General features: G+C 38.5%; 4 protein-coding genes and 2 long non-coding RNA genes across 9 annotated transcripts; 2 read left to right on the forward strand and 4 right to left on the reverse strand.

The window, feature by feature from the left end:
• Positions 1-17287: 17287 nt before the first annotated feature.
• LOC121435762 lies at positions 17288-24514 on the forward strand. The gene is made up of 3 exons (XR_005972609.1): positions 17288-17699; positions 23387-23555; positions 24123-24514. It is a non-coding gene; the product is annotated as an uncharacterized LOC121435762 (long non-coding RNA).
• A 14785-nt stretch (positions 24515-39299) lies between these two features.
• Cd46 (CD46 molecule) lies at positions 39300-69893 on the reverse strand. Of its 2 annotated transcripts, XR_005972625.1 has the most exons (13): positions 69767-69893; positions 62942-63130; positions 62163-62265; positions 60138-60226; positions 59136-59333; positions 56857-57039; positions 54570-54617; positions 48945-48986; positions 46911-46946; positions 46434-46494; positions 41531-41653; positions 39449-39570; positions 39300-39351 (listed from the first exon to the last, which is right to left on the reverse strand). XR_005972625.1 is itself a non-coding variant. In XM_041635432.1 (12 exons), exons 1-12 carry the CDS (start codon positions 69891-69893, stop codon positions 39549-39551), a joined length of 1221 nt encoding a protein of 406 aa, XP_041491366.1. In that variant the 3' UTR covers positions 39435-39548. The 2 variants fall into 2 exon arrangements, 1 of the variants encoding a protein (XP_041491366.1); XM_041635432.1 differs by lacking the exon at positions 39300-39351 and having other exon boundaries at positions 39435-39570.
• A 6135-nt stretch (positions 69894-76028) lies between these two features.
• On the reverse strand, positions 76029-106111 carry Cr1l (complement C3b/C4b receptor 1 like). Of its 2 annotated transcripts, XM_041635256.1 has the most exons (12): positions 105777-106109; positions 99963-100142; positions 99239-99338; positions 95916-96001; positions 92976-93371; positions 90963-91065; positions 89613-89698; positions 86567-86755; positions 83400-83429; positions 82109-82184; positions 78792-78896; positions 76029-76157 (listed from the first exon to the last, which is right to left on the reverse strand). In XM_041635256.1, exons 1-12 carry the CDS (start codon positions 105889-105891, stop codon positions 76133-76135), a joined length of 1491 nt encoding a protein of 496 aa, XP_041491190.1. In that variant the 5' UTR covers positions 105892-106109; the 3' UTR covers positions 76029-76132. The 2 variants fall into 2 exon arrangements, with proteins under 2 accessions (XP_041491190.1, XP_041491191.1); XM_041635257.1 differs by lacking the exon at positions 78792-78896 and having other exon boundaries at positions 105777-106111.
• Positions 106112-106273: 162 nt separating this feature from the next.
• On the forward strand, positions 106274-152188 carry LOC121435806. Its single transcript, XR_005972616.1, has 3 exons — positions 106274-106300; positions 106761-106802; positions 152109-152188. It is a non-coding gene; the product is annotated as an uncharacterized LOC121435806 (long non-coding RNA).
• On the reverse strand, positions 127543-158127 carry Cr2 (complement C3d receptor 2). Its single transcript, XM_041635258.1, has 25 exons — positions 158070-158127; positions 153828-154007; positions 152048-152147; positions 151574-151659; positions 150654-151052; positions 149067-149243; positions 148881-148983; positions 148166-148251; positions 146639-147031; positions 144855-145043; positions 144675-144774; positions 143946-144028; positions 142969-143376; positions 141920-142096; positions 141755-141845; positions 141386-141462; positions 140174-140581; positions 138669-138750; positions 138293-138375; positions 137426-137818; positions 135911-136096; positions 130677-130862; positions 130056-130079; positions 129330-129402; positions 127543-127840 (listed from the first exon to the last, which is right to left on the reverse strand). The coding sequence occupies exons 1-25, from the start codon at positions 158125-158127 to the stop codon at positions 127747-127749; spliced, it is 4236 nt and encodes a 1411-aa protein (XP_041491192.1). The 3' UTR covers positions 127543-127746.
• An 83471-nt stretch (positions 158128-241598) lies between these two features.
• LOC121435802 (complement component receptor 1-like protein) lies at positions 241599-275688 on the reverse strand. 2 transcript variants are annotated; one of them, XM_041635254.1, is made up of 11 exons: positions 275564-275688; positions 270741-270840; positions 267620-267705; positions 264542-264937; positions 262583-262685; positions 261229-261314; positions 254078-254473; positions 252100-252202; positions 250745-250830; positions 246183-246578; positions 241599-241836 (listed from the first exon to the last, which is right to left on the reverse strand). In XM_041635254.1, exons 1-11 carry the CDS (start codon positions 275637-275639, stop codon positions 241781-241783), a joined length of 1884 nt encoding a protein of 627 aa, XP_041491188.1. In that variant the 5' UTR covers positions 275640-275688; the 3' UTR covers positions 241599-241780. The 2 variants fall into 2 exon arrangements, with proteins under 2 accessions (XP_041491188.1, XP_041491189.1); XM_041635255.1 differs by lacking the exon at positions 246183-246578.
• Between the last annotated feature and the right edge of the window lie 12670 nt (positions 275689-288358).

Raw genomic sequence — 288358 nt, forward strand, 5'->3', positions numbered from 1 at the left:
CTATATTCAAGCAATAAGTAAATAAATAAAGAAGTTTTATAAATGCTCAGGATCACAAAGCTAGGGTTCTCGTTGCAGAGTTTGTGCTGTTCATGCTATTCTGTGCTCTTTACTGCACAAAGAGCCACATTTCCCAAGTATTGTTCTACTATGGTGCCAGTTCCCCATAAGGATTCAACAGTGTGTTAGACAGACCCTTTACTGAGTAGGTAAGTTTGTCCTGGCAATGGGAAGCTGGTATGAGAAGCAGTTGCATCCTATACTGCTGTATCTCTGTCTACAAATAATATCTGTCACTGCAGAGACAGTGAACATTTGTGGAGTGAAAGAATCAGTGTGCAGGTAGTGGTCCCTGCTTAGCAGATGTGGGAACTCAGCAAGGGTCAAGACCGAGGCAAGATCAGTTGGTGTTATAGGGGAGGCTTGGGAACGTCAGTCCCACTAGAGTATCCTGTTGTATAGAAACAAGGCAGCTAAGCTTGTGGTCAAAGAACAGGGTCCTTTGTCAGCAGGAGAGGCCATTCTAGTTATTGACAGATTAGAAAGTCTCCACAGGCATGTAGGACTAGCACGAATCAAGGTCAAGTAAGTAAAGGTTATGAGGTTTCAGGCAGTAAAGTTCAGGGTGGCTGGAGAGAGCCAGGAATTCCAGTGCCAGCCCAGACTCCCCTTCTTCTTGGGGCCTTTCTTCTTGAGAGTTTGTAGCTCTTAGGAAGAACATATTCATCTCAGGAGGAGACTTAGCTCAGGTTGAACCAGAAGAAGCTTCTGCGCATGTCTTGCCCAACTGTTCATTTGACAGGCAAGGAAATTAAGACTCTAATGAGAGTTTATTCAGTAATTAGCAGAGCTAACATTAGAACCAGGTACCACATTCCCCCCACCACTTCCTCATGTTATGTCAAAAATTAAGAGCTGATGGGAATTGTGGAACTAACAAGGATGGAAGATGGAAGGGAAGCCGATAGAGGTAAGATTGGATTTAATATGGGAGAGGAGAAGGTGTGAAGGGTAGAGAACAGGCTAGGTTGTGATTTGGCTAAGGAAGCTACTTAGAAAACTACCATTATCTAGATACCTTTTTCAATCTTATTAAGATATACTTATATTTTTGGTTGTGAGCCTAGCCTTTAACGGCTCCACAGAGAAACCCTGTCTCGAAAAACCAAAAAAAAAAAAAAAAAGATATAAGAGAAGTGCAGCATGCTAGAGAATGGACAATGGACAGAAGGACTGAATAAGAAGTAAGGATTGTACCTTGGCTGAGCCTAGATTTACCTGAAGCTTTAGGACTGGAGACACACAGAGGGTTTGAATACTCCTGAGATGCTCACCGGTCAGTATCCACAGCTTCCTGTACTAGTGCTGACCTGGGACCAATTTCTCAGGATTCTCATATGTAAACAGTGACATCACAGTAACCTGTCAGTAAGAGTTTCTTTGTGTTAGTTCCATTTGTGTGGCATTGGTGGGCTTGTCTGATTTGTCTGTGGTCATGAGCTTGTTGACAGAATGTCTTACATTTCATATTCCCTGTACTTATGTCAATGCTTGTTGCCTAGTGGACATTCTGTAAAAATGTTTTGAAGGAATTGTGACCTTAGAATGTAGGCTGACACTAGTGAGAGGGTTTGAGGTTGTTGGAGGGAGGAGGGCCCGCTTGTTCTTAGTTCCGAAATAACCACACAGAAACTGTATTAATTAAATTACTGCTTGGCCCATTACCTCTAGCCTCTTATTGGCTAATTCTCACATCTTGATTTAACCCATTTCTATTAATCTATATATCACCACATGGCAGTGGCTTACTGGGAAAGATTCAACATGTCTGATCCTGGTGGCTCTCCCTCTGTTTTCTTCCTCCCAGAATTCAGTTCTGTCTTACCTGCCTACCTAAATTCTGCCCTATCAACTAGACCAAGGCAGTTTCTTTATTCATCAACTAATGAAAGCAACACACAAACAGAAGGAACTCCTACACCATTTCCCCTTTTCTGTTTAAACAAAAGGAAGGCTTTAACATAGTAAAATTCTAGCAAGAATTACAGTTACAATATTTATATCTATGTTATCTTTTATCATAACTAAGGAAAACTATAACTATAAATTCTTCAACTCCATCAAAGACTCCAGAAGAATATAATATTACCTATGTAAACTGGAAGTGAATTGACAGAGACATCTCGCTGCCTGGACAGTCACCCAAAGGTCTTCTGTACTGTTGGGGTATCCATCTGCAGCCTACAGGCCCATAATATCCAGCAGATTTTTCCATGAAACAGGAATTTCAAAGACAGGTCTGCCTGTATTGGCAGTTTGCCAGTCACTTTCTTCTGTGTCCTGCAGAATGTCTAGCAGACTCTTTCCTGAAGCATGAACCCCGAAGGATCATCTCACCTTTAGGCAAGTTCAGCAGTCATTTCTCTGTGGATCCTTCATGTCCAGTGAAGCAGTCCAGGCAAGAGCAGTTTCTTTACCAAATGGCTAACCAATTCCATAAGGAGCTTCTTTGATGCCCATCTTCCTCTTGAAGTAGATTGGTGCTGTCAGAAGCAGATGTGTCTCAGTGACATGAAAAATCCTAAAATTAAAAATATTTACATGCCATATTCTGAAGGTTTCTGAAAGATTTGAAGAATATCTAACTAGCCGAAATATATCTCTATACATCTAGAAAATCTAACATGACTACAAGCTTGACTACTATAGATAATTGTCTATTAACCTATATTTATATCTATTAACCTATATTTAATAATAGATGATTATCTATTAACCTATAATCTATTAACCTATATATATTGCATTTTTACACAATCACAATACCTTAATCAAGATCAGAAATACACATACATATAACAAAATTGACCTTAAATTTGTATCAAGATCTATACCAGAGCAAATCATTCATCTCTATAGCATATCTCCCTTTAAATGTAAACAAACAATTATAAACAGTATTTGGGAATATGGGCGTAGTTTTGTCCATAGTGCTTCCTGCTGTTTGGGGGGTGCTGTTAATCAGGTCTTTCATGCTGTATCCTGTGTGCTAGGTTCATCTCAGTCAGCAGTTGGGCAGGGTATTTTTTTGAGGGTTTTCACGGCAACCTTTCATGGGGTCATGGTCTATCAAACCATATTGGTCTAGAAGCAATCCACAGGTTCTCATCTTCTTTGAAAACAAAAGAGAAACCTCTTTTCCAAAGCCACATATCCTTAGTTCTGAAGTCAAGATACCTCTATAATATATATGCTGGTTTAGCTTAGCAGCCTTTACAATGAAATGTCTCACTGTACTTAGTTCCTTCACAGTCAAAAAATTCAAAGAAAACACAATAGTATATATAATCCATACACTGTGAATTTTCCATTTTTATTTGTCTTATTTTTCTTTACTCCTTTTGATCTATGACTATTTGTACTCTGTCTCTTTAAAGACTTTACTCTTTTTTAAGTATTAACTTTATTTTATGACTCTCTATACTCTCTTTCTTCTCTCTCCCAAGCCTCTGTACATTTATCCAACACTGTGACCCATTTAGAGGTCGTTTATGTCTGAATCTGTCCTATTGTGACTCTGTAATTATTTACTGTCCAGGTGCACTTTTTAAAATGCTAAGCCCTTCTTAAAAACTTAAGTTGTGCCATTAGTAGGGGTAATATGGTAGGTGCCACCTGTTTGCCTGCCCAGTCTAAAACCTAAGCTGTACTACTATTATGATAAATACGGTAGTTCCTGTTAGCTCTGCACAGTCCAGAATGGTGGAGCTGTTTTGAGTCTCTGAGCAGCTTGCACTGCCCCATTTCCAGGCACACAGCGAGTCTACATTGCCATCAAGGAAGCCATAGCATTTTACTCACAAACCCCATCCAAATGCTCTGTCTGCCACAAGAGACAGAGGTCATGCTGGTAGCATAGCCCACAAAGCTGGCATTTTAAAACTGCCGCTTTTTTCTGCTGTGGCTGAGTTGGGAAAATCTCTCTCGAAGGAGCTGCGGCAAGCCACCAGCAAACAGCAAAAAGCCACGTCAAATTCTTTTTTTAATCTAGAATGCCTTTTTAAGCTTTTAGGTTTTACATGGATATAGTCGACCACGTTGGAGCACTAATTGTTGTAGGGAGGAAGGCCTGCTTGTCCGTCCTGGCTGCTTAGCTTAGCCCCAAAATAATTACACAGAAACTGTATTAATTAAATTACTGCTTGGCCCATTAGCTCTAGCCTCTTACGGGGTGGCATCAGAGGAGACAGTTTGTGGGAAAATGTTCGAGGGGGCAGATTAGGACCAAATGATAGCAGTTAGGTTTGTCACTAGGGAACCAACCATGCAATGTTTTAGAGCACAGGAAAGATGAAGGGTCACAATTTTAGAGAAGATGCTGATAGAAGTTTCTAGACTGGGTTGGAGGAGAGAGCCTGGCTATGACAAGGTGGTTGGGAGGGTTCTGGGACGCATGATGAAGTCACGAGTTGTGTGGGCAGAAGCATTCGGCCTGCTTTTGCTCTCCGTCTTCCTTAGCTCAGTGCTAGAGGAAACCAGTCATCAATTGTGGCCTTCCCATGTCCAGCCCTGACTGGACCAGGCCTGATACTTGTCTGTTTGTGTCCTCCTCACTTAGACATACTGCCCTTGCATATGGTTCCAGGTTTCCAAACCTTATGCGTCCTTGTATCGCAGATCCAATGCTGCTTTAATCCCTCTCACTCTCCAGCCTTTCTGTGTTTTGTTATTTTCATCTTACGTGAGACACAGTGAGACATCTGGAAGTAAGCCATGTGCTTTTGTTTGTTATTCTCACCAAGGACAGGCCTGTTCCCAAGCCCCAGGAGCAGTACCCTAAAGCCCTGTGGAGGGTGGTATGAGGCAGAACTGGAGAAGAATCATCTTACCGAGACACTGCTTGGAAGCCACTTCTGCCTGGCCATTTTGTTTCTGCCTGGCCACAGCTTTTGCTTGTCTCACTGGTTCTGAAATGCATTAAATTCAGGAGACATTCTACAGCCTGGTGGTAACTGTGACCAGAAGCCTGGTCCCAGCTTCTACTAGCTTCTGTGATACTATATAATGATTATACCTCCTGCCTGTGGCATTGGGTTCTGTTCTCACATGTTGTGGCTCTGGCCACAGTTGTTTGGAGTAAACAGAAAAATGGGGATATATCTTAAAAGGATATATTGAAATATAAAAAGTTTCTGTTAGTTTTCAATTAGCACCTCCCACATACGGGAACCTGCTATAATTGGCACACAGAGTTTGAGAACACCATTGCTCCTGCTTAAGCAGTGGTGTGTGATGAGAACAGACATTTATTAAATGTTTATTATGGGCTGGGCACCATGCCAAGCACTATGCATAGATATCTCACCTAGATATTAGCCTTTCACAGTGGCTCCATGCCACAGATCTTACTAATGCTGCTTCATGGATAAAGATCTCATGGAGGGCTTCATGTCCCTCAGCCAGTGTGAGTGTCCTAATCTCTGAGCCTACTTCCCACCTCTCTCCATGCTTCTTCTCATACCATGGGTGTCAGAGAGGAGGATTTAGATTCGGAAGTCTCGGATTAAGTTTATCATGGAACTTAAACTATTTTGGCTGATCTTGTTTTTCTCACTTGCTTATTTATAAACTGGCAAATTTAATATTTATATATTTCACAATCCATCCTTAAGAGAGTAAATCAGGTAATTTGCCATGAAAGTATTTTATACACTAGTTTAAGTAAGTTAATAGCAAAGAATTACTTAAAATTATAATATAATAAAAGAAAGGTTCAGAGGCATTGGTTCTCTCTCTCTCTCTCTCTCTCTCTCTCTCTCTGTGTGTGTGTGTGTGTGTGTGTGTGTGTGTTGTATTGATGCACAACAGAGGTTGTAAGATATGTAGATGGGGGCAGGCATGGGGAGCTCTCCTGAGAGGCAAGGAGAGCTTATGTGCGCAGCCCTGTGAAGCGACTGTGTTGATTGCTCACTGTGTCTCCATTAAAAGTTCTCAGTTCTGACCTATTTAATAGGACTAGCTGTATGAATGAGGTGGCAAGCGTTTGCAGCAGGCCCACTGTGGACTGAGTCATGAATTCATGCTCATGATGAGGAGCTTGTTGTTTGGGTAGTTGAAAAACATGGAGAAGCAAGTTTAGGGTCTCAGCCTTATTTGAAGGCTCTGCTAGGAGAGGGGCACGGACAGAATCCATGCCCAAGGGCCTTGGGATAAAAGTGAATCCCTAGAAAGGTCTCTAGACCAGTAGACTTCTATTAGTCTACATTCCTAGTGCTGGTATTAATGAGATACAGGGTTGTGGGCCAGCAAGGAGGATTATGAGGAAGGCAGCCTCTGCCCATAATCCTTCTATAGGCCCCAGGGGCATGACTGTGTCTGAGAGATCAATCTGGCCCTAAGTAGGCTCCAAATCACCAAGGAGAAACTTTCCTTCATATTCTTGTTCAGGCCAAGGCTTACTTAGGGTTCTTGCCATTTATTTTAAATTTTTACTTGGTTCAGTGTGAGAGAGAAAAGAGACAAGATGCTCAGTCTTGGGTCAGTGAAATGCTGGGGCAGTTTGCTGGAATACATTTTTCATACAAAGGTTTAGCTTATAGGCTGGAAACAGCTAGTTAGTAGTATCTTGGCATTTTATAATTCTGAAAATAATATTTATAAGTAATCCCCAAAGAAAATGTCTTGTATTCTCATTCCTGTGTTCACTGGTCCATTTATACAGCAGATGGTTGCTGGAGATAGATGTGGCCTACTTGGTAGCATTGGGGGCTACAAGACACAGTTCAGGTTCATGAGAAACATCTCAGCAGTGAAGCTGTTTTATAACTGTTCCTAAATCATGTTAGCTGTGGAAGCTATTTTAGGAATGCCTTTGGTTATGAACCATATCTTATATTTAATTTTGATTCTCTTTTTCCTCCTGTCCTGGATTCAGTAGCAGCACTAACAAACAGTCTGTGCCTGGCTTTGTCTTAGGTATTGGAGGGACTTAGAGCTCACCAGTTCATCAGAGTTGGCACCTACAGTCATCTCTGAGGGACGACCTTGGATGTTGTCCTGGGTGGCCACTTCACCTTCTAAATGTCAGGAGGACCTGAGCTTCCATCTGAGGCTCTGAAATGCTAGGACGGAGGCAACAAAGTGGAGAGTTTTTCTGCCTTTTGATCTTCGGTCTGTATGTGCTTGTAATGGACTTTCACCCCACCTGGATATGTAACAGCTTGTAAAGCTCCATCTTCCCACCTGTTTGTTTGTTTTCTGACACTAATGACTTTCCTTTGCTCCTTTCCCTTCTACTACCTTATGAGGTAAGATCAGCATTATACTGTCTTCTAGGCAGAAACAGAAATCTATAGTAAATCTACTACTGGGATCTCTAGGGTTTGATTTGTTGGGTAAGGGTTGCTTTGACCCAGGTCTTTCATCAGTGTGACAGTGGGGCATTTGATTTCTGTGCCTGTGCCTCAAGTGCAAAGGAACGGAAGTCAAATAAGACACCTCCTAGAGATGAGTTAGGGTTGTGCTATTCTTATGGGGGAAAAAAGCTGATTTTAGTAGAATCTGCTAGAGGGTGAGCTGAGAGCTGGGATTTGTAGCATTATAGGTTAGTCCCTCTGCTACTGTTTGGGAACCCTTTCTAAAAGCAATAGTTGGAAGGGAAAGAGGTTCAGATCAGAGAAAGGGGACGAGCAGAAACCTCATAGGACCAGTATGATTTGGAAGGGGCTCTGGCATTTAGCTATTCCATCTGTGTTGCAGAATATAGGAGTTGTTCTTTTGACAGGGAGGTCTCATCTAGCAAGTGCTCATGGGACCTATAGTAGATAGCTTTGGAAAGACTGAGAATTTTAAAACTTTCCTGGTGCTGTCTTTACAAAGCTCCCACTCTCTAGAGGCATCAGCTGAGCCCCAATGGGACATGAGATGTCATGGTATACTGTCAAATTATGGATTTCATGTGTTGTTGGCATTTAGAGAAGAGAGAACAATCATTCTGGCAAGCTTTTAACATAAGAATACATTGCATATATGAAGACTTCAATAATGGCTTTTTTTTCCTCCTTTCTCCCTCCCTCCCTCTCTCTCTTCTTCCCTCCCTCCCTCCCTCCCTTCCTTTCCTTCCCTTCCCAAGGATTGAACCTAGGGCCTTGTGTATGCTACTCAAACACTTTGCCACTGAGTGGGAGATGGAGTGGAGGCAAAGGTTGAGTTGCAGAATCAGAATGGAGAGTCAAGGCAGCCACAGAAGAGTAGCTCTGTTGAAGATCAGAATCTGTGAGACTTTAGGTGCCTGAGCCATTTCTGAATTCTGTCCTATTATTAGTCCCAGTTAGTAAAAAAGTCAAATGAAGTGTTGAGGAAGGCTGCTGATTAGCTAAGAATGCTGGAAAACCTGATGTGAGGAGAGTTCTAACACATTACTGTGTATTCTGAAGGACACCGCTTTTGGAGTTGTGAAAGCCATGAGTGGGGAATCAAGTAGCCGTTCCTTTTGCAGATTCTACAGTGTTCACATATGAGCAAATGGCTGCCTTACAGTTCTGCTATAGCAATGGTAACACTTTGGGTAAACATCATTTAGCAAATACCCTAAGTCTTTTACTTACATAGACTCATCACAGCACTGTGAAGGGTATGCTGAGCTTGTTAGGTCAAGAGACTAGTAACCTATTCAAGATTTCCCACCTTGGATACAAACCCAAGAGTTCTTCTTGTCTAGGTACCAGGTAAGGGCAGATGATGATGAGGATTCCTTTAAAACCTCTGAATTCTTTTTGGGGGGTGGGGTAGGAGAGAGGATCTTGTACATTGAATCCAGGGCCTCAGGTTTGCTAGCCAGGTACTCTATGAAGTTTTATCTTTGGCAACAAACCCTACAATTCTGAAGGCTCTTGCTGAAAGGTCATTTGGAAGGGAATGGGAGATCCTTGTGCTTTAGTGCAGGAATGGTAGTTGCTGCTCTTGGAGACCTCACTGTGGTTACTGTTTTGTGGCTATGAAGTCTTTGTGAAGGTTTTTATTAGGAAGATTTTATGAGCAAGACAATTCTGTGGCTCTTAGAATCCTTAAAGCCTTCTCTGGGTAGGAAGGCTGTTGAATCCCAGGCGTAGCACCTCAATACCTTCTGCTTTCCTTTTTCCAGCCCTGACTCATGACTTTGGGCTCATAGAAGCTCCAGAGGTGCTTGCATCATGTCAGACCCCTTGGAAACTTCTCATCTTCTTCTTTAGTGCTGCCTCCCCAGAAAAGTGTAAGCCAGTAGAATCCAGGTGCTCACCTGAAGAGGCAGAAAAACTTGAACCATCTTATTTTGGGGTCAGGTGAGCCCAAAGAGCTGACTGACTAGACTTGGCTTTCCATATCATCTGCCTCTGCTGATGGGGGTCCTGTTGACCACAGTAGAGTTCCTCACAGTACTTTATGCTAACAGTTCATTTCATTCTGTAGATTCTGCTTGCTTTCTAAGTGTTCACCCTGGCCTCCAGAAGAGTTGAAGTTTTCAAAGGGAGGTTGGTGAATGTTTCTTGTCTCTCACTTTGCAAGGTGTTGGGAAATATAAAGTGAGACGATTTGACTTTAAAATACAGTGGACATTGCTGCTCTGCCTTTGGGGAGAGAACATTGACCTTATAGGGTTATAGTAGAGCCTAGCTTGAGGATAACATCCCAGAGGGCATTAGAGAGTGCAACTCTCTAGAAGGGTATAATCTTAACATTTCCTTACTGTGGTCAACAGCTCTCTCCCCCAAACTTTAGAAGATACTTCAAATTATCACACATTTTGTGGAACTGTACTTTTGATAAGATTTTACATTATGAGTACCATTATGTAACTATACCCTGGATACTACCCTAAATGGTTGTGTTACCATGTTTTAGGTGGTTTACAGTCTCTCCCCTGTCCAAATGATAGCCTTGGCCCTGAAATTCTTTTCTCTGATTTAGCTCTTCAAGCTGGCACTTGGTTGCTGAAAGCATGGTCCTATGCCCTGACCATATGTGATAACTGTGTTCTCTCCTGCTCTGTCTTAGGCTGTGGGTCTTTACCCTGATGTACTGCATTAAGGCTAAAGCGGTATGGAAATGAAAACTGAAGTGAGGGCCCTGTGTATTCATGAGTCTTGATGTTTAGATCTGACTCAGTGAAATAAAGCAGGATTTGTTTTTTAATAGGGAAGAGACTCCCTTTTAAAAGCACATGTCACTAAGTTTCAGTAGTCACGTAGGTCACCATAGTTAGGAGAGTATTCACTTGTCTGGGTTCTACATGTCCTTGAGACAACAGCCTGTACCCATATGGGCCAAGATCCTCATATCAACAGCCTGGTCTGTTCTGTGGCACAGGCTGTAGTCCACAGTTGAGGAAAGGATTACAGATCTCTAGTTCTGATTCACATGGCCCAGCATGCTCAATGCCTGCAGATTATTTCCCTCCATTGACAGGACCAGGACTTTAAGAGCAGCCAGCCAAAAGGCCCATAGGGAGTCTCAAGAATTTGCACCCTTGTCCCTGAAAAAGGGACAGGTCAGTGGCCCCCAGACATTATCAGGATAGCAGGTACAGGCCACCTTGCCAAGACAGGAGTGATGGGTAGGGCAGGACCTTAGTGTTCAGAGGTTTCACAGATCCTTGACTTCTTTCAGTTTCACGTGAAGTGCTGGGAAGCAGCCTAGGCAAGAGAGGCAGAGTGACTCAGTCTGTCCAGAAGAAAGTACATGCATAAAAGTGTAGCACACTGGTCACAGTGTCTGCTGTTCCAGTCCTGCTCTTACCCACACATGCCCCTTTGTGATAGAGCCCTTTCCGCATTCTGCAAGGGGCTCTGGCTATGCTAAGTTCATCTCCATTTTTGTTATGAATTCAGAACTGGGCATGTCTACCATGCATATTAGTCATCCTTTTTTGCCTTTTGTCTTCAAATCTCACCTGTCTTGGACCTGAACACACTTGTTTTTGTCTAGTTATTCTCATAAATATGAAATAGTCAGTACTGGATGGAAGACCTGAGGATGCTAGGTATTGCAGGACTAGTGAGTAGCTTTTGTTGTAAGATGTGCAAAATCACTATCTTCATTGTTATTTTCCTTGCTACAGTGTTAGCTAGGATCAGTTGAACTGCTTTCTTTGGCCTGGGCTTTGGGATAAGTAATTTTGTATTGTCTCCAAGAAAAACCCCTGATCTACAGGTAAAATTGAAGCTAGAAGTGCAGGAAAGTTACTTGAGTTGTTCAAGTTTATATAACTAGTAATGACACTGCACAAGAATTCAGATTTAAATCTGTTTCATTTGAGAGTCAGGAGTTTTTAACCAGTCTGTGTACTTAATATTATATATTTAATAAGTGTTTGGGTAAAGTCAGGAATTCTTCAGTAGGCTAGCAGTATCACTATTATGGTATCACTATTAATAATTCAGAGTACTTTAAAAATACTTATAATACTATGCTTTCTAGTTCTATGGGAACTATAACTAGATAGGAATTTCTATTTTGCTGATTAGGAAGCCCAGACTTGGAAAGACTATGGTGACTTACTTTAGGTTGCACAGCTAAGTAGTATAAATTGGGTTTGGGTGCAGGTCATCGCTAGAACTCTCTGTACTCTAAATAGTTCTGTTGTTGCCCACATTAAGTAAGACTCATTTTCTTCCTCTGCCTTTCTTCTTGCTTCCTTCTATATCTTATGGTGATTTTCATAGTTCGTTCCTGCTCTTTCTATTTTCCTTCTCAGATTGTTCATGTGAAGCTTACTTTAATATGTGCTTGCTTAAGCCTTATAATGGCCCCTACTTATGTCTCTCCCTCTCCCTCTTTCCTTTTCTCTTTGAAGTGCTGGGGGTTGAACCTAAGCCTTTTTACATATGCCAGGCAAGCGCTTTATCACTGGTCAACATTCAAAGACCCCACCCCGTTTTGAGCATAGTGCTATGTAATAGCATATAGGCAGACCTCAAACTTACTATTCCTCTGGGTTACAGGTTTATGCTACATGCTAGTTCTATTTTATTTTTGATTAAAGGAAAGGAATAGGAAGCCTGGAAGTAGATAAACATCTTGGGACCCCTGATTTATGACAAAGATTTATGTGTTGCTGATAGTAGGGAATAGATAGTCATTTTGATAAACACTGCTTGTTCAGTGGGATAAGATTGAGGAAAGAAATGGATCTGGACCATATAAAAAATAAATTTTAGCAAGATCACTGATCTAAATGTGGGTGTTAAAATAAAGCTTCATGTGTACACTAATAATATCTTCATGACCTTGGGATAGGTATACAGTCCTTAAAGATGGCACAGGAAGCCCCTCACTATAAAGGCCTGATAAATTGGTTGGTATTAAAATGAGAAACTTTTATATTTTAATGACCTCACTAAAAAGTGAAAGGAAGGAAGAAAGAAAGGTGAAGATATTCATGTAGTGTAGCACCAGAGGATGGAAGTGGGTCACATGTAGAATATGTGGTCCTCCAACAGATCCTCAGGAAGAAAACTCCCCATTCTACCCCCAGTGAGAAGAAGAATGTTCTGCACTTAGGAACCTTCTCCCATTTCCAGCTTTTTAACGAGTGGCTCTTGGATTACTGCAAGCCTGATGGCTGGCCTTAGCTTGCATTTTCTTTTATTTCCCATGCTGCTTCACCCAGTTGTATCTCTTTTCTCATGAATGCTGCCTATGTGACTTTAACTCTTCTTTGTCTTACAAATTTTGATCAACTATTCTAAGAATTTTCCTCTCTAGTTTCTTTTTCCCCTCTTCCTTTTTCATTTCCCTTTCGTTCTCTGAGCCTTCTTGTTGAGGCTTATATCTTAAGTTGTAAAAACTACTGTAAAATATCTAAAAGACTTGGGGAGAGCAAGCTTGTTCTGTGAGGCTACAGAGACAACAAAAGGCTCATTACCTATGGAGAGATTTGTTCTTTGCTGTGCTTTAGCTGTTCAAATTCTCTAAAGAATGATCAGAGAGCCGGGCAGTAGTGGCGCACGCCTTTAATCCCAGCACTCGGGAGGCAGAGGCAGGCAGATCTCTGTGAGTTCGAGGCCAGCCTGGTCTAGAAGAGCTAGTTCCAGGACAGGAACCAAAAAGCTAATGAGAAACCCTGTCTCGAAAATCAAAAGGAAAAAAAAAAAGAATGATCAGAGTTACTGAGTCACAAAGAGGCAAAACAGCATCTTGGTTGCAGTGTTTTCTGTGGAGGGCCCTATGCCTATGCCTTGGATGGTGTTAGATTATGATAATCTCTTCCAGTCTTATCTTAAAAATCCTAATCAGACCTTCTACTGGCATCCAGGGGAGTAGCCCTCAGTGGGAAAGAGAGCCAGTGTACTAACATGATTTCTCTGCACTGCTAGCTGGTCAAGGAGGGCTACAAATGCTGGTACTTTAATGGAAATCATGTCATCATGTCTACCTAACTTTTTTTGTTTTGTTTTGTTTTGTTTTTCGAGACAGGGTTTCTCTGAGTACAGAGTACCACCACTGCCTGACAACAATTATTTTTGATACAGCATCCAACGGCATCTATCAGGGCTTGATCTGAATGCTTTGATTGCCTTTGTTTTCTTCAAATGGCAACATTTGTATGTTGGTTTTCTTTTGGGGCTTTTTCTTGTTGCGGTCCTCTCTAACAGCACTTGTTTTCCTTGGCATCACACATTCGTTATTGGACCCATGAACACCCTGCAAGTTTTGTAGGTGTATGGGGACTTTACAGATTTTTTGGCAGTGTTTAAAATCTTGGAGTTTAACATAAAGCTTTTGTTCTGAAAAATTGGACTGTCTGAACTCTGTGATCTCCTTTCTCAAATATCCCTGAGCACAGAGATGGAGGGGCAGCCTGCAAGGATTGGCATGGCATAGTCCTTCTTGGGACAGTCTTTCCTGAACTGCTTCTCTTCTTTATTACTTGTCTGGCTGAGAAATGTTGTAGTTGGTTACTTCAAAAAGGGAGAAACTGGGCCTCTATGGGCCATCTTACGGATTGATCAGTATGTTTACTATTAATTCTTTGAAAAAGCAAATTCAAACTTTTAAAGAGTTAGAATAGAATTTTTTTTTTGTATCTGTAATGCGAATTTGAGAATGCTTCTAGGACACTAAGCTGGCAAATTTGTCTGAGATGTTGGCCCATTTCCTGCACTTTGGTACTATGTATTAGCATAGCACTTACTAGGTACTTGGTGAATGTTTTGCCTCCTGAGGTCACCAGGCCCCAGCTATTTGTCTACTCCCAGGTTCTTAGCAAAATTGCCCACCCACCACATCTAGTGTACTACAGTATGTTTCTAGCTGGCCACTTCCATGGGGAACCAGATTTATATTTAGTTTATCTGGGATGCACACTTGGGCCCTAAATGTTCCAAGTGTATGTTAGCTTCTTGCACAGCTCCCCTATTTCCACTAAGAGCTGGGTCTCATGGGAGAAAAAAAATAAAGACAGCAGGCCAGCAGGAACCCTACTTTTGTCCACTGATGTGGTTAATGGAGTTTGTGGCCAGTACAGAGTGCATGCAATTCACGCCCTGGACAAGGATGGGTCAAAGTTTAGCTCTGTCCCTTTAAAGAAAAAAGAGACATGGTTTTTGGAATTTTGAAATTTTGACCCATATCCTTTGGAGGCCAAGGAGAACTAACTGTGTCTGGAGAACTTGTTTAGTTCACAAAGCCTGTAGCAGTTGAGAAACTAAGACACTTGGAGCTATTGGGCAGGAGCTGACACCCTGCCTTTTCAGGATCCAGACAGGCCTTTTAGTATAGATGGCAGAAGGCAGTATCCTGTCCCTGCTCAGGAGTTATCCTTATCCCCGCCCCCAAATCAAATACTACACGTAACACCCTGTAAAACTGCTTCCTTGTAGGTTTGGCCATGCTTGCTAAGTAAACACCAGCCCGTGTTTTTGGAATTCAATTCATCTCTGCTTCCTGGTTATCCCTTTTGGATTTTTCTGTTCTCCGTGCTCCTTGGAATCAGGTTAATAGAAGAAAGACCTAGAATTAGTCAGCGGCACCTAAAATGACTGCTTTAATCTTAGTAAAAGTCTGAGGGTTAAATGGGCTTGTAGGAAGAAAACTGAAACAAGTCCTCCTACACAGTGTCACATTTTGCAAGCCATCCTTTCTATCATGGACATTTCTCTGTGAAATCTTAGCACAGTCTTGTTGTAGACCACAGTGGCCTCACTCCTAATGCCCTATAACCTTGTGTGTCCCTACTCTGGTTTGGTGCACCTCTTGACTGTTTCTCATGATTTACCTCTTCTTATTTCCACCCACCCATGACGTTCTTATTGCCATGGGGCTGAGAAGCCACGTCATTCACCAAGTTTGTGGAGTTATGGGCTAACGCTGTGCTGAGCCTACTTCCCTCTAGTTCCCTCTTCTGAAAGAGAAGGCTCTCTGGCAGAGCTCTTTGTTTATTTGATCCTGGACTCATGGATAAATCAGGAATGTCCTGACATGAACTTAGGCGCGTGCGCGCGTGTGTGTGTGTGTGTGTGTGTGTGTGTGTGTGTTTGTGTGTGTGTGTTTCCCTGTGGAGAACGACACTGGCAAATAGAGACTTGGGTGAGCAGAGGATCGTTCTGGGGGACTTGCTTTAAGTGACATCAAAGCCATATGCCTTTGGTCATCAGATCAGTAGGTAACTTCTTTATTGGCATACTCTACCCTGCTTCCCAGAAGGTGTAAATTTGAAGCACTTTCCCCTCTGCTGGGAGCCTGGCACAGATGCCCCAGGCTTCTTTTAAAACCAGGGATTACCAGGTTGTCTTCCAAGAGGTCCTTCTCTCTCCTGGCTAAAATGTTGGCCAGAGTGGTTGTGTAAAGTCTGTGTAGGATGGTAGGTATAGAAGGAGTGGTTTCCTGGTCTCTTGTTCCTATTCTTCCTGAAAGGTGCAAGATCGATCATGATGTGATGCACTTGATGAATCAGCTTACTGCCCTAAAACCTGAAGACGGCGGAAACATCTGGTTAGAGGCTGGTATGAGAAACACACACACACACACACACACACACACACACACACATGATTGGAACGTGAGCCTTGTTGAATGTGTCTGGGTGTGTAGAATTCATTGGGTTGGTGTCTGAGCTCTTCTTGGAAGCATTTCAAGGAAGGGGGATGTTAGAAGTTCTGTGTTTTGCTGCTGTTGAGAGCTGTCAATATCCTAAAGTAACTTCCACCTGCCTCTGAAGCATCAGTGGAACACCTTCCTCGTAAGAGTTTCTGGGTTTGTGGGTACACTAAACTATTGCCCAATGATTGATGGTTGGGCCGGTATATGTTTATCTTGGTTGGTCACCAATCCTGAGGGAAGAATCAGGTATTGGCTATCTCTGGTCCAGGCTTGGACATCCCTCCGTTTGTTGTCTTTTTTGTTGTTAGAAGGCTTTTCTTGGGAACAAATGACTCAGCAATGAATCGTAGACTGTGTGGCCTATGTGCCTCTTGGGAAATTATTGGACATATACTTATCTAGGTCCTAAAATTTTGAACACTGAATGAATAGAGGTACATTACTCTGGATTTTTTCAGGCTGCTGTTTGGTTTGTTTTTGAAATAAACCTTACTTGATAGAAAGATCTCGTTTTCGGGTTAAGCAGACAGTGTTTTAATTATGCTTTTTATCTTTAGGAAAGTCAGGATATAAAAGTCCTGATTCCATGGCTAAAAGCAAAATAAAATAAAACAAGAAAATTCTGAAAAAGGAGAAAGAAAAAGGCAAAAATAATTCCAGAAAACAGCTGTGGCTGTAATTTTGGACTTGTCTGTAGCAGAAAGGGTTAATGGGATAGTAGTCTCATGGTGAGGTCTATTTTAGCCTATGGCTAGGAGAAGCCCGTAGGGCTCAAGAAAAGATGACGCAACATTTAGTAGTACAGGACAGCCCTGGCTGGGCCGGGAGGCTGCCACTCAAAGAGTTAAAGCTAATCTTATTGCCATGAAGCTCCAAAGGAAGAGGAGAGGTTGCAGGGATAGAGACCTGTGTGTTCTGGAGCTGTTAGGTATGAAAAAGGAAAAAAGGCTGAAAATGTGGCCAAGAAAACAGAATGAAGGTCCAACTTTTTTTTTCTCCCTTGTTTGACCAGCCTTGGCACTGCCCGCTGCCTCTCCAGGGGAAAAGCTGCAGTTCTGCTTCTGCAACACAAGGAGCAGACTGGAGAATTTAGATCTGCGTCACAGAGCTCAGAGCGGAGAGGGAGAGGGAGAGAGAAGGGGAGAGAGAGAGAGAGAGAGGAGAGAGAGGAGGAGGAGACGAGAAAGGGAGACAGAGAAAGAAGGAGAGAGAGAGAGAGAGAGCAAGGGAGCCAGCACGGACACACAAGCTGTCGATAGGTCTGCTAGCAGCAGCCGTGCTGCAGCAGAGAGAGAAATCAAGAAACAAGTCATAGCAACACTGGGCACCAGATTCCGCCAAGCGTTCAGAAATCTGTCGGGGGCCAGAGGCCTCTGGGTAGCCTAGGCTAAGATGTCACGCAAGGTGGCATGGGCGGTTCCCATAGGGAGGAGGTAAGATGAGGGGCAGGAGTAGATACAAGAGTTGGTGGGGTGGCAGGGGAAGACTTAATCAGAGTGGATTCTGGAATGTTCTGGACTGCGGCACCCTGTGTCTGGATAGGAATTTGGGTCTGCGCAGGAGACGGCTGGTGGTCCACTGGGGCTTAAGGACTTGATGGCATAACCTACTTCTTCCTTCACGTATGTATTTTGGGTGATAAGGGCATGTCTAGGGTATGTGGGTGCTCTGTTTTTTCTCACCTTCTCCCTTTCTTTTTGCTGTTGTTTCCCCTTCCCCCTTGGAGGGTTTTGTTGTTGTTGTTGTTTTCCACTTTAATTTCCTCTCCCTTAATGTCAGCTACTTAGGCCTGACCAGGGTAGAGGGGAGGAGTGAACCATCCCCTGATTCTCACTTAAGCTCCCACCCTTTACCCAGCTTTCTTCTGGTGGACAGAGAGGCTAGTTTTCCAGGTTGTTTGGGTGTCAGTGTCCATCTGTGCTGTCTTAGGGGAAAGGAAGAGGATGAGAAGTGTCAAGAAAGCCGTCAGGAGGGACTGTTTACCCAGCCATTCCCTTGTTAAAATGTCTAGTCCTGGGCATCTGGGGCGGTAGAGAGCATAAGCATGGGGTGGGGTGTGGGCTGGGAGAAGTGGGGTGAAGCTGGGAGGTTGTCACTGCGTAGTTGAGAAAAGTGGAGAACGGTGACGCAGTCACTGTTGCATCTTGTTAGGAGCTCTGTGGGGACAGGTAGTGCAGCTCCTGGGACCTGAGAGGCCAGCAGAAGGGTTAAGGATGAGCCTAGGTGGGAAGCTAGCATTTAGAGATTAAATGTCATCCTTTTGGCGTTGGAAAGTTGTTTACCTTGCGTTCTCTGTGTCTCCATGTTGGCTCCCTTCCAGTTCACATGTGATGGCCTTCCCTGTACTGCTGCATCATTAACTAAGTGACTGAGCTGGTCTTCCATTGGCCAGGGGAGGGCTCTTGCTTCAGACACTTCCTCTCATTGGTAGGAGGGCCAGTGGCAGGTGAAAAGCTCTTTTTGATTGGCTGAGGACAGGGTATCAAATCTGAATTTGCATTTCACTTGCTTAAAGGGGAGGGAGGAGAAGCCCAGCAGCTTCTAAAATCTCTTTTAGGGGTGTGCGTAGGTGCCTGTGTCTGCCTGCTTCAGACTGCCCAGTCGCTGCTTCTTCCTTTACCTTTGTAAAATTTCAGTCACTATAAGGAAGAAGAGCTTAGAGTGCCCCAAACTTTTTTATTTTTTATTTTTTTTGAGGGAGGAGATTGGGGAGACTGGTTTGAGGAGGACTGACCAAATTGGAAGAAAATATTTGTCCTCTGCTTTGGTGTCAGAAAAGGGAATTTTCCAATCTGCCACACCTCAGTGTTGCGGCAGAAATAATTCTTGGCTCCCCTGGAAACCATCGGGCAAGGTAGGGAGAGTTGCTGTTGCTGTCGTCACTACCCTGGGCTTCCTATTTGAGTGGTCTGCTCCCAGGTGAAGGGATCTACACTGATGCTCTGGTCATCCAAAGGGCCTCAGACTCTTGGAAGAACCTGCCTTTTGGAAGCTGCTGCTATCTTGTGCTTGGAAAGGTGAGCCGTGGGACTAACCTCAGGACATTGCTTGGAAGCTGGCTGTTGTAAGGTTTCCCGAAAAGTGAGTGGGTGGAGGTTCGAAGGGCTCCTGCTAGAATGATTTGTCAGTCTAGGGAACTAAGAGATGGAGAATAAAACTGGGGCAGCGGTAACTGTCTGATATTGGGGGAGGGAAGCTGGAAAATCAGAGTGCTAGCATCCTGTGTTGTCCTTGTGGTGGGTCTCATTTGTGGGAGGGGGTTTGCTGGGCCCTGTGCCATGTACAGTGGCCCCACCCATGACTGCGCATCTAGAGCGCAGTGCGCCCTGGGTCTCTGGCCTGGGACAAACACCTCCCTGATTGTTATATAACTCAGGGTGGCCTGTGCCTTCTCAAGCCTGCTTTGCAACCCTACCTCCCCACTACGTGGGGCTCACAGCTGAGGGTCTGCTGGGGAACATGTATGGGCTGGCTAGCCTTTGTCCACTTAGTTACCAGATTTCAGTACAGAAGTGGTCTGCTATCTCATCTGGGGACATGGGCTCCAGAATGTTCTTCTGAGTACCCTGTGTCACATATGGTCCCTGGGGCTTGGAGGTGGAGGTAGTGTCCTCTTTTCCCTTTTACCCTATCTGGTTTGGGGGCAGGGACTTTGTGAAGAAGACCTGACACAGTATTAGTATGAGGGAAGGTGTGATACCCTATTGGGAGGGGTTGGCAGTTCCCCTTCCTTGTCCATAGCGTTCCTTTCCCTGGGTTCCGGATTCCTCTGAGGCTGCCATTTTGAAGGCATCTCTGCTGGTCTTCCACATGGTGGCTGGTGCTGTTGCTTTTGCTGGCCCAGCTATGCCTGTTCGGAGAAGTGGGTGGGAGTCAGGGTCTGTGGTAGAGGGGTGCAGGCGCTATGTAGATGGATGTAGCTATGATTGCTGCATTGAAGGTGGTCTGGAGGCAGAACTGCCTGATCCCACCCTGGGTCACAGCACTGGGTGGGGGTTGAAATGGAAACCTGGGTCAGGGTCCCATGGCCTGGGGTCCCATCATTAAAGTGTGGGCACTTGGCTTCCATGCCCTAGTTAGCCTAAAACTCAGAGATGTTCTATGAAGAGCCTAGTGTTTGAGGAGAGTAGAGGCAGACCCAGCAGCTCATCTAAAATGTGGCAGACCTGTGGTTTGTGTTCTTCAAATAGACTCTGTCCCTGGCAGCCTCCACATGGGGATGGGGAGATGGGGGTGAGGGACACAGCAGGCAGCAGCATTTGGTCACATGGCCTTGCCTTTCCTCCGTGCCCCCTGCCAGGGCTACAGGACTACAGTTCTAACTGCTCTTCTAGAGAGGCTCCCTGCTGCCCAACCCTTTCTAGGCCCTGCTGCGGATAGCGGCCATCTTGTCTTCCTGCTCAGAGATTTAAAATGGTTTCCTATCATTGTCAAGTTGAAATTCCTCCCAATCAGTAGGATATTCAGGGCTCTCTGAAAGTGGCCTTAGCTTTCAAAGAAGCCTTCCTCAGGTAAAAACCGACCAACTCATTTCTCTGCTTTTTCAATACTGGTGTTTTCCATGCCTGCTTTCTACCTGTTGCAGTCCCATTGTCTTCACGGACCTCTCCCTGAGCAGCCTCTAAGCAGAAAACCACTGTTACAATTCTCCTTTCTTTCTTAGTATTTTGTTATGTGTTATTCCATGTGTTTTCTATCAGAGTTTGTACTTTAACAAGAAGCCTGGGGAAGGGGGAAGAATATTCTGAGCTTCTGTTGCCGGCTGCCGTGTTAGATTCTTCAAGAACAGTTACTTGTTTATTTTTTATCACAACCCTTTAAGGAGAGTCCTGTGGCTGACAAGAGCCCCAGTTTCCAAAGTCTTTTTTCTCTGTAATCCTCCATGTTTTCTAGATGTTAGAAGATGACACCCTCCTCTTCATACTGTGTTAGGTCATTCAGCTGGTCCATTCCTATACCTGCTTTATAACATTCTCCTCTTCCTTCTTGGCCAGATTCAGTCAAGGTGATATATTTTTTTTGTCCTGAAATGAACAGACTTCAGTTGCTTTGCTTGCCTTCCCCATGGAAGATCAGCCAGAGGTGGGTAGGTAGGAACACCTTCAGAGGAGAGTAAGCCCTGTTGAGGCAGGTGCACACATTGGACTGGACATACCTGGACTGTACTCCAGTCCCAGTTGGGTGATTTTAGACAGTTCATTCTATTTCTCACCCATATATGTGACCTTAGTTTGTAAAGTAGAGCCCTAGAAGAAGCCTGTTCTATAGGCATGTCTGTTGTATTGTCTGTTCTTTGTAGATTTGCCTGAAGCCTTCTTTCCCTGCCTGGGGACTTATTGGGCATGTAAAATGAGAGACTAGCAGGTGACTAGCAAATTAGGGAAGAATTATATACTTCCATGCTGTCACAGCAAGCATAAAGGAGAGTGTCTTGGTAGTTTGTACCTCAGGCCTGCAAGATGGTGGTGTTCTCCCAGGGATGGGTGCCCCCCCTTGTTTCTGAAGCAGGAAACAGAGGGGTGTTAGCAGAACGGGGGTTAGCAGGGAATGTTCCTGATAGCCTTTTGATCCTAGGTTTGTTTCTCTTTTTGCTGAATCTCTATAGTGGCTGATGCTCTGAGCACCCTGATGCCCCTCATCACCAATTCTGGGCTATGTAACTGAGTCCTGTCAACAGCAGTCTAGGCCCTAGTGACGGCTGCTTTGTTGTGTGTGCGTGTGTGTGTGTGTGTGTGTGTGTGTGTGTTTCCATTTTTTTTTCCTCGTTGGAAGATGACTCAGTGTATTGGGAGCCGGGAGATGGAGCTCTCAGCCGAACAGCCAAAATGTTCTGACAACATGAAAGCAGCAAAAAGAGCTCATTGGGGCTCTGGACCAATTCTCAGCTTTGGGTCATTTTTAGGGAGGGCTGGGTATTAAGAAGGCCACTGTTAGGCTTTAGGGATGGGGAGACACCAGACCGCTCATAAGTGTTCTGAGACCTTTGGATTTTAAATTCAGAGGAGAGACATGATTGTGTTATTCAGCGAGCTTAGAAAACAGTACCCTTTTGCCCACCCCTCCCTTCTCTCCTCCCTCCCTCCTTCTCTCCCTTCCTTCTCCTTTTTTCTTTCTTCTTTGTTTTATAAATTATTTTCACTGGTCCCAGATGATAGACATATTTCTGGAGCTGGATCTCCTTTGGGATTTCTCAGTGGGTCTGTATGAGTGGGTTTGGTCTTGTTGAGGATAGAAGGTGACTCCTTCTCAAGATTAGGCAAGGAGATCCTCCATGAGAGTGTACTATAATCCCCTGGAGTAGATTCTCCAGTAGAGGCAAGATGCCAGAATACCCTTTATCTTCTGAGATTTGTGTGGATGGTGGTCCTCCCCACTTTCCCTAACCTGAAGGCATCTCTTCTGCAGGATGTCAGCTTTCTCTTTCCTTGGATGGTGTGACAGAGCTTACTTTTTTCCTTTCATCTTCCTCACTTCCTATGACATGAATTCTCTCCCCATCTTCCTTCTGCCCCCGTTAGCACATCATTATGGAAGCTCGGGGTTCTAGGCTTTTCCCGCAGCATTGTGCTAAAGGCACATGATGCCCTGCCCCACCCATCGTGCCTCTGTCGCAATTGTATCCTGGTCAAATTATTGGATTTTTCTCTCTGGTTTCCTCGTTACAGTCTAGGTTGAGGAACAAACAATTTAAGTTTGGGAATGAGGGGCATCCTGACCCTGAACTTCATTCAGACTTTTTCCAGGTAGCACTTTTAACTTTTTAGCCATTGATTTTGGTGTAGACATTTGCTTTTCTACCCAAAGATCACCTAGAATGACTCATTTTGGATCTTTAGGAGGTACATCTCCTGAGCCTGAGAATCAAATGGGGGCAGGAAGCTATGACTGAGGTCACAGCACAGTGGGGCACAACAGGCGTATGAACGAGCTGTCTATACTCACGGTGCTCTTAAAGGTATTTGAAGCTTCTAGCTTTTGTGTCTGAGTAGAGAACATCTTGACTAGAAAGTCTGCATACGTGTAGGAGTTCTGAGCTGTGCATATGATGAAACCCTGAATGCCATGTTTCAGGGAACTCTGTTGTGTGAGTGTGTCCCTGACCAAAGGGTGGTGGATAGGTACTCAATCAGATGTTGTACCCACCAGTGCTGGTCCTTCTTCACATTGCTCTGCCCAGGGTTATTTTGCATCTGTCACAGCTGAGGACTATTGTCCCAGGGGCTACATATAAAATGTAATTGCAGATCATTGCTTGATTGGTTTTGTGAGCAGAGCCCAGCTGATCTACTTTTCTTTCTCTTCCCAGCAGAGAACATGACAGAGTACTGCTCTACCTATAAGTAGTTGACAACCTCTTGGCAACTCAGGCTCAGCTGAGGATGATGTTTGTGCATCAAAGCCATAATTCCGCTGGCTAGAAGTTTGCTTGCATTGTTTTGGAACAGAAAAGAGGAGCTTCTTGACCACTCTTTCAGTAGGTAAGTGTTCATCTTCATTTTTGTATGTTTTTTCTGCTTTCAGATATGCAAAGTGAATAGGTATCTATAATCCTGGGCCGCTATACCTTCTTCCTCTCCTATGTGTCCTCCCTTTGTCCTTCAAAAGGAAAGGCTGGAAGTTATTGTTCAGCCACCACATATCTCCCTTAGGCTCACACTTTAAAAGCCAGTTTTCTCTAAAATGGATCCAGTAGTGTCCTTGGTAAGGAGTTCTAATACCCTCATGAAGGGCCCTGCTGTACTCACTGTGCCCAGCTTGTGCTGTTAAGACTCCTCACTGGCTAGCTGCATGAGGATGGTCCTTGCCAGCACTTAGCATAGATCTGCCAAGTTCTAGCTCCAAATCTCCAGGCTGGTAGGAACCTCAACTATATATAGCCTTGAGCTAAGCAGTTCTTATCAGGCCTGTCTACCCTTCCCTGTGGGAGAAGAGTACTTCTATCATAACCACAATGTGGAACGTGAGTTATCTCCTAGGGCTGGAAGTTGTGTATGTCCATATCTGGCTTGGATCTGCCATACTTACTCTTCCTTTTCCTGTTTCAGGTGCTGGATGAAGTTGCTGAGGTGGGATGAGGGCCAGTAGGACGCCATGTTTAGAGAAGGAAAGACTGGGGCACTCAGTTTTGTCAAAGGTGGTTATGCCCTACCTCAAATACCAGCTTCCAGAGTCTCCTCTGTTTCCTGCTTGACTTGCTTTGCTCACAAATATCTTTTGACCTTTCCTCACTTTTCCGGACCTCTGACTGTGTGCTTTCCCACACCCCTTTCTCTTCCCTTTGATTTTTTTTCTTTAGGATAAATGAGAGCATTCTCAGCTACTGGTCTAAGAGACATACCTGGTTTTTCTTTTTTTTCTTTCTTTTTTTTTTTAATCTTCACCCCCTATAGCAAGACAGGGAAAGGAAGTTGTCCTGGGAAGGAAGATGGGTAGTGAGTAAGTGTTGGGTGATGGAGCATAGTAGGTTAGATAGTCTTTTCCTTCTTGGAGGTATACCAGAGCCACCAATTTGTGTGGTTCCTTGACCTCAGGTGTGGTCTGATGTAACAGGGACCTAGTCTTGCTGGTGGATTAAATATCCAGCTATTGATTAAAAACTAGAAGCAACAGATGAAAGGCCCGAGTCTGCCTCCCAGGCAGCTGGAGTGTGACTGCTCCCTGGATCTATTCCCTCAAACTTGACCATTCAGAACCTCCAACAGTTGTTCTTTTCTCTCCATTCTTCCATTCCTGGCTTTTCTATGAATGGGGTAACTGGCAGAGTGCTGGACAGGGTATGGAAGTACCAGGGCACCTTTACTTCCCACAGTGAAGTAAAGAAAGTTTCCTGGCTGCTGGGTGCAGTTCCTGTTAGAATCCCTAAAGTTCTGGGAGCTGTCCAGGGCTCAAGCATGTTCTTTCCTGTGCAGAAAGGGTGTTTGCCTTACTCTGGATACACTGAGCCTATAAGGGAATTAGGCTAGGTCTGGGGTCTAAAGTTTAGGCTAGGCTGAGCAGTGACTGGATTCTGGATTTTTCTCTGCTTGGGGTTTTCCTTTGAATGGATTGTTTTATTCTTTAGATCTTCAGTTGTTCAGTTGTCTTCAAAATATTTCCAGGCACTTGACAGGGAAATACTTTTCCTCTGCCTTACAACAACAGCACTATTGAGTTGTTAAAGTGATGATCTCCCTCAAAACTGGGAAGGCGGCTCCATTGTAGACACAAACCGGAAAGCAGACAGCTAGTGCTTGCTGTGATAGTCAGAAGTCCCTGTCTGTCATTGCTGGCAGTGTTCTTAGCCCCTAGAGTTAGTGGGAACTAACACAGCCAGGTGACTAGGGTCTGAGGAGAAAAGAAATAATCCTGGATAATCCTACTAGGTACCTGTGGAATCTCAATCCCAGCCAGCTCGTGCAGTTACTCTGCTGGCATTGTGTTTCACCTTCCCTGCTCCCTCACTGCTGTCCAAGGAAGATTAATGAATCCCACCTCACATGTTTAATTGTCTTGTCTCTCCCTTTGAGACAAGCCTCTGAGATCCCTGCCAAGAAAGGTCAATTTGGATGAGTTATCTGTTATTTCAAGGAGCTAGACAAGTTCAGTCACTGCATCAGTGGTCTGTGAGGATATCGAAGGGATGGAGGGGGCAAAACTTTAAACAAAGAGGCGAGTTCCGTCAGCTCTATAGCTGGGAAGTGGAAAAGAATCAACCTGGTTCTTCAAGATGAGCCCCACTGGAGACCTGAAACCAGACGTGCTGCTGGCCGTGACTGAGAACCGTGGGTCTTGTGCCCAACTCTGATGGCCTCTGCTGCCATTCACAGCCCTTCCTTTGCCTCATTGGGAAAGTGGGTACAGAGCAGAAAGGATCTTGACTTTGCCTTTTGTCACACAGCTGTCTCTGTGAATCAGGGCTGTACCACCCTGCCCATTTCCCTCTTTCAGACCTGACTTCTGCTGTGTGTTGCCGGCCAAGCAGGCAGGACAGTTAGCATGCCTTGAAGGATCTAAGCATGCCTGACACTTTTTCCTTGGCCTCTGAGTCTATGAGTTTTGGAAGACAGCTGTGATACTGAAGCTGAAATGGCATGGCTGGCAATAGTAAAATGCAAGGTGCCCTACCCAGGGACTTGATTGGTCCACACCATCTGGATTCCACTGTATCCTTTTCTTACTAGGGCTATGAATTGTTCAGTGGATATCTTGGCTCTGTCCCCTGGCTTGGGTTTGTCCCCAAGACTGCAGCTTTAGAGGAGGATATGAACTCTTACAGGTCACGTTTTTATATTTATGGCCTGCCTCTGGGATAAGTAAGAGACACTGTCCTTTTAATCAGCCTGCCGTCTGTAGAAGGGCCTTGCTTTCCTTCATTTTCCTGGTCACTGGCTATGAGGAAAGCATACACTGGGTTTGGTTCCTTGTTGGCTCCTTCCAGCTGCTTATGGGCTAATAAGCAAGAAAATACTCTTGAGGCCCCATGGTCTGTACAGAGCTTGATGCTGTAGAGCCATGACTTTGTGGGTAGAGTACAGGAATAGGATGAAGGGAACCACATAGGGTCATGGTTGTTCATGAAGATTTTGCTTAGCTAGAAACTCAAAGCCAGGAAAATGAACCCAAGTTGCTGAGAGGGAGAAAGGAAGGACCTTGGAGGCCTAAGAGCAACCAAGTTTTATTCCACAGAGGCACCCTAGTGCTAGTGTGAATGAGGGTTGTGCGTAGTGTGATGGGTTTTGCGTAGGTAGTAGGAATGGGTTTTTGGGTGGGTGACTGTGAAGAGAAGGGGGTAAGTGAATGAAAGGACTTGGTGAGGACCTACCAGGTGACAGGATAGGACACTGTTCCCTCTTAGTGGCGTGGGAGATGTGCACACACATGGGAGCTGGCTGTGGTGCAGGACTTAGATTGAAAGACCCTGTATGTTCAAGGAAGGCATTCTGTTTAAGGCCTGCCCCTGTGCCAAGAGGACTTACTTTGCGTTTATTTAGCCTTCTTTTCTTTTGTGGTTGGAACTCTAGTCTGTCTACAAATCTCCAAAGCTGCCTGGGTAGGAACCCCTGGGCTTGGGAACATGTGGAGAAGTCTTAAGGATTCTCGGGAGTGTTAAGAAGCCTTAGTCACTACACACTTAGATCTCTTCACATTAGCTGGTTCACTGGGTTTCACAGCACTGAGCAGAGGGTGGTATTGGCCTTGTCATGACTTAACTGAGTCAGAAAGAGCCCTCTCAGGGCCTAATGACTTGTTCCCAGCTTTGGATTTCCAACCCAGGTCTTATACTCCAGCTAGACTAGGGAGTGGAGCACTGAGGTCCTTGGCAGTATTCTGGATCTCTGAGGCCTTCACTTCTTTCTTTATACATTAGAGAGGAGAAGGAGAACTAAGAATATCTTTACTCTTCTCCTGTTTGTCTGATTGCTTAGAGTTCTTGTGAGAGCTGACTTGCACTTGGCTAAAATGCCAGGCATTCCCCATGATCCTGAAAAGAGTTCTTGTTAAGTCTTTTTGACATCTTCATAGAGTATTTCCCTGAATCTGGGCATGTTTCTGCTGTGTGTTGCTCACTAGGAAAGGAAGTCTCACTGTGGCAACTCAGGTTTTCCCATTCGATTTGTGAGGGATGCCTGGAGCTTTCCCAGCATGTGTGTTGTGTCTGTGTTATCTGTTAGCTGGCTCACATAAATCATCCACTGGAAGCATTGGCTAATGTGTTGCATAGTTAGATATCAGGATATAAAGTGGCTCCTTGGTTCTACCTTTAATCAACCCTGGGTGCCTTTGTGGTATCCTTAAGCTGGGAGAGTAGCAGAGACAATGTCGGCACAGATCTGGAACAATAATCCAGTTTCCTTTGAAGAGAGAATTTTTGCCACTGAGCTTATAGGAACGGTTCTTAATTCCTATACAAAAAGTAGAGAAAGTATATTCTGTCTCTTATATTTCCTAGGGAAGATCTGTTCTGTTTCTGTATTTGTATCATTACTGCTCTTACCCTGGGCCATTGCTCCCATGAAGAGGACTCTTGACAGTCGTTGTGGTTTGGGGGGAAAGATAATAGAGAAAGTAAGATCAGGTGATGTTTTCTGGAAAGAAGGTAAGAGTAGAGTTTCAGCGTGGACTCAGCTCTGAAAGTCATAGGCATTATTTTTGGTGCTAAAGGCTTAGGTGTATGTTCAAGTGGACATACTTCTTAGAGGAAACCCAGAGTGTGAAATAATTAGTTAATGGCTCAATGAAAGTTATATTAAGTATGGAAAACCCTATGTCCATTTGAGTTATTGCTAGCTGTAGACTTTGTATCAGGAGACTTGATAGGACAGGCCTGTCTTAAGTTCACACTTAGTATTGACTTTCTTCCTCCTTTCTTTTCTGTTTCCTACTCTTTTACATTCCTTAGCCATTTCTGAATATAGTCATTTCCTATCTATGGAGGATTGGATCCACAGATGCTGAAGTCCTTCTGTGAAATGAGTTTTTTTTACTTAATTTTATACATATCCTCTCATGAACTTTAAACCATGCCCAGATTTCTATAATACCTAACTCAAAGCAAATGCTGTCAAATAATTGTTTTAAGAATTCTTTAGAAGATAGTAGCAAAGTCTGTGCATATAAATGTAGTTCATTATATATATGCATATTATATATGTTCATGCATAATAACTGGAGTGCAGGGAGACAGTACCTGGGGATGTGGAAGGCTGACTATAGTCTGTTGATGGAGGTTTCTCTCCCTTCTGGTCTCGCAGTCATTCAGTCCCAAAGAAATACACAGAGGCCTACATTAATTATAAACTGGTTGGCCTAATAGCTCAGACTTTCTTAATAACTAACTCTTACATTGTACATTAACCCATTCTTCTTGTCTGTGTTAGCTGTGTGTCTTGGCACCTTTTATCAGCAAGGCATTCTCGTCTTGCTTCCTCTGTATCTGGGTGACGACTACAGACTGAGCCTTTCCTCTTCCCAGAATTCTCCTGTTCTTGTTGCCCTGCCTATACTTCCTGGCTGGCTACTGGTCAATCAGCATTTATTAAAACAATACAAGTGACAAATCCTTACAGGGTACAAGACCATTGTCCCACAGCAATAGTCTGTGCGGTTACGTTGCTACTTTCTTGAAGTACATACATGTCTTCTGGTATCAGTGAATTAGTGACTCTGATTTGGAGTATAAGTAAACAGACTGCTCACTGTAGGGACCTTTCTGTCTTCAGAATTTAGCTGCCTATAGACCCTGGCAGAGATCTGTTTGCCCTATAGTAGGTACCTAATGTGGGGTGGTTGTTTAGGTATGCATCCTGAATCTGATTAGCTGTTACTTCGTCGTAGCTCAAATACTGATGGTCTTGGATGTCTAAGACCACATGCCAATCTACTAGGTGAAAAAGGCCAGAATGGATAGGCACAGAGAGGGAGGGGACACTGCCTCTGGCCACTGGCTGCTCTCCAAAACAGGTGAACTTTGTGTTCAAAAGGAATGCATTTAATCTTTTGGTCTTAATAGAAGTTACTTGTATTTTCTCTCCCTTTTTCTCCTCCTTTCTCTTCACCCCCACCCTTGTTGCCTCCCCAGCCACCAAAGAATTTAATCTGCTGGACAACAAACAAAACAGTTATAAAACTTTGAAAACAAGAGGGTGTGGCTTCCCCAGTGAGGAAAAGGGCATGCTGGGTAATGGCCCCAGGGAACATGCCAGGCTTGAGGTTTAGCCTGTGAGAGCCCAGTTGGGTGGGTACCTGAATGCCTGCCCTGCCCAGCTATCCCCCAGTCCAGAAAGGGGACAGAAAAGGGCTTGTAAAGGGGAAGTTGTGTATGTTCCCCTCTGATCTGATGGGAGTGCACTAGACTGTGAAACTTCCTTCTCTGCCTCTTCTAACTCTCACCCTTTTCCTTCTCCTCCCACCTCCTCCTTCTCATTGTTCTTGAGACTAGCAGACAGAGGATATAACAGAAAAGGGTTAGAATAACAGTATAGGTGCTGCTACTAGCTGGGCCTGCCAAAGGTGAAATAGGGTTTGGGGCTTGTATTGCCTACAAGCTCAGACATATCTTTACTAAACCCAGCCTCCCCTCCACCCCCACTGACCTGGGGCAGTGCAGCCACATATACATCACAGTGTTATGCTCTAGCCTATATATTGCCAAGTGTGTGCCCAGGTACTGGGCAGAACTACCACTAGTCCGCCCTGGCTTTCTGGTGCCTGCCTAAGGCTGTGCTGAGGACAATGGCTAACAAATGCTTTCTTCTGTGAGTGTTTTGCTCTCCACAGGAAGAGTAAGGCTTGTTGCAGAGAATTCGTGGGAACCCAGAGTAGACACATGATCCAGTGAGTATGGCACCAAGAAGAATATTGTATCTATCCTCCCCTTTTTGGCAGGAGGAGGAGTTGACCCGTCCTGACTGGATGAGGTAGGGAAGTTAGACTTGGCTATCTCTTCCCTGACCTGTCCTTATCAAATCCTCCACTGAGCCATACAGGCCATTTCGGAGTGTTAAGGTAGTGGACTGTGTAGGACTGGGGCTATGAACTTTATGGTAGGCATTGGGAGATCACAGGTAGGCTTACCTTTCCTCTTGTGCAAGCTTCAGCTCCCATAAAAATGCTTCTGGGCTGTGTTTCTCCTCCCTATGAGAGCAAAGCCCTCTGCCACAAGGGAAGCACATTGCACTTTAGCCTTCACTTGGTCCCTGCTTTCCTCCTTCCCTACCATGTATATTTCATCCCAGAAGGCAGCCATAGTACCATGCACTGTCTTAGAGTGTGGCTGGTCTCCACATCTCTAACTTAGTGAAGCCAGGAGAGCCAGTGCTGGCCCCATGGGCTTCTGAAGCCCTTGCTTCTCCCTTGGTTACCCAAGCAGGCACTTGTGGAACACACTGAATCTCAAGGATATTATGACCACTATGGTAATCAGTAGTCACGGATGTTAGGCCAACAAGCTCCAAATTCCCCTTTACCCATGTATCTTCAACATATATCCCTCATTTTTTCACCCTTTCCCCTGATTCATTAACCACAGCTTGTTGGCAGCATTCCCTACCTACCCTGACAGCCAAAGACAAAATGTCCTAGATGCTGGGCCTAGGCTACTGCTGAGAGTGACAGGAAGCCAGGCAGCCTGTTCATTTCACATATGCAGTCTCTCTTGGAGGTAAGATGTTCCCTTTTCTTATAAAAAGACCTTCAGACCTTCCCTAGTCTCCCCTCCCAAATATGAGTTCTTCTCACTGGTGGGAAGCCCTGAATCAGTCTTCAGAGGCAGGCAAGAAATGGATGGCTGGCTTCTGGCACCCTCCCCCACGCTGGCTGGAATTCTCATGCATATAACTGTGACTCAGCACCCAGTGCTGGGTCAGGAAGGAGAAGCTATTGCCTGGCTGGAACCTTCCCACGTTCTGCATGTGAGCACATCAGACAGCACAGGCTGGGCCAACAGGGTGAGGTTCCTGGGGCAAGTATCTTCCCCCTCCCACGAATTTTCTTCCCACATTCTTTTGGGTTCTGTTCTGGGCTCAGGATTCTAAAGATCATAGCAATGGTCATAGACCACTTTTTAATCTTTGTTTTTAACCAGTGGCCCATGAAGAGTGTTTATAACCTTTAGTTGTCCTGTCTGACCTGCATGGGTTGTTTTTTCTCTGTGTTAATTTTGTATATCTCTGGACAAAATATGAATTTTCCAGATTACAGTACTTCTCTTGCATGCTGTTGCTGCCTCTGGCTATTTCCTTCCTAAGCACTGTGTGTGTGTGTGTGTGTGTGTGTATGTGTGTGAGAGAGAGAGAGGGGGGGGGCAGTTTTCCCAGCTTATTCGCTTATTCTTTACAGATGAATACACTAAAGCCATTCATGATGATGGCAGGGGCCTATTCTCAGCATGTAGGCAAGTTGGTGTTCTAATTTAACAAGGAGTGATTTTGCCTCTGCCCCTCTGGCCCCTGCCTTGCCCGAGAAGTGTCCTGTCATGGATGGGTAGAATGACCTCCAGAGTGAAATAGGAACAGGAACAGATGGAGGCTGGAGAGTGGTGTCTCAGACTTCTTTCCTGCTCAGTGACCTTTTCAGTACTGCTAAGTGAGGAAGGGTGGTTTCTTTTCTAGACAGCCCCATCAAACCCTGTAGCTTGAAGTTTACTTGAAGCTATTTGAGGAGGAAGATCCCATTGCTCTCACTGAGAGCAGAGCCCTAGCAGCCCACGGTTTCATGGGCTGCTGCCGTAGACATCCAGGTGACTCTCAGGCCTGGTGCCAGAAAACTAGAGCCTTTATCAAGTCATCTAGCTGTTCCAAACTAATGAAGAATCACCACCTTGTTTCAGAAAAGGGACATTGCCCAGCCGACAGTGCTTTTAGAGTCCTGAGTGGAGTCGGATGGACAAAGGGTCTGAATGCTGGGAGTACTTTTATTTCCCTCCTTAGTGTTTAAATCACCATACTGTCAGTAGTTCTTACCTACCAGAAAACAGGGTTTGCAGTCCAAGGGTGGAACCCTAGACCTTACCTTTTCCTTCACTGGTACTTTCACCTTACCAAGCATAGCATCTCCCCTGGGCCTGGGCAGCATTTCACTTACTGGGTAGAAAGAAAGACATTAGCTTTATGCCATGCTGAGGACCAAAAGAAATTTTTGTTTTCTAACTGATAGCAAACTGGGCTAACCTAGGAGAAAGCTTTCTAGAGCTGAGATAGGACAAGTGGGATGGCAGCTGAGGGAGTAGGTGGAGAGTTGCCAAGGAGGTAACAGCAGAGGCGGAGACTTCTGGGAGAAGGGTGTGCTCTGGATTCCTGCAGGATATCTCTCCTTAACATAGAGGAAGAAGACTGAGGATTCTAGCAATAGGAAGTTGCTAAGAAAATTTGACTGAAATGAAAATCAGAAGAGCTGAGTATTATCACATGTAAATCTCATCTGTCCCCTTCATTTACAGGGTTTTGATCCTTGTCAATAACTGCCATGTGATATATTTACATCATCTCGTTCACAAGGCCCTAATTTTGGCAACCAGTATCACTGTCACTCTGGAACTCATTATATAGATTTGCCTGCACTCTTCTGTAGCTGAGACCCTGGAGAACCCCAGGGAGGTCCTCTGCCTGGCTCAGTTTCTTAGAAGCTAAGCCTATCAATGTTACTGGTAGGCTTCATTCCCATCAACTTCCCTGTTGCTAGACAGGACAGAGGCACTGTGGTACAATAGAGCAAAAGCAGGTTCTCCTAGACTACCTGACCCCTTGCAGTAGCAACACCATGTGCCCTCATCTTTACCCAGACATAGCATGTGTGACAGTGAGTTTCTTTCACTTTATCCGGATTGCCTGAAGTAAATTCCCCTCCCCAGTCTAGGTAAGAGTTCAGTTCAAGGGAAAGGAGATCACAGTCACACAGAGCAGACCAAGCAGCAGCAGTGGAACAGGAATACAGACATTAGTCCATCTGGTTCTATGTCTACAGTTTCTTGTGCAAACAGCAGAACAATACCTGCTTCATTGGACTCTTAGAATGACTAAGTATTGTGACACTGGATGTTCACATTATATTTGCTCAAAAATTACCCTATAGCAGTCAGGAGCTGTAGGAAGAGCTTATATCCGGAGGACAAAAAGAGTTGCTGGAGAGACCAAAACATACGGTTCTATTGTCTTTTTTTTTTTTTCTCTCTGTGTTGTGACATCAGAGGAAACATAGCAAAGAGGCAGTCCAATTTGGAACATAGTTTGTGAATCTTATTTTCAGATAAATTTTAAAAGCTTACCTTATTTTTGTGTTAGAGGAGTATCTACATAATAAGATACCAGCTTTTAAAGTTACTCTGGGTTAATTCAAAATGTCAGCCTATGGGGTCATAGGATGGAAAGGAGGAACATGTGCTCTTTTTGAATAATACTCATGGAACAGTTGTCCTGACTTAGGTGCTAAACCTGTGTTCAGTAGTTACTGTCTCATAGGTAACTGTCCTAAAGGAGTGATATCATGTATGCCACTATGCGTCTTGGGAAATACTACATAAATTCAAGACATTACAGATGTACATGCATGTAATGGACTTGGTTCTTTTAGTTCATTGTGTATTATAATTTTTAACTAATGTGAAGTCATACAGGGAGTAAGCTTTGCATGGGTCTCGTCTGCTCAGAATGTTGGCTGTGACCTGCTACGAGCAGCTTTGTATGGCTGTCCATCTGACAGGCAAGATGATTCTCAGAGCTGAGGCTGGATCTTCTGACTTCTCTGCCTTCTTCAGCGAGATCCTCTTCTTCTGGAAGCTGGTTTCACATGGTGGCTTAGATTTTTCCATCTTTGTATCTAGCACCATTTGAAATCAGTGTTTTAGGAGTAAGAATTGCAGCACAGCAGAGGTTAGACTACAGAGGAGCAGCTGCACACAGGACTGGCTCTTTCCTTCAAGAAGTCAAGAGAAGACTTGGAGTAGTGGAATTTGGTCTTGAGTTTGTTTGGTTTAGAGGCAGTGATAGTGGGAAAGTTGTTTAAAATAAATGCAAGGGCATGGATCGGGGCAGGGAGGGAACTAATTTATCCATCATTTCATGGGAGGGGGAGGTTGGCTTGGACCTGACCTGTACTGCTCATCATCCAGCGATGTTTTGGGTGTTGATTGTAGCAGGGAAGGGGAGGGTGCTCCATACCTGGAGGAACGCTTCACCCGCATCAGTACTGCCTGCCTGTACCTGGAAGATGCCTGGAGGACTCAGTCGTGGTTGCAGCACAGCTGACGTCAGACTTGTCACTTGTCTGCCATGAGGTTCAGACCTGAAGACCACCACTGGCCCATCTCTTACACAGGCTGACCGATTTCTCCTGGTGTTCAGAGTCTGTTTTTGTCTAGCACCATTTGAAATCGGTTATGATGTAGGGGGAAAAGCACCAGCCTCAGAGCCTCGTGGTGTCTGGTCAGCAGCAGCCTGTCGTTTCCTACACAGGCAGAGCAGAAAAGGAAGATCACAGTTTCCTAACTTCTTTAATTCATATGTATGTGGTAGCAGAAGTTAGAGATAACAGGGTTTTAAAATTAAATTTTTGTAATTTATCTGATATCCACAGTTGTAATTTCTGACATGTGGTACTGTTATGAATTGTATAAACTGGTTGCTGCTGAACCATGTTTGAGTAGAGTATGTTCATGCATCCTGGCTTTAATAAATAATTTGCTATATTCAATTTATCATGTCTGTGTTTTTAATCTATTATTTTCCATTCATAATTCTGTGACAATGAGAAGTGGGCCCTGGAAAGTTAATTTGCTGTGCCAGTCATAAAGAATTAGAAGTTGGTTGCTGTAGACAAACATTAAAAATGAAGGCCATTAAGACAGGAATGAAATTCTAAAGGTGAAAGATGATCAGAGACATAAGGGAGCTCTAGGCTGAGGGATGTTACTAAATGCGAAGACTATTCTTGGTTCCAAGGAACTGTGGACTCTGACCCTCCTCCTGTCAGTGTTGCTGCAGGGAACTTAGTTAACCAAACTGTCATGTGGCCCTTAAAGGGGAGCAGGCTGATTTCAGTTGCACTTGTAGCAGATGGAGTTCTACTTTTGGGTGATAGTTTATTTCAACCCTTGAATAGGCGGTGAGACAATTTTGTAAAACTGTTCAGAGATTTGGCAGCATGGGGAGGGGGCAGGGTCTATGCTTGGAGAACCTTGAGGAAGAAAGCAGGTGGCCCCTTCCATAGAAGTTGCATAGCTAACTACGAAGCTATCTGCAGAATAATCATTTCAAGCCAGTGGGTTTCAGTAACTGGTGGCAAATCAGCTGCCCAGGAAGCTTTTTCTGAGGCCACATCCCAGTAGTCTTACCCCAGATGGCTGCTTGCCTATTGTGCTGGAATTGGGAGGTGAATGGAGGAGCATTTGCTTGAAAGACTTCCCAGTGACTACGATACATCCTGCAGCTGCAGAGCTATTTCAAGCTTTTGATTGAAGAATCTATGTTCTAAGTCTCAGGATGTGGTGGTGGGAATGGCTAAGTCCCTCAGCTGTATTGTTTAATTTGCTCCATGAAACTAGAAGACCGCACCTCCTCTAAGTATGACAACTTGGGTCATGGTATTAACTAAACATTAAGCCTTTTTTTGTTGTTGCCCTGTCCAAAGTTCCCAATTAATTCATATTGGAAAATTAAAATACGCCTGAGTCATGATTCTAGTTCTTAAATAAGTGATAATAGAATTTAGTATCAAAGTGCAAAGACAAATGCGTAAACAGTTTCATATCCTGAAGTTCTGAGAAGCAAAATGAAACTAGAACACCTCTCAAACACTTATTTTTTTTTTTTATCTTGAGTGCTTACATAAAATTGTCAGTCTGGGGTAGTTTTTCATAATTGACTGCTAATGCACAATACTTCTTTTTTTTTTTCTTTTGGCAGTATCCTCCTCAAACAAAAACCATGCTGTCAACCCAGGTAGAAAGTCTTTCTTTGAGGCATTATTAAGCCTTACCAGACTTTTTAGAAGTGAATATAATGTACTGTTGTTAACCGGAGGAAGAAAGATCTGCAACCAGTTTAGTAGAGCAAATGAATTAAGTCTGAACCCGAGCATCTTAAAAGAAGTTGGCCCAGGCCTTCTATTTGGAAACTGGCATATAGTTTCAGGAATAGCTAGCATACTAATATGTACATAGTTTTTAGGGAAGCCTAAGATAGTTCCTTTAATATATTATACATGGGCATATTCTAGCCCAGTAGCATGCTGCCGTAGCTTTGGTCACTGAAAGAGTGATCTTTGGGCCCTATCCCTGTAAGGAAGTACTATTTTAGTTGGTCTCAGATGAGTCTGGTGTACAGACAGGGTTGAGAGCCATTTCCCTATTTCTGAAAAGGCCATACTGTTTTGGTCCTAGTTCTTTGCTTCCGGTTATTATGTTGGTGCATAAATTTCCTGTAACTGCCCTTAACAAATGAGCACAAAAGTGATGTCTTAACATGCACATTCTTAACAGTTCTGTATGGCAGAAATCTGATGTTTTTATTGAACTGAAATCAAGGTACTCTCAGACACAAACCCTTCAGAAATATGAAGGAATAATGGGTTTCTTGGTTGGTTTATAAATATGCTGCATCGTTTTTTTGGCTTGTTCTCTTCAAGCTTCAGAGGTCAGCAGGGTCACATTTTACTTCATTGGTTGCACTGTCTTCGCTGATTAGTGTTTACCTTTTAACAAGATCACGATGTGATAAACCTATACATCAGAATTTGAGAAGCAGATTGCTTTGGGAGCCTACAGAAGGAATTCTCACGGTTGAAGCTCACCTCAAGTACAAATTTAATATTTTTTGAGATGTGGCAGTGGAGGTAGGTAATCAGATGCTTAATTTTTCCAATCACCATACTTAACGTGTTTGCCTAAGCATTAGATATTCCCTGAATTCCCAGTGAAGCCACAAGCTCCAAATACCATCGGATATCAGAACATCAGAGCTCTTGTTTCTAGTGGTTCAACACAGGGCTTAGCATTGCAGTGTATAACAATATTCAGAGCTAAAATCATTTCTTATTCCTCACATCAGTCCTACTACCTGTCTCAAGTTTTATTGGGTTTGTCCAGTCATGTCAGGAATCAAGGTTGGTAGTTTTCCTGCATTATCTGTGTGGCAGTGTGTTTACCTGCTGTATGAAAGCAAGAAGGGAAATTGTGTGTTCACATCAGTTCTCCCAGTATATTTTTCCTATATTAAGAAGTAAGAAATTGTTACTTTCCCAAAAGCAGAAGAGAACTAGTGTTCTACCTGTTCTAAAATACAATTAATGACTCTGGAGTTCCAGCAATGACAACCTCACAGAGAAGGGCAGAGGACTGTCAGATCCTCTACAGTCCATAGGAGGGCAGCAGTACTATGGTTCTCAAAGGTTGACACTTTATCTAGTGTAACCTCTGGATGAGCCTAGAAAGCCAGAACACAGGGACACCTACTCGTGTATCAGATTCAGTCAGTTCTGAATCACTTTTAAAAGTTAGTGGGCTGTTAAATTCTGCTCTTAAGGCAAATTATTAAAATATGTAAAATCTAGTCTTGGTTAAAATGTTAGCTGTCTGGTATCACAAGCTTTGGAACACTAGAATTGCTCATGTCCCTAAAACTTTAAAATTACTTTAAAGGGCAGTTCCAAATTCCTTTTGCCAACAGGTCTTTCTAGCATAATTCAGAAGATTTGTTGTTGGTTACAGTAAAAGTTCTCTATATTTTATGCTAATTAAAATATGCTAGAGTCTCACGTCAATGGCTTAAAATGCTTTAGTCAATCTAGTGTTCATTCTGTGTTGATATTAGTCAAATATTACTATCATTTTAAAATTGCAGTTTATCATTGCTTATTTTGACATCAGGACTTCTAAGCAAACAAGATTATGTTAATAATCTGTTGATGACTTTTTTTTCCATTGCTGAGGAGTGAATCCAGGGTCTCGTTATGCTGAACGACCTTCCTGATGAGCTACATCCCCAACCCATGAACATTAAATTCAAGACTTTGAAAATTTTTAATAAATAAAATTAAACTGTGATTTTCTTTAAGCTTTTACCCTCTTTATAAGTTTATATGGAGAGTTGACCGTCAGGCCGGAAAATTGCTAATACAGGTTCTCATCCTCACCTGGCAAATTAAAATCAGAGAAATTAAGACTTCCTGTTTTCAGGCCTCATTTCAAATTAATAATAACAGAGCACACTGAGGTAGTGCTCAAGTGTCAGTAAAACTTGGGGGAGGCCAGTGGACAGCCCCAGGTGAGAAACACTGGCCTGTCCTTAGTCTGGCTTACTTCATATTTGCAAAGGCAGCAAGAATTATTTTTGCATAAAGAAAACCAAATCCTATTAGTTACACAGGTCAGGTTTTTAATTGTTTGACTTTGCTTTTTGAGCCCTCTGAATGCATTAAAGTGATATGAAAGTTACATCTTCTATTTAGACATGTATATATTGAGTCTGAAATGTGGCTAAACAAGGCTAGGCAATAAAAGATTAAGAGCTGAGGAGTCAGAGTTTCACAGGACAAATAGGACATGCATTGGCCTCAGAGATAACATGGATCTGGAGAGGATGTTAAACGTTTCAGGTAACAATGGAGTGTAGAAGGCACAGATGTGTGCTAATGCACAGCCATTATGTGCAATGAAAGTGTGAAGTACAGGGAAAAGAGTTGTAATCAGAAGGTCTGGTGTCATGCTTGGAAACATGGCCTTCTTCCAGCAGGAAACGTCACTGAACATTTTGCTCTGGACACGGGCACTCAGGGCTGTGTTGAACCCTTGGTAAGCTGGAGGGGCTGGGATGTGAGGAGACAGTAGAGAGGTTACACTCAGATGGCAGTTAGAACCCTATTTTATTTACACTAGAAACACACACATACACACACACATTACCATAAATGAAGTTCCTTCAAATATATAATTTTACTTTTGCCAGACTTGAAGAACCAATTTTCAAAGATGGAACAGTAGTGACTTCCACACATGGAGCTTCTCATTTTCCTGCAGCTGCAGTCCTGAAGTTAAAAGAATATTTTTAAGTTCAATTATGCCTTTATCATTTAGACAATCTTAAAAACAAAACACACTTTTCATATATTTATATAACTGACAAATTATTTGATAAAATATAGATTTATACATCTCATAAATAAAAATTTGAAGGTTAAATTTGAAGCAGAGCATGTTATACAAGTAAATATTAAAAATACTTGATTACAAATACTTTAAGTTTAAAAATAATAAAGCCATTTCTTGTTTTTAAACAATTAGTCATTTGTTTTTAACCTGCTATCTTTTTGTCTATTTTTAATGCTGAGATTATAAGTATACCACCAGGCCTAGGTATAAGCCTGCATTTTTAAAATGTGTGAAAATGATTACAGACTTCAGTTTTTCTTAATCCAGAGCTTCTGGGTGGTTTTTTGGGTTTTTTTTTTTGTTCAAATATTATCTTCCCAGAGTATCTACTTGGAGGGCATAAGAGGTGGGGGTTACTCAGAGTGACTGCAGGTGTTTATACTGAAAACAGGATTCACCTTCACCCAGTTTCAGTTTGTATTCAGAGTCTTCCCAGGACAAAGCTTCTTTGCCACTCTATGCTACTAAATGTAAAGCACACCTTAGGAAGGACAGTGAATTGGGCATGGCAGTTTCTTCTCTCAGTTCCCCAGAGCCACTGGCTTGGGGCCTTGGTGGAGGCCAAGCTCTGCTCTACTTGAGTATGACTTACTCCAGAGCTCATTCAGCACAACTGACAGCAGGAGTGCCTTCAGGAGAGGGGTTAAGGAAAGGGCTTCCTCTGATAAAGGCAATATGCAGTGTCTGTTTTCCACATTCTTGAAGTTATTTGATGAATTTATTCCTTACAAACAACATAGGTGGCTTGGTTAAAGACGTATGTATTTAATGAAAGTCATGATTAGCCAGAACTTCAGAGTGGAGAGTTACTTTAAAAGGCTACAGTGTTCACATTGTAGATTCTTGTTATGGGTGTCACAGCCATATGGCCTTTTATAGAAGCATACAAATAGCTGTGAAATCTTAGGTAGTGTTTCTTTGGCTGGTTTATTGATGTTCAAAACAGTTAACAATTGCCACACATCAAAGTTATAATTTACTTAAATCACTGAAGTTGTCAGGGAAAAGTAGAATTTTACTCAACTAACATTTATATAGTTTTGCTATTAATAGTCTTAGTTAAGGATTTCTAAATGGCTTATATTCTGAATTTTTAGTGTCCTTTTAATGGATCAGAGCTGAAGGGGTATGTGCATTTATGAAGGCTTTTTATAATAAACCATATAGAAAATACATTTTAGAATTATCAAAAAAAGAAATCTTAAGAATTAACATTTAAAAGACTTCAAAATCATCCTCTTTTTCTTTTTTTGTTTTTTTTAATATTTATTTATTTATTATATATACAATAATCTGTCTGCATGTATGTCTGCAGGCCAGAAGAGGACACCAGACCTCATTCCAGATGGTTGTGAGCCACCATGTGGTTGCTGGGAATTGAACTCTGGACCTTTGGAAGAGCAGGCAATGCTCTTAACCTCTGAGCCATCTCTTCAGCCCCCTCATCCTCTTTTTCAAACAAATAACATGTAATTTTTTAAAAAACAAGGTCTTGTTACATAGCCCAGGCTGATTCAAACTCACCATTCTCCTATAGTTGGACTATAGGTATGTTCCACCATGTTAGGCTGAAATGTAATTTCATTATAAATTATATTTCTCTGAGTTACACATTATTATAAAATTAATAATTTACCAACCTCAAGTCAGTTGGGATATGGTATTGACATGCTTTGAAATATAAATGACAGTTAAAGGAAACCAGACACTTTTTCTATACAAAATTCACACACATTTTAAAGGTGTGTCAACGGCAGGCATTTAATGTCAATCACATTAAAATGTGAGCACTGTGGCCCAATAACCGCATGCATGACAGAGAAAGCTGCGACTTACATATTAGAGGCAGCAGACAAATTGCTCCTTGGAGTTTGTATCATTGATGGAGTTTTCTCTGATTGTATGGTTGAAGCTGACTTTTTCTGGTGAGTGGAATGCTTAGCTTTCAGCTCTGCTTTCCTACAAGACAAGGTATAAGAACAGCATCAAAATAAATTTAACTACGTGCAGAAATTAAGTTCCACAAACTTACTTTGAAAATAGGCATTTTTTCCCCTTGTGGGAATGGAATACAGTTCCTTATACATTCTAGTTAAGTACTCTACCACTGAGCTATATTTTCTCAGCCCCAAGATACACAAAAAACAATAGTTTTTATTGTATTGTCTGTGAACTAGAAAATATTTCAAATGTTCATGTCTCACCCTAAAAAGAAAGAAAGAAATGAAAAAAAGAAAGAAAGAAAGAAAGGAAAGAAATTCTTATGTTTTTGATCGTGGTATGTACACAGTGCTTGGTAAATATTTCAGGGAGGTATGCAGGCTTCTCTAGTCTCAGAGTTTTGCAAATAATTTTTATTAATGGGATAACTCTTACCTCTCCAGGGATGAAAGTAAAGAAAATAATGCATATATGGAGGAGAGGGAGTCACAAGTGAAAACATTTAAACAAAAAGCATCTGTGGTTTAGAAGTACTTGTAAGATGAGAGTCAAGCAGTTTGTTACTTCCAAGAGGAGAGAATTAGTGAAGAAAGGAGACTGGTGAGGGAAATGGACTTATTTGAGACCTATGTCGATCCTGACCTATTCTTTTGTGTATGTGACAGGCTAGGCTAACTGAATAGCAAGCACCTGGAATTTATCTATGTCTGCATCCCCATTGCTGGGATTGCAAGCATGTGCCACCACACCTGGCTTTTTATGTAGGTCCTGGGGATTAAACTAAGGTCTTCATGCTTGTATGACTTGTAAGCTACCATCCCAGCCCAAATTTTATCTTTTCTTATACCTGAGAGTCAATAAACAAAACTATAGAATACTTTTAACTTTTTGGCTATTTTGTTTGCACTCTGATGAGGCTAGAGAAGGATCATTGTGCTTTCAAGTCAGCACAGATATTTGTTACATCAAAGCCTTTTTACAAAAACACTCTAACAGAAATTTGGGGACGTCTATGCCTTCTTTCAGTTTTCCCCTAAAAATAGAAAAGTAGCTACACATTTTATAGTCTATATAAGAAGTTACAGTGGCAATGTGATATTGTGAAATACATATTTTTGGTCTTTACTGCCGTTCTGTAGCTAACAACTTAATATCTTTAAACTTTTGTGTGCTAATAAACTCATGGCTGGAACCTCTCAGAAGCTTCAGAAAAGATCTACTCAGTACGAAAGGACTGAAACTCAGCCCTGCGTCCAGCCTCCCAACATGGAGAAGGGAGGGAGGCTAAATGATCTAATTAAGCATGATTTTTTTTTTAAAGGCAGAAAGAATTAGGTTTGGAGATTCCAGATGGGGCAAAAAAAAGTTTCTTGGAGGAGTTCCCCCAGGAGTTCCAGAGCCTTCCTTCTCTGACACATACCTTTTCCTCTGCAGTTCCCACTGGTTTGAGTTCTGTGAGTCATTCTAGCAAATTAATCGAGTAAGAGGTGTGGGGACCATGGTTTATAGTTGGTGAGGCAAAAGCCCAGGTGAAAGGACCGAGCTTGGTACTGACATTGAAAACAGAGTGTATAGGAGATCTGAACTAAATAGAAGACACCAACTGGTGTCTGCTGCAGATCTGAAAGATTGCTGTGTGTGGAAAATCAACATTTTTTCACAAAAGTCTTCTGTGTTGATTGTCAAGTAAGGGTAAAAGAAGTGCATTTATTCTTGTTAACTCAGAGACAGTGAAAACCACTTTGAGGTAGAAAGGTTATGGGTTAAGAAGATAGTACAATAATTTAAATAAAAGAACATACATTTACTTATATGTTGACAAAACACTTCTACACATAAAATAAAAATAAATCTTTAAAAAATATAACAACTGGGCATAGTAGTGCCTGTCTTTAATCCCAGCATTTGGGAGACAGAGGCAGGCAACTCTGTGAGTTGGAGGCCAGCCTATTCTGCATAGTGTGTTTCTCACTATGGGGGAGGGGTGCACTTAATGACCTTAAATACCAGAAAAGAAAAGAAAAAAATGACAATGAACTTGATAGTGTTTTTAAAAATGTCAACACTGATCATGGATAATTGCAGTGGACCATATAGCACCCTTGGATTAGACAGTAGGTCTCAGACCTATCCCAGAGCATCAAGTGATCCATGGGCTTACAAAGAAGTATCGTCTGCACCTGACTTCTTGGGAGAGTAAATTTAGGGATAAAATAGTATCACTAGGGAGGCAAGGCAGTAGGATCATCACGAGCTTGAGGCTAACCAGAGATACAGAGTGAGGTAAATTCCCTGAAACGAAAAACAGAAAACTCCACACACATCCATATACAGGCTTCAGTGTTCTGAAGCCAAGCATTCTGAAAATTAAATTACTTTTTTATTTGCTGGAGATTGATCCAATGCCATATGTGTGATAAGCATGGGAAGATCCTAATTTTTAATTTAACCATCATATATTGGGTTTTTGTAATTAAAAAAGGCAAAGTATATCCTGAAAGACTATCAATACATTTTATATTTTAGCTGAAAAGTAATTAAGAGTTATTCCTCCTACACAATTCTTGGAAATTGCCCTACTCTGGGCATTGCACTGTTTAAAAACAAATAATCTTCCCAAAATATTTTTTAAATTAAATTTTCTATTAGACCACTGTAGTATTACATATGAACAAGAAGAATGACAAAACAAATTATTTTTAGATTTTCAAGTCACTATTATTTGTGAGGACAAAGACTAGGCAATTGCTTAGCTTTAAAAGATACTTTACATGTAACTATACAGTCTGTATATTAATATATTAATATTTCTAAGACTCCATAATGAATTTTTATGGAGTGATGTTATAAACAATAACAAAAAAGGCAATGAAAAGTTACTTTGTTTACTTTCTTTGGAAAGTAAACCTTGCATATTAATAAAACCACTGATAGCATTCCCCATGGACATTGTTTATCAATCTAGTTTAAAAACATGTAACCAATAGATAGGTCAAATGTTATTATTAGATATCCTATAAATACGAGATTTGAGATTCAAATAAAGGAATTACAGGCATATAAAACAGACAATTGAGTAATATTTAAAAGTTTAGAATTTGCTTTCCTAGTTTTAACTGTTACAGTCCCCTGCCTGGTAGGTAAATGAATAAAAAACGTGATCGACAAAGAAAATGCAAAACCCCAAGCAAATCTCCGTAACTTCAAAATGGCTATACTAATGGATATAAGATCATTTAAAATGTATAGGGCTTGGGACTGGCCAAGTGTTACTTCCTCAGTCTAGCCCTAGGATGTTTTTATTTGAGTTATTTAAAATGACTTTTAAAAATATAAACAAAGCCGGGCGGTGGTGGCGCACGCCTTTAATCCCAGCACTCGGGAGGCAGAGGCAGGCGGATCTCAGTGAGTTCGAGACCAGCCTGGTCTACAAGAACTAGTTCCAGGACAGGCTCCAAAACCACAGAGAAACCCTGTCTCGAAAAAACCAAAATATATATATATATATATATATATATATATATATATATAAAAAGATTGAGCTTTTACAAGAATATACTTCTATTTAATAGCCCGAACCAGATTATTAATTTAAGAGGAAACATGAAACAAGGCCTTATATTTATTAGGGATGATTTTAGAGCTCTTTAATTTTTATTACTAAACTTTTTATTTTTTTGTGGCTTTCACATCATGCATATCAATTCCATTCGTTTCCTTCATATCCGCCCTCTGTCCTTGCAACCTTCCCCAAAAATAAAATAAAATAAAATTTAGGAGAGAGAAAAAGAAAAATCTCATCATGGACACTGCAGTTTGACAGTGAATCACGCAGCAAACCCTTTTATCCATATATCTTTATGTGCAGCAGCCCAAGCCCTGGGTGACAATGAAACCACCCACATCATCCTGCTCCTGACCACATCCACCCACTCAGATATGCTCAGAGCTTTTTTAAAATAAGAAGAAAGAAGATGAAATTATCTAAATTCTGTCTGAAACTTCAAAGCACTAATCTGATCTATGTCATAAGTTTTATTCCAAATCTTACATTATATGTAAATTTTCTACATTTAATTTTGATACTTTGAATCCCTATTTTCACCTACGTACATACCCTGAATACCCCATCTCTTCTAAATCCTTATTCCTTTTAAATTTATGTATTTGTATTTTTTCCTATTTTAATCCACCGTTGTTTAAATTTTTATAGAGGCAGAACACAGATAAAAGATAATACAATGCCCTGTGAATTTTAGCCCTTCAGCTACTTCTAGCTCATTCACTAATCTATTGTGAAAAAAATTCAGGAGAACAAGAGAGAAATCAAATAGTGATGGTCTCAATCACAGTGATTAACATTAATAAATAATTCTCTAAAGAAATCAGACCCTTACATTGCTTTTTACCACTAGCCAAGTAAGACAAATGTAAGCTTTTATCATAAAAAAATTCAGTGACTTTAAAGTGAATATCACACTGAAATATTTCAAATTTAATTTTGGCCACTTTCGAACTTAGGAAATAGGATTTACCTAGGGCAGGGAAAACTTCATAATGACCTTGCTTCACTAAGTAACTTAAACTTCAGATTCCATAGAAAACTTTCTTGTAGTCATAACAGCTGCTAAAAAAAGCAACTTCACACAGATCCTTTGCTGCAATGATGTTTTAGCAAAGAAATGAAATTTGTAGGGCACATTACTGCAAGCATGCTTTATAAGGATGGTGCTCAGGGCAGAGGACAAACTTTGGCACAAAGGCATGAGGAAGATGCCGATTCAGTTAGAATACTTACCCTTTCTTCCTGTACTCAAGATATCTGAGTATGATGAGACAAATTACAACAAGTCCAACAACTAAAGAAAAGGAAAATAAATAGCATGTAACACTGAGAATGATTGCCAAGATTCAAAATCTAAGCAGAAGAAATAAATCAGTTATTTTTCAGTGATAACCAGTTATGCATTTAGATTTCATCTGCACTCTTTATTCTTTAAATCCAATTCCCTGGAATCATAGTTCACAGAAAGTCAGAGAGTCCTATCTGAATTTTAAATATTATCAAAAGCATACTTAGGATGAACATTCACAATCATTGTTTACAGGCTACTTCTAAGTAGACATAGGATATGAAATAATATAAATTAGCAAAGGGTAATACATAAAAGACCATGTTTCCTAAGTTACTTTATCTCAAGTTTAAAAACTTTTAAAAATACACTGCTTTACAGAAACAATTGGATTTAAGCAGTGAAAAATGTGGGCTACTTACTTGAAGTAACAACAATCAGAGCAATAATCCATGCATCTAAGGAAAAAAAGAAGCCAAGCATTTAGAAGTCTCTAAATTAGTTCAGATAATCTAAACTTAAGAGAATAATAAATGTTCATTTATCTACTTTGAACACAATCATTAATACCCAAGTCATTTTGATCACAGAACACTTGTAAGCCCCTTTGCAGGTTTGGGGTCCAACTTGTGAACTTCAATTTTTAGTGTGTGGTTTATTTTTTCTTGCTCCATCACGTTGTTTAGTAAAGGTTATTACAGAATGATTAGAATTCACCAAATAGAGGAAAATCATTACACAATATGCTATCTTCTATTTGATTTTGTCCAGTATGCTTCCTACAATTTGTTATAATGTTTAAAAGAAATCCATTCCCCTGAAAAGTAGATCTGTAGAATGTCATAAGCTTCAATAAATTAATTAAACAAATACTATTTTCAATTCTTACAAATATTCTAGGTTATCAGGCCCTTCCTGTCTTCCTTACACCTCACAGCCACCCCCATAACTAATCTTAAATGCCAAAGACCTTCCCTTCTGGAAGTATAGCCTAAGAGGTGGAGATAGAGTTCAGTCGCAGACCACCAATGAGTTATGCAGAGGAATTTAAACAAGCATAATGACTAACTGGGTGTTCTGGTTTTCTTTCTATTGATGAGAGAAAATACTTCGGCCAAAAGCATATAGGGGAGAACATAATTCATCCAGTTTATACTTCACGGAGGGAAAGTCAGGACAGGAACTCAAGGCAGAACTTGATGGCAGGCCTGCCAGGTATACATGCAGCATTACCTTTAAGCAGGGAAATCACTCACCACTCAGGGAGTATGGCAGAAACCGTGAAGGAAGGCTATTGCTAGACTGATAGCAAGGTTCATGCTTAGCTAGTTTTCTTAATACAGTGCAGAACTACCTGCCCAGGGAATGGTGCTTTCCAGTGGGCTGAACTCTCCTACATAAGTCAACAATCAAGACAATCCCCCTTTCCCCAGGCCTACAGGCCATCTGATCTGGGCAATCCCTAAATTGACACTGCCTTCTCAGGTGACTCCAGGAAGTATCAAATTAACAGCTAATGCTAACTAGGTTACTAGAGAACATTAAATTCTACAAAAATCTTACATTTTGGGAGTATTTATGTCTAATGTATTTTCTTCTAAAGTTTCATACTTAAGACAGTTCACAAACTGATGGTTTGACTGAATATTTTCATTTTACATTGGAAAGACACTGATGCATACTCAGCAGAAACCAATGTTGAACTTTAAATTGTGACCTTTGCCTGGGTTAGCAATGACATGGAACTTTATCTTAGATCTTGGGCAGTAGTGGAAAGCCACAGTTCCTACAGAAGCAAAATCACATGAGTGAAACCCGAACTTTGGCCATGTGAATATCTCTGATAATCTTTAGGTAGATACGCTAAGTACACTTTCAAGTTACTGTGGGTTAGCAATGACCCAATCTCCCATAATAAGCCAAATGTGATTTAAGAAAAAAAATCACTACTAATCTAGTCTAATAAATAAAACCTAGCAGATTTTTTGTCTTGCTCATCATGTCTACATTTCACTGAATTTTAGCTGTTTTAACTATACCTGATTTAGTTTAATGTGTACTGTATAAGTTGAGGACTACATAAATTATGCTAAACAAATCTTTCACACAAAAAAAATATTAATCCAACTTATAGTACTTTAAGGTCTATGTAGATCAGACACAAATAGGAAGAGAATCACATGGAAGGCAAGATGTGATTTATATACTTTAACCTCAACCAACTAATTTTCCTATATTGAGGCCCTTTTATAACATTGCACTTACCGCCATGTCACTCTACACAGTAGTACTTACATCTGTCATGGTGTCAGCCCCAAGTAAGCAATCCTAAATGTCAACTATTACTACTGACAAGATATGCTTCTTTTTAACTCGCAGTAACTTAAATGTATGATATTTCCATGTAAACTGTTAATGTTTCATACTTCACGGGTATAAATAACTGAAATAATAACCTAATTCTTGGCCAAATATTCCTTCACGGGGACTAGGATATCCTAGGGGAAAAAAAGAAAGAAAAATGGGTTAAGTAAAATAAAACAGAGAAATAAAAGAATAAAAATCAAAATCCTGTAAATTCTCAAGTTTATTCTTCACCAATGTATAAAAACTTCTAAGCTTTCATTTTTCTTATAAGTACCATTAATATTTCTTGTTTTGAGTATTGTTATAAAGTTCTACAGTTTTATGTTTTTATTATTAGCTTTTTCCTGTCTACTAATATTCCCTATAGTAATAATATATAGTAGCATACAAATTTCCTTATTCTCAAAATTAGTCTGTAAATTTTAAGAGAGTCTAGTTAAAATTAAAGATATTGAATTGGCTCAATAAATAATTCAGTTATCAACCTGAAATGGAAGGAAACTTTCTCAACAAAATAAATCCCATATAAAAATAACCCACAGTTAGTATTATCAATAATGAAATATTAGAAAATTTCCCTCTAAAATCAGGAACAAGATTGGGTACCCAGGTTTGCCACTTGTATTCAATATATTGGAATCTAACCAAAGCAATTAGGTAAGAAAAACAGAAAATGAATAAAAGTTAGAAAAATATATGTTTGAAAATGGAGTGACCTTTGTTTTCTTGTGCTGTTGGGTGTTGAACCCAGGCCTAAACACGCTCAGCTGTCACCCTACCACCACTTTGCTACAGCCTCAGCCACAGATGACATGCTTTTTCTGCAGACAGACTAATGAGTTCAGCAGAGTTGCAGGATACAAAATCCACACACAAAGGACAATGAATACTTTATAAAGGAAATTATGACAACTCTAGTTGCAATAGCATAGAAAAGGTAAAACACAAAGAATAACCCCAAGGCCATAAAAGACTTACACAGAGAAGCCTACAAAACTTTGCTGTAAATGATTTAAGAGATAAATACATGGAAACACATGGTTGTGGTATGCATACAAAGCATCCCCCAAAACCTCATGTGTTGAAGGTGTGATACTCAACTGATGGACCCAGCCATTGAAAAATGGTGGAATTTTAAGGACTCTGATTAAATTAATAGAGTCCATTCATAGACATGTAACTTGATGGCAGTATTAGTAAGTGGTATCAACAAGGAAGTGGACCCTGATGGAGGATATGGGCATGCCTCTGAAGGTTATACATGGTCTGTTTCTCTCTGGTCTCTAGCTGTTAGAAGACGAGGAGACTCTTCTCCCACACTCCCACCTCCATGCTGTTCTGCCTCTCCCTAGGTCATCAGCAGTGGTGTCAGCAGAATAAAAAACAAAACATCTGAAGAAGTTAATGAAAATATATCTTTTTCCACAAACACATGCATATACTAACTTAGTACTATGGCTTGAATGCTTGCTTTCTCCAAAATTTATGTAGAAATTCTTGCTGACATAAGGGTGTTGAGATGATGAGGCACAAATGTGTTGTGCCATTATCTAGAGACTGGGCTCATTGTAGGAGTGAGTCTGCCCATGTGGCATATACTTTTTCTCCTATCTCTCTCTTCCTTCTGGCTTGTTATGATGCAGAAAGAAGGAATTTGCCTAACAGTAGCACTTTGACATTACATACCTCCCTGAATCCAGAACCATGAGAGATATAAGTTCTGTCCTTTATAAATCATCTCATCTGTGGTATTCTGTTACAGCAACACAAAACAGACAGATGGCTCTTGTTACAAAAGCAAAACAAAACGAAATGAAACAAAGACCAGAACAACTGAGAATAGAGATGCAAGAAATGTGGTGAAGACTATAAAATCATGTAGCTGTTGTGGAAAGCAATAATTTCCTGAGAGAGAGAGAGAGAGAGAGAGAGAGAGAGAGAGAGAAGAAGAAGAAGAAGAAGAAGAAGAAGAAGAAGAAGAAGAAGAAGAAAAGAAATTGAATCACCTTATGACCTAGAAGTTCTATTCCTTGTTGTACACCAGAAAAATTAAAAGTGGAAACTTTGAATAGGTGTCTAACTCCATACTCAAAACAGCTGTAAAAAATAGCTAGGAGGTGTACATAAAGCAACCTTAATTTACCAAAAGGAACAAATAAGCAAAATGAGGCACTATAAGGAATGGAATATTATTCAGATATTTTACATTTAAAGGGGGATAACTGTTTTGTTATATGTAATTTTGCTATGTTAAAGTTAAAGCCTTTTTTTTTGTTTAAACAGAAAAAGGGGAAATGATGGAGGAAGGTCATTGGCTAATAAAGGAATTGCCTTGGCCCATTTTATTGGTTAGAAGATAGGTGGGAGGAGTAAACAGAACAGAACGCTGGGAGGAACAGGAAGTCAGCTCAGACTCCACAGCTCTCCTCTCGGGAGCAGACGCCTCAGAGAGACGCCATGCCCCGCTCCTGGGCAGACACACGCCATGAAGCTCCGACCCAGGATGGACTAGGCTAGAATCTTCCTGGTAAGACCGGTTCTCACAGATTATTAGAGATGGGTTGATTGGGATGTGAGAATTAGCCTGTAAGTGCTAGAGCTAAAGGGCCAAGCAGTGTTTAAAAGAATACAGTGTCCGTGTAATTATTTTGGGTAAAGCTAGCCGTGGGGGCGGCCGGGTGCCGGGGACGCAGCCCCGCCGCTCTTATTACTACATAAGTGTCCTAGAAAGAGATGAATGTTACATGGATCAAGAGTTATATGAAGTTAGCAAGGCACAAAAGGATAAATTCTGCATGATCTCGGTACAGGAAATACTTAGAATGGACAAAGTTATATAGGGAAGCAAGGAAAACAGTGTGTAGCAGGTGCTGGGAGAGGGAGGAACAGGAAGTCTTCATTTAACAGTGTAAGTTTCAGTTAGGGATGATGAAAGAGAACTGGTTGCACAAGAATGTCTGTGTGTGTAATGGCAAAGAATTGTCTGGTTGAACTGCAAGATTAACATGAATGGTCTAGAAATTTTTAAAAAGTCAAATATTAAAAAAAGAGTACTGTAGTTTTAAAAAGACAACTCTGGTGTAGGAATGGGTAGGGTCCAAACGAGAAAGAAGGCTGGAATACGTGTGATTTTATGTACAATGAAAAGTTGGGCAAGCTGTCTTCTTCCCAGATGAGAAAGCTCTGCTTATAGTTCCACTTATCCACTAGCCCTTTTTAGCCCCTAAGTGGGGATGAGGGAAGGAGGAGCCTGTTACCCCTCCCCACAAATATCAGCATGTGTTTCAATTTGATATAAAGAATTCAGATATATGAATAAAATATGTAATTCTCACCAGGAGAAGACTAAAAGCCTGTTTTTATTTAAAGATTTTTATTTTTTTAATTCGTGTGTGTGTGTGTGCCATGTACATGCAGGTACTTGAGGAGGCCAGAAGAGTGTCAGATCCTCTGAAGTTGGACTTACAGTAGGTTGTGAGCCACTCCACATGGATGCTGAGAATCAAATGGGGTACTGAACAAGAGCAGGACTTGCTCTTAGCTACTGAATTATCTCTCCATCCCCATTCTTACCTAAAGTTTTTTATATGACATACAACTCATAGCAATTGATGGAATAATTAAAATATCTCATCACCCATTTATGTAAAACTTCTGACACACATGACCACTAGGAGATTGGTAAAGTAAGATGTATAGTATGCAACTTACTACAGCCACAACATTATATAGTAATTGCTCAGACATCTTTTCATGAGCAATCAAGGGATCTGGTAAAGACTAAACCAAAAGGCAAGGCTTTTGGCATTATTGCTTCATGAATACAGTGGCTGTCCTTTACTGTAATTTTTTTTGCTGTAGTTGACTCTTTTTCTGTTATATATTTGGGAATTCTCACAGTTCAGAACTGTTTAGTGAAACCAGTTTCCCACTGGCCAGGCCTTGTTCCTCTCTCCTAGGTAAGCACAGAGATCTGCCTTCCTGCAATTATCTTTATCAGCAGGTATTTGGTCAGAGTTTAGGGTCCAGGCAGAGAGCATCCCATCTAAGATATACATGGATCTCTAAGGATGTAGAGTTACTACCTGCTCAAGCTGCTGCTCTGGTTTTACCCCACGATCAGAACGGTTGATAACAGCATAGCCCAGAACTGATAATTTAGAGGCCTGGGTCTCTTCTTTGCTTATAGCATTAAGTCTAACTCCAGACCTAGGCCTGTAGAAATTGTGGTGTCTGGTGTATGTGCTATTGGATCAAGAGCCATCAGATTACCCTGGGTTGCCTAGTTACCTCACAGCCTCTATGCATACCAGGAGAAAAGAAGCGGTGCACTAATTTAAACAATCTGTGCCCTATTCATAATTTTACTGAAAATAAACCTTTTAACCTTTTATCTATCATCTAATAATAATGTAGCATACTAACCTCCTCCCTAAGAATCCCTGATGATGTAATTCCTTTCTTACTAACTTTCTCCATTAAGTAGTTCACGGGATGTGTACTAGCCACTCCCATGGATCTGTGTGTGTATGTGAAAACCCTTATCTAATTTTCTATGGGGAAAAAGAACCTGCTAGGGCTGGGGAATTGCTGGTTTTAAGGATATATATGACTGGGAACCCTGGTAATGGGTAGAACTAGGGACAAGGAAGAACAATGTAGAACAAGGAGATCAAGTAATGGGTGGAACAATGAGAGATGATGGGTTGAAGAGAGAAGAATGGAGAAACATGGTCAGACGATTCCTGTTGTGAGTACACTTCTTTACCCTCAGATCTTTAGCCCCCCTTCTACCTATTCATGGTGTCTTTAATTGAACCCTGAAAGGGAGTCTTAAAGGCAAAAACTTTTAAGGCCTCCAAAAGCAACTATTATGGGAATAAATCTAACTAAATCCCAATCTAAGACATTAAGTGAAAGAACAAATCAACAAAAAATATGTGAAGTTTGATATGATTTTTGCTTAAAAAAAGAAAATGTTGGTGGGGAAAATAGCTCAGAGATCAAGCACTCGCCACATAAGAGTAATGATCTGAGTTTGGATCCCCAGACACCTACATAGGCAGTCTACCTGCATATCTAGCCTTGGAAGGTGGAGTTGGGATTCCTAGAGATTAGAGAGACTGGCTATATCTGTGAGCTCTGGATTTGATGAAGACATCCTGCCACAGGGAATAAGGAATAGGGATTGAGAATGATTCCCAACATTAACCTCAGATTTCCACAAACACGTGTATATACCACAAATGTGTGCATCCACATATATGCAAACACACACACACACATAAAATAATGAGGAAAAAGGAAAAATAATAGAATGTTGATGTACAAAAATAAATAAAAAATAACCCTAAAATATTAGTAGCAATTAACTTTCACAACATTATTTATATACTTTTAATCTATAAAAATAAATCTATATCCAGATGTATGTAAATTAAAATATTTTAGGAAAAAAAAGGAAAGAGGATATGAATAAATGACCATTGGGTCCAGTGGCAAGAACCTAAAGGCAAAGATTATTTGAGATGAGAATTGAATGCCTGAGCATCAATAGTGACCCACCTTATCCCCACCTCAAAGGATGCTTTAAAAATGTAATTTTAAAAAGTTCAACTTATTAAAAACTGAAAAAATGACAAAACAAGACACCATTTCTCATCTATATCTCATGGAACTCTTAACTCCATCAGTAGGACAAAGAATTATCAAACCTGGGTAATTGTAAACTGGAGGCTTGGTGGGATAAGTAGGCTTAGGACCTAAAAAAAAAATAGAGTCTATCAGTTCATTAGGCTTATTAATATAAAATTATAAATTTAATTATAACATTAATTTTTTATAAGGATTACATATGAAAATAAAGAGTACACATACTTTCTGTACTTTATAGTTCTACTAGAGACCTAGCCTATAGATATGTTTGATCTACATATATAATTGCACAGACCTGTGTACAAGAATCTTCACTACAGCTTTGCATTTTACAAATACAAATCCTAGAAGGTAACTAAAAATAAATCATAAAGAGAATGTGTTCAAGGTAAACATATGCACCCTAACAAGTCAGATACCATACAATGGGCACCGTAATCTCTCCACTTTTCACATACCATCAGACCTACCATAACACTAGTACAGGCTACTGCTGCTGCCGCTTTCCAATTCAAGTTCTTCCCTATGGGCAATAAAAAATGACAGACAATTCTACCAAGATTTTTTTAACAGAAGGATCCCTCTTAGTTTTACTTCTTTATGAGCCTTTTCTTATATATCTTGTCTTTCAAATAGCAAAATGAATTAGTGTTTCATAAATATTTTATTAAGTACTTACTGTCAATTCTTTCAAAAATTCCTTTCAACAGAAACTCAGCTAAGATATAAAAGAAAGCTACTGGAAATGTCAGGTTCTTGTATAAAATATCAAAATGTACTCCAGAAATTGGGCATGGTGGTACATGCCTCTAATCCCAACACTTGGGAGGCAGGCGATTTCTGTGAGTTCTAGGCCAACCTCATCTACACAGATTGTTCTAGTATATAGTGAAAATCTTGTCTCAAAAGAAAAAATAAGAAGAAAAAAGAGATTCTAATCACTGGGTGAGCAAGTAAGCATCTACAATTCTCATATCTCTCAAATCTTTAAAATATTAAGAAGACAGAAAATATTTTTAAACAAGTTAGAACCAGTAATTGAGGTTTATTTGAGTTCAATATCCTTGTTAAAGCAACATGGAATCCAAAGTTCATAGAAATGAAGTTAGTTTGGTTAGGCAGAGTCAAGGTAGGACTGTGGACAGTCAGTCCTGTCTGATGCTCTTTCCAAGACCCTGGTGGCTTCCAGAGCATCAGCTGGAACCACAGCAAGGAGCTCTGCAGTGGGAATGATGGTTCCTCCATCATAGAAACTTCTCCATGCTTAACAGCAGCTGATTGGGAGGCTCTAGAAAACCTAAGTCACTTCAGCTGGAGAGGCTTCCTAGCTCTTGGTTGTTAAGAAATCTAGTTTCTGTTGTCAGTGTTGCTTGGTAAAGACAAAAATAACGAACACATGTTTTAAATAGGTAAGGGGAGTGGGGAGGAAACGGAAAACGCAGGTTTCATTCTTGAAGCAGCACAAATTTCTATTATATGCACTACTTAAAAAAAACTGAAAACCTGAGCATAGTCCATGCTTATAATTCCAGCACTGAAGAACTAAAGCAGGAGTACTGTGACTGAGGCCAATTTGGGTATATACAAGATCCTAAACAAAACGGCTAATGAGATTTTCACCCCCAAACTGACCACAGTTCAGGAAATGAACTGTGTCTAACATGATAAGAAGCAAAAGTGTAAGCAAATCATTTAGGTTAAAAAAAAAAAGAATTAAGTAGCAAAACTGAATACAGAAAACAGCAACAAACAGAAGCCAAGGGCCTTCCTTTTTATTAAGATTGATGCAAGTAGAGAAGCTATGTAGCTAACTTTAAGAGTATCCCATATACCAGGTATTGTGGTAAGTCCTTTAAGGGCATCCAACTTACATCCTGAACACAATAAGAAAAGTACTAGATCATTTGACACATGGAATTACACATTTAAAATGGACATACCTTTTCTAAATTCACATTCCTGTTCATGTGTGGGACTATAGCAAATAAAATAAGTTACTACTTTTCACTATCATGAGTCATACCTTTGGTTCTTGCCTTAATTATATAGCAATAACCAGGCTTCAATTTACTCTGAAAAATGTTGCAACCCACTTTTTATATTGAAATGCACTTAAGAGAATATTGCTATGCTCTAATAAACTAAAATCCCCCCAAAAAATAACAAAAATCACAACAGCAGAATTTTATGTCATATATATGGCACAGGAATGATTATAAGCCTGAGCTATGTACCAAAATTATTGTTTTTCAGGTTTCATAATATTTAACAATAATGAAATAAATTTCAAAACAAGCAAACAAACAAAAGGGAAATTAAAGAAGGGAAATGAGACATCGTTTATACCTTTAATACATATTGGGATTGGAGGCTCCCAAGTGCTGTTAGCATTGCAGATCACCGTGTCCCTGCCCCTCATGTAGAAACCCTCCTCACATTCAAATGTCACTGTTGCTTCATAGGAAAATTTCTTTTCAAATCCTGCTATCTGTCTTCCGTTTTGTAGTAGTGGAAATGGACATTTTACCACTGAAAAGAGAATTGGTCACAATTTAATAAAAATCTGGTTTATTTTTCATATCAATTTTCTGAAATTTTTAAGATTACAACTCAGAGTTAAAGAAACATATTTTGTGTTCCAAATATGAGCACATAGATCCCTCAAAAATTCACAATAATACTCACCTTCCCCATTCTTTAAGTAAAATTAGTCACAATCCATTGGACTGATTCATAGTCTAATAGAAGAATTGGGGGAGAGGGACAAAAATTGCTAGTTTAGGCACTATGGATGTTATCCTATATTGTGAGGTATAAACTGAACAGCAGATCACATTCAGCTTGTTAAACTCAAGTGCTCTTCCCATTCCTGGGGACCTGAGCTCCTGTCTGGTACCATTTTTTTTTTCAGTCCAGTACTTCCTTTAGCAATTTTAAGCTTTTTTATTTTTTATGTGCATTGAGCTTTTGTCTGCAGGAAGATGCCAGATCCCCTGGAATCAAAGTTAGAGACAGCTGGGAATCGCCATGTGGGTGCTGGGAATTGTACCTGTGTCCTTTGCAAGAGGGCCAGTGCTTTTAACCGCTGAGTCATCACTCCAGCCCCACTTTGGCAATTCTCATAGGCTGGCTGGGAAAGTTCTCAGCTTTGGTTTATATAGAAGTGGTCCAGTTATTTTTAATGCTTCTGTCTCGAAGAATTTTTTCTTGATTAAAAACCTATAGATTAATTATATCATTGTTCTTTCCTTCCTTCCTTCCTTTCTTTCTTTCTACTTATTTATTTATTTATTGAGACAGGGTTTCTCTGTAGCTTTGGAGCCTCTCCTGGAACTAGCTCCTGTAGAACAGGCTGGCCTTGAACTCACCGAAATCTGCCTGCCCCTGCCTCCCGAGTGCTGGGATTAAAGATGTGCATCACTACCACCTGCTCCTTCTCATTCTCTACCCCCCCCCCCCCAAGACACACACATATACTTCTGGCTATAGTTTTATCTAATTTATCCATCTTCTCCCAAAATGCAGCTGTTGGTTTCTATTATTTTTCTTGTTCTCTCTTCTTTTTTCTGCTTCATTGATGTCTGCTGTACTTTCTTGCAACTTGCTAGTTTAATTTGCTCTTTAGATTATTATAGTGGAAGGCTAGGACTAGGTCCTTTGGTCCCTAATTTACAATTTTTATTTTTCTAACACAAATATTTTGTGATAGGAAGTGTACTTCCGGTGAACCCTGGCAAGTCCTGACATTTTGAGAAGCTGTTTTCATTTTTACACATTTCACACACTTTGCAATTTTTCTGCTAACTTCTTTACCTATAGATTATGTAGAAGTATCTTGCATAATTTTCAGATTTTGTGGATTTCTACTTTCATTTCTTAAGAGTAGGTAATGCACTTTAAATTACTAATTTTTTTATATTTGTTAAAAAATTGTATTAGTCACCAGTCCTGGTGACATACACTTTTAATTCTAGCACTCAAGAGGCAGAACCTGGAGGATCTCTGTAAGTTCTAGACTAGCCAGGGTTTATATAGTGAGACCTTATGTCAAAATAACAAACAGCAAAAACAGGCAAAACAACAGCAACAAAAACATCTAAGCATCTAGATTCTTTTCTACCTTGCAGCCGTCCCTTGTACACTTGGAAAGATAAGGATTTGCTGGGAGTCAGTGGTAGCTCTCTTTCAAGAGCAAAACCTTCCAGTGGCTCCATGTTTTTGGTAACGCTTCCATGCCGTAAACAATTTAGGATAAAAAAAATACAAAAAGCAAACTTTTGTTTGTCTAGATTTTTACTATTCTTTCGGTGAGAGGGCTGCTAATGATAATCTGCTCTGCCATTACCTGTAGCAAGACTGTCCTATCTTCTTGTAACACAGGATAACTTCCTTATTTTCCAGCCAGTGTATGTTGAGTGTTTTGGTTCTTTAAAACAAAAATACCCCACCTCATGGCTCACATTCTAGGAAATGAGGATGGAACTCCATAACTAGAATTATTTTTGGATTTAACTTAACAGCTATGAAATTAAATTAGAAAACAGTTTTAGAAGAGTATAATAGCCATATGTTCACTGTGTTTACTTTTAGGTAAAACTACTTGCAAATGAAGGAAAGATGATTACCTTTACACTCTGGAGCCTGGCTGCTCCAGGTGTTATGGCCAGTACAGATCAGCATGCTCATTCCAATAAGGGAAAACTTATCTGGCCCTGAGATAGGATCACAACTGTAAATCACTGCTTCACGGTATCTGAATACATCAATATCACTAAAGGTGTGTGTCCCATTTTTTATTTTTGGAGGTGGCACACAAGAGATTTCTTTATAAAAAAGAAAAAAGGGAAATAAAGTTATAATTAAGTTAGTGTACCTATTCAAGACAGTATTAGGAAACTATAAATTATTAGCAAATTTATCAGTACAAGGTTTTTATGAGTTATTTATGAACCCAATTTTCATCTAAAAGACGATTTCTATATCTAAAAGAGGATTTCTAAATCCATCACTTCAAATTTAAACCACTAACACAGAAATGACCTTTCAGGACAACACTCATTTTCCTAAGGGAAGGAATGACCTTATTTGTGAGGTCATGCCAAGTTTTGTTCTAGTCAATAGAAAAGATGCTGATCATCTGGTGAAAACCTTTGTGATGAAAAAAATCACGTTGAATACTGATTGAGAAATGTGTTTGAAGGCACAGGTACATTCATTCAATAGAATGGTGGCTTAAAATCGTACTAACATACTATCATGTATCATTTTCATCCTTACAGTACAATGTTTTTGCAGAAGTAACAAACTTTGATAATTGAACAGACTAATTCCCAATGTCTTCCTCCAAGTCAAATATTGAAGAGATTTGCAAAACACAAAGCAGTGTCCCTATTCTTACTTTTAAAATTTCAATAAAAATATGTGAGATATATTAATATGTAGTTTATTGTTCTTAAAATAATTATTCAAAAATATTTTCATTCTAATCCCAGTATGATTAATATCAATAGATATAACCAGGGAGAAAAGGTTTTTTAGGTACTTATTAATCTAAAATCATAATAGGGTCCCGAGGCCAAAATGGTTGAGAAGTGATAGTGTAAATTTTAAAAAAAGAATGTACTTACTTTCACAACGTGGGGGAGGACCATCCCAGTGTGCATCAGCATCACCTTTAAGCACACAGTGTAGAACTGACATACCAATTAAGTAATAACTAAATGAGCAAAGAAAAAGTTACTGTTTTCTTTGGCAGCTGATAAAATACACATAATAATGAAAGACAGTTTCAGATAGGTTTTTTCCTATGCTATAGTAGTTTGAAGGATAGGTTTCTTAAACAAGGTATAATGAAAGTACTAAACAAATCTAACCAAACTTTAATTAGATAAAGAGTTTCTGTCTGTGAGCACGCAGTCCAAGAGCTGTGATATCTAGGCACATCTGATGTGACCTGGCATCTTTGCTATCTCCTACAATCAATCATACTATTCTGCTTCTTTGTCTTTGCCCATCTGTTCTGCTCTGGGAGAATGGACAGAGGAGAGAAGTTTCCTTAGGAAAGGACTGTCTGGGTTCTAGTTCTATTTCCATGACTGACAGGCTACTCAAGCTTGGACAAACCATTTTAAGTTTCTCTTGTTCCTGAATTAAAAACATACAAATAGCTAGGTGTGCTGGCACACAACTTTAATCCCAGAACCCAGGAGGTAGAGGAACGTATATTTCTGTGAATTAAAGGCCAGTTTTGTCTACACAGCAAGCTCCAGGCCAACCAGGGTTATATAGTGAGTCAGTGTCTCTCTCCTGTCTCTCCTCCTCTCTCTCCTCTCTCTCTCTCTCATACACACACACACACACACACACACACACACACACACACACACACCAAAATACAAACAATAGTAAATCAGATATCTTATAAGATTGTTCAAGAGAATTAGATAAACAAGAGTCTGGCACACAGCAGTAGAAAGACTATGTTATTTCTTACTAATATAATGATTTATAATGTCTTTCTAGGAACAGCTCATGATTAATCCTGTCAAGTCTCCTAGTTATGCTAATTCACAGATTATTATTCTGGACTCATTCCACCACCACAAAAATTCTTATCTGGTATTTTTTTATAATTTTGCTCTGATAGCTTCTGTATCTACTGGGTTTCTCAACAAGATTAGTCTTTGAAAAATATTTATGGCCTAAACTTTTGGTTCCCTCAAAGTACCTAGGAAATTTCCTCAACCTAAATTTCCTTTACCTAAATATACTTTTACTTGATAAAGTTAAAAATTTATTGCCAAGCATGGTGGTGCATTCCTTTAATTCCAGCAGGCAGATCTCTGTGAGTTTGAGGCCAGCCCAGTATACAACACATGTTCCAGAAGAGTCAGGGCTGTTACACAGAGAACCTTGTCTTGAAAAACAAAAACAAAACAAAAAATATCAATGAAACTCTCTGATGACAGTCACAGCCAATTTTGCCCAAGAGTCACAATTACTTCTAAGAGAGCTCTAGAGAACAAAGACTTACTCAGTGACCAATGCCTCCTTTGGAGACAATTCAGGTTATGTAGAAATCTGAAAAATAAGGTTTTCCAACCAAAACATCCTGTCATGTGGTAAAGATGAGTTAAGTTACATTTTAACTTGTTAATGCCTTCAAGAATTCTCCTTTGGTTAGCAGTTCTGCCTTAATTTCATGAGCGCCCCACTTTGTCCTTGAGCTGGCGGTAGGTACACTTGACTGTGAGTAGTAAGGTCACCATGCTCACTCACCCTTTGGATATGTAGCCCAGACTGGCCTGGAACTCACTGTGTAGTCAGTGTGCCCTCAAACTCAGGGAGATGCACCTGCCTCATACTCCTGAGTGCTGGAATTACAAATTGAACCACCATCCTTGGCAGATTACTCCATTCTTAATGTTTATCATAGACTTATTTTTAGATACATGAATGATACAGATCAAATTTCCTTCAACTTCTTTATTGATTAAGCACCTCTCCTATCTCCATAAAGTACACAAATGTTGTTTGGCTAGGAGCCTCATATTGCCTCATATAGTAAGCAAATTTACTTGAATGATTAAAAAAGAGAAGTAGAACAATGGAATCAGGAACATTTACCTTATTTCCCATAAGGAGCAACTTACCCCTCCACACAAGAAAATTGAGCTCGATTACCCCATGAACGTCTGCCATCCATGTAGTGTACACTGCCAAATGAAGGGCTCTTTAATGTTGAACATTCTACTTCTAGAAGAAAATAACAATAATTTAATTCAACTCCAAAGCCAGTTGCACTTGAATCAAGGTAAAAAAGTAATACATGGTTCTTTTGAGTTTGTAGATTATTTTCTTTAATGGTTACATTATAAGGGTGTGGTGATTTGAATAAGATGTTCTCCATAAGGGCATTTGAAAATTGGGTGTCTAGTTGGTGGCTGTTTGAGGAAGATTAGGAAGTCTAGTCTTGCCGGAGAAAGGATACCACTAGGGTGGAGGTGTGCTTTGAGGTTTCAAAAGATTTTTGCCATTTCCAGTACATCCTCTGAACCTACTTGCCATTCTGAGATGTGAATCTCATCTGTTCCTGCCATGATACTTTTTATCTACTATCATGGACTCTAACCCTCTGAGACCACAAGCCCAATTAAACCCTTCCTTTTATAAGTAGTCCTGGTCATGGTGTTTCACCACATCAGAAAAGTAACTAATGCAAAGGACAAGCATGAGATTAACAATTATGAAATCAATTAATTTTCCAAGAAAAAAAAGATTCCCTATAAATTTCCCAAAGCTTGAAAAAAAAACCCTCACATTTAAATCAAAACTTTGTTTCATAGGAAAAGTATCACTGCAATAGGAGTATAAGCACCCCAATCCTAAAATGTCTGAAGATCAAGAAAAAAGAAAAGTTGAGTTTACTTACTAAGACAACCGTCATCTGAAATAGGGACCCATGTGTGATTTGGTTCACAGGTAGCAAACATGGGGAATGGAATCATATATAGGTATCCTTTTTTACACTTATATTCTATTGTCTCTCCAACCTCATAATAGAGTTTAGGCACACCCTTGAGTTCCATAGCTTCAAATGGTGGTGGTAGTTCACAAGCATCTAAAGATAAGGAGGCAAGAACATGAAGATGAAGTGTGAAAACCACAGTTACAAACTAAGAAAGGCTATTTTGTGGCAGGAAGGACAGAAAAAAAGAATTTTTTAAAAAGCAAGATTCTAAACTCTTAGTACCTGCCTTTCTTTACTCAAACAGTGGCAGTAATACAAGAATATCTCTGACTGGTTTAAAATAACATCAGCTTTTGGGTTATTTAAGAATGAATTAACTTTTATTCAAAAGCAAAACAAGGAGACATGATAAATGGTTTTGGTTTTTTAAAAACGAAAGATATGAGACTATCCTGTTCTTAATGACGATGTTTCATTCACTATTACTCCTCTAATACCCAGTACCAAAGTTGAATGAGTGCTGTGATTGATTCTTTATCATCTATAAATCAGAATTCAAATTCTTTACTATTCAGAGAATTTGTTTTGATGATATCTTAAAGTCATGTTTTCTTTGCTGTTTTTCAGACAGTCTTAACAAATTTTTATTATTTTAGCTATAAATATTTCTCTGTGTTAATACTTCTTTTATGTCAAAATATTTACACTTTTCAGGTTTGTTATGGGCTTATTCTGCATTACTGCTAAAATTAGAAAGCAAATTCCAAATACTGTGGGTTGTATTTTCCTGGAAGTACAGTAATAACAGATATCAGAACTTCAATAACAATAGTGATGAGGATTTTAAAAAACTACAAATAGCAAAGACTCAGCACATTGTGCTAAGCATATGGTGTCCTTTAACATATCTTCATACTAATTATTTAAAACAGTTTCTCCTTCTGTAAAATGAGAAAACTGAAGTATCACAAGGTGGAAAAACCTGTTCAGGAATGCATTCCAAGTATGTGTCAAGCTAGGTGTCAAGCTAGGCAGCCTGTGTCCAGGTCACACTGGGCACCACTGCCAATGCTATGACCCTGTCCTTCCCCATCTGGACCTCTCCAAGGCAGATGCCACCCTATCCTGCTTTAGTCCTCAAAAAAAATTGCCTTTTATATTGCTTGGGGACATTACAGTAGCTGTAGTTTAGACACAAGTTGTACTAAGTCAAGTAAGGAATAAAAGGTGTTCCACACATCAGGTAAACCATCAGAGCCTGTACTGTTCCAAACTTGCCCCTCTAGTTTTTATTGTCACTTCTCATAATTACTTAGTACTCTACTTTTTTCTTATTTCTTTTGTGTCAAACTAAGTAGCTGCTGATCAGCTGTGTCCCATCTTGGATATCTTTGCTTTCATTGCTCCACATCCCACCCAGTTCCTAGCTATGCACACTGGTAGCTCTCCCCTCTTTCTAGATACCTGAAGGGAACATCTAATGCCTCAACTCTGGAAACAGTACTTTGGTCCCTTCCTTTGGACTGCCCCCTATCAGAGTATCTCAGATAGGTCACATGATGGCTGTGTTCAATAGCTAAGGTGAAATCTAGTCATCAATACAGCTACATTATTCAGCATTGGCTCGTCACAGTGGCATTAGAGTACAATAAAGCACTTGCAAGGATTATATTGTCATGATTATAATAATGAAAATAGTCATTTGAAAGATTTATTCATTGGAGAAAGAAGAGATATCTAAGAAAGGAGAATCGTCTATTTTTTGTTTTTGCTCTGTGTGCTAAAAAATGAATTTGAAATGAATTTTATGCCCTGGCAAAGCTGAAACATGCATGGGCAGCCTGTATGTGCAGGTTCTGTTGAGCTTGTCCATACTGGGCTTCAAGGTCTAAGTTGATGAGGACAACTGACCAGGTCTCTTCCTCAAGAGGGCACCAGAGGTCATTATAGATGGTTGGGAGCCACCATGTGGTTGCTGGGAATTGAACTCAGGACCTTTGGGAGAGCAGACAGTGCTCATAATGGCTGAGCCATCTCTCCAGTCTGCTAGTATTGTATAACTCAGCAGCTGACCACATAAAGATAATTCTGTTACACTGTAGCACACAGCGTAAGGACCAAAACACTAGAGTGTAAGCATTTATTGGTCTTAGGAAGACCTAAAATAGGTATATTGGAACAGACACAACAAGAGGCTGTAGCTTGGATTAAAGAAGCAGCCATTCTTCTGAAGAAAGGTGACCAACCTCAAAATCTAACAGATTCTCTTTTGCAATCCTGATGACAGGCTTTCTATGCTGGACACTTGTAAACCCTTTCCTCACAAGTTGAATTGTTCCAAAAATGAGACCCTATTCTATCCTTCTTGACTAGCACAATAAGCTTTCTTTTATGTTTTCTAGGGTTTTTTTAATCTACATTTTAGTTTTCAGATTTTATCTTGCTTTCCCTCCTCTTCACTTTCCCCTCCATTTATGTTATATTCAATTTATTTTATTTTTCTGCTATGGGACAATGGTCTTGTTGTATTAATAAAACACTGATTGGCCAGTAGCCAGGCAGGAAGTACAGACGGGGCAACAAGAACAGGCGAATTCTGGAAAGAAAAAAGGGTGAGTATGCTGTTGACACCCAGCTGCAGAGGAAGCAAGATGAGAATGCCTCACTGATAAAAGGAACCAAGCCATGTGGCTAACACAGACAAGAATTATGGGCTAATTTAAGATGTAAGAAAGAGATAAGAAGAAGCCTGAGCTAATAGGCCAACCAGTTCATGATTAATGTAGACCTCTGAGTGTTTCTTTGGGACTGAACAGCTGTGGGAACAGTAGGACAGAAACCTTTGTCAACAAATGGCACCAATGTGGACAACTAAATCCACTTAAAACCTGAGAGAGTTTGGGAAGTAATTCTAGACACAAGAGAACAGAGTTAAGCATGGCTTTTTGGTAGCAGCATTTTCTCTGGTGGGGTCTGTTTGCTAGAGGCAAGCGTGTCTCATTTAAGATAGGCTTCCTGACTCAGCTTTAGCTGCACAAACCTTGCAGCTGTTTTAAGAGGACCTGACAACAAACACTTAAATGGTGTTTATGATTAGCTGGCAGCATGCTTCTTGGTGGTAGCAGGGACCCTGAAACTCCGTAGAGTTATGACAATAAACACAGCTCTGTCCAGTATCTCTGCCCTGAGGCTAGACTCTCAAAAAGCCAAGGAATTGGGTGGATCCAGCCATCAAGGCCATGATTTTAATCCTAGTCACATTTCTTAGCAAGTCAAAGACTCATATGGTCAGAAAAAGAGAGATGTACAGTAAAGATGAAGAAAATATCTAAATGGTTAACGGTGTGTTTAAAAATATATAGGCTTGGGAGAGAAAGGAAAAAAGAATAAAGTTCTTAAAAAAGAAAAAGAGAGAGTAGTTGGATGTGGTGGCATACACCTTTAATCCCAATACTTGGGAGGCAGAGGCAGGCAAATCTCTGTGAGTTCAAGGACAACCTGGTCCATAGAGTGAGTGCCAGGAAAGCCAAAGATACACAGAGAAACCTAGTCTCAAAAAACCAAAAATTAAAAATAAAAAAGAAATAGAGTTTAAAATAAAGCCATGTAAAGATAGAAAATGCATAGAGAGTCTGAATACTGTATGTTATTGTGTTGTCTTTGAATTGCTTGATCGCTGAGGAAGGAGCAAAAACTTTGCTAAAAGACATTTGATTACAAATGCTGCTGGATTAATACAACATATATATTTTGAAAATGCTTTGACATCAAAATTTAAGTCAAAAGATAAGTTACTTTGGAGAAGAGGTTTTGTTTTTGTTTCCACAGGAAAAGAGAGGCTGTGGACTCATTCTGGGTTAAGAATAATCAGGTTTGATCAAGGAAGACCACCCGAAGAATCTCTGATAGGAGCAGATGATCCAAAAGATCAAACATTTAAGAGAACCTCTGTTGGAGTTTCCTCTGAATTCTATATCTAGAACAGCTTCAAGACTGCTAGCTGAGATGATCAAGCCTCACTGAATACTCTAATTAGGATTTGATCATATTCTAAATCTTCTTTAGGTTCCCATAAGATTGTCAGCGTCCTCAATCAGCAGGAAGCAGCCTGGAAACCTATGCAAGCAGTCCCCAAAATTGGCTTATGGATATTTATCTTTGTTTAAAGTGTTGGTTATAAATTGTTATGGATAATGGTCAGAAAAAAAAAGCTAAACAAAGGAGATTATATTCAGAATTCTTGTTTGATAAAAAAGGGGGGGGGAGTGCTTGGGACAATGATCTTGTATTAATAAAATGCTGACTGACCAGTAGCCAGGCAGGAAGTATAGGTGGGGCAACCAGATAGGAAGTAGAGATGGCATGACAATAACAGGAGAATTCTGGGAAGAGGAAATAGTGAGTTTGCAGTCATAACCCAGCCACAGAGGAAACAAGAAGAGAATGTCTCACTGATGAAAGGTACCAAGCCACATGACTAACACAGACATGAATTATGGGCTAATTTAAGATATAAGAAAGAGTTAATAAGAAGCCTGAGCTAATAGGCCAATCAGTTTATGATTAATGTAAACCTCTATGTGTTTCTTTGGGACTGAATGGCTGCGGGACCGGGCAGGACAGAAACCTCTGTCAACATTTATCTGTTTTCATCTATTACAAATAGCTTAAGAGTATCCTTTCAACATTTAGCTTGAAGTCTGTTTCAAACAGTATTCTTAAAAACAAAACAATATAAATCCAAAACAGCCATTTGGAGTATCAGGTGTGAAAAAAGATAAGATCTCTGCTTTCCAATGGGAGAGGTAGAAAACAGAAAAGACAGTTTTAGAAATGTGATCCAAGTTCAGTGTGTGTGGGGGGGTTAATCTGGATTGTGTCTACTGAGGATATTCATATGAAGTCTCCCTGAGAGCTAACACCCTGGCGAAGTTTGAAGAGAAGATGGTCAAATATGTAACGTCAGGGAAAGGTTCCATGTATGGGGAAACAGTAACAAGCCAATGGTTTAAAATGTCAGAGTTTGGATTGTTGTATGTCCTGCCAAGAGTCAATTTTCAATCCAGTCAGAGAAGCATGCTCCTTACTCCAGAGTGCAGTCTATTTGTTAGCGTTAAGCTTTGGTTAATATTTGCCACTCCTAATAAATATTAGCAAATATCTGTAGATCATCTCTATTTATCTGTCTCTAGGAATCTATCCGCATAATAAAGTGTCTGCTTATATTCATACACATGTATGTGTGAACAGCCAGTGGAAGAGGATCACAAAAACAAGGCTGGTTTATGACTGCCTCCCAGTATATCCATCCTTAGGCCCGCAGAGCCTGGAATATTGAAGGGAAATATTGCTGAGTGGATGCCTCTAATGAGGGATACAGAAATACATATAGACTACACGTACAGGATGATGTATGTGTACCAGGCTTTTTCTTTTGGACCACCAACCAGCTCCCAAATCAGGACATGGAAACTTATTAGTTTTGAATGTTCAGCCAAGCTTAGGTTCTGTGTCTGGCTATTTTTTTTTTTTAACTCAACCTGTTTCTCCTCATCTACTTTTTGCCTCAGGGCTTTTTACTTTCTTTCTGTATATCTTACTTTCACTGCTTGTGCCTTCTGGCTGGCGGCTGCCTGGCTTTTTCCCTGGGTGTATCCCTCCTTTGCTCCTCTTAGTATCCTGGTTCTCCTATTTATTCTCTCTCCCTGCCAGACCCGCCTATCCTTTCTCTGCCTAGCTATTGGCCATTCAGCTCTTTATTTGATCAATCAGGTGTCTCAGCAGGCAAAGTGAACCAAAAGCAACACAGCTTTTCATAATTAAACACATCCTTACATTGTTAAACAAATGCAGCATAAACAAATGTAACACATCTTTACACAGTTAAAGTAATATTCCTCAACATAAACAAACGTAACATGTCTTTACATATTTAAAATAATATTTTGCAAGAGTATATATCAGGGACACATTCACAGAGGGTTGAAAAACAAAAGGAAATATTGTTATTTGTGTAAATTTTATACAGTAAGCATATGTATTCCATGTAATGAAACACCACCAAAAAGTGATGGGAGAAACCTTAAGTTTTGGTTCATGAGCTGAGGTGAAAACCAGAGTGTTACTTATACTTCCTGTCTTTGGACTGATGTTTCAATTTTTTTCTACTATGACTTTGTCTTCAAAGGAAGATGAACAATGACTCAAAACCATTTGGTAATACCATCAGACACTGTCTATATTGGCTAGGATAACTCCAAGTCTGGAGGAGGGGTGTGAGGAATATGATCAAATATGTTCTATGTGAAAAAAATCTAATAAAAAATGTAAAGCCAAAAACAGCCACTTGTAACCTAAACCCACCCTGTCTCAGGCAACAAGGAAATGACTTAAGATAAAACAAGCCAGGTGTGACTTTCCCTCCCCTCTAAACCTAGAGAGTTGCTCACCCTCTGCACAAGCTGTGCGACCTGCCTTTCCCACGGTCGAAGACTAGGCCTACCCTAAACCCCGAAAACAGTGCAAACTGCTACTGCCACAGCCAGGCTCTGAGTGAACATCTATTCCTCTCTCCACTCAGGCTGCCTACTCTTTAAGTGCTTCCCCCTAAGCTAGTCTGCACTTTGGGGATGGTCTCCACACCACACATTTGCGTAACCCTAGGAGAACTCTACCAGGTCCTCCACGCCAACCTTGCTCAACCCAACCTTGGATGAGCTCCTTGCTATGAGCTCCTTCTACAGACAAGGTACCAGCACTCCCGAGACACAGACTCCTGGATCCTACCAGATAAAGTAGACAGCAGGAACAAAAGGGCCTCTGCGCAGAGGCCCAGGAAGCACCACCAGAAAGTGGAGGTCTTCCTCCTGCGGCGGGGAGGCTTTGCGTCCGGCGCGAGAGGTTCCGCCGTCATGTTACCAGAATGAAGGGAAAACTGAGCGCCAGGCCTCCAGGGAGCTGCTTTTGAGCTAAGTGAACAGACGCAACAATCCTGAAACTAAAGTGAGCCAGGCGACACAAGTGGGCGTGGCCAGGCCACTCCCGGAGGGCCAGTGACTCAAGGTGATGCTGACTAGGCCAATCGGTTGGCAGTGAGGCGGGGCCTCAATTCAAGGGATTGGAATAACGGGGTTGAGCTCTCGCCAAGGATTATCCGGTTTGTCAACTGCTAACCTTTATCTGCTGTGCTCATTCTCTGACACCTTTAACTCAACCCGTAGGAAGTTGCACTGCTCCCAAGTCCTCTTCCGCTTTGCTGCACTCCTCAGCTTGGGTGGTACTCTTCCACAGGCTGTGGAGCTCCTCCCCAGTCAGGGTTGTGCTCCTCTATGGGTTGTCCCCCAACAGATGTTGCTCATTGTTCCTCCCCCAACTGCTTTACAGTTGCTCTAGAATCTGCTTACCAGCAGGAGCTGACCCTGGCTCAGATAAACAAGCGCAACACTCTACTCAGAAAGGGTGGAAAGACTAGTTGGCCCTGTGATCATTGCTCGAAACTGGAGCTCGAAGAATAAAGCATAGGGCCCGCAGAGACCTGGAGCACAGCTGTGGGTCATCATACAGCCAGCACCCCTGGTGCTCATCCAGGATGCCTCAGACTGGTCTCCCTGTTCGTTGTTGCATTTGGCATTAGTCACATCGGAATATGTGAAGAAAATACCTATATTTTCTTCATTTGAATTATACAATACAATCCTCAAATCTCAAATGTTTGCCCAGTGAGTTCCCAGCCCCTAAGGTCACCACCCACCCCGTTGCTGTAAATTATTGTACAGAACACTTTCCTGGGGGCAGCGAGCATTGCAAGCCCACTCTTGAAGTGAAGCTATTCTCTATCTCAGCCCTGCTTTGAAATGTTTTCAGGGACAGTGTTGACGGTGAACGTTCCAGGATCCTGACAGTTGCCTGAAGTCTACAGTCAAACCTTCGGATGAAGGAGAGGATTCAAAATAAAAGTGGTTTCTCCAATTAATGGGAAATATCTCGTTTAGCTGTCAAAGAGAAGGACACAGGCTTGTGGGTCAGAATAGGACTCAATTTCTTAAACAATAGAGTGGAATGTCATTTATTAAGTGACATAGAAATCAGTTGTTAGGTGCTTTGTGTGTGCATCAGGAATTATCATGTTTACCTTATGTTTTTCAGAGAGTGGAGTATGGCCAGCTGACCTTCCTGCACAGTTAGTGCAGGATCTAACTTCCTCCCTTAAAAGTTCAGAAAACAAACAAACAAAACAAAACAAATACAGAAACAAGAACTGTTCTTAGAAGGACACTTATTTTGTCCATTTTTGGCTTTGTATCTTTTTTTCTGTGCCTCGGGTGTGTGTAGTATAGTGTGTTGTGTGTGTACTAGTATGGGTGCATTCACCTGTCCATGTAAGTATGTGTATGTGCATGTGGTTGTGGAGACCAGTGGTCAACATCTGGTACCTTCCTCAGTCACTCTGTTTTAGCTAGGGTTTTATTGCTGTGAAGAGACTTTATCACTATGACAACTCTTATAAAGAAAAACATTCAATTGGGGCTGGTTTACAATTCAGAGGTTTAATCCATTATTGTCATGGTGCAACATTGTGACACTCAGGCAGACATGGTGCTGGAGAAGGAGCTGAGAGTTCTAATATCTGGATCCCCAGGCAGCAGGAAGAGACTGTGAACCATTAGGCCTGGCTTGAGCTTCTGAGACCTCAAAACCCAGCCCCCGATGACTCACTTCCTCCAACAAAGCTATAACCACTCCATCAATGTCATTCCTCCTAACAGTGCCACTCCCTATAGATCTATAGGGGTCATTTGTATCCAAACCACCACATTCTCCAACTTATTTTGTGAGACAGAGTTACTGAATCTAAAACTCATCGAGCCAAGTAAATTCTAGGAATCTTTCTGTTTCTTGTCTCTCCACTTCTTGGCCTTATAGGCACTTTGGAGCTTTTTATGTAGTAAATTCCAGGGATCTAAATTCAAGTCCTCATGCTTCTGCAGTGGGACTTAAAAGGTAAATATATTAAATTACAAACTTCCACGAATTAATATATAATATCCCTTTGTGCTACAAGATGCATTTTGGTGGTGGTGGTGGTGGTGGTGGTGGTGGTGGTGGTGGTGGTGGTGGAAGTGTGGGGGACATGGAGTCACTGGCCTTTGCATAGGTCTTTCCCTATCTTTCTTGTCTAGCTATTCCTTATGGTGTTTGTTTTAGACAAAATATACCATGATCAAAAAGTTGGGGAAGGAAGGTTTATTTGGCTTACACTGCCACATCACAGTTCACCGTCAAAGGACGAGAGGACAGGAACTCAAGCAGGCAGGATCCTGGAGGCAGTGGTTGATGCAGAGGCCACAGAGAAACAGTGCTTATTGACTTGTGTATCCGCGCAAAATAAATGCAATGCAGATATCAAAGAATATTTACCACTTTAATGATAAACTTACAGAACCAAAGTTCCAGCATAGTACAGGAGGTAGGGCGGGGGAAAAAAAGGGCCGAGCAGCTGAGCCGCGCCCATTTATCGGCAGGCATATGCCCGAGGCAAACCCCGCCTCCTAAAGGGGCTGTCTTAACCCTACAGACTTGTTCTCATGGCTTGCTCAGCCTGCTTTTTATACACCCAGATGTGGCCCCAGGGACAAGGGGCTGCACTCCCACATCAATCACTAATTAAGAAAATGATCTATAGGCCTGCCTACAGTCCAGTCTTATTGAGGTATTTTCTTAATTGAGGCTCCCTCCTCTCCAGTGAGTCTATCTTGTATCAAACTGACATAAAACTAGCCAGCACAGTGTCAAGCCAATTGTATAACACATCCTTAAACTAGCTATTAAAACCAGAAACTAGCAATAATTATGTGCAAACCTTTTGTTCAATATCTAGGAATCTGACATTTTCTTGAGATCATGAGCAAGCTCAAAATATCACACACACATATACACACTAAAGATATGTGGTCATTTGTTTCTATTTTTTTCTTCATGTGTATAGATATAGCATGCATGCATATGTGTATGTGTTCATGAGCACATGTGCACACATCTTTGTGTATGTGTATTTATATGCACACATGCACAAACATACCTTTGAGGTCTGAGGTTGATATTAGGAATCTTTTTCAAAATATGTATTTATGTTTATTCTATATTTTGTCTGAATATACATCTGTATTCCAAGTGCATGCAGTGTTCTTGGAGGCTGAATGAAGGTGAATCCTCTGGAATTCCATCTGGAGTTACAGATGGTTGTGAGCTGAGCCACCACATGGATGCCGAGAACTGAACTCTAGGTTCTATGAAAGAGTAACAAGTGCTCTTAACTAGCTATCCAGCCCCAGGAATCTTGTTCAGTTGCTCTCCCACGTTATCTTCTGAGGCAAGGTCTCTCAGTGAAATTCAGAGCTCACTGTTATAGAGTTCAGATAGTCAGTTTGCTCAGGGCATGATATCTCTCAGCCTTCTGAGACTGGGAACCTGAATGCTGGCCCTCTTGCTTGTGTGTAAGGGCTTTAACTGCTAAGCTCTCTCCTTAACCAGGGTTATTTATTTTAAAAGTGTGAACATATGATTATTAACTAGGTAAGTTCTTAAAATAACATATAACTTATAAATATCTAATATGCAGCATTGATGTTTATAAAACATACAATCCATACTCATTGTATAAACTCCATTCTATACCAGGCGCCCTTCTAGTACCTGTTGGGCTCTGCCCTAAATTCCTGAAAGATGAGCTCCTACCATTCTGCACCCTCTCCAGAGTGGTGTAACTGCTGTGAGATCATTAACCGCTTGCTCTGTCTGGCTTCTGTGAATGCACTGATTGCTGTGTACAGGGGAATGAGACAGCTCCTTTATTGCTATGTAGCTGAGGAGAGTGAAACAGCCTCATAAAGCTACAAATTCCACAGGAACAGGTAATTGTGGTCTCCGCCTTAAAAAACCCTTTCCTTAGCCCCTTCTGGACAGCACACATTCAGTTTAGCTTTAAGGAGGCTGACCTGCATGCAGCTTCAATAAAAATTTTAATTATAATCTGGATTGAGTCGTTAGTTCTCAACTCTGTACCATAATATTCAAATAAATTTAAACATATTAGTCTCAATTATTTATAATTTCTTTACAGGAAAAGTTTGTAAATCAATTCTTCTAGCTTTTGTTTTTACAGTGTCGGCATAGGTTTCCCATAGTGGCCCTGCTTTGCAGTCCACCTCCGCAGGCTCCGCCCAGCATGTGCTGACTGATGCTTCTTAAGAGCTGTACTTTTTTAGTTAATGTATTCTGAACTTATTTAAAGGTAAGTTACTTTACGCCAGTTGTTCTTTTGTTTACATGGTACAGAGAACGTTTAAAGTAGAAGAAACCCAGCGTTTAGTCTTTTCTAGACAGTCCTCTTAAGTCATCTTGAGCACTTTCCATCACCATTTAAAATACCTCTAAATAAGCAAAAGCTTCTTCTCTTCCACAGAGCAGGTGATAACTGATATTACATATGGTTATCTCCAATCTGTTCAGAGTGTGTTCTGTTTTAAAAATGTATTATTAACGGCCATTGTTGCACAAAAATAATTATTATTTTCATATATTTTTGTATTTTTCCTAATGTTCTTTAATGAGCCCATTCCATATTATGAACATTTTAAAATAAGAAAGGAAAACTATGGACTTAAAAAGCAGAACTCTTAGACTACATCTTCAGTTTTCTGTCCACTCAGTCTTGTTCTCTTACTATATGGTGTGTGATTTAACATAAGGTAAGGGAGTGGCCACCACACAGGCAGGCTAAATGCAGAACTTTGCTGGATGCCGTTGAAGCTTCATTACCCCTAAATAAAATTTCCCGCATTTCTATGAAGTAATGTCAAAAGCTTGAATCTTAGATCTTACTCTGTTGAAATGAGCTGGCTTCTTAACATAGAATCCTGGATATCCTCTAACTTTGCAGGGTTTTTTTTTTTTTTTTTTTTGCTGATTTTTTGTTGTCTTTTTGTTCATTTTGTCAACAAGGGACATTAAAAATTATAGGATATTTTCATTTAGATGACAGCAGGATGGATAACTGAACTATCAAGAATTCATATGCTATAGTCAGGATGCTGCTGTGACCTATAAACCAGATTCATCAAAAGTGTTTATTACCCACTTTTGTTTTTTTATGCAGGGCACAGGAAAGTGTGATATAAAGGAGGAAGTGGAGTGGAAAGAAGAAATTAATGAGTACATTTCACACTTCTCCTTTTGCCAGTTAATAAACTTGTTTTGGAAAATACACAGGTCACCCTCAGTGCACAAAGCATTTTCTTGCGTCTCTCTAGAAGTATGCTTGTAGCAGAGGTGTAAATGGTGGCTGGTTCTCTGTGAAGAATCCTGTTACTACCATGAAGAATAAGCAAGGGGGCATATTCAGTACAGGGCACCTGAGTTTTTCCCTGACAAGGCTTTTCTTTCTGTCCTGAATGTTGTCCTTTAACCAGTGAACAAACCTGAGGGATCCACCTGCCCTCCATTCGTTACTGCCCTCTCGATTGCTCCTCATTATTCTCTTTGTCTCTCAAGACTGGTCAGTATCACCCACTACCTACACTCCCTCACCACACAGCCGCATCTTTGACATATGCCTCCACCTTGTCACTCCCTCATTTTGTCATTTGGCCCGGGCACACAGGTCTTGCCCTTAGTATAGATTCTCACTCCTTGTCTACAAAGTGTTGCAAAAAATAATTTACCTTGATGCTTTGGAAGACTGTAGTCAAGACTGACCTTGATCTATTTATGATATGATTTTTGGCTTTTCTTTTCAGACTCAAGGTGATCCTCTTGCCCCAGGGTTATCCAGAGTGATTACAGGAGTCAGGCATCACATCTGGCTCAATACATATAAAATATTCTGTATATTTATCATTTTAAAAAATGAGTTCATACCACTTTTTTTATTTTTATTTATTTTTATTTTTGAGACAGGTAAAATGTCCTGAGTGGCCTTGAACTTGTGGCAATTCTTCTGTATCAGTCTCTCAAGTGCTGGAATTACATGTATGAACCACACATCTGGCTCTTAAAACAAAATAGTTTATTTTAAAAGTGATACAGGTAGGATATACTTTTTCAGAAAGTGACATCATTCTGCAATGTGGCTATTTAGAAGGCATCTTGGGCGAATCAAATCCGAGCTGGGCTAGTGGAACTTGGGCAAAAAGAAAAATGGGAGAGTTTCAGATGGGTAATCTTGAATATACAAATCTAAATCAATATTTTGAGCATTTTATGGAATGTTTTAAAAACAATTTCCTATAAAAACAACCCCAGATTCCAGTCTGTTATTTCCTTCTTCAGTGTGATTACATGGTTAGCCTGGAACTGATGCTGTACAACTTCCCTGTCATAGATTCCAACAGTAAAGGAAAACTATGCCTAAGAATCTTGGATGCATACCGCTGTCACCTCACTTTCCAATTCCCTGGTGGATTAGCCATGGTGAAAATAGTCATTTGAGGTGGATTGGACTGGATCATCATTAAACTTAGGAGGTAACATAAATTCTAAGTTTTTTTTAAAATGAGTATTTCATTTTCTTTTCTATATAATATGGAAAAACAATCTTCAAGACAAAAGGAAAGAAGTGACTAGGAAACCAGATAATAAGCAGAGGGCTTTGTAAATTCACTTCTATTACAGAAGAAAATATGAACTGTAGTTTTTTTTTGTTTAAAAAAACTGACTTGCCTGTATTTACAATTCTATTGACTATAAAATGCTTTTCCTCTGTCTATTTCTCCCCCTGAGGTCCTCTTCTACTCCCCATTATTGAATTAAGGATTTCAGACATATGCATTGGAGAAAATGCCAAATTTCAATTAATGCACATTACTGTCAGAAGAAGGACAAATAAGAATTCTATTAAACAATGTGATGTTTTTGCTTGTTTATTAGGAGAGCAGCCCAATTCATTTCCAGAGCATAAGCTGCTATTATTTTTGGTGTATATATTGGTGGTGTGTTTGTTGAGATAGCATGTCAGGTAGCCCAAACTAACATCAATCAAACTCCTTATGTAACTGAAAATGACCCTGAACTCTTCATCCTTTTGCCTCCACCTTTCAAGTATAAGGATTGGAGACCTGCACAGATTGTGCTATTATTTCTGAGAATGTCCTAAGGACCTATAGACAGGATGTGTTAGGTTCCTGGGAAATCAGTGAGCAAATGAATAGCTCTGTGCGATACAGAAGTATGGAGCTGTGAATTTGTGAGAGGCCCAAGGGATTAAATGAGGTATCTGAGCAAGAAGTATAGATCTGAGCAATCTGTAGGACATCTACTGAATAAGGCAAGGGTAGAGGGTAGAAATTCAGGGCTTAAGGGGCCTCATCAGCAAAACATTTGTCACTGTTAGATCTTTGATATACATGTGACCACAGGGCACAAAAATGCTATGTCAGGTTACAATGAAAAGTTTTGGTATGTGAAATTACTAATCAAAATTGCTTTTAAAAATGGGGCAAATTTGGAAGTATCTGGGGCTTAGTGGGCCTGATTCATAGCTCACCTGCTACTAGGGTTAGAAAACAGCCACTGAGAACATGACTGGGTGAAGATGTGCAATGAGAATGGCTTAAGCAACACAAGTGGCCAGCTGCATTTGGCCCAGATTGTGATTGGATCCTTGAAATCATTATTTGATTTTTAGTACAGTGATTCACAATATTCAGTTACGTCATCATGTTGCATTAAGCTGTGGTATCACTTCTCTTTTAACCCCAAACCTTTGGCCAATATTTTCTCTATCAGGGTTTATGGTGAGGACGCATGGAAGAGGTGACTGGTGAGTTAGGGATGGAAACAGCTGCAGTGGAGGACAGAAAGAAGAGAGAATGAAGCTAGGCAGGGGTGGAGCAAGCCTTTAAGTCCACTACTTGAGAGGCAGAGATGGGCAGATCTCTGAATCCGAGGCCAGCCTGGTCTACAGAGTGAGTTCCAGAATAGCCAGGACTAGCTACACAGAGAATCCCAGCCTCAAAAAAAAAAAAAGAAAACCAAAACCAAAACCAAAACCAAACCAAACCAAAACAACAACAAAAATGGGAGGAGGGGGAGTGGTGAGGGACAATTCTGTATTCTATCAATTATGTTTTAAATAAATGCTGATTGGCCAGTAGCCAGGCAGGAAGTATAGGCAGGACAACCAGATAGGAAGTAGAAGCAGAGCAATGAGAACAGGAGAATTCTGGGAAGGAGGAAGCCCATTCCTCTGCAGTCCTGTCCAGATACTGAAGAAGCAGGATGTGACCTGCCCCGCTGAAAAAGGTACTGAGCCATGTGGCTAACACAGATAAGAATAATGGGCTATATAAGTTATAAGAGTTAATAAGAAGCCTGAGCTAATGGGCCAATTAGTTTATAACTTATGGAGACCTCTGTGTGATTTTCTTTGGGACATATGGACTGTGGGAACTGGGCAGGACAGAAACCCACAACAAGCAGGCCCTCATGTTGCAGGGGAGGAGTTACAGGAAGCTAAGTGAGGTACAAAAATCAGTGAAAATCAGAAATCAGGAGAGGTAAAGAGAACCACCGAGGACCCTTAAGAGATCCACATTAGTATGTGTACCCCTAGAGATCAAGCACTTGACTTCCACAGGAAAAAGCAAAGTCCACTATTCTATACACCTTGACAGTTATCGAACAAAATCATAAAAATGGCAACAATCCAGCTTAAGCAGTAGCTTTTAACTTCTGTGTGTAATATCCTGTTTGAACTGAGTGTATTTTTGAATCTTAGTTGCTGCAAACATTTTGAAATTAGGATGGGCACAGGTACCTGTTGTTCTCTTGACTTGCGAGCAGAGCTTGAGGGTTAATACAACTGTTTTCTTCAGAATTTAAATGGATACTCACTCCTTTACACTTTCCATCTGTGGTGTTGCTAATTGGTAGGAATAAAAGGAAAACTATATGAACCACGTTACATTTTTGAAAGTAATTAATAACTTTCATTTTGAGATTTAAGTTACTTGGATTAGGAAATACTAAACCCATTATGTCAGAAGACTTTAGCTTGTCTATATATGTGTATCCACCTCTTAAACAACACATCTTAATATTTCTGGAATAATTTTGATTAGTAAATAGGTTTACCACAAATTTTGACAACTTCACATACTAATAATAGCTTTTTTTTTTTTTTTTTTGTTTTTTCGAGACAGGGTTTCTCTGTGGTTTTGGAGCCTGTCCTGGAACTAGCTCTTGTAGACCAGGCTGGTCTCGAACTCACAGAGATCTGCCTGCCTCTGCCTCCCGAGTGCTGGGATTAAAGGCGTGTGCCACCACCGCCCGGCAATAATAGCTTTTCATTGCAACCTGATATAGCATCCTTGTGCTCTGTGACCATTAGTGATGTTGGGAAGTTCATTATATTATATTATCACAAGTAATCTAGAGACAAGACATAATAGGAGGTTATAGGAAAGTACCATCCTCTTTTTATGTAAGGTATTTGAACAACCAAAGATTTTGTTATCTATGAGAATTCTAGAACCAAGGGCCTTCAGATTGTGAGGAATGACTAGATGTAGTAATGTACAGAAAAAGAAACTAATTACTTTTAAGATTAGTAACTATATAAATAATAGTTAACATTTTCTGACATTCATTATAAGCCATTCATTATTCATCATAGTACTGTGTTCAGTAAGGTAGGGGCTATTATCTCACAGGCAAGGAAGATGAAGTTTGATGGTCAGCGTTTTGCTCAGGGATTCATAGCTGGTAACTGACAATGCACTAAGGTCTGACTATAGCCACATGCTCTCACCAGAAATTCTACATCATGTCTTCTGGGGCTACTTAGCAAGTACTTTATATAACATAAATGACAAATTATTTGTGAATTAGTACTAGAATTAAGAATGAAAACGCAGTTAGCTCACTTACCACTACTCCTCACCACTCAACTCCTCTTTACCCTCTTAGATTGAGAGAAGCACGTAAGACACAGAGGGACCATGATCACAGGCCAGTTTCTCTAGCACATGGAAGGCCAGTGAGACTGAAGATAAAGAAGAGTGGAGAGTGGTGATGTAGTAGTGAGGCAAGTCATGTTGGAAAGTATGCATACGTAAGAGTGGGCATGTGGGGGGAGCTAGACCTGCTGAAAGAACCTTCTGCGTGGTTATTAGTAGTAACACAAACACAGGAAAGTGCTTTTTTAGATAATGGCTCTAAGAGTTTTGTTACTTCAAATATTATACCAAGGAAGGTGTCAATATTTTCTCTGATTAGACAGGAAGGCTGCTTGGTATAGACTGGGCATGGTTAGAAACAACAAGAGAACAAAGCCAACAGCTCTGAATGGAGACGTCTAAACAGTACTAAGGAAGAAATGAAAATATCCCTTAAAGAAATCTAGGAAAGCACAAACAAAAAATTGGAAATGAATAAATCCATTAAAGAAAGCCAAGAAAAATCAGTTGAAAAAAATGAATAAAACTGTTCAAGACCTGAAAATAGAAACAGAAACAATTAAGACGACACAAACTGGAGGAATTTTGGAAATGAAAAATATGGATAAGTGAACAGGATCTACAGACACAAGCAACACCAACAAAATACAAGAGAAGGAAGAGAGAATACTTTGCTGGAGATTGGTGCCTTTGTGAGTGCCCACAGTTTTCCTACATTTTTCCTACTATGGGGAGACAGGTAAGAGGACTGACTGCAATTTATTAATTGGAAAGTTGACTCTCACTAAGTATCAAGTAGGCTCTCCAGCCTACAGAACTGTGAAAAATCAATGCTTAATTGTCTAAGCTTCCCAATTTTGTATTTTGCGAGAGTTACCCATATAGACTGAGATGGTTCATTCACTAGAACAATAAACATGAACTGTGAACTTGGTTTAGGACTAGTTAAAAATGTATTCTGATTTGGTAAGGAGTTATAGCCAACATGCTTTCTTTTGCAACACTCTTAGTAATAGCTGACATGTTTATTCATTTGGTAAATATTTCAAGCACACCTGTGTGTCAGGGGCAGCTTTCAATGCTTTTACATTGGTAAAATTGGTAGCCTATGATGTGTGTGCCATAGAACACCCTATTCAGCTTCTGGTGCTGTGGTTACTCTATGCTTCCAGGTCAGCATGTGCTGCATCTCAGCCACAGTAAGATGCCAGCAGCTTCATACCTTTAAGAAACATCTTTTGGCTGTTTTTTTTTTCTTCTTCAATTTCTTCTTAAAAAGTTGTTTCTTCTCGAAAAAAGCAAAAAAAAAAAAAAAAAGTTGTTTCTTTTTACCTTTTTTTTTTTTTAAAAAAAAGTACTAATGGGCTGGCATTATGGCTCAGTGAGTAAAGGTGCTTGTGGCCAAGCATGGTGATCTGAGTTTGATCTTGGGTCTTGACTTCCACAAGTTATCCTCTGACTACTATGTTGCTGTTGTGGTGTGAGTACATGTACACAGGCAAGTGTGCGCACACATACACGCACATATACACACAAATATACAATGACTGTTATCATATATATTTCTTTTGGTGTAAATATAATATTTTGTGTAACCAAGGCCACCTTCCTGATAATTACCACATCTGTCTTTATGAAGGTATATTCTATTGTGTTCTTTTAATTTGCTTTGTTTTCTAAGGAACATAGAATTTACAGATTCAGTTTTTTTCTTCATATTCTTTCTCTCTGCATTTACATATTTGCATGTATGAGGATATATGTATATGACATAAGTGTCAGGAGTCTTTCTCTATTGCTTTCTGCATTATTCCACCAAGACAAGGCCAGTAAAACCCAGAGCAAACTTACATGGCAAGTCTGTCTATCAACTTGTCCTAGAAGATTCATTGTCTCTACCTTCTGAGCACTGGAATTATGGGAGGGCCACCATGTCCAGCTGGCATTTACATGGGTGCTGGGATCCTAACTGAAGTCGTCACACTTGCCATGCAAGTGCTTTTACGGCTAAGCCACCTTCCCACGCTATCTTTGTTTTGCTTTGACTGAGCCAAAGTTTTATTCTGTGACTCAGGCCTCAAACTCGGGGCTATTCTATCTAGTCACCAGAATGTTAGGGCACAGGTGCAGACCACAGCATCCTCTGAAAGTTTTTGGAGAATGTGACTATACTCACCCATTTTTATATTTTCGAATGAGGCAATAGGAAACAAGGATGAGTGAAATAAAGATGACTATCCCAAAGCAAATGCCTGAACAAGGAAACAAAATAATTAAATGAAAAACACAATACAGAAATTCTAAACGGTCTTAACAGCTAATCCCACTGTTGGTTACTAATGACTTTTTACATGAGCCTTTACTCCAGGTTCTACTCTACCCTGGTTTTACTCTAGAACATCAGACCTATAACCACAGTACTATAGTTATGGGTGACCAGAGCATCCTATAAGCTTCTTCCCAATCATGCTACTTGGCTCAGCATACACAGCTTACTCAGGTCTTTAATGGAAGGCATGAGACAGGACATCTATGCGATAGAAATCCCCTTGGTATCAAACTTTGTATGAATCCATTTGTGCTGGGTAAACGGTCAACTTGATACAGTTTAGATTCACTTGAGAAGACTGTCTCAGTGAGGAATTAGCCAGCTGGGGCTGGTCTATGGGCAGACCGAAAGTTACATGTATTAAGGCGGTACTGCAGCATCATTCTCAGGCAAGGGTACATGAGCTCTACGAGGAGGGAGAAAAGTTCTGTGGATGTGAGCAGCTGCTTCAAGTTCCTGCCACCAAGATTTCCCCGTAATAATGGACGATATCCTGGAATTATTAGCTAAAAATGAAAGCTCCTTTCTCCTCTAAGTTGTTTCTGTCACAGTGTTTTATCATAGCAACAGAAATAAAGGTGAAGACAATATCCTTCTATCTCCAGACACAAGATCACACAGATAATGGTTTTATGACTTTAACAATACAAATTATCAGGATGACTACCCAGAAACGTATTTCTGGTACAGAGCAGAGAGGGAGTTGTCTCTCCTGCAATGTTAAAATAAAGAATTGTTGGCAGTGAAGAATGTTTACTCACTCAATTGATTCGAAGATAAGGTCCCTCAATGTGCACAAGGATGTCAATGTCATGACACCCTAAACTGGTGTTTCTCACCTTTCCTAATGCTGTGACCCTTTTATACAGTTCCTCATGTATTAAATAAAGATGAAATTATTTTCATTTCTACTTCATTTAAATGTAATTATACTACCGTTATGAATCATGATGTAAACGTCTATGTTTTTTGATGCTCTTAAGTGACCCCTGTGAAATGGGGTCATGACCCACAGGTTGAGAACTGCTGCCATAAATACACATTTTTATTGAACTTCAAAGGTATTTTGATTTCTTTTTACATAGCACTTATTATAAGTAGATACTTACTGTTTAAGCAAACCTATCAAAGGACTTACCAAGTATGAGACCATGGCTTGAGCCTGAGCCTGAAAGAGAAACAAAGCCACAGAAATGTTACTGGCACATATGGCCACACAGCTGCTTTTGCTAGTATGGTTCATTCTGATTTTAATCTAGGAGTCAGTTATTGCTATTCTAATATAAAACACCTTTGGTATCACTCCTACAATCTCATTTTATTATTTTCACTCACTGAAAATTTCTTTAAACTTTTTATTATAAAAATAGTATTACTACAAAAGAAAATTTATAAAGCAATATAAAAGAAAAATATCACTCAAAAATGTTTTGGCACATTTTCATTGCATACATTCCCCACACATCTAAAGTCTTCACACAGTGAGCTGAAGTGCAAATTAATATAGAGGCAGCAAACACTACCTGTCCCATATACTGTGCTCAGTGACTTATGTATTTAAGTTGCTTCAAGTTTTTGCTTTTAAACTGTTAAGAAAATTTGTATTTTCATACATTACTTCATTAACTTACATAGGTCTCTTTACTGTGTATTTTGTTTTTGTAAAAGTTTTTCCAAATACTCAATAGCACTTTCAATATACAGCAATATCATTATATTCTTACTTGTTAAACACCATTTGCCTAAAACCCTATTCACTGTTAATATAATGGAGGAAATTTACCTTGTTGTTTTCTTTGGCCTTTCCCCCCCTTCTGATGATATTAAAGTTTCTACATATTTATATACCAGAGTAAAAATAATATTTATACCTATTCTCCAAATCCTGTATTCTAAGATATTTTCTGCACTTCCTGCTTCTGTCCCAGAGTCATGTTATATTGAACTGGACAAATGTCTTTTACCTCAGAAATGACACAGGACTTGTGAACTAGGAAGTTCTATAAAGTGAGAAGACAGCAGGGCACTTGTGCTTTTGAGAGATAGGTGGGCAAAACAAAACAAAACAAAAAATAAAACAAACCCTAAAAAAGAAACAAACGAAAAATGGATTCTAGAAAAACAGTTGCACCAAAGAAAGGGATCCTGGGGCCTAAGGAGAGTGGACTTCAGGACACGCTTTACCTGCCACACCTTGAGTTTCACTGAGAATTCCAATGAAGTCCCTGAGTTTTCACACCTTCTCTGAAGGTGAACTTACGTGTCCTGAAATCAATGCCAAGCTTGCATGGGTTGTAACATGATTAGCTCTTGCGTAAGGAAGATGTAGCTGTGACCTTACTAACAGGTCACTGAGTTGGTGATAAGGTAGACCTAAGACCACCAGGACATTCATCCTCTGGTATTGGTACTCAAAGGTAATTATTCTATTTTAATTGCTCTCAAATTTTTTCATAGTGAGCTGTGTCAAGGCTGTAGCAACTCTACAATGTACTTCCTAATATCCTTTTTAGGAAGACCAATGGCTGGTATCTTGTGCAATTTATCCTAAGACATAGGGACAAATACTGTTTTTTCCTTCTTTTATTTTTTTCCCCTTCTATGCTCTTCTCCCGTCAAAGAAGTAAGATTTCAAGGTTTGAGACCAGATGTATCGAGAGGAATGGGAGCCCAAAGGAGGCTGCTTTAGTCTAGATCTCAATCCAGAGAAGAAGTTCACAGTGGTGCATCATAATTCACGAGGAGTTTACCCTAAAATCTGATTTCAAGAACCTTCTAGTTGGTAGATATTTGGCCCCTTTTTGTCTCCACCTCTGTGCTGGATAGTTTTACATCAACTGATATAGGTTAAAATTACCTGAGTGGAGGAAATCTCAATTAAGAAAATGCCTCTACAATATCAGACTGTAGGCCAGCCTGCACGGCATTTTCTTGATTAATGACGACGGGGAGAGCCCAACCCATTGTGTGTGGTGCCATGCCTGGTGACTGAGAGAGCCAGTAAGTGTTCTTCCATGGAACCTGCCTCCAGGTTCTGGACCTGTTTGAGATCCTGTCCTGACTTCCTTTGAAGGACTACAAAGTGGAAGTGTAAGCCAAATAAACCTTTTTCTCCTCAAGTTGATATTTGGTACCTTTACCTAATAGTTGTCCTTTTCACTACAGTACTGGAAATTATTCTTCTTGAGAATTATTTATTTAGGACTTTTGATCATTTATTTGTTATAGCACCCAGTCTCTATTGATATGTGGAGTGACTGACTGTACCCAGGCTACATAATTTTTGTGGTTTGGAGCAAGTTATCAAAGCCCGTCATGTCTCAGTTTCTTTATCTATTAAAAAAAAGTGTCCTTAGAATATGATCTCATGGTTATTATGAGCACTTAATTAGAATATCTATCTATCTACATACCTACCTATCCTTTGCCTATCACTAGCCATTGAAAATCAGTACTAAATGTTCAATATACTTTATCTTTTATATTATTATCGTTAGCACAACTACCACTAAGGTATTTTATGATAATTCTATTAACCTTTTATTCTATTTTGTATGTATTTTCTATCTCTTCAGTACTTTCTTATTTATATTTCAAATTCATCAATAGGTCCAAAAAGTGAACAATCTTTATGAAATTGGCTTCCTTCTTTGTTGGTAGTGCTACGGATCAAATGTATGGTTTTTGCAGAAGATGAGTTATAAAGATTGTAAGGGCCAGTGGTAATGGGAGAGGACCGGTGGACATATGAACACACAGAGAACGTTGTAGAACACACAGGGTCTGCATAGGTCCCAGCCAGATGAGGCCCCAGCACTGAGAGGGGCAAGTGAACAGGACCTACAAGCACTAACTAAGAAGCTATCTCCAACTGACAGTAGCTTGCAAATGAGAAATTATTTTTCTCCAGTGGAGTCTCACTGGATACACAAACTACACTCAAAGGCAGACCCCATGCCCAGCAGTAGGTGGCCAACTCAAAATGAACTCAGTGGTATTGAAGTTTTTTTTTTTTTTAATGTTACTGGACTTTTGCTTATATTATGGTTTCTGATGTTGTGGTTTTATGGGTTTTCTGTGTGGGTATGTGTCTCTCTGTGTGTATGTGCTTTTTCTATTGTAGATTCACACTTCAAGCAAGCTTTACTAATATACAACTTGTATTTTAAGACAGTACATTCTTAGCTCCATAATCTCTACACATTGTAGCACCTCATCACAGTGGGCACCAGAATAGAGAGGTGGCTGGTCAGTCAGTGAGGGACCATGCTGGGAAGGGCTCCAACCCCTGTATCTTGTACTTACGAGATCGAGATACACAGTTGGCCAGAGGAGGATTCCAGGTGGCATCTAACTGGCACTGGCTCTGAGAACTGCCATCTAGAGTATACCCATCCTTACATTCCAAGGTTACATTATCTTCATAGTAATATCTTTTCATTTTCAGCTCCTCTCTGACTCCACTCATATGCTCTGGGATGATACATGTCACTCCTGCAATAAAAAAAAATCACAAAAAAATTGTATTTTGTTGTTAACTGAAACTACTATTATAGAAACATCTGCAACCCCAAACTTTGCCTTCTACAAAATGGGGCACATTTTCAATAAAAAAATTATTACCACCCCTCCAAATTTATGATTTAATTTTTTCTTTCATTTGTTGTGTACATTAATATGGGACACTTCTGATTATCAGCTCTGTAGTTGGTAATATTTAGAAAGATCAGAAGATAGGACGACTATGTTTTAGCCCTGGCTCCATGGAACTAGTATATGTTCTCATCTTAGAGACTTAACATGAAATTCTTCTAAGTAGAGAATATATGCTGATATTTGTGCTCTGGAGTAAGTGAATACTTCTAATCTGTTTTTGTATATAGAACCAAGAAGTTAGTAACTTACAATTCTAATTTTAAATATCATCTTTCTATTTAATTTTCTTTATTGCCTTTAACTCATCCTTGAAATTGCTTTCGTTTTTTGTCCAGCCATCAATACCTTCTTAACTTCAAGTAAAGCTTCCTTTTCTGTTGTAATTGTCTAAAATTTGCTCAAAATGTTTCTCTCTATAGGTGTCAACAAGGTAAAGTGGCATGTAGTAGGTGTGGTTTTCCTATATTAGAATATTTTGATTCATTTGCTAAAAGTAGCTTTCTGACCCTTCACAAAACAGAATCCGAGTCCTGGAATGGAGCTCAGGAATATCTTTTTTTGCAATAATGCAGGTGATTTTGCTACTATGACAGATGGAAAGACACTGGTGCAAAGTGTGCTTTACTGGTTAAGACAAAATGAATTTTACTAATAGTGTTGAGGAAGAGAGAGAGAGAGAGAGAGAGAGAGAGAGAGAGAGAGAGAAGGCAAGCAAAGAAAAGAAAGACAGCTCCCAGAACAGTAACTGTATGTTTCCCATTGATGACAGCTGGAGAATATGGACAAAAATTTCCTAGAAAGAGATAAAATCTTCAGGTTCTATTAATTTCAATCAAAATAACTAATATGTTGATATTACCTGTGAGAGGGACATTAGTACTTTTGGATCTGTAAGGATTTGCTAAGATGGAACTGAACTAACCAGAACTAGAGTTTGTTTGAAAAGCCCAGAAGACAGTAGTCCTAGATCACCTAGGAAGCTATTTTTTTTTTAACAGATTTGGAAATAGGTTTCTGGTTTTTTGTTTGTTTGTTTTTGCAACTATTCAGTTGTCTACTTTACACCATGGATAGTAAGAGCTCCATTTACAAGTTTGAGGATGTGTGAGGCTTTGTTCACACAAACACTAAATTCTAGGGAAACCTGTCTGAAACATGCACTTTAGCAAAGCAGATGTTTCTTGGTGATTCAAGGTCATTATCAGTACCAAACAAATATACTATGGTGTCATCAGATAATTACAAAGATGTTTTTGTGCCAGATCAGATGGTTCTAGAGATGAGATTTTGTTTAAAAACCAAAACAAACAAATTTTATCTCACTGTAGTAATTCACAGATGGTATACTTACTGCCAGTCATATGTGTCAGTGCATTGGTTCAATACCACAATTTCTTATGCATTGAATATGCCTGTAACTTTCACCATAAAACATAAATAGGTATCTAGCAACATATTTTATTAAATCTTACTTGAAATAGATATTTTATAATCAAAAGGAAAATTAAAAATTTAAAAACTGGTTTGCTTTGCTTTAGGACATATAAGTGAGATGTCCTAAAGAGTAATGTTTTATATAGAAAAAATATACTTTAATCTATTTACAAATTTCCAAATCCTTGGTGTTTTTTGTAAGCATATGGTTTGGAAATAAATGGTCCTCCATCATGTTAAAGATTGACTTACTGCTCCCACTTCCTGTACCATAAAAAACCACTGGGACTGGAGAAATGGCTCCATGGTTATGAGCTCTGACTACTCTTCCACAGGACCTGGGTTTTATTCCCAACACTCTCACAGTGGCTTCAAACCATCTGTGACTCCAAGATCTGTGAATCTGACACCCTATTCTGGCCTCTATGGCAACGGGCATGCACACAATGCACAGACATACATGCGGGCAAAACACCCATACACATCAAATAAATATTTTACAAGTGTTGGCAAACTTGTGGAAAATTTTTATAGAACAAGTATGAAGTAGGAGAAATAAGCAGTGATTTTGTACAAGAGCTTTTCTTTTTAATCTTATTATCTTAATATTTCAGCATATTTTATATGCTTACGTTGAGACTTTAAGAATGTTACCTTTCCTACTCAGTCTGATGTGGTTTACCTAATTTTCTTCATTCTCATTTCCTCTGATCTATTACCTATTATCTGGTGTATTAATTCCATAGTATTTAATTTGTTTCTTGTTAATCTTCCTTCTTAAGTACATATAATATAGAGTCATAAAATTAGCTCATCTTTATCACCATTATAATTCCAGTGCAGGTGAAAATAAAACACATAACTTTTGTTCAATAATTGATTAAGTGGACATTTGTTTTATATATGCATATTATCAAATAAATATGAATAAGTGTTTGCATATTGATGGCAGAACATAAAAGAAAAACACAAGGAAGCAAGAAGCAAGAAGGGGAGGAAAGAGAAGAGAAACTTGTCAAAGTCTTTCTTGTCCTAGTAGCAAACTACACAGGAAATATCACACATCAACACAAAGTTCAGAATGATGGAAGCTAATCAAAGAGTTTCCAAAGCAAGGAGATAATAAAAACAAAATTTTATTAAAGTAATCAACTTCTGTCAGTAAGTCAGACTAGAATATAGAAGAAATACTGAAAGGGAGAATTATTAACAAGAAGTTAGGGAGAGCAACTACATTAAAGTATTGCTATATTATACTCACGTTCACACACAGGAACACTGCTATTCCAAATACTGTCCCTTCCAGCCAGAATACAGTAACTAGCAGAATTGCCTTTTAATTGAAACCTAAGGAAGAAAATGGTAGTGTACTGTAAAATGATTTGGCCAGAGTAATACTCATTTTCCAGGTCTAGTCAAAAAAGCATTTGAGGATTTTAGGAAATGGAACCAGGAGGTGGAATGGGTGTGCAGATGCTAAGCCACTTAACTACCACAGGTAGTTTTACCACTTAGCAGGTGGGTAAAACAGAATTGCAAGGCAAAGAGACTTGTCATATAAGTCCTAGCTTAAACTAAAGAAAGCAGTCAGGGCACAGCCAGACTCTGGACCCTTACTCAGCACTGATCATGCTAAAAGGAATCCAGTACTGCTCGCTGTCACAACTGCAAACCCAGACTGCTAACGCAACACCTTGCCAACTCTGGCACTGGGAAAGCTGAGTTAACTGGTAGGAAATAGAGATTGTTCTTATGTCTCACTTTCTGCTATTATTGTCTAGGAAGCTCACTACAGCATGCTGGGCTACTGAAGAATAAGTTACACTTATTTTCTCAGTAATTCAGAGAAGCAGGCTCCTTTTAGGTACAGGTCTCCTTTTGCTTGTTTTTGTTTCTGTTTCTTGGTCTTTCCTTTTAAAGCACTGGGACTGAAGAGAAAAATGGAAAGTGGAGAGGAGCCAACTTTTGTATAAAGCCATACAAAATTCTCAAAGGATGTTTAAACCCTTGTGTATTCCTAATTCTTATTTGGTCCTGGTACTTGGTGCTCCCAAGGATTCTGTGAAGCACTGGAGAGCAGGTTCTTTGTTGGTGAGGATTGGTAGTTTGACAGAGGCAGGTCTGCTGTGAAGAATGTTTATGATCTCACCTGAAATATTAACACTGCATGCCATGCTCCCATTACAGAGCCCTCAGCCCGTTGCTGGTCTAATGACACATGACTGGGCTTTCAAACACTGCACCTTATTTTTTGCTTCTCTTACAAAGTCTATTAATAAAGCATTAATTTTTTCCCTAAAACATTGCTAAATACATTGTTAACTTTATAAGCTTTTGTAACATATAATTTCCCTCAAAATTACTAGCATTATTTTCTATTTAGAAAATGATTTTTTTCACTTAGTGCATTACCTATATATTTAAAACCAGTAGATACACTTGTTTTTGAACCTGTCATTTAATAAACATCCCAGTTTTTCCTTCATATCTCCTTTTATGAATTCCACAAGTCACCAGTCTTTCCTATAAACAATAGCAGATGTTCTCTTCCACATACCAACCTTCCCATACTTCGGACAAGCTCAGACAGATTGGGCCTGCTCACACTTACCCTTTATTACAAACGAAGGACACTTTAGCCCCAATTTGAAGATTTAGTGGAAATAGTACATTCCCATTAGGAAGCTGTTCCAGGAAAGGACCACAGGATTTCACTGGAGAAAAAGAGTCAAACAGAAATAACAGTGTGTAGAAAATAAAAACACAAGCCATAAATATCAATCCAGATGACAGTCTGGAGATCCACACATGCGGGAGCCACAGGAATCCAACGTGTAGCCTGGCTCATAGTGCTAGAGCAGTTTCAGCTTTGGATAAAAACACCATCTTTGTTTGGGGTACACTCCTAGTGCTGGATTTCTAGAGGCAGACATGTTAAGGAAGAAAGTTTCATGAAGTGAAAAAAAATTCCCTCAATGGTAAACTGGATCACACATGCCAAGAGGATCACAACTTTATGTGGGAAATAAAAGAAGAAACAAAGGAACAACTTTATTTATATATGACAGAATAAACAACCTTTCTGCCAAAAGTGACTATACAATGAAGACACTGTGACTATAACTGATAAATCTTGAATTTATTGTTTTCTCTCTATGATGTACACTAAGGTTATAATACTCCCAATATCTTTTTTGTTTTGTTTTTTAAGACAGGTTTTTTTTTTTTTTTTTTTTTTTTTTTTTTTTTTTTTTTTTTTTTTTTTTTTTTTTTTTGTAGCCTTGACTGTTGTGAACTAGCTCTGTTGACCAGGCTAGCCTGAACTTTAGAATATTGGTCTAGAATAAATGACTTTCTTAAGGATTTCCAAATATTTTTGATGTTCTAATAATTGCTTTGAGTGCTCATCTCTCAAGAGTTTCCCTTGACTAATACATGAACTGTGATATTTAAAGAATAGGCTGGTTAAATTTCTATTGATTCTCAGTTTCATACTATATAATGCCTTTTGATTGTTATGGGTAAAAACATGAACATTACGACTTCTTTGCTCTAGGACAGTGGTTCTCAACCTTCCTAAAGCTGTGATCCTCGAATAGCAGTTCCTCATGTTCTGGTGACCCCCACTCAGAAATTTTTTTTTCGTTGCTACTTTATAACTGTAATTTTGTTACTTTTACTGAACATAATGTAAATATTTTTGGAGATAAGGTTAACCAAATGGGTCCCAATGCATAGATAGAAAACCACGGCTCCAGGGGCTCTAATTAAGTTCTGCCACCTCGAAGACATACATATCAAACTAAAGGACAAGAGATGTGATAGGCACATTTATGCATCCAAGGACAGCATAAGTTGAGGCAGCCTTGATGACCTCTCAAGTGAGCAGCAGTCAGCAACACTAATGACAGCAAGGACTGGCTCTATCCTGGAAGAAGTAGCAGGGTCTGGCCATGACAGAGGTTGACAGTGTCAACCATGGTAGGGCCCGATGTGTCAGCTCTATTCTTGAGTAACAGTAGTTCCCTGATATTTGGCAACATTGTTTTCCTTTTACTCTTCCTGTCCTTCTAATATCTTTATAACCCATTATCACCTACAGGAAAGTCTTCATTCCTTAGGAGGATCTGCCAAATGGAAAGACCTGGATTTTAATCTTTGATCTGCAAGTTAGTATCTATATAGTCTTGGAAAACTATCTAACCCCTAAGCCTCAATATGGCAAAAATAATAACTACCCCATAGTTTCATTTTAGGAATTAAATATGCATGCATTTAATATGACTAGCCAAGGATCACTCATTACATATTAGTAAATATTAGGCATATGAATAACTGGTAAGGGCTGGAGATGGCAATGCATGAAAAGAACTTCTGTGTATGAGAATTCCCAGGATGTATCACATTCCTTGTTCATATTTAGCTTCTTCTCAGTTTGAATGGATGTGTTGTGAGGGTGCACAAACACCACAAACACATGACCCTTCTTGATTTCACATTCCCTCCCAAGAAAATTTACTCATCCAACCTGTTCACCTTACGCCCTCTTCCAGAACCAACCTTTACCTCTGGTCCTCCAACACCCCATGGCATGGCATGCTCCCCAAGCCCTGATCAGACTTACCCTGGAAGCAGATTGGTAACTCTGGCTCCCATTTGTTTAGGTTTTGACACTGTACACTGCTGATTCCTTCCATGATAAAGCCAGGCTGACATCTAAACTCCACAGTATCTCTTAAGGAAAACAAGCTTCTGCTTTCAGACACCATGACTGCATTTTCAACATGGGGAGGTGTACATTTGCCGAGTTCAATGCACTGAGGAGGAGGGCCACTCCAGACTCCAACTTCACCATCACTGCTGGTACAGTGTAAGGATGGTTCACCCACCAGATTAAAGAGCTTTTTCCCTCTATCACCAGTTTTGCAGCGATAGGTGACCACCATTCCATAATAAAAATCTTCTGTAGGATCAACGAACTCTCCATTGGTAATGGCTTGGGGTGCTTCACAAGGAATTCCTGGGCAAAGAAAACAGATTATATTTTATATAAATAGGGGAAATCCAATGAATCACTGAATTGAAGATACTTATACTCATTATATACTCAAATGTTCATTAAAAGCATTGAATATTTTTTGACTTGTAGATGAGTTTTAAAATGTTGTTATTTAGGCACACATAACAACATGTACACCTACTTTTTCCTATAAACTTTTCCTACTTTTCTCTTATAAACACATAAAGTTACAAATACAATTGACCTCTTTATTTGAAATAGCTCTTTGATCATATTACAGAGTTTATATCAGCTTTCAGATTTTTCTTCTTTGTCTATTAATTTGCAAATCTATTGTCAACTGAAAGGAAAATTTGAAAAAAAATATTAACAACAAAGTTTTTAGACTATAAGATGGAAAAAATGTCCTAATACACAAAGATTTCTTAACAGAAAAATCAGTAACTAGAAGGAGAAAATTAGAAAGTTAAAATATTAAAATGAAGAATTTCTATTTTCAAAAAGAAAAAAAAAGACAGGCCATAGACTAAAAGAAAACATACTCATTTTATTTATTGGAAAATATGAAACTATGTACAAGAATTTCTATAAAATAAGTAAATAAACTAGGAAATAATGCACACCAGGTTTGAACATTCATTCCACAAACATGAAGAATTAATATCAATGAAAATTCAAATCATTTTAGACATTTTGATCATTAGTGTTATGCTATGGAAACAACAGAATGATCTGACTATCAAGATCATCACCATGTAACTATGGACAGTGTTATATGACTTATTTGTGAGATGAGATATCTGTCAGGTGGACAAAAATCTACAGTGAATTACTGTAAAAGAGGTTGAATTGGTTTATAGGTCTAGAAAAATTCACATGAACAGGAAATGATCTTCTGCAGGACATAGCCTACTCTCAAATATTCCAAAGTTTCCTTTAGCTTTCCCCCAGGGACTTAGAGCTATTTAGTGGTCTTAAGTTATAGAAATTTTAGATAATTAAACAGTTAAAAGTACAGACAGAGCTATAACTAGTTATTCTGTGTTTTAATAGGAGAATACATGCAGTTTGAATTTTGATTCTTTTTTAAATAAAATGTATATGTTTAAATGTTCTATATGTTGCTGTGGGATAATGCTTTTGTACGCTGTAAAAATTTGTTAATTGTATTGGTTTAATAAAATACTGATTGGCCAATAGCCAGGCAGAAAGTATAGGTGGGGCAACCAGACTAGGAAAATTCTGGGCAAAGGAAGGTCTAGATGCAGTCACCACCCAGTTACAGAGGAAATAAGATGAGAATGTTGCACTGATAAAAGGTACCACACTACGTGGCTAAACACAGACAAGACTTATGGGTTAATTTAAGTTGTAAGAGGAGCTAGTTAATAATAAGCCTGGGGCCGGGCAGTGGTGGTGCAGGCCTTTAATCCCAGCACTCGGGAGGAGAGGCAGGCGGATCTCGTGAGTTCGAGACTAGCCTGGTCTACAAGAGCTAGTTCCAGGACAGGCTCCACAACCACAGAAAAACCCTGTCTCGAAAAAACAAACAAACAAACAAACAAAAATATATATATATGTATATGCCTGGGCTAATAGGCCAAACAGATTATAATTGTTATAAGCCTCTGTGTGTTTCTTTGGGACTGAATGGCTGTAGGTCTGGGCAGGACAGAAACTTGGTTTACTACATGTAAAAGTGTAGGTTAGCCCACAGCTTCACTAACCTTGAAAAATATGGACAAAAATTTTATTAAATTGCCAATCAGAATGATAGTTATATTAGAGATTGAAAAACAAACACAACTTAAAGTGAACTGAGTTAAAAATAAGATTGGAAGACTTTTTACATTAACACAATCTACAGTTAGAAAAGGAACATCCCAGGACCAAGGAGAACTTAAAAGAATGTTGTAGTTCAAGAATGTTGTAGTTGTCTTCTGTCTTAGAGTTACTATTGCTGTGATGAAAAAACATAACCAAAAGCAACTTGAGGAAGAAAGAGGAAGAAAGAGTTTATTTGGCTTACATCCTAAGATTTTCAACTGAGAGAAGCTAAGGCAGGAACTCTAATCAGGAAGAAACCTGAAGGCACAAGCTGATGCAGAGGCCATGGAAGCTCACGTTCCTCATGGCTTGCTCAGCCAGCTTTTTTATAGAACCCAGGACCACGAGCCCAGGACTGACACTACCCACAATGGACTAGGTTCTCCCACAGAGATCACTAAATAAGAAATGCCTTACAGGCTTACGGAGAAATTTCTCAACCAAGAATTCTTATTTTCAATATGACTCTAGCTTATGTCAAGTTGAGACAAAACTAGCCAGAACATCTTCATTTTCTTGAAAAACAGATTATACAAGAGGAATTTTAATAACAATTTTTAAAATCCCTTGTAGGGTTTTAGGTTTACATCTGTGATAGAGTATTTCCTAACAGGCATAAGGCCCTGGGTTCAATCTTAGATCTGCAAAAATTGTATAATTCCAGAGAAAATTTAAAGTATATAAGTAAAGGTGATAGAAATAAAAATTTCAACTTACTGTCACAAATAGGTGCTTCATTATCCCAAACGAGACCGTTATCTGAGATTATGCACATAGCTGTAGAGGAACCAATGAGGCGGTATCTATACACAGAACAAAGAAAGTTAATTAATTCATAAGTAACTGCCTGCTAAATTGCTGCTTCCCAGAGATTACTACCTTGAAAGCTTCAGGACATTTTTTTCTTTTCTTGTCAAAGACCATGAGTTCTGAAATCTTACATCCTTCTTTGGACTTTTTGATTTTCTTCTTAATGCCTTCCTAACTAATTGACATTTTTCTTTTTATTATGTTATCATGCAATCTGCAATAAAGTATAATTGTTTCCTATAAATCTTATTTTAAAGACATTACAAGCTTCTTGAGGGCAAAAGAAATGTCATGTGTATATGTATATAATACTAATATGAAAGAATTAATTTATACCTTGAAAACAGTAATGTGAATGCCTGCATAAGGGTATGCCTTATCAGCAAGATTCATTAATGTAGAACCTAGAACTCAAATCTGACCGAAGTTGAACAAAAACAGATTAAAGTCAGGAATACTTAATTAATATGCTGTAATTGTCTAGTACGTCATAAAATTAAAACAAGTCATGACACTTATTTCACAGCAACTTAATTCTTATAACTACTATGTTAGATTTATTTAAAAAACAAGTCATTTTGGGAAGTGCAACTGTAAAGGATTGTGTTTTAAATTTCACTTGCTCCTTTTCCTCTGTGAAAGAAAGTTTTTTTTTTTGCTTTCTTTCTTTCTTTCTTTCTTTCTTTCTTTCTTTCTTTCCTCTTTCCTTTTTGTTTGTTTGAGACAGGATTTCTCTGCGTTTCTTTTTGACTGTCCTGGAACTCACTCTGTAGTCCAGGCTGGCCTTAAACTCAGAGATCCAAATGCTGGGGAAAAGTCATGTGCCACCAGCAACCAGTGGAAAAGAGGATACAATTTTACATGTAAGCTTGTGTATTTTCTACCACAGAAAGAACTAAAATTGACACAAGATCTCTTGTTCTGTCTAGTTACTGTGGCACTCACTTTTCATCTTCCTATTCCCAATTTTCCTAGCATATTCTTATTGCTGGTTACTACTTCTATAATTATATAATTTATAAAAGTTATATAAAGAATCATATAGAATGTAACCATATATGATTAACTTTCTACTCAGCATAATAACTGGAGGTTTATCAAGCAATCCTTTCTGTTATAAGTTAGAGTTCACAGCATGGATGTACCACCACTCACTTAACCACTTACCTACTGATGGATATTCAAGGAAGTCCAAAATCAGGGAGATCCATAGAGATAGGACAGGGAAAGCTTTCCTTTGAGAATGATAAAAATGCTTTTGTGCTCCTAATCTTAAAGCAAAGACTGTCTTTCACCACTGAGAACAATGTTAGTTGTAGGTTTGTCATATGTGGAAAATATATGCAGAATCTCTAATCCTTTTATGAATAACTTTTAAAGAGCTTTTCTAACAACGGAAAATTTGAATTTCAAATGTCTTTTCTTCTAGTAGTGGCTATGTTTTTACACCTCATTCTGTCAGTGCGATATATCACGTTTTATTTGTACATTGTCAAGTTTTCATTACAGGGATAAATCCCACTTCATCATGATGTAGACGGTGGGTATGTTGTATGAGTGTACATGGGGTCTGTGTGACAGTGCTGAGGTGATATTTCATTTGTGTAAACAAAGCCTGCCGAAGTTCAGAGAGTAAAACAGCCACACAGATCAGCCTCACAAACGAGACAGTCGTGGCACACACCTTTAACACCAGTAGCCACACTAGTTTGCCACAGAAACTGGGCGATAGTGGTGCATGCCTCACTTACAGTCTCATTCTGAGATTCCTGGAGGCAGAATCACCATTTTAGACTAAGGTAGCGGTAAGAGTCAGTGACTGATTGTTTTGCTTTTCTGACCTTCAAGTTGAACTCCAATTTCTGTCTCTGGATTTTTATTAATTGTGCTACACAGTGTGCTCGTATGTGTGCATAAGGAACTCAGAGCAAGATGCCAGGCATCTTCCTCTATCACTCTTAGTCCACTGCCTTGAGAAAAAAATTTCTCACTGGGCTGAAAACTCACTCTTTTGGCTAGGCTGTCTGGCCACCACGCTCTTAGGATCTGCCATTCTCCCAGTGCTGGGATTACAGGCACATGGAGCCATGGCTGGCTTTTTACATGGATGTTGAAGCTTCACCTCATCAGCCCCAGTGTATGCATTTATAAATTCTGTCTGCTAGTAATTTGTAGACAATATTTATAACATGCTTATTAAGGATATTGTCCAGTAATTTCCTTCTGTTGTCATGTCTGGCTTTGGTATTAGCATAGTACTGGCCTCATAAATTAGAATTCAGTGGTGAAAACATTAGGTCCTAAAGCTTCTTTGTTGGAAGGTTGTAGTAAGTAAATGGAATTTATCTAAGAATTTATGTTTTGCCTCTTCAGCTACATTGAACTATATGGTTTTGCTCTCGAACATGTACCTGCAATGCTAACTCACAGCCATTACAGTTTCTTCAACTTCTTTTTCACAGTTTGGTTCAGGATTTATCAATGCAAAAACTGTGTGTTTAGTCTGCACCATACCAACCCAGTGAGTGTTTTACTTCCTATGTATGTTGCCATAGTTAGGAATATCCCCAAAGGCTCATAGTTTAAAGGCTTAGCCTCACAGGCTATGATCCCAGCTGTTGTAGAATCTTTAAGAGGTGGGCCTTAAGGGACAAAGTTAGCTCACCAGCTATATGCCTCTCGAGAAGATACTAAGATCTTAGCCTCAAAGCCTTTATTTTCTTCATGGCAACTATGAGGTGAAAGGTTTACAATGTCCCTGCTGTAAGGGACCATGCCACCTTAGATCTAAGCAAGAGAGTTAAGTGAACATGAACTGAACTGAGATTTCTATAACTATGAATTAAAGCATACCTTTCTTCCTTTGAACTATCTCAATTATTTTGTTATAGTAATGGAAAGCTGACTAACGTGTGCTGTCTTGATTATTCAGCAGGGATAACCTATCTTTCTCACCTAGTCATGTGATATTTTTGTATATTTCAATCAAGAATCAAACACTTATATTCAAGCCTTTTAAGGCTAGGCAACATCCTGATGGTGTGGACGTGCTGTAGAGCACTTGTGTAGCATGTTTAAAGCCTTGAGTTCAACCTTTAGCACAAACAAATCAAAACACAACCAAAACTCAAATCAGGAAGTAACAAATTAGATGTCTTTCCTGAGTCCTGGATAGAAGGTAGTATTGCTGTTCCAGAAGTCTTGATGAAGAGCTGTTGTTGCCAACTCACCCTGTATTACAAGTATAAGTAATACTGGATCCAAACTGAATGTCTGTGATTATATTTACTATGCCATTCTGAGGATCTTTAGGATTTGCACATGATTTACCTGTGAGAAAGAAACAATTTTTGAACAAAGTAAAGTAAACTGAACTTTTCTTAGTTTATGAAGTTCTAACCTGACTGTAACTTACTGTATACAGAGCATACAAAATTGTAACATTTCACAGATTTTTGCTACTTTGAGGAAACTCACCAGACACTTCTTCCCAAAAGAACTCCCATCCAAGTTCTTTCTTATTTTCACATGGTGACATCCAAAAACATAAATACTTCATTTATTACCAAGGCATTCTTTTATGTGTTCCAATTCACAGGCCTCAAAGTCTGGGATTTTTTTTCATCTCTTAGTTATTAAATATACATTTATTTGCTTTGGAATCACTAATTACTTAGTGAAACTTGTGCAAAGTTGGATACACTAAGTGAAATATCCTGAGGGTATTTTTCATCAATCATGCTCTGTGATGGTCATTATTATTAAATTTATCAACAATTGAGAAGACAGAAGCACAGAGTAAAGATATGACTTACAAGAATGAGTCAATGTACTATATATACCTTAGATAATATTATTAATGATGTGTCATAATTTTAAAATCAAGACAAACTTGAAACAGACTCTACTATTTGCCACAAAGTATCTATTTTCTGTCATCTTCCAGATACTCACGTATACACTTATTTTCAGCACTTGTCCAGTCTGAGTTTTGTTCACATACGATGGAGAACTGCCTCTTGATATATCCTGGGCGACATTCATACATCAAAGATGTTCCAATGGGAAACTCGGATTCATTAGTTTGAGTTATACGGTTGGCAAATGGAAACCATGATGGGGCTTTGCACTGGCCTGGAGAATGAGACCACAGCAACATTACACTTACTGGAGGAACTTTTATTCACCTTTTCTTTCTCTCCAATATACTTTATAGATGTGATCAAAGAAGAAAAAGAATACTCTAATAGTGGTAAAGGGAATGATTCTTTTAATATTCTTTTTAAAGATTTATGTATTTATTATGTTCACAGTGTTCTGTCTGCATGCGTGCCTGCAGGCCAAAAGAAGGCACCAGATCGCATTACAGATGGTTGTGCACCACTGTGTGGTTACTGGGAATTGACCTCAGGACCTTTGGAAGAATAGGCAGTGCCCTTAACCACTAAGCTATGTCTCCAGTACCTTTAATGGGTATTTTTACAGTTAAGTTTTTAAAATAATTTTAGTTAGCATCTATAAGTGAGCCTCTGCTTTAAAAATGCCTCTGCTTTAATAATTTTTTTAAGATTTATTGATTTTATTCTGTGACTCTTGTGCTTAAATGCATATATGTGCACCCCATGCATGCAGTGCCTTTGCAAATCAGAAGATAATGTTGGATCGTCTGGAATTGGAGTTATGGATACCTCTGCTCTTTTTTTCTCTTTTTTTAAAAGCAATGTGTATGTAGCTTAATTCACATATAACATATTAACATAATGTAGGTAGGATAAACAGTCTTTAGCTGAAGGGAAACTCCAACATAGTTTCAAATTTCAACCAGAGAGTACCTGTGCTTAGATTTCATCCATCCCATCCTCACATTTCCTTCTCTCCTGTACCAAATCAGACTCACGCCTTGCATCCTTCCTCTCAGTCTCAGTCAACCAGCCAGCTCTCCTGGCCCATGATCACTGTAACTGTGTTTCATTTTGTGAATGTATTTTCCAATACATGTTTTTATTTAACTTCTAGACTCGGTTATCTTCCTTTAAGGCTTAGCAAAATTAAATTAACTGACAGTTAGGGTCAAATAACAAGTAATCAATAATTATCTGTTGGAAAAAAATCATTTTAACTTTGGAAATGGAAATATTACATTTTTGCTATGACTTCATTTCCTACCAAAACTCTCAATTAATTAATTCAAATTTTAAGGGGGTAGATTGAGGCATACAAAAAACTTTTAACAATGTATTTCTAGTTAATTTTTAAACTGACTGCATCTTGTTTTGCATATGTGGAACTTTGGTAACTCCAAAAAAGCTCACGTTCCTAATTTTCCTCCAATATTAGAATGGCTGTGGCTGTCCCCACACTCCACTGAACTATGGTGTCCTGTTCTGTGTTTTCACATGTATGTTTCATCACGCTCAACCTGACTTCCTACCAGACTACTACTTTCCACATCCGTTTCCTCCAGACATGCATTCATCCTCTATCTCTGAAACATTCTATGTGGAATCTTTCATTTCTCTCCAGCTTCCGGTCTTTTTCCGGGTCTCAGCTAACATACCACTTTCCAGACCTGAGAAACATCAAACTTAAACTACCTGTTCTTACTTTACCCATTATCTTTTCCCCTATTATATCAATAATATTTTATTATTATAATTTTTATTTTAAATATAAGTATACATTTGATAGGATTTCTTTCAATAGCTATCAGAGATAGACAATGTGAAGGTAAGAGACCAAATAACCTTTGTTCCTATAGATAAATACCAGGCCCAGAGCTTAGCACCCAATTATAAGCAGTAGATGTATTTTGTTGCCATAAGCAAATAAATAATATACTGTAAAATAAGTACCATCAAGAATCCACCCAGACTACGTCCCAAGAAGCCCTCATTTGCAGAGTTTTGATTAGAGTTCATATATTTCTAAGTTTCAAAGTTATTACCACTTTGAAAATACTGTATAACAGCAAAAACAAAACAAAACAAAAACCCTACTAAGTGAAAAATACAATTCCTGTGAAAACCACTGTGATAAACATGGAGAAAAGAGAAAGAACAGCAACAAAACCATTGAGTGAAAGTTTCTGTGATTTCAAATATCATGTCTTCACCTTTTCTCTAGCTGACAAGTAGGATGAATACAATGTTGATAACTGTCTCCCCCATTAGTCCCAACAAGGGAATCAATCCCAAGTGCAGCATCCAGTTAAAAGAAATTTTCATACAAATATCAGTCTTTGTTTTCTCTTTGGTCTAGTTTTTCAAAGTAATTACTTTGAGATTTACCCAGGGTATATGTATTTCATTGCTGAGAAATATTCAGTTAGATAAATAAATATGCCATAATTTAACTGAAGGACATTTTTGGTTGTTTCTACTTATTGGCTATTACCAATTGTGCAGGATGATGGAGGTGGAGAGAAGGTTCAGCAGTTAAGAGCTCTTTCTCATCTTCCAGAAGACCCAGGTTTAATTTCCAGCACCCACATGGCAGCTCACAACCTTATGTGACTCCAGTTTAAGGAAACCCGTTGCCTTCTTCTGGCCTCTGTAGGTACTATATGCATATTGTGATCTGACATACATGTAAGCAAATACTAATACACACTAACAAAGATAAAATAAAAATAAATAAAATCTAAAAACAACAAAACAAAACACCACCCAGCTACAAAAACTAATGTAGCTGTCTCTGTTGGACACAGATTTTTATTTCTCTTAAGTAAAAACCTGGGAGTAAAATGCCTAGGTACATGATAGAAATTTTTATTTATTTATTTATTTATTTATTAAAGATTTCTGTCTCTTCCCCGCCACCGCCTCCCATTCCCGCCCCCCCCCCCCAATTAAGTCCCCCCCGCTCCTCAGCCCGAAAAGCAATCAGGGTTCCCTGTCCTGTGGGAAGTCCAAGGAACCCCCACCTCCATCCAGATCTAGTAAGTTGAGCATCCAAACTGCCGAGGCTCCCACAAAGCCAGTGCGTGCACTGCTGAGTCATTTTCCAACAGCAGTTCCTTATCTGCCAGTAAACAGCACAAGACAACTTTCATGACTTCTTGCTAACAATATACAGTATAGTGAGTCTGCATACTTTTAGCTGTTCGCATGCCTGTGCATTGTTATCTTACTATGCTTTTTTTGTCCTGGAAGATGTAACCGACTTTCAAATGTTCCATTTAAGGCACTGATTGATTCATCCTGAGCCATCACAACTGTGAACTCATGACCACTTCCATGACTGCTGAAATATGAGCTGTCAACCTGAGCTACACTCTATACTCTGCTCCTATTCTACATGCTTTACCCTTTAGTGGAGAGATTCTGAAAAGATTGCTTAAGCAACTTTATTAGCTAAAATAGAGAGCACAAAATTTAAAAAATAGAATTATAAATATGGTCTGCATAAATATTTAAAGGAATGCTATACAAATGAAATAAGATCTTATTATTTTTACTATTTTTTATTCTTGCTATTATTTTTATTTTATTATTATTTTCAAGAGGTTTCTCTGTGTAGTCCTGGCTGTGCTGAAAAACACTCTGTAGTCCAGGCTGGCCTCAAACTCAGAGATATATCCACTTACCTCAGCCTTTGAATGCTGAGAATAAAGATGTGTGCCACTGTTGCCTGGCTTGGAATAAGCATTTTAAATACTTTACTAGACACAGTGATCTAATATCATTAGTTAACACTTAAGTGACAAAATATTATCACAGATTTTGTTAACAGGAGTGTATATACGGCTGTATTTCAACTAGTATTGTTGATACTTTCTAGATTTTTGTTGTTGCTATTTGTTTTTATATGATCAGCACTTCTTCCTCTGAGTGTCTTTCACATACAACTTAGACATGTGTGTGTCCTCAGGCAATAAAGGGTTGTCAGTGCAGCCACCTTGTTTTCTGGAATTACTCTCACTATAATCACCTTTAGTGAGTGTTTCTCAGTGCAGGACATGTAAGAAGGTTATGTTGTCTATCGTTAGATAATATAAACTATAAATCACACATCTGAGAACATGGAAACTGAGATGCATTATGAAGCACAGGAAACAAACTCTAACTCCCCTTCTTTGGCTTCTTCATGCAGCAGTTAACAGAAATGATGATCCTACAAGGGTATCTTAGGGCATGCCAGAGTCCACCAACTCCAACAGTATTCTAGTAACACTTAACTACTGTACCTTTTATGGCCCTGATTGTGGTTTACTTTAGTGAATGGTCTGTATGAGCCTGGGAAGAAGGTATATTCCACTGTTGTGCGTTGCTGAGTTCTGCTATGTCCTTACTGTTTTTCTGCCTGCTACATCTGTCTAGTTCTGGTAGAGGGTTACTGAAGCTTCCAACTCTAAGAGTAGATTCATTTATTGCTGTTTACAGGTCTGCCCATTTTTGCTTCATACATTTGGATAATGCTGTCAGAGGCACACATGTGGACATTTGTTAATTGATTTGCTGGATCCAAGGTCCTCAGCTGTAAGTAGCAGAGACTGGAAACCCAGAACCAGTTTCTCTATGAGTAGAGGGGAAGCTTTCCACCACATTTTTTTTTTTTTTAAATCACAAAGTGCTGTGGCCAATGGAAGCATTCTAGTAGTAGTCTCTTCATTTCAACTCTCTAAAGTACTCCATAGCCTGAGTCACATTTGAAGGATACTGTGATAACCTTGGTAAATTTTCTTTGCACATGATAATGCCTGAGGTTGTAACAGTATCTTAATAACTATGGCAAAACTGTAGCTCCATTTCAGCCAGATGATGACAAAGCCACAAAGATCACTAAGCACTGATAGAAGATTCCCAACATTCTTGGTATACTTCGTTTCTAAAAATTTAAATTTTATCATATATTGTCACCTGACCAGTTACTATGTGTACCTAGGGAGATAAATATTTAAACACAATTTTTTGCAGAAATTTTGTTTTTATTTTTTCTGCTCTCAGGAAAAAAGGTTCAATTAATATATGTAATCGGTCTAGAGGAAAAGCTTAAACCCCGAGTTGAACAAAAACACGTAAGACTGTCATTTCAACTGTCAATGAGTCTAAACAATGCAAAAAGTCTTCAAGGAAGTCTTTCTCTGAGAAAATTCTTATTGAAGACGTAGAAAGGGTACTTAGAATTTCCACAGTGGGTAAAAAGGGCACTCTATTTTGCCCTTAACCATCACTAAAGTGTAATATGCAAATTCTATAGTCCCTTTTACTTGCAAATATTTCATTGCAACTTGGGTCTTCCTGTTCTTCAAACCCTAACCTAGGGTGGAAGTGGGAGGATCTTCCTTAAAGTAGGAACTCAACTGAGTTGAAGAGGATTTGGGGCGAGAGATAATCAGTCCCTAGACCTGTTTGTCTAGGCCTTAAGAGAAATGCATAAATAAGGGCTCCAGGACAGAAGCAAATTAAGCAGTAGAACATGGATTAGACACTAGACAACACCAATTAAATACAACATCACGAAATACCTTAATATCTCAGATTCACAGATGAGGAAACACACAGGCAAATTAACTTTCCTTACAACTAAATTCTAGGATTAGAAATTGAGTCTCCCAGACTTTCATGACTTCCCCAACCTCCACACCGCCTCCTTTCACTACAACTGCTACACTCAGTACAGACAAGCCGGTGGGAGACCTACCGACTGCACACTATCTGGGCTGAGAGCGCCACACTCACACCAGCGCTGGGGTCTGTGCTGCGCCCATTTACCGCGGGTGCCGGTGCACCGCGCGTCGGTGCCTCCCCGCACCTCCCTGCGGCTCACCCAAAACTGATGGCGGAAGGAACAGCAGCAGGATGGCCAGCTTCGCTCCGCCGCGGCAGAAAGCTACAAGGCGCCTCACGGGGCCCGGACGCTCTGAGCTCCGAGAAGCCTTCATTTTCGTCAACACCGGTATCAAGCCCAGTAGAACGGCAGAGAGAAGGCAACCACGCCCAGGGTGCGGGAAATGACGCTGAGTTCCGGGGGGAAAAAAAGCTATTCAACACCGCTTCCCGTTGTTGGGCGGGGTCTTGTTTATTCTCATTCGTGGGCCTTCTATGGAACTATGGAATACCTCCTGGGAGATCGCTTCAGGGACAGAGACACATGATCAAAACCCAGCAAGACAGTTCCAGGATGTTTTCTAATTTTAAGTACTTTCAGTTCCAAAGAAAGCAAGGCATTATGGGAACTCGGTTTGCATATAACCCGCCTTGAAATCCGCAAGGGTAGAGCCTAACGCTAACCTGCAACTGTCTTTTAAATGGAGAGCCCTCAGTCTCAGGTCCTGTGTGATGAATTCAGATGTAAGTGCCACGGAAACAAAAATTAAAGCTGTGAGTCAATCAGACATAAATTTTATAAATATGTTAACGCAACAGCTCTCATCTTAAAAGGAATAAGAGTTTATTCTGGAGTCATTTTGCGTGACCATAACCCTGGAACAATGATTTAGGTTACTGCAAATTCCATGTCCCAATGTGGAAGCAATTCCACAAAGGTTTTAGGGTTTTACAGAGCAGCGAAAGTCTTAAATCAAGTTTAAAATACATTGGTGGGTACATCAGAGAAGCAGATATATTAATGTGGGGTAAGATTTTCTGTCGGCTCAAGCTGCTATCTGATGGCACTCTTGGCTTTTGCATTGGTAGAAGCTAGTTTTCTGCTAAATTAATAGATTCTAAAAGATTATTGTTTGCTTGCTTTGGAATTTTTGTTTGTTTGTTTTGTTTAATCTGATGTTTCAAGATGTTTGTTCTGACGCAGGAGGCAAGGAATGGCTGTTTCAGAGGCCCGGAACAAAATAAGGTAATTAGCCTGTGGCCCTGCAATATTGCAATCTCTCCATAGTTCTGAAATTCTAATCAGCCAGTCTCTGCAGACACAGATACCTTTCAGGAGTTTGCTTTCACAGGCAGATGCAGTTTCTTTTCAGAAGTTTTTGCTCACAAATATAACATCAATGTTATTCAGCCTAGATTAGGTCATTGCAGTAATGAATAGGGGAGACCAGCTAGGGGATCTTGTCATCAATCCAAGTGAGATCCGAAGACAGGTGAACAATTAATAAGATCCCAGAAATGGAATCAACAGTATTTGCACTGGATTTAGTTCCTTTCTTAATAATGATGAAGAGGAAAAGATAGATAGAAAGAAAGAAAAAAGAAAGAAGGAAGGAAGAAAGAAAGAAAGAATGAATGAATGAAGAAATAGCCCCCTACTTAGAGATGGATGGTAGTACTTATTGAAATAACAAATATAGAGGGCCAAGTTTAGGGAACAGAATTAAGAATTCAAAGATTCCAAGAGAGAAATAGACCATGTAAACAAAAACGTCCACATTCTGTTTTCAGAACTTGTGGTACTTTATTTGGTAGGAAAGACTTCGCTGATTAAACTAAATCAAGAATGTTGAAATGGGGAGGTAACTCTGACTTCATAATCCCAAGGATCCTTTTAAGAAGATGATACTAGATCAGAGAGGAAGAAAGTAAAAACAGAGACCAGAGTTGCTGCCTCCAGAGAGCAAATGCCAGCAGCCTTTATAAGGTAGAAGAAATAAACAGATTCTCCTCTGGGGCTTTCAGATGGAACCAGTCCTGGCAGCGCTTTGAGTTTAGTACTGTAGGAGTCATTTAAAAATTGAGTTATTCTCAAAAGAATATGGAAGAAGTTATATTACAGTTAGGTGGATTCAGTTCCTCAACTTTCTTACGCCGAACGCTATCAGAGTATATCATTCCCACATGGGTGTAGGCTTACTTCTTAGCACCCACTCTCTTCCTTCAGTCCTTGATGGGTTTAGCTCCTGGCTGATAATCACTTCCACCAATGTTCCTCTTATCTTAGCACTCACGGACTTAAAAGGTCATAGTTTTTTTTTTTTGTACATACTTGGCCTCATAATTTCTTTTTTGTCTATGATCTTATCCTCCACTCTACTATGCCACCAATGCCCATATAGTATCTTGGAAGTGTCACTAGAACTGTATCCTCTTCATAAGCTCAACTATCCCCTTTAACCACAAATCACACCTTTCTAGTTCACCTCCAGTGTCTTGACTCTCACAATCTCTATCTCACAATGTGTACAAGTCCATAGACCTGCCACAACTGGTCTCTTGCTAGGTTAGATTTGTGCTCCATTGTAATGATCACCATTTTGCATACTACTTTCACTTACAGTATTTTTTGGACAAAACAACATAAAATTCAATACTCTAGTATTTTGCCTCCATTACTATAAAACTAAATGTTACTACAGGAAAAAAAAAGAATTGATGGTGACTAGTCTTACTATAATGACAACTCATTTCATTTAAATCTTTGTGTTAGGGTAACAATAAAAGTCCATTAAAGGATAACTTTTTTATGTCAAGAAAAAATACCTGGCCTGAATAGATACCTAATAGTCCACTTGGGCAAAATCAACCACCGGGCCAGAAGACCACCTCTAGGAACATAGGCTCATCTTAAGCCATGCTAAAGAGTTAGGTGGAATAATTATCACTTTTATGAGATTGTGCCTTTCTTTCTAAAATTTCCATCCCCTACTGTAGTCTTTTGCAGAATATCGTTATGTTGCTTTGTAAGTCACTGACTTCTGACACACAGAAAAGGATAACTGATGTGGGAGCCCCTCTGTGTGCTGTGATTACTATTAATGAATAAAGAAACTGCCTTGTCCTGTTAATAGGGCAGAACTTAGGTAGGCAGGGAGAACTGGGCTGAATTCTGGGAGAAAGAAGGGCAGAGTCAGAGAGATGCCATGGATCCACAGCCAGAGATAGACGTGCTGAAGCTTTGCTGGTAGGCCATGACCTCGTGGTGATATACAGATTAATAGAAATGGGTTAAATTAAGATACAAGAGTTGGCCAATAAGAAGCTAGAGCTAATGGGCCAAGCAGTGATTTAATTAACAGTTTCTGTGTGGTTATTTTGGTTTTGGGTGGCTGGGACCAACAAGTGGCCTCCCCGCAACAGAACATGAGACATGATTGCTCCTGACAGTACCAATCAACATGAGAAGGTTGAGCTCTGAAGACACTCCACTCAGAGTTTGTTTTCTTCTTGGCACCATTGGCCTTTGGGCAAGGAACTACCCATATTTCAACCGCTGACAAAGTACATGGTACCCAAAAATGGATAAGCAGGACACAAGGAAAAAAACTGTCAAATCTTACCAAGACAGGGTAAGACGGTTATGAAAAATTTTTTGTCTCTGAGAATGGTCTGTCAGTTATTCTAGGCCTTAGCCAAAGTTGGTTGCTTCAACATTGCAAATGAGAGACTTTAGGTGATTGCTTAGGAAGCTAATTGTCTCTGTCATATATTGCTCGCTTTGGAAGCTGCTTGATTGTACTTCCTGCCTGCTCAAGTAATATTATCTCCCATCTCAGGCCTTTGATGGGATTGGAGATTAGATAGTCATAGTTACCACCCTCTTATAATCTAGCCAAGCCATTTGCTATACAAGACTTAGACTCCATAGGATAGAATGCTTATTAAAACATTTAGCATATGTTCTTTGCTTAATATTGTTTATGTTGGTTGTAATTCTAATTATACTTGATATCTGTTCCTAGTGTATATAGTTTTGTATAGGGTTTGGAAGCCTCTTATTTAAACAAAAGGGGGAGGTGTTGCGGGAGCACATTCCATTCCTTCAGCCAATATAGCCTTTAAACCAGCCCACTTGGGCATGGGCTCTGATACTCTAAAAGCAGTTGTAAAGCATGTGCCCACTGTTTTGCTTCTGGCTCCTGCTTCCGGCTGCTAGACTCCGTTCCCGTTCATGTAGATGACTATTATCTAAGAGAGTGATTTGTAAGTTTTCCCCTTAAATAAATAACCCTTTTATTATTCATAATTCTGAACTGGTATGGGATTATTTTATGACTTCCATCATCAAATAACTTCATCTTTCTTCTCCTTTTTTCTTTTCTTTTATTTCCTCATCTTTCCATTTTTTATTTGTTTACTATTATGTGTATGGGTGGTTTTTTTTTTTTTGCCTGTATGCATGTTTGTCTGTGCATCACTTGTCTTCCGTGCCCACAGGGGCCAAAGGAAGGATTCAGATCTCCTGCCATTGGAGTTACAGACAGTTGTAAGCATAAGGTGGGTGTTGGGATGAAACATAATCCTCTGGTGCTGAAAGCTCCAACTCTTGGCTGAAGAAACTGGAGAGGAGGTGTGGAGTCACTGAGGGCTAGACACACACACACAAACACACACACAGGTATATTATCTGAGGTACAAAGCTTAATTCCTTATTTTATTCTGCTGTTTGTTACATACATTATTTTTTCTTATTCCTTTTAAACCATCCAAGACAAAAGCCTCTATATAAAAAGGAAATTACCTTATAACCACAAGTTGTGTATTTTACAAAAGCAAATTAAAATTTTTATGCAGGAAGAAATCATATTAAGATCACAAGTTACATGTTTTTCTTAGAAGCCCACAAGTACTTAAATACTTTCCTTTGTATTAATTTCCCCACCATAACATCTTCACCTCAAAGCAATGACTCCTTTATTATTGACTAACATTTTTTTTTTATTTTTGATTTTTTGAGGCAGAGTTTCTCTGTGTAACAATCATGGCTGTCTGGGCATTTTTCTGTAAATCAGGCTGGCCTTGAACTCACATAGATCCACAGGCTTTTGCCTTCTGAGTGTTGCAATTAAATACTTGCACTGCCATAATTAACAAACTTTTAAGCAAGCAAAGTATATTTCAGCCATTTCCTTTTGAACTGGCAGGCAGTTGTTTGCAGTTTCAGTGTAGCAGATTCCTATCTTATTTCTACTCTACAAAAAGTTTAGACATGTGGTCAGCTAGTCATCTATTTTGCTTTACACACAATAGGGTCGTTTAATTTCCTTTCACAATTTTGTTTTTTCAAGCTGCATACCAAAGCCTGTGATTAATTATGGAAGCTACTTGACCAAGGAACTCAGGCTAACCTTGGTGCAGGGACATAATTGTTTTCTTTGATCAAAAGCCAGTTTTTTACAGGCAGAATCCATGGGTCTATAATACATAAACCTTCTTGCTTTTATTTTCTATCCACTGTAGACCTCACATCTAATAGAGGGGAAGGTGACTGCTAGTTACTTTAGCCTTTTTGTATCTCTTATTGGAGCAAGTGGCAGAATAACCTAAACCATTTCCCTAAACATCTTTACTTTCTTGACCCTTTGTATCTTAGGCTGACTCAGAAAGTTCAATTAAATCATTGATTCAAATAAGTATTATAGCTCTTATAAAAATCATCTTCATTATGATCTGTAAGTAAATTGCCCAGTGAGGAGTGGGATTTTCCCATAAAACAATCACATTATACTAGATAAAGTGGGATCCTTTCACATAGTAATCACACCATGCCAAATACAGCAGGAACAAGACAGCAACGAGCAAGAGGAAGCACAGCAGAAGCAAGGAGCGTTCTAAAAAAATACTCCCAGGGCTTTGCCTCTCCAGGATGAACCCATCTTAGCTTTGTTATCAGGTGGGTTATATTCCGTAAGCGCCATTGCTGACTGCAGCTCCTCTGACATGGCCACTGACACTCTGGAAAGAGCAGCAAGAACTCCTACCCAGTAAGCCATTTAGAAGCAACGCTAGCCCATATGAGCCTGGCACTGGCAAGCCTTGTCTTTCTGCCCCATCCCTTCTGCCTTGCAAAAAAAAAAAAAGTAACATTCCTAAAACGATTCCCTTATTTGGCTACTTCCTCCTCTTTAGGTTGACCACCAAAGTCCAGCAATCAACAAAAAATAAATAAAAAAAAATCTTGAATTTTGTAGGCAAATGGATAGAGCTAGAAAACATCATTTTGAGTGAGGTACCCAGATACAGAAAGACAATTGTCACATGTACTCACTCATAAGTGGTTTTTAAATATAAAGCAAAGAAAACCAGCCAACAAATCACAATCCCAGAGAACCTAGACAACAATGAGGACCCTAAGAGAGACATACATAGATCTAGTAATCTACATGGGAAGTAGAAAAAGACAAGATCTCCTGAGTAAATTTGGAGTATGAGGATCATTGGAGAGGGTAGAAAGGAATGGGGGAGGAAGGGAGAGGAGCAGAGAAAAATATATAGCTCAACAAAAACAATAAAAAAGAAAAGAGTGTAAATATCTAGTCTTCCAACTGCCATCAGAGACCCAAGAGGGATATAATATTACCTGAGTAAACTGGAAGTGCAGAGCAGACAACTTCCAAAACTATAGAAATGACAGATACAGCTGACTACCTAGACAGTCACCTAAGTTTCCCCTGCAACATTGGAGCACCAATCTTTGGCCTACAGGCCTAGAATATCTGACAGGCTTTTCTGTGAAGCTGGAACTTCAAAGGGCTGTCCTAACTTTCTTGGCAAAGTTTGACAGTTACCTTCCTTTCTGTCCTGCTTGTCTAATTTGGACAGCGCAGTCAGCAGGTGAGAACAGGGCAGTTTCTTGCCAAGTGACTGACTTTGCCACACTGAGAGTAAGCTCCATATGTAAGTTCTTCAGTATCCATCATCTCTGGAATAGATCAGTGCTGCTGGAGCAGACATGGGTTACTGTCATGAAAAGCCATTGTTATTAAAACACCTTAAATGCCATATTCTGTAGATCTCTGAAGTGTTCAAAGGTCACCCATCTATCTAAAACATATCTGTTTGACCTTGAAAACATACCTAACATGATTACAAGTTTGTTATAAATAACTAACTACTAATCTGCATTTCTTAATTATCTTAAATAGTTTGTAATGACAAATTTCAAGGACTAGAACTTTACATTTCTAAATGAGCTGCATAGGTATAACCTTAAATTAGAAAAGAAAGATATATACAATACGTTCTAGCAAAAATAACCTTCAACATGTATCAGTATAAAAATACCTTAAACAAGAGTAGAAACATATATACAGTATGTTATAACAAAAATAACCTTAAATTTTATTAATATACAAAAATCCATACCAATGTAAAATATTTGAGACTAGTGGTTGCTTTTTAGTTTAAAAGTAGATTTAATAATGTACCCTTTTATCCTACTATTTCTGTTTCCCTCCGTTTTCTTTTCAGAAAAATATCCCTGAATCTGCTCTTCTTTGCTTAGTTTTTTTCCCTGACCATGACCAGTAACAACTTAGAACCAACTCCCCTAAATGGTGACAAGCATCCTTAAGCTGCTGAATGATCAAATCCTACCCACTCCATCTTTTGGGAATGTGGGCATCATGTTCTTTTTTTCTTTTTTTTAAAAAATTTATTTATTAAAAATTTCCACCTCCTCCCATCCTTCCATTTCCCTCCCACTGCCCCCTCCCTCTCCCCCTTTTCTCCAGTCCTAAGAGAAGTCAGGGTGCCCTGCCCTGTGGGAAGTCCAAGGCCCTCCCACCTCCATCCAGGTCTAGGAAGGTGTGCATCCAAACAGACTAGGCTCCTATAAAGCCAGTACATGTAGTAAAATCAAAACCCGGTGTCATTATCATTGCTTTCTCAGTCCACCCTCCTTGTCAGCCACATTCAGAGAACCTGGTTTGATCACATGCTCGTTCAGTCCCAGGGCATCATGTTCTTAAAATTACTTCCTGTTATCTGGGGGTGACAGCATCTTTAGGGGACCCCGAGAAAATTGAAATGGTCAAGTCATGGGAGCCCTTGCTCTGTCAAGTTTCAATGTGCTAGGAAAATGTAGAGCTTGTCTGAAGTCCTGAATGGAGTCATCTTTGAGGCTGGACCATCTTAGCTCACTGCTTTTTAAGTTGTCATGAGCAGTTTGTAGTCCAAGCTGATCATTGGGTGGTGTTTGTCAGTTTACTGGCATTATCAAAGTCCAGGTGGATTTGCTCTTGCAGGGCCACATAATCTTCTTCAAGACCTCAAATGTTAGTGCCAGGAATGGTCATAATTCACTAATGAAATCTTAAACACTTCAAATTTAATATGCATCCAATCTCTGAGAGGTTAAAGGACCACAGTCTGTTAAATACACATGCTTACTTCCTAGTTACCTGCTTTAGACTCAAACCCAAACACATGTACAGGAAGCTAGATGAAGCTTATTTCTAGAATTAATGAGTACTTTATTATGATAACCAATATCATGGCAGAAAGCTTATGTATATAATAATAATATAAATTTTGAGATAATATTTTTGCTTTAAGAAAAAATTTTAAAGAATCAAATGGAAACCAAAGGATTATGAGATTAGTGCAATAGACTATTTGTTTAGTTTTATTTTTTCTTCTATCCCATGCCAGGTAACTCTTCTGACATGAGACAGAGATTTTGGATTCTTTAAGAAGCATGTTTGAGTTTAGGGAAAAGAGAATCACACTCAAAGCCAGTTTTAATTTTTAATGGAATTGGGACCACAAAAAGACTATTTGCTTTATATGTCTGTAGAAAGCAACAGAAACAAACATTTGGGAAGATTTATGAAATTCTTTTCTGTCGGAGGTGTGCTATATCATTAGGCCAATTTATACTTTTTCTTGGGACACTTTCTCTTCAAAATTTGTATTCAGAAGCAATTTGTAATCCCCAACAAAGCAAAATTCTCTTTACTTCATTATACATTTTTCTAAGGTATCTGCATCTGAATCAGATAGTAATATGTCATCCATATTATATATTATAACTATATAATATATAAGTATACATATATATAATATATATATAATATATATAAGTATACATATAAATTTAAATTGTAGATTGGGGAAACTACAAATTATCTTCTAATGGCTGTTGTACAAAATATTGACACAAGGTGGGGCTGTTTAACTTGCCTTGAGAAAAGATCCTCCACTGACATCTTCTAAGAGGTTGAGAATTACTGTAAGGGGCACTGTTTTTTTTTTTTTATTTGTTTTGTTTTATAAGAAGGAAAATTTTTTTCTATCCTGTTTTTGTAAAGGTATAATTAAAAAAAAAAGCAGTCCTTTAAGTCAATGACTAAGATCTCTTTCCTGATTCTGCAACCTTGTCCCAAGCATTCAAAGCTTCTCTAGATATAGACATAGGGCCAAGGTGTCATCATCAAATTCAAACTGTTCTTGCAAATCACCATATTGATCTTGACCAAGAAACTGGTCTTGGGAAATACCAATACTCTAGCCCTATTTCATGACTCTATAATCCTAGTTTCCTCTCTCCACCACCTTCACTATTGTAACTGAGGACCAGCTACCAATATTGGCTGAAGCCAAATCTTTTCAATCTTGGGAAATAATTCTATTCTGAGTTGCCTATAAATTTAACATCTGTTTCATATAAGGTGAATATATACCATATGAACTACTGCTTTCTTAAATCTCCTCAAATCTAGCATTTCTTATAGGATTCTGTTTAACTTCTGCATAACCCTAGGATTGCCGATCATCTGCTGGTCATTCTTGTATAGTAACTGGATAAACTAAAGTCGGTTTTCTAATAATCTTGGGCTGCTACCCTTCAGTTTCTTCATGTAGTGGTGCAGCAGATTGTGATCTAGATTCCTCTGTCTGTGTCTGAATATTTTTCTTATTTTCATGAGTAGGACTTTCTAAGCTTTGTATCTTATCAATAGTAAGACTTTCTAAAGCTTATAAGACAATTTTTCATACTTGGCATAGTTATCAACCTCCTTTTTAGGATAAAATATGAATTACCAAATTGACAGTAATTATAACTGACATTATGCCAATCTCAGCCAAGTCAGTTAACCCTTCATTTATTTTTTTCCATTTTCAAACCATCCATTTTGGTACTATATAGAGTCCTAATTCCCTCCATGGTGAGATTTCCTGTTCTTACTGAGGGAAAGACTTTTCTTTGGACTTCCCAGGTGTCTTACCAAATCTTCTGACTTTACAGTTTGTTTATAGCAGCAGTTGTTGGCAGGCAGCCTGGGCACTGGGTGTGTGGGCAGCAGGGTCATGACCAGAGACAAGAGTGTGGTTGAGCCTGGCAGGAGGGTGCCTGGATGACATAGCAGGCCGTGAGCTTCTGTTTCCCATGTGTACATGTGGAGGATTAGCAGTAGCAGAAGCCTGAATGTGCATTGTAGTGGGAATGGGTGTCACATGGTTGGTGCCTGCTGTGTCCAGGGGTGATGTAGGTGGTTCTTCTATTTATCTGTTGCTTTCATTGGTTAATTAATAAAGAAAACTGCTTGGCCTGATAGGTCAGAACATAGGTAGGTGGGGAAGACAGAACAGAATGCTGGGAAGAAAGCAGAGTCAGAGGAGAAACCATGGATCCGATGACGTGGGTTAGAATCTTAGGTAAGCCACTGCCATGTGGTGATACACAGATTAATGGAGATGGGTTAAACTAATATGTAAGAGTTAGCAAATAAGAAGTTAGGGCTAATGGCCAAGCAGTGTTTTAATTAATACAGTTTCTGTGTGGTTATTTTGGGTGTAAGCTAGCCAGCCGGCTGGGACAAACAAGTGGGCCCTTTCCCCTTGCAACATTCCCTCATTTTTGGTAACATTTGTAATTCTCTTTGATGCTCTTCCTGTTTATTAATCAATTTACAATTTCATTATAGATGACTTTATGTGAATTATAGTGTGCTTAGCTTCAGCTTTAGCCCCTACCCACTAGTTACCAAAAGTGTATTTCCCTCTTCCAGTTTTAACCACCATAATGACTCTAGAAAACCTACCCCATCTAAGAAGCACTGAGGTAGATTACTCCTATCCAAGGCTCTAAAGCTGGGAAGACAATGAAGTTTTACCATCTGCTCATTTCCCTGCTCTCTTCTCACTGGTTGGTTTGCATGCATGTTATACTATGGTGGTAAAATAGAATTTTTGAAGGCATTATTTACCACAATAGTAATTTGTACTAGAATGCTAAAGTTGTAGGTTTGGTATTGTCAGCAAATATTTTGTCAATGTTTAGAGAGTGCTTTCCAGAGAGTGAAGCCAGCAAGGGAAAAAAGAATAGGAGATAGAACAGATTCCTCAGGAAATAAAGCTAGTCTTCAGTTCCTGTAGGTTTTTTCTCTTTTTAATTAGTTTATTTTCTGTGCCGGACTATTTTGCCATACATGTATGTCTGTGTACCTTGTGTGTGCCTAGTGCCATAGCCTCCAGAAGAGATGGTCTAATTCCCTGGACTGAAGTTATAGACAGTTGTGAGTTGACATGCCAATTCTGGGAATCAAACTCAGATCTTCTGGAAGATCATCAAGTGTTATTAACTGCTAAGCCGTCTTTCCATCCCTCCATGTAATTTTTTATTTTTATTGAGATCTACATTTTTCTCTGCCCACTACCTCTCCCATCCCCTTCAACCCTCTCCCAAGATGCCCATGCTCCCAATTTACTCAGGAGATCTTGTCTTTTTCTACTTCTCATGTAGATTAGATCTATGAATGTCTTTGGGTCCTCATTGTTGTCTAGGTTATCTGGTGGTGTAGGAAAATTGTCTGTATTCTGTCAATTGCATTTTAAATAAACACTGATCGGCCAGTAGCCAGGCAGGAAGTTTAGGTGGGAAAATCAGACAGGAAGTAGAGGTGGGGCAATGAGAACAGAAGTATTATGGGAAGAAGAAAGATCTTTCCACAGTCCTGCCCAGACCACGGAAGAAGAAGGATGTGACCTTCCTCGCTGACAAAGGTACTGAGCCATGTGGCTAACTAACATAGATAAAAATAATGGGTTAATATACATTATAACAACTAATATGAAGCGTGAGCTAATGGGCCATTCAGTTTGTAACTTATGTAGACTCTCTGTGTAATTTTCTTTGGGGCTAAATGGCTGCAGGAACTGGGCAGGACAGAAACCCTGACAAGCAAGACCACATGTTACACTCTGGGATTGTGATATGTGAGTCTCTGAGCTCACTTCCTCTTCCTCCCAGTATCCTGTTCTGTTTACTCCACCCACCTATGTTCTAAGCTATGAGCCCAAGCAGTTTGTTTATTACTTAGCCAATGAAATCAACAGATTGATATATGACACTCCCACATCAGTACAGGATTGTTTTGGCTCTACTGGGTTTTTTGCTTTTCCATATGAAGTTGAGTACCATTCTTTCAAGGTCTGTGAGAAATTTTGTTGGTATTTTGATAGACATTGCATTGAAACTATAGATTACTTTTGGTTATATTGCCATTTTTACTATGTTAATTCTACCTACCCAAGAACATGGGAGATCTTTCCATTTTCTGGTGTCTTCTTCAATTTCTCTCTTCAAAGATTTAGAGTTATTGTCATACAAATCTTCAACTTGTTTGGTTAGAGTTACTCTGAGATATTTTATGCTATTTGTGGCTATTGTTAAGGGTGATGCTTCCCTGATTTCTTCCCCAGCCCTTTTATCATCTGTGTACAGGAGAGCTACTGATTTTTTTTTTTGAATTAATGTTGTATCCTGCTACATTGCTGAAAGTGTTTATGAGTTGTAAAAGTTTTTTGGTAGAATTTTTGGGATCACTTATGTAAACTTTCATATCATTAGCAAATAGTGAGAGTTTGATTTCTTCTTTTCTGATTTGTATCCCCTTGATCTCCTTTTGGTGTCGTATTGCTCTAGCTAAGACCTCAAAAACTATATTGAATAGATTTGGAGAGACTGAACAACCTTGTCTTGTTCCTGATTTCAGTGGGATCGCTGGGAGTTTCTCTTTATTTAGTTTGATGTTGGCTGTTGGTTTGCTATATATTGCCTTTATTATGTTTAGGTAGGCTCCTTGTATCCCTGCTCTCTCCAAGACCTTTATCATGAAGGGATGTTGTATTTTGTCAAAAGCTTTTTTGGCAACTAATGAGATGATCATATGGTTTTTATTTTCAGTTTGTTTATATGGTGGACTACATTGACAGATTTTCATATGTTGAACCATCCCTGAATCTCTGGGATGAAACTGACTTGATCATGGTGGATGATGATTTTGATGTGTTCTTGGATTTGATTTAAGAGCGCCGGGCTACGTTCCTGGCACCCGGCCGCCCACACGGCTAGCTTTACCCAAAATAATTACACGGAAACTGTATTCTTTTAAACACTGCCTGGCCCATTAGTTCCAGCCTCTTATAGGCTAGCTCTTACATATTGATCTAACCCATTTCTAATAATCTGTGTAGCCCACGAGGTGGCTTACCAGGGAAGATCTTAACTTGCATCTGTCTGGAGTGGGAGAATCACGGAGACTTCCTGACTCGTCTTCTTTCTCCCAACATTCTGTTCTGTTTACTCCACCCACCTAAGGGTTGGCTTATCAAATGGGCCAAGGAAGTTTCTTTATTAAATGAAAGTAACTCCTCCATCAATTTGCCAATATTTTATTTAGTATTTTTGCTTCAGTGTTCATGAGTGAGATTGGTCTGTAATTCTCTTTCTTAGTAATGTCTTTCTGTGGTTTGGGTATCAGAGTAATTGTAGCCTCATAAAAAGAGTCTGACAATGTTCCTTCTGTTTCTATTGTGTGGAATAATTTGAGGAGTATTGGTATTAGTTCTTCTTTGAAAACCTTGTAGAATTTGAGCTGAAACCAGCTTTTTTTTTTTTTTGGTTGGGAGACTTTTGATGATTGTTTCTATTTCTTCAGCAGTTATAGGTCTGTTTATTTGCTTATCTGGTCTTGATTTAATTTTGGTAAGTGATATTTATCCAGAAAGTTGTTCATTTCCTTTAAGTTTCCAATTCTGTGGAGTACAGGTTGTCAAAAACATGACCTTATGATTCTCTGTATTTATTCCATGTCTGTTGTTCTGTCCCCCTTTTCATATCTCATTTTGTTAATTTGGATATTCTCTCTCTGCCTTTTGGTTAGTTTGAATAAAGGTTTGTCTATTTTGTTGATTTTCTCAAAGAACTAACTCTTTGTCTCATTGATTCTTTGTATTGTTTTCTTTGTTTCTATTTTGTTGATTTTAGCTCTCAATTTGATTATTCCCTGCCATCTAGTTCTCTTGCGTGAGTTTGCTTCTTTTCTAAATTTTGCAAATGTTCTGTTAATTCACTAGTGTGGGATTTCCCCAGCTTCTTTATGTAGGCATTTAGTGCTATAAACTTTCTTCTTACCATTGCTTTCATTGTGTCCCATAAATTTGCGTATGTTGTGTGGTCATTTTCATTGAATTTTAGGAAGTCTTTATTTTCTCTTTTTATTTCTTCCTTGACCCATTAATGATTCAGGTGAACATTGTTTAATTACTATATGCTTGTGGGCTTTCTGGAATTAGTATTGCTGTTGACTTCTATTTTTAAACCATGGTGATTTGATAAGATACTTGTGCTTATTCCAAATTTTGTACTTGTTGAGGTTTGTTTTGTTACTGAGTATGTGATCAGTTTTTGAGAAGGTTCCGTGAGGTGCTGAGAAAAAGGTATATTCTTTTTTGTTTGGATGGAATGTTTTATAGAAGACTGTTAAGTCCATTTGAGTCATAACATCTGTTAATTCACTTATTTCTCTGTTAATTTTTTTGTCTGATTGACTTATCAGTGGTGACAGTGGAGTGTTGAAGTCTCCCACTATTAGTGTGTGTGGTTTAATGTATGGTTTAAGCTTTACAAGTGTTTTTTTTTTTTTCAGTTGAGGATGCCCTTGTATTTGGGGCATAGATGTTCAGTATTGAGATTTCCTCTTGATAGATTTTTCCTGTGACTAGTATAAAATGTCCTCCTTTGTCTCTTGTGATTGATCTTAGTTTGAAGTCTATTTTGTTAGATATTAGGATAGCTACTCCTGCTTGATTTTTAGGTCCATTTAATTGGAATATTTTTTCCCAACATTTTTACTCTGAGACAATGTCTGTCTTTGAGATTGAGGTGTGCTTCTTGTATGTAGAAGGATGGGTTCAGTTTTCATATCCAATCTGTTAGCCTGTGCCTTTTTATAGGTGAGTTGAGTCCATTTATATTAAGAGATATTAATGACCAGTGATTACTATCTCTTGTTAATTTAGTTTTCATTGTTGGTGATGTTAATTTGTGCATTTTCCCCTTCTTTGGGATTTGCTGCTATGAGACCATCAATTGTCTGTGTTTTTGTTGAAGTAGCCAACTTTCTTGGGTTGGACTTTTCCTTCTAGTATTTTGTATAGGGCTGGGTTTGTGGCTAGATATTGGTTAAATCTGATTTTGTCATGGAATATTTGTTTTGTCTTTCTATGGTGATTGAAAGTTTTGCTGGATATAGTAGTCTGGGCTGGCATCCATAGTCTCTTAATGTTTGCATAACGCTTACCATGGCCTTCAAGCTTTCATTGTGTCCAATGAAAAGTCAAGTGTAATTTTGATAGGTCTGCCTTGAAATGTTACTTGGCCTTTTTCCTTTGCAGCTCTTAATATTCTTTCATTACTCTGTATGTTTAGTGTTTTGATTATTATGTGGTGAGGAGACTTTTATTGGCTCTAGTCTATTTATTGTTCTGTGAGCTTCTTGTATCTTCATAGGCATGTCTTTTTTTTAGGTTGGGAAAGTTTTCTTCTATGTTTTTGTTAAATATATTTTCTGTGCTTTTTTTTTTTTTTGATTTTTTGAGACAGTGTTTCTCTGTAGCTTTTGGTTCCTGTCCTGGAACTAGCTCTTGTAGACCAGGCTGGCCTTGAACTCACAGAGATCTGCCTGCCTCTGCCTCCCGAGTGCTGGGATTAAAGGTGTGTGCCACCACCGCCCGGCTATTTTCTGTGCTTTTGAGTTGAACTTCTCCTTCTATACCTATTATTCTTAGGTTTGACCTTTTCATGGTGTACCATATTTCCTGGATATTTTGGGTTAAGCTTTTGTTAGATTTAATGTTTTCTTTGACTGAAGAGTCTATTTCCTATATTGTATCTTCAGTGCTTGAGTTCTTTCTCTCATCTCGTGTATTCTGCTGTTCTTGCTTACGTTTTTGGTTCTTGATCATTTTCTCATGATTTCTGTTTCTATAATTTCCTCGGTTTGTGTTTTCTTTATTGTCTCTATTTCAGTTTTAAAGTCTTGAATAGTTTCTTTCATATGTTTTATTGCTTTTTCTTGGTTTTCTTTAAGAGATATCTTCCATTTTTTGTCTTTTCCTCCATTTCATTGAGGGGATTTCTCATTTCCTCGTTAAGAGTTTCAAACATTCTCCTGAAGTTATTTTTTAGGTTATTTTCTTCTGCTTCTTCTGTATTTGGTTGTTCAAGTCTTGCTGTTTTAAAGTCTTTAGGTTTTACTGGTGTCATGTTGCTCTTTGTGGTGTTTCATGTGTTCTTACCTTTTCTATGCATCTTTTCCTCTAATAGGTGTGTTTGGGCTGTCGGTGATTCTGTTGATTCATATTCTAGGTGCCTGTGAATCCAAGGCTCAGATGGTAGTTCCTCCTGGTACAGTCAGCACCACAGTTCTAGTTTCCTCTTTGGTCACTCTGTGTTCTTGGAGGTCACTCAGTGCTCCCGGGCTTTGCTCCACCCTATTGGAGTTTGCTATTTCAGGCCTGTTCTAGCCTAGGTTGTCAGCTCAGACCAGTTTCTGTAAATCCTTTTCTGAATCTGCTCCTGTAGAGGTCCCTGGCTTGGAGTTGTTCCTGCAAAGGTCTCTGGCTCTGGTCTATTCCCTCGGAGTTCCCAGGCTCGGGTACACCAAGATCCGCAGAGGATCTGGCTTAGGCTTACTTCCTCAGAGGTCCCAGACTCACAATCAGACCTGCAGAGGTTTCTGGTTCCTGTCTATTCCCTTTGATGTACCAGACCAACTCCTGAACCCACAGAGGTCCTGGCTCAAGCCTACTCCCTCTGAGGTCCCTGATTCATGCCTGAATCTGCAGAGATCTCTGGTTCCTGCCTATTCCCTTGTAGGTTCCAGATTCACACCCAGACCCATAGGGGATCTGGCTCAGACCTAGGTCCTCAGAATTCCAAGACTCATGCCCAGACCCACAGGGGTCCTGGTTTAGGTCTACTCCCTTGAAGGTCCCAGATTCAGGTCTGGACCCTCAGCGGTCTCTGTTTCTGGCTTAATCACTCAGTGGTTGCTCCCCTATATCTGTTCCCTGTGGAGTTTCCTCTCTCAGATCAGCTCTGGCCCAGGTTGCTGGCTCAGTATTGATCCTCCAATGTCCCTGAAGTTGATCGCTCCTGCTCTCAAAGAGCTTGCTTCCTCAGGCCCACTCCTGTGGAATTTGCTGCCTCAGGCCAGCTCCAGCCCAAGGTGCAGTTGGTTGCCTTGGGCCTACTTTGGCCTAGGTTACCCCCTCCGTGTGATTTTTGTAGCTAGAGTTATAACTGCCTCTTTTACACACACACACACACACACACACACACACACACACACACACACACACACTAAATAGCACACCTCCTTTAGGAGAAGATGAGGTAGAAAACTGGTTACTGATGGGAAGGTTTTAGTTGTTGCTGTTGTTTTTCTCAATAGTCTAAAGGTTAGATCTAAGGTATAGTGGAAAAATACAGTGGGTGGAGGAAACTTGTTCCATGGATATTATGTAAGTCGGGTATGAGGGAGCTAAATTTATAGATTGAGACATTGGCTAAAATAACCAAATGGTGTGTTCCAGAGCAAATTACTATTAAATTATAAACTCTAAGACCCTAGAATTGTGCATATTATTTAGGAAATCACTAACTTCAGAAAGACAAATCATTTAAGATTTTTAAAAATATAGTTTATTTGAATAGTGAATATATTACTACTAAATTGCCTTTCATAAAAAGCTGACGCTTATGAGAAAACTGCTAAAAAATAACCAAATTTTGAATAAAAACTCAGATAGTTCCCCAAATTTTGTGAAAATTGGAATTACAGAATGATTGTGAATAGACAACAAATATACAATATTGTGAGAAAAATATTAACCGAGGTAAGTATGCTTAGCCAAATCAGAGAAGAAAGTTTCTATTAAAGTCAGCATTTCCAGTTAGGTATGCTCATCACAACTGCAGGAAAAAAAAACAACCTTTTGGTTTTTCCAACATGCATTGTCATCTAAAAAGTTCCTACTTGAGAACTATACAACTAAATTACAGAATAAGTGTTACAAAAGGAAATTCCATAATATTTTAAGTAAGTTTTTGTTTTTGTTTTGGACTATATTCATAGGCATTCTGGGCTTCTTTTGGCCCACAGTCCACAGCTTGGGCATCCCTGGTAGATGTTGAATGCTCCATTGTAGTCCAAAGCATATGGTAACAGTGTGAAGGCTGCCTTAAAAATGATGGGGCTACGTATACAAATTAGTTGTTTTTTTTTTTTTTTCCGAGACGGGTTCTCTTTGTAACAGTTCTAGCTGTCCTGGATCTAGCTCTTGTGGAACAGACTGGCCTCCAACTCACAGAGATCTGCCTGCCTCTGCCTCCTTAATGCTGGGATTAAAGGCATGTGCCACCACCGCCTGTAAGAATTAGTTTCGCTTTCTTTTCTTTTTTCCAAGATAGGGTTTCTCTGTACCTTTGGAGCCTGTCCTGGTAATAGCTCTTGTAGACTAGGCTGGCCTCGAACTCACAGAGTAGTTTTCTTAAATGAGCTTATTATTGCAGTGTCATTTCCATTTCTATATCCACAGCCTGGCTTCAGTCCAATCACTAATAAAATTCCATAGAGTATAGGCCTCACTGCAGGATGGTTGTGAACCATCTTTAACATCAAACAAGCATTCTCTGTTTTGCTTAAGAATAAATTGCATATATAAAAAGTTACAATTTATTATATTAGTTCACTGATGCTACAACCACTTAGAGATTTACTGATACTCAAATGCTTTCTTTCTTATCAATGTTTAATGCAATTTCAAGCCACAAAACACAGAAGCATAATTTCTATGTAGGTAACAATGTGAATAATATAACTCAAGTTTAAATAACATGACGAGAGCATCAACATTCTCTCCATTTGACAACTAAAACCATTAATGAATTATTATATTAGGAAGCACTTTAAGTAATATAAACTGGAACACAACTATATTTTATGCTGATAAATACAAATAAAATAAAAATCAATGTGTATACAACAAATATATAAAAGCTTTTGTTTGGGTACCTTATTTTGAGTTTGGAATCTCTCTGATACAATGTTCCCTTTCTCCTACTTGCCTTTGCTAAGACTCGCCAGGAGCAAGTAATATTTTCATCTTCAAATGCTACAATAACTTCTCTGTACTTTGCCTATGACATTTGTTCTTATTCTATGATATATATGTCTTTTGTCCTAATAAGGTAAGTCCAAGAGGACAGATGGTAAGGTGTCTGTCAAATATACAGGAATCAGTTTAAAGTCACAACTGGCCCTAAATTCTTTTTTAAAAGAATTTGTGCATATGTGTGTGCCTGAGTGTCTATATGTGCACCACATATGTGCAAAAGCTCACAGAAGCATCAGATCTTCTGAAACTGGACTTGCAGATGGTTCTGAGCTACCATGTAAATTCTGGGTATTAAACTTGGGCCCTCTGCAAGAGCAATAAATGCTTTTAACCTCTGAATAATTCATTTTTCCAGACCCTGATTCTAAATTCTTTGGCCAAGAGAATATTTTAGTTTTAGTTTTTTCATGGGGACTATTAATTCAGCTTGGTATCATCTTTCTTCTTTATTTATACAAAAAGTCTTATCAATTACGTTAACAAATTAACTGCTAATCCAGTGGTTCATTTTCATTTCTTGTCATTTTTGAGCTATTAATCTTTCAAAATGATTGTGAGGTCTGAGTGAGATATGGTATCAAATACTCAGCAAAACATACCTTCTAATGTCACCAGTTTTTTTCTGTGACCTTTGGTAGATTATAAATATGTTCTACTTCCAGCTCACTTCAATATTTTATCTTTTCTCTTAATTTCTAACATCTTCAGTCTTATTCTCTTCGAATCAGTTCGCTTCCTAGTCACTGCAAACTATCACATTAAAGGAGAGTGGATGTGCATTTGCCATCATATTGTATGGGAGCATCTTCTTTGTTTCTGTTGTTATAGTTTCCGTTTTATTTTATTAGTAAGCCTTTATTTCTGAAAAACTTCTCCACTAAAATTCTGGCTCAGAAACCCTTTTTTTCTGCCTTGCTTTCATTTCTTTTTCTATTAGGTCATCTTGATCATCTTATAGGAACTGTGGGATAGATACATATATTAATTATTCAAAAGTCTTTCTTATATAGCTATTTTTCTATGATTATCTGATCCATTACAGAAGCACTCCTAGATATAGCAATCTACCTATAGTTTATACTTCAATTTCTGTTTTTTTTTGTTTTCTCTTAAGATTAATTCAACTTCTTTCTCCTTTATTTCTACTAAAACTATTTTTGGCAGGTTCACCAACAAATTTTGTGCTCCTAAATCCAATGGTCAATTTTCATTGCTTGTCATTTTTAAGCTGTCAACAGCAACTTCCCTCTTCCCTAAGCTCCCTGTACCTCTGCACACCACACTTGGGGGTGGATCTCTCTTTTGCAGCCTCTTTTCCTTATTTTACAGCTCCTCACATTAGAAGCCATAAGGTTCGGTTCTTGGACTTTTTCTTTTCTGTGGTCTCTTTAAACTCCATGATTATCTGACTCAGTCTCTTTATTTATGTGTGCATTTGTATGTTCAGTATTATCAGTGATGCTTGAGATGTGAATTTTTCAACTGCCTTCTTGATACTTATGTTTGATTATTTATGAGATATCTCACACTTAACACCCCCAAAGCAGAACTTTTTTTTTTTAAGTCTGCTCATCACATTCTGAATCATTTAATAGCAACTTTATCACTCCAGTGGCTTAGGCCCCAAAATCCTGGCATCATGATCAATACCTTTCTTTATCTTTAAATCCAGACACAAAACATTGTTTAAGTTCCCTTCCTATTATCTTAAAAATGCATGCATTATATGGCCTCTTCTTGCCAGATTGTTGTTCCTTGCCTGGATTGTTGTATCCGCCTTTTTGTTGATTTCCTTCTTCTACCCTTAACTTTCTATAGCGTCTTCTTAACCCAGTAATTAAGGTGATTATGTAGTTATTCTGCTTAAAACTCGGGTGTGCTTCCCATCTCAAAATAAAAACTTATTACAATGACCTAGCCCACCCTATGTAATCATCCAGCTCCTTCAACAGTACCTCTCTGAGTATGTATTTCCTATTTGATTAATTCACTTTAGGCCACACAAACCACCTTGTTATGCCAACACAGCAAGACCTCTTAGTCTTTGAACTTGCTCCTGTTTGTATATTCTTTGCATCCTCTTCTTCTATGTGCTTACTTGGCCGACTCACTATGTTCTCCAGTCTTTGAACAAATGCCATTTTCTCAGTGAATACTTTCTATGTAATCACTTTCATTTATCTGTCTTCTTTCCCTGTTTAATTCTCTTTAATGATACTTACTTTATTTTTATCCCCTCTTTTGAGACAGGGCCTCATCCAGCCAACCCTACCCTCAAATTCACAACGTGACTGAGACCAGGCTTAAATTCCTGATCTTTCTTCTATTTCTCAAGTGCTAGAATCATAAGCATGCACTACCATATCTGACTTTATTTCATTTTTAAGCATTTTAAATTATTCTTAATAATTTTATTAATCACATTTGTTACATATTTACTAAATAGACAGTTTTTAAACTAAGACCTTCAGTTAGCAATATGAAGTAGGTAAGTAAATAATATTGTACATAGCTATTAAAGACTGATACAAACAATAGTTACTTAAGACCATGTTTAAGAAAGACTTGAGAAAATATTAAAACAATCTTGAAATATATATGTATATATATACATATTAGTAATGTATTTCAGTTTTATTATATACCAACTTGTCATGTTATCAGCTTGCTGGGTTGTATGGATCAACAGAATATACTTCTCGTGTTTCTAAATTAAAAGTTCCTTCTTTAGGCCTTGTCTTTGTAGAATAATTGCTAAAAGAGAAACATAAGAAAAAGCTGTCAAATCTACTAATTAACTGTGATTATGGTGAGGGTTCACTAGCTGTCTGCTTTCTATCATCCAGAAAATTGTATTTTCATGTGTGATTTCATCTCATTTTCTTAAATATTAAAAACCATAGGCCCCAATTTTAAGGGCACATAAAAATAAATAATTTACTAGTTTGGTAATTGTCCAAGTTAGAACCTACAATGTCGTCACTAGAGTGAAATGACTTGTGGTATAGAGGGAAGACTTCTCTATAGGAACTTAAAAGATACCCAGTACACATCTTACTTTGCAAAAATCAAATTAAAAAGTCTATAAAATAGCACATAAAAGTTAAATAAACAAACATCCAGTGATAACACTTGAAGATATTTTGAAATATTCTGTTTAATGGTTTACTTGTATTCTTTCCTTTGTTTTGTAAACTATCATATAACCTTTTGTCTAACTTTCTTTAGTTTATATAAAACTTTTTAATAATTATTGTATTTCTAAAATATAAAACTAAGTATATTGGTTCTAAAATTAAATGATTTATGTAGGAAATACGGCATTTATTCTTCTATGTTACCATTGATGTCTTTAAAGCCCAATTATTAAAGAATGTCAGTGATTTTCTGAGAATATATCATATGCTGCTATGTCTAGCATTCATATACATGATTTTATAAAACGTTTGAGAGTGATGCTAGAGAACTAGGAGGCATATGAAAAGATAATGATCATGTCTGTTCATTTGTAGTATAGTAACTATTGATTACCTCCTTATATTAGCACCATGGTAGACTACCAGGACATAGACTTTGACGTTAAGGAGGTCATAGTCTGGTAAAAGAGGACAAATTGCAACTCAAGAAGTACCATGATGTTACCATAGTTAATTATATTTGGTGAGGACACAAAGCAGTGATTAATGTCTAATAGTTTTATTTGAATTGTTAAAAAAAAACCAGAGGTAAAAACAAAGAGAGGAATATGTTCTAGGTAGAATGAAGTGTTTGCTAATGGACTAGAGCCTTGGCTTTCCACTACGGACTTTGAGAACATCCATATAATTGGGTATGACTGGAAATAGTGTATGTGACAGTAAAGATGGCATAGGTTTAGATACAGATATGACATAAAAGCCCTCTGACCCTTGAATCTTGTGGAAACTACAGAATATTGGTATATGTAAAGGATATCTTTCATAAAGCATGTACATCAGGTATCTACCTGGGTATGTTTTGTGTATGTAAGTTTTGTGCACCCTAGTATCAGGAAAGATACTCAGAGAAAGATTTGCCAAGTATCAGGTAACTTAGAGCTGGGGAAGCTTAAGTCAAGCTAGCCCAAACATTACAACACACACACACACACACACACACACACACACACACACACACACCAGATCATATAAGTTGTGTTTTTAAAATTGGCGAGAAGAACCCAAAAACTGTAGTAGTTATTGGTCAAACATTCATTTGGACTTACCGTTCTTTATGTCTTAACATCATACAGAAGATGACACCAACCAAAATAATAACTACAGAGCCTGCAGAAACACCTGAAGGGAGAAAATAAACATTTAATGCCAGAAAAAAAAATGTCTTATATTGCTAGGAGCTGATTGTAGGGCTTACTCCTAGTGGTACAGAAGTTGTTAATATGATATTTTAGTACATTTTTCTTAACCATAAACTCTAAATTACTGAATAATCATGATTGAGCTTTAAGTTTTTCTAGTTGTATCTAGTCGATGTTTTGTCTGCAGCACATGGACCACAGGACTCCAGTCAACTTTCCATCATGTTTTCTCTGTTCTTTTTCAGTTTCATTGGTAAACAATCTTGTCCTTAGAGTGTAATTAGGAACACAGGATAGGATACCAGAACCCCATGATTTTGCATAGCAACATTTGACTCTTCGTTGTGAAGTATACTTTAATGTAGCAGAATAAGACTACTTATTTCAATTGTACCAAATATCAAGAGCAAATGAAAAGAGACTTTCAATTTAAAAACTTTGAAAACACTTTCAACTCTAACTTAAGTGGACATTTTATAATGTATCAAGAATATTAAAATACCTTTAAAACATGAAAGAGCATTAGACCCAATGAATTAAAATTAAGCATATTAATGTGTAGAATGTAGAACATCTAATTATATATTTATAAAAATTATAAAAACTCTTCTCCAAATATTTAAAAGAACTCACCACAAATAAGAGGCATAGTTGACCCTAAAGAGAAATAAAAAAATTATGAAACATCAGTCTAGCAGAACAAGTCAATGTCATCTAGGTACCATGACACCTGGCAATGTCCCAGAAGTCGATACTCAGATCCCATTTTGTCTACTTAGGATATAGATATTTTTTTCACAAGTTATTATTACTCTTCTATTATGTTAAAATTAAATGGATATCATCTGCTTTAATTAGATAAGTTGTGCGAGTTCATCAGTACAGTCAGCTTTATAGTCAGTGATTTTTGAGATCAAATGAAAATAGGAACTGTTATAACAGGCTAGCTGACATGTTTTTGGAAGTCTTCTCAAGTTGGTAAGCACTTAAAAATCAGCAAAGAGAGAAGTCTCACAGAAGTTTCTTTCAAATAGAAGGCTGTGAGTTTGACATGTTTGCTTTTTTTTAGAGTATTGATGTGATATACCCCATCCTCTCTATACTATTATTTATATTGACTATTGCCTTTCAGTCAACCTGTTGCCGCATCACTGTTCATTATGTCAAAGCCCTGTGAATTCCCTACACTGATAGATACTCCATTCCCCTCCTTCACAGGCCACATATAAATAGTGGTGAGACACTTGCACTCACGATATTTGCAGATAGCCAGGGGAGGGTTCCACTGGTGGTCATCCTGGCACTGGCTCTGAGGACTTCCCTCCAAGGTATATCCATCTTCACATTCCAAAGTCACAGTAGCTCCATACCGATACATTTTCCCAAGCTGGAGTCCCTTCTGGATTCCATTTGTATCCTCAGGAAAGCTACAGTTTACCTCTGCAATTAAAAAAAAAATCTTACTAATACATAGTCATGATTTGTCCTTTACCAAGAAAGTAGAAACTGTCCTTACTAGAAATCAACTTACTTCATTATCAGTAAGCAAAGTTTCAGTGGATAGCATAAGCCAATACTCTGGGCAGTTATTGCTAAGCATTTTTCAACAGCTACCGAGCAATTTAAGCTATGCTGTTTTTTGTTTGTGTGTCCATGTTAACAGTGTTTAAACAATTCTAATATTTTCTTAAAGAAATACTAAGGGTCTCTTAAAGAATTGGAGGAAAAGACAACCAAAAATTTGGAGGGAACTAATACATCTCTTAAAGAATATCAGGAAAACAGTGTGGCGGTTTCTCAGGAAATTGGAATCAACCTACCTCAAGATTCAGCAATACCACTCTTGGGAATATACCCAAGAGATGCCCAATCATACTACAAAAGCATTTGTTCAACTATGTTCATAGCAGCATTATTTGTAATAGCCAGAACCTGGAAACAACCTAGATGCCTCTCAATGAAAGAATGGATAAAGAAAGTGCGGAACATATACACATTAGAATACTACTCAGTGGTAAAAAAAACAATGACATCTTGAATTTTGCATGCAGATGGATGGAAATAGAAAACACTATCCTGAGTGAGATAACCCAGACCCCAAAAGATGAATATGGTATGTACTCACTCATTAGTGGACTCTAGCCATAAAGAAAGGACATTGAGCCTATAGTTCACAAGCCCAGAGAAGCCAAATAATAAGGTGAACCCAAAGAAAAACATATATAGATCCTCTTGGAAATTGGAAGCAGACAAGATCGCCAGGCAAAAGTTGGGAGCATAGGAGTAGGGGTTGTAACGGCGTAAACGAATGCAGACAGATTGTAAATATCTATATCTATCTATATATATATATATATATCTTTAATGGAGAAATAAACTTACAGAACCACCGTTCCCGCGGAGACCAGGAAAGCAGAAGCAGCGGTTGGGAGCATGCGACAAATTTATAGGCAAACATTAGCCCAAGGAGAACACGCCCCCTTAGGGGCAGGACTTATCCCTACAAGGGGTAAAGTGGGGGAAAGGGGAGAGGGGAGAGGGGGAGAGAGAAGGGAGAAGGGAAGGATTGGGGAGAGCTTGGGGGAGTTGGAGGGTTGAAATGGAGGAAGGGCAGATATAGGAGCAGGGAAGAATATATCTATATCAAGGGAACCATTTTAGGGGTGGCAAGAGACTTGGTGTCCATGGAAGGGGATGTCCCCAGCTAGGTCCTTGGGAAGCAGTGGAGAGGGCGCCTGAACTGGCCTTGTCCCATAGACACTGATGAATATCTCGAATATCACCATAAAACCTTCATCTGGCGATGGATGGAGATAGCGACAGAGACTCACATCAGAGCAATGGACTGAGCTCCTAAGGTCCAGTTGAAGAGCAGAAGGAGGGAGAAGATGAGCAAGGAAGTCAGGACCTCGAGCGGTTGGTCCACCCACTGAGATAGTGCGCCTGATCTAATGGGAGCTCACCAAATTCAGCTGGACTGGGATTGAATGAGCATGTGATCAAACCAGATGCTCTGATTGTGGCTGACAATGGGGCTGACTGAGAAGCCGTTGATAATGGCACTGGGAATTGTTTCTACTGCATGTACTGGCTTTTTGGGACCCTAGTCTGTTTGGATGCACACCTTCCTAGGCCTGGATGGAGAGGGGAGGGCCTTGGACTTCCCACAAGGCAGGGTACCCTGCCCTCTCTTAAGACTGGAGGCGGGGAGAGGAGGGTGAGTGGGGGAGCGGGAGGGAAATGGGAGGAGGAGAGGAAGTGGAAATTTTTGAATGGAAAAATAAATAAAATTAAAAAAAAGAATGTCAGGAAAACCAAGAAGAAAAACCAAACAGTTGATGGAAACAAATATAACTGTTAAAGACCTTAAAATGAAAATAGAAGCAATAGAGAAAATATAAACTGAGGGAATGCTGGAAAAGAGTAAGTGATGTAAGCATCACCAAGAGAATACAAGAGATGGAAGAGAAAATCTCAGGCATTGAAGATCTGATCGAGGAGATAGGTTCATTAGTCAAAGAAAATGTTAAATCTAAAAAATGCCTAACACAAAATTTCTAGGAAATCTGTGATACTATGAAAAGACAAAACCTAAGAATAATAGGGATAGAAGAAAGAGAAGAAATTCTGAACAAAGACCCAGAAAATATATTCAACAAAATTATAGAAGAAAAATCTCCCAACCTAAAGAAGGATATACCTATAGAGGTACAAAAAATTTATATAACACCAAATAGACTGGACCTGACAAAACATCCCTTCACAATATAATAATCAAACCACTAAACATACAGAATAAAGAAAGAATATTAAAAGCTGTAAAGGAAAAAGGTCAAGTAACATATACAGGCAAACCTGTCAGAATTATGCCCAACTTCTCAATGGAGACTCTAAAAGCCAAAAGAACATGGATAGAGTTCCTGTAAACTTTAAGAGACATTGGATTCTATCCCAGACTACTAAACCCAACAAAACTTCCAAAACTATCCACGGAGAAAACAAGATTCTTCATTACAAAAGTTAAATTTAATCAATATCTATCCACAAATCCAGTTCTACAGAAGTACTAGAAGGAAAAGTCCAACCCAAAGAAGTTAGCTACACCCACAAATACACAGGCAATAGATAATTCCACATCAACAAAACCCAAAGAAGGGAAACACACCACCACCACCACCACCACTATCAAATAAGAGGAACTAACAAATACTAGTCATTAATTGATGTGGAAAGTCCTTCTGTATATGTGTTGCTTTTATTGGTTAATGAATAAAGAAACTGCTTGGGCCTATGACAGGCAAAATAGAGCTAGGCAGGAAAACTAAACTGAATACTGGGAGAAAGAAGGCAGAGTCGGAGAGATGTCATGTAGCTGCTGAAGGAGAAATATGTAAGACACCAGCCAAAACCTTGCCAGTAGGCCATGAGCCTCATGGTAAAACACAAACTAATAGAAATAGTTTAATTTGAGATGTAAAAGTTAATTAATGAAAAGCCTAAGCTAATAGGCCAAGCAGCATCGTAAGTAATATATTTTCTGTGTGATTATTTTTTGTGCCTGGGCATCTGGGAATGAATAAGTAGCCTCTGCCTACTATTAATATCAATGAACTCAATTTGCCAATATAAACACACAGGCTAACAGAATGGATATAAAAACATCTTTCTGCTGCATACAAGAAACATACCTCAACTTCAAAGACAAACATTACCTTAGAGTAAAGGGTTGGAAAAAGATTTTTCAATTATGCTGACCTAAGAAGCAAGCTGGTGTGGCTATCCTTAAGCATTTTTCAACAACTACCTAGCAACTTAAGCTGCATTGGTTTTTGTTTATGTGTCTATGTTAACAGTGTTTAAATAATTCTAACACCTTCTTTAAAAATATTAAGGGGTGAATATTAATTGTTCCAAATCACTGTTCCTTCTTGGTTTCTAGTCTAACTCTTCATACATCCATGCACATTCTCATTTCTTCTTTAATATTTTGAGCACATGAGCTATCAGTAGTGTTCAACTTGCAATCGCAGGTGGCCACATTCAGCTGAATAACTATGAATGTGACCTAACACAAAATCTTAAACATATTTAGAATGTTATGATTTTGTGACAATTTTGATAACATTTTTAAAGATTTCTCTGTGTGTGTGTGTCTTTGTGTGCATGTGAGTGCATGAGTGTGTAAGAACAGCATATGTGTGCAGGTGCTTTAGAGACCAGAAAATCCTCTTTTTCTGCATTGGATTCTCTGGATCTGGAGTTATAGGAGGCTGTGAGTCACCCTATGTAAGTGGTAGGTACAGAACTTGCGTCCTGTGGAAGAACAGCTTGACTCTTAACCACATCTTTCCCTTGAGCTATCTTTTCCCTCAATTGCATGGTTCTTGAACATGAATTTTGTATATGATTATATCATTTTACAATATGAAAATTAGAAACATGCCTGGTATAAGATCTTTTGCTTGAATCCTCACTGCTAGTTGTATGACTTTGTGTAAGTCACAGATCTCTCTGAGACATTGAAACCTTATCTAGAAAGCAGGAATAACAATGGTACCACTCTTATGGGTTTCATGAACATTAAATGAGATAATAATGGAAGCAATGCACAGCATCTGGCATAAAGTATAATCATATTATATACTGACTTATTATTCCTATTTAATATACATTGCTGATTATATTTTATATGTAAAATTGTTTAAAAAATTGTCTGTATTGTGGGAGAGCTGGCCCCACCCCTCATCTGCCAGTGCATTGGTGGCGGGTACAGGAGAGCTGTCCCAGCACCTTAGGCTGTAGAGTGGGCATTGGAAAACTGGCCCCTCCCTTCTCTGCACAACACACTGCTCTCCTCAGTTGATAGCTTCTGGTGCAGATGCAGGTGGAGAAAGAGTTATCCTCACTTGGGGGGCTGGTCACTAGGAATTTGGCCATACTCCAGTGAGTATACAAACAACACAAAACTGACTTGTATTTTTCTTTTCTTTGTGGAGGGAGTGGTCACAGTGGAGGGGTGCAGACATAAGGAGATTGGGAGGTGAATGCAATCGGAGTGAATGATGTGAGATTCCCAAATAATCAATAGAAAAACTTAACCATAATCTCACTACCAAATAGGGAAATATAATCAAAAGGAAACTGTGATTTTTATTGATTTTATGTCAAATGCCTTCTTACAAAAACTTTAACAATAGTGTGATTATAACCTTTGCTTAGTTACTTAAATTATAAAAATCACTTCAACTTTCCATATATAAATAATTATTATTTTTCTAAATATTAATTAATTTTTATTAACTAAATAATTAGTCATATAGTTATGCCATTTTCATTTTAAGATCTGAGATTAATATATTAATTTATTAAATGTACTCAATTAAATCATAGTATTAATCTCTAACAATTTTAAGATAAAATGCTTAACTGAACATATATGTTTGGGACAAATTACTTTGCTAAAAACAACAACAAAGCAGACAAAATACCTTTGCAATAAGGGGCAGGTTGGCTCCAGGTACCCTCATGAGTACAGACAAGCAATGCCTCTCCAGCCAGAAGGTAACCATGGTGACAGCTGTACATGACTGGCATTCCAGGAGAAAATAGAGCTATGTTCTCACCAGTATGATTTCCATTGGCAATTGTGGATGGAGAAGGACAACCTAAGAAAGCTTGGAGATCAACAAGGAAAGACTTAATAGGGCAAAGAATAACACTTAAACAGCACAATCCCTGAGTAATAGCAACACAGAAAAGCAATGTGAAACCTGCAAATTAGTTAATTCTCAAGTTTAGATGAATGTGTGCTTTTCCTCTCTATACCATATACGATTAGGAGAAAAGTGTAGAACACATGATGCTATGGTGCTATATCTGTAACTGTGGTCTACAAATATAATTTATTACTTTATGCTATTCTATTATATTCCCTCAATTGAGCAAGAGTAATGGTTTTTACAGCTAATTGATCTATTATTTTTCCCTCTATGTTATAAACAGGCTAATTATCTAAGCACCAAACATCCCAATATCAACAAACAGATGCCCAGGAACAGTGAAATCACACTGTTGGGGGCTGTAGACCCCCAGATCCTGAATTTCCTGTTAACAGCTTGTTTCTCCTATGCTTGCAGCTGCTCTGAACAAACAACTTATTTTCCTGTGCTTGCAGCTGCTCTGAGCACGAGACAGGGGAGTGGTTTCTGGGGGCTTTGCAGCTCAAAATCCTGAGAGCTAGGACATGGCCATTGGTCAGGGAAGGCACTATATAAGCTGTCCTGGAACACAATAAAGTTGGCATTCTTGGGGAATTCAAGGATGACCCATGTCTCTGTCTCTTTCCTCCCTCCTTCCCTCCCTCCCTTCCTCCATCCCTTCCTCCCTCCCTTCATCTCTCCCTCCTTTCTTCCCCCTCTTCATCTCTCCCTCCCTCCTCCCTCCCCGCCCCTGTGTGTGTGTGTTTCAATCTCTAGCTCCTTGCCCAGCTCGCGAACTGTACTGTAACACGTAGCACGAAGAGCAGAGTGTGCGTCACACCACACCTTTGTGGAGCTTAATTTAATGAGGCTGCACCTGACAATCTCTAATGAGGACAGGCACTATCAGGAACAAGCTGTCAAATAACAGCTAAAATTATGTTTCCATATAGTGGGTTTGAAGGTCAGGTTCATTCTTCAGAACTTTTCCTCTTTCTCGGTGGCACAATAGCCTTAAATATCAAAATTTCAAAATATTTTTCTCAAGTATTTGCCCAAAGTTGTGCACACTTTTCCAACTAAATTCATAAGAATGAATAAATTAGAGATTGATTAATATATAAATTAATCATTATAATGTACAAAGGAAAGAGAAAAGGGAGTCAAGTGAAGAGATAGGAAAAGGCAAATCATCTCATAAAACACTAACTGCTATAGTTTTTAGATGCTTTAGGTAGAATGCATACTCAAAAGCCTTTTTTATTTTGTGAAAGATTTCACTTTTAACCAATAAAAATGGCTTACCTTTTCTGATACAAGTTGGTATACCTGGTATCCATGTGTTATTGGTATGACACCTTATCAAGTGAGTGCCATTCATGATGAAACCATGATTGCAGGCAACATGTAATATGTCATTATGGGAATATGCAGAATGAGTTTTGTTGAGTTTGTATCCATGTTTGACTTCTGGATCAGGACAATGAGTTGGAGGAGAAGATTTTAGGCATTTTGGTGGAGGCCCACTCCAAGATCCATGTCCTTTAGGATCATTTCTGCATTGCAAACTTTTCTCTCCCTGAAGATCAAACCCTTGATCACATTCATAAAAGACTTCATTTCCATATAGGAAGTGCTCTATCATCATTCCTGTATGCTTTCCATTTGCAATTTTTGGTGGAGGTTGACAGAGAATAACTGCAGAAGAGATTTGGAGAATTTGAGTCTCCATCGTAATATAAACACTATACAAGTGCCTTATAATTTATATGAATAGAAAATTATTTAAATTTTGGAAATTAGAACATGAAATTTACATGCAAATTGATCCCCAAAATTTCAGAAAATAAAATGAAATATAAAGGAAGAAATATAGCTGTGTTCCTATATTCTAGAAATATCCCACATATTTTTCTATTTAGTAAAATTAGAATATATATATATATATATACACACACACACATTCATATTCATACACATATGGTAAATACTCACTCCAACTTGGCAAATTGCTTCTTAATGCCAGCATTGATCAAGACTAAAAGATTTTCCATATCTTATACAAAGAAAAGTATAAACTATTAAAGAAGTTGTAAACTTCCTCTCCACTAATTGATTATCCCTTTCTAACTCCCTAATCCATAGTTGGCTTCCCCTGTGTCCATAATTTACCTTTACAAACTGCAATCTTTTGGAACCAAGTCCCATTCTCAGCATTTTGACACTTTTCATAAGTATGTTCAGTCAACTGGTACCTAGAAAAAGTTGTTATACTACATTTACTTTCAATATTTTACTTCTGCAACATAGACTGTACAACTACAGAGGTACTTCTAAATGTCTGCTTTAGCACAAAGAAACTTAAACTCTTGGTCCTCCAAAAGAGAAAGCTATTTACATATAAGAAACTCTTAGCAAAGCTCTCTCCATGTCAGAAAAGCAGGCAGGACCTGTTGCTAGTTCGACCTTTGTGGGTCGAAGCATGAGGAATCCCCAAAGGGTTTTACTAAGACACAATTCTTTCTTAGAGAAACAACTTCATACTCACCCATGTTGACAGGCTCTATTCACTAGTTTTATGCGTGAATCATCTGGAAGGTCATGAAGTTCTAGCACAGGCTCACATCCTTCTGAAGAGACAAAGTTGAGATTGCTTTTAGGTTCCTCATAGCATAAAGAAAAATGACTCAGGAACCAAAATAGCCTTTACCTTATGGGCAAGACTCTATAGTCCTGAAGGCAGCAGGTGGATTAGTTTCCCATAACTTGTGGTAAAGGTCACAAGTGTATTGTTCATATTATTCTAAATACACAGGAGCATATTTCTACATGCATATCAACAATGGTGGTGCCCAAGAGGGTGGTGGCCTGGAGAGTGAACTTGCCATATAAACACCAACAACAGCACTCTATACCAGAACTGCAAGAACACAACAGCTGGTGCCAATCTGAAACTTTGAAGGCATGATTCAGTAAGTTCTTATCCATAATAGAATGTTTTCTGTTCTGTGGCTGTACTAGTGATCCTGGATTCATGCTGTAGGAAACAAATCTGTCTACTGTCTTTAGGACTGGGAAGTCCTGACTATGATGTGAATGTTCCGTTAGTTACTTGGTTGTTTTTTTTTTTTTTTTTTTTTTTTTTTTTTTTTTGGTAAAAGGCTTCCTTAAAAGTTCTTCTCATTTTATACCCTGTAGTGGGAGCTGTGGGCTGCGTTCCTGCCACCCGGCTCCTGGCCGCTTGGCTAGCTTATGCCCCGAAATAACAACACACAAACTGTATTTATATAAACACTGCTTGGCCCATTTCTATTAATGTGTGTAGCACCACGCGGTGGTAACTTATTTTGCCTAACCCATATTTAGTAATCTATGTAGCACCAGTCTTACCGGGAAAGATTCAGCATGTCTGACCTGGTGGCTTGCTTCATCACGTCTGTCCCGGAGAGGAGCAGCGTGGTGTTTGAGCTCACTTCCTCTTCCTCCCAGCATTCTGTTCTGTTTACTCCACCCACCTATGTTCTAACCTATCAGGCCAAGCAGTTTCTTTATTAATTATCCAGTGACCTTCCTTCATCAATACCCTGAACATGTTCCAAATCCAAAGGTACCCTCATGCAAAGACCACAATACAACACATGTATAGCTTTCTATGTAATGGAGGAAATATGAAGGAAATCTATATCCCTTTTGCTTTTTTAAAAAAGACTCTTGTTTTGAGTAGAAAATAATAAATTAAACTATAGTGGCTGGAGATGTAGTTTATACTTGCCTAGTTTGTGTAAGGCCCTATGTTTGATCTCCAGCTCTTCAATTAAAAAAAAAAAACTGGCTGTGGTGGTGGCATATGCCTTTAATCCCTGCATTCAGGAGGCAGAGGCTGGTGGATCTCTGTGACTTCGAGGCCAGCCTGGTCTATAAAGTGAGTTCCAGTACAGCTAGGGCTGTTACACAGAGAAACTCTGTCTTGAGGAAAAAAAAATAAAAAACAGAAAAGAAAAATATAAATAAGTATAATGCCATTTAAAATTCCCATTGGGTTTGACTTTTTACCTTTTTCACAAAGTGGTATTTCAGGATCCCAGGTATTATTGGCTTTACAACGAATCTGACTACTTCCATTCAAAATGTATCCATTGTTACACTTGAACGTCACACTATCATTGTAGAAATATGGGGCTCCTTTGCCAGGCAGCTTATATCCATTTGCCACATGGACATCTGAGCACTGGACAGCAGGGAGGGAAAGTTTACAGAGGGGAGCAGGGCCACTCCAGGAGCCTCTTCCTCTGCTTCCACTTGTACAGTGGATGGTGCGCTCCCCAATGAGGTTGAATTGTACTCCTTCCTCTGGCCCGGGATAACATGTGTAGGTGACCACAGTTCCATATGGGACATCTTCCGTGGAACTCCCTGTATGTGTCCCATTGTGGATAATAGGAGGTGGTGGACAGGTAATTTCTGGGGACATAAAAAGATACTGTAGACATCTGAACCAAGGTTAGAAGTGCAAAGTTATGACCGTGTTTCTATGAAGGGTGTGGATGAATGCTCATGCTATGAGCTATATTAAACATTATTATATATTTAATATTTGATTTTTATGAAAATAAGATTGGTATTGAAAAAGGAACATGTGGTAGTAAGACCCAATATTCACTAATTAAATTAGTAATTATTTTATTACAGTCAATATGAGAATCAAAGGTACAAGTGACAGAATCACACTTTTGGAGGATATTTTGTTACAATAGCTATATGGTTGACTAAGGATAATTATTGCTGGTTGAGCACCTGCTTTACAATAGGAATTTTCATCATCCAGAAAGTAGGTACAGTACCATTTTATTCTAATAACCCAAACCTGTGGTTTAGTGGAACATTTACTGATGAGACTAGAGTTTCTACAATTCATATATGTTGCCAAAGGTCATACAGGTATTAGACAGTAGGAACAGATCTGGGTTGATATTGGATATCAATCTCCTAACCTCTTCACTAAACCTTGATGTAACCCAAAGTAGGGTAGTGACTCAGATAGTTATGACTCTCTATATTCTGATAATCCTAAACCACAACATAAACTTGGTAACTAAGTACATGGAATTTGACTGATTAAAGTAGAAAGAGGTGAGAGAAGAAAGATGGCAAAATAAATAGCCATAAAACTTGACAAAACAGTGTGCTAATTCCATAACATAGTCTAAAATAGGGCACTCGTCTATCTTATATCACTTTAAGTCCTCTGTCAATTTTGTTACTCACCTTTACAAAGACGAATCTCTAAAAACCAAGGAATTGTACCTTGGCACAGCTGATAAGCACTCTCACTTAACTGGGACCTGGAGACAAAGAGTCGTATCATTTGGCCATGTCATTACCAATAAGCTAAGCCAGTACTATGGGCTTCAGAGGCAGACTGATAAATTTTAGGACAAAATGCAACAGAAAAAAACAATATAGCCTACTTCAGCACCATCCATCCATTGTGTAGTTCCCATGCATGGAAAAGTATTGTGATAAATACCCATGAGCACATGACAAAGGAGGACCTTTAAGGCGAACTCTTACACACAGTTTTCAGTGGGTACTGATAAGACAGACCTCATTCAGGATGATAGATTCTTCACTCACCCCTCCTCACAAGAAGAATTTACAGCTGCCCTAATAAACTGACTCTGAGGCCTCTTAAAGAGATGTGGTCCTACTGGTTTACATTCTGCAACTAAGAAAAAAGATAAAAATGAGTAACAACACAAGACAATCTTTGGCTAAATATCTGTAGTTGTAGAGTAATACCTTTGCACTGGGGGGCAATGGGTGTCCACTTTCCCTCAGGAGTACAGTGTATAGTATCCTCTCCCACCAGTAAATAGCCAGGGTCACAGCTATATCTTATGGATGTTCCAGGATCAAAGTTGAGGACGTGCCTATCTTCTTTTTGCCCATTGATGATTTTAGGAGGAGCTGGACATTCTAAAGGAAAAGCAGATACAATAAAACAATTTTAGAGTAAAAAATAGAAACCGAGCCAAAGAAGTCAAAATTAATAGAACCCCATTCTCGTGGCAGCTGTCTGGAACAGAGGGTATTTTTGCTGTCCTTGGGTAATTTCAGGTTATCATTTCTCAATTATATTTTCTTTTCTGTACTCAGGCTGCCACTGATCTGTTTGGCTCCTGCTTGCTATAACTCATTTCCTGTGCCCCAGTCAATCCACTCTTTTTTTTTTTTCGTCCTTTCATTTTTCTTTAAAAAGATAGGGTTTTACTATATACCCCAAGTTGATTTCAAATTCACAACCTTCTTGTATTAGTCTCCCCAGTTGCAGCATTTTGGACATGTGCCATTACACCAGCTTTTCCCTTCTGAAGGAATTATCTTAGAAGACTTTATGGAAGATTTTAATACACCTGCAGGCGAAAGCGTTGGTAACTTCCCTTTTAAAAATTACTGTTAAAGCCGGGCAGTGGTGGTGCATGCCTTTAATCCCAGCACTCAGGAGGCATAGGCAGGTGGATTTTTTATGAGTTCAAGGCTAGCCTGGTCTACAAGAAGTAGTTCCAGGACAGGCTCCAAAGTTACAAAGAAACCTTGTCTCTAAAAACCAGGAAAAAATACTATTAAGACAAACAAGTATTTTTGCTCTTATATTTCTAAGAGAAATGAACAACTTAGTAAACTTTAGTGTATTTCCATAGAGGCGAGGGAGGGCTAAGAAAGACTTCTTTCTTATTTACATCCACTATTGTGTGACTGAATGTATAGGGACTACAAAGGGCCCTGTGTAAAGTCCATAGGCCCTTCCTCTAAATTTTTGAAATGATTCATCTTCTGATAGCACTCACCTTTTTCACATACTGGTACTGATGGTTCCCACGTGCCCTGTGCATTGCATCGAATTCTCTTGCTGCCCTTCAAGTTAAAGCCAGATTCACAAGAGAATGTCACAGTGTCATTATAGGAATATTTATCTTTCAAAATAGATAAAATTTGACCTCTATCTATCTGGGGTTTTAGACATTGAACTGCAGAAGTCGAAAGTTCACAACGTGGAGCAGGGCCACTCCAGATCCCACTCTTCTTGCTGTCGCTGGTACAATAGATAGTCTTCTCTCCAATAAGAATGAAGTTCACTCCTTTCTCTGGGCTTGGGTCACAGGTATAGGTAACTGTGCTTCCATATGATACATTTGCTGAAAAGCTGCCTGTATGTCTTCCATTAAGAACAGGTGGAGGTGGGGGGCAGAGAATTTCTAGAGAAGGTAAAGGACAGTGATTTCTGAATCTGCAATGAGTCATTCAGTCAACTAATGCAATATAATTAAAATGTGATTTTAAAACTTTATTTTTGAGTACGTCTCCTTTGCTAATTTCTTCATTCTAGTTACCAAATACACAATCTTCTTTATGTGCATGGCTCAAATTTCCTCACTAAGAACATGGGTCTTTGAGAGAAAGAAAAGTTGCTTGCTTCATTTGACTTAAGGAAACAGAATAAAAAGATAATTGAAGGGCATTGTGGTGCAGATCAGACCCTTAAGATTTCTAGTTTTGTTTTGTTTTATTTTGCTCTCTCTCTCTCTCTGTTTCCCTCCCTCCCTCCTTCCCTCCCTCCATCCCCCCTCCCTCCCTCCCTCCCTCCCCCCCTCCCCCTCCCTCCCTCCCTCCCTCCCTCCTTCCTTCTTCCCTTCCTTCCTTCCTTCCTTCCTTCCTTTCTCTCTTTCACACACACACACACCCCACACACGCTTATAGCAAAGCCAAGGATGCATTGTGTGTGAACCCCTGTATTTCCTTACCAAACCACCACTGTCTTACCTACCTTTACATACCGGCTTCTTGGTCCAAATGGCTTTCTGTTCAACAATTACACACTGACTAGAAGGTTGTCCTTGTAATTTGTATCTGGAGACAGGTTGAAATTTATTACTATTAGGCAGTTTGTGTTGAAAAACTAGTAAGCTTGATTTAAATCTATCAAAGGTCCATTTAATCTGTACAGTTACCCATTTATTATTCTCTTGCACTACCTCATTCCAGATTATTCCTGAATTACATCTAGGCTCATTCACATTCCTTCTCCTGACTTTATAGTGCTGTGGGACAATTCTGTATTCTGTCAATTATGTTTTAAATAAATGCTGATTGGCCAGTAGCCAGGCAGGAAGTATAGGTGGGACAATCAGACAGGAAGTAGAGGCAGGGCAATGAGAACAGGAGAATTCTGAGAAGAGGAAAGCCTATTTCTCTGCAGTCCTGCCCAGACACAGAAGAAAGAAGTTGTGACTGCCTCACTGAAAAAGGTACTGAGCCATGTGGCTAACACAGATAAGAATAATTGGTTAATATAAGTTATAAGAGTTAATAAGAAGCCTGAGATAATGGGCCAATCAGTAGATTAATGTAGACCTCTGTGTTATTTTCTTGGGGGGGACTTAACGATTGCAGGAACTGGACAGCCAAAGATACACAGAAACCTCAGACATTATAGTTCACAGCAGGCACATATAATCCAAGGGCATTAAATTTTACAGACCCTCCTGATACTCACCCTTCATTACAGGAGAAGTGCACAGTTTTGCCAACCTGAAGACCTATAGGTTCTTTTATCTGTCCATTGGGAAACTGTCCTGGAGGTTCACATTTGGCCTCTAGGAAAGAATGGCAAGAATAAGAAGTAAGTCTTGGCAAATATCAGGCGAGTCCCCAGTAGATAGTAAATTTAAGATACCTTTGCATGTGGGGAAGACACCATCCCAGTCTCCTGAAGATAAGCACTTAATTGTCTTTTGTCCATTAAGCAAATAACCAGAATCACAACTGAATGTCACAGACAACCCTGGAACAAACTTGACAACATGCTGCTCTGTACGGTGTCCATTACGGATCGTGGGAAGTGATGGGCACTCTCGGGGGAAATCTTTACACATACACAAAGGAGAAAAGGCCATCAGATAATATATACTTATGAATATAGATGCCAGCTTAGGACACAGATCTAAATAAATGGCATGCAATCTTTGGTGACCAGTCACCATTAGTTTTCAACTCAATCCCAACTGGATATGGCTTGTTTCCTTTTATGCAAAAATAATTGCAATTTTTGGAGGATATGGTCTCACTAAGCAACCCTGGCTGTCCTGGAACTCTCTGTGTAAATCAGGCTATCTTTGAACTCACAAAGATCCACATCCCTCTGCCTCCCAACTGTGGAGATAAAAGGTATGTACCACTACACCCAGCTTTATTGTTCTATTTTCATCTTTAGTTATATTTTTGCCTTGAGAAAAATTTCAGTTGCTAGAAGGCTCATTTTTATTCATCTTTAAGCCTATCATTCAGAGGATTACTCTAATAAACATTACTAATAAAATTTATTATTATCTTATATATAACAAGTATATAAATATGTGCATTATGTATAAAATATGCTATTCTAATTTCTTTTTATTACTTGATAAAAGTATTAGATTTTTTCATTTGAATATGTATAGGTTCACCCAAATCTTTAAGGTTTTTTTTCATAGACAATCCATTTTGAGGTTACTGGTAATCAACCTATTGATATATAAGTAAGATAAATATAATTTGTGGACTTGGATTGAACTAGGGAAGCACTCTGCCATTGAGTTACACCCACAATCCCTTTAGTTATGTTTTATTTTGAGACAAAATCTGGCCAAGTTGCCCAGGCTGGCTTTAAAAACACAGTGTGAGTCAGGTGGTGGTGGTGCATACTTTTAAACCCAGCCCTCGGGAGACAGAGGCAGGCTGATCTCTGTGAGTTCGAGACCAGCCTGGTCTACAAGAGCTAGTTCCAGGACAGGCTCCTAAGATACAGAGAAACCCTGTCTCAAAAACAAAAATAAAAACAAAAAATTACAGTGTGGCCCAGGCAGGCCATGGACTTGTAATCTCTTACTTCAACCTCCTGTGAAGCTGAGACTGCAGCTGTGCTCCCAAGTCAGAGTGGATCATATTTATAATAGCGCCTCCTAAGTTCTATAATCTATTTGGAATTTATCAATATTGTTCTTTATTAAAATATTTTGATAATATAATTTTGTCATATACTGACAATTTCTATGCCCTCAGAATTAAACTTAAGAATTAGATTCATTAACAATATAAACTTGATGAAACAAGAATAAAACATTCACAGCAATCTCTATTTTTAAAGTTAGTTGACCCGAAATGCTAGAGCCCAGGAGATGGTGTGAGTAGAGAGTAGGTCTCTTGTGAACATGTTTGCAGAGGCACCCCAGCATTGGGGATGGTCTCCCACAAGCCAGCTCAAGCTCTAGGGACAAGACCTATACAATTCAGCCTTTGGGAGCATGCAACAAAATGATCTGCCCATAAGTGGAAGATCCTTGTCTTCAGTGAGGTTCCACTTCCATACTCAACACTCTCACAGGTTGGCAGGTCTCAGGCCTTGATGAAGCTTCATTTCCACACTCAATGCTCACAACTGGTAAACCCAGGCCCTTGACTAGGTTTTATTTCTATACTTACTGCTCTCACAGACTGGCAGTGGTGATGGTCCCCACATATTATTTGCTTGGCACCAGACTGTTTTGTTTCCTTTCATGGTGAAGTTGGCTTTACAGGCAAATGTCACAGAATCACCATGTTTGAATGGTGGTGATTTAGATTGTTTACTTTTGAATCCCCCTAGTATGCTGGGCTCTGAACAAGAAGAATACTTATTCCATTTTTCACATATAGGAGGAGATTTATCCCAAGCGGCCTTCACTTGATCTTTACTTTTACAAAGCATAGTCTTTTCTCCAATGAGGCGGTAGTTAAGTAAACAAGTGTACCGCACAACAGTGTCAAGGGGTATGGGAAGAGAATAGAAGGGTTTCCGAGCATTTTTGACTTCAGGAGGAGGGTCACAAAAAATCTCTGAAAAGCAGAAGAGACCAGATGAGTATATTAATCATTAAAAAAATAAGTAAAAGCTCCAAGTATAGGTCAAATCACTTTTCAAGAAATATTCTTAGAAATTCAATGCTTGGTTATGACTTTACTTATAGTGTTTTCATTTCCAAATGCTTATGCTCTTACTTCTTTCTTGATCCTTGTCAAAGAAATCAGTATGAATCACTCTAACCAGACAACAAAGAAATAGAGAAAATAGAAAAAAAATCTATCTAATCTGTACTTTCAGGGATTTTTCTATAATATTTTTTACTCTAAATATTTTTAATAAACAAAAAGGCAAACTTAAAATATGTTAATGACATGCTAATTGCTTGTAGGGAGTCAGTGTTGGCTGATTTGGGCTTAATAGCCCTCATTTCAAATCCTCACTGTCATTCAATAGCTGTATGACCTTAGGCAAGTCGTACCCTCCCCTAGCCTCAGTTTCCCAGTCTATAGTTCGGGCTACATAAGGTATGATAAGAATATAGAGAGACAAAAGCATGTGAAATGGGCAGATACAGTACCCAAAGTACACTAGTTATTCAGTGCCTATTTGAAATACACAGACAGCTTGCGGGTGGCATAGTCACCTGAGACACTGTTATTGAAGACACTGCAGCCTCATTACAAGTCATTTGCAACACCTTAATTCTGGATACCTTTGAGAAAACCATTTGAGTATTGAGCTCATATTCTTTATACATCCTTAAGGGTATTAGCTGTTAACAGCTACTATGACATATATACATCATAGTTGTATATGAATTGTTGCAGAATGAATTTCCACTAATGTCCACTTGACCCTAGATGGAGCTCTTGAGTACAAGAAATGACATATGGAGGCACAACCAGAGTTTTAGTACACTAGAAAGGCCTATGATTAGTTTTGTTACAGGCAACTTTTCAAAGCCTTTGTTTCTTTGTTTACAGAATCACAATTTAATATGTTAACATGTGAACAAATTTAATACTTTTTTCCTGCATTTTTAAAAAGAAAAGTGGCAAATATCTATTCAAAGTACATAGTTGGGTGAGGTGTTTTATTTGATAACTGCGTGGGAATATAGAATCAAAGACAAGATCCACATTTGATTTTGTTTATTTTCTACTCACGTTCACAGACAGGAAACTTATTGTTCCAGACTACTGTCTCTCCTTCTGGGACACACTGACTAGAAGATTTGCCATTTAACTGGAACCTTAAACAATAAGGAGCAGCAAATCATCACTAGAACAACCCACCTTTCAACTGTACAGACTGAATCACTTCTTTCAAGCATTTGTAGGATGGTATGCATTTTAAAATATTATGACTTAAGAAAAAGCACACAGTTACTTGTGAATCTGCTCCACCAAACAGTAAATCAATAATGGATTAAAACATACTAAAAATGCATCTTTTCTTTAGAATTCTCCCTCTCCTCTTTGGCATCCACATGTCAAGATTATCTAGATCATTTTGAGGAAAACAGTCTCAATTCCTATAGAGAAAATAGCAAAGACCTTGTTACCCAAGCTAATTTCAATGAGTATCACTAAGTCCAAGGTTTTCATTCATTCTCCATAACAGGAGTCTTAATTTGTGAACCAAAACTTTGAATTTCCAGTTGATGAAATGACATCTCTTACTTTTGCTGGTCAAGCACAAAATATACACACTTGAAGAAAAGAAAAGAAAAAGGAATTGGTTAATGATAGAGTTCTTAGTCAGAAAGCGTCAAGAAAAGGAAAGAAAATGTAAGACAGTGAAAGCTTAATTAACTTTAGAATTCATATTTTGAATCATTATGGGAAACCATTAGGGCAGGACCTATCAGTTCACACTCACCCTTTATCACAAATAAAGGAAACCTCTGCCCCAAGTTGGAGGTTAGAAGGAAGAATCACACGGCCATTGAGAAGTTGGCTTGGAAGGGCACCACATGATTTCACTAGGGAAAGAATGAGAGAACTTGCACATGAAGAGTCAGGAAACTATTGAATTTCCTTTGAATAGAGCAGAGTGGCTAGGCACCTTCACATGTTGGGGCTGCATGGCTCCAGGTTCCAAAGGATGTACACTGGACCAGGTTAGTTCCAACGAGATTATAGCCAGGTTCACAGGTATATGACACTTCCTGGCCAACAGAAAAGAATTCCTTATCTTTTTCGTTATAATCACCGTGGTGGATTTTTTCAGGTGGTAGACATCCTGAGGAAAGAATAGGACCAGAAAGTCCTTTTATTTCTGCAATAAGAACTTTATTCTTTATAACTTACAGCTAGCTGTCTTGTGCTTAGTTGGGTGGGATAAGGGTGTTCATAGCAACTCTTCCATACTAAGGCAGAGAAGTAGGGTCATAGAGTGGGCTTAATGTGCCTTTTTCTGCCTAGATGTGAAAAGCTATATGTCTATCTGCTCTCTCTTTCTTGATCCATGCCAGTGAATATTACTGTTACTTATTTTCACCTTATTCTATTAAACAATCTGAGATAGCCTTCCATCAACAGGCTAGAAAAGGAATCAAACTTTTATAACACAAATTTTCCCCACCCAAATCTGCCACATTCCATTAATTTCAAAAACAAAGCTTTTGAGGCTTCTGAATTTTGTTGCCAGGCTTTTAGAAAGGCAGACAGTTTATATTAGGAGTAGAAGGCGAGAATAGGGGCAACAGGCTCAAGATAACTAGCAGCTTTCTTCCACAAAACTTATTTTCATTATCAAGATGGATATCTACAAAATTTTGAATCAAATTCTTATCTTAGTCAATTCCATCTTTCAATATGGCCAATATAATGGAGAATTTATCCTCATTTAAATAAAGTACAACTATCTAAAACTCTAATGATGAACTTTTGTACTGGGTTTTAAAATTACTTTTATTCTTCAAAAGATGTAATCGTACATATTTTTGAGAAACCACGTCATGCTCAGATAAGTATATTGTGTAATATGAAAATAAGGGTAAACATCTGTCTTCTAAAACTTATTTCTTTGCAAGTGAAAACTTTCAAAATCCTTTATTCTAGATTTAAAAATATATGTGAAAAGATATAATAAACAGTGAGAATTCTACTGTTTATAGGGACACTGGAACTTATTTCCCCTATCTAATCTGACTTTTGTCTCTATTCTTAACAGCATTTGATATATTGTGCAATGGAGGAGTCTTTATATGTGTAGAAATTGATTCAGGACCTCATGCTTGTGTGTGTGTATGTGTATGTATGTGAGAGTATACACTGATACATATGCATATAGAGGAGATTATCTTATTTTATGAGACAAGGGAACTGGCTCAACAGCTAAGCTAGACTTTTCAGCAAGCCCTAGGGATCTGTCTGTCTCTGCCTCTCAGATTCTGGGATTATAAGCATGTGCCACTACACAAGGCTTTTTTAATATATAGGTTTTGTTTATTAAGCTCATGCCTTCACATTTGTACATCAAGCACTTTATACACTGAGCCAACTCTCCAGTTCTATATTTTTTGATGAGTCATTATAAAGTGAAGTCATATATAATTGTGGTTTGATTTGCGTTTCCCTGATGATTAGTAACGTTAAACATTTTGCAAATATTTGTTGTCCAGATACCCAAAGTTTCAGCCAAACTTACCCCTGAAGCATGTTGGCAGTGGAGGGCTCCATTTGCTGTTTGGCTGGCACCACACTATACTGCTGCCTTTCATAGAAAAGCCAGACTTGCACTTAAACATTACTGTGTCATTTAAGAAGAAGGAATGTTTAAATCCAGACTCCACTTCTCCATTTTCAATTTGTGGCAGTGGGCACTTGACTATAGGAATACACTGAGGGGGCGGACTGTTCCAGATGCCAACTTGATTGTCTTTGCTGGTGCAATGTATTGACTCCTTACCCACCAGGTCAAACAGTTTTTCCCCATTTTTTCCAACATGGCAATGATACTTTACTACCATTCCATAGAAAAAGGTGTCTATACTGCTTCTGTAAAAGTCCCCATTGGCAATGGCTGGAGGTGACTCACAAGGAATAGCTTTAGAAGGGAAGTAGTTAAGAAAAGAGAGAAGGCATTGAAATATTTTTTGAAAATTTAGTCTTCATTTTCATAAACAAAACTTAAACTTTTCCTATAACTTATTTTTTAATAATGAAATTCTGTATTCTGATCAAATAAAAATAACCCAGAAAGAAAAATACATGGAACTGGCTGTTTAAAAGGTCAAAAAGCTATGAGGCCAGACAGAGTACAGACTCTGTAATAGAGACTTCTTGGGGTGATCCAATTTTACTTGGTTGCATTTGTCATGTGTAAACTCATGCATATTTTAAATGTAAGAACCTATTCACCAATAAATAACATCATATAAGAACATTAATGGAATAGTGTGATAGAATTAGAGATCATGGAAGACTATCAGTCAGAGCTGTGTCCATAACAACCCAAACCGAGTGAAATGTCTCAGGCACTCATTTTTATGCGTAGGTGCCCAGTTTCCCTTTAGAAAGGGATAAGAAAAATTTGGTAGGATGCCGTAAAGAGATCGTTTTACTCACATTCACAAGTAGGCCTGTCAGTATCCCAAATTAGACTATTGTCTGAGACAATACATGTAGCAGATGAGTCACCAATGAGTCGATATCTGGAGGCAAAGAGGTGCTTGATCACATTCAGGTCACACTTAACACTTTAGAAAAGCTGAACTTTTTTCACTTATAGAATGAGAAAAGGGTAGAATAACATGCATGATACAGTGAAATAGTGATAAAGTAGTGCTTCTTTACTAGGTTCAACATTATCGCCAAATGAAGTCTGACTTCCTTGTCAATAGCACCGGAGACTTAAAATTGAAGCAAGGTAGCTCCATCTTCTTTCTTTCTAAGGATCCCCTTAACTGAGCAACACTGAAATGTCATTTCTAAAGCAGGCCAAGGAGACTGTGCTTTTGTTTTTATTCATATTAAAGGGTTTCTGGTTAGAAATATTATTTCTGTATTCATATACCCTGAAGAGGCATCCTGCCTACTCACCCTGTATTACAAGAATATGTAATTGTTGACCCAAACTTGATACCCATACTTATATTCACAGAGCCATGGAGGACGTCTCCAGGAGCTGCACATGATCTACCTACAAGGGAAACAAAACAGGATTTGGGGCTGGGATGGAGAAGACTTTATGCATTTTCTATTAAATTCCCTGACTGGACTTGCTGATGGTTCTGCATATGTTTTCTCAAAGCAATTTTTGAAATTTGTAAAATGTGTGCTTTCTCAAGGAGCAGTCAGTTTTGGAACACTGTTCAAACCCTATTGTCTATATTTCTGTGTATGAAAGAAAACTTTATTTGTGGTCAATTCTATATTAAAAACTCAGTTCTCATTATTAAAATCTCAGCTAATGGCATCATTTTCCATGTCTCCTGTATTAAAAGCCTACAGACATCATTTCCTCTCTACAACTCATCCTCTAATCCTTCAGTTCAATTAGTTACAAAATTTGAGGGCCTGGATTCCAGAATATCTCCCCAAACACTTACTTTGACATTTTTATTGTTTTACTGTATTGTTGAGTGGCAAAATTCACCTTTCTAGTGCTGGCCTCCCTTGGTCTAGTACTTCCTCCATAACATGGCATGAGTTCCTTCCTTCCTTCCTTCCTTCCTTCCTTCCTTCCTTCCTTCCTTCCTTCCTTCATTTATTTAATTATTGTGTATACAGTATTCTGCCTGCATGTATGCTCACAGGCCAGGAGAGGGCACCAGATCTCATTCTAGATGTTTGTGAGCTATCTTCTGGTTGCTGGGAATTGAACTCAGGACCTTTAGAAGAGCAGGCAGTGCTCTTAACCACTGAGCCATCTCTCTAGCCCAAATTTCTTCTTTTATATATAATATAATTAATATAATCTTTATAATAATAAATATAATATAAATAAATAAATATAAATCTATCATACCTCCCACTCAAAAATTCATGATGGATTACCATTGTTCACAAGAAAAAGTATACAATCTTGGAGTTTATATGTACTCAAACCATACTGATCTTTTTCCAGTTTTTCCAAAGATATCATTTCTGCTGGGTGATAGTGGTGCAACCCTTAAATCCCAGCACTTGGGAGGAAGAGGTAGGCAGAGCTCTGTGAGTTTGAGGCCAGTCTGGTCTATAAGAGCTAGTTCCAGGGCAACTAGGACTGTTACACAAAGAAACTCTGTCTCAAAAAACAAACAAGCCAAAAAACCTAAAATATCAAAGATATTATTTTCTCCAAATTTCTGTCCAGAAGGCCTCAATCTCCCTAATTCTCTTAGACAGCATTTATTTTCCTATGGTTGAATAGCAGTTTACCTCTACTATTAAACAACTTCATTAAGCCTGGAGATAGAGTGCTTGCCTCGCCTGAACAATGCCTTGTGTTCAATCCTCAGTTATATGTTATATATGTGTAACTTGTGTTGTCTCTTACACAATCCCCTGTCTACTGCTTCACTCATGTTAGTTAATAAAAATATTTCTTGAATTAAATGTGGTAAGAATAAGATGAAACTAATATTATTTTGTATACTAACATGTATTCTCTAACACAATGTAAAAATCATAGAATGATGTCAGGAAGATGATGCTTAACCATGGTGATGACTTAAACCCTAGTATTCAGAAAATTTAGGAGTTAAAGGAAACAAAAGAGGCTGGCATCATACTTTGCTTGCCATGACATACTAATTTACTTGTCTTTTGTCTGGAAAATGGCATACTATCCTGTACAGATAAAGTGATGAAGACAAACATGGCTTGTAGGAGTACTCACGATTACAGAGCTGCTGAGCCTCTGACCACTTGGAGTTCTTTAAGCAGGTGATTACGAATGGCTTCCCACTATACCCAGGGAGGCATTTGTATTTCCAAGTTGTGTCAACAGCAAACTCAGACTTATCACTCTCAATAATAGGTTTAGCAAAAGTATACCTCGGCAGCGACTTACACTGACCTAGAAAGGACCACAGAAATATCAAAGCTGAGAAAGGCTAAAGTTTCTCTGCTTCCCTCCTGTCACCAATTATTCTAACAAATTTGATCTTTAGAAGTATTCTTGTTTGGGGCAATATTATCTATGAATATAATTCTAGAATGGATAGACACAGAGAAATTCAGAGATTCAAAAGCTTTTAAAGCAGAGCAGAGAAATAATATCTGAAGATGTTTTTTCATAAAATTCCATCATTTTACAATTTAAAACTGTGGGTGGATTGTTTGTTTTTTAATGCAGTGAAGTCAGGAAAAATAAGAAAAGCATGTAGAACTTCAATAATGAATATATAGAACTTAATATATAACACAAAACTCAGAAAACAATAGAGGAAAATGAAGGAGGATGTTGCAAGATATCAGCATAGGGAAGCACTTTTAAATAAGGGTCCAGTTGCTTAGGAAATAGTGCCAACAATCGACAAATGAGACTTCATGAAAGTATAAAGCATCTGAACAGCAAAAAAAAAAAAGTGAAGAGATCGTCTACAAAATGGGAGAAAATCTTTGCTAAACAGATATCTGTTTAATATCAAGGAAATAAAAGCATAAACACCAAAATCCCTCATTTATAAGTGAACTAATGGTGTTAACATAGGATTCTCAGGTGAAGTATAAAATGTTCAATAAATATGAAAAATGTGTTAAACCTCACTAGTCATCAGAAGATTAAAATAAAAACCACAATTAGGTTCCATCTTTCACTAGCCAGAATGACAGTCATGAAGAAAATAAGTAAACAAATACTGGAAAGGATATATACAAAAAGGAACAACACTTTTACATTGCTGATGAGATTGTAAACTAGTCCAGCCACTGTAAAAATCTGTCTAGAGATTTCTCAACAAAATAATAGTAAATAGTATTTAATAATAACAAAAATAGATCTACCACATGATCCTGCGCTTTTAAATATTTACGCAGAAGAGTCCAAGTCAGCATTCCAGATATATTTGCACATCAGTGCTTATTGTAGTACTATTCACAGTGGCTAAGTTATGGAACCAACCTTGGTGCCCAGCAATAGAATAGATTAAGAAAATGTATATATACACAATGGAACCTTTTCAGCTATCAAGAATTGAGTTATATTGTTTGTAAGAAGATAAATGTAACCAGAGATAATAATATCAAGTGAATTAAGTCAGATTTAGAAAACCGGTATCTCTTTTTTTTTTCTCTCATATATATTTGAATGTAGATACAAACTGTCTGGAAGAACAAAAGGTACTAATGGGAGGAGAGAAGACTAAGAGAGAGGGGGCATCATAGGATATCCTCAAAGTATATTATATACTTGCACAAGACTGGCCTTATATAACCTTATGTAATAAGAACCTTATGTAATAAAAAAGTAATAAAATAATGAATCTATATACTTTTTGGTGGGGTTGAAGGGAAGTTATGTTAGCTATTTGTACCAGCTTTTTCTTATAATTGTGACCAAATACTTGACAGATACAACTTAAGGGAGGGAGGATCAGTTGGCTTATAGTCCAGGGGACACCATCCATTATGATGAGGAAGGCACATGACTGGAGCAGCTTGGTCTTTAGGGGAAGAAAACTTCAACAGCTGCTGGTTACATGACATCAGTCAGGAAGCAGAAAGTTTAGCTGGAAGTAGGGAGGAGATATAACCTCCAAGGTCCACTCTCCAGATAGATCTATGGCCTTTTAAAGGTTCTAAAGGACAGCTCTAGACTGACTGTACAAATACATGAGCTTATGGGAGACACATTACATTCAAACAATAATGGGTACAAAAAATAAAAAAAAGTCCTCTAGTTTTATAATTAAAAACCAGAAATATACCATTAAAATATCTTTAAAAGTGTTTTAAGATTTTATTTTTTGTTTCACATCTCACAGTGTTTTACCTACATGAATGTATGTACATTATATGTGATCGGTGACTGCAAAGTCCTTAAGACAGTTATGTATTCCCTAGAACTGGAGTTACAGGTGATTATGAGGCACCAAGTGGGTGCTGGAAACCAAACCTTGTCCTCTGCAAGAACAGCAAGTGCTCTAACTACTGAGCAATCTCTCCAACCTTACAAGTAAAAATCTTATAAATAAAAGCTTTTAGCATAGGATACTAAATTATCATAGAGATCTTATAAAATCAAATTTACTTTAATTGATTTATATGTGATACCACTTCTACCAATTACTCTAATTAGGTAATAATGTGTGATTATCAAATGTAAATAAGGACAAAGGTAAATTATCTTCCACAATATGGGAAGCCATTTATATTCATAAGATTCAATCAGTGGTAACAATACAGACCAAGAGGAATACAAGATCTGGAAACTACAAAGGAAGAAGGAACTTTATAATGTGACTTCCATGTCAAAAAGAGGCAAGAATTTTTCTTTCTGGGTGAGGCTCAATAGAAGTCTCATCTCTAGTAAAGAGACCTTGGACTTTTATTGAAACTACCCACCTCCCAGGCCACAGTACAGAATCTCCAAAGACTGGATTCTCCTCCAATCAGAAAAGTAAAGGAGCAGGTGACATGTCTCACTGGCTAAAGACACTGCTGTCAAACCTGACTGACCAATTGAGTTTAGTCCCTGGAGCCACAGGTGGAAGGAGAGAGCTAACTCTTGTAAATAGTCCCTGACCTCCAAGCACATGGCATTGATTGCACATCCCCACTAAACAAATAAATACATGTAATAATTTTTCAAATTGCATGATATGGGTTTTCTTAAAATTCCCTGTTCCCTCTTTACCTCTTTCTAGCATCAGGAGTGACGATCAGAGTAGTGACGATAACACAGAAAATGTTTCTGGAGGGCAGGGTGCAATGAACTATTTCGATCTAAGGGCCTTTACATGGATGATTTAGAAATCCTTTGGAAGTAGATGGAGGATTTACGAATAGGATGAATATAAATCTGAAAAGCTGGCTAGAAATCAGGAAGGGGATGGGAGACCATTATTGAGAATTATCAGCAAATGCCTTAACACTGGGACTCTGAATATCTAAAGGCTGAGTTTTATAAATGAGAGTCATGTATGTTAAGGAAAGTATGGTACTAAGCATAAAACATTCATCAGTGAACATGAAACGAGGTCCAGTCATCCCTAGAATTTGTTTTCCAGTAGAAGTTGTACCAGAACTAATGCAAATACATGACTAGATTCACCATTAACTGCTAATTGCTACACTTAGTAAGTGTTAACAGTCAAGTACCGTGACCTAATTTCCCCAGCAGCTCATGATTTCTCGCTGCTCTGTGGGATGGTACAGCAGCTCATTTCTAACTTCATTGCATATGCGAGAAACTGAGGGTCGGGCTCTAACCGACTTTCTAACATTTACCCAGCTATTGATATTTGCTTATGGTAAATATCTTATAACCTATGAATATATTCACTACGAGAATAAATTATATTACGACTTGCCAAAATTCACCCAGCTATTGAGGTTGTCTTATAACCTATGTCTTCACTACCAGAACAAACTATACTACTTTAAAAGCCAGCCAATCTGTGAAACAAAAACAATATAAAACCAAAAACTGTTACAAAAAACATTGAAGAAGAACCTATGTAGGTATACACTGTTACAGAAGTCACAGTCTTAAATATCCTATCAAAGTCAAACAAAATCTGAGACCCATATCGGAGAATCGGGTATTATTCTTTAAGAAAAGCAGGGACTCAACGACCCTTGCATGGCTAGAGAGGATTTCTGCATGCACAGAAGCTCAGTACTTGGCTGAATTCTCAAGAGGCTGGGAGCCTGAGAAAGAGAATCACCAAACAGTAGCAGCAGTCATTCAAAAGCGCCCATGCATGGCTCGGGTTTCAGTGGTGGGGGTCCAGTTCCCAGAAGAGGTGGGGCCATTCTGCTTCAGAGACTGACTGAGTCTCCAAAGTTGTCAGGGACAGACAAGTATCCAGAAGGGCCCCCATATCCCTGGTTTGATCTCTAACCTTTGTGTAGGCGCAGAAATTTTTCTAGCCCTGAAGGAGTTCCCTTATCTGCACTCCCGTGCCCAGCTTACCAAGAACTCCTGGCGCGATGAGAGTGAAGAAAACCCAGAGGGAACCCAAGGCTCCCATGCCACCGCAGTGGCCCATCAGAAGGTTGCTTTCTGAGTGTTCTGAGTCTCCAGCAAGGATAGGGGGATTTGGCTAGGTGCCGGCTGGGTCTGGCTGTAAGCTGTGGGGAAGAACCCTTAAATAGCATCTGCTCCGCGCTGGGTACTGAAGACTTGTGGAGCACATCTGCAGGTGGCCAGGGGCGGAAGAGGCAGGGAGGGCGGCCCCAGACAAATCTGCTTTTGGCTTAAACTGAGTCCTGCTCAGCGCCTGGCTTCCCTACTTTTTGTTGACTGTGCAACCACGTACATTAACCTTTTCTCTGCCTACATCTGAAACATTTCACAAAATAATACTCATTTCTACTAATCTACAATATTCGTATGCTGTGTCAATTTACAGTATTTTATTCATTAAACCTCTTTTGCATTTTGTTCCAGTAAATTCATTTCCAAACTCAATTAATATAGACAACTCTCCTTTTGAGAAAACAACCTAAAGTGGCTTACTTAAAGTGGAAATTCAGGAATTACACTGCCTGGTATTGTAGTCTTTTTACTCTAGTGTAAGTAGTGAAAATTTTAATTTTTGTATATCTGTAAAGGGGTTTCCTAAAGGGTAATATTTTAGAAATTTTGTCTCTCTGTCGGTAAAAAGTATATAAAAGTATATATCTTTGACTATTTAATTTTCTTATGTAATTGCTACATTTGATATTTTAAATAAATTATAGGCACTTATCTCCATTTTAATGTGTATTTCTTAAAAAATAAGGGCATGTTTCCACAATTATAGTACAATGATCAATTGCAAGACACCAATATTGGTACATTCCTATTTTATAATTTTTACTGTATTCAAATTTTGATGATTACATCAATAGTCTGTAATGGCAAAATAAAAACAACAAAACTATCCACCTTCAGGATCATATATTTGATTCTTTGGTCTCTTTTTCTTTAATTAAAAAAATCTCCCAGAATGTTTTTGTGTGTGTGTGTGTGTGTGGTGTTGTATGTGATTGTACATGTTCACGTGTTTGCACATGTAAAGACGTATGTGAGACTAGAGGCTAATGTCAATGTTTTTCTTATCTGCTTTCCACTCTCTTATTTGAGGCAAGGTCTCTCTCTGAACCCCAAACTGGCAGATTATGCTAGACTGGCTGCTTAGCGGGTTCCATTTGTCTGTTTTTGCCTCCCTTGTGCTAGGATTACAGGTATACTAGGTGTAGCTCTTTACCTATTCTGGAAATTTGAACACAAACCCTGGTGCTGGTATGACAAGCATTTTGCTGACTGAGCCCTCCCCAATTCCTGGATCTGGAACTTTGTTGTTCTTTCATTGTTTTTCTTTGATATCTTTGAAGTAATTATTTTTCTAGAATGGCACTCAAAGTATTTGTCTATTATACAGTATGATAACAAATTACCCTATGATTAGTAGTGGCTTAAAGTGAGACTTAATAGTACCTTTTAGTTTCTGAGTCATAATTTGGAGGGATTTAGCTGGACTGGACATCTTCTCCAATACTGTGGTCAAAATGATATCCGGAACTGCAGCTATCTGGTTGAACGGGACAGGAAAAGCACACAGAAGTTGCACAGTCAGTGGCTGTTGCCTGGATTCCTCATTTCTTCCTCATGTGTATACAGAAAATGGACTGTTGGGTTATAGGGGTTGAAACTTCTCCCATTATGAGAGATAGCTAACTTATTTCAGATCGAGAAAGACAAAAGCCAAAATATCTTTCATGATTCTCAGAAGTCATAACATTTTCAGAACAAAGATCAGTGCCAGACACTATGCATGGATGGGGATACTGGGAGTCAAAGATGAAGAGGGACCGTCTTGGAGACTGGTTGCCAGCATCACTCAATTTGGTTTTATATAATGTTTCTTCACAATTAGATGGAAATTTTGCATTTTTTGGCAGAGATATGTGAGAATGGATGCTCTCACTTGTCTGTATGTACACCTTACCTGATGGTCCTTTTATTGGTAGTGGTCACTTTTATCATATAAACAGGTTTTTGCAGCTAAGTAATTATTATCCCCTAATTATTGACAAGTGTTTTGGGGGAGGAATCTTTCAAAACTATATAAATACTTCATTTAAAAATCAAAATTTTACCTGCTTATTTTTGCACATTAATGATTTTTTATCTTACTCAATTACTACTTTATGACTCCTTCATGATAGTCCGTAATTACATTTATATTCATTAATTGATATTCCACTGAAAAACTTTCTCATCTATTCATTTATTCATTAATTTTTCTATATAAAATCACCATGGAACCAATGTCTATATCAATATGTAATTACTTATTTAGTTGCCACGGACCGGCTCACGGTAGCCACTCAGACCATAGGAGAAGCAGGGTCCTGGTAACAGGAAGGCACAAGTGCGGAGAATGACAGACAGACACAACACACAAGAGAGGGGTTGGAATCTGCTGCGATTTTACTGAATTCATGTTTTCATTATATAGTATTTAAACAAAGAAGAAATCAGAAGGTCATGTATCATTGGTTGGCACAGTATGAAAGCTTCTTTTACTCACATCAGCGATATTTAAGGAAAGTATATTATCAGGAACAGGTGTTAGACATAAAGCATCCTTAGAAGAGGAAATCTTTTCCTTCGGAATGTAATCCTCAGACAAATGGTTTCATCTTATGAATAGAAGGTTTCTGTCTCATTATTGCTATCATGACCCTTCTTCTTCATAACCCTTTATTTCATCTAGTGACCAAATATACCTAATCAGTTCTCTGCACCTGTTGAAATAAACTTTTTAGTACCTTCTTATGCAGCAGACACTATGGGGGTTGGGATCTAGCAAGTCTATCCATAAAGTTCAAAGTATAACATAACAGTCTTTGTCCATCAACATTAACACATCTTTTCCCTTGCTCATCATACACCCTTTGTGTGACAAGGGTTCTGCTATCGTCTTCTACATTCCCATACTGTGCTTCCCTATCTCAGAGCTGTTCCTGAAGAGAATGATCCTTGTCTTGTAGATATATAGAATATCATTATTATAAAATAATCGAGAAATCCTTTTATGCCTCAGCGGTGGCCAATACTGGGCTGTCTGCCATTAACCTCCAGGAAGCCTAGTCCCATAGGACATGTAACTCCCATCCGCATAATGACATATGTCATGTCACACAGACGACACTGGAGTTGGTGTGGGATTTAGTGAGCCATCATCTTTTATTGTTGTTATTTAATTCATAAATTGTACCTGACTTGCCCTGTAAGATTCTCAAAATAGTCCCTGTTTCTCTTTTGTCCAATTCTTATAAATTTTTGAGTACTTCAGTTTGTGATTTTCTAGATCCACCACTGGAATTTCATCTTTCTCTAAGGAATATTGTCTCTTCCTTTTTTTTGAAAATCAGTGTACACGTTTTCATTTGCTTTTATTGTCATGGTTAGACTCTAAACCCTGAACACTGCATTCATTGTTGGTGGAGTACCACTGCTTCTTTACCTTCTCTGCAGACAAAATGAGAGAGAGTGGGCATGAAGCTGGAGTTTAGTCTTATGTCTCTGTAAACTTTTTCCTCCTTTACATCTGCCATTGATCTCTAATACATCTTCTAATTTCAGTCTCTGACTATAGATTTCCCCATCTTTCCTTCTATCTTATTTGTAACTCTGTCCTCCAAAGGCAAATACTTAGTTCCACAATATACTTATTTATTTGTTCTACAGAAAAATAAGTTTAAGAGTTGCTAAATTTATCATGGTAAAATGAAACCTGGAGAATTTTCAAGTTTTATTTTGATTGTGCCCTGAAAGCATAGAAACCACTGATCTCCAACTCACAGTATTCTCTTCCATTCCGAAACATAGATGAACCCTAAATTGCTTAGGTTAAGTAGTCTTCTCCAGTGCGATTATGTTAATCATTTAGATTGGCTTATTTTCCTTTGTATTACATTTTAGTTTGTATCTCATCATTTTTAATTAGAAAACACATAGTTTTAAATGTCAAAACTGTTCAAAACGTATGATCAGAGAAATACCTATTCTTTTTATTGTATTTTCACCTACTGGCCATAGGTAATATAGTTCAGTATTTTCTTGTTTATCTATTTTATTTTTTCCCCAGTGAGCAAACACATAATTGTTTTCTTATTTCACGTATAAAAGAAAGGATGCTATTGCTTAAGGTTATAACCCTAACCTTCCTTTATTTTTTTTTTCACTCAACAAATACATTAGACTTCACTCCTTATACAGTAAGAGATATTCCTTACTCTCTTTATTGCTGCATGGTACTTCACTGAATGGATGTACTATGACTTATTCAACCATTTTTATATGAATACATTAGACTATTCAATAAAAATTCTCAACATTTACAGTTTCCATTCTGCACAGAGTAACAGATTAGATTAGAAAACAGGATCCATCTTTTTATTTTTATGTTTTTGTTGTTGAATGTATACCTTCAATTAAAAACTCTAGAATGAAATTGTTTGATCAAATGGAAAACATGCATATAGTTTTATTAGCTAATGAAAAATTCCCTTTAAAAAAATTGTTTCAACTACAGAGAATTGGAAGCATGGGGTGGGAGTAGGGGAGAGGGTGGAAGGGGAGAAGGGAGGAAGGAAGGGGGATGGGAAAATATATATCTCAATAAAAAAAGTTTTAAAAATTTGTGTCAATATTCATTTTATTGTAGAACTCTGACCTTCAGACATGACATTACTGCTGCTTTTAAAAAAATCACAACATCTGTAATTATAAATAGGAATCTCATAAACATGCAAAGTCCCACTCCTCTGTGAGAATATGCAAGTGGTAAACATTTGCTAATGAGGTAGAGTTTTTTTATTCAATTGTGTCTCCAGTGAAAGTCACCTGTGCTCCTGTCTGGAACAACATTTAAACTCATTTGTTCACCAAGTTAGACTTATTTGGAATCTTCCATGGATCACAGCATTGATACCCTATACAGGATGTATTTGTTCATGTCTTCCGAAGAAAAGTCAACACAACAGGTAGCATATAAATTGGTTTTGTAAGGTGCTAAAGCCCTCAGGTGGGGCTAAAGAAAGGGAAGGCAGATGATGAAGTCTATCTTGGTCCCTGCAAAACAAAAGTGAAAGAATATGTCAAGAAAGAGTCTCTAGGGGAACGAAATTTGACGGGAACCTGAATCTAATGCTCATGAACCTTCAGAAGGCTTTAAAGTTTGAATAACAGTTCAATAAAGGTGTAGAAAAGGTGTGAGTGTTTCATATATGCCCTCTGTGAAGATGAGGATGAGAGCCTTCCCAGCCATTCCGCTAAAGGAGTAGCCAAGTTTCTCACAACTGAGGGCTAGACAAGGCACCTTGAGGTCCTCTGTGAAAGTGTAAAATACTTCTACATTAGCAGATGTGGAAACTGAGTGTACGTTGATTATGACAAGTCCTAAAGCGCTGGAACAATGAGCAGTAGTGGATTGGCACAGAGATAGAACAGGCAAAATAAAAAGGGCATTGCTTGCCCCAAGGGAGGTGATTGTCTCCCTTAGATCATACTGTGAACATTTTTCTCTTGCCAGAAAATATACTGGAGATAGATATACTGATAAGACACCTTCTACATACCATGGTTGGAGAGTTTCTCCTGGGGATAAGAATTTTAAATTAGTCATGTGTGGTTGGGTGAATTGAGTGTCTGAAGGGAGGTAAATAACAATACAGGTGTCATGAGTAATATGAAGTTACAGAAATCATCAAAAAATTAGAAAAGGTAGAGATTATTTGTCCTGCTTGAACCATTTTACAAACCTTATGGGGCCAGTAAATAAACTAGTTGACTCATGAAAAATGGCCATGGATTATAGACAGCTAAATGAAGTTGTGCCTCTCATCCATTCTAGTGCTCAACATTGCTCTTTTGACAAAAAAAAAATGCAGGTAATGGGACACTTCTATGTTGCATTGGACAATGTTAGCATTTTTCTTTGTATTCCTTTCACATCTCCAAGCTTGGAATAGATAGCAGCTCACTTTCCTCAAGTTCATCTTCAGGGCCCTACTGTTTGTCATGGGCATTGTTTTGTTATCCTGCAAGTCCTGTAAACGGCTTCATTATATAGCTTATGCATGTTAATATAATGGCATCCTTTCAGGGTCTTCAAGATTTAGAAAAGTACCTTGAAGATACACAAATGTACCTACAGAAGTGAGGATAAGAAGTCAGTCTATACAAGGTGTGAGGGTCAGGCACAATTGTGAAATTTTTTTGGAGTATGTTGGTCAGGTAAGTTGTGTCTAACACCTGACAAATTTGTTGAAACAAATTTACATCAGCCTGTGCAGTGGCTGTAAATGCAAAACAGCTGCAGATATTTTGGGGGATTTCTAGAGGAACTGCTTCATTGTCACAGCCATCTTGTTTTAAATGCCCATCCTTTATATGATTTGATGAGGAGTCCCATGTGGGATACAGACAGTATATATCAAGAGGCTTTGGAGAAAGCTAGAATCCTTGGAGAACAGGCTAATTTGTATGCCTCAATACTTTTGATGATAAGTTTATAATGCAAGTTAACAGAAATTCAAAGGATTACATATAGAACCTAGCTAGAAAAACTAAGTAAACAACTTCTATAGAATGTTGATCCTAGTCATGGAAAGAGATAGACGCTCAGATATCACAATAGGACAACAATTATTAGCATTATACAAGGCATTTCAATAGACAGAATCCATTGTAGATTCAATTTCAGTAATGTTTAAAAGAGCATATCCAATTTTGGGCCAGACTTAATTCTGTGATAGCATAGAATCAAACTCTGCAAAAATGGCATGCATATTTATAACAATGTGGTTTGGTGTCCGCGAGTGCTACAACCAAAGCCATACAGGCTGTGCTGTGATCAGTGTCCTTTCAAGTTGCTGAGCCCCCTAGAATTAATGAAACCAAAACCCAAGCCACACAAAGTACTGTATGTAATTCCGGCCATGTCTGTTATTTCCTGGTGCACTGATGGTACCATGAAGGGCACCAGATAAGAAGGAATGGTGACACCAATAAAAATGAATCCAGATATTGTATAGTTTACCTTCTAGCTGTTCTAAATGACATACTGATTTAATACCCTTTGCTGTTTGCTGTATTCCTTCTTCCCTAACAGAGGTAGGCAGATAGACAGGGAGTTTTGGAGAACACTTGGAATAAACATACTGGAATCTGGGAAAAGGGAGCTCTTCTCAGGCCCAGAGTTTGCTTTTAGCCAAGCACACACAACACATGATAATTTATAAATAGTCTTTATACCACATTCTTCACAGTATAGCTCCCTTTAAATTTCCCATGCTCCTGTTACTTGCTGCAAGTGGGCCCAGTTAAGCACATTGTTCATGAAGCTACACTTGATGGCCTCATTTCTTTGGTCTGCTCTTACCCCATCTGGGTGCTCCAGGAAAAAACAATCATGTAACACATTCCTATGAAGAGTAAATAAGAGGACCTGTGTCCACTGAGTCTTGTGTTATTTTCTTATAAAATAGTATTTTACTAATTCATTGAGATTTTCATACAATATAGGTTGATCATATTTATCCCTTCCTCCAGCTCATCCAGATTCATCCTCACATCTCTACCAACCAATTTCATGTTCCAAAAGGAAGCCCAGTTTTTACAAGCCAAATATTCTTTGGTGGCTAGCCACTCCCTGTAGTGTGGTCAAACCCTTAAAGAAAACGGACGCTTCTTTTTTCAAGGGCTTAAATGGCCTATGTATCACCAAGAACACAGATAGAGTGAGCATACAGCTTGGCCAACAGCCCACAGGTTGCTTTAATATAAATTAACCAGTTTCTTCAATACTTACTTTTTCCTAGTCAAATATTTTAAAAGTTAGTTGGGAGTTCTTATCATTACATGAATATGGGATATCTACAAGGCTTTACTATCTAAGCCCATGACTTGCAATGTGGGTATGCTGCATACAACATAAAAGTTATATGTACACAATTAAAATAAACTTATAAAGACTTCTTATAAAAACATTTTTGACAGTTGCTTAAAGAGTGAAGAGGAACTGCTTATTTTAGGGGATTTCCATGCTGTCATGTGGGGTACAGAATGTTGATCCCTTCAGAGTGAAAGAAGTTCATTCATATCATTAAAAAAAAGGTTCTTTCCTTTTTGGAAATTAGAATTAATGTGGTATTAAATGAGAAGAATCAGAATCTAGAGCATGGTTATGATTTTTCTTTTCCCCTCTCCCAACCCATCTGTTAGTGGATGGGTATTTAAATAAATACCTTCTAAAAGTACCACAGGATAACTAAATTTCTTTAATTTCGATTTTTATTTATGTGTATGCATGTAAATTTATGCCGTGTGTGTGTGGTTTTTTTTTGTGTGCGTGTGTGTGTGCGCGCACACACCCATGTGTCCACAAATGCAAGAAAGGGGAACTGGATTCTTGAACTTTAGTGAAAGGAAGTTGTAAGTCAGGCAATGTGGAAAGCAAACTTGCGCACTCTGGGAAAGCAGCAAGTGCTCTTGGTTATGAAACCATCTCTCCAACCCTACCTCAGAATACTTCTATCTGAACTGTATATGAAAATGCTCAAACATATATTGCAGCCTTAAAACAAAATGCTGCTGCTGGTGGTGATAATGGGATGTGGTGATCTGGAGAATATCGGGCAAGGAAATTTATATGGGCTTTCTGGTACTTAGCACTGCAGGCATTTCATAATCATTTCTGGTTTTATTCCTATGAGGTCAAGACAAAGGATATTTTTCTGTCATTTGGAGCCACTTTCCGTCAAAACTCATGGATTTTTATAACCTGTTTGACCATATTTAATCTGTTTCAGATGTTTTATTTTTGGAGTGCTAAAGCAAAGTATTGGCCATTCATAGTTTCTAGATAAGCAGAACACCCAAGCAAACTACTCTTGGGTCCTCAGGAATGGTGATTGGTACCATCATGACATCCTATGTCTGCCTCCTGACCATGATCCAGAAGAACAGTGAAAGCCAGGAAGTAACGCGAGAGGATGTCCCCATGCTCTAGACATCAACACTCATTCTTAGTTGTCGTTGTTTCTCCTACTTAATATTTATCCAACTTTTTATCTAAACAGAGATCATTGACCTCTAGAAGATGCAGGTTAGTCTCATCATTCTCCTCACACATATAAAAATCCTTCATTTTTTCTTCTCAACCTGAACTCTCTTTAAATAGAACTGCAATAATCTAAATTGTGAGTGACAGTCAAATTCCAAACAATTTTTTAGAACTCTCTAATTCAAATCAGAAATCAAAATGTAATCAGGGATCATTTTTTATAAAAAGTTTTCACTGAATTTAAATATTAAATAGGCACATTATACTTATTATTGATAGATAATTGAAATATCCATCTGTCTTTTTTAGGGTTTCTATTGCTGTAACAAAACACCATGACCAAAAAGAAGCTGGAGAGGAAAGGGCTAATTCAGTTTACACCTCCACATTGTTGTTCACACCAAAGGAAGTCAGGATAGGGACTCAAGCAGGGCAGAAAACTGAAGTCAGGAGCTGATGCAGAGGCCATGAAAGATGCTGTTTACTGGCTTGCTCCCCTGGTCTGCTCAGCCTGCTTGAGAACCCAGGACCACCCCACCCATAATGGACAGGGCTCTTCCCCATCAATCACTAATTAAGAAAATGCCTTACAGCTGATTCTAATGGAGGAATTTTCTCAATTGAAGTTTTCTCCTTACAGATAATTTTAGTTTGTGTCCAGTAGACACAAGTCTGTCTGTCCGTCTGCCTATCTATCTATCTATCTATCTATCTATCTATCTATCTATTATCTATCTATCTATCTATCATCTATCTATCTATCATCTGTCTTGTAGTAATAAGAGTGGCGGGGCTGCGTCCCCAGCACCCTGGCTGCTTGGCTAGCTTATGCCCGAAATAACAACACACAAACTGTATTCATTTAAACACTGCTTGGCCCTTTAGCTCTAGCCCTTACTGGCTAATTCTCATATCCCGATCAACCCATCTCTGATAATCTGTGAGCACCGGTCTTACTGGGAAGATTCTAGCCTACATCCATCTTGGGTCGGAGCTTCATCGCGCGTGCCTCAGAGAGCAGAGCTATCATGTGTCTGCCCAGAGCGGAGCATGGCGTCTCTCTGAGGCATCTTACCTCACTTCCTCTTCCTCCCAGCATTCTGTTCTGTTTACTCCACCCACCTATGTTCTAAGCTATGAGCCCAAGCAGTTTATTACTTAACCAATGAAATCAACAGATTGATATATGACACTCCCACATCACTATCTATCTCTATCTGTCTATCTATCTATCTATCTATCTATCTATCTATCTATCATCTATCTACCTACCTACCTACCTATCATCTATCACTTATCTATCTAGCATTACAAAAACAAATGAAGTGGGGATTTTAAAAGGCACTTTGCTTTGAATTGAAAGCAAAAATGTTTTTGAAAGTTGGAGTTCAGTTTGTTTACCATCTTATGAAAAATTAGAGAAGGGTTGGAGAGATGGCTAAGTAGGTAAGAGCACTTGCTACTTCTGCAGAGGAACTGGGTTTGGTTCCGAGCACCCATATGGTGCTCACCTTGTTGATACCTCCAGTTCCACAGAATCTGATATTCTCTTCTGACCTCCATGGGCACCAGGCAGGCACATGATTGTACATACATATATGCAAATACTCATACACATAAAACAAAAATAAATAAATCCTTAAAATAAAAATAAAAAGAGAAGCTAGATTGTTTCTCAATATTAGATATGAAATGAGTGAAATAGTTTTGAATTTGATATTAAAAAGCTGTTAAAAACTGTAAGTAGTGTTTTTATTACTGCCAAGCCTACTACCCCTTTCAGTGACCTCTATAAATCTGATTTTTTTCTTATTTTAAAAGTTATAAACTATTAACTGGTAAAAACCAACATAATTAGCAGTTAAAATCAAGTTTTTCCATTATAGGAATGATAACATCTATTAAAATTGTTAAATTCATTAAAGAAATTTTAATATACCTGTAAGAGCACCAAGTCAGAATGTTTATTTGAGTTTATAGAAATTAAATATCAAAATAATTACTTTTTGTAAATATGAGCAGTAAGATACAGCAACAATAAACTGTTTTTTGAAATTCCATATAATATATATTGCTTTTTTAAATTAATTATAAAAACCAATCTTTTCTCATTTTACATACCAAATCCATTTCCAACTCCCTCCCTTTCTCCTGCTTTCTCTACCTTCTCCCTTCCCCCTCCCATCCCAACCAACATCCACTCTTCAGAGCAGGAAAGGCTTCCCTTCCCATGGGGAATGAACAAAATCTAGCACATTGCTTTGAGGCAGGACCAAGGCCCTTGATGCTATATCTAGGCTGAGCAAAGTATCCCTCCAAAGAGATACCTTGGGTTCCAAAAATCCAGAAAAAGCAGTAGGGATAAATCGTGGTCTCACTGCCAGTGGCCCAGCAGTCTGTCCCAGCGATGCAACTATCACCCACATTCAGAGGGCCTAGTTTGGTCCTATGATGGTTCTCTCACTGTCAAGCTGGAGTTGGAAGGCTTCCATTAGCTCAGGTAAGCTGTTTCAGTGGCTACCCCTGTCATGGTCTTGACCTCTTTGCTTGTATTGTCATTTCTCCCTCTCTTTGACTGGACTTTGGGAGCTCAGCCAAATGCTCCACTGTGAATCTCTGTATCTGCTTCCATCAGTTGCTGGATGTAGGTTCTATGGTAACATTTAAGATAGTCATCTATCTAACTACAGGGCAAGGTCAGTTCAGACACCCCCTCTACTATTGCTTATGTCAGCCTTGTGGAATCCTTGGAAATTTCTCTAGTGCCAGGTTTCTTGCTAGCCCCATAATGGCTCCCTCAATCTAGATATCTTTCCTTGTTTTCTGTCTCTGTCCTTCCCCTATCTTGACCATCCTGTTCCTTCTAATTCTCCCCCGTTTTTCACCTCCTCCTCCCCTTCTTCTTCCCTTCTCCCCTCCACCCCCATGCTCCCAATTTTCTCGGGAGGTCTCTATTTCCCTTTCCCCTGGGGATCTACGTATGTTTCTCTTAGGGTTCTCCTTGTTACTTAGCTTCTCTGGGGTTGTGAACTACAGGCTCCTTATCCTTTACTTTCTAGCTAGTATTCACCTATGAGTGGGTACATATCATGCTCATCTTTTGCAACAATAAACTTAATAAAATATTTTATAAATAATTTCAAGGCCTACTTAAAATTTTCCTAAATTTTTGAGCAATACAATACTTTTTGAGATTATAATATTTTCATATACATTTGTGACATGTGTGTGTATGTATGGTATAGATTAATAACATCTAAATTTCACAAAAACCGGTATAGATAAAAAGATCAAAGTTCCTTAAGGATATATAACAACACCACAAAGAGGCCAACCTAGTCTACAGAATGAATTCTAGGACATGTTCCAAAGCCACACAGAGAAACCCTGTCTAGATCCCCTCCCCCCAAAGTGTATAAGGAGCAAAATGTGTAATTGCTCAAGTGATTAGAATTGCAGTTTTTCCTAAATATCATTTCTTGTATTCACCAGTGCCACTTGGACTGGAGAGTTTGAAAGCTTAGAAGCAGTCCTGAAGATTGGTTGATGGACATTTTGCCCTGTCCCGAGCTGCTGCCTGAGGCAATGTCTGGGACCATGGTTCAGCTGCAGCTGGTGTCTGTTCCAAAGTCTGTGGCCGAGGTTGCCACTAGGGCCAATACAGAGGCCAGAATCTGTGCTGGAGTCTTCGGCTTGGTTGGAATCTGTGGCCCACACCACAGCAGGGGCCATATAGATATGGGTGGCTTGTGCTATATCACTCGGAGCCGTGATATCATCTAGGCCCAGGCTGCTGCTGAGGGCCATGTCTGGGTTCTTGACCCTATAGCAGCCAGGGTCTGGATTGACATCTGTGGCTCCTGTTGCCACTAAGTGCCATGAGAATGCCCAGGGGCAGATCAACCACATGAGTCCAGGTTGGTGTCTGAGGGCCAGGATGTATCCAGATCTGAGTGGCCTACATTGCTACTCAATGTCATGGTGGTATCCAGGCCAGAGTTGCAGCTGAGGTCCATGTCAGCATCTGTGGCCCTACTACAGCCAGAGTCTGTGCTGAGAACCTGTTACCCATTGAAGGCAGTATAGACACTTGAGATCAAGGGGCATGTTGGTGTCTTAGGGCCACACTGCCTTAGGAGCATTGGTGACATCCAGACCCAGGTGTTGCCAAGGACCACTTTGGGGTCAATGGTGCTGCCACAGTTGGTGTTTGTGCTGAAGTCTAGATCCTGCATTGACACCAAAGGTCACATTGAGGCCTAGAGTTAGGGCCACAACCTGAGGCCTTGGTGATGTCAGGCAGCCATACAGTAGCTAGAACCATTCCCACTTGAGGGGCTATTCCTTCCACCCAGAGCCAGAATGTCATCCAGGCCCAAGCTACTGCCAAGGGCCATGTCTTGGTCCATGGTCCAGCTACAGCTGAGGTCTGTGTGTATGTCTGTGGCCTGTGTCACCTCAGGAGGTCTTAGAACACATACGAGATGAAATCAGAAGGCCATGCTGAGCCAGTCCTGCCTTTACTGGCCCTGGGAAAGCTGGCCTTGCCTCTTGTTGTACAGTACAACAAGAGAGCTGGCCCCTGAATGCTGCAGAGATGGTCCCCACCCCTCTTCATAGGGCAGTGTGAATTGACCACGAGGGCATGCATGTAGAAGAGCTGTCTCCATCCCCTTGCCAGAGGCAGGTGGCCACAGGGGCTGGGACTGAATAGCTTGGCTACCACCCAGGCCCACAGCCCAGCCTTGGGTTGACCAACCCTAGCACCTACCCATCTAGGACCTGCTGGAGCTGGTGAAAGGACTGCTTTTGTGGAATGATACCTGCAAAATCTCCAAGACTTGTGGCAGCCTTAGGATATCCCAGAAGATTTCCAGTGGGGATTCTGGGGTGGTGGTGATGAGAAACCAGAGTCCTTAAACCAGACCAGTGACTCATTTCAATGAATGTTTGTCAATAAAACTGATGGGACAAAGAGGTATACTATATGGCACACTGAAGCCCCCAGTGTCATCAGGCTAAATAAAGAGGTGTTTGAGAGACAGGAAAGGAGAAGCAGAGATTTTCCTTCTGTATTTATTTTGTTTGGGTTTTGATATTTTTGTTTTTGTGGTTTTTTTGGTTTGTGTTTTTTGTTTTTTTTTCTTTTGTTTGCTTGCTTGTTTTGATTTGTTTCCTTTTGTAGGGGGAGCAGCAGGGATGAGGGGAGGAAATGGGGCACTGGGAGATGAGCAGAATAGGGGTACATGATGTGAAACTCCCAAACAGTTAATAAAGAAGTTAAATAAAAAATAGAAAGTCTTCCAAAAAGACTCTTTATATTATACTCATTCTTGAGTTTTTGAGAGTCAAAAGGACTTTCTGGAAGTAAAATGCTGACAAATCAAGAGAGCTAGTATACCATCCCATCATTCTCTACCCACTTCTGTTGTGGTTTTAACTGATGTTTCCCATAGGTTCTGGCTCTGACGGGATTTATATTTTGAAAACTCACAGGCAAGAAGGGTAGTAATAGCTTTACATTTGTATTAATTTGTTTTCTTACCTATTCAATAAATATTTTGAACACATGATATGGCTCAGGGATTATTCTCATAGCTGGATGGAATAAGTAAGTCTCCTTTTAGTGGATTATGTGATACTAAACATTAATAGAAGGCTTCAGCCTCTAAAGGATTCCATATATACTCCAGCTTCCTGCAGATTTCAGCATTGTGAAAACCCCATTCTTTCTGGAAAGCACCTTTTAGAATGGCAGGGCATGGTGCAAGTCATCTCTGTCATACCCAATCCATTTCAAGAGACATATTTTATCTGGTGGACAGGATGGGAAATTCAGAGAAGCAATGAAAGTTCATACTGCTTTGCTGTTGAGATAAAATAACTCTCTTGATTAATTCCCACTATTTTATCCTAATCTCTCTCTTTCCTAAAGTATTCATTTGCATTATTTCTTTCCTTTATTCTCTTAGGTAATAAATATTTTAAGATGGTAGACATGATCAACATAACATATATTTTATGCATGGACCTGTTACAACAATACTCATTAACAAATTGACATATTAATGACTGTAACAGTCAAAAATTTATTTATCTTTTAACTCAACTATATCAACAACAATGTCACCTCTAGATATGTATTTAGAAGAAATTTTGGTATGAAATCTATATCTATGTAAATTTTTAAAATTTACGTATCAGTGAGAGTGAGTAGATTAAAGCAACATGCACCTATATAGATAATTCTTTAAAACATACTGGAGCAGATATGGCAAATTATAGGGTACATGGATGGCATGATTTGTATACAAATAGGCAAAACAACACTCCTTTTGCATCCATTTTTGGTAAAAATACAAAACATGCAAACAAAGTATTAAATACATTTTAGAGAAAATGCATACATAAAACCAGCGAAATTACATTAAACAAGTCTATCCATTATTTTGAAAATAAAATGAACTTTAAAACAAATAAAAATGGCAAAATATTACTGAATTTGGGTGTCAATTGCTCTTTATTGTATTTTTTATACTTGCAACACTTTATAATGACAAAGAAAATGCATTTCAGACAGGAGTCTTTAGCCTGTTACTCCCTTCCCCAATATTGACTGCTTACCAGTTTCTGAGATTTTTTTACTGTTGCAGTTTGAGTTCGAAATGCTTCCTAAAATGTATGTGTTGAAGACTTAGTTTCTAATACAAAGGTGTTCTTGGAATGGGCTTTGGAGAAAGTGATTGGATCTTGAGAGCTCTGGCATTAATTAATAGGTTACTGATGAGTTCATGACTTAATAAGCTTTCTGAAAATGGTAGAAGTAAGGTCTTTGGGGATGCACTTTGGGGACTAGATATCATGCCTAGCTACCTTACCTTTCTTTCTTTCCATTTATTTGCTACCATGAAGCAAACAGCTTTGCTACTTATCATGGCAATCTGTCTGACCACAAGCCAAGAAACAATTGAGCTAAACAACTATGGACTGAAACTTCTGAAACTGGAAGAAAATAAATCTTTGATTGTTCAAATTTGTTTTTCACTAGAATGTGAAATGTAGGCCAAAATATTTAGCGTCCAGAACATAAATGAAGCACCAAACAAGAGTATGGCTTCTGTTGGAAAATGGACATAAAAAGAGGAAAACAAAGCCGGGCGATGGTGGCGCACGCCTTTAATCCCAGCACTCGGGAGGCAGAGGCAGGCGGATCTCTATGAGTTCGAGACCAGCCTGGTCTACAGATCTAGTTCCAGGACAGGCTCCAAAGCCACAGAGAAACCCTGTCTCGAAAAACCAAAAAAAAAAAAAAAAAAAAAAAAAAAAAGAGGAAAACAAGTCACACTGTCTTAGGAACTGTTGGTGGAGACTGACTCTGCCTTCTTTCTCTCTCTACCTCTGTTCAGATTTCCCACCTGCTTTTATTCTGCCCTACTATAGGCTCAAAGCATCTTCTTTATTACCCAATGGTAATAAAACATATTCACAGTATACCGAGGGGAATCCCATGTGACTGTCTTTTTTCCTACATGAAAGCGGCTATGGCAGAAGATGCTATAGCCATAGGTTCTCCTGAGCATTTATCTGTACAAATATAATACTGTCAATAGTGTTTTCTTACTTTGGGAGAATATTGGGCTCTAAAGAGTAAGTTAGAACTGCTGGAGTCATGTATCAAGGTGGTGACTGGTAGGAAAGCATACCCTCTTTTGTGATAAGCAACAGCTGAATTCTTCACTGTTCTTCAGAGTTCCCCAGTTCATGTTGTATTCAGAGGTTACTAATATGATGACGAGACACATTATTGGTATGGTAGTTTGAATAGGTATGATTCCCATAGAGTCATGTGTTTTAATGCTTGGCCCATAGGGAGTGGCATAATTAGGAAGAGTGGCCTTGTTAGAATAGGTGTTGGAGGAAGTGTGTCATTGTGGGAGTGAGCTTCGAGGTTTCATCATATATACTCAAGCTATGACGAGTACAGTCTCTCCTTCTGCTACCTGCAGATCAAGGTGTAGACCTCTCAGATTCTTCTCCAACACCATGTCTGCCTGCATGCCACAAGTCCTTGCCATTATGACAACGAACTAAACCTCTGAAACTATATGCCAGCCCCAATTAAGTGCTTTTCTTTATAAGAGTTGCTGTGGTATCTCTTCACAGCAATATAAACCCAAACTAAGAGAACAGATTTCTTTCCTTCTCTCATTTCCTTATTCCTCTAATAATATTTCCTGGCATTGCCTAACCTAAAGATGACTTCCACTCATATCTGGCTAAAAATAAAATACCGTAGAGGTTGTTGATGAAAGAAACATGTAGAAAGGATTAATCAATTTAGAACATCAAATGTCTGTGATTAAGAGATGCACTTAACAAAAGAGAATGTCTTCAGTCATGTCCAAACTGCAGGTGTGTAAAGCAGCCCCGTAGTTATGCCTCAGTACCTGTTATAGACAATGCCTCCTGAGGATGAGATGACCTAAACATACAATTCTCAGAACAAGTGCAACAGTTACTAAACATAAGAAAAGAACCGGAACATCCTTAATCATCAAGGAAATTCAAATCAAAGGTACACAGTTTCTGTCTTATCTCAGTCGGAATGGCTACTTTCAAGAATACAAACAAGCACAAATGCTAGCAAGTATCTAAAGACAAAGAAACTCTTAACATTGCTAATGGGAATATAAGCTGATGTAGACATAGGATTGGTATTGGGGTTCCTAAAAAATCTAAAACTAGAACAAACATCTAACCCCATTATACTACTCATGCACATACTCCTAATGTCAACATATCACAGTATTGGTACATCCTGCAGCACAATTCACAAGAGATGGAATCAACATAAAGGCCCATTGATGGATAAACAGATAAAGAAAAATGTGGTATATATACAATAGAGTTTTTGTCATTACTGTTAATTTTTTATTTCTGCATTCCCTTTATTTCTCCAATACCTCCACTGTGCCCCACTCTCAATCCACTCTTGAAATTATGACCTCTTTTTCTTTATTGTTATACACACACACACACAAACACACACACACACACACACACACACACACACACACACAGCCTCAATATATAAATACAACGTGCTCTTACAATCTTTCCACCCTGTCTTCTATCACCCTCTTGAGCCGAAGGTGCAGGAGTTATATTGTAGATGTATCAATTGTATCAAGCACAATCTCTTGTTCTCTACATTTTTACCAGTTGTTTTCTATAATGGTCTCCTTTGTTGCAAAGAAAGGTTTTTTTTGATGAGGGATAAGAGCTGCATTTTGACCAACAATTTGAAAGGGTGTTTCTTATGACTGTTATTGGGAATTTTGTTAGACAGTCTTGGGAGGAGAATTGTCATTCCACGTGAGGTTTAAACTATTTTTAAGTATATGTATATTATATGCAATTTCAGATAGAAAATATTAATATGATTTCTTATGACTTCTTCAAACATCTTTAGTATTATTTTACCTTCTATATTGCTCTTCTGTACCTATCCTCAATTAAAGCCTTCTCCATTTCACCCGTCTCCCTTCAAATAATGTACATCATGCTATTACTCTCTCTAGATCTCTCCCTAACTATGGTCCTTTTACTATTTTCTTGCTTTCTGCACTACTTTGGTAGTGCACATGTGAGCTTTATAAGGATTTTTTTTCATTTTCAGGAAAACAGATGTAACTGGACACCATTTTATTACAGGAAGTAAGTCAGATTCAAAAAACAAATATTGCATTTTGAATTTAGATTAAAATGTATACATAGGACTTGAAAGACAGAAGAACTATTGGAGGAGAGGAAGTGGGCCAGAATTGGGGGGAAAGGAAACAAGAGAGGGCAATAGGATGAAAATATTTATCATTGTACATTGATATATATTGATATATATGTGTGTGTGTGTGTGTGTATGAAGCTCATAATGAATCATTATTTTTAATCAAGGGATAATGAAAATTATAGTTCTTAAATAAAAATCAATGATATCTAGTTAAATTTTAGATTTATGGAACTTTTGTAAAGTCTTATTTTGTACTTGATTTTTTAAAAAATTTCATCAGTGGATTAAAATCCTAATTTTCTTTCTATATGTGCTGTAATAAGTCTTTTGAGGACTTTTCCAAAATTTTTAGCTTTAAATTATCTTAGTGTTGGTGGTATGGATTCACTTGACATAGTGGAGGAGAAACCAGTGCTGTCTATCCAGGTTCATCTTAACAGCACATAGATTCTACACATCTACATTTCACTCTTTGTAGTATTGTCATTTTGTGTGCATTGAGTTTCTGGCTCTGTCTTCTTATGATTTGTTTGTAATGTTAATATCACTCAATAAATATAAGTCAAGTCATACCTTCTATATTCCCACCATAATGACCTTGCTTTAGCATCCAGCTCTTTTCTTTAGTTCTTCAATTACCAGTCATTGATCTACATCAGTGCCATCCTATGTACATGGAGAGCATATCACCACCCTGCTAGAACTTGTCAGCACAAATTGTATTGACTGTTAGACACATCTTCCTTTACATCACTCACATCCATCTAAATGAAGAAAGTTGTGTCTAAAGCTGATGTTCCTAGATTTTCTTCTGTGCCTGATATTGTTTGAAACCAAAAAGTCCCCTACAGGTTCATGCGTTGAATCTTTTTCTCTAGCAGTGGGAGGCTGTGGACTTTTAGAAAGAGGTTTAAGATTTGTGAGGCCTCCATTTCAGGCCTGTTTTCCACTTCTTCATGTACTGTGTCCATTGACATGAATTAAGATGTTCACCATGCATTCCCTACTAAGATGGGTTGAAACATTCTGAAACTATGAACCACAATGGATCTTTCCTGACTTGGATAACTTCTGCTATGCATTTTAGTTGAAATGACAAGAAGTACTAATATGGTGTCTGAGAACAGAGGTTCAAATTGCAGTGCAAACTCTATTACAATGTTAGTATCTAAAGAGTTTCTGAACTTTCACTGTATCATGTGGAAAAGGAGATTCTGATTCTACAGATCTCAACTATTTATGGACTTGTATTTTGTGAATTTCAAGTCTTCAATACTTTCAAGACTGATATATTGAAAATGAACCAACAACTTCATCTGTAAAATAAAATATGTCCTTCTGTTTTTTCAATTGAGTAATCCTTGCTCTAAGGAACAGATTATTCTTCAAGGTCCTCCTGATGCCACATGTGAGAGTGTACACGGGGAAGTAGAATCCAGAGGTTGGTAACAGAGCAAACAATGACAGTTCTTGAGTGCTCCTGGTTTATGTTCATGCTTACTGCTTACTAAAGGACATTTGTGCTTTGTGAAACTTTTAATAATCAGCAACTTTCTTTCTAATGTTTTCAATGAATTCCCATTGGGATCATTGAACAAAAGGCCCTTTTCTCCTTTTTGGAAAATCCCTATACAAGACCAAGAAACATTGGTGCTTTCTGCAAGATGGTTAAAGAGTACTATACTCAATCCTGGGATTTCTTTAGCAACTGGCAAATATCCATGGTTTCAGCTAAGTTACTTGAATAATGAAATAATAAGCAAAATAGCATTTGTTTTAACTTGTTTCTTTTTATCTTTTCTTTCTTTTTCCAGATATGGGCTCATATTATAGGCTAGCCTAGAACTCTCTATGTAGCTCAGACTGGCATCAGACTTGCAATATTTTGCCTCAGACTTCCAAGTGCTGCAATTATAGGCATATGCTACTCTGTTTAGTTTTTCTTTCATTTTTTAACACTTCAAAATTTATTTTGAGATTAATTTTAGGATGTTTTACAAATTATGTAATAAAAATTAAAAGCTATACTAAAACTATAACCTCATTTAATATTTTATTAGTTCATTTGTTCAACAGCATGATTTTATACATGTGTGTAAATATTTGGGTATGTTTATATGTTATCATATGTATGAGTACATACATCTGTACATGTCTGTGTGTGGAGACCTCACAACAACGTTGGGTGTTGTTTCTTAGGTGCTACCCACCTTGTTTCTGTTTGTTTGTTTGTTTATTTAATCACAAGTTCTCTCATTATCCTGACTCTCACTGATTTGGCTAAACTGACTGGCCCATTAACCGCAGAGATCTTTCTTTCTCCACCTCCATGGCACTAGAATTGTTAGCACCTTTTCACTTGGGTTCTTAAGATCAAACTGGGGTTCTTATGCTTGCATGACAACACTGCTACCAACTTGGCCATCTCCCAGCCCCTGTAACATCATCTTTATAATGGCCTGTGATTATAGATTTGGAATACAGTTTTAAAAACAATGTGAAGGATTTCCAAACATGGTTGACAACTCAATCAGCTGTGGGTACCTTAGAGATACATATTCCTGTATGTGTCTGTGCCAAATAAACTTCTGTGCCCCCACACAATAGACTTTTTTGTCTAAGCCTAAGAGATTTCTAATCTGCACCTAATGTGTCCTTGTACCTGAACTTGGTCTGAATAACTCAGAAGCCCCAGGTGAATTTGCATTTCTAATTACCTTCTAAATAATTATTTTTATGTAGTCAGATTAGCATCAGTATCTGAAAGACTTCTGGGGATCTTATGCAAGACATTCTACTTTTCCATTCATCCAGAAAGAGATTGACTAGTTCTCTCTAGTCTTGACATTCCTTAAGTTATTGATATAAAGGCAAAATTTTCTCTACTCTTTTTCCTTTTCTCCATATTAGTTTTCTTTCCTGACCCCTTTAGTGTTAGTTTTTACTCTAATCTCTTCCTCTCCTGCATTGCCTTCCTTTCCTTCTATCTATTCCTGTGATGTAGGATTTCCTTCTGTATCCTGTGATTATTATTAATGAATAAAGAAACTACCTTGGCCTGTTGATAGGGCAGAACTTTGGTAGGCAGGGAGGACTGGACTGAGCTGGGAGAAAGAAGGGCAGAGTCAGGGAGATGCCATAGATCTTTGGCCAGAGGCAGATGTGCTGAAACTTTGCTGGTAGCCACGACCTTGTGGTGATATACAGATTGATAGAAATGGGTTTAATTAAGATGTAGGAGTTATCCAATAAGAAGCTAGAGCTAATGGGCCAAACAGTGTTTTAATTAATACAGCTTCTGTGTGGTTATTTTGGTTTTGGGCAGCCAGGACAAACAAGCAGTTCCATTCAACATTCCTGCCTTGTTTTACTTAACCCTCTACTTTCTAACAGTTTGTATCCTTCTTTTCCATTCTTTAGTGATCCTCTTCCCCCCTCCCTCTCTTTTTCTCTATTTCTTTCCTTCTTTATTGGTTCTGGGGACTAAACTAGGCCCTCTTGTGTACTAAGAACACTTGTGCCTACCCACCTGTTCTTTCCAGTTAGTAGCCTTACTAAGAATGGCCATTTGGAAGTACACAGAGTAAGTGGAGCTTTTCATCACATGTTTGACACAAGATATTCTCTCCCATTCTATAAATCTATAATTTACTTCTTAAATTAATTATGTCATAGATAAAATTATTGTAGGATAAAACGATTTTGTTCTTGCTCCTAAAACCTAGTAGACAAAGCTAATCTAAACATTGTGTAGTGTCTTTAACAAAGAAAAAAAAACTGTAATTATCACCACAACACCAGAACAATGTACTTGAGCAGTAGATGTGTCCTAAGGTAACAGGTGTAAATTAGACAATTTTATAACATTACTGACTCATGTAGAGACAATGTCATTGTGAAGTTTCTTTTCATATACTTCTCTTAGGCCTTCTAGTTGGCATATTGAACTCAGGCCTTTTAACATTTGAAAGCAAAATGTTTAATGAATTACCCATATTTGTAATAATATTTATAATATTTATTCAAGCTAGTTTTGCCCTAAAAGTTTTCCAAGGTCAATGTTACTTTGCAGTGTCATGTTCCAACCTGCTTTGGCCATTTGTTCTTACTTAATATCCATCACAATTTCATATATTTGCCACAAAATTTCTTCCAAGTTTCTGAGAAGACAAAGTTTGTTCTATGTTTGGACTATTAGTTACTAAGAATATTTCTTTGCAAGAAATAATGTGAATATAAACTAACATATAGTGATAGACAATTGTGATCCCAAAACAATGGAAGTTGAGGCAGGAGGGCTGTGAGTTCAATGCCAGCCTATATTGTGTAATGAAACCTTGTTTCAAATATATATATAAATATACAAACAAATAAACAAAACAAATGAAGCCAACAAACAAGGAAGAAACAAATGCAACCAGTTTAACTAGGGACAAACTCATAAATCATACATGTATTTTAAAATAAAATGTTTAGTTAAATTATATTTCTAAATGTGTGAACTTTAAAAGGGTTAATTTTACTCTACCAGGAGTTATTAAGTCTTTGTACTATTTTAATCAAGCATTCTCTGGCTGACATGACTTACATAATTAAATTCACTTCCTTCCTTCTCCCAAGGGCTTCATCTTAAACTCTCATAAGAGCTCCCATAGGAAATAGGATACAAGGTCCATTGCACTTGCTTTTCAATTCTTCTTTTTCTGGTGACTTCCCAGGTGAGCAAATGTGACAATAGCAAATTTGAAATTTGGTTTTAAGTTTCTGCTTTTTGGTTGAAAAATAGAGAATGTTGTTACATTAATCACATAATTATAATCACATAATTTTAAATAAGACTAGATATTCTAAGAAAGTTGAGGGAGGCCTGAACCAAGCCAAGAAGGGGGAAGGTGCTCAGAACTAGGGCAAGAAGGGGGAAGGACCCAAGAACCAGGGCAAGAAGGGAAAAGCAACTCAAAACCAGGGCAAAAAATGAAAGGAGCTCAAAACCAAGGCAAAAAGACAGAAGGGGCCCAAAGTCAGGGCAAGAAATGGGAGGGGACCCAGAATCAGGCAAAAAGGGGGATGGAAACCCCAACCAAGGCAAGAAGAGGGAAGAGGCTCCAAACCAGAGTAGAAAGACTGATGCAGTTGCTAATCAGGGCACAAAGACAGAAGGTGTCTCAAACCAAGGGAAAAAGGCTGGGGGGCCCTCCAATGAAGGCAAAAAAGTAGACGTATCTCCCAATCAGGGCAAAAAGGTAGGGTAAAAAGTCAGAGTAGGCTCCTGCCCAGGGTAAAAATGCAGGAATGGTCTAGAGCCAGGAGGCACCAAAGCAAGAGGCGCCTGCAAAGAAAAAGTCTGGTTCAGAGAGAAAGGGCAAGCCTAAAGCCCAAGATTGCAACAACCCTTTTTCTGCCCTACAAGATGCTGGTCTCCACAGTTCGAAGGATAGCGTTCAATTAGGGTGAGGCCCAAAGGCTTATTGAGATCCTCTCTGAGAAGAGTGGAGTTACTCAGGACACCTGACATAAGGCCACTCAAAAGGGTAACCCTGTAGCAATTCTGAAACGCCAGCTAGAATAGAAAGAAAAGCTGCTAGCTACAGAGCAAGATGATGCTACTGTCGCCAAGAGCAAGCTAAGGAAACTCGACAAAGAACTGGCTTCAGGGAAGGCCAAAGCTGCAGCTAGGGAGGCCAAGGTAAAAAGCAGCTGGTAGCTGGGGAGCAGGAGATTGCAGCTGTGCAGGCACGAATGCAGGCCAGCTACCAGGACCATATAAAAGAGGAGCAGCAGCTGCAGGGCAAGATCCGGATTCTTCAGGAGCAGCTGAAAAATGGCCCCAGCACCCAACTGGCCTGCCTATAGCAGGAAAACTCCATCTTGAGGGATGCTTTGAACCAGGCCCCCAGCCAGGTGGAAAGCAAGCAGAACACAGAACAGGCAAAAGCTCAGATAGGAGCTTAGCAAGGTCAACAAGGAGCTAGGGAGGAAAAGTCATGGATCCTCCGTCTGAGATGGATGCAGGTTAGAATCTTGCCGGTAAACCACAGACACGTGGCAATACACAGATTACTAAAAATGGGTTAAACTAAGATGTAAGAGTTAACAAATATAAAGTTAAAACGAATGGCCAAGCAGTGTTTTAATTAATATAGTTTCTGTGTGGTTATTTTGAGTGTAAGCTAGCCAGGCGGCTGGGACAAACAAGCAGGCCCTCCTGTAACAATCTACTATTTGTATGCCTCAGATCTAACCTAGGGCTTCATGAAACCTAGTCAATGGCTTTACAACTGGGCTTTGTCCAAACCATGGAGTTTGTGGTACTTAAAGAAAAAGATACTTCAGTAGAAAGTTTGTGAAACTCTGTATAAATACAAATTTCATCAATCACTCAAATTTGTTTTTTCTTTAGATTCTTTTCACAATATTAAGTTTCATCATCTTCATGTCTAACCTAGGTTTTTACAGTAGTTTGACAAATTATCTTTTTTCCATTTTCAAAATTCAGACATAAAGAGACTGTAAGAAAATAAGAAAACATTGAAATTAATGTTGCAAGTAATTATATATTTTATAGTAGTCTAGCATGCAATTATAATATTGTTTTAATAAAATTATTATTGGATATTACTCTTATAAATTATTTTCAAAAGAACTAATGATTAAAATTCTCAAAACTCAAGTATCTCCATAAAATATAAATTTAGGCTTTAGTTAATTAGTGTAGCGGCTTAAATGAACTCAGACAAAGATTGTAATTATATATACAGCTTTAATTGGGAAATAGACTTACAGAACCAAAAGTTCCAGTGGAGAACAGGAAAACAGAAGGGAAGGCGGAGAGCATGCCTGCAATCTTTATAAGTAAAAAATATCCTCGGGGGACCCCGCCCCCTGCAAGCAAGATGATTGGCTGAGTCTTTCCTACAAATTAGACTTGTAGTCTGGTCACTTCTTCCAGCTTTTAAGTGGGTTCCTTTGAAGTGTCCTACAGAAGTTTATGTTGAAGAATCGAGAAGACACAGGCAGATCAAATGAGAAATTTCTTGGAGAAATAATTGTCATTATTGACTGATTTTCAGACTTTTTTTGAAGAAGAACGCTTAAAAGAAATCCCACACTAGCTCAGAATTGAGTATAATAGAGGGTTATTTGTTTAGGGGGTGACTCACAGACCACAGTCCTCTGCTCGAATGGGGACCAGCTGGAAAAGAGGCCAGATGCATGCTAAATAATCTAGGAGGCCACGCCCAAGTGGGCAGGTAATTTAAAGGCTACTGGTGGTAGGAATTCCTACAGTACCTCTCCCTTTTGTTTAAATAAGAGAGCTCTAAGCCTAATACAAAATTATGTACAATAAGAACAAATATATCAAGCAAAAAACATCTAATAAATGTTTCAATAATTATCCTATCCTAATGAGTTTAAGTCTTGTATAATAAATAACTTGGCCAAGCCATGAAAGGAAAATAACAACTATCTCGTCTTCAACCCCATAGAAGATCCAAGAAGGGGACTAATATTACTTGATTAAGCAGGAAGTGTAATCAAGCAACTTCCAAAATGTACAACAAATGACAGAGACAACTGGCTACTTGGGCAGTCTCATTTGGAACTTTGAAGCAACCAACTTTGGCCAAGGCCAAGAGTAACTGACAGACCATTCTCAGAGGCAAGAAATTTTCAAAACCATCTTACCCTATCCTGATAAGATTTGATAATCTTTTTTTCTTGTATCCTGTTTGTCCTGTCCTGACATCTTGCATTTTGTCAGTGGTCAATGAATGGACAGTTCCTTGCCCAAAGGCCAATTTTGCCAAGAAGAAAACAAACTCCAAATGGAGTGTCTTTGGTGCTCAACATTCTCTTGGGAATAGATCAGTGCTGTCAGGAGCAATTGTGTCTCATTTCAACAGAACCCTAAGTTATTTAAATGCCATATTCTACAGTTCTTTGAAGTGGTTGAAGATTACCTATCTATGCAATATTCAATCTCTGTGTATCTAAAGAACCTGATTAGTCTAACTATAAGTATGACAAACATAGATGACTATTGAGTTATAAATCTTAGTACCTATATAACTTAATGAGTAAGACTTCATATTAGAATATACAATAAACAACTGTGCAACAAATTAGGACAATTATCTCAAAATGTAAACAATGTATAAGTATCTCGATCAAAGGTAGAAAGATATATTGCAATATGATAAAAAATATCCTAAAATTGCATCAACATATAAAAATGTTTTAGGCAGTGGTAGAAGAGATAAAATATGACAAAATAACTTTGCTTGGATATATAAATATTATAGATGGAAATAGGAACATATTCAATATAATTTAAGCTTGTATCAATATACAAGAATCGATACCAATGTAAATTGCCTATAAATAATAGCTCACAAGTATTCACTCTAATACTATTATTAGTGTAAGTAAGCTCACACTAATCTATTATCCCATCCAATTTCCCCTTTTTTTCATAGATCCCTGATCCTACATAATTTTACCCCCAACCCTATACCAATTATAATCAGTCCTAAATGATGTCCCTAACCCCGAGGACAAATTTTGGGAGAGGGGACATTTGATGGAGGAAGGTCATTGGTTAATTAATAAATAAACTGCTTGGCCCTCATAGGTTAGAACATAGGTGGGTGGAATAAACAGAACAGAATGCTGGGAGGAAGAGGAAGTGAGCTCAGACTTGATAGCTCCCCTCTCCCGGGCAGACACGATGAAGCTCCGACCCAGGATGGATGTAGGTTAAGATCTTCCCTGGTAAGCCACCTGGTGGGCTACACAGATTATTAGAAATGGGCTAGTCCAGGTGCGAGAGTTAGCCGAGAAGAGGCTAGATATAATGGGCCAAGCAGTGTTTAAAAGAATACAAGTTGTGTGTTGTTATTTCAGGGCTTAAGCTAGCCAGACGACCAGGAGCTGGGGCGGCAGGAACACAGCCCGCAGCTCCTTCAACAGACATTGTCTTCTAGAATTACTTCCAGCTGTCATGGGGCGATGTTCTTTCTATGGGATCCTGTGAAAGTAATATGATGGTTAAGTTTCAAGATAACTATCTGGTATAATTGCAAATAGCCTCTGAGTATTCGGCGGGGTTTTTCTGAGGTTCACATTTGAAGTTCTGGCCAGAACATTATAAAAAAAGTGCACAATTCCAGCTAACCAATTTGGAACAATTGGTCTTATAGTAGCACTATCAACATCATGATGTCATATCAACCAGGTGGAGTTGTTGTTGTGGGGCCCCATCATTTTCCTGGAAACTTCAAAGATTAATGCAGGAAAATTCATTGTTCATTGTGGAAAACTTAAACATTATCTATACAGACATATATACTCAATGAAGGTATGACAGGGATGAAAATAGGTATTAAGAAACTAAATTTTTTTCTAAATTCTTTCTTCTTTTTTGTCCCATACCAGATGGCTCTTGACATGAGACAGAAACTCTGAATTTGTCTTTTAACAACCTGCTTGGATTTAGAGAAGGACAGAGCCATTGTCCATCTCCAAATACAGATTATATATAATATTTATATTAATATATTAATTAATGTGATATATCAACATATATTTTACATATAATATAATATTTCTAATATTATATATGTATATGTTTTGATCACCTGTCCTTCCAAGTCATATTCCTTTTTCTTGATGATCCTTATTGGATAGTTATTTTTTCTTCTGTCAGCATCCAAACATCCAGGATCTCTTGAATTTTTGAAGATGTGTATTTTCCTGTAAAGACAAGAGCTGAACCCTGCCCCCAACCCTTATGAGGTTTTCTTACCACCTGTATGAATGTCACCCCTGTGGATGAGCTGTCATTTCTCTTTCTCAAGAGGCTTCTCTTTTTCAAAGTGGATCTTTATTAATTTTGATGGTATCCATAATTTTTCTTCTTCTGTTGAAACAAGAGCAAAACTCCTCCAACATAGCCATCTCCTGGCTTCCATTGTGAGGTCAACACATCCTTGAAATACATTGACTGATTTAATTCAGAAGACTTTTCTATTATCCAATGTCTCTCTGCTGCTGTTGTCCCTTTTCTTCAGTAACTTCTTCAACTAGTCTAGAAACTATAAATCACAAGTTCAAGAAGATTCCTTTCAAACCGGGCGGTGGTGGTGCATGCCTTTAATCCCAGCACTCGGGAGGCAGAGGCAGGCGGATCTCTGTGAGTTCGAGGCCAGCCTGGTCTACAAGAGCTAGTGCCAGGACAGGCTCCAAAGCTACAGAGAAACCCTGTCTTGAAAAAAAAAAGAAGATGCCTTTCAGCAGAAGGTCCTTTGCCTCTCTGTTGACTTATTACCAGTGTTCTGAAAACCCCAAAATCAGAGTTCAACCATGTTTTCTGGAGTACTCTCATTGAAAGTCATATAGCAAAGATGTTGAACTAGCATAATTCTTTAATTCTAGCACTCATAGAGTTAGGGAGTTGGGGTAGAAGGATCTTGTGCTTCTTAAGTTCCAAATGAGCTGGGCTACATCACAAGATTCGTCACTAAACTAAGCCAAATTAAATAAAACAAAACAAAAGCAAAAACTAAATTTAAAAATTTAAATTAAAAAAGGAAATTAAAAAAAGAAAGAAAACAACAAAAGGGTTTCCATCTGTGGGTAAATTCAAGGCAACTCATATCAAATAGGTTTTCAAACTGATAGCAACTATACAGTTGTTTTCCTCCATTAATTCATTTGCTTGAATATTATTTTGTGCTTTAACTATCTGCTCTTTCTATACTTTTATGCTTCTAAACTTCACTAGGACACCTCAGAGATATATTCCTCCCAATTTCCTGCTATGAATCCTAGGAGTCTCTTGCTTTTTCCTTACCCTTTATCCTTCCTACTTTTCTATTTAAATATGATCCTGTTACCAGGTGGTGGTGGTGCATGCCTTTACTCCCAACACTAGAGAGCAGAGGCAGGTGGATTTCTGTGAGTTTGAGGCCTGCCTGGTCTACAAGTGAGTTTCAGGATAGCCAGGACTGTTAAACAGAGAAACCCTGTCTTGAAAAGAATCAAAACCAAACCAAAACAAAACAAAACAAATCTGAGGCCTGTCACATGAGGCCTTGGGTTATACTCTTCCCAGACTCAAAAACATTTTACTCTTACTGTCTGAATATAGTTTAAAATGTAGGATCAGTCCCATGACATTTGATAGGGCCAAAAAAATGTTAAAGCATTTTACCTAACACCTGCCCAGATTCTGTTTTAGCTAGCACCCATTCTTCTCACCATCAGAGACCATATTCGTAGGTAGTGTCTTGAGCTACAGATGACCTATTCTTCCCAACATCTTTCATCTTTCATCAGTGTTCTGTCTGGTTCAAAGTGGTCTCTCTTACCAATCACTTTAATATTGCCAAACTCAAGGAATGCTTTCTGTGTTTTCTCTCTTTAAAAAATATGTTCTGTTGGTTTCCAGGGATTCTATATTAGTTCCCTACCTTGCTCTATAGTCACTTTATATAATTCATATAGTTCATATACATCATCTTCACTTATGTTGTTATTAAATGTTAGAATTTCTGAAGGTTTAAAGTTTTACCTCCCTTTTTTACATTCTATTTCTATCACAACAACTAAATAATCCAGTTATATAACATAGATCTCAGAAAGATCTATGGCATATATCTACTTTTTCACAGTTCCACATATAATTAATTTTGAGATTTACTAGTTTCTAGCCTTTTTAAATTTTGTGTTTATGTAAATGTTTGTGTGCATATGTGCATCATATGTATACGGGTGCCCATGGAGGCCAGAAGAGGTTGCTGTAGGAATTCCTACTGCCATAACCTTTAAGTTACTCACCCACTTGGATGTGGCCTCTTATACTATATATGCTGATGAAAAGCACGCATCCGGCTTCTTTCCTGGCTGCTGGATTTGGTTGCTGTTCCCTGTTTTAGCAGAGGATTGTGATCTATGAGTCTACCCCTAAATAAATAACCCTCTATTATACTCAGTTCTGAGCTAGTGTGGGATTTCTTTTAAGCGTCCTTCTTCAAGAGGACATCAGATCCTCTGGATCCGGAGTTACAGTATTAGTCAGCTTCCTAGTGTAGGAGCTGGGAACTGAACTCAGGTCCTCTGGGAGAACAAGAAGTACTCTTAACCAGAGAGCTGTTTTTCTAGCCTTTACCTGTTTTAATTTTATTAATTCTATCTACTAACATTTTCTTTATCTTTTACCACCAAATTCCATGCTACCATCATCTTTGGTCTAATATAATATACTGGTTTTAAAATTAATTTTTTCTTTTGTATGTGTGCTTCCCATTTTAATCCACCACACCAACAATTATGTGTTTTTTTTAAATGTTATTTATTCATTTAATGAGGAGGGGTTATAGAGAAGAGTGGGGGAGGAAGAGAGAGCACAAGAGAAGAAAAAAAGATAGGACGAATATAGGTACGCATATTACCAATGCGTATGTTAAGGTCAAAGGACACCTCTTGGAAGGTATTGTTCTCTATTGCTATCTTGTGGAATACAAGATTCAAACTCAGGTCAACACGCCTAAACATATATGCCTCTACCACTATGACATTTTATTAGTTAAAGAAAATTTTTATTTTGTTCTTTTGGGCTATAATAAATTCCTCATCATTTTAAAAAAATAGTATCCAGTTGAAAACCAAATAAAGAAATGCTGGAGTTAAATAAGTCAGAAATCAAATGATCCTAATACACATTTACAGAACACTTCAGTAAAACAGTAAAGACTAAATCTAAACAAAACTAAAATCAAGAACAAGGCATGAATTCCTGCTTTCTCTTTATCTATTTAATATACTTCTCAAAGTCTTAGCTAGAGCAATAAAACAAATGAAGAACAAGGGAACAAATAGGAAAGGATGAAGTAATGCATCTTTATTTTCAAATTACATGATTTTATGCATTATAGATTCCATCAAGAAACTTCTGCACCTGCTAAACACTTTCAGCAAAGTAACAGGATAAAATATTTACATGCAAAAATCAGTAACATTTATATACACAAATGACAAATATACTGAGAACAAATCAAGAAAATAGAAGCTTTCACATTAATCTCAAAAATATTTTTGTTTAATTTTAACTAAATGAGTGAAAGACTTGTATAAAAAACACTTTAAGATTGGAATTATTACCATCTCAGATTTCAAAGTTGTGTTACAGAGCTATTGTAATAAAAACAGCATGGTATTTGTATAAACAAATGTGTTGATCAATGGAATAGAACTGAAGTCCTAGATATAATTTCACACACCTATACACATCCTACTTTTGACCAAGAGGCCAAAAATACACACTGGAGAAAAAAAATGGCTTCTTCAACAAATGGTGCTGATGAAACTGGATGACTGCATGTAGAGGAATGAAAACTGATCCCTATCTATCATCCTACATAAAACTCAGCTGCAAATGGACTAAGGACTTCAACATAAGACCAGAAACCCTGAGACTCATATAAGAAAAAGTGGGAAATTGCTTCTGAACACGACATCAAATGCACAAACACTAAGATCAGCAATTAATTAATGATAACTCATAGTACTGCAACACCTCTGTATGACAAAGTGTAGTAATATGGGGCGGCAGGGCTGCGTCCCCCACACCCGGCTGCCCACATGGCTCGCTTATGCCCCAAAATAATTACACAGACACTGTATTCTTTTAAGCACTGCTTGGCCCTTTAGCTCTAGCACTTACAGGCTAATTCTCACATCCCGATCAACCCATCTCTAACAATCTGTGAGAACCGGTCTTACCGGGAAGATTCTAGCCTAGTCCATCCTGGGTCGGAGCTTCATCCTGGGAGCGGAGCATGGCGTCTCTGCTGAGGCGTCTGCTCTGGAGAGCAGAGCTGTGGAGTCTCTGAGCTCACTTCCTCTTCCTCCCAGCATTTTGTTCTGTTTACTCCTCCCACCTATCCTCTAACCAATAAAATGGGCCAGGGCAGTGCCTTTATTAGCCAATGACCTTCCTCCATCAACAAAGGACACCATCATTCTTGTAAAGTGCCAGCCTACCGAATGGGAAAAGATCTTTCTAAATATACATTTGATAGTTGATTATTATTTAGAATATACAAGCAACTAAAATGCTTAACATCAAGAAAAGAAGCCAGTTAAAAATGGGATGTAGAACTAAACGGAGAGTTCTCAAAAGATGAAGTGCAAATGGTTCATCAACATTTAAAAAATATCTAACATTCTTAGTCATCATGGAAGTTCAAATTATTTTGCGATTTCATATTACCCCAGTCAGAATGGCCATGAGAAATAAAACAAACAGCAACACATTACGGCAAGGATGTAGGGAAAGGAAAACCCTCATTTGTTTTGGTGCGAATACAAATTGGTTCAGCCTCGATGGAAATTTAAGTGGATATTCCTCAAAAAGCTGAAAAATCAACCTATACAAGACCCAGCTATCTCACTCTTGGGACACAAAGGACTCTACATCTTGCTGCAGAGATACTTGATCATTCATATTCCTTGCTGGTCTATTTATAATAGCCAGAAATTGGAAGCTGATGTGGGATTCCCCTCTGTATGCTGTGAATATGTGTTATTACCATTGGCTAATAAAGAAACTGCTTTGGTCCATGGCAGGGCAGAATAAAGTCAGGTGGAAATAATAAAGAGAGAGTAGGTGGAGCCAAGGAGATGCCATGTAGCTGCCAAAGGAGAAGGACGCCCAGAACCTTACTGGTAGGTCACAGCCTCATGGCAATACACAGATTAATAGATATGGACTAATTTAAGATGTAAGGATTAGTTAATAAGAATCTTGAGCTAATGGGCCAAACAATGTTGCAATTAATATAGTTTCTGTGTGATTATTTGGGTCTGGCCGGTAGAATCCAGGACTACCAGCCTAGGAATGGTACCACTCACAATTTGTGTATTCTTTAAAGTTTTATTTGTTTTATAACTTGGCCAGTTTCCCCTCCCTCCCCCCTCTTCTCAACCTCACCCCCCAAATCTGCCCTTTTGTTTCTGTTCAGAAAGGGACAGGCTTCCTATGAGTAACTATAAAGCATGGCATATCAGGTTGGGGTAGGACTAAGCTTCTCACCTTGTATCAAGGCTGAACAAGGCAACCAAGTATGAGGAGTATGTTTCCAAAAGCCAGTCAATGCATGAAGGACAGCCCCTGCTTCCACTGTTAGTAGTCCCACAAATAGACCAAACTATACAACTGTCACATATATGTAGAGTGTTTAGGTCAGTAACATGCAAGATCCCTGGCTGTTGGTTCAGACTCTATGAGCTCCAATGACACTAGGTAAATTGTTTCTATGGGTTTTCTTGAGAGGCTCTTGACTCTCTGGCTCGTACAATCCTTCCTCCCTCTTTTCAGCAGGATTACCAGAGCTCTGCATAGTGTTTGACTATTGGTCTCTGCATCTGTTTCCATCAGCTACTGGATAAAGGCTCTCTGATGACAATTGGTGTAGTCACCGATCTATGAGTATATCAGAATATAATTAGGCAGCTTTACATTGGCATTTTTCTCCAGTTGTGTTTGATTCTATCTTAGGTCTCTGGGCCATTCAGTCTCTGGGTCCTGGAATTCCAGACAGTGTCAGAGATGGGCTTACTTTGTGACATGAGTCTAAGGCTGGACCAGTCCTTGGTTGACCACTCCTACAATCTCTGGACCACTCTTACCCTATCCCCTCCCCCCATGGCATATTCTGTAGGCAGAACAGGGCAGGGCAGGGCAGGGCAGGGCAGGACAGGGCAGGGCAGGACAGGGCAGACTGTAGGTTTTAGGTTGTGTGGCTGGGTTGTTGTCCCAATCCCTCCACTGGAAGTCTTGCCTGTCATAGGCGATGGCCAGTTCAGGCTACATATTCACTATTGCTAGGAGTCTTCTTTTGGTTGATATTGTTGTTTTTGTTTTTCGAGACAGAGTTTCTCTGTGTAGCTTTGGAGCCTGTCCTGGAACTAGCTCTGTAGACCAGGCTGGTCTCAAACTCATAGAGATCCACCTGCCTCTGCCTCCTGAATGCTGGAATTAAAGGCGTGTGGCACCACCACCTGGCAACTACTAGGAGTCTTAGCTGGGGCCATCCTTGCAGATTTCTTGGAGGTTCCCCTGCACAAGGTTTCTATCTGACCCTGAAATTCCCCCCTTTTTCCAGTCATCTCTTTGAGTACTCTTCCCCCTCCATCCATCTCCCAACCGGTTCCCTCATGTTCCCATTCTCACCTACCTCTAGTTCACTCACAAGAACTGGGTCTACTGGGCTCTCATTGTCACCTTGCCTCTCTGAGGCTGTGGACTGTAGCATGGCCATCCCTCACTTTACAGTATAGCCCAGTCTTATGGAGGCATTTTCTTAAGTGATATTCCTACCTCTCAGATGACTTTAACTCTTGTCAAATTGACATAATACTATCTAGCAACTTACTCTGTCTGTTTTCTTATACATTCAAGGACCACATGCTGAGGGGTGGCACTGCCCACATGGGCTTGGTCCTCCCACATCAGTCACTAATTAAAGAAAGTAACATATTCTTACTTACAGGCCAATCTAGTGAGATTATTTTCTTAATTGAAGTTCTCTGGCCCCAAATGACTCTAGTTCATGCCAAGTTGACATAAATACTTATAGCTAGCATATAGGTGAATGTCATTTTCATTGCCAGTTTTCTTCTTCATTGGAGAAATGAGCAAACATGTAGAAATCATGAACTCTGAATGATTTGGGTCTTGATACTTTTGCTAATCACAACAGTTTTTTCCCAAGAGTCAGTGTTGCCCTTAGCTTATTCTTTTGGTAAGTAAAGGCCGTTCAAAGGGTTTATTTTTACTTGGTCTGTACTGTCAAACAGTACACTGACTAGAGCAAAAACATCAGTGCATTTAAGAAGAGCCAGCCAAGATAGTGATTAATAAACCAATATTTAGATTCTGCAAGTTTTCCAGTATTTATACTCCAACTTTGCATTTCAGAGTTGGAAAAAAATGCAAAGACATGTGTTGCAGGTCCACATATCCCATTTTAATATGGTTCTAGGCCAAAACTCAAGTTTCTTTTCATCAGTATGAGTCACAAAGAAAATATTATTTTGCCAAAGCAGATGGTATTGATGGGTGTCCATTTATACTGTATATAAACTGCAATGACATCCAGAAGAGTCATTCTTGGCCTCTCCCACTTAGAATCAAATCCTCTCCAATGAACTTACCACTGTCACTTTTTCTTCCAAAGAAAACGTATTTCAAAACATGTAAATGTTTCTGGGACTACTCTTTCCAATGTATTCCTTCAGTTTTCATGGAGGCTATATCTTTTGGATTCTATGTAATAATTCTAATTTAATATGTCCTCATTTTAGAAAGATATTTCACTGGAAATTTAGAGTGATTCTCTTTTCTTTCTGTATTTTAAAGATACTTCTGTACTTTCTCTCATTGTTTCACAGTAAATCTGCTGTGACTCACATTATTCCTCCTCTGTACATAAATGTCTATTACTGATTTATAATTTGTCTCTCTTTTTTAATCAGTCCCCTTTTGGGTGTTTTAAGACAAGGTCTATCTGTGTGACTCAGCCATGACTTCAAATGAGAACCTCCTGTCACAACTTCCTGCATCCTGGTAGTGTATAATGCGATGTGGAACATCCCGAGTATGGACTACATTTCTAGTTTTTTTGCAAGGTTGTTAATTTCTGAAATTCATCTTGGTGTCCATTGCTTAGGGTTGAGAATTCAAAATCCTTAAGATTATGCATTATCAATTGGTAAACTGAGTTATAAGATCTTAGTTTATGTTACATCAGTTTAATTTTTGGCTTTATTTGTATACTTGAAGGTAGTTTAGTCATTGTACAGGTTGTTAATCCTTTGAGTTTACTTAAAACAGTATGCTTTATCTAGGACTCATGACTCAAAAGAATTTTAAAAGACTTATGAAATAAAACTTTAATAAAGTAAGTTAGTTAACAGTACATACAACATATTTAACCACATATCTTGAAATTCATTGTCCTGTCAAACAGTTTTTTCTCACATTTATGATTTTGTAAGCTGATTCTAGATTGTCCTTCCTAGGATAGACCCAGATGGGTGACTGTCTTTGGAGTCAGGCTTCAGATTATCGATTGGTTGAAAGTCTACTCTGTAATTTATTTGGGACCCTAGGTTCAGAGTCAGGTATTACTCATGGTGTGCTTTTTACATTTCAGCTTTTATTTGAAATATAAAAAGGTTTTCAAATTTTTAAAAAGAAGGTTAAAGCTTGGAAGAGACAGTGGTGGAGCACATGAAACTTACCTCAGTGAACAAAATGGTTCTTAATGGTTAAGAGAAGATTGTGCATTTGTGAGTATAGTCATCCATCCACGTCATTAGGGGTGGGTTCCAAAGATACCAAAGTCATCAGATGCTCAGCTTCTTAGAGAAAATGGTATTGTATGTGTGCAGAACCTGCTCATATACCATATATGTTAAAAACATCTACAGATTATTAGTAATGCCTAATTTAGCATGTTATGCAAATAATTGATATTTATTATTTAAGGGATAATAACAAAGGTCTACACACAGTTAATATGGACACATCTTCTGTCTGGATAATATTCTTTGAACTTTCTTAAACTCAGAGATGAGGGTCAATGATACAGGAGATGAGGGATAGATTTTCTGATACTTCTGAGTCTTTGATGAACTTAGAAGAAATAAAGCATGCATATATTATACATACTGTGGTTTATTCTCTTTTAAAAAGGAATGTCTCATTTCTGAAATATAGAATAGAAGCTGGAGAAACTCACCAAACCTGCAGGTGTGAGACAGCTGCAAAGAACAGTCCAGTGAAAAACTTGTCTGGATCAGAAGGTGTCATCAACAACAGCCTATGTAAGTACCTGGACTTTTACTCAGCCTTGTGTGAACATAAAAAGAAAGAATTTCACTATCTAAGCAGGAAGCATTTAAATATTTAAATTTAAAATAAGTCATCTTCTTTTAAAATGGAAGAAATAATATCATTTATGAATTTCTGGTGGTAAGGTAAAACAGTAAAGCTGCTCTATAAAAACAATCCTTATATAGTTAGACACAGGGCTGCCAAGTAATCCAGCAATTTCATTTCTATAACTCTCATATTTATATATTGTACACAAAAGCACATACACATTTATTTATATATAAAAAAGATTAGACTGACCACAACAGATACTTCTATAACAATGTTCATAGCAGCTATATTTACAAGAGATAATGTGGGTAAGCTAAAATGAATTATCAACATATAATGTATTTAAAATATATTGAACATGACTGGATAGGGATGGAGAGATGGCTCAGGAATTAAGAGCCCTTGTTGAACCTAAGTTCAGTTTCCAGTACCCACATGGTGACACACCATGTGTAATCTGTAACTTCAGTTCCAAGAGAGCCAGTGAAGCTTTTTGTGGGCACCAGACATGGGGTGTATGTACTTACATGCAGGAAGACACTCATACACACAAAAGATAAATATAATAAAAATTATGGATATGTATATGGTTAAATATACTACAATTAAGGGTTATTAAATTGTATAGTTAAGAACATATTTAGCATAAAGGAGGAATGACATTCTGATATATGCTTGTTATAGTTTAAAAATGAAATGTCACCCACAGAATCTTATTTTAAATGTTTGCTCCTTGGGTGGTATTATTTTGGGTGGGCATGGAACTTTTAGGAGGTGGAACCCAGGTGGTATCAGTAGGGTTGGGGCTTTTGAAGGTTATACCCAGATCCCCTTCCTGTCTTTCCACAGTAGCTAGTGAGAGGAAAAAGTATTCCTAGCCTGTTGATCTTGAAGAATTGACTGCTTATGTGTTTTTGGTACTTATTTCTCTGGTTTTAGATAATTTTATGCAAATGTGTATATAGTACTCATCCAAGACTTGAAAGCATTCTCTCTTGTCTCTGTCACCCTCCTCTCTGCACTATGTCAGTTCTAGCCAAGACTCAGATAGTCTCTGAACCTCTGGGGCTGTCATTTGGCAAGTATCCCCAGAATCACACTGTTGCTATAGCATAGCTCTCCCTGTCTCCTTGATAACAGTCATATACTGTATCTTATATTATCCCTTGCACAGGGTTAGCTGTTGATAGATAGACTTCTGATTTCTTTCTTTCTTTTTTTGGCTGTAGCTCTCTCTGCTAGTACAATTCTAGAAAATTCCTGCTACACAAGATTCTCTAATGAGGGTGTCAATATCTTGCAGTTCAGGAGGAGTCCACTGTGCTGTTTGGGTTTTGTCTTCTGAAATCTGAAATTTGTCACGAAGTAAACAGTGGGACTATTACAGTGATCCGCTAACTCACTTCTCTTTTCTCAGTGGCCGTAATTCTTCTCTGGGTGTTATTTAATGCCCCAAAGCAATAAGTTCATATATTTTATCTGCTTGATTATTGTTTATGAAATTAGAGCAAGTCTTCTACCAATTATTCAGATAGCTGGATGTAAATGTTGAATTATTATGTTTCTAACTTTTAGAGTTTCAAGTTTGCCTTACAAACATATGATTGGGGCTGGAGAGATGAATTTGTCAAACATCTGTGAGATAAGAACAGGTCTGGTCTTTTTCTCAGTTCTAAGGGTTTCAGCAAATTAAGAATTTATCATATGGGATTTTCCACAGGCAGGTTAATGCAAATCACACGACACCCTCAGCAAGGTGCAGAGGTAAGCTTCTCAGTTCTGTTTTCTTCCCCAGAACACTTTAGTTGGCCTGCTTCTTCACAGTGTCAATGGCTTAGTGAGTACAATGTTCTAGTTGCTATAATATAGACTGGCTTTTAATTTAAAGGAGAAATTTCTAAGTTTAGTGTTTATTTAGACTTTAGACTTAAGCCTAGGACTCTGGTACATGTTAAACTCTAGGCTTTGGGGGAATTTACTGTATTCTGGTTTTTTTCATAGGTCACTGAGCTTAGTTTTTGCTCATTATACTGACTTTGAATATTTTATTTGTTTCTACCTGGGGATTTCCTTTGCTTATGTTCAATCTCAGTTCTGTATTTAAAATTAATTTGGATTTAATATTCAGTTTTCAAATTATTTTTTGTGGCTGAGGAAACTTCAAGAGTCAGTAAGTTTACCACCAAATTCTTTGACTTATGTTATAGAAGGGACCCTATCTGTCTTTTATGTAAAACATTTTCTTGACTCATATTTAGCCATTAGGGGATGAATTATCACTCCATGCCTTTCTATCAAAAGAAACCAAAGTGTTAGAGTGTGAAGGTTCTCAATAGCATGGATCATGTTAATTTAATCTGTACCATCCAGAATTCCAAGCAGAACAGCAATCAAACAATACCCATTGAAGAGAACATAAAGAGGGTTCTGAAATTTCACTAAGAATGAGTATCTATTTAATTCAAAAGTTCAGTTCTGTCTTCATGTATTCACTGTTATCTAAGTCTGCAAATGAACCCTCAACTAGCAACTATTTTTTCCATTACTCTGATGAGGAAATAAGAGTACTAAGGGAAAAAAAGCTTTCATTATGAGTACATGGTATAATCAATAGAATTCTTGTCATACAAGCATGAGGCCCCAAGTTCATATCCTAAATACCCTTTATAAAAAGGGTCTAGGCAGCTGGGCAGTAGTGGTGCACACCTTTTATCCCAGTACTTGGGAGACAGGCAGATTTCTGTTAGTTTAAGGCCAGCCTGGACAACAGAGCTAGTTCCAAGACAGGTTCCGAATCTACAGAGAACCCTGTCTCGAAAGAAAGAAGAAAGAAAGAAAGAAAGAAAATAAGAAAGAAAGAAAGAAAGAAAGAAAGAAAGAAGGAAGGAAAAGGATCACATGGCAGTATAAAGCTAGAATACTAGCTACTAGCACTGGGATGCAGAAGCAGGTGGACCACTAAGATTTTATGACCAACTAGAATGGCCAACCATTCTAGTCAATGGTGAGCACTGGGTTCAATGAGAAAGCCTGTTACAAAAACACAAAACCAACCAACCAACAAACAAAACAAAACAAGGTAGAGAATGATGGAAGACAACATTCCATTTTCAACCTTTGTCCTCTTCATGTGCATGTGCCCTGACACAAATGTTTACATATGCTGGTTAGTTTTTTGGTGGACAGCACAAACTTGAGTCACCTGGGAGATGGAACATCAGTTAAAGAATTATCTCTATCAAATTGACCTGTGGATGTGTCTGTGGGGCATTTTCTTAATGATTCATTTGGGCAGGCCCAGTCCTATGCAGTTGGTTCTGATTTATATAGGAAAGCAAAGTTAACATGCTATGGAGAGCAAGCCAGCAGTTTTCTTTCAGGGTTCATGCTTATGCTCTTTCTTGAGTTCCTGCCCTGACTTCCCTCAATGATGAATTATTACCTGGGAGTTAAAAGGTGTACTAAACCCTTTCTTCCCCAAGTTGCTTTTAGTTATGGTGTTTTAGTACATCAATAGAAACTTAAATAAACAGCATGCATGTGTGTGCGTGCACACACACACACACACACACACACAATATGTATGATATCCACACAAATAGGAAAAAAAATACAGAAAAACCTAGTAAGAAGTAATGCCATCAAAAAGAAGCATTGCTTCCATTAGTTAGAGTAGAAAACAATGAAATAGTTTAACATATCTTTCAATTTTGTTCAACTTAATGAAATAACTTGAATATAAAACATATGTTTATATGTTCTATAAATATAATTACATAATTAACATCCAGATGAGGACCTGTGTGGAAGGGCTGGCTATGCTCTCAGGAGGCAGCTTTTGGTATTAAAGAGCAGTATTCAGGATTTGAAGCTGTAGCCTGTGAGATGCTTGAGATAAGTACCCTTATGAGAGAAGAAAACAGGAAACAATAGGTGGACTAAAACTTCTTACTCTGTTGCATATACAGAAGAAGCAAGAACGTTTTAAAGAGCTCATATAGTGTAGTGACTATAAGAATCTCCAATTGACTTCAAGTCTGAAGTAGCTGGAAGTGTATCATACTTCCTCACTTTAAAAAAATAACCCCTGGGAACCTCTAGCAAGAAACTTATGCCATGGGATTGCCCCACGTTTCTCTTAAGATGACGGGAACTCTGGAGTTTTTTGTTTTGTTTTTTGTTGTAAATGAATGAATCATCTATAAACCTTTGACTCTGAGTCTTTGTGTGTGTGTGTGTGTGTGTGTGTGTGTGTACATTGGGGAGCTGCTTTGTGATACTATTCCAGGTGAGGTGTGAACAAACGTCTACTCGCCTCAGATAAGAAACCAATGACACTTTCAAAGTACAAATTGGTGAACCAATGAATTTTGGGGGGTTACTTATAGAAGCAGAAATGACTCAAAGTCAGCTGCATCACCAAAGCCATCTCTAGCAGGGGTCACAGCCCATGAAAGTGGAAATCTGATCTCACTGCACTACTTGCAGGCAGCCAAACAGGTTGGAGAGGATCCCTTCCCAATGGCCCAGTTGATCTGAGCTTCTTCCAGACAGTTCAGCTCTTTCAGACTCTTCGGTTGGTCACTGCTTCTTCTAGAAGTCTGGGCTTGTCTGGTAGTCTTCACTGTTGTGTGCTCTTTGGGAGGGAAAAGCCTAGTGAATCTGGTCAGTCAGAGACTTCCTGATGCTATTATGAGTCATTTACTTCCTGTCATAATGAGCTTCCTTGCAGTATTTTACTTCCCCTTAGAACAACCTGTTGGTTCACTCCCTGTAAACATCCTGTCTTGTTTCCCTCCAAGACTGGAAGGTTTCAATTCTATAGGAAATTGCTACACAACAGGGGCTCAGTGGGCAAAGTGGAGATAGAGTGGAAATATGACGCTAACTGAGAAAACTGAGGAGCACGGCAGGAAATAAGTAAGTGTAGTACCAGAGTCATTTATTCAGTTGTTAGGGATTCTCATACCAGCAGGACCCAGGATTCCTGGAGAGACAGATTTTAAGGGTTGAGAACAGGATGGCCCAGATTGGCCTTGGGCAGAGGGCAATATTCAAGGGGTGAGTCCTCTTCAAGAGAGGTCTGGAAGAAGACATAGAGAAAGCCTGAATTGAATATAATAAAGTTTTAAAGAGCCTACATAATTCCTAATTTAAAAAGTAAACGAATTTATTAAGCAAAGAAAGAGGGAGACCAGCAATGGCAATGGTGTTTTTTAATTGTTTTTGGCAGAATTAGTCAAAGACAACTCTGCTTCTCCCACCAAAGTTCTTTGTCAGTCTTTTTGGTATCTTTATAATAAAGGTTAACTACATTGATAAAACTTTCTAAGCTCAAGGGAATCAGAAATGGAGGATGGCTGTGTTCTTTCTTGGAAGAGTACATTCTAATCTTGCTTCAGCTGACTGTACAGAACTCAGACTCACAGAATTCATTCATTTCATAACTAGGGACTTTACTTAAGTGAAAGTTATCACCAACAGAAAATACTGTTTCTGCCCTGTGTAACAACAGATAAATTGTGGTGACTCTAATGACTCATACCCAAAATCAACTAAAGTATTCTCACACAGTCTATGTGTTTCACCTAATATGAAAATTAATGTAGTATTAAGGGAGGCGGCGGGGCTGCGTCCCCAGCACCCCAGCTGCCCGCATGGCTAGCTTTTGCTCCAAAATAACAACACACAAACTGTATTCATTTAAACACTGCTTGGCCCATTCTCTTCTAGGCTAATTCTCACATATTAATTTAGCCCATTTCTAATCATCTGTGTGTAGCACCCCAAGGTGTGCTTACCAGGAAGATTCTAGCCTATGTCCATCCTGGGTCGGAGCTTCATAGCGTGCGTCTGCCCAGGAGCCAGGAGCATGGCGTCTCTCTCAGGCGTCTGCTCCTGAGAGGAGAGCTGTCGAGTCTCTGAGCTCACTTCCTCTTCCTCCCAGTATCCTGTTCTGTTTTCTCCTCCCACCTATCTTCTAACCAATAAAATGGACCAAGGCAGTTCCTTTATTAGCCAATGACCTTCCTCCATCATTTCCCCTTTTTCTGTTTAAACAAAAAAAGGCTTTAACTTTAACATAGCAAAATTACATATAACAAAACAGTTATCAAGTAAAAGTTACAATAATCTTTATCATAACTAAGGAATACTATAACTATAACTAACTATTCTGAACTCCATCAAAGACTCCAGAAAGATACAGTACTACCTAAGCAAACAAGAAAAAAGCAACTTTTAAAACTCTAGAAATGACAGAGACATCTCGCTGCCTGGACAGTCACCCAAGGTTCCTCTGTACCGTTGGGGCATCCATCTTCAGCCTTCAGGCCCATGGTATCCAGCAGACATTTCCATAAAGCAGGAAAATTCAAAGTCAGTTCAGTCACTATCTGTTGTGTCCTGCAGAATGTCTTGCAGACTCTTTCAAAATGAATCAGGAACCCCGAAAGATCATCTCACCTTTGGCAAGTTCAGTAGTCCTCTCTCTGCGGGTTCTCTGTGTCCAGTTTATGCAATAGTCCAGGCAAGAACAGTTTCTTGCCCAAATGGCTATCAAACTCCATAAGGTGCCTCTTCGATGCCCATCTTCCTCTTGAAGTAGATTGGTGCTGCCAGGAGCAGAGTGTCTCATTGTCATGAAAAGTCCTCAGTTCTTAAAACATTAAATGTCCTATTCTGTAATCTTTGAAAGACATGAAGAATGTCTATCTAAAATATATCTCTATATATCTAGAAAATCTAACTAACATGACTACAAGCTTTACTATTATCGATGATTATCCATTAACAACCTATATTTCTTAATTATACAGTACATATTTAAATGAACTACACAATCACAATACCTTAATCAAAATCAGAAACACTTATACATATAACAAAATTGACCTTAAATCTCTATCAATAAAGCAAAATCTATACTAATGTAAATTATTCATATCTATATCATATCCCCCTTTAAATGTAAAAGAACGTTTATAAACCATATTTGGGAATATGGGCGCAGTTTTTTCTCTCCAAACTGCTTCCTGCTGAATGGGGGCGTCGTTAGTTAGGTCTTTCATGGTATAACCTGTGTGCTAGTTTCATCTCAGTTGGCAGTTGAGCGAAGCAATTTTTTGAAGGCATGCACAGGAACCATTCAGGAGGACGTGGTCCATCATACCAAATCGGAATAGAAGAAATGAACAGCGTCTCATCCTCTGTGAAAACAAAATAAGAAACTCCTTTCCAAAGCATCATATCCTTAGATCCAAATTTCAAAGTCAAGGCATCAAAATATCTATGTTGGATTAGTTCAGCAGCATTTATAAATAAATATCTTTTAGTAGCTGTTGCTCCTTCCTCATCATTCAAATAATTCAAAGAGAGCATAATAGCATACAGTATCAAAATTCTCTGTGTATTTTCCATCTTTGTGCAGCTTTGTTTTAACCTCTATTTTGTTTATTTTTACTTTTAACTCTTTGCTTTTTGAGACAGGTTCTCTGTATCTTTGACCTGAAGTAACTCTGTAGACCAGGCTGTCTTTGAACTCTCAGAGATCCGCCTGTCTCTGCCTCCCAGGCATTGGGATTAAAGGTGTATGCTAAGACACCTTGAACTCACAGAGAACTGTTTGTCTCTGCCTTCTAGGCACTGGGATTAAAGGCATGTGCTACCACACACAGCAACTCTCTTCCTTTTTTGTTTTTTACTTTAAGAACTTCAACTTTTAGTCTGCATATATTTTTAACACACTTTAAACCATTCAGAAATTTTCTCTGTCTTTGAATCTCTCTTTACTGTATATCTCTCTTTTTCTGACCACATGAATCTTTAATTTACCAAGCAATATCAGTAGGAATAAAGCCGTGGCTTTGCCAGCTAGATCCAGTCCATTCCTTAGCTTTCCAGCCTCATGGCTGAGGTATTGGCTGTAGCCAGCAAGCGAGCTTCAGCAGCCTGTGCTTGCAAACTGCACAAACGGCCTGCATAAAAGAGTCAGAGTTTGCCGTGGCAGGACAGCCCAGAAAGCCGGCATTTTTAAACGGAGCAGCTTTTTTCCTGCTACGGCTGAAAACCGAAAAGCATGTGTTCAGCTTTTCGTCAACACCGTTTAAGTGTTTCGTGGCAGGACCTCTTAATGAGCTGCAGGCTTTGCAGCTAAAGCTGAGTCAGGAAGCCTCTCTTAGATGAGGAGCTTGCTTGCCTCTAGCAAGCAGAGTAGAACCGAGAAATTGCTGCTACCAAGAAACCAGGCACAATGCTTTCATTTTGTTCTAGAATTACTTCCCAAGCTGTCTCAGGCTTTATGTGGAAGCAGTTGTCCACGTGGGCGCCATATGTAGTAATAAGGGCGGTGGGGCTGCGTTCCCAGCACCCCAGCCACCCGCTCGGCTAGCTTATGCCCGAAATAACAACACACAAACTGTATTTATTTAAACACTGCTTGGCCCATTCTCTTCTAGGCTAATTCTCACATATTAATTTAGTCCATTTCTAATCATCTGTGTGTAGCACCCCAAGGTGCGCTTACCGGCGAAGATTCTAGCCTATGTCCATCCTGGGTCCGAGCTTCATAGCGTGCTTCTGCCCAGGAGCCAGGAGCATGGCGTCTCTCTCAGGCGTCTGCTCCTGAGAGGAGAGCTGTCGAGTCTCTGAGCTCACTTCCTCTTCCTCCCAGTATCCTGTTCTGTTTTCTCCTCCCACCTATCTTCTAACCAATAAAATGGGCCAAGGCAGTTCCTTTATTAGCCAATGACCTTCCTCCATCAAATTAATTTGCAAATACATACAATATAGTTATATCACTTGATGGACACATAACTGCCACTGATCAAAATCCACTTGGTTGTTCAAAGAAGGAAAACAAAACACCTTGCCCTAAAAATGTTGTATTTGGAAAGAGACTTAATCATAAGCAACTCAGTATAACTGATACTTGTTCAAATTTAGTTTTTTACAGACATGAAATACACTTATGTATGAAAGCTTCTGGTACTCCTCAGATGCTGTCCTTATACTTCAAATCTCTAGAAATGGGCATCAAAAATAATGAAAAAAGAATATGTAAAGTTTAATTTAAAAAATCTAGACAATGTTTCACTTTGTAGCCCAGACTAGGCTTTAACTCTTGGCAATCTTCCTGACTCAGCCTTTCAGGTGACAAGATTACAGGTATAAGGCAGCTTGGCAGCATATGTAGAATTTTTAAAGTGTTCAGATTTTAGTTTTCTTTTTATTAAGGAATAATAAAGAACAAATATACATAGCAATAGAAAACAATAGGAATAATGCTTTTAAATAGGATTATTTTCCATCTCAGAACCCATGGATTAAATTTTTTTCAGAATAAGTCTGGGTATTGTGTATTTATTTTGTCAATTTTGCTTGAAATGTTATTTTTCTGTTCACTGTAGATTAGAGGCTTTATTTAAACCATGGGCAAATTCTTTTACTATTTCTACATTTGTGTCTATAGTTGAAATGCTTCATATCTATTGTGATGTTTATGGATATATGTATATATGCATTTGTATGTCATATGTCTATATGATTTGGTGGAGAAACATCATCTAAACCAGGTACTTATGCAAAACATTATGTACATTTGAACATTATCAGACACTTCAAATTATTTTCTAGTTATTTCCCCACAGTTAAAATTTAGGGTTCTGTCACTAAGTGAGGCTAAGTTATACTGAGTTGTTTATGTTTATCAAACAAATGTTTCACCAGAATTTTCTCAACATTGAATGCCAAAAATTTTGGCATTATGGAAATACACAATTTTTATATAACTTGATTTGCATATCTCTGAATAATTCCAAAGTTGAAATCCTTACCATATATTTACTAATTATATGCGATTTCACTCTTTAATAACAGCTTATTTTATGGTTCACAATTTTTTATTGTTTTTATTGAGCCATATATTTTTCACTTTTCCTCTCCTTTCCTCTCCCCTCCCCCTCTACCTTCTCTCATGGTCCCCATTCTCCCAATTTACTCAGAGATCTTGTATTTTTCTACTTTCCACATAGATTAGATTCTTGTATGCCTCTGTTAGGATTCTCTTTGTTGTCTAGGTTCTCTGGAATTGTGAATTGTAGGCTGGTTTTTCTTTGCTTTATGAGGGAATACATACGATATTTGTCTATCTGGGTCTGGGTTACTTCACTCAATATGATGTTTTCTAGATCCATACATTTGCCCACAAATTTCAAGATGTCATTATTATTTTCTGCTGTGTAGTACCCCATTAAATTCATGGTTCACGATTATTAATTCAACTCCTTTTTATTTTTCAGTTTGTAGAATTCATTGCACATCAGTAATTTACCTGTTGCCTATCACACCAGTTGCTATGATTTATCTTCTAATTTAAAATTAGAGTGACTTTATCACATAATTTTTTATGTTTAATTTTTGTCAGTTTTTTAAACAGTGTATTTCTATCTAGTCCTTGCTGATCTGGAACTATGTTGGCCAGGTCTGCTTTGAACTTACAACAGAGCTATTACAGGTGTATATGATCATGCTAACCTTATCACATGAATTTTTAATGTAGTATTATCTCTTCATTTTTAGTTTTTGTCTTTGTTCAAGTTTATTAAATGATTTCTCTCATTTTTGTGTTGAAGCTTATTCATTTACTTTATATCATGTTAGTACATATGTGTATATATATATATATATATATATATATATATATATAAAGAAGAAAGTTTGTGTGTTCAAGTTTTAGAATCTTAGGCCACCTATAGTTTTCTTTTATAGCATTTAACTCTATTGGTTTATGTATTACACAATGCCTATTAGTATTCTTTATAATGAAAATTTTCAAAATTAAAGATATATAAACAATTACCAGTGAGAATATTAAAAATTTTTAGATGCAATGTAAATGTTCCCTTCTGATGAACAGTTCCCCTATCTCTTCTTTCTGGGTGATCAGAAGTCAGAATTACAGGATTCTTGTTTTTTCAATACCCAAACACCATAGTGTCTTTGTTTCATTTTTTTTTAAAATGAATAGCTACATTGTCTGAATTTGAAATTTTTCTTTCCTTGTCAAATAATTTTTTTCTTGGTACCAGTGTGACATATTGTCTCATTACAAAGAGCCTAAGCTTAGCTAAAAGACTCCTCACCCTACCCCAAGGGGACTTTCACTAACTGAAAGTCCCATTAACTATTTAATTATGTGATATGCTGGTCAAAATGAGAAGCTCCTCAGAGCCACTGCTGCATGTAAATTGTACAATTTCATAATAAATCTGGAAATGTCAGTCATTGATTAGCTCTTTTAAAAGGTTAATCCCAGGATACATTTGAGTTTATGTATCAATTTTATAAAGTATATAAATATTTGAGTCTCTCCCCCATGTGAGTCTTCTTTACAGAAGTAGAGAAGTGTTTCTTCTTTCTCCTTATTCAATATATGTAACAATGCCACATTTTTTATTGATTTTCTTTTTTATATAAATTTATTTTATTTATTTTACATCCCAGCCACTGTTTCCTGTCCTTCTTCTTCTCCTAGTCTCTATTCCCAACCCCCTCTGTTCTCATCCCCAATTCACTCTTCCTCTTTTTCTGTTTAAGAAAGGGCAGGTCTCCCATGATTACCAACAAAACATGGCATATCAAGCTGCAGTAAGACTAGGCACATCCCCATCGATAAATGATGGGCAGCTTGACCCAGTATGAAGAGTAGGGTCTCAAAAAACAGTAAAAGAGTCAGAGACACCCCTGTTTCTGCTGTTAGGAGTCCCAGACAGGGCCAAGCTACACAACTATAACATACAGGCAGAGTGCCTAGGTCAATCCCATGTGGGCTCCCTGGTTGTTGGTTCAGTCTCTATGAGTCACTATGAGCCCATGTTAGTTGACTGTGGAAGCCTTCCTGTGGTGTCTTTGACCCCTCTGGCTCCTACAATCCTTTCTCCCCGTCTTCTGAAGGATTCCTCAAACTCTACCTAATGTTTGGCAGTGGGTCTACATCTGTTTCCATCAGTTGCTAGATGGCACCTCTCTTGATGAGATTCCCCTTGGTATGCTGGGGATGTGTTTGGTTAATGAATAAAGAAGATGCTTGGGCCTATAACAGGGCAGAATAGAGTAAGGCAGGAATTCTAAGCAGAGAGAGAGGAGAAAGTAGGCAAAGTCAGTGAGAAGCCATGTAGCCTCCTGCAGGATACAGACTCACCAGAACCTTGCCAATAAGAGCTCAGTCGGTAGAGCATGAGACTCTTTAATCTCAGGATCATGGGTTTGTGCCCCACATTGGATGCCAGATAAAGGATGCTTAAAAGAAATCCCACACTAGCGCAGAATTGAGATTAATATATAGTTATTTATTAAGGGGTAGACTCACAAATCAATATCTCTGCTAGAACGGAGAATAACAACTGAATCCCGCAGCCATAAAAGAGACCAGGCACACTCTTTACATAAGCATAAATAGTATAAGAGGCCATGCCCCAATGGGCAGGTAACTTAAGGGCTACTGGCTGTATGATTTCCTACAGCAATAAGCCATAGCCACATGGCAATACACGGATTAATAGAAATGGATTAATTTAATATATCGCTCAGCAGTAGTGGTACATGCCTTTAATCCCAGGATTTGTGAGGCAGAGGCAGGTGGATCTCTATGAGTTTGAGGTCAGTCTGTTCTACAAGAGCTTGTTCCAGGACAGGTTTCAGAGATACAGAGAAACCTTGTCTTGAAAAACCAAAAAAAAAAAAAACAAACAAACAAAAATAAAACTAAAAAAATAATACATGTAAGTATTGGACAAACAAGATTGCAATTAATACAGATTTCTGTATGATTATTTTGGGAATCTAGGCAGCTGGGAATGAACAAGCAGTCTCCACCTACAGAATTGGCACCAACGTGGGTAACTATATCCACGTAAAACCTGAGAGAGCTTGAAAAGGTTTTGGTGTGTTTTTTAAAAAATGTATATGGGACCTAGGCCAGCTGGCCTTGGTGAGTTCCCCATAGAACATCCCCACTGTCTCAGTGTGTGGGTGCACCCCTCGTGGTCCTGAGTTCCTTGCTCGTGCTCCGTCTCCTTCTGCTCCTGATTTGGACCTTGAGATTTCTGTCCGGTGCTCCCACGTGGGTCTCTGTCTCTGTCTCTGTCTCCTTTCATCGCCTGATGAAGGTTAATATTCATGAGGATGCCTATGTGTTTGTCTTTGGATTCACCTTCTTATTTAGCTTCTCTAGGAACATGAATTATAAGCTCAATGTCCTTTATTTATGGCTAGAAACCAAATATGAGTGAGTACATCCCATGTTCCTCTTTTTGGGTCTGGCTTACCTCACTCAGGATAGTGTTTTCTATTTCCATCCATTTGTATGCAAAATTCAAGAAGTCCTTGTTTTTTACTGCTGAGTAATACTCTAATATGTATATATTCCATACTTTCTTCATCCATTCTTCCATTGAAGGGCATCTAGGTCTGAAAAAGCATGGGATAAATCTGGACTAGCTGAACATTGCGGACAATGAGGAATACTGAGAACTCAAGAACAATCGCAGTGGGTTTTTGATCCTACTGCACGTACTGACTTTGGGGGAGCCTAGGCAGTTTGGATGCTCACCTGGATAGAGGTGGGCGGTCCTTGGGCTTCCCACAGGTCAGGGAACCCTGATTGCTCTTTGAGCAGATAAGGGAGGGGAACTTGATCGGGGGAGGGGGAGGGAAATGGGAAGCGGTTGCGGGGAGGAGGCAGAAATCCTTAATAAATAAATAAATTAAAAAAAAAGAAAAAAAAATGTATATGGGTGTTTTAGCTGCATATATGCAATTTTACCAGAAGAGGGCACCAGATACCACCACATGGTTGCTAGAAATTTCAGAGGAAAGCAGCTAGTGCAGTTAAGGACGGAGTCATCTCCCCAGACCTAATTTTTTTCCTACCTGTGTGCATTGATGGGAGAGTGGGCACATGCATATGTGTATGATACTGCAGGCATAGATTTGGGTAGGGAGCAAGTGGAATCTAAACCCTATGTAGGTATGGGTCCAGCAATGGAAGATCTGTACCATTCAAGTCCCCTTTATTTCACTTTTTATTTTATTTTATTTTATTTATTAAAAAAGAAAAGGAGAGAAAGGCTCATTTTACAATCAGGATCCAGGATTCTCATGCTACCCTAAGTCCCCAAAACTACCAGAACTTGCTGTGTTCTGTGTACTGTCACTTGCTGGCCCTTTCTGCTTACTCAGTACTATTTTTCCTTCTCAGGTCTTTGATGGGATTAAAGACTAGTCATAGCTACTTTCCTCTCATAACTTAGTTAAGACATTTTAGTATAAGACTTAGACTCCTCAGTGTAGGACAACTATTGAAATAATCTCTGTTATTTGCTAATTACCTTAGACTGGACATTTAGCATGTGTTTCTTGCTTGATATTGTTCATTTCGTTGTAGTTCTATTTTGTGCATGTTTTGCCTTTTCTTTCTCCTGGATAATACTTGATATTTGTTCTTATTGTAAATAGTTTTGTATTGTTTAGAACTCTCTTATTTAGACAAAAGGGGGAGGTGTTGTGGGAATTCATTCAGCCAATAGCCTTTTGGGTACTGGTCCATTAGAGCATAGTCTGAGGTACTACTTGTGTAGTGATAAGAACAGAGTGTCCTCACCCTCTTGGCTGGTGGTCTGGATTCTGTTCACAGGTCTTAGGGCTTACAGAGCAGAAGATTGCAGTGTCTTTCTTATTGTGAGTGTTCCCCAAATAAACATTTGTTATCTTTTATTCTGGGCTTTTGTGTAATTCCTTAATTATGCCTTAAAAATCATGTCTAAGCTGGGCTTAGAGGTGTATGCTTGTAATCCCAGCACTTGGGAGTCATTGAGAGGCCAATCTCTCTAAGTTTAAGGTCAGCTTGGTTCATGTAGTGAGTTTGGGGACAGCCATTGCTATGTAGAGGTACCTTGTCTCAAAAAAAAAATCAAAAAGAAAAAGCACATCTCAGATTATGGGACTTTTCCTGATATAAACTGACTGGACCCTGATTGGTTTTTAACAAACTAGCTTTGTTATCTTCTGTTAACTTTGCTCACATCAAGAGACTTGCGTTAACACTGAAAGTAAGAAGCAATGTGGAGAATTCACTCACAGGAAGATAAAAAACCAATGAATCTTTTGACAACCGTCTAGAAGGGACTTTCACCATCTTCAAGTACAGAAGAAGTAATGGGGCATCTTCATCTACATTTTAATGACACTTTCAGGAGTTTGGCAAATATTTTTGCTCCTCTTGGGTAAACAAATTTGGTGCCTAACACCACATCAGATGGCTTAGAATTACCTGTACTTCAAGGTTCAGGAGATCTGACACATTCTTCTGGTGTCTTAGGGTACTGGATAAACAAATGGTGAAAAGATATACATACATACATATATGTATATATACATACTAAAAAGGTTTTCTTCATGAATATATTTTCAAAAAGAATGAAATTTAATTTTGCCTGAGTGTATATCAAGTGCATGCCAGGTACCAGTGGAGGTCACAAGAAAATACTGATACATATCACCTGTAGTTACAGGTAGTTGTGATCTGTATTTTGGATGCTGCCAATCAAAGTCAGTACCTATAGATGAGCTGTCCATGATCTCATGTGTTGAACCATATATTCAGCCCCATGAACATGTCACTATACAGTAATGTGTGAATGGAAGATCCTGAGTTCACCTGTACCTCAGTCCTGATCTCGCAGAAGAAATACAAGATTGAGAGCATCAAAAACTAACTTAAAGAAATTTCCAAGACCAAGTCTCCACAAAATGAGACAAGAGTACACAAAATGATCAGAAGAGAAACTGACAATACAAGTCTTTAAAAAGTGTCTGATCACTTGGCCAAAGCCACAAGACTGAGATCATCTCCAATGCCATAAATGAGCTGCAATGCAAGCCCACAAGGACAACCCTGTTGGAGTTTATGCCTCCTGTAAAGAGAGAAAAGGAACTTGCAGGCATAAAGACTGGTTTGTCTGAATGGATGGTATTCTGTTTCCCTGATGCCTGTGAAACCTTCAGTTAGGAGCCCTGAATGGTAGTGACTCCAGATAACATCAAGGTTGTCAAAGATCCTGAGACTTAAACAGAAGTCACTCTAAGGGAAAATCAGAAATCTACAAAGAGCTGTGGAGTATGGAGGAATTTTTTAGGGAGGGAACCTTGGGTGTGAAAGCCAGGGGATCAAATGGCCAGAGAACAATGCTTGGGGTATACCTAAGGACAACCTGGCATCATTCAAATGCCTCACTAAATAAAATTGAAGCCACCTATGCCAGGCATGGCAGCACAGGTCTGTAATCATTATAATTAGAAAATGGAGGTAGGAATTTCAGAATTTCAAAGTCATACAAGATGAGAATGGTCAATGGGCTATGGTGGGAGGACCATGGAACCAAGGTAGACCATGACTGGCTCAGGACAGTGTCCATAGTCTTCCCTGCAGCACCAGAACTCCAGTACTATGGCATCAGCAATTGTTAGCTGAGGTTATATACCAACCCGTGTTTTCTGTTCTTGATAATGTTCTCTATTCTTTATATTTCCTGCCCAAAGCAGTCTAGATTACTTTGGAGTAAGACTCTGGCTGCCCATTAAAAAGTGGAATTCTCCTGAATGTTGGTGAATTAGCCTCAGGCAGGGATGAGTTCTCTAATTGCATGCCCAATACAATGTGTTCAGCCCTGAAACCATATACACATAACCATCAGAAATGGACTCAGCAGGTTTATTCGTATGTTTATGCATACATATTCACACAAGTTTAACAAGGAAGAAATTGAAAGGGAAGAATTTAGTAATGGATGGAGAGAGGACGAAGAAGGGGGAAGTGATGTAATATATCTTAATTAAAATGTGTCAAAGTAAATTTTGAATAGAGAACTGCCTAGAGAAATAGTTTAACAGTTAAATGGACAAAGGACTGGATGTTGTTACAGAGGTCAAATAGCTAACCATCTCTTGTAACTCCAGTCCCAGGGTATCTGATGCCCTCTTGTGGCCTCTGCAGGTACTGCATGCAGTTACATGGAGGCACACACCTATATACATAAAACAAAAATAAAGCTTAAAAATGGAATTCTCTATCATGGTGTCAAAGCCCTGAGACAGATAGCAGTCAGGGCTCATTAAAATGACCCCTTGGTCCTGCATGGAAGTAATTGTGGTCCTCTTCTGAGCCAACTTGTTCAGGCTGACAGGTGAGTTTTCCTTGACTTTTTTCCCCATATTTGTATTCTCTGCTCTTTGTATGTGTGATAAGTAGAGGCAATGTTACATCTTTTAAATGTATTTATTCATCTTTTAAAGGTTTACTCTAATGTATGTTCTAAAAGATAGATTTTTCTCTGTAAATCTTGATCTAATGGCCAGACTGGCAGTGTCCTGTATCTGCTTAAATTGTTCAAATATAACCTGGGACCTGACCTAAAAGAGACTTAAGGATAACAGCATAAGTGGAATGCAAAATCTATTCTAGGTTGGTTCCACTTTCAGCATTATCCGGAGCTGAATGTACAGTTATTAAAGAGTTTTTTGTTTTGTTTTGTTTTGTTTTGTTTTTCGAGACAGGGTTTCTCTGTGGCTTTGGAGCCTGTCCTGGAACTAGCTCTTGTAGACGAGGCTGGTCTCGAACTCACAGAGATCCGCCTGCCTCTGCCTCCCGAGTGCTGGGATTAAAGGCGTGCGCCACCACCGCCCGGCTATTAAAGAGATTTTTGTTTATCAATCTATTAAGTGTGCAAAGTGATTTCTCCCTCAGAGGGCATATTAACGTAGAACAGCTGTATCTCCAGCCTTTTAGAAATTGTTTCTGAGACAAGCTCTCTTATGTTGACTCAGGTGGCCTTGATCCCAGTCTTTTACTTCCCAGGGCAATGACTCTACTGTCCTCTTGGTTAAACCAACTGAATTCTTAAATTAGAGGATTGTACCACCCCGAGCTTTAAAATTACTCATTCGAGTCATGTAGTCAACTATTCACTGCAGTAACAGGAAAAAGATTTGATGTGGACCATGGCTTCTACCTTCAGACTAGAATAGTTTACTGTGTGCACCACAGGGGGAAACAGGGTAGGCAAAAAATTGCTGGAGTCACCATTAGGACAAGGGACCTGTGCCAAGAGCCATGACAATTAATCTACAACAGAAGGTGACCTAATATTAAACAGTCAGCCCACTGTGACTGTCAATTCCCTGATGGAAAGCCCCACACAGGCTACAAATACACTTTTGCTCTGTCTGTAATTTTCTCATGTGCTACCACCATTCTCTCCTAAACAGCTATGGGATTTTTACAATAGTCCATATTGATAGTGTGTTTTTTATTCAAGAATATATTTTCTTTTTATTATTTTGTGGATTGTCAGGAAGATGACTCCTTCTTAAGATACATAATTTTGATGAGTAAAAATGTTTAATAGCTAGGCCTATTGTTATACACAAGGCCTGTGCGTCACACCTAAAAGCTGTTTTATATCATATCTCAGGTTGACATAAGAAAATAGCTCTTTCCCACAGTTCTAAGACAATTGCATACCATTAGCCAATTTAATGCTTAAAGTAACTTCAGATTAGAACAAATGCCTTGCTAAACATCCCCTATCTTAGTTCACAATGATATACTGAACAATCTGGCTAGGTTGTAACTACAATAAGTTCAATCATGGCAAGCTAACAAGTGATTTAGTCCTTGCACAGATTCCTGACCTCAATTTATAAAAATATATACTGACTAGTCAAGGCTACAGGAAACAACCTGACTCTGTAGCCCATACTGAGGACTGCAAGTGCTGCTCTTAAGGAATCGGAAGTTATACACAGAACAGAAAAATATATTTTAAGATCTAAAATCCTTTTAATGTCACTGTGCCTTGGAAAATGCCAAATGGGCTTATATTAGGAAATTTAAGGTAAACATGAGTTTCAACCAAAGCATTTATGACAGAATGTCCAAGAAAGCCCAGCATTTCTGCTAATCACATAATGTTAGTTTAAAATGTTTATTATTCAGAAATATAGGACATATACACAAATTCCTTATTTTTCTTAGGCTCCTCAATAATCTAGCTTTATAACTCTTTTTATCCATTATAAGAGTATATCTTTAGTTAGATAATGTAATGACTCATCTTTATTTGAAACTGCAGTTGCACTTTACAGCCAATTAAGAATTTGAGATTTATTACAAGTGCATTATCAGAATGGTCCTGTTTCTTATCATTTACTGAATTGTGACCTCAAAATGTAACTACTATATTCAGCATAAAAGTGTCTATTAGGGGTGTGTGTGTGTGTGTGTGTGTGTGTGTGTGTGTATCTGTTAGGAACAAGAAAAGCTGAAGCCAACATGATAATAAAGAGAAGAGATTCAGCAGCACAAGGAAATACAGAGAGATAGCATCAGAACATGAGTGTTCCTTTCCTAAAACCCTCAGATGGAAAAAGTTCCTAAAGCTCCACTACTCTGTGCCATTCTCTCCATAGCTCTACAGTAGCCTGGAAGCTGGTCTTACAGGCTGTCATAGACCTGATTGTGGCAGGCTTAGCAACTTGTAATTTCCAAGCATGTATTAATTCGTGTCATGTGAATGAAGGCAGGCCAGATTGGTGGGTGTACAATCTGGGAAGGCAAGCTTGAGACAATGAATATTGAATTCCAAATTGGGGCTTTGCTTTGCAGATATGTTCAGTCCTGATTTGCACAGTTAAGTCTGCTCAGAGGGTTGAGAGACAAGCCATTGGGTGTAGCTGTGTGTGTCAAGTTACAGATCTCTGCAGCTAACATTGCACATGGGGGCAAGGCCAAATAGTTTTTATTAATGTCATTCCCTATACCATGGAATGGCCTGGTGATTCTCAAAGTCAGGATAACTATGTGTTTTTCTCAGTTATATTTAACTTCATAAAGGTAAATTATTTTGAAAGACAAAAAGGTCAATTATTGGTTTCACTTCCTGAAATGTATCGCTACTCTGATTTCTTCTCCTTCTTCTTCTTCTTCTTCTTCTTTTTCTTCTTCTTCTTCTTCTTCTTCTTCTTCTTCTTCTTCTTCTTCTTCTTCTTCTCCAATGTTTCCCAGTCATTAAGGACTTTTCCAGTTTTCTCAGGTTTTGCTGATTATTTATTTCTGTTTAGAGCAGTTTTTCCTGTAACTTAGGCTTGTCTCACACAAATATCATTGATCATGTAATCCTGCTTCTGCTGCCCAGGACTGGGAAAATAGTCCTGCAACTCCTAGTCTGGGCCTTGACTGGTCAGTAAGAAGGAAAAGCAGACCAGTGAACAAGAGTCTTGCAATCTCTCTGGCTTTTATTGGGAACATACAAATTAAGAGGGAAGGACCTGTGTGATAACTGAGTTCACTGACCAACTTTAAAGCAAGTGTAGTCACAGCACAGAAAGAGATAGGTAGGAGAGAGGGCAAAAGGTTTCCTGCTGTGAAGTAGTTGATCTTAGTAGTGAGGTAATAAATTTTATATGATCAATAAGTGTAGGGTCAGGCCACATACCAGGTAATCAAGAATATGGATAAACAACTGAACTTTCATGAACCAAAATTTCTTTAGTTACCCTAGCTCAACCAAAATAGAAGATTTGGGCAAAATGGTGTCCCTGCCTAAGAGGACTACCGGGAGGGCAGTAGTTCCTTTGTCTCAATAGCCTGCCTGCAGCAAGCAAGGTAGGCCCTTTGTTTATGAGATACCCAAGCAGCACGGAGATCCGATCTGGGAACCAGGAGAGCCATCATTGGGGTGAGTGAGTTTCTGACCCCTGGCAGCAGCCCGGAACAGGGAACTCAGATATTCCTCATCCCTCCTACACTTCCTGGTCATCCTGCAGGGGCTATACTGCACGATACCTCAGAGATCTGATCTAAGCACCAGGAGAGCCATCACTGGAGAGTGACATCACTGGGAAGGTACATCAGTGAGCAAGGAGACCTGATCCTGTAAAAGAAGATCCATAGGGGAGCATTCAGAGGAAGAGATGGACAGGCATCAATGCAAAAATTCACCCAACAATCTGAAAAACAACATGAAACCACCAGAACCCAGCGACCTCACAACAGGAGGACATGAACACCTTAATCAAGAAGAAGTAGAAAAAATTGACTTTATGAAAGTGATAGAGGCCCTTAAACAGCATGTAAAAAAGCCCTTATGGAAATGGATGAGAAGTATAACAGAAAGTTTGAAGAATTGAGCAAATCAGTGAATGATACCCTAGGAAACCAAGGAAAAACAATCAAGCAGATAATGGAAACAGTTCAAGACTTGAAAACCGAAATGGAGGGAAGGAAGAAAACACAAACAGAGGGCCGGCTGGACATGGAAAATCTAGGTAAACGAATAGAGACTACAGAAACAAGCATAACCAACCAAATACAAGAGATAGAAGAAAGAGTCTCAGATTCTGAAGATACCATAGAGAAAATAAACTCACTGATCAAAGAAAACAGCAAATCCAACAAACTCCCATCACAAAACATTCAGGAAATCTGGGACACAATAAAAAGACCAAACCTAAGAATAATTGGAGTAGAAGAAGGAGAAGAAGTGCAGCTCAAAGGTCCAGAAAATATATTTAATAAAATTATAGAAGAAAACTTTCCCAACCTAAAGAAAGCTATACCTATGAAGGTTCAAGAAGCATACAGAACACCGAATAAACTGGATCAAAAAAAAATCCCATGGCCATATAATAATCAAAACACAAAGCATACAGAATAAAGAAAAATATTAAGAGCTGCAAAGGAAAAAGGCCAAGTTACTTATAAAGGTAAACCTATCAGACTTACACATGACTTCTCTATGGAAACCATGAAAGCCAGAAGGTCCTGGATAGAGGTACTTCAGAAACTAAGAGACCATGGATGCAAGCCCAGACTACTATACCCAGCCAAGCTTTCATTCATTATAAATGGAAAAAACAAAATTTTCCAGGATAAAAACCAATTTATACAATACGTAGCCACAAATCCAGCCTTACAGAAAGTAATAGAAGGAAAATCACTAACCAAGGAGTCCAACAATGACCACAATAACTCAGACATCTAGAAACCCTTCACCAGTACAACTCAAAGAAGGGATACACACAAACTCTACTACCAAAAAAGTGACTGGAGTTAACATCCACTGGTCAGTAATATCACTTAATGTCAATGGATTCAACTCACCTATAAAAAGGCACAGGCTAAGAGATTGGATATGAAAACAGGATCCAACATTCTGCTGTTTACAAGAAACACACCTCAACCACAAAGACAGGCACCTACTCAGAGTAAAGGGCTGGGAAAAGGCTTATCAAGCAAATGGACCTAAGAAACAAGCAGGTGTGGCCATACTAATTTCTAACAAAGTTGACTTCAAACTTAAATCAATCAGAAGAAATAGAGAGGGACATTTTATACTCATATCAGGAACAGTTCATCAGGATGAAGTCTCAATCCTGAATATCTATGCCCCTAATATAAAAGCACCCACTTACGTAAAAGAAACACTGCTAAAACTCAAGCCAGTCATCAAACCACACGCACTAATAGTAGGAGACTTCAACACTCCTCTCTCACCAATGGACAGGTCAATCAGACAGAAACCTAACAGAGAAATAAAAGAATTAATGGAGGTAATGAATCAAATGGACTTAACAGACATCTATAGAACATTCTACCCAAATAGGAAAGAATATACCTTCTTCTCTGCAGCACATGGAACCTTCTCAAAAATTGACCACATACTTGGTAACAAAGCAAACTTCCAGAGATACAAAAAAATATTAGTAACCACCTGCATCTTATTGGATCACCATGGAATAAAGTTAGAAATCAACAACAATGCTACCCTCAGAAAGCCTACAAACTCATGGAAACTGAATAGTCAACTGCTGAACCACACCTGGATCAAGGAAGAAATAAAGAAAGAAATTAAAGCCTCCCTTGAATTTAATGAAATTAAAGAAAAAACATACTCAAACTTATGGGACACTATGAAAGCAGTCCGAAGAGGAAAGTTCATAGCACTAAGTGCCCACTTAAAGAAAACAGAGAAAGCACACGTTGGAGACTTAACAGCCCACCTGAAAGCTCTAGAAAAAAAAAGAAGCAGACTCACCTAGGAAGAGTAGAAGACTGGAAATAATCAAACTGAGGGCTGAAATCAACAAAATAGAATCACAGAAAACAATCCAAAGAATCAATGAAACAAAAAGCTGGTTCCTGAAGAAAATCAACAAGATTGATAAACCCCTATCCAAACTAATCAAACAGCAGAGAGAGAATATGCAAATTAATAAGATCAGAAATGAAAAGGGGGACATAACCACAGACACAGAGGAAATTCAGAGAATCATTAGATCTTACTACAAAAACCTGTATGCCACAAAACTGGAAAATGTAAAAGAAATGGACACTTTTTTAGATAAATACCATATACCAAAGTTAAACCAGGAACAGGTGAACAATCTAAATAGACCTGTTAGTCGCAAAGAATTAGAAGCTGTTATCAAAAACCTTCCTACCAAAAAAAGCCCAGGACCAGATGGATTCAATGCGGAAATTTACCAGAACTTCCAAGAAGACCTAATACCTATACTCCTTAATGTATTTCACAATATAGAAACAGAAGAGTCATTGCCAAATTCCTTTTATGAAGCTACATTTACCCAGATACCAAAACCACACAAAGACCCAACCAAGAAAGAGAATTAGAGGCCTATCTCAATCATGAATATCGACGCAAAAATTCTCAATAAAATACTGGCAAAATGAATCCAAGAACACATTAGAAAAATTATCCATTATGATCAAGTAGGCTTCATACCAGAGATGCAGGGCTGGTTCAACATACGCAAATCTATCAATGTTATCCACCATATAAATAAACTGAAAGAAAAAAACCATATGATCATTTCATTAGATGCTGAAAAAGCATTCGACAAAATTCAACATCCCTTTATGATAAAAGTCTTGGAGAGATTAGGGATACAAGGGACATACCTAAATATAATAAAAGCTATTTACAACAAGCCGACAGCTAACATCAAATTAAATGGAGCGAAACTCAAAGCCATCCCACGAAAATCAGGAACACAACAAGGATGTCCACTCTCTTCATACCTCTTCAATATAGTGCTTGAAGTTCTAGCAATAGCAATAAGACAACATAAGGGGATCAAGTGATTCGAATTGGAAAGGAAGAAGTTAAACTTTCGTTATTTGCAGATGATATGATAGTGTACATAAGCGACCCCAAAAACTCCACCAAAGAACTCTTACAGCTGATAAACACCTTTCATAATGTGGCAGGATACAAAATCAACTCCAAAAAATCAGTTGCCCTCCTATACACAAAGGATATGGAAGCAGAGAGGGAAATCAGAGAAGCATCATCTTTCACAATAGCCACAAACAGCATAAAATATCTTGGGGTAACTCTAACCAAGGAAGTGAGAGACCTATTTGACAAGAACTTTAAGGCATTGAAGAAAGAAATTGACGAGGATACCAGTAAATGGAAGGATCTCCCTTGCTCTTGGATTGGGAGGATCAGCATAGTAAAAATGGCAATTCTACCAATGGCAATTTATAGATTCAATGTAATCCCCATCAAGGTCCCATCAAAATTCTTCACAGATATTGAGAGGATAATAATCAACTTTATATGGAAAAACAAAAAACCCAGGATAGCCAAAACAATCTAATACAATAAAGGATCGTCTGGAGGCATTAACATCCATGACTTCAAACTCTATTACAGAGCTACAGTAATGAAAACAGCGTGGTATTGGCATAAAAACAGAGAAGTCGACCAATGGAATCTTATAGGAGACCCGAATTTTAACCCACAAACCTATGAACACCTCATTTTCGATAAAGGAGCTAAAAGTATACAATGGAAGAAAGAAAGCATCTTCAACAAATGGTGCTGGCTCAACTGGATGTCAACCTGTAGAAGAATGAAAATAGACCCATATCTATCACCATGCACAAAACTCAAGTCCAAATGGATCAAAGACTTCAATATCAGTCTGAACACACTGAACCTGATAGAAGAGAAAGTGGGAAGTACCCTACAACAAATGGGCACAGAAGATCGCTTCCTATGTATAACCCCAGCAGCACAGACATTAAGGGCAACATTGAATAAATGGGACCTATTGAAACTGAGAAGCTTCTGTAAAGCAAGGGACACTGTCACTAAGACAAAAAGGCAACCCACTGACTCGGTGAAGATCTTCACCAATCCCACAACAGACAAAGGTCTGATCTCCAAAATATATAAAGAACTCAAGAAACTAGACTTTAAAATGCTAATTAACCCAATTAAAAAATGGGGCACTGAACTGAACAGAGAATTCTCAACAGAAGAAGTTCAAATGGCCAAAAGACACTTAAGGTCATGCTCAATCTCCTTAGCCATCAAGGAAATGCAAATAAAAACAATTTTGAGATATCATCTTACACCTGTCAGAATGGCTAAAATCAAAAACACCAATGATAGCCTTTGCTGGAGAGGTTGTGGAGGAAGGGGTACCCTCATCCATTGCTGGTGGGAATGCAAACTTGTCCAACCACTTTGGACATCAGTGTGGCGGTTTCTCAGGAAATTCGGGATCAACCTACCCCAGCAATACCACTCTTGGGAATATACCCAAGAGATGCCCTGCCATATTACAAAAGCATTTGTTCAACTATGTTCATAGCAGCATTATTTGTAATAGCCAGAACCTGGAAGCAACCAAGATGTCCTTCAATGGAAGAATGGATGAAGAAAGTGTGGAATATTTACACATTAGAGTACTATGCTGTGGTAAAAAAACAATGACTTCTCGAATTTTGCATGCAAATGGATGGAAATAGAAAACACTATCCTGAGTGAGGTGTCCCAGACCCAAAAAGATGAACATGGGATGTACTCACTTATAATTGGTTTCTAGCCATAAATAAACGACATTGAGTCTATAATTTGTGATCCTAAAGAAGCTAAATAAGAAGGTGAACCCAAAGAAAAACATATAGTTATCCTCCTGGATATGGGAAGTAGATAAGATTGCTAAGCAAAAATTGGGATCTTGGGGGAGGGGTGGGATAGGGGTAAAGAGAGATGGGGAGAGAAATGTGAGAAGGGGAGGATGGGGGGAACTTGGGGAATTGGGATGGTTGGGATAAAGGAAGGATGGTTATGGGAGCAGGGAAGCATATATCTTAATTAAGGTATCCAGCTTAGGGTAGGCAAGAGACCTGAACCTAGAGGGGCTCCCAGGTGCCCAGGGGGATGTCCCCAGTTAGTTCCTTGGGCAGCTGAGGATAAGGAACCTGAAATGGCCCTATCCTATAACCACACTGATGAATATCTTGCATAACACCATAGAACCTTCATCAGGCAATGCAAGGAGATAAAGACAGAGACCCACATTGGAGCACCGGAATAAGCTCCCAAGGTCCCAATGAGGAGCAGAAGGAGGGAGAACATGAGCAAGGAAGTCGGGACCATGAGGGGTGCACCCACCCACTGAGACAGAGGGACTAATCTATTGGGAGCTCACCGAGGCCAGCTGGACTGGAACTGAAAAAGCATGGGATAAAACCGGACTCTCTGAACAATGAGGACTGATGAGAAGCCAAAGACAATGGCACTGGGTTTTGATCCTACTTCATGTTCTGGCTTTGTGGGAGCCTAGCCAGTTTGGATGCTCACCTTCCTAGACCTAAATGGAGGGGGGAGGACCTTGGACTTTCCACAGTACAGGAAACCCTGACTGCTCTTCAGACTGTAGAGGGATGGGGAAAGGAGTGGGGGGAGAGGGAGTGGTGTGGGAGGAAGGGGAGTGAAATGGGAGGTTGGGAGGAGGCGGAATTTTTTTTTTAATTTTTCAATAAAAAAGGGCAGCCTATTGAATGGGAAAAGATCTTTACCAACCCCACATCAGAGAGGACTCATCTACAAAATATATAAAGAACTCAAGAAATTAGACATCAAAATTTCAAATAATACAATTAAAAATGGGGTACACAACTAAACAAAATTCAACAGAAGAATCTCAAATGGTCAAAAGATATTTAAGGAAATGTTCAACATCCTTAGACATCAGGGAAATGCAAATCAAAACAACTCTGAGAAACCATCTTAATCTGTAATGGCATAAATGAATGCAGACAGATTGTAAAAATATATACAGCCTTTTAATGGGGAAATAGACTTACAGAACCACCATTCCAGCGGAGACCAGGAAAGCAGAAGCGAGTGCTGCCAGCACACTCGCCAGATTTATAGGTAAACATTAGCCCGAGGCGAACATGCCCCTGAAGGAGTGGGACTTATCCCTACATCTCCCCTTTTTGTCTAAATAAGACAGAACTAAACCAAATACAACTATATACAATAATAAATAATAATAAATATAACAACAATATTGAGAACAAAAGTTTTGCTAAACATTCTATCTCAAGGAGTCTAAATAATGTAGAGAGTAACTACAATTATATAATCTTCAACTGCGTCAAAGATCTGAGAAGGGAATAAATATTACTTAACAAACGGGATATATCCAAAATGTGCAACAATTGACAGAGACAACTGACTACCTGGGCAATCACCCAAAGTCTTGTTTGCAATGTTGAGTCAACCAACTTTGGATAAGGCCTAATATTACTGACATACCATTATTAAAGTCAAGGAACTTTTCAAAACTATCTTACCCTGTCTTGTCAGGATATGACAGTCCTGTTTTGTCCATTGATGCAGGCTCTGTATCTCTGTTAGTGGTTGAGGTATGGGCATTTCTTTGCCCAAAGGCCAGTTCTGCCAAAAAGAAAGGCTCCAGGTGGAGTGTCTTTGGTGCTCAACATTCTCTCAGGAATAGAGTGGTATTGCCAGGAACAATTGTGTCTCACTATCACGAAACTCTGAGTTAGATTAAAGGCCATTTTCTACAGCTCTTTGAAGAGGTTGAAGATTATCTATCTATACTGAGTATAATCTCTATATATCTAAAGAACCTGATTAGTCTAATTATAAATGACAAACTTAGATGACTATTAATCTATATAATTCTCAATATCTATCTAACTTAAAGACTAAGACAATAAACAACTGTGTAACAAATGAGGATAATGACCTCCAAATATAAACACTGTACAAATATACATCGCAATATGGTAAATATATATCAATACACAAACATTATATAAGTATCTTAATCAGAGGTAGAAATGTACACTGCAATATGGTAAATATATACTATATATATATCAATACAATATATGTCAATACATAAAAAACGTTTTAAACAGAGGTAGAAACATGCATGCATACAATAGTCAATATAATTTAACTTTGTATCAATATACAAGAATCGATACCAATGTATTTGTCTAAAAACAGAAACTCGCAATTATAAATCTATTATTCCATCATTCCCTTTTTTTTTCAAAATGATCCCTGAGCTTATAAAATTCCTCCCCCAACCTCCCAATCCCTGAATGATGTCCCTAAACCCAGGGGCAAACTTTACTGGGAGAGGGGACATCGTCCTCTAGAATTACTTCCAGCTGACATGGGTGTAGTAATAAAGGGGCAGCGGGGCTGCGTTCCCAGCACCCCGGCCGCCTGCACGGCTAGCTGATGCCCTGAATTAATTACATGGACACTGTATTCTTGTAAACACTGCTTGGCCCATTCTCTTCTAGGCTAATTCTCACATATTAATTTAGCCCATTTCTAATCATCTGTGTGTAGCACCCCAAGGTGCGCTTACCAGGGAGATTCTAGCCTATGTCCATCCTGGGTCGGAGCTTCATCCCGGGAGCGGGACATGGTGCCTCTCTGAGGCGTCTGCCCCGAGAGGAGAGCTGTCGAGACTGACTTCACTTCCTCTTCCTCCCAGCGTTCTGTTCTGTTTACACCTCCCACCTATCCTCTAACCAATAAAATGGGCCAAGGCAGTTCCTTTATTAGCCAATGACCTTCCTCCATCATTTCCCCTTTTTCGGTTTAAACAAAAAAAAAGGCTTTAACTTTAACATAGCAAAATTACATATAACAAAACAGTTATCAAGTAAAAGTTACAATAATCTTTATCATAACTAAGGAAAACTATAACTATAACTAACTATTCTTAACTCCATCAAAGACTCCAGAAAGATATAATATTACCTAAGTAAACAACTAAGAAACTTCAAACTCTAGAAATGACAAAGACATCTCGCTGCCTGGACAGTCACCCAAAGTTCTTTTGTACCGTTGGGGCATCCATCTTCAGCCTTCAGGCCCATGGTATCCAGCAGACATTTCCATAAAGCAAGAAAATTCAGTTAGTTCAGTCACTATCTGTTGTGTCCTGCAGAATGTCTCGCAGCCTCTTTCAAAATGAATCAGGAACCCCGAAAGATCATCTCACCTTAGGCAAGTTCAGTAGTCCTCTCTCTGCGGGATCTCTTTGTCCAGTTTATGCAATAGTCCAGGCAAGAGCAGTTTCTTGCCCAAATGGCTATCAATCTCCATAACGAGCCTTTTCGATGCCCATCTTCCTCTTGAAGTAGATTGGTGCTGCCAGGAGCAGAGTGTCTCATTGTCATGAAAAGTCCTAAGTTATTAAAACATTTAAATGTCCTATTCTGTAATCTTTGAAAGACATGAAGAATGTCTATCTAAAATATATCTCTATATATCTAGAAAATCTAACTAACATGACTACAAGCTTTACTATTATCGATGATTATCCATTAACAACCTATATTTCTTAATTATACAGTACATATTTAAATGAACTACACAATCACAATACCTTAATCAAAATCAGAAACACTTATACATTTAACAAAATTGACCTTAAATCTCTATCAATAAAGCAAAATCTATACTAATGTAAATTATTCATATCTATATCATATCCCCCTTAAAATGTAAAAGAACGTTTATAAACCATATTTGGGAACATGGGCACAGTTTTTTCTCTCCAAACTGCTTCCTGCTGAATGGGGGCATCGTTAATTAGGTCTTTCATGGTATAACCTGTGTGCTAGTTTCATCTCAGTTGGCAGTTGAGCGAAGCAATTTTCTGAAGGTGTTCACACCAACCCTTCAGGAGGGCATGGTCCATCATACCAAATCGGAATAGAAGAAATGAACAGCGTCTCATCCTCTGTGAAAACAAAATAAGAAACTCCTTTCCAAAGTATCATATCCTTAGATCCAAATTCAATATATCTATGTTGGATTAGTTCAGCAGTATTTATAAATAAATATCTTTTAGTAGCTTTTGCTCTTTCCTCAGCATTCAAACAATTCAAAGAGAGCATAATAGCATACAGTATCAAAATTCTCTGTGTATTTTCCATCTTTGTGCAGCTTTGTTTTAACCTCTATTTTGTATATTTTTACTTTTATTTTTTGCTTTTTGAGACAGGTTCTCTGTATCTTTGACCTGAAGTAACTCTGTAGACCAGGCTGTCTTTGAACTCTCAGAGATCCGCCTGTCTCTGCCTCCCAAGCATTGGGATTAAAGGCGTGTGCTACCACACCTTGATGTCACAGAGGTCTATCTCCCTCTGCCTACCAAGTGTTGGGATTAAAGGTATGTACCGCACACAACAACTCTCTTCCTTTTTTTTGTTTTTTACTTTAAGAACTTCAACTTTTAGTCTGCATATATTTTTAACACACTTTAAACCATTAAGAAATTTTCTCTGTCTTTGAATCTCTCTTTACTGTATATCTCTCTTTTTCTGACCACATGAATCTTTAATTTACCAAGCAATCTCAGTAGGATTAAAGGCGTGGCTTTGCCAGCTAGATCCAGTCCATTCCTTAGCTTTCCAGCCTTATGGCGGATATACAGGCTGTAGACATGTTTACTGCAACAACTCTATGGCATTTCAAGGTCCCTGCCAGCAAGTGAGCTACAACAGACAACACTCAAGTCCTCTCTCAGTAGCCGGCCCTCCTGGCTCAAACAGTCAGAGTTTGCCCTGGCAGGATGGCCCAGAAAGCCGGCATTTTTAAACGGCGCAGCTTTTTTCCTGCTATGGCTGAAAACCGAAAAGCATGCGTTCAGCTTTTCGTCAACACCGTTTTAGTGTTTCGTGGCAGGACCTCTTAATGAGCTGCAGGCGTTGCAGCTAAAGCTGAGTCAGGAAGCTTCTCTTAGAAGAAAGCGCATGCTTGCCTCTAACAAGCAGAGCAGACCCGAGAACACAGCGAGTCTAGTTGCCATCAAACAAATCGTAGCACTTTACTCCAAATGCTCTATTCAAAAGCTCTGTCTCCCGCTGAAACCAGACAAAGATCGCAATGGCGGCTAGCCCCAGGAAGTCATGCTTTAAAATGACACAGCTTTTTTTCTGCTACTGTTGCCGAATCAGGAAATCTCTCTACAGCACGCCACCAACAAACAGCAAAAATCTGTGGTAAACTCTCTCTCCCTTATTTTTAAGCCTTCTCAGGTTTTTGAAGTGGGTTTAGTCCATCACGTGGGGCGCCAATCTGTAGTAATAAAGGGGCGGCGGGGCTGCGTTCCCAGCACCCCGGCCGCCTGCACGGCTAGCTTATGCCCTGAAATAATTACACGGACACTGTATTCTTGTAAACACTGCTTGGCCCATTCTCTTCTAGGCTAATTCTCACATATTAATTTAGCCCATTTCTAATCATCTGTGTGTAGCACCCCAAGGTGCGCTTACCGGGGAGATTCTAGCCTATGTCCATCCTGGGTCGGAGCTTCATCCTGGGAGTGGGGCATGGCGCCTCTCTGAGGCGTCTGCCCTGAGAGGAGAGCTGTCGAGACTGACTTCACTTCCTCTTCCTCCCAGCGTTCTGTTCTGTTTACACCTCCCACCTATCCTCTAACCAATAAAATGGGCCAAGGCAGTTCCTTTATTAGCCAATGACCTTCCTCCATCACATGGGGGCAACGTACTTTCTGGGGGATCCTGTGAAAGTAAAATGATAGTTAAATTTCAAGATCAATGTCTTTTAAAATTGCAAATAGTCTCTGAGTATTTTGTGGCGGTCTGACCAGAATGTTGTACAAGATGTGCACCATTTCAGCTAACCAAGTTGGGATCATCTTGTGCAGCTGGTACCCAAAACAGGTCTTATAGTAGCACTATCAGTATCATGACGTCATATCAACCAGGTATAGTTGTTGTTGTGGGTTCCCATCTTCTTCCTGGAAACTTCAAATGTCACTTTAGGAAAAAAGTCATTGTTCATTGTGAAAAACTTAAACATTAATCATATAGACATATAGACATACATATATATATTCAATGAAAGGCATGATAGATATATTCAATGAAAAGTATGATAGATATGAAGAAAAGCAAAGATGTTTTCTAAACTCATATTTCTTTCTGTCCCATATCATGGCTCTTGACATGAGACAGAAACTCCAGAAACTCTGGGTTTTTCTCTTACTAACAGGCTTGGAATTGGAGAGGGACTGATCCAGAGTCCAACTTCAAAACCAGCTCTACATATTTATAAAGAAATGTTTAATAAGACATATAAATATAAAAATTAATACTTACAAAATGTGTCCATCCATCAGTAATTAAATATTCAGGGTCCCTTAATTTCTTTGAAGATGAGTATTTTCCTGTGGAGATAAGAAAAGAACCCTGCCCCCAACCTATCTGTATTTCTTACCATCAGTATGCTCGCCATCCTTGTGAATGAAATGTTATTTATCTTTTCCAAGTGGCTTCTCTTCTTCAAATTGAACCTTTATTAATTTTGATGGTGTCCACAATTTTTCCTCACCTGTGGAGATAAGAGCAAAACCTCTTCCCCAACATAGCACATCTCCTGACTTCCATTGTGAGGTCAGCACATCCTTGAAATAAACTGGTTTATTTAGTTCAGTAGACTTTTCCATTATCAATTGTCTTTCTGCAGCTGTCGTTCCCTTCTCATTAGCGTTGAGAAAATTCAAGGTTAACAAAGCATTATGTAACCTATTTCTGGGGGTGTTTTCCACCCCTTTCTGTTTGTTCAACATATTCTTTATAGTTCGATTTGATCTTTCTATTACTGCTTGACCTGTAGGATTGTATGGTATACCTGTAACATGCTTGATATTGTAATAATCAAAAAACAGTTACATTTTCCTAGAGACATAAGCAGGACCGTTATTTGTCTTTTTTGTGTAGGGATACCCATGATAGCTATGACTTCTAATAAATGAGTGATTATTGAATCAGCTTTTCTGAACTTAAAGCAGTTTCCCACTGAAAGCCTGAATAAGTGTCAATGGTGTGATGAACATATTTTAATTTGCCAAATTCTGCAAAGAGGAACACATCCATCTGCCAGATTTCATTCCTTTGAGTGCCCTTTGGATTAGCCCCTGCAGGCAATGGTGTTTGGTTATAGAAAGAGCAAGTAGGGCATTTCTTTACAATCTCCTTAGCTTGTTGCCATGTAATTGAAAACTCTTTCTTCAAACCTTTGCTATTAACATGATGTTTTTTATGAAATTCAGAGGCTTGTAGCACACTACCAATCAATAATTGATCAATTTCTGCATTACCTTGTGCCAGAGAACCTGGCAGACCTGTATGGGATCAGATGTGTGTCATGTACATAGGGAAAAGCCTGTTCCTGATCAAATCTTGAACCTGGAGAAACAATGAGGTTAGTTCTGTATCATCAGGTATAAATTCAGCAGTTTCAATATGTAAAATAACTTTCTGCGTATTGTGAATCAGTAACTATATTAATAGGCTCTTTAAAATCCCTTAGCACCATAAGAATGGCATATAATTCTGACTTCTGGACAGAATCATAAGGACTTTATTCTACCTTACCCAAGTCTTCTGATTTGTAATATGCCTTCCCTGATTTATTGGCATCAGTATAGAATGTACGGGCTCCAGTTATTGGAGCATCACGGGCGATTCAAGGAAGGATCCAAGAAGTTCTCTTTATGAAGTTAAGCCTCTTGCTTTTTGGATAGTTGTTATTAATGTCTCCCAAAAAATTAGCACAAGCTCTTTGCCATGGTTCATTATCTTCCCATAATTTCTTTAGTTCATCAGCAGTGAAAGACACTATAATTTCTGCTGGGTCTATGCCTGCTAGTTGACGAAGTCTCAGCTTGCTTTTTATAAGTAACTCAGAGACTTTTTCCACATAAGTTTTCAGTTTCTTACTTGGTTTGTGTGGTAAAAAGATCCTTTCCAAGATAATATCATCTCTCTGCATTAAAATTCCTGTAGGAGAAATTTTTGATGGTAGTATGACGAGAATACAATCGAGCTCTGGATTCACCCTGTCCACATGTGCCTGTTGTAATTTTTCCTCAATCATTGTCAGTTCCTTTTCTGCTTTAGCTGTTAATTCTCTGGGACTGTTAAAATCTTTATCACCATCCAAGGTTTTGTTCAAATGAATTATTAGATCAGGTGTTATCCCAATAGCTGGTCATAGACTGGAAATGTCTCCTAACAGTCTTTGAAAGTCATTAAGAGTCTGTAGGCGATCTCTCCTAATTTGTGCCTTTTGTGTCTTAAATTTTTGCAAACCTATTTTATAACCTAAATAATTAACAGAATCTTCCTTCTGAATCTTTTCAGGAGCAATTTGCAATCCCCATTTAGGTAAAAGTATCTTTATTTCTTCAAACAGTCTGTTCAAGGTATCCATGTTTGAATCGGATAACAAAATATCGTCCATGTAATGGTATACTATAGATTTGGGAAATTTCTTGCGTATTATTTGCAATGGTTGGTTCACAAAATATTGGCACAAGGAGGGGCTATTTAACATACCCTGGGGGAGGATGGCCCAGTGGTATCTCCTCGAAGGTTGAGAATTGTTATAAGTAGGCACTGTGAAGGCAAATTTTTTTCTATCTTCTTTTTGTAAAGGTATAGTGAAAAAACAATCCTTTAAATCAATAACTATGAGAGGCCATCCTTTTGGTAACAAAGAGGGCAAAGGAATTCTAGATTGCAGAGGGCCCATAGGTTGAATAACCTTGTTGATGGCCCTGAGATCTGTCACCATTCTCCATTTACCTGATTTTTTCTTAACCACAAATACAGGAGAATTCCAGGGGCTGGTAGATTCTTCTATATGTCCAGCATCTAATTGTTCTTGTACCAGCCGTTCTAAAGCCTGTAACTTTTCCTCAGCTAAAGGCCATTGCTTTGTCGATATTGGTTTCTCAGTCAACCATTTTAGAGGCAAGGCTGTTGGTATCTCTGAAGGGACATCAATTGCATGTTCTGGTACAGCCCGAATGGCCGGTTTTCTCCGTTTGTAATATCTTTTAATATTATTCTCAGAAATATAGGCTCTAGAAGTAGCAGGAATGTTAATTTGGGTATTCCATTGTTGTAATAGGTCAGGACCCCATAAATTCATTGCAATATTGGCTACATATGGCCTTAATTTTCCTATTTGTCCCTCTGGCCCTGTACATTCAACCCATCTCATGCTCTGCCTTACTCGAGATAGGGTTCTAATTCCCAGGAGCTGAACATTTACATTCTGAAGAGGCCAATACGGATGCCAAGATTCTGGGGTAATGATACTTATAGCAGCATCTGTGTCCAGCAGGCCAGTAATAAAAATACCATTTACACACACTCTCAGCTTAGGTCTTTGATCATTTATAGAAGTTTGCCAAAACACACGTAAATCATCTTTCTGATCATTATTGCTTGTAACAGTAGGCATGGGGCTTCCTAATTTTCATGATGAGGCACGTTCTCTGCAGAAACTGGAAATGACTGAACCACGTTTGCCATGGGGGCCTGTGAGGCCCCCCTCCCACATTTCCTGTCTGTATCAGGTTGCCTTGTCTATCTCTTGTAGACCTGCATTCATTCGTCCAATGTCTGCCTTTTCCACATCTTCTACATAAACCTGAAGGCTGAATCCTCCTATTTCTGTTATTTCTAGAAGATGCATTATTATTATTTCTGAAAATCCATTGTCTACAATTCCTTTTCATATGACCTATTTTGCCACAATTAAAACATTTGGTATTCTGGTGTCTCCTTTTACCATTGGAAATTGCTTCTTCTACCCATGCTTCAGTGCCATAATCAAATGTATCAACATTCAGTGTATGCAAGATCCATTCTTCCAAGGGCGCTGATCTGAGTTTTAAAGGCCCCAAAATCCTTTTGCATTCCACATTTGCATTTTCATAAGCCAAAGACTCAATCATTATATGTCTTGCTTCTGGGTCAGATATCCCTATTTGTACAGCCTTAGTTAGTCTTTGTAAAAAGTCACTAAAGGGTTCTCTCTGACCCTGTTTAACTCTGACAAATGATTCCATTCTCTGTACTGGGTCTTGTACCCTGTCTCAAGCCCTTAAGGCTGCTGTAGTACACATGGAGAGTGTGTTTTCATCCAAATTAGCTGATATAGGTATGAATAATTTGCATTAGTATAGATTTTGCTTTATTGATAGAAATTTAAGGTCAATTTTGTTATATGTATATGTATTTCTGATCTTGATTAAGGTACTGTGATTGTGTAGTTCATTTAAAAATGTGATGTATAATTAGAAATACAAATTGTTAATAGATAATCATAACAATCAAGTTTGTAGTCATGTTAGTTAAGATTTTCTAGATGTACATAGATATATTTTAGATAGGCATTCTTCATATCTTTCAAAACTTATAGAATATGGCATTTTAAATGTTTTAATAACTTAGGGTTTTTCATGACAATGAGACATGTCTGCTCCTGGCAGCACCAATTTACTTCAAGAAGAAGATGGGCATCGAAGAGGATCCTTATGGAGTTTGATAGCCATTTGGGCAAGAAACTGCTCTTGCCTGGACTATTGCATAAACTGGACACAGAGAACCCACAGAGAGAGGACTACTGAACTTGCCTAAAGGTGAGATGATCTTTTGGGTTCCTGATTCATGAAGAAGTCTGTGAGACATTCTACAGGACACAGCAGATAGTGACTGAATTGACTTTGAAATGTCCTGCTTCATGGAAATGTCTGCTGGATACCATGGGCCTGTAGTCCGAAGATGGATGCCCCAAAGGTACAGAGGAACTATGTATGACTGTCCAGGCAGCGAGATGTCTCTGTCATTTCTAGAGTTTGAAAGTTGCTTTTTTCTTGTTTGCTTAGGTAATATTGTATCTTTCTGGAGTCTTTGATGGAGTTAAGAATAGTTAGTTATAGTTACAGTTTTCCTTAGTTATGATAAAGACTATTGTAATTTTTACTTGATAACTGTTTCCTTATATGTAATTTTGCTATGTTAAAGTTAAAGCCTTTCCTTTTTGTTTAAACAAAAAAAGGGGAAATAATGGAGGAAGGTCATTGGTTAAAAAAATAAAGAAACTGCTTGGCTGGCCCTCATAGGTTAAAATATAGGTGGGAGGAGTAAACAGAACAGAATGCTGGGAGGAAGAGGAAGTGAGCTCAGACTCGACAGCTCTCCTCTCAGGAGCAGACGCCTCAGCAGAGACGCCATGCTCCCCGCTCCTGGGCAGACACATGCGATGAAGCTCCGACACAGGATGGACGTAGGCTAGAATCTTCCCGGTAAGACCGGTGCTCACAGATTATTAGAGATGGGTTGATCGGGATATGAGAATTAGCCAGTAAGGGCTAGAGCTAAAGGGCCAAGCAGTGTTTAAATGAATACAATTTGTGTGTTGTTCTAAAAGTCTAGCCTCTTGCCTGAATAAGCATTTACATTTCAATTGCAGCCCAACCTTAAGTACTGCAGAGCTCAGCTGGAGCCAGTCCCAAGGGGTTGCTCTGTTTGTCATGGCCCAAGATTTTAGCATCTCTCTAACAAAAGAGGCGTGCATCCCAAAAGTCATGACAGCCTGTTTAATTTCTTTGAGATCATTAAGACGGACAGGCTCCCATGTATCTTCCTTGATGACCCTAGGGTTTCTGGAACCAATCTCCTTCTCTGTTGTTATTACTGGAAAGGCAGGTAGAGCTGTAGGTAGAGCTTTGTGAAAATTGTCCCGGAGAGATTTACCCACAGATGTAGTTAAAATTTGCCTTTCTACCCTTTGCTCTTCTTCATCAGAATTTAGAAATTCCTCAATCTTTTCAATTCTATTCACCATTGCCTTCTGCAATGTCTGAATCTCCTGTCCGGAATTATGTTCCAAAGCCTTCATTGAGGATTCTAAAGTATAAAGTTTGTCCATTAGAGATAACATCTCATCTTTGGACATAATTTTTATGGCATAAACCATGCCTTCTTGTATTGACAATATTTCCGCCAATCTGTCATAAGCTTTAGACAAAATCCGATTGTCACATTCAGCAGTTTTGATTCTCTCAGTTAATGTTTCAGTTCCTACAGAAAGGGACTGAAGCTTACGATCCAAATCAGCTGTTCCCTCTTCCATAGTAATGAATTTCTCCTTAACATCAGCCTGTACTTTTTTAAAATTTTGCTCAGTTGATTGAGTCATGTTAAACAAAGATCTTCTCTCTTCCTGGAGAACTTCAAACTGATTCTTGAGAAGATTGTTGTCATTCTCAATTGTTTTTAAGCATTAAACTTCTGCCTTAAGAATCCTGGATTCGTCTCATAAAGACTTTATCATATTTCTATTATCAAACCATATAGTGCCAAGGAAAACTACGAATTCCAGAAGGATCCATAGATGTGGGGTGATAGACACCTCTTGTAAAATCTCCCACATGGTACCATTAAAAAAACTGTTAAATTCTTGAATGGTAACAAGTTTAGCCATTTTATTTATAAAAGAAATATTTTTTTCCTGCAATGACCAGTTCCTGCCAGTGGTAGCCTCTGTAGTTTTGGAGTCTGTCCTGGAACTAGCTCTCGTAGACCAGGCTGGCCTCGAACTCACAGAGATCTGCCTGTCTCTACCTCCCGAGTGCTGGGATTAAAGGTGTGTGCCACCACCGCCTGGCAGGCCTCGAACTCCCAGAGATCCGCCTGCCTCTCTGGATATTATGGGCCTGAAGACTGAGTGTATCTCCAACTTGGCACTGGGGCCCGAGTCATGAACTAAAAAAAAAAAAAAACGGCACCCGGGAGCATGCTGTGTTAGCTAGCGGGCTATGCGCTTGAGTCCAATCATGCTTCCTGAGCTCTAGTAGCTAATCTTGCTTGCAAAGGCTGGGAAAGATCAAGCTTGTGTGCCCCCATGCCAGGGCAGGGGCAAAATAGCCCTACATTGGATGCCAAAATGTAACAGCCTAAATGAATGCAGACAGATTGTAAAAATATATAGAGCCTTTTAATGGGGAAATAGACTTACAGAACCACCATTCCCGATGAGACCAGGAAAGCAGAAGCAAGCTGTGAGCACGCTCACCAGATTTATAGGTAAACATTAGCCCGAGGTGAACATGCTCCCTAAGGAGCGGGACTTATCCCTACATTATTCCAGTCAGAATGGCTAAGATCAAAAACACCAATGATAGCTTATACTGGAGATGTTGTGGAGTAAGGGGAACACTCCTTGATTCTTAGTGGGAATGTAAACTTGGACAATCACTCTGGAAATCAGTATGGAGGTTTCTTAGAAAATTAAGAATCAACCTACCTCAGGACCTAGCCATACCACTCTTGAGCATACACCCAAAAGATGCTCAGTCATACTACAAGGACATTTGTTCAACTATTTTCATAACAGCATTATTTGTAATAGCCAGAACCTGTAAACAACCAAGATGCCCCTCAACCAAAGAATGGATAAAGAAAATGTAGCACATTTACACAATGGAGTACTAAACAGTGGGAAAAAAACAAACAGAAAACAAAAAAAAAAACCCAATGACATCTTGAAATTTGCATGGAAATGGATGGAACAAGAAAACATTGTGAGTGAGATAACCCAGACCCAGAATGATATGTACTCACTTATAAGTGGATACTAGCTATAAAGCAAAGGATATTGGGCCTATAGTTCATGATGCTAGAGAAGTATCATAAAGTAATAAGGTGAACCCTAAGATAAACATACATAGATTCATCTGGAAAAGGGAAACAGATAAGATCGCCTGACAAAATTGGGAGCATGGAGGTGAGGAGAGAAAGGAGAGTGGTAAAGGAAGAGGAGGGAAGAAGGGGAGGATGTAGAACTTGAGGGGACAGGATAGTCGAGATGGAGGAATTACAGAGATGAGAGCAAGGAAAGATATATTCTGATTGAAGAAGCCATTATGGGACTAGAAAGAAACCTGGCACTAGAGAAATTCCCAGGAATCCACAAGGATGACCCCAGCCAGCTAAGACCCTAAACAATAGAGTAGAGGGTGCCCAAACTAGCCTTGTTCTGTAATCAGATTGATGAATATCATAAATGTCATCATAGAACCTTCATCCAGCAACTGATGGAAACAGAGGCAGAGACCTGGAGCAGAACACTGGGCTGAGCTCCTAAAGTCTAGTTGAGGAGTAGGAGGAGTAAGAATATGAGCAAAGAGGTCATGCCTTCTATCTTTTCTATGCACCTGGACGTCTGCTTACAGATGTTTACAACTTGTCTGTCTATCAACAAAATTGTAATGATGTAGGATTTACCTCTGTATGCTGTGATTACCATGAGTGAATAAAGAAACTGCTTTGGACCTATAGCAGGGCAGAACTTAGGTTATTGGGGAAGATGGAACTGAATTCTGGGAGAAAGAAGGGCAGAGTAGAGAGAAGCCATGTACCCCTGCTGGAGCTGGATTTTTTTTTTTTTAATGACAATAAGTCATGTCTGCTCCTGGCAACACCAACACTTCAGAAAAGAAAATGGGCATTGAAGAATCTCCACATGGAGTTTACTTTCTTTGTGACAATATCACTGAGCAAGAAAATGTACTTACCTTGACTGCTGCTAGTATGCTGTTCTAATTGGACAAGCAGGGCACAAAAGAAAATGATTGCCAAACACTGTCAAGACAAGGAAAGACAGCGCTTGATAATATCCTATTCCTCAGAAAAGTCTTTTGGACATGCTAGGTCTGTAGGTCGAAGATGAATGCTTCAGCATTGCAAAGGAACTTTGGGTGACTATCCAGGCAGCCAGCTGTTTGTCATTTCTCACATTTTTTTAGATGTTGCTTCCTTACACTTCCTGATTACCCAGTTAATATTATTTCCTTCTTTGGTCTCTGAGAAAGTTGAAGACTAGATAATTATAATTTTCCTTATTTAACAGACTTAGAAAAGAAATTCACTAAAGAACTGTAAAATGAAAAAGTTGAGAGATATCATTAGATAGTTTTGGATGCTAATGCAAGTTATGATAGAAACTAAATTAGGTTCAAGAATTTGGACTCACCAAGATAGGATATAGTATTTTCTCTGAATTTGCCAATTGCAAATGGACTATATAGACATTGTTGATGTACTCATTGTTTGTTTATATCATATACAGATATTGTACGTATTGTATGTAGGTTTTCTTATGTTAATTATTGCCTTTTTATTTTACACAAAACAGGGAAATACAGTAGTATGTTATTTGTGTTTTAATAAATAAAGCTTGCCTGAAAACCAGAATTCAAAACAGCCACACTAGTCAACCATACAGGCCAGGCAGTAGTGGCACTCACCTTTGATCCCAGCAGCCACACTTGTTAGCCTTAGAGTGCAGGTACTTGCCTTTAATCCTAGCACTAGAGAATATAAGGCAGGATGAGACAGAAACTCACTTTCTTTCAGTCAGATTTCAGAGAGGTAAGAGCTTTCTAGCAGCTTGGCTGCTTTCCTTCTCTGATGTTCAGGTTGAGACCCAATATCTGTCTCTGGGGTTTTATTATTCATGCTACACTAGCAAGTCATTTCATATGTCCTCAAATTGGGTTATTTTCTTGCTTTGTTAATTTTCTCCACTTAAAAATGTTTTAACTATGCTTATGTATATCTGGGCCATGATGTGAATATGGCAGCGAGAAGTAACTTACAGATGTCTATTACCTAATTCTACTATGTGAGTTCTAGAGATGAGACCCAGAAAACCATCTGCTTGCAAGTGATCTTAGTGTCACTTGGATTAAACAATTATTTATGTAAGTGTTGGTGTACACATATGCAACTGCCCAAGTGTAGAAATAAGAGAAAATTTTGTAGGAGTAATTTGGGACTTCTAAAGATTTAACTCAGGTTATCAGGCTTAGCAGCAACAAACTTTACTGATTCAGACAACTCTGGTATTCATCTATAGTTCTGAGAAAGTGTTATTAAAAAGTGTTTAGTCCTCACAATAAACTAACACATTCTAAAAACAGTGATAGCAGTGTATCATTTTCATTTGCAAATAAGATTTACTATTCAAATTTTCCTGTTTTTTCTATCATTGGAGGAAAATATATTTACAACCTGAAAAGACAGCATTTCAGTGATATAAAATTTCAAATAATCTTATTGAGTATCAGCAAGACTGCTCAGTAGGAAATGCCTGTGGTGTGCAAGGCTGTTTTTGCTAGTATGGTTCATTTTGATTTTAATCTTGGAGTCATTTATTGTTTTTCTAATATAAAATGCCATTGGTATCACTCCTACAATCTCATTTTATTATTTTCACTCACTGAAAATTTCTTTAATCTTTTTATTATAAAATAATATTACTACAAAAGAAAATTTATAAAGCAATATAATAGAAAAATATCACATTTTCATTGCATACATTCCCCACACATCTAAAGTCTTCACACAGTGAGCTGAAGTGCAAATTAATATAGAGGCAGCAAACATAACCTGTCCCATATACTGTGCTCAGTGACTTATGTATTTAAGTTGCTTCAAGCTTTTGCTTTTAAACTGTTAAGAAAATTTGTATTTTCATACATTACTTCATTAACTTAAACAGGTCTCCTTACTGTTTTTTGTTTTTGTAAAAGTTTTTCCAAATACTCAATAGCACTTTAAATATACAACATCATTTCTCTTGCTTGTTAAACACCATTTGCCTAAAACCCTTTTCACTGTTAATATAATGGGGAAAAATTACCTTGTTTTCTTTGGCCTTTTTCCCCCTTCTAATGATATTAAAGTTTCTACATATTTATATACCAGAGTAAAAATAATATTTATACCTATTTTCCAAATCCTGTATTCTAAGATATTTTCTGCACTTCCTGCTTCTGTTCCAGAGTCATGTTATATTGAACTGGACAAATGTCTTTTACCTCAGAAATGACACAGGACTTGTGAACTAGGAAGATCTATAAAGTGAGAAGACAGCAGGACACTTGTGCTTTTGAGAGATAGGTGGGCAAAACAAAACAAAAAATAAAACAAACCCTAAAAAAGAAACAAATGAAAAATGGATTTTAGAAAAACAGTTGCACCAAAGAAAGGGATCCTGGGGCCTAAGGAGAGTGGACTTCAGGACACGCTTTACCTGCCACACCTTGAGAATCACTGAGAATTCCAATGAAGTCTCTGAATTTTCACACCTTCTCTGAAGGTGAACTTACTTGTCCTGAAATCAATGCCAAGCTTGCATGGGTTGTAACACGATTAGCTCTTGCGTAAGGAAGATGTAGCTGTGACCTTACTAACAGGTCACTGAGTTGGTGATAAGGTAGACCTAAGACCACCAGGACATTCATCCTCTGGTATTGGTACTCAAAGGTAATTATTCTATTTTAATTGCTCTCAAATTTTTTCATAGTGAGCTGTGTCAAGGCTGTAGCATCTCTACAATGTACTTCCTAATTTCCTTTTTAGGAAGATCAATGGCTGGTATCTTGTGCAATTTATCCTAAGACATAGGGACAAATACTGTTCTTTTCTTCTTTTATTTTTTTCCCCTTCTATTCTCTTCTCCCCTCAAAGAAGTAAGATTTCAAGGTTTGAGACCAGATGTATCAAGAGGAATGGGAGCCCAAAGGAGGCTGCTTTAGTCTAGATCTCAATCCAGAGAAGAAGTTCACAGTGGTGCAGCATAATTCATGAGGAGTTTACCCTAAAATCTGATTTCAAGAACCTTCTAGTTGGTAGATATTTGGCCCCTTTTGTCTCCACCTCTGTGCTGGATAGTTTTACATCAACTGATATAGGTTAAAATTACCTGAGTGGAGGAAATCTCAATTAAGAAAATGCCTCTACAATATCAGACTGTAGGCCAGCCTGCATGGCATTTTCTTGATTAATGACGACGGGGAGAGCCCAACCCATTGTGTGTGGTGCCATGCCTGGTGACTGAGAGAGCCAGTAAGTGTTCTTCCATGGAACCTGCCTCCAGGTTCTGGACCTGTTTGAGATCCTGTCCTGACTTCCTTTGATAAAGGACTACAAAGTGGAAGTGTAAGCCAAATAAACCCTTTTCTCCTCAAGTTGATATTTGGTACCTTTACCTAATAGTTGTCCTTTTCACTACAGTACTGGAAATTATTCTTCTTGAGAATTATTTATTTAGGACTTTTGATCATTTATTTGTTATAGCACCCAGTCTCTATTGATATATGGAGTGACTGACTGTACCCAGGCTACATAATTTTTGTGGTTTGGAGCAAGTTATCAAAGCCCTTTATGCCTCAGTTTCTTTATCTATTAAAAAAAGTGTCCTTAGAATATGATCTCATGGTTATTATGAGCACTTAATTAGAATATCTATCTATCTACATACCTACCTATCCTTTGCCTATCACTAGCCATTGAAAATCAGTACTAAATGTTCAATATACTTTAACTTTTATAATTATTACCATTAGCACAACTACCACTAAAGTAATTTATTATAATTCTATTTAACCTTTTATTCTATTTTGTATGTATTTTCTATCTCTTCAGTACTTTTTAATTTATATTTCAAATTCATCAATAGGTCCAAAAAGTGAACAATTTTTTGAAGATTTATTTATTATGTATACAACATTCCTTCCATGTATGCTTGCATGCCAAAAGAGGGAAACAGATCTCATTATAAATGGCTGCGAGCCACCATGTGATTGCTGGGAATTGAACTCACGACCTCTGGAAGAGCAATCAGTGCTCTTAACCTCTGAGTCATCTCTCCAGCCCCAAAAGTGATCAATTTTTATGAAAATTGGCTTCCTTCTTTGTTGGTAGTGCTACAGATCAAATGTACGGTTATTGCAGAAGATGAGTTATAAAGATTGTAAGGGCCAGTGGTGATGGGAGAGGACCGGTGGCCATATGAACACACAGAGACCATTGTAGAACACACAGGGTCTGCATAGGTTCCAGCCAGATGAGGTCCCTGCATTGAGAGGGTCAAGTGAACAGGAACTTACCAGCACTAACTAAGAAGCCATCTCCAACTGACAGTAGCTTGCAAATGAGAAATTATTTTTGTCCAGTCAAGTCTCACTGGATATACAACCTACACTCAAGGGCAGACCCCATGCCCAGCAGTAGGTGGCCAACTCAAAATGAACTCAGTGGTATTGAAGGGTTTTTTTTTAATGTTACTGGACTTTTGCTTATATATTATGGTTTCTGATGTTGTGGTTTTATGAGTTTTCTGTGTGGGTATGTGTCTCTCTCTGTGTATGTGCTTTTTGTGTTTTTTTCTATTGTAGATTCACACTTCAAGCAATTTTTACTAATATTCTAACTTGTATTTTAAGAGAGCACATTCTTAGCTCGGTAATCTCTACACATTGCAACAGCTCATCACAGTGGGCACCAGAATAGAGCGGTGACTGGTCAGTCAGTGAGGGACCATGCTGGGAAGGGGCTCCAACCCCTATATCTTTTATTTACGAGATACACAGTTGGCCAGGGGAGGATTCCAGGTGGAATCTATCTGGCACTGGCTCTGAGAACTGCCATCTAGAGTATACCCATCTTTACATTCCAAGGTTACATTATCTTCATAGTAATATTTTTTTCATTTCAGCTCCTCATAGATTCCACTCATATGCTCTGGGATGATACATGTCACTCCTGTAATAAGAAGAAAATCACAAAAAATGTATTTTGTTGTTAATTGAAACTACTATAATAGAAACATCTGCAACCCCAAACTTTGCCTTCTACAAAATGGGGGCATATTTTCAATAAAAAATTATTACCACCCCTCCAAATTTATGATTTAATTTTTTCTGATTTCCATTTCTTGTGTACAGTAAGATGGGACACTTCTGATTATCAGCTCTGTAGTTGGTAATATTTAGAAAGATCAGAAGTTAGGACAACCCTGTTTTAGCCCTGGCTCCATGGAACCAGTATATGTTATCATTTTAGAGACTTAATATGAAATTCTTCTAAAAGTAGAGAATATATGCTGATATTTGTGCCCTGAAGTAAGTGAATACTTCTGATATGTTTTTGTATATAGAACCAAGAAGTTAGTAACTTGCAATTCTAATTTTAAATATCATCTTTTTATTTATTTCTTTTATTGCATTTAACTCATTCTTGAAATTGCTTTCTTTTTCTGTCCAGTCATCAATATCTTCTTCAAACTTCAAGTAAAGCTTCGTTTTCTGTTGTATTTGTCTAAGATTTGCCCAAAATATGTTTCTCTCCATAGGTATCAACAAGATAAAGTGGCATCTAGTAGGTGTGGTTTTTATATATTACAATATATTGATTAATGTGTTAAAAGTAGCTTTCTGACCCTTCTCAAAACAGAATCTGAGTCCTGGAATGGGGCTAGGGAATATCTTTTTTTGCAACAATCCAGGTGATTTTGATACTAGGACAGATGGAAAGACACTGGTGCTGAATTTTACTAATAGTGTCAAAGGAGAGAGAGAGAGAGAGAGAGAGAGAGAGAGAGAGAGAGAGAAAGAGAAGGCAAGGAAGAAAAGAAAGACAGCTCCCAGAACAGTAACTGTATGTTTCCCATTGATGACAGCTGGAGAATATGAACAAAAAATTTCTAGAAAGAGATAAAAACTTTAGGTTCTATTAATTTCATTAAAAATAACTAATATGATGACTGTATTCGTGAGTGGGACATTAGTACTTTTGGATCTGTAAGGTTTTTGCTAAGATGGAACTGAGCTAACCAGAACTACAGTTTGTTCTAAAAGCCCGGAAGACAGTAGTCCTAGATCACCTAGGAAGCTAATTAAAAAAAAAAAAAAAACAGATTTGGAAATAGGTTTCTGGTTTTGGTTTTATTTATTTATTTATTTAGCAACTATTCAATTGCCTACTTTATACCAGGAATAGTAAGAGCCCCATTTACAACAAGTTTGAGGATGGGTGAAGCTTTGGTCACACAAACACTAAATTCTAGGGAAACCTGTCTGAAACATGCACTTTAGCAAAGCAAATGTTTCTTAGTGATTCAAGGCCATTATCAGTACCAAACAAATATACTATGGTGTCATCAGATAACTACAAAGATGTTTTTGTGCCAGATCAGATGGTTCTAGAGATGAGAGATTTTGTTTAAAAACCAAAAACAAACAAATTTTATCTCACTGTAGTAATTCACAGCTGGTATATTTACTGCCAGTCTTATGTGTCAGTGCATTGGTTCAATACCACAATTTCTTATGCATTGAATATGCCTATAAACTTTCACCATAAAATATACAAATAGGTATCTAGCAATTTATTTTATTAAATTTTACTTGAAATTGACATTTTATAATCAAAAGGAAAATTAGAATTTAAAAAACTGACTTGCTTTGCTTTAGGACATATAAGTAAGATAGACGAGTAATGTTTTATATAGAAAACATGTACTTTAATCTATTTACAAACTTCCAAATCCTAGGTGTTTTTTGTAAGCATATGGTTTGGAAATAAATGGTCCTTCATCATGTTAAAGATTGACTTACTACTCCTTCTTCCTGTACCAAAGGAAATTCTATGAGGGACAGCACACTGGGAGAGAAAATCGGGAGTGCAATCCAGGCTGCATGGCTACTCACATCCACACACAGGAACACTGCTGTTCATTCCAGCTAAGACACAGTGACCAGTAAAGCTGCCTTTGTAGTCCTCCTGCATGTCCCAACCCCACCTGCCCAGCCCCTGACTTCTCCTCTATTTCTGTTCAGATAGGAACAAGCATAGCATGGCATATCAAATTGCAGTAAGCACCTCCCCTTGCATTCAGGCTGGGCAAGGCAATCCAGTATGAGGAATAGGTTCCTAAGAGACAGCCAAAGCGTTAGAGACAGCCCCTGCTCCTATTATTAGGAGTTGCAGTAAATCAAGCTATACAACTGACACATATTTGTAGAGAACCTGGGTTGGTCTAACCTATACAGGCTCCCTGGTTGTTGGCTCAGACTCTGAATTCCCTTTATTGCAAATGAAGGACACTTTAGCCCCAATTTGAAGATTTAGTGGAAATAGTACATTCCCATTAGGAAGCTGTTCCAGGAAAGGACGACAGGATTTCACTGGAGAAAAAGAGTCAAACAGAAATAACAGTATGTAGAAAATATAAACACAAGCCATAAATATCAATCCAGATGACAGTCTGGAGACCCACACATGCGGGAGCCACAGGACTCTAATGTGTAGCCTGGCTCATAGTGCTAGAGCAGTTTCAGCTTTGGATAAAAACACCATCTTTGTTTGGGGTACACTCCTAGTGCTGGATTTCTAGAGGCAGGTGACATGTTAAGGAAAAAAACGTTCATGAAGTGAAAAAAATTCCCTCAATTGTAGACTGTATCACACATGCCAAGAGGATCACAACTTTATGTCGGAAATAAAAGAAAAAAAGGAACAACTTTATTGATATATGACAAAATAAACAACCTTTCTGCCAAAAGTGACTATACAATGAAGATACTGTGACTATAACTGATAAATCTTGAATTTATTGTTTTCTCTCTATGATGTACACTAAAGTTATAATACTCCCAATATCTTTTTTGTTTTGTTTTTTAAGACAGGAGGTTTTTTTTTTTTTTTTTTGTATAGCCTTGACTGTTCTGAACTAGCTCTGTTGACCAGGCTAGCCTTGAACTTTGGAATATTGGTCTAGAAAAAATGACTTTCTTAAGGATTTCCAAATATTTTTGATGTTCTAATAATTGCTTTGAGTGCTCATCTCTCAAGAGTTTCCCTTGACTAATACATGAGCTGTGATATTTAAAGTATAATCTGGTTAAATTTCTATTGATTCTCAGTTTCATACTATATAATGCCTTTTGATTGTTATGGGTAAAAACATGAACACTACGACTATATAATGCCTTTTGATTGTTATGGGTAAAAACATGAACACTACGACTTCTTTGCTCTAGGACAGTGGTTTTCAACCTTCCTAAAGCTGTGATCCTCGAATAGCAGTTCCTCATGTTCTGGTGATCCCCATTCCCAAAATTGTTTTTGTTACTACTTCATAACTGTAATTTTGTTACTTTTACTGAATCATAATGTAAATATTTTTGGAGATAAGGTTAGCCAAATGGGTCCCATTGCATAGATAGAAAACCACGGCTCCAGGGGCTCTAATTAAGTTCTGCCACCTGGAAGACATACATATCAAACTAAAGGACAAGAGATGTGATAGGCACATTTATGCATCCAAGGACAGCATAAGTTGAGGCAGCCTTGATGACCTCTCAAGTGAGCAGCAGTCAGCAACACTAATGACAGCAAGGACTGGCTCTATCCTGGAAGAAGTAGCAGGGTCTGGCCATGACAGAGGTTGACAGTGTCAACCATGGTAGGGCCCGATGTATCAGCTCTATTCTTGAGTAACAGTAGTTCCCTGATCTTTGGCAGCATTGTTTTCCTTTTACTCTTCCTATCCTTCTAATATCTTTATAACCCATTATCACCTACAGGAAAGTCTTCATTCCTTGGGAGGATCTGCCAAATGGAAAGACCTGGATTTTAATCTTTGCTCTGCAAGTTAGTGCCTATATAGTCTTGGAAAACTATCTAACCCCTAAGCCTCAATATGGCAAAAATAATAACTACCCCATAGTTTCATTTTAGGAATTAAATATGCATGTATTTAATATGACTAGCCAAGGATCACTCATTACATATTAGTAAATATTAGGTATATGAATAACTGATAAGGGCTGGAGATGGCAATACATGAAAAGAACTTCTGTGTATGATAATTCCCAGGATGTATCACATTCCTTGTTCATATTTAGCTTCTTCTCAGTTTGAATGGATGTGTTTTGAGGGTGCACAAACACCACAAACACATGACCCTTCTTGATTTCACATTCCCTCCCATGAAAATTTACTCATCCAACCTGTTCACCAAATGCCCTCTTCCAGAACCAACCTTTACCTCTGGTCCTCCAACACCCCATGGCATGTCATGCTCCCCAAGCCCTGATCAGACTTACCCTGGAAGCAGCTTGGTAACTCTGGATCCCATTTGTTTAGGTCTTGACACTGTACACTGCTGATTCCTTCCATGATAAAGCCAGGCTGACATCTAAACTCCACAGTATCTCTTAAGGAAAACAAGCTTCTGCTTTCAGACACCATGACTGCATTTTCAACATGGGGAGGTGTACATTTGCCAAGTTCAATGCACTGAGGAGGAGGGCCACTCCAGACTCCAACTTCACCATCACTGCTGGTACAGTGTAAGGATGGTTCACCCACCAGATTAAAGAGCTTTTCCCCTCTATCACCAGTTTTGCAGCGATAGGTGACCACCATTCCATAATAAAAATCTTCTGTAGGAGCAACGAACTCTCCATTGGTAATGGCTTGGGGTGCTTCACAAGGAATTCCTGGGCAAAGAAAACAGATTATATTTTATATAAATAGGGGAAATCCAATGAATCACTGAATTGAAGATACTTATACTCCTTATATACTCAAATGTTCATTAAAAGTATTTAATATTTATAGATTTATAGATGAGTTTTAAAATGTTGTTATTTAGGCACACATAACAACATGTGCACCTACTTTTTTCTGTAAAGTTTTCCTACTTTTCTCTTATCTTATAAGTACATGAAGTTACAAATACAATTGACCTCTTCGTTTGAAATAGCTCTTTGATATATTACAGAGTTTATATCAGCTTTCAGATTTTTCTTCTTTGTCTATTAATTTGCAAATCTGTTGTTAACTGAAAGGAAAATTTGAAAAATGATATTAACAACAAAGTTTTTAGCCTTATAAGATGGAAAAATGTAATCATAATACTCAAAGATTTCTTGAACAGAAAAATCAGTAATTAGAAGGATAAAATTAGAAAGTTAATAATATCAAAATGAAGAATTTCTATTTTCAAAAAGAAAAAAAAGACAGGCCATAGCCAAAAGAAATCATACTCATTTTATTTATTGGAAAATATGAAACTATGTACAAGAATTTCTATAAAATAAGTAAATAAACTAGTGAAGCTTTGGTCACACAAACACTAAATTCTAGGGAAACCTGTCTGAAACATGCACTTTAGCAAAGCAAATGTTTCTTAGTGATTCAAGGCCATTATCAGTACCAAACAAATATACTATGGTGTCATCAGATAACTACAAAGATGTTTTTGTGCCAGATCAGATGGTTCTAGAGATGAGATTTTGTTTAGAAACCAAAAACAAACATATTTTATCTCACTTTCTAATTCACAGCTGGTATATTTACTGCCAGTCTTACTGTCTGTGCATTGGTTCAATACCACAATTTCTTATGCATTGAATATGCCTATAAATTTTTGCCATAAAGCATACAAATAGGTATCTAGCAATTTATTTTATTAAATTTTACTTGAAATTGACATTTTATAATCAAAAGGAATATTAGAATTTAAAAAACTGACTTGCTTTGCTTTAGGACATATAAGTAAGATAGACGAGTAATGTTTTATATAGAAAACATGTACTTTAATCTATTTACAAATAGATTAAAAAAATTCTAGGTGTTTTTTGTAAGCATATGGTTTGGAAATAAATGGTCCTCCATCATGTTAAAGATTGACTTACTGCTCCCACTTCCTGTACCATAATAAATTCTTATATAAATTTTTATTTTCTTATCACACTTCACTATTATCATGCTAGTGATATATTGTGATTTTTTTAAAAAAAATATTTATTTTCCTGTTCTTTATTTGTTTCCAACTGGAAAATTAACTTTATGAAAATATGAATGGCTCTAACCTATGTTACTCTTTCCACACATACAAAGTCCTGACACAGAAGCTTTTGTCAGTAAATGCCATAGAGAAGACAATGGCCTAATAAATACATCGGTGAGGGGATAAAAGAGCATGACAATTTAAGAGAGATCAACCCCTGATGACGAAACTAATAAATACAACAAATAGGTATCATTTCATGTACTTTTATATCACCTAGATTCTTCCGCCATATTCCCCACAAAATTCAACATCAACATACCACATGTTGATAAACCACAAACACCTACTTATAAGGCTTTACTTGAAATATTTCCAACAAATAAGTAGTTTAGTAAAGATCTGTGGGCAAAGGAAATTCGATGAGGGACAGCACACCGGGAGAGAAAATCGGGAGTGCAATCCAGGCTGCATGGTTAAGGTAAGCTTTCTACTCACATCCACACACAGGAACACTGCTGTTCATTCCAGCTAAGACACAGTGACCAGTAAAGCTGCCTTTGTAGTCCTCCTGCGCTCCCCTCCATTTTTGTTCAGATAGGAGAAAGACTCATGAGTATCAACAAAGCATGGCATATCAAATTGCAGTAAGACTAACTAAGCACCTCCCCTTGTATTCAGGCTGGGCAAGGCAATCCAGTATGAGGAATAGGTTCCTAAGAGGCAGCCAAAGCATTAGAGACAGCCCCTGCTCCTATTATTAGGAGTTGCAGTAAACCAAGCTATACAACTGACACATATTTGTAGAGAACCTAGGTTGGTCTAACCTACACAGGCTCCCTGGTTGTTGACTCAGACTCTGAATTCCTCAGTTAGGTCACTTGTTTCTGTGGGTTTTCTTGTGATGACCTTGACCCCTCTGCACCTTACAATCCTCCTTCTGTCTCTTCAGCAGGATTCCCCAAGCTCAACCTATTGTTTGGCTGTGGATCTCTGCATCTGTTCCCATCAGTTACTGGATGAAGGCTCTCTGGTGACAACTGGGGTAGTCAACAATCTGATCATAGGAGATGGCTAGTTTAGGCTAAGTATTCACTATTGCTTGGAGTCATCCTTGTTTCAGCCTTTACCAGCAACTGGGGGAACAGTAGAGAAGAGTGCTGGCAGATATTTATCCTCAAAGAAGCTTACATTCTTAGGGCATCTTTCTAAAATGCATTCCATGTATACTAAACACCTTAAAGGAATGAGATCTTCCCTTAATGACTCACTGATGTCAACCATCAGTCTCATTATTACAGTAGTTTCACAATGAGTGGAAAAAAACCAGGAAATATGTCAAAGAGTTCTAGTGCATGGTGGTAGAAGAGCCATTGGTCATACTGCTTCCGTGTAAAGTTTCCTGGATAGCAAATATTTTACACACACACACACACACACACACACACACACACACACACGCTATGTTGTGGAAAACATCATAAGATGCTCAAGTGGATTTCTAGCAACTAAAGATTAGTTGATTTATTCACTTTTTTAAAGTTTGAGGACAATTTTTATTTTAGACATTAAAAAGAAATCAGGAACATGCAAGCTGTAAATGTCAACAGCTGCTTGGAAGAACATGGAGATGCAAAGTTGGAAGAATGAATGAAAAAGAAAAAAAAAAACCCTATTCTGTCTGAGTCAAGCAAGCATGGAAATCGGCCACAAGATAGACTTGCAGCCTCACAGTGAGGAGGGGAATTACACACAAAGTGAGTACAAAACGTTAGGAAAGCAATAGAAAGAAAAGCAATAAAAGTCTTGTCTTTCCATGTAATTCAGAGAAGTAGGCAACTTATGAAGTGCACATCTATGGCCTATAAGAAATTTAAAATTTACTGTTAAAAACAAAAACCACTGGGACTGGAGAAATGGCTCCATGGTTATGAGCTCTGACTACTCTTCCACAGGACCTGGGTTTTATTCCCAACACTCTCTCAGTGGCTTAAAACCATCTGTGACTCCAAGATCTGTGAATCTGACACCCTTTTCTGGCCTCTATGGCAACGGGCATGCACACAATGCACAGACATACATGCGGGCAAAACACCCATACACCTCAAATAAATATTTTACAAGTGTTGGCAAACTTTTGGAAAGTTTTTATAGAACAAGTAACAAGTAGGAGAAATAAGCAGTGATTTTGTATAAGAGCTTTTCTTTTTAATCTTTTTATTTCTTAATATTTCAGCATATTTTATATGCTTACGTTGAGACTTTAAGAATGTTACCTTTCCTACTCAGTCTGATGTGGTTTACCTAATTTTCCTCATTCTCATTTCCTCTGATCTATTACCTATTATCTGATGTATTAACTCCATAGTATTCAATTTGTTTCTTGTTCATCTTCCTACTTAAGTACATATAATATGGAGTCTGAAAATTAGCTCATCTTTATCACCATTATAATTCCAGTGCTGGTGAAAATAAAGCACATAACTTTTGCTCAATAATTAATTAAGTGGACATTTGTTTTATATATGCATATTACCAAATAAATATGAATAAGTGTTTGCATATTGATGACAGAACATAAAAGAAAAACACAGGGAAGCAAGAAGGGGAGGAAAGAGAAGAGAAACTTGTCAAAGTCTTGTCCTAGTAGCAATCCACACAGGAAATAACACACATCAACACAAAGTTCAAAATGATGGAAGCTAATCAAAGAGTTTCCAAAGCAAGGAGATAATAAGAACAAAATTTTATTAAAGTAATCAACTTCTGTCAGTAAGTCAGACTAGAATATAGAAGAAATACTGAAAGGTAAAATAATTAACAAGAAGTTAGAGAGAGCAACTACATTAAAGTATTGCTATATATACTCACGTTCACACACAGGAACACTGCTATTCCAAATACTGTCCCTTCCAGCCAGAATACAGTAACTAGCAGAATTGCCTTTTAATTGAAACCTAAGGAAGAAAATGGTAGTGTACTGTAAAATGATTTGGCCAGAGTAATACTCATTTTCCAGGTCTAGTCAAAAAAGCATTTGAGGATTTTAGGAAATGGAACCAGGAGGTGGAAAGGGTGTGCAGATGCTAAGCCACTTAACTACCACAGGTAGTTTTACCACTTAGCAGGTGGGTAAAACAGAATTGCAAGACAAAGAGACTTGTCATATGAAGTCCTAGCTTAAACTAAAGAAAGCAGTCAGGGTATAGCCAGACCCTGAACCCTTACTCAGCACTGATTATGCTAAAAGGGATCCAGTACTGCTCGCTGTCACAACTGCAAACCCAGACTGCTAACGCAACACCTTGCCAACTCTGGCACTGGGAAAGCTGAGTTAACTGGTAGGAAATAGAGATTGTTCTTATGTCTCAGTTTCTGCTATTATTGTCTAGGAAGCTCACTACAGCATGCTGGGCTACTGAAGAATAAGTTACACTTATTTTCTCAGTAATTCAGAGAAGCAGGCACCTTTTAGGTACCGGTCTTCTTTTGTTTGTTTTTGTTTCTGTTTCTTGGTCTTTCCTTTTAAAGCACTGGGACTGAAGGGAAAAATGGAAAGTGGAAAGGAGCCAACTTTTGTATAAAGCCATCCAAAATTCTCAAAGGATGTTTAAGCCCCTGTGTATTCCTAATTCTTATTTGGTCCTGGTACTTGGTGCTGCCAAGGATTCTGTGAAGCACTGGAGAGCAGGTTCTTTGTTGGTGAGGATTGGTAGTTTGACAGAGGCAGGTCTGCTGTGAAGAATGTTTATGATCTCACCTGAAATATTAACACTGGATGCCATGCTCCGATTACAGAGCCCTCAGCCCATTGCTGGTCTAATGACACATGACTGGGCTTTCAAACACTGCACCTTATTTTTTTGCTTCTCTTATAAAGTCTATTAATAAAGCATTAATTTTTTCCCTAAAACATTGCTAAATACATTGTTAATTGTATACGCTTTTGTAACATATAATTTCCCTCAAAATTACTAGCATTATTTTCTATTTAGAAAATGATTTTTTCACTTAGTGCATTACCTATATATTTAAAACCAGTAGATACACTTGTTTTTGAACCTGTCATTTAATAAACATCCCAGTTTTTCCTTCATATCTCCTTTTATGAATTCCACAAGTTACCAGTCTTTCCTATAAACAATAGCAGACGTTCTCTTCCCCAGATCAACCTTACCATACTTTGGACAAGCTCAGACAGATAAATTGGGCCTGCTCACACTTACCCTTTATTGCAAATGAAGGACACTTTAGCCCCAATTTGAAGATTTAGTGGAAATAGTACATTCCCATTAGGAAGTTGTTCCAGGAAAGGACCACAGGATTTCACTGGAGAAAAAGAGTCAAACAGAAATAACAGTATGTAGAAAATATAAACACAAGCCATATATATCAATCCAGATGACAGTCTGGAGACCCACACATGCGGGAGCCACAGGACTCTAATGTGTAGCCTGGCTCATAGTGCTAGAGCAGTTTCAGCTTTGGATAAAAACACCATCTTTGTTTGGGGTACACTCCTAGTGCTGGATTTCTAGAGGCAGGTGACATGTTAAGGAAAAAAACTTTCATGAAGTGAAAAAAATTCCCTCAATTGTAGACTGTATCACACATGCCAAGAGGATCACAACTTTATGTCGGAAATAAAAGAAAAAAAAGGAACAACTTTATTGATATATGACAAAATAAACAACCTTTCTGCCAAAAGTGACTATACAATGAAGATACTGTGACTATAACTGATAAATCTTGAATTTATTGTTTTCTCTCTATGATGTACACTAAAGTTATAATACTCCCAATATCTTTTTTGTTTTGTTTTTTAAGACAGGAGGTTTTTTTTTTTTTTTTTGTATAGCCTTGACTGTTCTGAACTAGCTCTGTTGACCAGGCTAGCCTTGAACTTTAGAATATTGGTCTAGAAAAAATGACTTTCTTAAGGATTTCCAAATATTTTTGATGTTATAATAATTGCTTTGAGGGCTCATCTCTCAAGAGTTTCCCTTGACTAATACATGAGCTGTGATATTTAAAGTATAATCTGGTTAAATTTCTATTGATTCTCAGTTTCATACTATATAATGCCTTTTGATTGTTATGGGTAAAAACATGAACACTACGACTTCTTTGCTCTAGGACAGTAGTTCTCAACCTTCCTAAAGCTGTGATCCTCGAATAGCAGTTCCTCATGTTCTGGTGATCCCCATTCCCAAAATTTTTTTTGTTGCTACTTCATAACTGTAATTTTGTTACTTTTACTGAATCATAATGTAAATATTTTTGGAGATAAAGTTAACCAAATGGGTCCCATTGCATAGATAGAAAACCACTGCTCCAGGGGCTCTAATTAAGTTCTGCCACCTGGAAGACATACATATCAAACTAAAGGACAAGCGATGTGATAGGCACATTTATGCATCCAAGGACAGCATAAGTTGAGGCAGCCTTGATGACCTCTCAAGTGAGCAGCAGTCAGCAACACTAATGACAGCAAGGACTGGCTCTATCCTGGAAGAAGTAGCAGGGTCTGGCCATGACAGAGGTTGACAGTGTCAACCATGGTAGGGCCCGATGTATCAGCTCTATTCTTGAGTAACAGTAGTTCCCTGATCTTTGGCAGCATTGTTTTCCTTTTACTCTTCCTATCCTTCTAATATCTTTATAACCCATTATCACCTACAGGAAAGTCTTCATTCCTTGGGAGGATCTGCCAAATGGAAAGACCTGGATTTTAATCTTTGCTCTGCAAGTTAGTATCTATATCGTCTTGGAAAACTATCTAACCCCTAAGCCTCAATATGGCAAAAATAATAACTACCCCATAGTTTCATTTTAGGAATTAAATATGCATTTATTTAATATGGCTAGCCAAGGATCACTCATTACATATTAGTAAATATTAGGTATATGAATAACTGAGAAGGGCTGGAGATGGCAATACATGAAAAGAACTTCTGTGTATGATAATTCCCAGGATGTATCACATTCCTTGTTCATATTTAGCTTCTTCTCAGTTTGAATGGATGTGTTGTGAGGGTGCACAAACACCACAAACACATGACCCTTCTTGATTTCACATTCCCTCCCAAGAAAATTTACTCATCCAACCTGTTCACCATATGCCCTCTTCCAGAACCAACCTTTACCTCTGGTCCTCCAACACCCCATGGCATGTCATGCTCCCCAAGCCCTGATCAGACTTACCCTGGAAGCAGCTTGGTAACTCTGGCTCCCATTTGTTTAGGTCTTGACACTGTACACTGCTGATTCCTTCCATGATAAAGCCAGGCTGACATCTAAACTCCACAGTATCTCTTAAGGAAAACAAGCTTCTGCTTTCAGACACCATGACTGCATTTTCAACATGGGGAGGTGTACATTTGCCGAGTTCAATGCACTGAGGAGGAGGGCCACTCCAGACTCCAACTTCACCATCACTGCTGGTACAGTGTAAGGATGGTTTACTCACCAGATTAAAGAGCTTTTCCCCTCTATCACCAGTTTTGCAGCGATAGGTGACCACCATTCCATAATAAAAATCTTCTGTAGGAGCAACGAACTCTCCATTGGTAATGGCTTGGGGTGCTTCACAAGGAATTCCTGGGCAAAGAAAACAGATTATATTTTATATAAATAGGGGAAATCCAATGAATCACTGAATTGAAGATACTTATACTCCTTATATACTCAAATGTTCATTAAAAGTATTTAATATTTATAGATTTATAGATGAGTTTTAAAATGTTGTTATTTAGGCACATATAACAACATGTGCACCTACTTTTTTCTGTAAAGTTTTCCTACTTTTCTCTTATAAATACATGAAGTTACAAATACAATTGACCTCTTCGTTTGAAATAGCTCTTTGATATATTACAGAGTTTATATCAGCTTTCAGATTTTTCTTCTTTGTCTATTAATTTGCAAATCTGTTGTTAACTGAAAGGAAAATTTGAAAAATGATATTAACAACAAAGTTTTTAGCCTTATAAGATGGAAAAATGTAATCATAATACTCAAAGATTTCTTGAACAGAAAAATCAGTAATTAGAAGGATAAAATTAGAAAGTTAATAATATCAAAATGAAGAATTTCTATTTTCAAAAAGAAAAAAAAGACAGGCCATAGCCAAAAGAAATCATACTCATTTTATTTATTGGAAAATATGAAACTATGTACAAGAATTTCTATAAAATAAGTAAATAAACTAGTGAAGCTTTGGTCACACAAACACTAAATTCTAGGGAAACCTGTCTGAAACATGCACTTTAGCAAAGCAAATGTTTCTTAGTGATTCAAGGCCATTATCAGTACCAAACAAATATACTATGGTGTCATCAGATAACTACAAAGATGTTTTTGTGCCAGATCAGATGGTTCTAGAGATGAGATTTTGTTTAGAAACCAAAAACAAACATATTTTATCTCACTTTCTAATTCACAGCTGGTATATTTACTGCCAGTCTTACTGTCTGTGCATTGGTTCAATACCACAATTTCTTATGCATTGAATATGCCTATAAATTTTTGCCATAAAGCATACAAATAGGTATCTAGCAATTTATTTTATTAAATTTTACTTGAAATTGACATTTTATAATCAAAAGGAATATTAGAATTTAAAAAACTGACTTGCTTTGCTTTAGGACATATAAGTAAGATAGATGCGTAATGTTTTATATAGAAAACATGTACTTTAATCTATTTACAAATAGATTAAAAAAATTCTAGGTGTTTTTTGTAAGCATATGGTTTGGAAATAAATGGTCCTCCATCATGTTAAAGATTGACCAGAAAATGGAAGGACCTTCCTTGCTCTTGAATTGGGAGGATCAACATTGTAAAAATGGCAATTCTACCAAAGGCAATTTATAAATTCAATGCAATCCCCATCAGGGTCCCATCAAAATTCTTCACAGATCTTGAGAGGACAATAATCAACTTTATATGGAAAAACAAAAAACCCAGGATAGCCAAAACAATCCTATACAATAAAGGATTGTCTGGAGGCATTACCATCCCTGACTTCAAACTCTATTACAGAGCTACAGTGATGAAAACAGTGTGGTACTGGCATAAAAACAGAGAAGTTGACCAATGGAATCGTATAGAAGACCCGAATTTTAACCCACAAACCTATGAACACCTCATTTTTGATAAAGGAGCCAAAAGTATACAATGGAAGAAAGAAAGCATTTTTAACAAATGGTGCTGGCATAACTGGATGTCAACCTGTAGAAGAATGAAAATAGACCCATATCTATCACCATGCACAAAACTCAAGTCCAAATGGATTAAAGACCTCACTATCAGTCAGAACACAGTGAACCTGATAGAAGAGAAAGTGGGAAGTACCCTACAGGAGATGGGCACAGGAGATCGCTTCCTATGTGTAACCCCAACAGCACAGACTTTAAGGGCAACATTGAATAAATGGGACCTACTAAAACTGAGAAGCTTCTGTAAAGCAAAGGACACTGTCACCAAGACAAATAGGCAACCTACTGACTGGGAGAAGATCTTCACCAACCCTGCAACAGACAAAGGTCTGATCTAAAAAATATATAGAGAACTCAGGAAACTAGACTTTAAAATGCTAATTAACCCAATTAAAAAATGGGGCACTGAACTGAACAGAGAATTCTCAGCAGAGGAAGTTCAAATGGCCAAAAGACACTTAAGGTCATGCTCAACCTCCTTAGCAATCAGGGAAATGCAAATCAAAACAACTTTGAGATATCATCTTACACCTGTCAGAATGACTAAAATAAAAAACTCCAATGATAGCCCTTGCTGGAGTGGCTGTGGAGGAAGGGGAACACTCATCCATTGCTGGTGGGAATGCAATCTTGTGCAACCACTTTGGAAATCGGTGTTTCGGTTTCTCAGGAAATTCGGGATCAACTTACCCCTGGACCCAGCAATACCACTCCTGGGAATATACCCAAGAGATGCCCTATCACATGACAAGAGCATTTGTTCAACTATGTTCATAGCAGTATTATTTGTAATAGCCAGAACCTGGAAACAACCTAGATGCCCTTCAATGGAAGAATGGATGAAGAAAGTGTGGAATATCTACACATTAGAGTACTATGCTGCGTTAAAAAACAATGACTTCTCAAATTTTGCATGCAAATGGATGGAAATAGAAAACACTATCCTGAGTGATGTATCCCAGACCCAAAAAGATGAACATGGGATGTACTCACTCATAATTGGTTTCTAGCCATAAACAAGGGTCACGGAGTCTACACTTGGTGATCCCAAAGAAGCTAAGTAAGAAGGTGAACCAAAGGAAAAGCATATAGTTGCCCTCTTGGCTATGGGAAGTAGACAAAATTGCCCGGGAGAAAATTGATCTTGGGGGTGGGGTGGGATGGGGGTAAGGGGAGATGGGGAGAGAGGGGGGAGAGGGGGAGATTGGGGGGAGCTTGGGGAAGGGGGAGGATTGGGATGAAGGAAGGTTGGATGGGGGAGCATGGAAGCACGGTTCTTAGTTAAGGGAGCCACCTTATGGTTGGCAAGAGACTTGAACCTAGAGTGGCTCCCAGATACCCAAGCCGAGGTCCCCAGTTAGTTCCTTGGGCAGCTGAGGATGGGGAACCTGAATTGACCCTATCCTAGAGCAATAATGACGAATATCTTGCATATCATCATAGAACCTTCATCTGGTGATGGATGGAGACAGAGACAGAGACCCACACTGGAGCACTGGACTGAGCTCCCAAGGTCCCGATGAGGAGCAGAAGGAGGGAGAACATGAGCAAAGAAGTCGGGACCACGAGGGGAGCACCCACCCACTGAGACAGTGGAGCTGATCTATTGGGAGCTCACCAAGGCCAGCTGAACTGTGACGGAAAAAGCATGGGATAAAACTGGACTCTCTGAGCATGGCGAACAATGAGGGCTGATGAGAGGCCAAGGACAATGGCACAGGGTTTTGAACCTACGTAATGTGCTGGCTTTGTGGGAGCCTAGCCAGTTTGGATGTTCACCTTCCTAGAAATGCACGGAGGGGGGAGGACCTAGGACTTAATACAGGGCAGGGAAATCTGACTGCTCTTTGGGCTGGAGAGGGAGGGGGAGAGGAGTGGGGGGAGGGGGAGAAGGGTGGGAGAAGGGGGAGGGAAATGGGAGGCTGGGAGGAGGAGGAAATTTGTTTTTTTTTTCTTTTCTCAATAAAAAAAAAAGTTAAAAAAAAAGATTGACTTACTGCTCCCACTTCCTGTACCATAATAAATTCTTATATAAATTTTTATTTTCTTATCACACTTCACTATTATCATGCTAGTGATATATTGTGATTTTTTTAAAAAAAATATTTATTTTCCTGTTCTTTATTTGTTTCCAACTGGAAAATTAACTTTATGAAAATATGAATGGCTCTAACCTATTTGTTACTCTTTCCACACATACAAAGTCCTGATACAGAAGCTTTTGTCAGTAAATGCCATAGAGAAGACAATGGCCTAATAAATACATCAGTGAGGGGATAAAAGAGCATGACAATTTAAGAGAGATCAACCCCTGATGACGAAACTAATAAATACAACAAATAGGTATCATTTCATGTACTTTTATATCACCTAGTTTCTTCCGCCATATTCCCCACAAAATTCAACATCAACATACCACATGTTGATAAACCACAAACACCTACTTATAAGGCTTTACTTGAAATATTTCCAACAAATAAGTAGTTTAGTAAAGATCTGTGGGCAAAGGAAATTCGATGAGGGACAGCACACCGGGAGAGAAAATCGGGAGTGCAATCCAGGCTGCATGGTTAAGGTAAGCTTTCTACTCACATCCACACACAGGAACACTGCTGTTCATTCCAGCTAAAACACAATGACCAGTAAAGCTGCCTTTGTAGTCCTCCTGCGCTCCCCTCCATTTTTGTTCAGATAGGAGCAAGACTCACATGAGTATCAACAAAGCATGGCATATCAAATTGCAGTATTCAGGCTGGGCAAGGCAATCCAGTATGAGGAATAGGTTCCTAAGAGGCAGCCAAAGCATTAGAGACAGCCCCTGCTCCTATTATTAGGAGTTGCAGTAAACCAAGCTATACAACTGACACATATTTGTAGAGAACCTAGGTTGGTCTAACCTACACAGGCTCCCTGGTTGTTGACTCAGACTCTGAATTCCTCAGTTAGGTCACTTGTTTCTGTGGGTTTTCTTGTGATGACCTTGACCCCTCTGCACCTTACAATCCTCCTTCTGCCTCTTCAGCAGGATTCCCCAAGCTCAACCTATTATTTGGCTGTGGATCTCTGCATCTGTTCCCATCAGTTACTGGATGAAGGCTCTCTGGTGACAACTGGGGTAGTCAACAATCTGATCATAGGAGATGGCTAGTTTATGCTAAGTATTCACTATTGCTTGGAGTCATCCTTGTTTCAGCCTTTACCAGCAACTGGGGGAACAGTAGAGAAGAGTGCTGGCAGATATTTATCCTCAAAGAAGCTTACATTCTTAGGGCATCTTTCTAAAATGCATTCCATGTATACTAAACACCTTAAAGGAATGAGATCTTCCCTTAATGACTCACTGATGTCAACCATCAGTCTCATTATTACAGTAGTTTCACAATGAGTGGAAAAAAACCAGGAAATATGTCAAAGAGTTCTAGTGCATGGTGGTAGAAGAGCCATTGGTCATACTGCTTCCGTGTAAAGTTTCCTGGATAGCAAAGATTTTACACACACACACACACACACACACACAAACACACACACACGCTATGTTGTGGAAAACATCATAAGATGCTCAAGTGGATTTCTAGCAACTAAAGGTTAGTTGATTTATTCACTTTTTTAAAGTTTGAGGACAATTTTTATTTTAGACATTAAAAAGAAATCAGGAACATGCAAGCTGTAAATGTCAGCAGTTGCTTGGAAGAAGATGGAGATGCAAAGTTGGAAGAATGAATGAAAAAGAAAAAAAAAACCCTATGCTGTCTGAGTCAAGCAAGCATGGAAATCGGCCACAAGATAGACTTGCAGCCTCACAGTGAGGAGGGGAATTACACACAAAGTGAGTACAAAACGTTAGGAAAGCAATAGAAAGAAAAGCAATAAAAGTCTTGTCTTTCCATGTAATTCAGAGAAGTAGGCAACTTATGAAGTGCACATCTATGGCCTATAAGAAATTTAAAATTTACTGTTAAAAACAAAAACCACTGGGACTGGAGAAATGGCTCCATGGTTATGAGCTCTGACTACTCTTCCACAGGACCTGGGTTTTATTCCCAACACTCTCACAGTGGCTTAAAACCATCTGTGACTCCAAGATCTGTGAATCTGACACCCTTTTCTGGCCTCTATGGCAACGGGCATGCACACAATGCACAGACATACATGCGGGCAAAACACCCATACACCTCAAATAAATATTTTACAAGTGTTGGCAAACTTTTGGAAAGTTTTTATAGAACAAGTAACAAGTAGGAGAAATAAGCAGTGATTTTGTATAAGAGCTTTTCTTTTTAATCTTTTTATTTCTTAATATTTCAGCATATTTTATATGCTTACGTTGAGACTTTAAGAATGTTACCTTTCCTACTCAGTCTGATGTGGTTTACCTAATTTTCCTCATTCTCATTTCCTCTGATCTATTACCTATTATCTGATGTATTAACTCCATAGTATTCAATTTGTTTCTTGTTCATCTTCCTACTTAAGTACATATAATATGGAGTCTGAAAATTAGCTCATCTTTATCACCATTATAATTCCAGTGCTGGTGAAAATAAAGCACATAACTTTTGCTCAATAATTAATTAAGTGGACATTTGTTTTATATATGCATATTACCAAATAAATATGAATAAGTGTTTGCATATTGATGACAGAACATAAAAGAAAAACACAGGGAAGCAAGAAGGGGAGGAAAGAGAAGAGAAACTTGTCAAAGTCTTGTCCTAGTAGCAAACTACACAGGAAATATCACACATCAACACAAAGTTCAGAATGATGGAAGCTAATCAAAGAGTTTCCAAAGCAAGGAGATAATAAAAACAAAATTTTATTAATCAACTTCTGTCAGAAAGTCAGACTAGAATATAGAACAAATACTGAAAGGTAGAATAATTAACAAGAAGTTAGAGAGAGCAACTACATTAAAATATTGCTATATAGGGGCTGGAGCGATATCTCAGAGGTTAAGAGCACTGGCTGCTCTTCCAGAGGTCCTGAGTTCAATTCCCAGCAACCACATGGTGGCTCACAACCATCTGTACTGAGATCTGGTGCCTCCCTCTGGCATGTGGGCATACATCGAGGCAGAATGTTGTATACACAATAAATAAATAAATATTAAAAAAAAGTATTGCTATATATACTCACGTTCACACACAGGAACACTGCTATTCCAAATACTGTCCCTTCCAGCCAGAATACAGTAACTAGCAGAATTGCCTTTTAATTGAAACCTAAGGAAGAAAATGGTAGTGTACTGTAAAATGATTTGGCCAGAGTAATACTCATTTTCCAGGTCTAGTCAAAAAAGCATTTGAGGATTTTAGGAAATGGAACCAGGAGGTGGAAAGGGTGTGCAGATGCTAAGCCACTTAACTACCACAGGTAGTTTTACCACTTAGCAGGTGGGTAAAACAGAATTGCAAGGCAAAGAGACTTATCATATAAAGTCCTAGCTTAAACTAAAGAAAGCAGTCAGGGCACAGCCAGACCCTGGACCCTTACTCAGCACTGATCATGCTAAAAGGAATCCAGTACTGCTCGCTGTCACAACTGCAAACCCAGACTGCTAACGCAACACCTTGCCAACTCTGGCACTGGGAAAGCTGAGTTAACTGGTAGGAAATAGAGATTGTTCTTATGTCTCAGTTTCTGCTATTATTGTCTAGGAAGCTCACTACAGCATGCTGGGCTACTGAAGAATAAGTTACACTTATTTTCTCAGTAATTCAGAGAAGCAGGCACCTTTTAGGTACAGGTCTCCTTTTGCTTGTTTTTGTTTCTGTTTCTTGGTCTTTCCTTTTAAAGCACTGGGACTGAAGAGAAAAATGGAAAGTGGAAAGGAGCCAACTTTTGTATAAAGCCATCCAAAATTCTCAAAGGATATTTATACCCTTCTGTATTCCTAATTCTTATTTGGTCCTGGTACTTGGTGCTGCCAAGGATTCTGTGAAGCACTGGAGAGCAGGTTCTTTGTTGGTGAGGATTGGTAGTTTGACAGAGGCAGGTCTGCTTGTAGAATGTTTATGATCTCACCTGAAATATTAACATTGGATGCCATGCTCCCATTTTAGAGCCCACAGCCCGTTGCTGGTCTAATGACACATGACTGGGCTTTCAAACACTGCACCTTATTTTTTGCTTCTCTTATAAATTCCATTAATAAAGCATTAATTTTTTCCCTAAAACATTGCTAAATACATTGTTAACTGTATAAGCTTTTGTAACATGTAATGTCCCTCAAAATTACTAGCATTATTTTCTATTTAGAAAATGATTTTTTTCACTTAGTGCATTACCTATATATTTAAAACCAGTAGATACACTTGTTTTTGAACCTGTAATTTAATAAACATCCCAGTTTTTCCTTCATATCTCTTTTTATGAATACCACAAGTCACCAGTCTTTCCTATAAACAATAGCAGAAGTTCTCTTCCCCATACCAACCTTCTCATACCTCGGACAAGCTCAGACAGATAAATTGGGCCTGCTCACACTTACCCTTTATTACAAACGAAGGACACTTTAGCCCCAATTTGAAGATTTAGTGGAAATAGTACATTCCCATTAGGGAGCTGTTCCAGGAAAGGACCACAGGATTTCACTGAAGAAAAAGAGTCAAACAGAAATAACTGTGTGTGGAAAATATAAACACAAGCCGTAAATATCAATCCAGATGACAGTCTGGAGACCCACACATGCAGGAGCCACAGGACTCTAATGTGTAGCCTGGCTCATAGTGCTAGAGCAGTTTCAGCTTTGGATAAAAACACCATCTTTGTTTGGGGTACACTCCTAATGCTGGATTTCGAGAGGCAAGTGACATGTTAAGGAAGAAAGTTTCATGAAGTGAAAAAAAATTCCCTCAATGGTAAACTGGATCACACATGCCAAGAGGATCACAACTTTGTGGGAAATAAAAGAAGAAAAAAAGGAACAACTTTATTTATGTATGACAGAATAAACAACCTTTCTGCCAAAAGTGACTATACAATGAAGACACTGTGACTATAACTGATAAATCTTGAATTTATTGGTTTCTCTCTATGATGTACACTAAGGTTATATTACTCCCAATATCTTTTTTGTTTTGTTTTTTAAGACAGGGATTTTATTTGTGTAGCCTTGACTGTTGTGAACTAGCTCTGTTGACCAGGCTAGCCTTGAACTTTAGAATATTGGTCTAGAATAAATGACTTTCTTAAGGATTTCCAAATATTTTTGATGTTATAATAATTGCTTTGAGGGCTCATCTCTCAAGAGTTTCCCTTGATATTTAAAGAATAATCTGGTTAAATTTCTATTGATTCTCAGTTTCATACTATATAATGCCTTTTGATTGTTATGGGTAAAAACATGAACACTATGACTTCTTTGCTCTAGGTCTCTAGGACAGTGGTTCTCAACCTTCCTAAAGCTGTGATCCTCGAATAGCAGTTCCTCATGTTCTGGTGACCCCCATTCCGAAAATTTTTTTCGTTGCTACTTCATAACTGTAATTTTGTTACTTTTACTATGTAAATATTTTTGGAGATAAGGTTAGCCAAATGGGTCCCATTGCATAGATAGAAAACCACTGCTCCAGGGGCTCTAATTAAGTTCTGCCACCTGGAAGACATATATATCAAACTAAAGGACAAGAGATGTGATAGACACCTTTATGTATCCAGGGACAGCATAAGTTGAGGCAGCCTTGATGACCTCTCAAGTGAGCAGCAGTCAGCAACACTAATGACAGCAAGGACTGGCTCTATCCTGGAAGAAGTAGCAGGGTCTGGCTGTGTCAGCCATGACAGAGGTTGACAGTGTCAGCCAGAGTAGGGCCCGATGTGTCAGCTCTATTCTTGAGTAACAGTAGTTCCCTGATCTTTGGCAACATTGTTTTCCTTTTACTCTTCCTATCCTTCTAATATCTCTATTACCCATTATCACCCACAGGAAAGTCTTCATTCCTTGGGAGGATCTGCCAAATGGAAAGACCTGGATTTTAATCTTTGCTCTGCAAGTTAGTATCTATATCGTCTTGGAAAACTATCTAACCCCTAAGCCTCAATATGGCAAAAATAATAACTACCCCATAGTTTCATTTTAGGAATTAAATATGCATGTATTTAATATGACTAGCCAAGGATCACTCATTACATATTAGTAAATATTAGGTATATGAATAACTGAGAAGGGCTGGAGATGGCAATACATGAAAAGAACTTCTGTGTATGAGAATTCCCAGGATGTATCACATTCCTTGTTCATATTCAGCTTCTTCTCAGTTTGAATGGATGTGTTGTGAAGGTGCACAAACACCACAAACACATGACCCTTCTTGATTTCACATTCCCTCCCAAGAAAATTTACTCATCCAACCTGTTCACCATATGCCCTCTTCCAGAACCAACCTTTACCTCTGGTCCTCCAACACCCCATGGCATGTCATGCTCCCCAAGCCCTGATCAGACTTACCCTGGAAGCAGCTTGGTAACTCTGGCTCCCATTTGTTTAGGTCTTGACACTGTACACTGCTGATTCCTTCCATGATAAAGCCAGGCTGACATCTAAACTCCACAGTATCTCTTAAGGAAAACAAGCTTCTGCTTTCAGACACCATGACTGCATTTTCAACATGGGGAGGTGTACATTTGCCAAGTTCAATGCACTGAGGAGGAGGGCCACTCCAGACTCCAACTTCACCATCACTGCTGGTACAGTGTAAGGATGGTTCACCCACCAGATTAAAGAGCTTTTCCCCTCTATCACCAGTTTTGCAGCGATAGGTGACCACCATTCCATAATAAAAATCTTCTGTAGGAGCAACGAACTCTCCATTGGTAATGGCTTGGGGTGCTTCACAAGGAATTCCTGGGCAAAGAAAACAGATTATATTTTATATAAATAGGGGAAATCCAATGAATCACTGAATTGAAGATACTTATACTCCTTATATACTCAAATGTTCATTAAAAGTATTTAATATTTATAGATTTATAGATGAGTTTTAAAATGTTGTTATTTAGGCACACATAACAACATGTGCACCTACTTTTTTCTGTAAAGTTTTCCTACTTTTCTCTTATCTTATAAGTACATGAAGTTACAAATACAATTGACCTCTTCGTTTGAAATAGCTCTTTGATATATTACAGAGTTCATATCAGCTTTCAGATTTTTCTTCTTTGTCTATTAATTTGCAAATCTGTTGTTAACTGAAAGGAAAATTTGAAAAATAATATTAACAACAAAGTTTTTAGACTATAAGATAAAAAAATGTAATCATAATACTCAAAGATTTCTTGAACAGAAAAATCAGTAATTAGAAGGATAAAATAAGAAAGTTAATAATATCAAAATGAAGAATTTCTATTTTCAAAAAGAAAAAAAAAGACAGGCCATAGCCAAAAGAAAACATAATTATTTTATTTATTGGAAAATATGAAACTATGTACAAGAATTTCTATAAAATAAGTAAATAAACTAGTAAATAATGCATATCAGGTTTGAACAGTCATTCCACAAACATGCAGAATTAGTATCAATGAAAATTCAAATCATTTTAGACATTTTGATCATTAGTATTATGCTATGGAAACAACAGAATGATCTGACTATCAAGATCATCACCATGTAACTATGGACAGTGTTATATGACTTATTTGTGAGATGAGATATCTGTCGGGTGGACAAACATTTACAGTGAATTACTGTAAAAGAGGTTGAATTGGTTTATAGGTCTAGAAAAATTCACATAAACAGGAAATAATCTTCTGCAGGACATAGCCTACTATCAAATATTCCAAAATTTCTTCTAACTTTCCCCCAGGGACTTAGAGCTATTTAGTGGGCTTAAGTTATATAAATTTTAGATAATTAAACAGATAAATGTACAGACAGAGCTATAACTAGTTATTCTGTGTTTTAATAGGAGAATACATGCAGTTTGAATTTTGATTCTTTTTTACACAAAATGTATATGTTTAAATGTTTCATATGTTGCTGTGGGATAATGCTTTTGTACACTGTAAAAATAAAACACTGATTGGCCAGTAGCCAGGCAGAAATATAGGTGGGGCATCCAGGCTAGGAAAATTCTGGAACAAGGAAAGGCCAGAAGCAGTCACCACCCAGTTACAGAGGAAATAAGATGACGATGTTGCACTGATAAAAGGTACTACACCACATGGCTAAACACAGACAAGAATTATGGGTTAATTTAAGTTGTAAGACCTAGTTAATAATAAGCCTGGGCTAATAGGCCAAACAGTTTATAATTGTTATAAGCCTCTGTGTGTTTCTTTGGGACTGAATGGCTGTAGGTCTGGGCAGGACAGAAACTTGGTTTACAACATGTGAAAGTGTAGGTTAGCCCACAGCTTCACTAACCTTAAAAAATATGGACAAAAATTTTATTAAATTGCCAAGCAGGATGATAGTTATATTAGAGATTGAAAAACAAACACAACTTTGTAGGGCCCTGGTTTCCCTTATTCCTGTGGTGCATCCTCAGGGACAGTTTATGATCAACTAACTAAGCTTCCTGTGTGTTTCTGTGCTGTGCCTGCCCTGCCTGGTGGTTAGCTGCAGGGAATTCACTCCATTGTTAATATGGTAATTTCCCACCTGCCTGGGTGGAAATCCTTGTGCTGCAGTTAGGTAGATAAGGACTTCCCAAAGGCTGAATAAAGTGGCATTTGGCTGATCTCCTTTCGAATGACCCTGGTCTCTCTGTGTCTTCTTTTCCATCTCCAGGCCTTTGCCCGACTCATGTTTGGTACAGTGGCACGCAAACTGTACCGAGAGTGTAACACAAAGTCGGGTGTTACACAACTTAAAGTGAACTGAGATAAAAATAAGATTGGAAAGCTTTTTACATTTACACATTCTACAGTTAGAAAAGGAACATCCCAGGACCAAGGAGAACTTAAAGAATGTTGTAGTTCAAGAATGTTGTAGTTGTCTTCTGTCTTAGAGTTACTATTGCTGTGATGAAAACAAAAAACCATAACCAAAAGCAACTTGAGGAAGAAAGAGTTTATTTGGCTTACATCCTAACATGTTCAACTGAGAGAAGCTAAGGCAGGAACTCTAATCAGGAAGAAACCTGAAGGCACAAGCTGATGCAGAGGCCATGGAAGCTTACGTTCCTCATGGCTTGCTCAGCCAGCTTTTTTATAGAACCCAGGACCTCGAGCCCAGGACTGACACTACCCACAATGGACTAGGCTCTCCCACAGAGATCACTAATTAAGAAATGCCTTACAGACTTACGGAGGCATTTTCTCAACCAAGAATTCCTATTCTCAATATGATTCTAGCTTATGTCAAATTAAGACAAAACTAGCCAGAACATCATTTTCTTGAAAAACAGATTATACGAGAGCAATTTTAATAACAATTTATAGGGCTTTAGGTTTACATCTGTGATAGAGTACTTCCTAACAGGCATGAGGCCCTGGGTTCAATCTTAGATCTGCAAAAATTGTATAATTCCAGAAAAAATTTAAAGTACATGAGTAAAGGTGATAGAAATAAAAAATTTCAACTTACTGTCACAAATAGGTGCTTCGTTATCCCAAATGAGACCGTTATCTGAGATTATGCACATAGCTGTAGAGGAACCAATGAGGCGGTATCTATACACAGAATAAAGAATGTTAATTAATTCGTAAGTAATTGCCTGCTTAAATTGCTGCTTCCCAGAGATTACTACCTTAAAAGCTTCAGGACATTTTTTCTTTTCTTGTCAAAGACCATGAGTTCTGAAATCTTAAATCCTTCTTTGGACTTTTTGATTTTTCTTCTTAATGTCTTCCTAACTAAATGAGATTTTTCTTTTTATTATGTTATCATGCAATCTGCAATAAATTATAATTGTTTCCTATAAATCTTATTTTTAAAGACATTACAAGCTTCTTGAGGGTAAAAGAAATGTCATGTGTATATGTATATTATACTAATATGAATTAATTAATTTATACCTTGAAAACAGTAATGTGAATGCCTAGATAAGGTTATGCCTTATCAGCAAGATTCATTAATGTAGAACATAGAAGCTCAAATCTGACCAAAGTTGAACAAAAACAGCAATACTTGATTAAAGTCAGAAATACTCAATTATTATGCGGTAAATTGTCTAGTATGTCATAAAATTAAAACAAGTCATGACACTTATTTCACAGCAACTTAACTCTTATAACTATTATGTTAGATTTATTTAAAAAAAAGTCATTTTGGGAAGTGCAACTGTAAAGGATTGTGTTTTAAATTTCACTTGCTTCTTTTCCTATGTGAAAGAAACTTTTTAAAATTTTTTTCCTCTTTCTTTTTTTCTTTCTTTTTTGTTTGTTTGTTTGAGACAGGATTTCTCTGCGTTTCTTTTTGACTGTCCTGGAACTCACTCTGTAGTCCAGGCTGGCCTTAAACTCAGAGATCCAAATGCTGGGGAAAAGTCATGTGCCACCAGCAACCAGTGGAAAAGAGGATACAATTTTACATGTAAGCTTGTGTATTTTCTACCACAGAAAGAATTAAAATTGACACAAGATCTCTTGTTCTGTCTAGTTACTGTGGCACTCACTTTTCATCTTCCTATTCCCAATTTTCCTAGCATATTCTTATTGCTGGTTACTACTTCTATAATTATATAATTTACAAAAGTTATATAAAGAATCATATAGAATGTAACCATATATGATTAGCTTTCTACTCAGCATAATAACTGGAGGTTTATCAAGCAATCCTTTCTGTTATAAGTTAGAGTTCACAGCATGGATGTACCACCACTCACTTAACCACTTACCTACTGATGGATATTCAAGGAAGTCCAAAATCAGGGAGATCCGTAGAGATAGGACAGGGAAAGCTTTCCTTTGAGAATGATAAAAATGCTTTTGTGCTCCTAATCTTAAAGAAAAGACTGCTTTTCACCACTGAGAACAATGTTAGTTGTAGGCTTGTCATATGTGGAAAATATATGCAGAATCTCTAATCCTTTTATGAATAACTTTTAAAGAGCTTTTCTAACAACGGAAAATTTGAATTTCAAATGTCTTTTCTTCTAGTAATGGCTATGTTTTTACACCTCATTCTGTCAGTGCGATATATCACGTTTTATTTGTACATTGTCAAGTTTTCATTACAGGGATAAATCCCACTTCATCATGATGTAGACAGTGGGTATGTTGTATGAGTGTACATGGGGTCTGTGTGGCAGTGCTGCGGTGATATTTCATTTGTGTAAACAAAGCCTGCCGAAGTTCAGAGAGTAAAACAGCCACACAGATCAGCCTCACAAACGAGACAGTCGTGGCACACAACTTTAACACCAGTAGCCACACTAGTTTGCCATAGAAACTGGGCGATAATGGTGCATGCTTCACTTACAGTCTAATTCTGAGATTCCTGGAGGCAGAATTGCCATTTTGGACTGAGGTAGAGGTAACAGCCAGTGACTGTTTGTTTTGCTTTTCTGACCTTCAAGTTGAACTCCAATTTCTGTCTCTGGGTTTTTATTAATTGTGCTACACAGTGTGCTCGTATGTGTGCACAAGGAACTCAGAGCAAGATGCCAGGCATCTTCCTCTATCACTCTTAGTCTACTGCCTTGAGAAAAAAATTGCTCTCACTGGGCTGAAAACTCACTCTTTTGGCTAGGCTATCTGGCCACCAAGCTCTTAGGATCTTTCTCTCTCTCATTCTCCCAGTGCTGGGATTACAGGCACATGGAGCCATGGCTGGGTTTTTTTACATGGATGTTGAAGCTTCATCTCATTAGCCCCAATGTATACACTTATAAATTCTGTCTGCTAGTAATTTGTAGACAATGTTTATAACATGTTTATTAAAGATATTGTCCATTAATTTCCTTCTGTTGTCATGTCTGGCTTTGGTATTAGCATAGTACTGGCCTCATAAAATACATTAGAATTCAGTGGTGAAATCATTTGTCCTAAGGCTTCTTTTGTTGGAAGGTTGTAGTAAGTAAGTTGTATTTACCTAAGAATTTATCTTTTGCCTCTTCAGCTATATTCAACTATATGGCTTTGCTCTCGAACATGTACCTGCAATGCTAACTCACAGCCATCACAGTTTCTTCAACTTCTTTCTCACAGTCTAGTTCAGGATTTATCAATGCAAAGACTGTGGCATCTGGTTTTCCAGGTTTGGTTTTTCATTTAAACTCTTCTCTAACTTTTTGTGGTATAACACACACACATTGTGGTTGTTTGAATAAGAATGTACCCCACAGGCTCATATATTTGAATGCTTGGTCATCAGGAAGTAGCACTATTTGAGAAATATTAAAAGGATTAGGAGTTGTGATCTTTCTGGAGGAAGCATGTTACTGGGAATGGGTTCTGAGGTTTCAAAAGACCACACTGATGCCCAGCATCTCTCTCAGTGACTGCCTCACTGAAAAAGGTACCGAGTCATATGGCTAACACAGATAAGGATAATTGGTTAATATAAGTTATAAGAGTTAATAAAAGCCTGAGGTAATCGGCCAATCAGTAGATTAATGAGGACCTCTGTGTGATTTTCTTTGGGACTTAACGATTTCAAGAACTGGATAGCCAAAGATACACAGAAACCTCAGACAACATTATAGTTCACAGCAGGCACATATAATCCAAGGGCATTAAAATTTACAGACCCTCCTGATACTCACCCTTCATTACAGGAGAAGTGCACAATTTTGCCAACCTGAAGACCTATAGGTTCTTTTATCTGTCCATTGGGAAACTGTCCTGGAGGGTCACATTTGGCTTCTAGGAAAGAATGGCAATAATAAGAAGTAAGTCTTGGCAAATATCAGGCCAGTCCCCAGTAGATAGTAAATTTAAGATACCTTCGCATGGGGGGAAGACACCATTCAGAAAATTTAGGAGTTAAAGGAAACAAAGAGGCTGGCATCCTATTTTGCTTGCCATGACATACTAATTTACTTGTCTTTTGTCTGGAAAATGGCATACTATCCTGTACAGATAAAGTGATGAAGACAAACATGGCTTTAGGAGTACTCACGATTACAGAGCTGCCGAGCCTCTGACCACTTGGAGTTCTTTAAGCAGGTGATTATGAATGGCTTCCCACTATACCCAGGGAGGCATTTGTATTTCCAAGTTGTGTCAACAGCAAACTCAGACTTATCACTCTCAATAATAGGTTTAGCAAAAGTATACCTTGGCAGCGACTTACACTGACCTAGAAAGGACCACAGAAATATCAAAGCTGAAAAAGGCTAAAGTTTCTCTGCTTCTCTCCTGTCACCAATTATTCTAACAAATTTGATCTTTAGAAGTATTCTTGTTTGGGGCAATATTATCTATGAATATAATTCTAGAATGGATAGACACAGAGAAATTCAGAGATTCAAAAGCTTTTAAAGCAGAGCAGAGAAATAATATCTGAAGATGTTTTTTCATAAAATTCCATCATTTTACAATTTAAAACTGTGGGTGGATTGTTTGTTTTTTTAATGCAGTTGAGTCAGGAAAAATAAGAAAATCATGTGGAACTTCAATATGAATATATAGAACTTATTATATAACACAAAACTCAGAAAACAATAGAGGAAAATGAAGGAGGAATTGCAGGGAGCCAGACAGGATCGCCATTACAAGATGGCGCAGACATCCTGTCTTGTTGGAAATAAACAACTCCATATTGGGCTATGCCTTTGGGAGCTGCGTGTCCCCTGCTTCCCGCATGCGCGGTGGTTTAGAGTCCTTGGGCCTATCCCGATGCAGTCTGGTGTCAGCTGATGATGGCAGCCAATCATAGGGCGACCATGTGCCTACTTCCTATATAAGCAGCTGCTTTAGTGCTCTCGGGGGCCTCTCACTTTCTGCTCTCCCTCAACCAAGGGCACTCCATTAAAGCGTGATCTGAGAAGAATCCTCGTGTGGTGGTTGTTCTTTCTCGCTGGTCGAGAAGTTCGCTGCAAGGAATGTTGCAAGATATCAGCATAGGGAAGCACTTTTAAATAAGGGTCCAGTTGCTTAGGAAATAGTGCCAACAATTGACAAATGAGACTTTCTGAACAGAAAAAAAAAAAAAAAAGTGAAGAGATCATCTACAAAATGGGAGAAAATCTTTGCTAAACAGATATCTGTTTAATATCAAGGAAATAAAAGCATAAACACCAAAATCTCTCATTTATAAGTGAACTAATGGTGTTAACATAGGATTCTCAGGTGAAGTATAAAATGTTCAATAAATATGAAAAATGTGTTAAACCTCACTAGTCATCAGAATATTAAAATAAAAACCACAATTAGGTTCCATCTTTCACTAGCCAGAATGACAGTCCTGAAGAAAATAAGTAAACAAATACTGGAAAGGATATATACAAAAAGGAACAACACTTTTACATTGCTGATGAGATTGTAAACTAGTCCAGCCACTGTAAAAATCTGTCTAGAGATTTCTCAACAAAATAATAGTAAATAGTATTTAATAATAACAAAAATAGATCTTTGCCCAGCAATAGAATAGATTAAGAAAATGTATATATACACAATGGAACCTTTTCAGCTATCAAGAATGGAGTTATATTGTTTGTAAGAAGATAAATGTAACCAGAGATAATAATATCAAGTGAATTAAGTCAGATTTAGAAAAATGGCTATCTCTTTTTTTCTCTCTCATATAGATTTGAGTGTAGATACAAACTGTCTGGAAGAACAAAAGGTACTAATGATAGGGGAGAAAATTAAGAAGGGGGGTTATAGGATATCCTCAAAGTATATTATATACTTGCATGAGACTGGCCTTATATAACCTTATGTAATAAGATAACCTTATGTAATAAAATAGTAATAAAATAATGAGTCTATATACTTTTTGGTGGGGTTGAAGGGAAGTTATGTCAGCTATTTGTACCAGCTTTTTCTTATCATTGTGACCAAATACTTGACAGATACAACTTAAGGGAGGGGGGATCAGTTGGCTTATAGTCCAGGGGACACCATCCATTATGATGAGGAAGGCACATGACTGGAGCAGCTTGATCTTTAGGGGAAGAAAACTTCAACAGCTGCTGGTTACATGACACCAGTCAGGAAGCAGAAAGTTTAGCTGGAAGTGGGGAGGAGATATAACCTCCAAGGTCCACTCTCCAGATAGATCTATGGCCTTTTAAAGGTTCTAAAGGACAGCTCTAGACTGACTGTACAAATACATGAGCTTATGGGAGACACATTACATTCAAACAATAATGGGTACAAAAAAATAAAAAAAGTCCTCTAGTTTTATAATTAAAAACCAGAAATATACCATTAAAATATCTTTAAAAGTGTTTTAAGATTTTATTTTTTGTTTCACATCTCACAGTGTTTTACCTACATGAATGTATGTACACTATATGTGATCAGTGACTGCAAAGTCCTTAAGACAGTTATGTATTCCCTAGAACTGGAGTTACAGGTGATTATGAGGCACCAAGTGGGTGCTGGAAACCAAACCTTGTCCTCTGCAAGAACAGCAAGTGCTCTAACTACTGAGCAATCTCTCCAACCTTACAAGTAAAAATCTTATAAATAAAAGCTTTTAGCATAGGATACTAAATTATCATAGAGATCTAATAAAATCAAATTTACTTTAATTGATTTATATGTAATACCACTTCTACCAATTACTCTAATTAGGTAATAATGTGTGATTATCAAATGTAAATAAGGACAAAGGTAAATTATCTTCCACAATATGGGAAGCCATTTACATTCATAATATTCAATCAGTGGTAACAATACAGACCAAGAGGAATACAAGATCTGGAAACTACAAAGGAAGAGGGAACTTTATAATGTGACTTCCATGTCAAAAAGAGGCAAGAATTTTTCTTTCTGGGTGAGGCTCAATGGAAGTCTCATCTCTAGTAAAGAGACCTTGGACTTTTATTGAAACTACCCACCTCCCAGGCCACAGTACAGAATCTCCAAAGACTGGATTCTCCTCCAATCAGAAAAGTAAAGGAGCAGGTGACATGTCTCACTGGCTAAAGACACTGCTGTCAAACCTGACTGACCAATTGAGTTTAGTCCCTGGAGCCACAGGTGGAAGGAGAGAGCTAACTCTTGTAAATATTCCCTGACCTCCAAGCACATGCCATTGATTGCACCCCCCCCACTAAACAAACAAATAAATACATGTAATAATTTTTCAAATTGCATGATATGGATTTTCTTAAAAGTCCCTGTTCCCTCTTTACCTCTTTCTAGCATCAGGAGTGAAGATCAGAGTAGTGACTATAACACAGAAAATGTTTCTGGAGGACAGGGTGCAATTAACTATTTAGATCTAAGGGGCTTTACATGGATGATTTAGAAATCCTTTGGAAGTAGATGGAGGATTTACGAATAGGATGAATATAAATCTGAAAAGCTGGCTAGAAATCAGGAAGGGGATGGGAGTCCATTATTGAGAATTATCAGCAAATGCCTTAACACTGGGACTCGGAATATCTAAAGGCTGAGTTTTATAAATGAGAGTCATGTATGTTAAGGAAAGTATGGTACTAAGCATAAAACATTCATCAGTGAACATGAAACGAGGTCCAGTCATCCCTAGAATTTGTTTTCCAGTAGAAGTTGTACCAGAACTAATGCAAATACATGACTAGATTCACCATTAACTGCTAATTGCTACACTTAGTAAGTGTTAACAGTCAAGTACCGTGACCTAATTTCCCCAGCAGCTCATGATTTCTCGCAGCTCTGTGGGATGGTACAGCAGCTCATTTCTAACTTCATTGCATATGCGAGAAACTGAGGGTCGGGCTCTAACCGACTTTCTAACATTTACCCAGCTATTGATATTTGCTTATGGTAAATATCTTATAACCTATGAATATATTCACTACGAGAATAAATTATATTACGACTTGCCAAAATTCACCCAGCTATTGAGGTTGTCTTAAAACCTATGTCTTCACTACCAGAACAAACTATACTACTTTAAAGCCAGCCAATCTGTGAAACAAAAACAATAAAAAACCAAAAACTGTTACAAAGAACATTGAAGAAGAACCTATGTAGGTATACACTGTTACAGAAGTCACAGTCTTAAATATCCTATCAAAGTCAAACAAAATCTGAGACCCATATTGGAGAATCGGGTATTATTCTTTAAGAAAAGCAGGGACTCAACGACCCTTGCATGGCTAGAGAGGATTTCTGCATGCACAGAAGCACAGCACTTGGCTGAATTCTCATGAGGCTGGGAGCCTGAGAGAGAGAATCACCAAACAGCAGCAGCAGTCATTCAAAAGCACCCATGCATGGCTCGGGTTTCAGTGGTGGGGGTCCAGTTCCCAGAAGAGGTGGGGCCATTCTGCTTCAGAGACTGACTGAGTCTCCAAAGTTGTCAGGGACAGACAAGTATCCAGAAGGGCCCCCCTATCCCTGGTTTGATCTCTAACCTTTGTGTAGGCGCAGAAATTTTTCTAGCCCTGAAGGAGTTCCCTTATCTGCACTCCCGTGCCCAGCTTACCAAGAACTCCTGGCGCGATGAGAGTGAAGAAAACCCAGAGGGAACCCAAGGCTCCCATGCCACCGCAGCGGCCCATCAGAAGGTTGCTTTCTGAGTGTTCTGAGTCTCCAGCAAGGATAGGGGGATTTGGCTAGGTGCCGGCTGGCTGCGTCTGGCTGTAAGCTGTGGGGAAGGACCCTTAAATAGCATCTGCTCCGCGCTGGGTACTGAAGACTTGTGGAGCACATCTGCAGGTGGCCAGGGGCGGAAGAGGCAGGGAGGGCGGCCCCAGACAAATCTGCTTTTGGCTTAAACTGAGTCCTGCTCAGCGCCTGGCTTCCCTACTTTTTGTTGACTGTGCAACCACGTACATTAACCTTTTCTCTGCCTACATCTGAAACATTTCACAAAATAATACTCATTTCTACTAATCTACAATATTCGTATGCTGTGTCAATTTACAGTATTTTATTCATTAAACCTGTTTTGCATTTTGTTCCAGTAAATTCATTTCCAAACTCAATTAATATAGACAACTCTCCTTTTGAGAAAACAACCTAAAGTGGCTTACTTAAAGTGGAAATTCAGGAATTACACTGCCTGGTATTGTAGTCTTTTTACTCTAGTGTAAGTAGTGAAAATTTTAATTTTTGTATATCTGTAAAGGGGTTTCCTAAAGGGTAATATTTTAGAAATTTTGTCTCTCTGTCTTTAAAAAGTATATAAAAGTATATATCTTTGACTATTTAATTTTCTTATGTAATTGCTACATTTGATATTTTAAATAAATTATAGGCACTTATCTCCATTTTAATGTGTATTTCTTAAAAAATAAGGGCATGTTTCCACAATTATAGTACAATGATCAATTGCAAGACACCAATATTGGTACATTCCTATTTTATAATTTTTACTGTATTCAAATTTTGATGATTACATCAATAGTCTGTAATGGCAAAATAAAAACAACAAAACTATCCACCTTCAGGATCATATATTTGATTCTTTGGTCTCTTTTTCTTTAATTAAAAAAAATCTCCCAGAGTGTTTTTGTGTGTGTGTGTGTGGTGTTGTATGTGATTGTACGTGTTCACGTGTTTGCACATGTAAAGACGTATGTGAGACTAGAGGCTAATGTCAATGTTTTTCTTATCTGCTTTCCACTCTCTTATTTGAGGCAAGGTCTCTCTCTGAACCCCAAACTGACAGATTATGCTAGGCTGGCTGCTTAGCGGGTTCCATTTGTCTGTTTTTGCCTCCCTTGTGCTAGGATTACAGGTATACTAGGTGTAGCTCTTTACCTATTCTGGAAATTTGAACACAAACCCTGGTGCTGGTATGACAAGCATTTTGCTGACTGAGCCCTCCCCAATTCCTGGATCTGGAACTTTGTTGTTCTTTCATTGTTTTTCTTTGATATCTTTGAAGTAATTATTTTTCTAGAATGGCACTCAAAGTATTTGTCTATTATACAGTATGATAACAAATTACCCTATGATTAGTAGTGGCTTAAAGTGAGACTTAATAGTACCTTTTAGTTTCTGAGTCATAATTTGGAGGGATTTAGCTGGACTGGACATCTTCTCCAATACTGTGGTCAAAATGATAGCCGGAACTGCAGCTATCTGGTTGAACGGGACAGGAAAAGCACACAGAAGTTGCACAGTCAGTGGCTGTTGCCTGGATTCCTCATTTCTTCCTCATGTGTATACAGAAAATGGACTGTTGGGTTATAGGGGTTGAAACTTCTCCCATTATGAGAGATAGCTAACTTATTTCAGATCGAGAAGGACAAAAGACAGAATATCTTTCATGCTTCTCAGAAGTCATAACATTTTCAGAACAAAGATCAGTCTTCTCAGTGCCAGACACTATGCATGGATGGGGATACTGGGAGTCAAAGATGAAGAGGGACCATCCTGGAGACTGGTTGCCAGCATCACTCAATTTGGTTTTATATGATGTTTCTTCACAATTAGATGGAAATTTTGCATTTTTTGGCAGAGATATAAGAGAATGGATGCTCTCGCTTGTCTGTATGTCACCTTACCTGATGGTCCTTTTATTGGTAGTGGTCACTTTTATCACATAAACAGGTTTTTGCAGTTAAGTAATTATTATCCCCTAATTATTGACAAGTGTTTTGGGGGAGGAATCTTTCAAAACTATATAAATACTTCATTTAAAAATCAAAATTTTACCTGCTAATTTTTTCTCATTAATGATTTTTTATCTTACTCAGTTACTACTTTATGACTCCTTCATGATAGTCAGTCATTACATTTATATTCATTAATTGATATTCCACTGCAAAAACTTTCTCATCTATTCATTAATTTTTCTATATAAAATCACCATGGAACCAGTTTCTATATCAATATGAAATTACTTATTTATGGAGCCTTCATCTTTTATTGAAGTTTTTTAATTCATAAATTGTACCTGACTTGCCCTGTAAGATTCTCAAAATAGTCCCTGTTTCTCTTTTGTCCAATTCTTATAAATTTTTGAGTACTTCAGTTTATGATTTTCTAGATCCACCACTGGAATTTCATCTTTCTCTAAGGAATATTGGCTCCTCTTTTTTTAAAAAATCAGTGTACACGTTTTCATTTGCTTTTATTGTCATGGTTAGACTCTAAACCCTGAACACTGCATCATTGTTGGTGGAGTACCACTGCTTCTTTACCTTCTCTGCAGACAAAATGAGAGAGAGTGGGCATGAAGCTGGAGTCTAGTTTTATGTCTCTGTAAACTTTTTCCTCCTTTACATCTGCCATTGATCTCTAATACGTCTTCTAATTTCAGTCTCTGACTATAGATTTCCCCATCTTTCCTTCTATCTTATTTGTAACTCTGTCCTCCAAAGGCAAATACTTAGTTCCACAATATACTTATTTATTTGTTCTACAGAAAAATAAGTTTAAGAGTTGCTAAATTTATCATGGTAAAATGAAACCTGGAGAATTTTCAAGTTTTATTTTGATTGTGCCCTGAAAGCATAGAAACCACTGATCTCCAACTCACAGTATTCTCTTCCATTCCGAAACATAGATGAACCCTAAATTGCTTAGGTTAAGTAGTCTTCTCCAGTGCGATTATGTTAATCATTTAGATTGGTTTATTTTCCTTTGTATTACATTTTAGTTTGTATCTCATCATTTTTACTTAGAAAACACAGTTTTAAATATCAACACTGTTCAAAATGTATGATCAGAGAAATACCTATTCTTTTTTATTGTATTTTCACCTACTGGCCATAGGTAATATAGTTCAGTATTTTCTTGTTTATCTAGTTTATTTTTTCCCCAGTGTGCAAACACATAATTGTGTTCTTATTTCTCTTTCACATATAAAAGAAAGTATGTTATTGCTTAGGGTTATAACCCTAACCTTCTTTTATTTTTTTTTTTCACTTAACAAATACATTAGACTTCACTCCTTATACAGTAAGAGATATTCCTTACTCTCTTTATTGCTGCATGGTACTTCACTGAATGGATGTACTATGACTTATTCAACCATTTTTATATGAATACATTAGACTATTCAATAAAAATTCTCAACATTGACAGTTTCCATTCTGCACAGAGTAACATATTAGATTAGAAAACAGGATCCATCTTTTTATTTTTATGTTTCTGTTGTAGAATGTACACCTTCAATTAAAAACTCTACAAATGAAATTGCTTGGTCAAATGGAAAACATGGATATAGTTTTATTAGCTAATGACAAATTCCCTTTAAAAAAGTTGTTTCAAGGGGGCTGAAGAGATGGCTCAGCAGTTAAGAGCATTGCCTGCTCTTCCAAATGTCCTGAGTTCAATTCCCAGCAACCACATGGTGGTTCACAACCATCTGTAATGAGGTCTGGTGCCCTCTTCTGGCCTTCCGGCATACACGCCAACAGAATATTGTATACATAATAAATAAATAAATATAAAAAAAGTTGTTTCAACTACAGAGAATTGGAAGCATGGGGTAGGAGTAGGGGAGAGGGTGGAAGGGGAGAAGGGAGGAAGGAAGGGGGATGGGAAAATATATATCTCAATAAAAAAGTTTTAAAAATTTGTGTCAATATTCATTTTATTGTAGAACTCTGACCTTTAGACATGACATTACTGCTGCTTTTAAAAAATCACAACATCTGTAATTATAAATAGGAATCTCATAAACATGCAAAGTCCCACTCCTCTGTGAGAATATGCAAGTGGTAAACATTTGCTAATGAGGTAGAGTTTTTTTTTCAATTGTGTCTCCAGTGAAAGTCACCTGTGCTCCTGTCTGGAACAACATTTAAACTCATTTGTTCACCAAGTTAGACTTATTTGGAATCTTTCATGGATCATAGCATTGATACCCTATACAGGATGAAAAGTATTTGTTCATGTCTTGCTAAGAAATGTCAACACAACAGGTAGCATATGAATTGGTTTTGTAAGGTGCTAAAGCCCTCAGGTGGGGATAAAGAAAGGGAAGGCAGATGATGAAGTCTATCTTGGTCCCTGCAAAACAAAAGTGAAAGAATATGTCAAGAAAGAGTCTCTAGGGAAATGAAATTTGACGGGAAGCTGAATCTAATGCTCATGAACCTTCAGAAGGCTTTAACGTTTGAATAACAGTTCAATAAAGATGTAGAAAAGGTGTAAGTATTTCATATATAGAACAGTCAAAATAAAAAAGGCCATTGCTTGCCCCAAGGGAGGTGATTATCTCCCTTAGAGCATACTGTGAACATTTTTCTCTTGCCAGAAAATATACTGGAGATAGATATACTGATAAGACACCTTCTACATACCATGGTTGGAGAGTTTCTCCTGGGGATAAGAATTTTAAATTAGTCATGTGTGGTTGGGTGAATCAAGTATCTGAAGGGAGGTAAATAACAATACAGGTGTCATGAGAAATATGAAGTTACAGAAATCATCACACAATTAGAAAAGGTAGAGATTATTTGTCCTGCTTGAACCCCTTTCACAAATCATGAGGCCAGTAAATAAACTAGGTGACTCATGAAAAATGGCCATGGATTATAGACAACTAAATGAAGTTGTGCCTGTCATCCATTCTAGTACTCAACATTGCTCTTTTGACAAAAACAAATGCAGGTAATGTCCGCGTTGCTTTGGACAATGTTAGCATTTTTTTTTTGTATTCCTTTCTCATCTCCAAGCTTGGAATAGATAGCAGCTCACTTTCCTCAAGTTCATCTTCAGGGTCCTACTGTTTGTCATGGGCATTGTTTTGTTATCCTGGAAGTCCTGTAAACGGCTTCATTATGTAGCTTATACAGGTTTATATAATGGCATCCTTTCAGGGTCTTCAAGATTTAGAAAAGTACCTTGAAGATACACAAATGTACCTACAGAAGTGAGGATAAGAAGTCAGTCTATACAAGGTGTGAGGGTCAGGCACAATTGTCAAATTTTTTTGGAGTATGATGGTCAGGTAAGTTGTGTCTAACACCTGACAAGTTTGTTGAAACAAATTTACATCAGCCTGTGCAGTGGCTGTAAATGCAAAACAGCTGCAGATATTTTGGGGGATTTCTAGAGGAACTGCTTCATTGTCACAGCCATCTTGTTTTAAATGCCCATCCTTTATATGATTTGATGAGGAGTCTCACGTGGGATACAGACAGTATATATCAAGAGGCTTTGGAGAAAGCTAGAATCCTTGGAGAACGGGCTAATTTGTATGCCTCAATACTTTTGATGATAAATTTATAATGCAAGTTAACAGAAATTCAAAGGATTACATATAGAACCTAGCTAGAAAAACTAAGTAAACAACTTCTATAGAATGTTGATCCTAGTCATGGAAAGAGATAGACGCTCAGATATCACAATAGGACAACAATTATTAGCACTATACAAGGCATTTCAATAGACAGAATCCATTGTAGATTCAATTTCAGTAATGTTTAAAAGAGCATATCCAATTTTGGGCCAGACTTAATTCTGTGATAGCATAGAATCAAACTCTGCAAAAATGGCATGCATATTTATAACAATGTGGTTTGGTGTCCGCGAGTGCTACAACCAATGCCATACAGGCTGTGCTGTGATCAGTGTCCTTTCAAGTTGCTGAGCCCCCTAGAATTAATGAAACCAAAACCCAAGCCACACAAAGTACTGTATGTAATTCCGGCCATGTCTGTTATTTCCTGGTGCACTGATGGTACCATGAAGGGCACCAGATAAGAAGGAATGGTGACACCAATAAAAATGAATCCAGATATTGTATAGTTTACCTTCTAGCTGTTCTAAATGACATACTGATTTAATACCCTTTGCTGTTTGCTGTATTCCTTCTTCCCTAACAGAGGTAGGCAGATAGACAGGGAGTTTTGGAGAACACTTGGAATAAACATACTGGAATCTGGGAAAAGGGAGCTCTTCTCAGGCCCAGAGTTTGCTTTTAGCCAAGCACACACAACACATGATAATTTATAAATAGTCTTTATACCACATTCTTCACAGTATAGCTCCCTTTAAATTTCCCATGCTCCTGTTACTTGCTGCAAGTGGGCCCAGTTAAGCACATTGTTCATGAAGCTACACTTGATGGCCTCATTTCTTTGGTCTGCTCTTACCCCATCTGGGTGCTCCAGGAAAAAAACAATCATGTAACACATTCCTATGAAGAATAAATAAGAGGACCTGTGTCCACTGAGTCTTGTGTTATTTTCTTATAAAATAGTATTTTACTAATTCATTGAGATTTTCATACAATATAGGTTGATCATATTTATCCCTTCCTCCAGCTCATCCAGATTCATCCTCACATCCCTACCAACCAACTTCATTTTTCAAAAAAAAGCCCAATTTTTACAACCCAAATATTCTTGGGTGGCTAGCCACTCGCTGGAGGGTGGTCAAACTCTTTAATAAAACGGACGCTCCTTCTTTCAAGGGCTTGATTTGCCCATGTATCGCCAAGAACACGGATATGGGGTGGGCATATTGCTTGGCCAACAGCCCACAGATTGCTTTAAATTAAATAAACCAGTTTCTTCAATACTTAGTTTTTCCTAGTCAAATATTTTGAAAGTCATTTGGGGGTTCCTGTCATTACACGAATATATGATATCTACAATGCTTTATTATGTTAGCCCATGACTTGCACTGTGGGTATGCTGTATACAATATAAAAGTTATATGTACACAATTAAAATAAACTCATAAAGACTTCTTGTAAAAGCATTTTTGTCAGTTAGCTTAAAGAGCGAAGAGGAACTGCTTATTTTAGGAGATTTCCATGCTGTTATGTGGGGTACAGAATGTTGATCCTTTAAGAGTGGAAGAAGTTCATTCATATCATTAAAAAAAAGGTTCTCTCCTTTTTGGAAATTAGAATTAATGTGGCATTAAATGAGAAGAATCAAAGTCTAGATCATGGTTATGATTTTTCTTTTCCCCTCTCCCAACCCATCTGTTAGTGGATGGGTATTTAAATAAATACCTTCTAAAAGTACCACAGGATACTTTAATTTCTTCAATTTTGATTTATGTGTATGCATGTAAATTTATGCCGTGTGTGTGTGGTTTTGTGTGCGTGTGTGTGTGCACACACCCATGTGTCCACAAATGCAAGAAAGGGGAACTGGAATCTCGAACTTTAGTGAAAGGAAGTTGTAAGTCAGGCAATGTGGAAAGCAAACTTGCGCACTCTGGGAAAGCAGCAAGTGCTCTTGGTTATGAAACCATCTCTCCAGCCCTACCTCAGAATACTTCTATCTGAACTGTATATGAAAATGCTCGAACATATATTGCAGCCTTAAAACAAAATGCTGCTGCTGGTGGTGATAATGGGATGTGGTGATCTGGAGAATATCGGGCAAGGAAATTTATATGGGCTTTCTGGTACTTAGCACTGCAGGCATTTCATAATCATTTCTGGTTTTATTCCTATGAGGTCAAGACAAAGGATATTTTTCTGTCATTTGGAGCCACTTTCGGTCAAAACTCATGGATTTTTATAACCTGTTTGACCATATTTAATCTGTTTCAGATGTTTTATTTTTGGAGTGCTAAAGCAAAGTATTGGCCATTCATAGTTTCTAGATAAGCAGAACACCCAAGCAAACTACTCTTGGGTCCTCAGGAATGGTGATTGGTACCATCATGACATCCTATGTCTGCCTCCTGACCATGATCCAGAAGAACAGTGAAAGCCAGGAAGTAACGCGAGAGGATGTCCCCATGCTCTAGACATCAACACTCATTCTTAGTTGTCTTTGTTTCTCCTACTTAATATTTATCCAACTTTTTATCTAAACAGAGATCATTGACCTCTAGAAGATGCGGGTTAGTCTCATCATTCTCCTCACACATATAAAAATCCTTCATTTTTTCTTCTCAACCTGAACTCTCTTTAAATAGAACTGCAATAATCTAAATTGTGAGTGACAGTCAAATTCCAAACAATTTTTTAGAACTCTCTAATTCAAATCAGAAATCAAAATGTAATCAGGGATCATTTTTTATAAAAAGTTTTCACTGAATTTAAATATTAAATAGGCACATTATACTTATTATTGATAGATAATTGAAATATCTATCTGTCTTTTTTAGGGTTTCTATTGCTGTAACAAAACACCATGACCAAAAAGAAGCTGGAGAGGAAAGGGCTAATTCAGTTTACACCTCCACATTGTTGTTCACACCAAAGGAAGTCAGGATAGGGACTCAAGCAGGGCAGAAAACTGAAGTCAGGAGCTGATGCAGAGGCCATGAAAGATGCTGTTTACTGGCTTGCTCCCCTGGTCTGCTCAGCCTGCTTGAGAACCCAGGACCACCCCACCCATAATGGACAGGGCTCTTCCCCATCAATCACTAATTAAGAAAATGCCTTACAGCTGATTCTAATGGAGGAATTTTCTCAATTGAAGTTTTCTCCTTACAGATAATTTTAGTTTGTGTCCAGTAGACACAAGTCTGTCTATCTATCTATCTATCTATCTATCTATCTATCTATCTACCTACCTATCATCTATCACTTATCTATCTAGTATTACAAAAACAAATGAAGTGGGGATTTTAAAAGGCACTTTGCTTTGAATTGAAAGCAAAAATGTTTTTGAAAGTTGGAGTTCAGTTTGTTTACCATCTTATGAAAAATTAGAGAAGATGACTAAGTAGGTAAGAGCACTTGCTACTTCTGCAGAGGAACTGGGTTTGGTTCCTAGCACCCATATGGGGGCTCACCTTGTTGATACCTCCAGTTCCACAGAATCTGATATTCTCTTCTGGCCTCCATGGGTACCAGGCAGGCACGTGATTGTACATACATATATGCAAATACTCATACACATAAAACAAAAATACATAAATCCTTAAAATAAAAATAAAAAGAGACGCTAGATTGTTTCTCAATATTAGATATGAAACAAGTGAAATAGTTTTGAATTTGATATTAAAAAGCTGTTAAAGACTGTAGGTAGTGTTTTTATTACTGCCAAGCCTACTACCCCTTTCAGTGACCTCTATAAATCTGATTTTTTCTTATTTTAAAAGTTATAAACTATTAACTGGTAAAAACCAACATAATTAGTAGTTAAAATCAATTTTTTCCATTATAGAAATGATAACATCTATTAAAATTGTTAAACTCATTAAAGGAAATTTAATATACCTATAAGAGCACCAAGTCAGAATGTTTATTTGAGTTTATAAAAATTAAAGATCAAAATAATTCCCTTGTGTAAATACAAAAGCAGTAAGACACAGCAACAATAAACTGTTTTATGAAATTCCATATAATATATATATATATTGCTTTTTAAAAATTAATTATAAAAACCTATCTTTTCTCATTTTACATACCAAATCCATTTCCCACTCCCTCCCTTTCTCCTGCTTTCTCTACCTTCTCCCTTCCCCCTCCCATCCCAACCAACATCCACTCTTCAGAGCAGGAAAGGCTTCCCATGGGGAATGAACAAAATCTAGCACATTGCTTTGAGGCAGGACCAAGGCCCTTGATGCTATATCTAGGCTGAGCAAAGTATCCCTCCAAAGAGATACCTTGGGTTCCAAAAATCCAGAAAAAGCAGTAGGGATAAATCGTGGTCTCACTGCCAGTGGCCCCGCAGTCTGTCCCAGCGATACAACTATCACCCACATTCAGAGGGCCTAGTTTGGTCCTATGATGGTTCTCTCACTGTCATGCTGGAGTTGGAAGTCTTCCATTAGCTCAGGTAAGCTGTTTCAGTGGCTACCCCTGTCATGGTCTTGACCTCTTTGCTTGTATTGTCATTTATCCCTCTCTTCGACTGGACTTTGGGAGCTCAGCCCAAATGCTCCACTGTGAATCTCTGCATCTGCTTCCATCAGTTGCTGGATGTAGGTTCTATGGTAACATTTAAGATAGTCATCTATCTAACTACAGGGCAAGGTCAGTTCAGACACCCCCTCCACTATTGCTTAGGTCAGCCTTGTGGAATCCTTGGAAATTTCTCTAGTGCCAGGTTTCTTGCTAGCCCCATAATGGCTCCCTCAATCTAGATATCTTTCCTTGTTTTCTGTCTCTGTCCTTCCCCTATCTCGACCATCCTGTTCCCTCTAATTCTCCCCCATTTTTTCACCTCCTCCTCCCCTTCTTCTTCCCTTCTCCCCTCCACCCCCATGTTCCCAATTTTCTCGGGAGGTCTCTATTTCCCTTTCCCCTGGGGATCTACGTATGTTTCTCTTAGGGTTCTCCTTGTTACTTAGCTTCTCTGGGGTTGTGAACTACAGGCTCCTTATCCTTTACTTTCTAGCTAGTATTCACCTATGAGTGGGTACATATCATGCTCATCTTTTGCAACAATAAACTTAATAAAATATTTTATAAAAAATTTCAATGCCTATTTAAAATTTTCCCAATTTTTTGAGCAATACAATACTTTTTGAGATTATAATATTTTCATATATATTTGTGAGGTGTGTGTGTGTGTATGTATGGTATAAATAGATTAACAATATCTAAATTTTACAAAAACAGGTATAGATAAAAACATGAAAGTTCCTTAAGGATATATAACAACACCACAAAGAGGCCAACCTAGTCTACAGAATGAATTCTAGGACATGCTCCAAAGCCACACAGAGAAACTCTGTCTAGATCCCCTCCCCCCCAAAATGTATAAAGTTCAAAATGTGTAATTGCTCAAGTGATTAGAAATGCAGTTTTTCCTAAATATCATTTCTTGTATTCACCAGTGCCACTTGGACTGGTGAGTTTGAAAGTGAAAAGCCTGTTTGTGCCTATTTGCCATTGCTTTTAGATTTAAGATAATCAGCAACAAAAAGTGGAAGTATCTGTTTGCAACTATTTTTAGATTAAAGATGATCAGCAATAAAAAGAGAAAAGTATAAACTTTCAAATTTTGCAAAATAACCCTAATTGCCATGCTTGCATCCTGACCACAGTGCCCTGTTCTGCTCACCCTCAGGAAGCATCTGGTGCCCAGACTGAAACATAAATAAAGTTTGTGGGAAATGTCAACATTTTATGGTATTTCTGGAAAATTTAAGAGATCTGATAATTGTGGCCCAGGTCTGATTTAATATGCTTATGTTATGTCCAATCATTTTGTACCCCATACCCACTATGCTAACCATGCTAATATTGTGGTTTTTGCCTATAAAAGTTTTCTGGAATTACTGTTCGGGGTGCTCTACCTCTTTGGAGACTAGAGACACCCGGTGGCGCTATCGTTAACGTTAATAAAAGCCTCTTGCTTCTTGAATCGTTTGGACTGGTTAATTGAGTCGTGGGGCTTCTCCCCTTTGGGCTGCACCCAAGTGGATGAGGGTCTTTCAAAAGCTTAGCAGCAGTCCTGAAGATTGGTTGATGGACGTTTTGTCTGGGACCTTGGTTCAGCTGCAGCTGGTGTCTGTTCCGAGGTTGCCACTAGGGCCAATACAGAGGCCCAGGATCTGTGCTGGAGTCTTCGGCTTAGTTGGAATCTGTGGCCCACACCACAGCAGGGGCCATATAGATATGGGTGGCTTGTGCTATATCACTCAGAGCCGTGATATCATCTAGGCCCAGGCTGCTGCTGAGGGCCATGTCTGGGTTCTTGACCCTATAGCAGCCAGGGTCTGGATTGACATCTGTGGCTCCTGTTGCCACTAAGTGCCATGAGAATGCCCAGGGGCAGATCAACCACATGAGTCCAGGTTGGTGTCTGAGGGCCAGGATGTATCCAGATCTGAGTGGCCTACATTGCTACTCAATGTCATGGTGGTATCCAGGCCAGAGTTGCAGCTGAGGTCCATGTCAGCATCTGTGGCCCTACTACAGCCAGAGTCTGTGCTGAGAACCTGTTACCCATTGAAGGCAGTATAGACACTTGAGATCAAGGGGCATGTTGGTGTCTTAGGGCCACACTGCCTTAGGAGCATTGGTGACATCCAGACCCAGGTGTTGCCAAGGACCACTTTGGGGTCAATGGTGCTGCCACAGTTGGTGTTTGTGCTGAAGTCTAGATCCTGCATTGACACCAAAGGTCACATTGAGGCCTAGAGTTAGGGCCACAACCTGAGGCCTTGGTGATGTCAGGCAGCCATACAGTAGCTAGAACCATTCCCACTTGAGGGGCTATTCCTTCCACCCAGAGCCAGAATGTCATCCAGGCCCAAGCTACTGCCAAGGGCCATGTCTTGGTCCATGGTCCAGCTACAGTTGAGGTCTGTGTGTATGTCTGTGGCCTGTGTCACCTCAGGAGGTCTTAGAACACATACAAGATAAAATCTGAGGGCCAAGTTGAGCCAGCCCTGCCTTTACTGGCCCTGGGAAAGCTGGTCTTGCCTCTTGTTTTACACTACA

Source organism: Microtus oregoni, unplaced genomic scaffold (assembly GCF_018167655.1).
Source record: "Microtus oregoni isolate MIOR12 unplaced genomic scaffold, Mior012 000047F_ref0000412, whole genome shotgun sequence".
Taxonomy (NCBI): Eukaryota; Metazoa; Chordata; class Mammalia; order Rodentia; family Cricetidae; genus Microtus; species Microtus oregoni.

Coding starts and splice junctions, on each gene's coding strand:
- Cd46 (XM_041635432.1), bottom strand. CDS start 69,893: ATGACGGCGGAACCTCTCGCGCCGGACGCAAAGCCTCCCCGCCGCAGG. Junction 63,131..69,766: donor CCTGCTGTCTACTTTATCTG/GTAGGATCCAGG, acceptor CCTTATCTTTAG/ATGCTTGTGAACTACCACCA. Junction 59,334..60,137: donor TCCTCCCCCACGTTGTGAAA/GTAAGTACATTC, acceptor TTTTTTATAAAG/AAATCTCTTGTGTGCCACCT.
- Cr1l (XM_041635256.1), bottom strand. CDS start 105,891: ATGAAGGCTTCTCGGAGCTCAGAGCGTCCGGGCCCCGTGAGGCGCCTT. Junction 89,699..90,962: donor TCCTTCGTTTGTAATAAAGG/GTAAGTGTGAGC, acceptor TTTCTTCCTTAG/GTTTCAATTAAAAGGCAATT. Junction 83,430..86,566: donor CAACTGTGTATCTCGATCTC/GTAAGTACAAGA, acceptor TTTCTCTTTCAG/GCTCAGGCTCAAGCCATGGT.
- Cr2 (XM_041635258.1), bottom strand. CDS start 158,127: ATGGGAGCCTTGGGTTCCCTCTGGGTTTTCTTCACTCTCATCGCGCCA. Junction 148,984..149,066: donor TGCAGCCCCAACATGTGAAG/GTGCCTAGCCAC, acceptor TTCTTTCCCTAG/TGAAATCATGTGGTGCCCTT. Junction 136,097..137,425: donor ACCAACTTGTATCAGAAAAG/GTAAGCCATTTT, acceptor TTGATCTCCAAG/CTTTCTTAGGTTGTCCTTCT.
- LOC121435802 (XM_041635254.1), bottom strand. CDS start 275,639: ATGGGCCGCTGCGGTGGCATGGGAGCCTTGGGTTCCCTCTGGGTTTTC. Junction 254,474..261,228: donor CAGTGTTCCTGTGTGTGAAC/GTGAGTATATAT, acceptor TTCTTTGCCCAG/GAATTCCTTGTGAAGCACCC. Junction 246,579..250,744: donor CAGTGTTCCTGTGTGTGAAC/GTGAGTATATAT, acceptor TTCTTTGCCCAG/GAATTCCTTGTGAAGCACCC.